The sequence below is a fragment of the Hippocampus zosterae genome, chromosome 15 (assembly GCF_025434085.1).
Source record: "Hippocampus zosterae strain Florida chromosome 15, ASM2543408v3, whole genome shotgun sequence".
Lineage (NCBI taxonomy): Eukaryota > Metazoa > Chordata > Actinopteri > Syngnathiformes > Syngnathidae > Hippocampus > Hippocampus zosterae.
Window position 1 is genome coordinate 18,011,067 of NC_067465.1, and position 288,358 is coordinate 18,299,424.

The 288,358-nt window shown below is 45.4% G+C and overlaps 5 protein-coding genes and 2 long non-coding RNA genes across 14 annotated transcripts; 4 read left to right on the plus strand and 3 right to left on the minus strand.

Annotated features, from left to right (window-relative positions):
* Positions 1-25,023: 25,023 nt before the first annotated feature.
* On the minus strand, positions 25,024-212,191 carry LOC127616755 (uncharacterized). The gene is made up of 2 exons (XM_052088560.1): positions 211,973-212,191; positions 25,024-26,939 (listed from the first exon to the last, which is right to left on the minus strand). Exon 2 carries the CDS (start codon positions 26,228-26,230, stop codon positions 25,328-25,330), a length of 903 nt encoding a protein of 300 aa, XP_051944520.1. The 5' UTR covers positions 26,231-26,939; positions 211,973-212,191; the 3' UTR covers positions 25,024-25,327.
* LOC127587603 (uncharacterized) lies at positions 35,119-134,025 on the minus strand. The gene is made up of 3 exons (XM_052046020.1): positions 133,664-134,025; positions 36,818-37,091; positions 35,119-35,147 (listed from the first exon to the last, which is right to left on the minus strand). The coding sequence occupies exons 1-3, from the start codon at positions 133,997-133,999 to the stop codon at positions 35,119-35,121; spliced, it is 639 nt and encodes a 212-aa protein (XP_051901980.1). The 5' UTR covers positions 134,000-134,025.
* Positions 49,140-112,628, plus strand: LOC127616676 (cadherin-12-like). Of its 3 annotated transcripts, XM_052088426.1 has the most exons (13): positions 49,140-49,472; positions 53,734-53,858; positions 57,011-57,180; positions 62,610-62,729; positions 67,601-67,768; positions 69,376-69,563; positions 78,431-78,684; positions 78,870-79,006; positions 79,695-79,816; positions 96,758-96,872; positions 101,124-101,375; positions 101,457-101,534; positions 111,574-111,740. In XM_052088426.1, the coding sequence occupies exons 1-12, from the start codon at positions 49,197-49,199 to the stop codon at positions 101,501-101,503; spliced, it is 1,974 nt and encodes a 657-aa protein (XP_051944386.1). In that variant the 5' UTR covers positions 49,140-49,196; the 3' UTR covers positions 101,504-101,534; positions 111,574-111,740. The 3 variants fall into 3 exon arrangements, with proteins under 3 accessions (XP_051944386.1, XP_051944384.1, XP_051944385.1); XM_052088424.1 differs by lacking the exon at positions 101,457-101,534 and having other exon boundaries at positions 49,145-49,472; positions 111,574-112,628; XM_052088425.1 differs by lacking the exon at positions 101,457-101,534 and having other exon boundaries at positions 49,250-49,467; positions 111,574-112,628.
* LOC127616709 (cytochrome P450 7A1) lies at positions 198,328-204,419 on the plus strand. 2 transcript variants are annotated; one of them, XM_052088498.1, is made up of 9 exons: positions 198,328-198,515; positions 200,143-200,383; positions 200,508-200,717; positions 200,804-200,998; positions 201,109-201,308; positions 202,736-202,866; positions 202,981-203,159; positions 203,249-203,832; positions 204,023-204,419. In XM_052088498.1, exons 1-8 carry the CDS (start codon positions 198,433-198,435, stop codon positions 203,549-203,551), a joined length of 1,542 nt encoding a protein of 513 aa, XP_051944458.1. In that variant the 5' UTR covers positions 198,328-198,432; the 3' UTR covers positions 203,552-203,832; positions 204,023-204,419. The 2 variants fall into 2 exon arrangements, with proteins under 2 accessions (XP_051944458.1, XP_051944459.1); XM_052088499.1 differs by lacking the exon at positions 198,328-198,515 and having other exon boundaries at positions 200,146-200,247; positions 200,325-200,383.
* Positions 212,192-252,528: 40,337 nt separating the features above from the next.
* LOC127616804 (uncharacterized) lies at positions 252,529-253,205 on the plus strand. The gene is made up of 2 exons (XR_007967190.1): positions 252,529-252,613; positions 252,695-253,205. It is a non-coding gene; the product is annotated as an uncharacterized LOC127616804 (long non-coding RNA).
* A 412-nt stretch (positions 253,206-253,617) lies between these two features.
* Positions 253,618-259,190, plus strand: LOC127616698 (gastrula zinc finger protein XlCGF57.1-like). Of its 5 annotated transcripts, none has more exons than XM_052088476.1 (4): positions 253,629-253,770; positions 253,957-254,045; positions 257,138-258,016; positions 258,101-259,190. In XM_052088476.1, exons 1-4 carry the CDS (start codon positions 253,730-253,732, stop codon positions 258,715-258,717), a joined length of 1,626 nt encoding a protein of 541 aa, XP_051944436.1. In that variant the 5' UTR covers positions 253,629-253,729; the 3' UTR covers positions 258,718-259,190. The 5 variants fall into 5 exon arrangements, with proteins under 5 accessions (XP_051944438.1, XP_051944436.1, XP_051944437.1 ...); XM_052088477.1 differs by having other exon boundaries at positions 257,138-257,932; XM_052088475.1 differs by having other exon boundaries at positions 257,138-259,190.
* On the minus strand, positions 255,304-256,940 carry LOC127616807 (uncharacterized). Its single transcript, XR_007967194.1, has 2 exons — positions 256,726-256,940; positions 255,304-255,676 (listed from the first exon to the last, which is right to left on the minus strand). It is a non-coding gene; the product is annotated as an uncharacterized LOC127616807 (long non-coding RNA).
* Positions 259,191-288,358: the final 29,168 nt, after the last annotated feature.

Consider the following 288,358-nt stretch of genomic DNA (forward strand, 5'->3'; position numbering starts at 1 on the left):
CAGTACCAACACTTGTAGACAGACATAGAGTGTGGCAATGTGCATTGTTGCAAAACAACTCCGGTTTTGGTTTCTAAGAACCCCTGAAAATAAATTCGACAAAAAGACACGCCTACGAAGCTCAGTTCAAACTTAAAGCCACCGGTTATGCTTTTGGCATGCGTGCCCATCTCACAGCAGCGGTGAAAAAACAAGTCAAGCAAATGAACTCTGAGCTTGCCGTTATTCCCGGAGGCTTGACTAAAGAACTCCAACCGCTGGACATTGGCATCAACCGGGCGTTCAAAGTAAAGTTGCGAACGGCATGGGAACAATGGATGATCGGCGGCAAACACAACTTTACAAAGAGTGAGAGGCAGCGCTTGGCGAGTTACGCCACAATACGCAACACAATACGCAGCGTTTTTGATGGATTACGGTACTTGCACAATTGTTCAATTCTTTCTACACACACACGCGCTGCCACCATGTTTCGCTCTGTTCTTTACTTTCAAATGTGGGAAAGCTTCACACGAGAGAAATGTTGACTTTGCTGTTGCTACTCCTTCTTTCCGCTCGGCAATGCGTAGCAACTCACACTAGCATGTGATGCATTCAATGACAACTGAGATGTGCAGTCCTCTGCTTCTGATACAGAGGATGAGGACTTTGATGGATTTCTGGGTGATGATTCATCGAAAAACGTGAGAACATTGTACGATGGCAAAATAAAATACACCCGAACTCAGTTCTGCTTTCGTTGCCTTTTTAAAAACGTGTTTTTAGCTTATCTGTATGTCTTGGCATGCTACCGTATGCTTCAAGCTAACGTGTTAGAGTGCGCGCATGCATGCCGTATGTTTAAGCTGGCGTATGTTTTACCACTGTAAAACTGCGGCCATTAGTACGGTGCGTCGAATAGTCGTGAAAATACGGTAATTACACAGGCTTTATTTGGGCGCTCTGGCAGTCGACTCACTGCCAGAGTATTCCATGCCGTGCCATTACTCTCGCCGAATCTTTCTCTAGGAAATCATTGCCTTGAAGTCTAGTTATTGTTACTGCGAACTTTCTTATCATCTCGTTCGAGATTCTATCGTTGCCTGAATTTATTCTCCTTACTATTTTGTTACGCAAGCGTTTTCTGTTGCCTCCTTATTTATTCCTGGTCCTTATTTTGACCAGCGTCTTCTGTTGTTTTTCGTCCAGACGGGTATTTTGTGTTTTATATTAAATCTAATTTTTTCTGACAACTATTTTTTCTGTGTCTGTTATTTCGGGGATCCACTTCCTTATTTTGTTTTTCACGAAGCAATTATTCTATCGCTTCGGGTACAACGTGACAGAATATTCCGGCCACCATGGATCCCGCAGACATAGAAAAAATTTTGTCCGCTCTGTCCGGTCAAGAACAACTGAGGAGTCAGCAGGGCCAAGCCATTACGGAACTCCGCGGCGCGGTTTCCATGCTGGCTCATAGGTTCGATGATGCCGAACCCCGTCTTGTACGGTTGGAGGAACGGAGAGCACCTCCCGACGTGGTTCACCATACCACCACTGAGGCACCTGTCTCTTCCCCCACAATGAGTAGAGAACCGTCGCTTGCACACCCCCCACGTTACAGGGGTGAGCACGGGCAGTGTGGGCACTTTCTCCACCAGTGCTCGCTCATCTTTGACCAGCAACCTTCTGTCTATGCTAATGACGCCGCGAAGGTTGCATATGTAATGAGCCTATTGACAGGTCAAGCGGCGTCATGGGCTATGGCGACGAGCGACGCAAGGCCGAGCCTCCGGTCATCTTTCCCTGACTTCGTAATGGCGTTTCGCCGGGTGTTCCACCATCCCGTACGGGGCGGAGAGGCTGAGGGGCGGCTACTTGAACTCCACCAGGGGAGGCGATTGGTAGCGGATTATTCGATCGAGTTCCGGATTTTGGCCGCCCAGAGCGGCTACGGTGACCGGGCGCTGTGTGGACTGTTTCGTCGCGGATTAAACACCCAGCTCAAGGTTGAACTGGCGACGCGCGACCACAGTTCCGACCTGGAGGAGTTGATCGAGCTCTCCCTACTATTGGACAACCGCCTGAGAGAGAGAAACCGGGAGTGTGGAGGTGATCGGTTCCCATGCCACGTACCGCGGGGAATACCGTGGGACGCTTCGAGCAGCAGGACCTGGAGATCACCCCCGATTCCGGAATGTTGCCACCGAGGAGGAGCCGATGCAGCTGGGTGGCGAAAGCTCTGGATCGGAGTGGAGAAGGCGCTGGTTCAACGATCGGGCTCGGTCTGACAGCGGTCAACAAGGACCTCATGCTGCTCCCAGCCGTCCGGAACCTCAGCCATCCTCGTTCACCGAGTTCTGTGAGTCACGACCCCGCGCAGAGCCTCCCGAGCCATGGCGAGTCGACACCCGGCCGGGGCACCCCAAGAGACTGGAACTCGAAGGGGAGATCTATGGGGGGTCCCGGTCGCGACGGGTTAGGGCCCTGATAGACTCGGGCGGCTGATAATTGTTTTATTGATACCGATCTCGCCTCTGACTTAGGTTGTTTTATCGAGGAGTTGGCCGAGAGGAAGCGGGTTCATGATCTCGATGGGCGCCTCCTGGCGGTTGTAACACAAAGAACAGAACCACTAAAACTCCAAGTATCCGGAAACCATGTCGAACATCGACGGTTTTATTTAATGCGGTCTCGAGCCGCTACGGTTATTCTCGGTTTGCCCTGGCTCAAGACTCACAACCCCGTTATTTCCTGGGAGCGTCCGGCAATAGAGCTGAAGCCAGCACTGTTACAAGCATTGTTTGCCATCAGCCGTAGGGGAGCGCGAACGTGCCGGTGAGGAAACAATCTGCCTTGACTGAGAGCCTAATTGCTATCATGACTTACGACAGGTATTTAGTAAGGATCACGCATGCTCGATGCCCCCGCACCGTCCATACGACTGCGCCATAGACCTGCAAGTGGGCGCTCCGTTGCCGAATTCACGGCTATATCAGGTGTCTCAACCAGAACGAGAGGCATTAACGGAATACATAAATTGCTCGCTCACTGCAGGTCTAATTAGACCGTCGCGCTCACCGTTAGGTGCGGAATTCTTCTTCGTGGGGAAGAAGGACAAGTCGCTGCGGCCGTGTGTGGATTATCGTGGGCTAAATGACATCACCATAAAAAATAAGTATCCGCTGCCATTGTTGGACTCCGCCTTCGCTCTTTTGCAAAGAGCCACTATATTCTCTAAGTTAGATTTACGCAGCGCTTACCATTTGGTCCGCATCCGGGAGGGAGACGAATGGAAGACTGCTTTTAAGACCCCGCTGGTCCATTTCGAATATTTAGTCATGCCATTCGGGCTGACTAATGCTCCCGCCGTATTCCAAAGCCTGATCAATGACGTATTAAGGGACATGCTGAACATCTTCTGTTTCGTCTATCTTGACGATATTTTAATTTTCTCCCGGTCGTTACAAGAGCATAAGCAACACGTCAGACTGGTTTTACACCGTTTGTTGGAAAATAGGCTCTTCAACAAGGCAGAGGAATGTGAGTTCCATGTATCCGTCATCTCTTTCCTGGGATTTATTATTGAGAAGGGCAAGCTGAGAGCCGACCCCAACAAGAAGAAGGCGGTGACAAATTGGCCAACACTGGCTAACCGGAAGGAGTTGCAGCGCTTCTTGGGGTTTGCAAACTTCTATAGGCGATTAATTCGCGGCTATAGCCAAAAGGCGCTCCCCTTGACCCGACTGACGTCCATCAAGATCCCTTTCAGATGGGACTCATAAGCGGACTCAGCATTCGCCAGTTTAAAAGCGGCGTTCACTAATCACCCCGTGCTGCAACATCCTAACCCTGACCTCCCTTTCACTGTAGAATTGGACGCCTCGGATTCGGGAGTGGGGGCGGTGTTGTCCCAAAGTTCCCCGGTCGACCAGAAGCTGCACCCCTGCGCCTTTTTCTCTCGTCGACTCAGTGCAGCCGAGTCGAACTACGATGTGGGCAATCGCGAACTGCTGGCTGTGGTCGCCGCCTTGCAGGAATGGCGCCACTGGCTCGAGGGGGCTAAGGAGCCATTCACTGTCTATACGGACCATAAAAACCTGGAATATCTCCGCTCCGCCAAGAGACTAAACTCCCGTCAGGCCCGGTGGGCCCTACTATTGACCGGATTTAATTTCATCCTCACATACTCTCCGGGGTCCAAGAACACCAAGCCCGACGCCCTTTCCCGTCTCCATGACCCCGCGGAAAGGGACCAGACACGGAAAGGGACCAGACGCCGGAAGCCATTCTCCCAGCCCAGTGCATCGTGGGGGCGTTGAGATGGGAGATTGAGCAGAGGATACAGGAAGCTCTGGATGGAGTCCAAGTCCCGGCTGGATGTCCCGCGGGGAAGCTGTTTGTGCCCCCACCTCTGCGTTCGGAGGTGTTGCAGTGGGGTCACGGGTCCAAGGTGGCTTGCCATCCTGGGGTGAACCGGACTGTGCATCTCATCACCCACCGGTTCAAGTGGCCGGAGCTTAGGAAGGATGTGGTGGACTACATCAATGACTGCTCCTCCTGCTCCTGCGGCAAGACCTCACATCGGCCTCCGGCGGGATTGCTCCAGCCATTGCCCATCCCTCGACCTTGGTCCCACATCGCCCTGGACTTCGTCACAGGCCTTCCTCCATCCCATGGGCAGTCCGTCGTCCTCACAATCGTGGACCGATTCTCTAAGGCTGCCCATTTTGTTCCTCTGTCCAAGTTGACGTCTGCATTGGAGACCGCCGACCTCCTCATCAAACATGTTTTCCGTCTCCATGGCATCCCGATGGACATAGTCTCGGACCGGGGACCCCAGTTCGTGTCCCGCGTATGGAAGCGGTTCTGCCGGTCCCTCGGGGCCACTGCCAGTCTGACCTCGGGATATCACCCCCAGTTCAATGGACAAGCCGAACGTGCCAACCAGGATCTGTGTGTGTCTCCACCGTCCCTCCTCCTGGGCCGACCACTTACCTTGGGTGGAGTATGCACACAACACCCTCGTCTCTTCAGCCACTGGTAGATCCCCCTTCATGTCGGCCTACGGGTACCAACCACCGCTGTTCCCGTCCCAGGAAGGACAAGTGGAGGTCCCTTCGGTGCAGCACCACCTCAAATTTTGTGAAGACAGAGCCCACAAGCATCCTCATTCACATGATTTTCACATTATTGAAACACATTGAATGATACAATATGAATGCATGGATGTGAATGATATTGTCAAGGGTCAAGGTCATCTATATTGTTAAATATGCTTTATGTATGACATGCAGCATAGATGAAATTTCTTCCTCCCAATCCTCAGTGCAAATATGCATGCAAACATCCTGTGCTGTGCATTAAACACACACAGCTAAGAAAGGATTGCAGCTACACTGTATAAAAAAAGACAATATGTAATCTGAACAGGATAAACAGTATAGACGATATAAACAATATAAACAGCATAAACAACATTAACAATGGCACTTGAGGCTATTGTGGGTAAAGTGAGGTAGTGCGTTGTATACTCTTTATCATCAAATCAGTCAGTTCAGTCTGTCAAGTGGGTTGGCTGCAGGGATTTTGAAGGTCCAGCAGGTGGACTGTGTCAGCGACACAGTATCAGCACAGTATCACCACAGTGTGTCAGTGTGCCTCATGAGGCCTCATGGACCCATCACGATATTAAAACACAGAAAAGTAAATCCTAAACAAACAAACCCAAAGTCAATTCAAGTCAAGTCAAGTCAACAGTATTTACAGAGCACTTTCAAACAGCCAAGTATCAAACAAAAACCCATGACTGAAGCTCAGGACTATCAATAACAGAAACATGACCAAATACATGACCAAAACATGACAGCAGCAAAGAGCAACAATGACCCGACAATGAGTGGTCGGGCGGGAGTCCTTTTATACAGCTAATTAACTAATGACCAACAGGTGTGAAGCTGCAGGGGGAAACCTTCAGTGCCACCTGTTGGTCACAAACCGAATCATCACACTCTTTCGCTCAGCCACACACACACACACACACACGCACACACACACACACACATACACACACACACACACACACACACACACACACACACACACACACACTAGCAGCATAGTAAAAACACTTTCCTAAAAAACACTGATTAAAGATCAAAGACTAACCCACCATGATAAGACAGAAAGAAGATGCACAGCCAATCAACATGGGTTTACATCTTCTCAGCCCCCCCTCCTCACCCCACATGCACTGTATATGTTGCTCTATGTGCCTCACTGTTTTTTTTGCTGACTTTCACTGCTTCTCACGGATCGTTTGCGGACTTTTTGCGGACTTCCAAAAAATATATACAGTATATATATTATTATTTTTTATGAATGTTTGAAAAAATCCACGATGCACCGAAGCCGCGATAAACGAACCGCGAAATAGCGAGGTATCACTGTAAAAACAATTATTATTATTATTATTATTATAATGGAATAATCGTCAAATATATTCCTTCAGAGAACACCAACATATGGTGGTCAATCAAAGCCAAAAATGCCAAGGCCTATTTTTAGTCTTAGTCCAACTCTGGTGCATCGGAATGCTGAAAGCATAATTGCACATTGAAATTGTGTATGACATTGCTCGAAATGGCTGCTGGAGGTCAAATTTAAATGTAAATAAACAAATGCGTTTTTCCAACAGTTTCCAAATCTGTCTCATTTATTCCTCTCGATTGCTTCACATTAACTGATGTCCCTCCCCATGTCTCCACCGGGACCTGACTCTAACATGATTGATCATAATCGCTACTTGACTCTATTTTAGTCTTTTTTTTCAGGTCGGGTTTGCGAAATAATTTAATAATTTAATTTAAAGTAGATTACATCGATGTACAGGGCTATTGCGAATACGTTTTACGAAGTATCTCATTGGAAATCAAGTGTACTTTGTAGTTTCAAAGATCATTACTTTCAAAATGTCAAGAGCATTAACAAGTTTGACAAATGTATGCATGGGTGGTTTTTCTAACATTTCAATACTTTATTGACCTAAAAATTGTACATTGCCCTTCCTGTTTTGGCTGTCATGGCATCTGCTTCAAGGACACTCTGAACAAAGGGACTCCACCAAAGCGGTCTGTTTCCTGACGTCATTCAAGAACAGCTTTTGAAATTAATTACGCAGTGATACCAGTAACAGGATAAACGACATACAATTATAAAAAATGAATAAAAAGATGGATATTTAATCATGATGTGTATTTTCAACAACTCCCTTGAACAGAAAACCTCACCTCACCTGTCTGACTGACAAACAGGATGTCACAGTTGTGCTTTTTATCACATCAGCTCACAATGATGAAGGATTTAGTGAGATAATTCCCGAGCTGACATAAAAGATGGCCTTGCCCAGATTTCACCACTTCCTGACAGGAATGCGAAATCCTACCTCTTTACTTCCTCTTTTGACTGGTATGGATCCATTTTGAAGGTCATTTGAACACAGAGCCTCCCAGCGGTGTCTGTTTCCTGACTTAAAACAAATGAAAGGACAAATGATGTCACTCTCTGAAAATGCATTGTGGCTGGGTGTCCTATCTTACAACATCAAAATGTCCTACTGTGGCATTCATAACATATACGATAGATATTCACACTTTATTAAAATGATTGACTCATGCATCCTTGTCCCGAGCTGTGTTCAGTGACGCAGAAAATTGGCAAAAGAAGGACAACCTTCAAGGTTACTGTGTTGTCCCTCGCCCCCCACCTCTGAGGTTTCTGCCAAAAGTCACTTTGAAATCGTCACCTAAAAATGGCCCACCCACCAAAGAACCAACAATGTAGATGTAAGATCAATAATCTGAACACCTTTCCATAATTTATTAGAGAATGGGCAGTTACGAACATGAAAAACATGATGGTACTTTACAAAAACAATACCGACCATATTTTCCGGACTATAAGTCACATTTTTTCCCCATAGTTTGGCTGGGGGTGCGACTTACACTCTGCAACGATTTATGGGTGAAATTATAACACATTATTATATCATTTCACATGTTATTTTCACATTAAACTGCAAGAGGCCGCTCTAGACCTGTATTGATAAAATCATGATGAGTCTGACGTAAGCGACGTAGAAGAGGAAGCACTGCATCTTCTACCTCCGGGGTTGGTGGAGTTGCTTTAAAGCAGTGGTTCTCAAATAGTGGGTGGGTGCGGGGGTAGGGGGGGGGGCGTTGAGCGTCAGGGAACATGCTTTTTCATTTCGATTTTTTTTTTTACTGTCCTAGAGTAAAGTGCAATTGCACCTCGACTACATTAGGGAGTAGTGGTGCTCACCTTGGCAGAGTGCGCAGGGAGCATTCGCTCAGTGTTTTGTTCGCACGGTGGCAGGAATGACATCGGACAGCATGAACCCAAATGAATTAAGGTGTCATTTAAAGACTCCAATTTCGTTGATAAAAGAGGGTTTTTTTTTTCAGAGAAAACGTGCCGAATATTGCCAACAATCATCCCGTTTTGTGACTGCCACTTGTAGCCATTAATCCAGACATTATCTTTGATTAAAAAAAAATGCACAAATTATTTTATAATGTATATTTTTATTTTGCAGGTTAATGTTTTTTTTGCCAGATGAGGTGGCTTGGGCATCTGATTCGGATGCCTCCTGAGCGCCTCCCCGGTGAGGGGTTCCGGCCATGTCCCACCGGGAGGAGACCCAGAGGAAGACCCAGGACACGCTGGAGAGACTATGTCACCCAGCTTGCCTGGGAACGACTCGGGATCCCCCGGGGAGAGCTGGAAGAAGTAGCTAGGGAGAGGGAAGTCTGGGCTTCCCTGCTAAAGCTGTTGCCCCCGCGACCCGGCCCCGGATAAGCGGTAGATGATGGATGTTTTTTTTTTTTAAGATTGTGCTCCTGAGTTAATGTTGGTGATTGGTATTTATTAATTTTATCTACCGGTAATTGTATTTTTCAGTATTGTATGGTTTGACCTGGTCCGTCAAAAAATATTTATAGTTAAATTAAGGATTCAATTTTACTTTAGAATTTCAGATGCACTTTAACTCTTTTCTGTTACAGTTAATAAAGCTATTCTTTGTTGTAAGTTGGTCCATATTTCATTTTTTTATTCTCTTATACGTTAATAAGGGTACAGTGTTATGCAGAGGTGTATTTTTTATAGACAAATTATACTACAGTTATTTATAGTCACAAGAGGTGAGGGGCGCGAGATGTTTTCTTCTTTTTAGGGGTGGGGGTATGACAGAAAATAATTGAGAACCACTGCTTTAAAGACACAGAGGATGAAGATTCCATTAGCCTTTCTGATTTGGAGTGACATTGATGGTTTGGTGAACTTGTTAGCATGTTCTTTATGCTATAGTTATCTGAATAACTCTTAATATGTTCCTTGAACATACCAGGCACGTTCTCAGTTCGTCAATTATGCATCATGTAACGTTAACAAGGGCTACGTCTGTTTTATAATTGTTGGAGATGATAAAACACTATGGTGCGGACAACGGGTTTCTATTTGGACCAGTAAGGGGACACTAGATTCAATTCACTGGAGCCAATGATGTCAACATTAAGGGGGAAACAAGACAACAGTTGTAAAAACAATTAACTTTTATATCAAACGTAAACACGTGACAACAAAATTATTGTCACAAAAACACAGTGAAAAAGTAAATAAATCCAACTTAGTCTCAACCTCTTAGTTGACTTTCCCTTCAAGCAAAATAAGTGGTGATCACCTTTCTCTACACGGGTGTGAGGTTTTTTTTCCCTTTCAATCTGAATGAAATAACTAAACACAAAATGTTCTCGTCAACTCTTGTTGTACAAAATAAATTCTTCGAAACATTACCAACACAAATAAAAGTTTATCAAATGTAATGTATGTTCTTTGGCTGGCTCGCAACCACCACTGTACCCCTTTTCCAGTACTTTCGGAAGACAGGGCACCGTAATGGAATCCACTCCACTGAAGTCACGCTAATCCCAGCGCTGTCCTCAATCAGAACTCCGCAAAAGACCCCGACCCCAGAAGAATGTTGAACGAGACTCTGACGATGTTATACTGTCGGCGAAATCCCGGCGGTACGGAAAGCTAACAGCTACGTTAGCCAGGAACAGTGCTCAAGGTTGCGTAGAATGACTCTCTTTCTCCCGAAACACCTCTTAACAACAGCCGAAGAATACGTCCGCTCGCGTTCATGTCCCGTCAGAAAAGAGATAGGTTGCTGTTAAGGAATTATTCCGCTAGAAGTAGAAGTAGAACATTGTTAATGAATTTCATCTTGCTATGAGAACTATTGACACTAGTCTCTGTCCTGAACATTTGCTTGTACTTAAAACAAAGAGTGTAGGGTGAAGTTGGGGCCCTAATACCCCTTGAGTGATTAACAGCACCTGGCTATCTTCTTTCCGCCTCCCACTTCGCAAAAGTCCCTGAAGGCTGCCAAGTGCCTTCGAGGAGTAAACCTAGTCTCAAGGTCTGTGTACCAGCAGATATTGTCTGCACTTTGTCAAAATGCCAACATTGAACTTTGCTTGACTTTCTTTGTTTCAGGTTTTTACATACGGGGAAGGACTGCCCGCCCCTACTTAACATAATTAACATACTATGCCTATATGTACGTGTGACTGTAGTTGCTCGGGGCTTCCTGATGAAATCTGAGACTCACAGGAGCCCCAATCGATTCGTGTTGCGTTGTGATAAACTGAAGAAAAGACTACATGGTGTTGGGTCTTCTTCCACCTTATAGAGAGATAAAAGAATCTGTAACCAAGGAAGGGCCAAGAGCAAATTGACAGCTCCCATTCCTCAACAAATGGCGTCACGAACAGGATCTCTCTGGAAAAAGACTGACACCGGTTTCAGGACCTTCAGACTCAGGCAGTAACCAAGGAGCGCTCCACTATAACCAGGTAAGACACACCTGTTCCTGTTATTACGGGCAAAGTGTCAAGATTCGGCTTATGTCCAATAAGGACCGATCAAATCAAACTGCTCTGAACCTGAATGTGTTGAACCAAGTATAGTGATTGGGTCTTGTAGGTGGCAAATAACAAATTGATAATGAGTTGTATGAAATATGTGACAATGGAAAAATGAAGTACTGTACAGGAAAAAGGAATTAAAGTATAGGTGTGAGGTATATTCAAAACAATATACCGTCCAAACTTTGCCACTGAGTAGTAGATAACTGAATTGGCACAGTTATTGAGTCACCAAGTAGGCGGTTTAAATTAGGTAGAACCGCTGAGTCATAGGTTTGGCTAGTAGCTGACGAGCAAAGACCATACTGAGTTCGCAGGCAATTAAAAAATTAGTGGTTAATTGTTGAGGCAGGTCCAGGTAATTTTTATTATTCTGGATGCTGTTAAATTGTAGGACTGACGACTGGAGATCGCGGTCTGAGTAAACAGCTGTATATTTAGGGCAAGTTAGGGACAGCTCCATTGTTACAATTGGAGAATTATGTGACGTCACACGGTCCATAAGGGAGTATATTGGACGGTGAGTATGATAAAAACATGGTGAACTGTAAGATGGACGGAACGCCTGAAGGCAAGAAAACAGTTGAAATACCGTCTGGTGGTAAGTAGGAAAGAAAGGAAGGCGAATGCATTGCGCAGAGAGAGAAAAGGGCGAATGCACTGCGCAGAGGGGTAAGTAAAGCGAGAAAACAAGGTCTTAAGAATAAATTGTAAGAATAAGACAATAGTTTGAAATATAAAAAGAAAAAACTAAGTGTATTCAATTTGAGCTATAATAATAATAATAATAATAATACATTTTATTTGTGGGGGTCTTTCTATGAACTCGAGGACACCTTACAACAAGCAGTTAAAATCACGAATACAATGTTAAGATCAACATCAAATAAAATAAGAAAAAAATACAACAACAGAAAGAATAATGGCTTTATGGTCCGAGTGAATAGGCTTGTCCAAACAGATGTGTTTTGAGGCGGAATTTAAAATGTGTTAATGAGTCTGTATTACGAAGGTCAGCGGGGAGTGTGTTCCAGAGCTGGGGAGCAGATCGACTGAAGGCTCTGTTTCCCATGGTGACGAGACGAGCAGGGGGGGCAGAGAGGAGAGAGGAGTAGGAACGAAAAGAGCGGACAAGTGTAGGAATGTGGATGAGGTCAGATAGGTATGGAGGGGCTAGGTTATGGATGGCTTTGAATGTGAGGAGTGAGAAAAGAGCGGAGCCGGTGGATGTTTCTAAGATGATGATATGATGTGGTTGATATGCGAGGGGAAAAGAGAGGGGCAAGTTGACAAGTAGAGGTTCTTCTATATATTGCATTTCATGGGCAGTTTGACCACTGCCTTCGACATTGGAAAAAATATATATATATAACCAAAGTAACTCCGACAAAGTTATGATAAACAAGGCAGCGAGGATGCCTCCTTCACCGCATGAGGTGACGAGCGCTAAAATTATGACCTCACTACAAGCGCCGAGTGGTCACTTGTACATAGACAAGGCAGAAGAAATTGGAGCGGATGGTCAATCTGCAGGCAGAGAGACCTGAGCTCACCACACACACGAAAATGTGTCTATATTCATCACAATCGCAGACACTGTTGTGAGGGTTAAAGATATTGAGTGAATTAAAAAAAAAAAATTTATAAACGTCTTAACAGAGGGGCACTTTAATCATTGTGTAGGCTCCACAGGCAGGTTTGTAAGCACAAACCTACAGGAAGGGGATAACACATACTAGCCATTTTACTGGCCCCCACCCGAATCCCTTGTGTGCCAAGCTTCCCCCTGATCTGCCCAGGGTGGTCCATAAACAATTGGTAAAAGTAGAAAAATGTATGCAAATTAAACAGGATAATGAAAGCATGAGTGTTTGGGATGCGACCACTTTTGTAACTAAGGAGACTGAATTGACGAGGCAAATGTTGCTGGATATGCCTAAAATTGACTATGACATACAGTTGTGGGCAATAGACTGGCTTAAGAGTACCGGTAAGTATTTACCCAAAGAGATTATGGACCTATTAGAGGGAATAGCCTCTTGCAAATTGACTAGGTTGAATGATAGAAAATCAGACGCGCTGAGTTCCATTTATCCAACAACATTGGGTCCTTCACAACAATTGGCGTTTGAATAGCTATCTGAGGTACACCCAATGACGTATTTGATTAATTGTATGGATGCTTGGGTGACTGTCACAGGACAGGACCCCAATAGTCATCCATTGAATCAAGCTTTGTTCAGGCAAGCAGTGCTGGGGGGTTGTCCATCTGATGTGCAAAAAATGATGACTAACTCTCCCACTCTCCCCACTTGAGATGACGTGAATTGGCGAACTCATTTCCTATATTATGTGCAACAATCTCGAATGAGAGCCGAGGAAGAGACTGAGAAAACATCCAAGCTACAAAACGACTTTTTGAATTCACAAATACATGAGGCTAAGAGAGCCTCCAGTAATGCATGCAAAAAAGAGAAACTTGGGAGATCTAATCAAATGTCAATCAGTGTCTCTCAACAGGCTCCACCACGGCTGATCACACCCACATCGCAGCTCCAAGCCACACCTCAACATTACGGCCTGCCCACAAGGCAGGGCCGAGACGCATGGCTGGGGGGCGTTCGAGACGGGAAGGTGGGCGTGGACGAGGAAGTCACGGGAGCCAAGCTGGCTGTTTCATTTGTGGTGATGTGAATCATTGGACAAGGAAATGCTCGCACCGCCGGCACCCACCTGTTCATCAATCAGGCTATGATCAACAAGCTCTGACTCCTCCTCCGCAAAACCAACAACAATGACAGGATACGGCACCTCCAAATGGACAATACCCATCTCCTCCATGGGTACCCGAATCCCCAACAATAGAGATCACTGCTGGCCTCACTGAAAGACTGTCATGAACTTGAACATGCTGGACCACACTTGCTCCCAATGCCTGCTGATACAAGGCTGACTGTTGCTAAAGTCAGCCGATGACCCACCACTGAACTCTGTCTTCCAACAGTATCGGCTTTGGTCTCCTTAGACTTCCTCCATATGACCTTACCATCCGCTGATCGGTCCTTCCCACTGCACAATGCTTTTGACAAACTAGAGATTGAAATTTATCGCATGGCCTGGTTGGGTGAAACACAAGGCAATTTATTTAATGTTCCCTCCTCCTTAATTATTGTAGGTCCTGAAGGGTGTGGCAGCCAGAGTGGACCTGTCAGAGGATCTCATCTCATTGCCTGGTATCTAGGCCTGACATGGGCGCGCCACTCATACTTTTTTGCCGTCTACTCAAATATCCAAAAATTCTCATTCGTACACCTTTTTTGTAATCGATTTAGCTAAGGTTTTTTCCATATACTACTTACAGAATCGTATAGGGAATTTTCTCAGTCTCTCACCTTGGAGTTAAATTTTACTACACTCGGTTGCCCCACGTATTCGATTTTGTCTTCTGGAATTTTTATCCAAGTGCTTAAACAGCTACTCTACTCTTTCCGACCTACGGATGGCGTTGTGCTTATTCGGTATAGTAATGCATCATCTAAGATTTGTTGTTTGGATGCCACGTGGTGGCACCTTTGACGTTTGGCTTTTTGCGGTTTCAAACTATCGCATGTGAAAATTACAATGCGCACTGCCTTTATATTTTTGGGGAGACTGAACACATCAGAAGGTACAGCGATGCCGGTTTCTTTTGTGCAGCCTGGTCTAGCTGATTTACTTAGATGTTTCTGAAAAAGAAGGTTCTGTTTCTGTAGTTCTTTTTCAGAAAAGAGAGGGGAACGTGAACAACAGGGAAGTAAAAGACTAATTTTGATGAATTTTGACATACGTCAGCATGCAATTGGACCCAATTGAACAAAAACATTCAGCATGCATCAGATATGCGGCAGCATGAGACAAAACTTTACAATGAAAAAAAAACTGCCACAGGAACATCGATTCAACATAGCGAGATAAAAAAAAAAAAAAAAAACTTAGAGAGGCTCTGCTAAAACCAAAAGAAGTAGTTATTAAATGCAGGGCACATATTAGAAGGACTTTCCCACGTAAAAGACAAAATGAAAAAAAAATGACAAAGCAGACTAGATGACTAAAGAGACAGCAGAAGACGACTTGATCTTTAGTGATGGAAGTGGATTCAAAAATGGGAAATTGTATTTTTTCCAAACTAACAACCTTATTTCAGACCAAGAGAGGGTATCCCGGTGGAGAAGAACTAACCGGGTGGCCACGGATGAGACTGGTTTGTATCGGCATGAAATTGATGGACGTACAGTCCTGTCGGCAACTAAATTGAAGACTCAATTCGGGAGGCATGGCCTTTTTTATCTGCAATTCAAGGTAAGCTCGAACCAACGAATCAGAGGCTTGTATCAAACACTCCGATGGTGATGACCTCAGAGAAATCAGATTGGGATGAGACGCTACCACTTGCGCTTTCACCATGAGGTCCACCGTGAAGTCCACCACGGGTCTCACACCTTTTAAGATGGGACGTGACCAGGAGTTCCCCGCTCCATGGCAATTCATGGACCCGGGGGCTCTTCAACAAACGATTCCCCATGAAGCAGACAAGGAGTCATTGAGTGTTCTCGTCTCCTATTTTCAGGAGCGGACGAGACTCCAGGGTGAACACTCCATGAAACCACAGACGTATCCCCAGCATGTGTATCTGGGGGTCCTACAGCGGAAGTGGCACCAGCCGATATGGATGGGACCACGCAGAGTGACAGAAAGGACCCATCATGCTGTCTACCGAGAAGGAATGCGTCAGCCCCAAGAAGCGTCTCCAACTTCAAAAGTGACCTTCGGAAGGACGACTGGACGTGAAACCAAGACAAAGTTCTCAGGGGGCCCAGAACTAATAACATATCTTCCTGATTATACTGGTTATTTTGGTCTCTATTTCTCTACTAATGTGGGCACTGGTGGCAGGCTTCACTGAAGCTGTTATTAACGGCTGTAGTTTGTTTGATGATGCTTTGCACAAGACAGAATTGGTTGTTCCGCTTTGAACAAAGCGAAGTTTTGTGATCACAATATTAATTGTGATCAAGAGAGGGATTTGTTAAGGAATTATTCCGCTAGAAGTAGAAGTAGAACATTGTTAATGAATTTCATCTTGCTATGAGAACTATTGACACTAGTCTCTGTCCTGAACATTTGCTTGTACTTAAAACAAAGAGTGTAGGGTGAAGTTGGGGCCCTAATACCCCTTGAGTGATTAACAGCACCTGGCTATCTTCTTTCCGCCTCCCACTTCGCAAAAGTCCCTGAAGGCTGCCAAGTGCCTTCGAGGAGTAAACCTAGTCTCAAGGTCTGTGAACCAGCAGATATGGTCTGCACTTTGTCAAAATGCCAACATTGAACTTTGCTTGACTTTCTTTGTTTCAGGTTTTTACATACGGGGAAGGACTGCCCGCCCCTACTTAACATAATTAACATACTATGCCTATATGTACGTGTGACTGTAGTTGCTCGGGGCTTCCTGATGAAATCTGAGACTCACAGGAGCCCGAATCGATTCGTGTTGCGTTGTGATAAACTGAAGAAAAGACTACGTGGTGTTGGGTCTTCTTCCACCTTATAGAGAGATAAAAGAATCTGTAACCAAGGAAGGGCCAAGAGCAAATTGACAGCTCCCATTCCTCAACAGTTGCACAGAAAGTTCTTGATGTCACGAAGGTGAAAAACGGCACCTCTCATTCGCTGACACCCCACTCGTATTCTGTGCCCTGATTCGCTCGGCAATATTCAGTTCTGTTTAATTAAGCCAATTTTAATGACGCTACTCTTTTAGTCAATATAGATTATGTTTATATATATATACTGTATGTATATATATTTCTTCAGCAGCAAGGAAACTACTATATTTAATGCAGCCGCAACATTCAAATCTTATGTTTGGAAATACTACGGCTTCGAAAAGAAAGACGGAAAACCTCCGTAATTTGCAAGGAATGTCGCACTAAAAAGCCATACAACGGCAGCACCACAAATATGCAGACCCACTTAAACCGATGGCACCAGATCACCGACAAGTTTCCCTCCCGCTTCCCCGCCCAGTTCCTCGTCGGACACCGGAGAAACTCTTGGTAAACCAGGTCAGGATCAGAAAAAAATTGCCTCTTATTTTGGGAGTCCCCTTGCAACTCACTGTGACCGCGCAATAGCTATAACTAAGGCCACTGCTTATTTCATATGCAAAGACCTCCAGCCTTAGCGTGGTGGACAACGAGGGTTTCAGACAGCTCGTGCACGTTTTGGAACCCAGGTATAAAATACCAGACAGGTCTGTGTTCACTTACAAACATATTCCCGATGTGTACAACAAAGTGAGAAGTGAGATTACTGTGTCGCTGAACAGTTCGCAAAGAGTTGCACTTACAGTGGATGGGTGGACATTCATATATATATATATATATATATATATATATATATATATATATTTCATATAAGACACTCAGTGAGAATAGTCTGTTTGTGTTTACACTATAGCAACAGCTGTGAGTCTCAGGTGCCAAATTGTTTACATTTTCTTTGCACAAAACCCAATTGTGAAAGGGCTTAAATAAGTTGTTTTACAAGTTCTACCGTTTATAAGGAATAAAGTGGTATCCTTTTTGTAATACCATACTGAATTCCATCTTTTTAAAAGCTTTTTTTCTTTGCTTATTTGCATCATGTTTAATTGCACAATATCGCAACAAATTGCATTGTATCGTATCGGATCGCATTGATTTGAACTTAATGTGTATCGAATCGTATCACATCGTGACGATGGTGAAACGTATCACATCGTATCGCCAGAAAATTCCATGTATCGTTTAAGTATCGCATCGCTGGCAGTGGATCGAGATGTGTATCGAATCGTCCTCAGTGCTGAGATTCACATCCCTAGTTCTTATATGTACACAGCGGTGAATGGGAAACCCCTGTGCCTAGTGCAACAGCGGCAAGGTTTGGTACTTAAAAATACAATACAGTACTGAAAGAATAATTCTGGGTAGAACATTTATTATTATGATTATTCTACATTTAATTATTGCTGTGTAGAGTTTGCTTGGTTTGAAGGTTGGTGTGAAGAAATGTTTGCAGATTTGGCTGAGAAGTTTCCAGCTGGTCACCGAAGATAAGAAGACCCAAGAAAGAAGTGCTGATTCTGCTAAACTGATTGTGCTGAAATGTCAATCTCTGACCTTGTTGGAACTTTCCACAAACATTGTGTGTGTACTTTCCTCTGATAAACCTGAAAACCAAAATGAATAAAAAGTGAGGGTTTCGGGGGGGCTGCTTTGTATAGCTGTGGGAATTGTATGTCCAGAGTCATCTCTCATGTTTTGTGTAAGTGTATAAAGGTTATTTGAGCAATGAACCTGACAAGTACTGGCGTCACGATGAAACTCAGTATGGTGAAAAACACAACAGAAAACAGAAGGTAAATGAAAATGAAATGATGGTTTGTCTGAAGAAAGAAAAATGTGTTTTCACCCAGAGACGAGACACCAGTGATGGAACGATAAAAGCCAGCTACATACATGCAAGTCAAATAGCATTAGCATCACAGCCGCACACTGATGGAGAGTTTGTCAAAAACTCTGCTGAAAGTGTGTGTCCTGAGAAGCAACAAGCTTTTGCCAATATTAGCTTGACGAGAAGTACCATTACAGACAAGATTTCCTAACTCTCGGCAGATTTGTACTGCCAACTGAAACGCAAAGTTTTGTCGTTTCTGGCATTTTCTGTTGCGACTGATACAATACAATACATGCTGATTTATATAGCGAGAACACTGAAATTGTGGATGTCGCTCAACTGGCCATATTCATTCATGGAGTTGACAAGACTTTGACTGTTAAAGAGGAGTTTCTTGAGACACCACTACTGCTGAGGACATTTTCCGCTCTGTAGTTGGAGCGCTGGATAGAATCAGGGATGGTTGCGTGCGCCAAAAGTATGGCTACTGATGGTGCACCGTCAATGATTGGTAAAAAGGAAGGTGTTGTGACAAAGTTGAGTGAGAAAATAAAGCCAATCGTGGATTTTTGGATATTTCATTGCATTTTGCATGAGGATTATGCTGCAAAATAATCAAATAGACAACCACCTCACGTAATGGAGTTGGTTGTCCGAACTTCTCATCTGAGCCAGTGGTCTCAATCATCGTGAATTTGACTGCCTTCTGAATGACTGCAACAATACCCATGGTGTGCCATTGCACTCGGATCTATGATGGTAAAACAGAGGTGCTGTGCAGAACCACTTCTTTGATCTACGTGGCAAAATCAGACAATTCATGGACAAAAAAGATAAGCCTGCTAAGGAATTACAGTGCCCACTATGGCTGCAGGAACTTGCTTTTATGGATGACATCATAGAGCACGTCCATCCATCCATCCATCTTCTACCGCTTATCCGGGGCCGGGTCGCGGGGGCAACAGCTTTAGCAGGGAAGCCCAGACGTCCCTCTCCCTAGCTACTTCTTCCAGCTCTCCCCGGGGGATCCCGAGGCGTTCCCAGGCCGGCTGGGTGACATAGTCTCTCCAGCGTGTCCTGGGTCTTCCTCGGGGTCTCCTCCCGGTGGGACATGCCCGGAACACCTCAGCAGGGAGGCGTTCAGGAGGCATCCGAATCAGATGCCCAAGCCACCTCATCTGGCTCCTCTCGATGTGGAGGAGAAGCGGCTCGACTCGGAGCCCCTCCCGGATGACTTCTCACCTTATCTCTAAGGGAGAGCCCGGACACCCTGCGGAGAAAACTCATTTCGGCCGCTTGTATCCAGGATCTCGTTCTTTCGGTCACGACCCATAACTCGTGACCATAGATGAGGGGTGGAACGTATATCGACCGGTAAATTGAGAGCTTCGCCCTTTGGCTCAGCTCCTTCTTCACCACGACAGACCGATACAACGTCCGCATCACAGCAGACGCTGCACCGATCCGCCTGTCGATCTCTCGCTCCCTCCTGCCCTCACTCGTGAACAAGACCCCAAGATACTTAAACTCCTCCACTTGGGGCAAGATCTCCCCCCCCCCCCCCCCGACCCGGAGGGGGCACTCCACCCTTTTCCGACTGAGGACCATGGTTTCAGATTTGGAGGTGCTGATCTTCATCCCAACCGCTTCACACTCGGCTGCGAAACCCTCCAGTGAGAGTTGGAGAGCCCTGTTTGAAGGAGCCAACAGCACCACATCATCTGCAAAAAGCAGGGATGCAATACTGAGGCCACCAAAATGGACCCCATCAACGCTTCGGCTGCGCCTAGAGATTCTGTCCATGAAGGTTATGAACAGAATCGGTGACAAAGGGCAGCCTTGGCGGAGTCCTACCCTCACTGGAAACGATTCCGACTTACTGCCGGCAATGCGAACCAAACTCTGACATCGGTGGTATAGTGACCGAACAGCCCGTATCAGGGGGTTTGGTACTCCATACCCACGAAGCACCCCCCACAGAACTCCCTGAGGGACACGGTCAAACGCCTGCTCCAAGTCCACAAAACACATGTAGACTGGTTGGGCGAATTCCCACATACCCTCGAGAACCCTGCTAAGGGTGTAGATCTGGCCCACTGTTCCACGGCCGGGACGAAAACCACACTGCTCCTTCTCAATCTGTGGCTCGACTTCCTGACGGACCCTCCTCTCCAGCACCCCTGAATAGACCTTACCAGGGAGGCTGAGGAGTGTGATCCCTCTGTAGTTGGAACACACCCTCCGGTCCCCCTTTTTAAAAAGAGGGACTACCACCCCGGTCTGCCAATCCAGAGGCACTCTCCCCGTTGACCACACGATGTTGCAGGGGCGTGTCAACCAGGACAGCCCCACAACATCCAGAACCTTGAGGAACTCCGGGCGGATCTCATCCACCCCTGGGGCCTTGCCACCGAGGAGCTTTTTAACCACATTGGTGACTTCAACCACAGAGATAGGAGAGCCCACCTCAGAGTCCCCAGGCTCTGCTTCCTCCAAGGAAGGCATGTTGGTGGAGTTGAGGAGGTCTTCGAAGTACTCTGCCCACCGGTTCACAACGTCCCAAGTCGAAGTCAGCAGCGCCCCATCCTCACTGTACACAGTGTTAGTGGTGCACTGCTTCCCCCTCCTGAGACGTCGGATGGTGGACCAGAATTTCCTCGAAGCCGTCCGGAAGTCGGCTTCCATGGCCTCACCGAACTCTTCCCACGCTCTGGTTTTTGCCTCGGCGACCACCAAAGCTGCGTTCCGCTTGGGCAGTCGGTACCCGTCAGCTGCCTCTGGGGTCCCACAGGCCATAAAGGCTCGATAGGACTCCTTCTTCAGCTTGACGGCATCCCTTACTGCTGGTCCACCAGCGAGTACGGGGGTTGCCGGCACGACAGGCACCAACCACCTTACGGCCACAACTCAGATTGGCCGCCTCAACAATCGAGGCACGGAACATGGTCCACTCGGGCTCAATGTCCCCCGCATCCCCCGGAACATGGGAAAAGCTCTGTCGGAGGCGGGAGTTGAAACTCCTTCTGACAGGGGATTCCGCCAGCCGCTCCCAACAAACCCTCACAATACGTTTGGGTCTGCCAGGACGGACCGGCATCTGCCCCCACCATCGGAGCCTACTCACCACCAGGTGGTGATCAGTTGACAGCTCCGCCCCTCTCTTCACCCGAGTGTCCAAAACATGCGGCCGCAAATCCGATGACACGACCACAAGGTCGATCATCGAACTACGGCCTAGGGTGTCCTGGTGCCAAGTGCACATGTGGACACCCTTAAGTTTGATCAAGGTGTTCGTTATGGACAGTCCGTGACGAGCACAGAAGTCCAATAACAAAACACCACTCGAGTTCTGATCGGAGGGGCCGTTCCTCCCAATCACGCCCCTCATAGATCACTTGAATAATCATAATAATGTTGCAAGGGGGCGGCCCGAAAGTGGTTAGCGTGTCAACCTCACAGTGCAGAGGTAGTGGGTTCGATTCCAGCAACTGCCTTCCTATGTTGAGTTTACATGTTCTCCCCGTGCCTGCGTGGGTTTTCTGCGGGTACTACAGTTTCCCCAATGGCTCCTCAGCTTTTTTGTTGCTTAAATTAATTTACTACCAAAAATAATCTAATATTATGTGTAAAATGAATTACTAATGCAAAAAATAGACATTATATCAAATATTTATTATTCATATGGCTTTATTTATATTCTTCTGAACATACTCAACATGGAGTACAACATGGAGTGCTACAAAAATAAAAACAAAGGCCAAAGACCCATCTCAAAACAAGGTCAACAAAAAGTACCAAACTCTCAATGTGTATATTTATAAGTTTTTTACTACTTACAGTAAAACAACATACAGTAAGTAAGCTTTGAACACCAGACAACTGTCAAGTTACGCCCGAGGCGATGAAAGATAGCCTCGTGCACAACAAAAATACAATACAATACAATACAATACAATACATGCTGATTTATATAGCGCTTTCACAACAGCGGCAGCTGTAACAAAGCGCTTTACAAAACAGTTAACATAAGGTAAAATAATAAACACAACACATAACATAAAACACAGACAGTCGTGCAGTCCTAACCACTTTTCCGTTACACGCTTTGTTGTTTGAAGCGGTTTGAGATGAAAGAGGAGAGAATCAAAGTGTCCTTTAACCAGTGGATCAGAGACGTCATGCTCAAAATGTGCACACGTCGGCTACAAGCTAAGTTTCAAAGTCAACAAGAAGCTGTAGCATCCATTGACGAAAAAAGAGATTGGTTAACTTACCCTGTCCCAATGAAATCCATTTCAATTCCAAGCGGCGACTCACGGTTCCAAATATGCATCTGCGCTCTTCGCCAACGCTCCTCTCTCCTCATCCTCAACTTCAGCGGCCATCCATCCAGCCGCACCAACGCCAACTGTCCAACAGCGCTGACATAGCCACTGAACAAATCGGGGTTGTGAAAAATGCTGCCCATTACTGGCGCAAAAAACACAAGCGCCCCAGGTCTGTCCAGCACCGACAGTCAATTCCTCCCAATCAAAATCTGTGCTGGTACAGGCGTGCTGCCGAGAAGGCGCAACCACCAAGCACAGATACTGCTCCTTTGACGAATGTCGTGGCCAAAAAGCGCTGAAAACAGTCCATATCAGGTCCACACAATGAAACAACAAACAACATGTGACAAAACAAAAGACAAAAACAGCAAAAAAGAACAAAAAAGCAAGGCTCTTGAAGAGCACTTGCCGAAGGCTGCCTACTCGGGCGCCATCTTGGAGAAAAAAAAAAAAAAACAAAAAAAAACTATCAATTAGTTCTTCGGGCTAAGTCATTCTTAGCACTTCTCTCCAAACCATCCCCAATAACATTGTGATTTTCATTTTCATTCAATAATATGATACTAGTTTTATTTTCTTATTAAGTTCTTTCCGAATTCTTCGTACATAAAAACAAGATCCTACATTACACAGTGTTAGCACGCAAATAGCAATTAGCACAATGATCAAGGGCGGCACAAAAATGGTACGCGCGGTTGAAGACATTCCCGAAAAAATATCCCACCAATGATGAGCCGAAGCCTGCTGTACCATTTTAGCAGCATGCACTACTTTCCCCTTTACCACCATGGTCGACACCATGAGACTGGAGATGTTAGACGTATGTGACTTAATGAGGTTTTGTATGTCCGTAGAACTTTCCAATGCGCATTTGAAACGTTCCAGAGACACTTTCCAGGGGGAGTGAAGCACTTCCCACTGCACCGTAGTTAATCTACGGGACTCTGTGTAATTGGTCAAACGATACGTCATGTTACCCCAGTGCCATATGTGTACGTTACCAAGGCATCCTACAAAAGGAACCGAAAGTACCTGCGAGTTATTTCGAGTTGTAGCCACACAGAGAGTGTGCGGTCCAACCTGCCACATCATCTCTCTGATTGGCTCCCTTGTCCAGTCGCAAAGTACGGCCTCTGAGTCGGTTAAACACGGGTTCGAATACGCATGTTGCAGTCTACAAGCCATCCCTTGATCTGTCATGTCGCACAAATTTGATTTAAAGGTCATGTTCGTTTTTGGTTCAAACAAGTCTCCATCCATATGGAGAAACCAGTAGCTATCCCGTGTTATGACGGGTAAAACTTGGTATTTACACACCGTTTTCATCGTGGCCACTTTATACTGGGTCCAATACCCTGTACACTTCGTTCGGTCACATTTGGTGTATTCTGGATGTAATTTAAGCCACAGGGAATCAGTTATATTCCAGATCTTACGCCACTCTTGAAAATTCCCTGAAGTTACCACTCTCAAAAAAGATTCTTTTTGTGCCGCAGCATGTAGGGTTTGAATGCTGCATACCGTCCAACTGCTTTGTTTAGTCAAATTCTGCAGCACGTTTTGTGCCTCTCCCCATAGGTTGATTTCCCAATTAAACACTGTTTTCCATAATTCCGCGTTTTCTTTTTGCCCCACCAAAGAAGTGGGAAGCCAAACCCCCACTTGATGTAATGCTCCAGCAGAGTGTTCCCCGGTGTTAGACAACATTGTTCTAATCACTTCGTTATCAGCCGCATTTGCAAATCCCAATACAGTCCCAGTTCCCCCTAACCAGGTGTCATACCACGCTCTTTTCTTTCGTCCACACTTCGGAATCGGGGGAAAGTGGATTGTCCAAAATACTCTCGTTTCGATTGTTGCCTGTGCAAGGTTTGTGCAGGTATCCAAAACGGGGGACAAGTGTGTCAAAGTTATGGTCGGCGGTAGCTTTCGAGGAATCACTCTCACCGGATACCCACGGGTATTGTGCCCAATAGGTTCGCTGTCTCCGATGATGAAGTCTTCATCCGCCACTATTGTCCAGTTTGATCCCTGATGATTAGGGTCGCATTCGGTTTTTTCATCGTAGTACCAGTCCCCATCATGAAAGAACACCGTGGCGTTCAGTTTACATGACATGTCCAGGGCGGTGACTGTCACCATGCTTCCCTTGATCACTTCAAGGATGTCGAGGTCGCACATCACTATCGGCTGATTACAAGTGATATTCAGTAGGATACCGTCAAGTTGTATAGATCTAGCTTCTTGACTTGTCCTGCAGGTTCAGCCCTCGGTCATCCCCCAGGAGGGCTGGACCATGGCACCAACGGCAAGGAGGCAGATGACCCAGCAGACGACACCTCCAGTGTCGCGGCGCCCAATGAGGTCCATGGTCTCGTCCGGTTTTAGCAGGTCTCCCGATCAGCAACTCCCACCAAGGCATTAATTCTCCAAGCTGTAACAAATTTGGTTAAACACTAAATAACAAAAAAAACATGATTAGTTCTCTCGCATATAGCATTTGTTTATGGGTACATTTACCCACTTTTCTGTGCTATTTTAGCTCCTTTTTTCCAAAACCAAGGGTTGGTCTGAGAGTAGTTTGCACACTACTCCCAGTTCTCCTTGATAGTCTGCATCTATCGCTCCTGCCTGGATGGTCAGGCCTTTCAGTGACAGGCCACTCCGAGGAAGGATGTGACCGTAAGTGCCTTTCGGGCACTGCAGACCCAACCCTGTTTTAACAATTTGAATTTCATGAGGGAGGAGTGTTTCAGGTGCCAAAGTTCGCAAATCAAGTCCGGCAGAGCCAGGCGTGGCTCTGACGGGAATTTCAGCCTCTGGGTCAATTTTCCACATTTTAATACTTTCTGTGACCATTACAGGTTCTTGATTTGAAATCATTCGAATCAAAGGAGTCACTCCTGACCCCACAGGTCGGTTGTTCAATTGTCGGTAATCAACGGTCATTCGCCATGTATCGTCTGATTTCCTTACCGGCCACAAGGGGTTGTTCCACTTTGTGGTCACCGGCTTCAGCACACCTGCTTCCAAATATTCTTTGATGGTAGCAGTGATCTCTTCTTGTCCCCCCGGAATTCGATATTGTTTAAGGGAGACTGTTTCTGTGGCTTCAGGTATGGGAAATGGTGTCATTTTTACCTTTCCTACCAAAATCGTTCCTATCTCAGTTTCTGTTACTGTTCCGAATTGGAATTTTCCCATTTTCAAATGCAAAGTCATTCCAGCCAGAATGTTCATTCCAACTATCCACTCTGGGATAGGTGTCACAACAACCTCAAATTTTTGTATCGGCATCTTTCCGATTTTTAATGGGAGGACAACTGCTTTTCCTTTCACCACTTGTCCTCCCAATCCCCTTAAAGGAATTATGTCACCCTTTATTTTGTCAGGGTTTCCATGAATCAATGAGGCCTCCGCTCCTGTGTCAACCAGTGCCATTACTTTTTGTACCGAATTGTTCCAATAAATTTCAAGTTGGACGTGGGGTCAGATATCCCCTACTGACCAACGGTGGATGATTTGACTCTGGCTGGTTGACTGAGTTTGGCCTTCATCCTAGTTGAGGAGATTAAAAGTTCGTGATTTCCTGTCCTTATTCTTTCTCGTGTTTTTAGGCTTTGCTCGCCCTTTCTTTACTGCTGCGACATAGCTGGGGCCTCTTACGTCAACCAGCATGTCTTCATCTGAGTCTGTACTTTCTTCCTCATCCTCTTCCTCTCTGTAAGTTTCAAGGGGAGGGGCTGTTGCCTGCACTCCCGGCGATACCATTTCTTTTAAGAGGGTCGCTAGGTGTGCTATGTCTGATTTTCTTTCTTTTTTATTTGTTCCCATACTCAAGCAGTTTACTTTCAATCCGCGTTGTTTACATTTCGCGGCTAGGGCACTAGTGGGTAGCCCGTCAATTTCGTCTGCCGGGACTCCCGCTGCTATCAGTGCCCTCCACATTTCCCGTCGGTTCCCTCCCCCTTCAGATGACTTTGAGTTTGTCTTTTTCTCCTCTTTTTCTGATCTATAATTCTTTGGTTCAGGTTGGGGAGGGCGTGTTGCGTCTCCCCAGTCTCCCAAAGTCGCCAATTCCATTAGGCGCGTTTTAACATCACTGAAACTGTTCTCAGCTGCTCCTAGCAAGATGGTGAGTACTGCTGATCTTTTGGTATGGGTGAGTCATCAATAAAAGCATGGCCTGCCCGTGAGATGGCTTCGCGAGTGCACAATCTTCCCATACGATGTATTGCATCACGCATAGTTGACCATTGGCCTTTGACCTCAGGCCAGTCATGCCATGTGGGATACACCGCCTGCGCAGCCATTGCATACAGGGTAAACAGTGTCATTCGGTCTGTGTCTCGCAATTCTCGGCCCAATGCTCGATATTCAGTGTTCAAGCGCGAGTCATTGTTAAGGCCACCGAAGCGCAAATAGTCCCCTGCATCAAGCCCTACAGAATCTGCTCCTTCTTCAAACATTCGCCTTAACCAGGCGTCAGTAGGTTCTCCCTGTTTTTGTCTATATTTTGTTGTCAAATGAGCAATTTCTTCTTGTGAAAAATCCTCCATTGTTATTGTTATTCGCGGTGGGGGCTGTGGCTGCGGAGTTGCTCGCACAACAGGGTTTCCTTCCCCATCCACTATCACCACACCATTTGCATCTCTTTCTTCCTGAAATATAGGAGGAACAACCCGTTTCTCTTCCCGCCTGCGGGTGATGGGTTGTATTTTTACATGGTTCAAATTTGGATACAACTGCTGAGGTTTCATCTCGCCGCCGTATGTCATTTCTCCATCGCCATCTCCCCACAAGTCTCCGCTCCACCCTTCTGGTTCCCAACTCTCGGGCAACTCCATGGTAAAAGAGCGGACCTGTTTCGGGTGAGCGTGCCGTGGTTTTTTGTTACCTTTTTCCCGTGCCAATTGAGAAATGTAAGAAACTGATTTTTCTAACATTCCTTGCGCTTTTTCTCTGTCTGATTCAAGCGTTTTAATTTTTTCCTCTAATTCAGTTATCTTTTTATCTTTTAATAACTCTGAAGCACATTCTTTATTCAAAGCCTCTGATCTTTCTTTCCAAGCTTCAGCACAAATCCACAACATCTCACGAATCCCCTTCAGCGGGGCTTTCTCTTTTATCTCCACCTGGCTGAGTATATCCTTAATCAGCGGTGGAGAAGCCACAGCAAATGCTCCCATCCACGGCTTGGGGCGTCCCCCGTACCGTCTAAGGAGTTTCCCTATTTCCCTAAACTCATTGCTTTCCCATCCGGAAACGCAATCCTCCTTAGGAGACACTTCCTCTCCTTTCACAGTTTTTCTAACAAAACAATCCTCCTTAGGAGACACTTCCTCTCCTTTCACAGTTGTTCTAACAAAACAACAAGCCATTTCTGAATGTATTCTCCAGTGATCCTGCCGACAACGCCAAAAATGTTTTGAAACACTTCTGATACTCAATTTGAATGAATATCAAGTTTTATAAAGGATCGTCGGAGATAGGCACTCAGAAATAACGACAAGACACTTCTGGCTACCAACAATAGGCACTTTATTGGTCCCACACAGAAATGTTAACACAGTTCAAACAAGTTGTATGAAGCTAAAGAACTCTTACCGTGTGCCAGTAGGGTGGAGAGCCAACACCCTCAGCAGAGTGAGCTTCAATACGAGCTAGGCGTTTGTTCAGCAACCCATAGCAGACTCTGCTGAGGAGCATCGCTCCCCTCCTTTTATCCTCTAAAGTGTGTGCATCGGGAGAGGTGAGTGGCCATTCTCATCCCTCCCTACGCCACACTGTTTGTTGTGTAACCAAGTGGCACGGACTTGTAATTATTTACTTGCAATTATTCCAAAGCATTCAAGCCAAAGGGTTTATCTCACTTGCAATCATTCCAAAGCAGGTTCAAGAGTTTACCTCTGAGAAGATATACATTGGTTAAAGGAAACATCACAAAATATCTTAATATACCAGCACGACAGTTCGACCCCGGGAAGGCGGGAGGCCCGTGATGAAGTCCAGGGCGATGTGGGACCACGGACGAGGAGGAATGGGCAACGGCTGGAGCAGTCCCGTCGGAGGTTGATGGGACGACTTGCCGCAGGCGCAAGTGGTGCAGGCCTTGATGAACTCCGTCACGTCACTACGGAGCTCCGGCCACCAGAAACGCTGGGCGACGAGTTGCACCGTCCGGTTCACCCCGGGGTGGCATGCCACCTTGGACCCATGTCGCCACTGCAGAACCTCAGATCGGAGGGGAGGAGGTACGAACAGCCTCCCCGCTGGGCACCCCGCCGGCACCTGAACCCCCTCCAGGGCTGCCTGGATCCGCTGCTCAATCTTCCATTGGACGGCCCCCACGATGCACTGGGTCGGGAGGATGGTCTCCGGGGATCGGTCCCTCCCCGCAGGTTCGTGGAGACGGGAAAGGGCGTCGGGCTTAGTGTTCTTGGACCCGGGAGAGTAGGTAAGGACGAAGTCGAACCTGGTGAGGAAGAGGGCCCACCCGGCCTGAGGGGCGTTTAGTCTTTTGGCGGAGCGGAGATAAGCGAGGTTCTTGTGATCCGTGTAAACGGTAAAAGGTTCCCTTGCCCCCTCGAGCCAGTGCCGCCACTCCTGCAAGGCGGTCACAACTGCCAACAGTTCACGGTTGCCCACGTCGTAGTTGAATTCGGCGGCACTGAGTCGACGGGAGAAGAAGGCGCAGGGGTGCAGCTTCTGGTCAACCGGAGAACGTTGGGACAGCACCGCACCCACCCCTGAATCCGAGGCGTCCACTTCCACGATAAACGGAAGATCAGGGTCAGGATGTTGTAGTACGGGGGGACTAGTAAACGCCGCCTTCAGGTTCGCGAACGCCGCATCCGCGGTCGGGTCCCACTTAAATGGGATTTTAATGGATGTAAGGCGGGTAAAGGGGAGCGCCTTCTGACTGTAACCGCGGATGAAGCGTCGGTAGAAGTTGGCGAAACCCAAAAAGCGCTGCAGTTCCTTGCGATTGGTAGGAACCGGCCAGTTAGTGACTGCACGCGTCTTAATGGGGTCCGCTCTTAACCTGCCCTGTTCGATAATGAACCCCAGGAAGGAGATGACGGGGACATGGAATTCACACTTTTCTGCCTTGACGAAGAGCCGGTTCTCCAGTAGACGTTGTAGCACCAGCCTAACGTGTTGCTGGTGCTCGTGTAATGACCGGGAAAAAATCAAAATGTCGTCAAGATAAACGAAACAAAAAATGTTAATCATGTCCCTTAAAACGTCGTTAATCAGGTTCTGGAACACGGCAGGAGCGTTTGTCAGCCCAAAAGGCATAACCAAGTATTCGAAATGACCCAGAGGGGTCTTAAAAGCTGTTTTCCACTCGTCACCCTCCCGGATGCGAACCAAGTGGTAAGCGCTGCGTAAGTCTAATTTAGAGAAAATGGTGGCTGAATGTAATGGGGCGAAGGCGGAGTCCAACAAGGGTAGCGGGTATCTATTTTTAATTGTAATCTCGTTTAATCCACGATAGTCTACGCAGGGTCGCAGGGTCTTGTCCTTCTTCCCTACGAAGAAAAAACCCGCCCCCAACGGTGAACGCGATGGTCTAATGAGACCTGCAGCGAGCGAGCTGTTGATATACTCCGTCAACGCCTCGCGCTCGGGTTGGGACACCTGATACAGCCGCGAGGACGGCAACGGAGCGCCCGCCTGCAGGTCTATAGCGCAATCGTAGGGGCGGTGTGGGGGCAAAGAGCGTGCACGATCCTCGCTGAACACCTCCTTCAGATCCCGATAGCAATCTGGCACTCCGTCAAGGCAGATCTCCTCGGGGGGTGTGACACGTTCGTGCTTCCCGACGGCCGATTGTAGACAGTGCTGATAACAATACTGGCCCCAGCTATCTATTGCCGGGCGTGCCCAGGAAATCATGGGGTTATGAGTCTTAAGCCAGGGTAATCCGAGGATGATCGGAGCGTTGCGGGACCGCATTACGTAAAACCGGCGATGCTCGATATGATTGCCGGAGAGTAGAAGTTTTAGTGGCTCCGTTCTATGCGTTACTACCGCCAGGAGACGCCCATCAAGATCACGAACCCGCTTCTTATCTATCAATTCCTCCAAAAAACAACCCAGCTCGGACGCGAGATTGGTGTCCATTAAACAGTCATCCGCTCCTGAGTCTACCAGGGCCCGAACCCGCCTTGACCGGGACCCACCAAATATCTCCCCCTCGAGCTCAAGTCTGTTGGGGTGTCCCGGTCGCGTGTCGACTCGCCTTGACTCGGGGGGTGACGCGCGGGATCGTGACTCACAGTTCTCGGGGTAGACATGGAATGACGACCCCGGATAGCTGGTTGCGGCGTGAGGAGATGGTTGAACGCTGTCAGTCGTCGCTTGATTGCTGAAACGACGCCTTCCTTCCTCCGCACCAACGTCCTTGCCTCCCAGCTGCATCTGTTCCTCTGTGGATGTACGCCGGAACTGGAACCGGTCAACTCCACGCTCCCGGCTTCGCTCCCTCAGGCGATTGTCCATGAGGAGGGAGAGGTCAATCAACTCCTCCAGGTCTGTGCTGTGGTCGCGGGTCGCCAGGTCGTCCTTGAGTTGAGGGTTTAGTCCGCGGCGAAACAGACCACACAACGCCCGATCGCCGTATCCACTCTGGGCGGCCAGGATCCGGAACTCGATGGAGTAATCTGCTACCGATCGCTCTCCCTGGTGGAGGGCGAGTAGCCGGCCCTCTGCCTCTCTGCCCCGCACGGGATGGTGGAACACCCGGCGGAACGCTGCCACAAAGTCGGGGAACGAAGTACGGAGAATCGGCTTCGCGTCACTGGTTGCTATCGCCCATGACGCCGCCGGACCTGTCAACAAGCTCATAACATAAGCCACTCTCGCGGCGTCATTAGCGAAGGCAGATGGTTGTTGGTCGAAAATGAGGGAACATTGGTGGAGAAAGTGTCCACACTGCCCGTGCTCACCCCCGTAGCGAGGGGCGTGTGGAAGCGATGGCTCCCTCGTCATAGTAGGATATGAGGAGGGCGCTTCCGGGGTGGAAGGACGAACCCCGGGGGGTGGTGGTCTCCGTTCCTCCACCCGAACTAAGCGAGGTTCGAATTCATCGAACCGATGAGCCAGCATGGAGACCGCGCCGCGGAGTTCTGAAAGGGCTTGGCCGTGCTGACTCATCTGTTGCTCTTGTCGGGAAAGAGCGGACAATATCTTTTTGATGTCTGCGGGATCCATGGTGGCCGGAGAATTCTGTCACTTTACGCCCGAGGCGATGAAAGATCGCCTCGTGCACAACAAAAATAACGAGGTGGATCCCAGGTAAAGCAGACACAAAAAGATCTTGTATGAAACACAAAAGGTTTTAATAACGAACAGAAAGAGCCCGACAGGGAAAACGGTAACAAAAAACGCTGGTCAAATAAGGACCAGGAAATAAGGAAAACAACCGAAAACGCTCGCGAAAAAACAAAGAGCGAGGAAGTACAGAAATCGGTAATCGAGAGCAATACAATTTAGATGCAACGCGAATAACAAGAGTAGTGGCCGTAAGGCAAAAAGGCAACGAGTAATATCAATCGAGGAAATAGCGCGAGAGAGCAATGGCACGGTAAGGAATTCTCCGGCAGTGAGAGGACTGCCGGAGCCTCTTAATAAAGGAGGATAATCAGCCCGAAATTACGGACAGGTGTGCAGATGGCGGAGGGAAAAAAGCCGCCACCTGCTGGCGGGCACGTGACGTGACAACAACAAATTATAAATTAAAATTTGTAAAACAAAAAGAAAAAAAACAGCATCCAGGTAAAGGTTTTAGCTTGTCTTTAGCGAAGATTGGGATGAAGAAAAAACAAGTGCCTCAACTTTGAGGGGTTGAACCTGTTTCTCCTCTCTGTTAATATTTGCCCTGTTTTGGAGAAGATTCTCTCTGAGGGGGCAGATGTTGCGACAACACACAGCCAACACAAAATGGCACTCCTGTCGCGGTTCGTTGTGGTTTTGGACCGTCGGTCGTCGCACGGTTGTACCCGGTCGGGCTCCCCGCCTGCGCTGCACCGCTCCCGGGCGTCGCTCCTCGTCCTTCCCGGGGGTGCATCTGCCACGGATCTCGTCAGGGCTTCCACCTCGATGGCTCCAGTGGCATCACCTCCTTTTGGTCATCCTCCCGCCGGCCACGCAGAGACAACGGCAGAAACGGCGGCCGATCTGCGGACCACGGCGTATTGGCCGGCCTGGCTGGGTCGACTATTACTCCTCGCGACGGCGATGTTGCCGGCGTCAACTATTTAAAATTGCATATTCAGTTTAAATTCATCTCTCCTTTTATTATTTATAATTTTATCTATGGGTTTATTGTTATAGTTTTGATTGTAAAGTGCCTTTGAGTGTTTTGAAAGGCGCTTATAAATGAAATGTAGTGTAAAATCGGTTGCTTGTATTTTGTGTGACGTCATTTGGAGGGGAGGAGCCAGGTAGGAAGAATATTGGCTCCTGTAGTAGTCTGAGGGCGTGAGTTGTGGCTAACAGCAACTCCTTTGAATGCGTGTTTATTACTTATTTTGTTTATTAAAAATGTGAATAGTATCAGCAACTGCGAGCATCCTTCTCTCCGCTACTGACGGGCATTACAGTATTATTAATTATTATTATTATTATTGTTATTATTATTTGTTTGTTTGTTTGTAACTTGAGCTTTCATTCATTTTCGGCCCGTTCCGACTGTTGCTCATCGTAGTGTGCGTGCATGTGCGCGAGTGCACTGGTGGGCACCCGCGCGCGTGTGTGTGTGTGTGTGTGTGTGTGTGTGTGTGTGTGTGTGTGTGTGTGTGTGGGAGAGGGGGTGTATGCAAACACGTGCGCGATCGCGTCGTTCGTGAAAAGTTGGTCGCTTCAAAAGTCGATCTTTGGCCAAAAAAGTGTGTGTGTGTGTGTGTGTCTGCGCGCGCGCGCGTGAGGAAGAGTATGGTGTGGCTGTTTGCAGTAACTCAGTAAAAAAAATTGGCTCTTCGTCTCTGACTGGTTGGCCACCCCTGTCCTACATTGACAGCACTGGCTGTAAAAATATTCTCCATGTTTGGGACTACCTTTACCTTTGTGAGCAAGTTTTCTCACTAATGCACATTAATAAAGCGAAGCTCAAACGTCACACATAAGCCCTTACATGAGATTTAGTAATTGGCTGCTACTCAGGACATGATGCCTAATATTGATGCAGTTGTGTCGTGTAAACGATGCCAAGTTTTAGGGGCAAATACTAAGCAAGACGAGTAATTGCTGTGAAAGTCATTCATTTGTTCAAATTGCTTCCGAGATGTTGAAAGAACAGTATTTCCACAAGTTCCACAAAGTGATGAGTTTTCATGCATTAAGCATTGTACATATGTAAAACTGAGTAAAATTGCACATTTTATGTAGTCCTTATGTTGTTCATAATGTATTTCATAAATGAAAATTCAAGATTTTCGGAAGTGACTTCTTTGTAGTCATACAAAGAAAAAAGTGGACTTATTGTTTTTTCTTTGCAATTTTGCAACAGGTTTCCTGGCCCGGTCCGCTTGGGATCAGATTAAGCTGTATCCGGCCCTCAGATCTAAATGAGTTTGACACCCCTGCATTAGATCTTTGAAACCAACCTGACAAATTCTGTGCAGCCTGCATGTTATTTAAAGATTTTTGCCATTTCGCAGTTCCGTCGTCATCACACGGGCCTCCTGGCCAATCGGATTTATTCACACAGTATTTATGTTTTTGTTCCAGTAGGGCAATGCAGCCAGAGTGACAAATTGCACATTTATTCAAACTTATTTCTGACTTTGCGTTTCACTCGGCTTGCATTATGGCTGATATTAAGTCCCGTGTATGTGTGAACTTGTAGGAGCTCTGTACCTTTCCCAAACCTGCTGAGTTGTTCTGAGAAGTGGAGAAACTGACTGGTGAGTAGCCAAACTGATTCCATGCAGTCCAATGAGCGTAATTTGTTAGCAGCTTGGCAAACAATATGCCTATTCTCCAAAATGTAACATGTAACTGAGATGATTATGAAAAGCCAAGGACATAAAGGAATTTGATTATATTCAAGTACATCTGTCACTGATGGTGTAGTGCAGGGGTCGGCAACCCAAAATGTTGAAGGAGCCATATTGGACGAAAAAAACAAACAAAAAACAAATACTGTATGTCTGGAGCCACAAAAAAGCCTTCTATAAGCCTTGTAATGAAGCCAACACATGCTGTATGTATCTATATTAGTCTACTATCAAAATGACTAAGTTGGCTACAAATACTATATTTTTCCCTGCACTGCATCTTGTAGAGCAGGGTAGCCGCATCTTTTTTGATCTACTTTTCGATCAACCAACCTCTCGCCATTGACCGGTTACTGCACATGCGCGCATGCGCACACACTTGCACACTCATGCATCTACCTTCGTCAAGACCAGATGTGGAGGGACTCGATGCACTTTTGCAGCATGTTAACTACGTAGCTCACGTGTACCATTTTAAAATGCTTCTGTTGGCCCAGCATATTCCCATTCTTTGCCAGTACCCCAGGTGAAACATACATGAAAGGCCGTTATTATTATAACGCCTGGCATCCCGCCCTGCTAATCAAAACGTGTCACAATCTACGACGCAAATCTTCATTGACAGAAATATTAAGATATCCTTTATTTGTCCCGCAATGCGGAAATCAGAATTCAAATCAGAATTCAGAAAGTAAAAACGCTGGGTAGTGAGAGGGGAAAAAAACCCACGCTCGAACTCCACGCTCACACTCACACCTAGGGACAATTTAGAGTGTTCAATCAGCCTGCCATGCATGTTTTTGGAATGTGGGAGGAAACCGGAGCACCCGGAGAAAACCCACGCAGGCCCGGGGAGAACATGCAAACTCCACACAGGGAGGCCAGAGCTGGAATCGAACCCGGTACCTCTGCACTGTGAAGCCAACGTGCTAACCACTGGACTACCGGGCCGCCTCGAACTATCCTCTTCCGAGGATAATTTAAATCCAGGATAAAAAAGACCCTAGCACATGAATAAGCATATGACAGTTACAACAAGTCACAAGACATAACATGTATAAGGGGGATGATGAATGGGAAGGGGGGGGGGGGGCAGGAAGCTGGGAAGCTGTTTGTGCCGGCAATGGGTCCTCCGCTCCTGGATCTTGGATCCGTGCCTTCTTCGTGACTTCCACGCTTCTCACCCATCCAAACTGGGAAGGCTGCCGGGAGGCGTCCGTTGAGGCGGGGGGGGGGGGGGGGGGGGGGGGGTACTGTCATGTTCCGTATTTGGCAGCAGGTGGCAGGCGTTCATTTCTGCCGCCTGCACACCTGCTGCCTATTTGTCGGTGATGGCACCTGCTAAATCTAGCCCTATACCTATATCTAGGTATTGCATGCCGTGCCACTGCTGTTGCCCATGTTCGTAAATATTACTCGAATCCGATTGCTAATTGTTACATTTTCGTTGTCCCATTGGGATCATTCTAAATGCGTATGTTACGAACTCGGGTAAACCGAGTTAGGGAGGGGGATCCAAAAAACGTAGACAAAAACAAGGTCTCCGATGTAAAGACAATTTAATGTCCAAATCGAAAATAAGCGAGAACATAAAGCGCTGGTCCACAATGAGGACCAGGAGGTAAATCAAAAACGATTAACAAAAGGTGCTTGCACAAAAGATCAAGAAAAGGAAAGTAAAGCCCACAAACTACAAACGAAAAACAATGTAACACTTTGTACACGCAAGAAAAGCCAGATCATCAAAACAAAATGGTACTTACACACAAACTTGGTACCGAGACTACACGCGAAAACACGACGAGGTCAAAAGCCACTAGTCAATGAGCAATGAGGTAAGCAATGCCATAAACAATACTCCCACAACAGGTGTAGAACGTAGGAGTCCTTAAATAGTGTCTCTACTGATTAATGATTGCCAGCAGGTGTGCTAGGGAGACCGCTCCTGCCACCTGCTGGCCAGACCGAAAAACCGAAATGTGACAGTACCCCCCCCCTCAACGGACGCCTCCTGGCGGACCACCAGGCTTCGACGGGTGTGCTGCAGGGAAAGCCCGAAGCAGGGACGGGTCTAAGATCCAGGAGCGGGGGACCCACTGCCGATCTTCTGGGCCGTAGCCTTCCCAGTCAACCAAATACTGAAAACCCCTACCCCGGCGCCGAGAGTCCAAGATTTCACGCACGGTGTACACTGGTTCGCCGTCGACGATTTGTGGAGGAGGAGGCGACGTGGGCGGAGGAGCCAGGGGACTGGTGGCCACCGGCTTCAACAGGGAAACATGGAACACGGGGTGGATCTTCATGGTGGGCGGCAGTCGGAGCTTGACGGAGCTGAGGACCAATTCCACCTCGAACGGTCCAGTGAAGCGAGGCCCCAACTTGCGAGATGTACCTGCGAGTCGCAGATCCTTAGTCGCCAGCCACACCTTCTGTCCCACCTGATAGCTGGGTGCTGGGCGTCGGCGACGGTCAGCGATCTGCCGGTTCCGCTGAGCCGTGCGTGACAGTGCTGCTCTGGTCTCCTTCCATACACGATGCAGGCCCGTCGTAGATGCAGCTGTCTGGAAGGGAGTTCCACCTGATCCTCCTGAGAAGGAAACAGAGGAGGTTGGTAACCATATGCTGCCATGAAAGGAGACCGACCGGTGGCCGATGAGACGAGGGTGTTGTGGGCGTATTCCACCCAAGGCAGGTGGGCCGACCACGAGGAGGGGCGATTGAGGCAAACGCAGCGCGAGCTGCCTCCAAATCCTGGTTCATGCGCTCCGTTTGACCATTGGACTGTTGATGGTATCCGGAAGACAGACTCGCCGTGGCCCCCATGGCCTGGCAGAAACGTTTCCATACCCTGGAGATGAATTGAGGGCCCCGGTCCGACACAATGTCCACCGGAATTGCCAATGTCGCCATTCTTGCAATGCCAAAACGACGGCTAGCAGTTCACGGTTCCCCACGTCGTAGTTGGCTTCTGCTGGGCTGAGGCGACGAGAGAAAAAGGCGCAGGGGTGAAGTCTTTGGTTGACTGGGGATCATTGCGATAAGACGGTCCCCACGCCGGACTCCGACGCGTCCACCTCTACGATGAACGGATAAGAGGGGTTAGGATGCTGTAATACTGGAGGGTTCGTGAAGGCTTTCTTTAATTCGGCGAACGCGTGGTCAGCATCAGTGTCCCACCTAAAGGGGATCTTGACAGAGGTTAACCGGGTCAGAGGCAGGGCTCTCTGGCTGTAGTTGCGAATGAAGCGACGGTAAAAATTTGCGAAACCTAGGAAACGTTGCAACTGCTTTCTATTGTTGGGCGTGGGCCAGTCTACTACGGCCTTAACTTTGGTTTCGTCAGCTCTTAGCTGACCCTTCTCGATAATAAAACCCAGAAAAGAGATGGACTCGACGTGAAACTCGCACTTTTCTGCTTTTACGAATAACCGGATTTCTAGTAGACGCTGCAAAACCAGCCTGACATGGTGTTGATGTTCTGCTAGAGTCCGAGAAAAAATTGAGATGTCATCTAAATAAACAAAACAAAACAGGTTCAGAAAATCTCTTAATACGTCGTTAATGAGACACTGAAATACCGCGGGCGCGTTCGTTAGCCCAAATGGCATGACCAGGTATTCGAAGTGCCCCAATGGGGTCTTGAATACTGTTTTCCATTCGTCCCCCTCACGAATACGGACCAGATGGTAAGCGCTTCGTAAATCGAGTTTGGAGAATATTGTGGCGGATTGGAGGGGGGCGAACGCTGAATCTAATAACGGAAGTGGGTATTTGTTCTTGATGGTGATTTCGTTCAGGCCCCGATAATCGACACACGGGCGTAACGTCTTGTCTTTCTTCTCGATAAAGAAGAATCCGGCCCCCAGTGGGGATTTAGACGGCCGAATGAGGCCAGCTGAGAGTGAGCTATCAATATATTCTCTCAGCGCCTCTTGTTCCGCCTGAGAGACCTGATATAAACGGGAATTCGGGAGTGGGGCGTTCTCGATCAGGTCGATGGCGCAGTCGTACGGCCGGTGAGGCGGCAATGACTGGGCACGGTCCATACTAAACACTTGGCGCATGTCATGGTAAATACGCGGAACTTTGTCCAAACAAATAATTTCTGGTGGCTCGTTACGGGTCGGCCCTCTCTTTTCTGCCGCCGAGCGCAAACAGTGAGTATAGCAAAATGCGCTCCAACTCTCGATTGCCGGACGTTCCCAGGAAATGACAGGGTTGTGTTCGCGCAGCCACGGCAACCCCAACACTAATGGTACCGATCGAGACCGCATGAGATAGAATCTACGGTATTCTATGTGATTGCCTGATAATTTTAGTTTCACCGGCGCGGTGATTTCTTTCACTTCCGCCAGGAGTCGCCCGTCAAGATCGTGAACCCGCTTTGTCTCTCTTAGGACCTCAACCTGGCAACCCAGTTCCTTAGCTAGGCTGGGGTCTACAAAACAATTGTCCGCCCCAGAGTCCACCAAGGCCCGAACAGAAATGACCCGTAACGGACCATAAAGAGTTCCGTCCAACTAGAGTCTTGGTGGATGTCCAGGATGGACCTCCTCCCGTCTCGACTCACGTGACGCAGTATCGGGCACAAATTCACAGTTTTCGGGGCGCCCGGACGGGCGGGCCGGTGTCGAGGAACAGTTGGAAACCCGGTGTCCAGGTTGGCCGCAGTAGAAGCAGGCTCGATCCCGAATCCGACGCTCTCTCTCCGCTGGTCCCAGGCGTCCGCCTCCCAGCTGCATGGGCTCCTCCTCTGCGTTGGCTGGATCGGAACACGAATGACGCTCGGGTCCGGGTGGTCGCCAGGACTCGTGCTCAGCCGGCCGACGACCCGTACGTCGGGGTGGAACACGGGTAGTTCCTCGCTCTTCCATACGTTCCCTCTCACGCTCTCGCATGCGGTTGTCCACAATGAGGGCCAAATCGATGAGCTCCTCCAAGTTGTTGCCATCGTCGCGGGTTGCCAGTTCGTCCTTTAACGCAGCACTTAACCCGCGGCGAAACAAACCACACAGGGCTCGGTCCCCGTAACCGCTACGGGCGGCCAAAATGCGAAATGAGATGGAGTATTCGGCAACGGATTGTCGTCCTTGCCGAATAGCTAATAGCCGACCTTCGGCCTCCCTTCCCATAACCGGATGTTGAAATACGCGACGGAACTCGGTGACAAACTCTGGGTAGGAAGACCGAAGCCCGGGTTGAGCATTGCTGATCTCTACTGCCCAAGACGCCGCCTGACCAGTCAACAGGATCATAATAAACGCCACCTTCGTGCTATCTCTTTCGTACGTAGCTGGTTGTTGGTCGAATATCAGAGAGCACTGGTGTAAAAATTGCTTGCAGAGAGCCTGCTCTCCCCCGTAGCGAGGGGGGTGGGGGAGATTGGGCTCTCGCCCCATGATCAGGGAAGAGGGTGTCCCGGATGAAGCCGCCGGGACCCTTGGGGGTGGCGTTTCTCGGGGGGTCGCGTGTTCCCCTTGGGAACACTATATTTCCAGCCGCTGGGCTAGGACGGCGACTGCCTCCCGGAGCTCCGTGAGCTCCTGTCGTTGCTGGCCCACTAATTGCCCCTGGCTGGTCAAGGCGGTCATGATCTTGTTAATGTCTACAGGATCCATTTTGGTGGGAGTATTCTGTTACGAACTCGGGTAAACCGAGTTAGGGAGGGGGATCCAAAAAACGTAGACAAAAACAAGGTCTCCGATGTAAAGACAATTTAATGTCCAAATCGAACCGAAAATAAGCGAGAACATAAAGCGCTGGTCCACAATGAGGACCAGGAGGTAAATCAAAAACGATTAACAAAAGGTGCTTGCACAAAAGAGCAAGAAAAGGAAAGTAAAGCCCACAAACTACGAACGAAAAACAATGTAACACTTTGTACACGCAAGAAAAGCCAGATCATCAAAACAAAATGGCACTTACACACAAACTTGGTACCAAGACTACACGCGAAAACACGACGAGGTCAAAAGCCACTAGTCAATGAGCAATGAGGTAAGCAATGCCATAAACAATACTCCCACAACAGGTGTAGAACGTAGGAGTCCTTAAATAGTGTCTCTACTGATTCATGATTGCCAGCAGGTGTGCACGGGAGACCGCTCCTGCCACCTGCTGCCCAGACCGAAAAACCGAAATGTGACAGCGTACTTGAACTAGTAATTCTCTAATTATTTTCCTTGCCGTTTTTTGCAAGCGCCTTTTGTTGTCACGTTACATTATTTCTTGGTTCTCGTTTTGACCAGCGTTTTATGTTTTTCTATTAGGCAGAGTTTTGTTTATAATAAATATTATTTTTTGAGACAAAGTCCTTGTCAGTGTCTGCTGTTTCGGGGATCCACTTATTCTCGTTTGCTCTGTTACTTACAAAGCAGTTCCTCTTCCCGCTTTGTGCCTAACGTGACAGTTTACATGGAGTCAACATTTCTGAAACAACTTTCTGTAACACAATGACCATAAATCCTTAAGGATAGAGTAAAAACACAAAATGCTGACTCCTTCATTTGTAGGTAGCTCAATTCTGTTTACTGGATATGGACAGGTGCCTCTCTTCAACATCTTGCTTGGCTCTCGACAAAGGACGCTTTTTGGGTTCTGCGCTGTCCCCCACCCCACCCCACCCCACCCTTCCCTGCTCGCGACTCAGTCCTTGTGCTGTCTTATGTCTGACTTTTTCTAGCCTCCTGTCGTATTTTCATCCTAAAAACAAACATGGAATTGGTTGGCTGGTCTCTCGATGCCATCGACAACATTTTCTCGATGAGAAGAGCAGGCAGTGGGGAGCCTACTTGCCCCTCGGGGACTTTTGCTGCTGGGTACACCCTAGATCCTTGGAGGAAGCGGAGAATGGTGTGCCTGTCAACACTGTCCGTTGAGGATTTGGACATTTTCGGCCTTCCGATAACAGGTATGCTGCTGTTTGGTGTGAGCAGTTTCCTGATCTATCGAAAATTCAACCTACGGGAGCGGCTCTATTGGACGAGGCTGCCGGTCTAAGGATGGCATAACGCGGATGTCCAACACTCAGACTCAGACTGTTCTCAACCACAAACTGTTGCGGGTTTCACAGCAGGATGCTCAACAACTTGGAGAAAACTGGAATCCGTGTTCAATTACCGACTGAAATAAAATCTAGCTGGTTCAAAACGCCTCTGCTCGTATCATCACAAAAACATCTTCCCACCAGCACATCACCCCCGTTCTCCAACAGCTCCACTGGCTCCCTGTTCAACATCGAATCAATTACAAACTGCTTCTATATACATATATGGCCATCCACAACCTGGCCCCTCCTTACCTATCCGACCTTCTCCAGGTGCATATCCCCTCTCGCTCCCTCAGATCCTCGTCCTCCCTCCGCCTGTCAGTGCCCCCTGCCCGGCTGAGCACCATGGGAGCCAGAGCCTTCAGTCACGCTGTTCCAAAGCTCTGGAACAACATACCTCCGGACCTTCAAAACTGCACACCTCTTTCCACTTTCAAGTCCCGTCTAAAAACACACATGTTCAGGATTGCCTCCAACACATAGCTTCTCCATTTCCTATGTTTTTATGATTTTATGTCCTGTTTTTATATAATATCTAGTTTACAAATTTTTACATTATATTTTCTTATTGTCTGCACAGTGTCCTTGGGTGGCATGAAAGGTGCTTTTAAATAAAATGCATTATTATTTATTATTATTGAAATCATGGATTTGGCTGATCGACGCCACTAAAGAGACATAAGCCACGGACTCAAGGCTGTCTTAAATTCTTGGGCAGCCTGCTACCAAAACAACATCTGCTATCTCGACCTTCCCCTGATGAAAATATGCACGGAAGCTAGTCCCCCACCATTACCCCCTCCCTCATACATTCCCTTGATTCACCGTCTTCATTGTTTATGTCTTGTGACCTGTTGTAACTATCATATGCTTATGCTGGAGTTTTTTTTTTTTGCCTCACTCAAATTCTCCTCGAAATGAGGGTAGTTCGGGCGGCCCGGTAGTCCAGTGGTTAGCACGTCGGCTTCACAGTGCAGAGGTACCGGGTTCGATTCCAGCTCCGGCCTCCCTGTGTGGAGTTTGCATGTTCTCCCCGGGCCTGCGTGGGTTTTCTCCGGGTACTCCGGTTTCCTCCCACATTCCAAAAACATGCTTGGCAGGCTGATTGAACACTCCAAATTGTCCCTAGGTGTGAGTGTGAGTGCGAATGGTTGTTTGTTTCTGTGTGCCCTGCGATTGGCTGGCAACCGATTCAGGGTGTCCCCCGCCTACTGCCCGGAGACGGCTGGGATGGGCTCCAGCACCCCCGCGACCCTAGTGAGGATCAAGCGGTACGGAAGATGAATGAATGAATGAGGGTAGTTCGAGTGTGGGTTTTTTCTCCCTCTCTCCCTCCCCTGTGGTTTCTTTCTGACCTTCGGGTTGAGTGAACGCTGGCACGTTTTGGCTGCCGCTGCTCAACTCGTATTGTTTTGTGTTTTTTGTTATTGTAAAGTGTCCTTGTGTGTCTTGAAAGGCGCTTACAAATGAAATGTACTATTATTATTATTTCGTTTTAAGAAACCCGAACAGCATATTTGGGGTTTTGCATGTGTTTACATGGCCTTTAAAAAAACAGAATACAGCCAATATTTGGGTTTTAAAAGGGTTATTGAGTGCATGTAAACATGGTCTACGTGTGACTCTACGGTCTTAAATGAGATCAACTAATTTGCGTGCCAACCGTGCTGTCAAGAAGGTAAACCAAATGAAAGCATGAGAAAGCCCACAGCCGGATAACGGCCTAGTTCAAGTCACCTTACCTAATCTTATACGGCAGTAGTTTGAATGCCCAGCTGCTTAATTCTGCAGTGTACAGTGTACATAAAATTTATTTCATCTAATGTACATTTTGAACTCTAATCTCTTTTTTTCAAGTTATTTGTCTGACAAGTGACTCCTCCTTCAGGTTGTTTTCAAGGCTCCTTTAAAAAAACAGAATACAGCTAATTTGCGTGCCAACCGTGCTGCTGTCAAGAAGGTAAACCAAATGAAAGCATGAGAAAGCCCACAGCCGGATAAGGGCCTATTTCAAGTCACTTTACCTAATCTTATGCGCCAGTAGTTTGAATGCCCTGCTGCTTAATTCAGCAATATACAGTGTACATAAAATTAACTTCATGTAATGTACATTTTGAACGCTAATCTCTTTTTTTCAAGTTATTTGTCTAACAAGGGACTCCTCTTTCAGGTTGTTTTCAAGGCTCTGTCAGAAACCAGGGACTAAAGATGATGCAGAGAGTATGAGGAAACTATCGCCTGTATTATCCCATAAGAAAGAAACTTGACAACATCTTAGTGACAGATATGATTCAGGATGACGGGTAAATTGCAGTTTAAACTGCACGTACATTTTACAGACATGGGTCAACTATCTGTAATCTTACTAAATATAAAAGTTCTCCGGGGTCTCCAGTTAATGTTTGATTCTTCTATGTCTGTGGAATTGTCACTCTCTTCCCCTATTTGGCAGAAAAGGCCTCACCAACTATTTATGTGTGTATTGAGATACACAAACCACTAGAGCTTATTCATTTGCTCATCTAGGTTGACAGGAAATGGGCTTAAGTATGTAATGTTAATCGCCTTGTGTCCATATTCTTCTGTCTGTTTTGCTGTAATTTTGAAAGTGGCCCAAAGTCTCAGCCAAACCACTCAACATCTAAACAGCCATCAGCTGAGATGAATGCAGATCCATGGTGAACCTTTTGGCGAATCAGCCATCTGTCTAAGTGTCAAAACGAAAGCAATGTTCTTTTGACCACAAAAGCCATTTCTTTTGCCCACACGTTATTGTTATGGGTTTGGATGATTACCCAAATTGATTTTTAACTGAGGGTAATTTGTTCACTGTTATTGGTGTGTCTGACCTGATTTTATTAATGGAATCATGATGGTCAGTTTTCACATAAAAAATTATGAAAGAGCATACATTGTGCCCTACTGCTGTTTGGTGTGATCGCTCTGAAATTTATTGAATGCAAGAAAACCCCCAAACAAGATCCCGGATACAAGCAGCCAAAATGAGTTTTCTTTGCAGGGTGTCTGAGCTTTGAGATAAGGCGAGAAGCTCAGTCATCCGGGAAGGGCTCCGAGTCGAGCCGCTTCACCCCCACGTCGAGCAGCCAGATGAGGTGGCTCGGGCATCTGATTAGGATGCCTCCTGATGCCTCCCTGGTGAGGTGTTCCAGGCATGTCTCACCGGCAGGAGGCCCCGGGGACGACCCAGGACATGCTGGAGAGACGATGTCACCCAGCTGGCCTGGGAACGACTCGGGATTCCCCGGGAAGAGCTGAAAGAAATGGCTGGGGAGAGGGAAGTCTGGGCTTCCCTGCTAAAGCTGCTGCCCCCGCGGCCGGATCAGCAGTAGAAAATGGATGGATGGATGAAAAAAAAACCGTTTTGAATGGAAATCTTGTAATGTGTTTTAGGTTGTGTGGCATAGGCCATGATGAAGTGTGTGATGTTGGTATAAACACTCATTAGGGTTTATCTAAACACTGAATAGTGCCGTTATTACTGCACTAGCAACACTACGTTTGCTGCGCGAACAAACTATTGGGTGGTCAAAAATTTCTTGAATGTTAAACAACCTTTCGTCTTTGCTTGTGTTATAATTAACACCAAAGATGTTGAATTATCCCCATTATATTTGTGTGGAGTTCATCTTAAAATGCTCTTGACATATATTGGAGTCTCAAGACTTCAGATATGCATATCAGAAATCTCACATGTCATGCATGGCAAATGAAATGTTTTTCCCTTGCAAAGTAATTTAGATTTTTGTATCTTACCCTAGGAACTGTTCATGCTGCTAATATAAACGAAATTCACAGTCATGCTATGTTATTGAAACTACACTTCAAACACACAAACAAAGTTGCTCTGATTAAGCCTGCCATATGTCTGAGAGATTAAGTTGTGCATCGCTCAAGGGGGGCACACCATCTGTGCAAGAACGGACCAGAAAACAAATGCATACCATGTGCCTGGACTGTTAAACCATTACAATCATTTGATTATCCACTTTAATCAACGCTGCAGGGAAGAACGTAGTACAACGGGTGCAAACACACACAAATAAGGTCTGACCTTAACTATGGTTCCAAGCGGCTCTACATCACTTGTGGTAATGGAGGAGTGAATTTTCTAACACCTTTCAGAAAGGTCTTAGAAAGGCTTTCAGCCTATGCTAAACTGCAATAGATCCATATTGTGTGTGTGCTTTCAATTTTTTTTTTTAAAGATCCTATTCTTTTGCTAGAATATCACAAGAACATGAAAAAAATGGGGCCGGTACTATAAAGATACTGGTGAGCTTCTAAAATACTATTGAAGTATTGTGGTTCATCTGAGAAAAATAATGCACAGAGAAGAATATAGACGTACCCGTTGGGCTTTGAAAATATAATAACAATACATGAATCAAACTTTAGAAAGAATTTGACGACGGGTACAAGAATGCAAGAAATTCAAGAGTGAATGAGGTGGCAGAGACTGGGGGAGGGAGAAGACAGGATCAAGGGATGTATGGGACCAAAAGAGGTTCCGAGAGACAAGATGAGAGATAGCGGTGGAAATACAGAGAAAGAGGAGATAAGGCGTGGAAGCGTAATGATTTAGTGATTTAGTTTAACAGTAATAAAAAGAAGGCAAATTGTCCTGGACAAACAACTTTGGACCCAACCTAAGCTGCCACAAGGGACACAGCAGGTTTGTTTGATGCAACACATTATCACTTATCAGTCCTACAACAGCGTGTTGATTAGTCTCCTTCCTGTTGTGTAATTACTGAGAAATAATTTATTGGGCACAGTGCTTGTTTTGTGTTTTCTTTATTCAAGGAGAAAAATAAGTTTGTTACTCGGCAGCACTTCGCCATTGTGGTCACCTCGTTTTAGTTTTCCCTGGACAAAATGGATACAAGCATTCATGTTGTCGATGGGTCTGAAGTGTATATTTAATGAATGACCAAATAATTTTCTCAGAACACTTGGGCATTTCTTGTGGCCCCGTGCGTCTTGAATGTTGAACACACGGCAGTGACTTATCTGTATAAATTGTGAATCTTTAGGTTGGAGCAACATACAATTAAATAATGCCATATAATGAATAGAATAATGAATCAAACAGTGTGCAAAACATACATTAAAACCATCAAGGTTTGTGTAGCGACATGTAGAATTCTTTTTTTTTTTTTTTTAGAACTTAGCTCATATTTGCTCGCAGGAGTGTTTTGGCTTACATAATGTTGCAAAACCAAGTTTGTGAATTTTCGCAAACCGCTGGTGCCTCACTCGCGCCCGCAAGACATTTTTAACAAAGCAAGCCCTGGTTTTAAGTTTCAGCTCGATGTATGAGAATATCATTGTATACATAACCGGCCAAAGACCTAAAATTTTTTTCTTAGAACTAAATGAAAAACCTAACATAAAGTTTGTCATTTTGAATCTACTTTAAAAGTCTGTGTCACCTTACAAAGAAGCTGCTGTAACTTGACCCACGTGACCAAACTGTATCTTGTCACAATTTGACACATTAGATGAGCCTACGAACTTATTTGAATCATAGTGTTATTAACACATACTGGCTGAAGGAAACATATTTTATTCTTTGAATTTTCACGAAAAGTCACAAACCGTGTTTTAACATCATGAAGGCAAAATGAAAGCAATGTTCCTTTGACCACAATAGCCATTTCTTTTGCCCACACGTTATTGTTTATGGTTTAGGATAAGGACCTACATGGATTTTTAACTGAGGGTAATTTGTTCACTGTTATTGGTATGTCTGACCTGATTTTATTATTGACATCATGATGGTCAGTTTTCACATGAAAATTATGAAAGAACATACATTATGTCCGACTGCAGTTTCGTAAGCTCTCTGAAATGTATTTAATGGGAAAAAAATAAGAAAAAAACGAATGAGATAAAAGCGGACGAAATTAGTTTTCGCTGCAGGGTGTCTGGGCTCGCCCTGAGAGATAAGGCGAGAAGCTCGTTCATCCAGGAGGGCTCAAATTAAAGCCGCTTCACCTCCACGTTGAGCAGCCAGATGAGGTTGCTCGGGCATCTGATTAGGATGCCTCCTGGATGCCTCCCTGGTGAGGTGCATGTCTCACTGGCAGGAGGCTGGGGATGACCCAGGACATGTCATATCAGCACATCATTGTAATATTGAAATCTGCATACAATTGCTTGGGTTTTTCACCAGGGCTTGGGCTTAGGTTGTACGCTACCTGTCCAGAAGCAGCTCTTTTTCCAAACTGAATGCCTCCTTTAACATAGCAGCGACGGCAGTAGTCAAGCACGAGTCAAGGCCCTTCAGAAAGCCCCAAATCCTGATGTTCTTAGTCTGTGATCTTGTCTCCAAATCTTCACACTTAGTTTCGAGCACGGCAACGGCAGTCGTCTATTGTAGTTTTCATTTGCACTGTATCATTATTACATCCAGAGTGCATGCTCCATCTCGTCTGCGGTACCTTTTAGCGTAGCAACAATAGGCTCGGTAGCAGCTCTTTCATTAGCCAGCTGTTTCTTCACAACTTGCAAACCGAGCTTAACAGTCTTTTCTAGATATTAACAAAAGAAAACAAACAAACAAAAAACACCCAGAAACTTTTTGAAAATATTCTCTGTGTCCTACCTCAGCAAATGTTATGTGCTGTGAGGCAAACAAAAGGAAACAGAGAGAGGCACGAAAAAGGAGCAAGTTTAAATATAAGGTGGATAAATTTACCCTTATTAAACACTAAATACCGGTAGCTAAATACTGCTAACTACATTTCATCTGAGCTGTCACACTCGACAGACTTTTTGAACATATTAAAATTAGAGCAACCATAATTAAATTATAGCTTATCCCACTGACTGTGGTCAGCCTGGGATGGTCAAGTAAATTTACTTCTAATTAATTGACTGATTTTTCTGGAATTGTTGGTGCTGTAGAATGCAACCATTTTCTTCTTCAAAGGTGGTGGTGGTGGTGTTGGGGCGGAGGTGATTGGTGTGGGAGTAAATTCTAAACTGGTGATTAAAAGACAATAACGAGACAAGTCTAGGAAGATTTCTAATCCTTCCATAGGCTTGGGCATTTGGTGCAGGTGGATGCTGCCACCCCTGCCATGCCAGGAAGCCTACCTATTCATTCAGTTGATAAAACATATTAAAAAACTTCTCATTTCTGAATCGATCTTGTAATCTGTATCCTTTCCTTTAGGAATCCACGCTGATTGGAAAAAACGATCTGAAAAGAAGATCAGGAAGAAGCAAACAAAGCAGACCTTCATTTGCATACATTGGCTTGATCCACACCGAAAACATCCAAAATTTGTTTTGCCGACCCGACAGCATTACCCTTGAAATAAGTGGAATGACCAGCTTCTTCCTGATGATCACATGGGAACATACCGCTGTATTTCTGGTGTGCTCCTGTTTCCTGTTGGTTGACACTTCCCCCATTCCCCGTTGCCCTCAGATCCAGTTTAGGAAAAAAGGTGGGGTGATGCACCCCATGACATCCTTAGAGGACAGGACAAGGCTGAGACATGGAAGGTCACACGTTCAGCGTATTAAAAGAGGTTGGATATGGAATCAGTTCTTTGTTCTGGAAGAATACATGGGATCAGGACCACAGTATGTTGGTAAGGTATGGTGAACTCTTTTATGGTCATAATGTATATAAAGAGGAACGTCTACGGTGGAACACAAATCTGATGCTGTGAAAACTGTTAATTTTCCCTAAAATAAAATTAATCATTTTAATGCGTAATTGATGCCATCGTAAAATCAATATTGACTGTACAACGTACAGACAACTTTAAGTCATAGTCCACATCGAAATCTGAGGTTTTGTGAAACTTCACCAGACTTCACAAACTTTCCCAGCCAATCGCAGGGCACACAGAGACGACCAACCAGCCCCGCTCACACTCACACCCAGGGACGATTTAGAGTGTTCCATTAACCGGCCACACGTGTTTTTGAAATGTGGTAGGAAACCGGAGAACCCGGACAAAACCCACACAGTCACGAGGAGACCATGCAAACTCCACACAGGAAGGCCGGAGCCGGATCGAACACATGATCTCTGCACTCTGAGGTTGATGCGCTAACCACTCGACCACCAGGCCGTCCTATTTCACACATGTAAATAAAATAATATTCATATTAAAATGGAAACATTTAAATATAGAAGAAAATTCAAAATATGGCAAAGCAGATTATCACATGCCCAAAAGGATGGAGGAGTAAAAATAAACGTATCTGATCTTCGCCCTTACATAAGATTCTACTTTTCCTCCATTATTCAGTACAGTAATCATTACAAAAAAAATAATAAAAAAACAAACAAACTGTGATCAAGGTTAAGGTTTATTTATGTCACATTCAAACACAGGATACAGTGCCCAAATTGCTGCACATATTAAAATCTAACGCTATGAAGAAGCATAATAGCGAGAGAGGAAAAACTGGTTGCCAGCCAATCACAGGGCACACATAGATGAGCAAAGGTCAGCGCTCAGACTCACACCTATGAACAATTTCCAGTGTTCCATTAACCTGCCATGCATGTTTTTGGAATATGGGAGGAAACCAGAGTACCCACAGATAGCCCAGGCAGGCAAGGGGAGAACTCGATACAGGAAGGCCAGAGCCGGAATCGAACCCTGCACCTCTGCATTCTTTGGCTGCACTCTTCAGCTAAACAGTCATCCACCGCGCTGCCTGTGTCTGGAGGGGGTGGGAGGGACTGTCCATCACAGCTTTTAGCTTTGCTAGCATCCTCCTGTTGCCCACCTCCTCTAGAGTGTCTAGTGAGTAGCCCAGGACAGAACTGGCCCTCCTGACCAGTCGCTCCAGTCTCTTTCTGTCCCGGGCCGAGATGCTGCCTAACCAGGAGACAATGCCATAATGGATGTCCGAGGCCAACACCGAGTTATAGAAAGTCTTAAGGAGCGACCCTGAACCCCAAAAGACCTCAGTTTCCTGAGTAGGAAGAGGCTCTGTCCTTTCCTAATCAGGGCGTCCGTGTTAGTAGACCAGTCCAGTTTATTGTTTAGAAGAACACCTAGGTACTTGTAGGAGGTCACCCTCTCTATGTCCATATCCTGGATGTTCATCAGTGCAGATGAGGACTGTTTCCTGCAGAAATCCACAACCAGCTCCTGAGTTTTCCTAGGGTTAATCTGGAGGTGATTCTGCTGGCACCAGTCCACAAAGTCCTTCGTCAGTCCCTTGTACTCCCAATCATCTCCTTCTGTAATGAGGCCTACAATCGCAGTCATCGGAGAACTTCTGAAGGTGGAAGTTTGAAGTGGTGTGTCTGAAGTCCGAGGTGTAGAGGATGAACAGGAATGGAGCCAGAACCTGTGGCGCTCTAGTGCTGCAGAGATGCCAGTATAACTTTCTTTCATTAATTTCCATATATATGGGATATGGATGTCTCAACTCCCCACATTTTTTTAATACCCATAACCTGCACATTGGCCAAGACCACTCTCTTTTTTCATTAGCATTATGGGCCACGGCAAATGTTATTTTTAGCTTATGTCATGGGCCGCAAACAAATGGATTGCGGGCCACAAATGGACTGCAGACCACAAATAGACCCCAGACCATAGTTTGGACACCACTGACAGAGACAGTTAGGCTATATATTATTTCAATATATTATATATTATTCAATATATAATAATATATTATTTCATTGTAAATGATTTCATTTTGATATGATTTGTTGTACAGTAATCCCTTGTTTATTGCCGAGGTTACATTCCAGAAAGAACCTGTGATAAGTGAAATCCTTAAAGTAGTCAATCAATCAACCAAACTTTATTTATATTGGACTTTTGAAATATAAAAGTGCAACTCAAAATGCTGTAGAGTTAAAACATTTCAAATGTACAACTTAAAAAGAGGCCCCTCCTCCTCTCAACAAACCCAAATACTGTATATATCCCCACATTAAGCCTATTCTCTCTCTCTCTCTCTCTCTCACACACACACACACACACATGCACGCACACACACACACACACACATCCAAAATTTGCACACATACCCTTATGATACTGGTATTAAAAAGACATGGCAAAGCACAGAGAAACCATCTGAAGAAAAAAACAAAATCAGCACCCAAATAGGGATGATCCACGCTGAGTGACAAGAACCATACCTCCCAGCATGGAGGCCCCCCAAGACGAAACACAGGCTCCTTATAATTCATTCATTCATTCATCTTCCAAGCCGCTTGATCCTAACTAGGGTCGCGGGGGGTGCTGGAGCCTATCCCAGCTGTCTTCGGGCAACTGAATCGGTTGCCAGCCAATCGCAGGGCACACAGAAACAACCAACCATTCGCACTCACACTCACACCTAGGGACAATTTAGAGTGTTCAATCAGCCTGCCACGCATGTTTTTGGAATGTGAGAGGAAACCTCCGGAGCACCCGGAGAAAACCCACGTAGGCCCGGGGAGAACATGCAAACTCCACACAGGGAGGCCGGAGCTGGAATCGAACCCGGTACCTCTGCACTGTGAAGCCGATGTGCTAACCACTGGCCTACCGGGCCGCCTGCTCCTTATAATAACTAACTAAATAAATTAAAAAATACATAAATATAAAAGGCTCACATTAAAATAAGTACCGGTATAAAATTAAGTTAAAAGCTAAAATAAGCTAAATAGATGTTCCCTATGCGTCCTCTTAAAAGTATCAGCAGTCTCTGCAGACCAGATGTTTTCTGGCAAGCTATTCCACAGTTGGGGTTCAACATGGCTGACTGTGTTTTGGTCCTCACCCTCTGAATAATTAAAAGGCCAGTGCTAGAGGACCACAGTCATGTTTATTTTTTTCAATTATTATGTGTACAATACACGACTGTTTTGAATGAAACAAAAATTGAACCTTTTTTCAGACCAAAGCATTTAAAAAAATATCTATAATTTTTTTTCTGACAAACAACTGACAGTTTTTAGAAATACTGTACAGAATGTTTTGTTGACGTTGTGGGTTTTGTCATGGAGAAAATATGGCAAGTTATACGGCTATGAGGTGCAGAGACTGTTAGCATTAGTCTACAGTCCCTTAGTCAATCAGATACAGAACACAATGCACTGTAAAAAAGAAAAAACGTCAGTGAAACGGCGAAGCCGTGAAAGATCAACCACGTTGTAATGAGGGATTACTGTATTTGCATTTTTATTATTCATTGAAAGTATGACTTTTTTTAACAGAACACATGACTTCAGTTCCATTGGTGGTTACATTATAGTTCTAGTTCGAGTGGAGTTTTTTTTACATAGTTTGTTTTGTTTCTGTCGAAAAACCATATAATCTGTAAATATCATGTGTGCATAAAAAGAAGAAGAAGAACAACAACAACAAAAAACGAATACATTTCTTGTGCAAGAAGCGTTTGACAACCTTGATAATGCTAACAATATTATGGAGCAGTTGAAGAAAAACACTGTGAAAATTACATTGGTTATGACAAATTACACCACAGGAGTCAAACTCAAGGGCCACATCCGGGCCGCTACATTATTTTGTCTGGCTTGTGAGAAAAAAATGAACTGTGTCTGCTTGCTAAAACCTGTACCGATATGTCAAATTGTCACATGTAATAAATACTGTTGCGATTTTGCAATCATTTTGTGACCCCGCTGACACTCACTTGAACAATAATTGAACAAAACGTCATCGTTGAGAGCGCTGATTTCAAAGCTAGTCAGCCATTAATTTGCTGTGTACAAGTAACAACACGATAAGACGATTCAATTCTGGTGGTTTCGCTGTTATAACGGCCCTCCAATGGAAGACGTAACTCTCAAGTGCCCCCCAGCCCCACAAACATGAGTTTGACACCCCTGAATTACACCATATCTTTGCATTTTAATTTTTCAGCTCCACACAGATATGGACCAAGGTGACCACAGGGTTAAGTACACTCTTTCAGGAGAAGGAGCTGGGTCCATCTTCACAATTGATGAAATTACAGGAGACATACATGTTCTGATGGCCCTAGACAGGTCAGTATTGCTATTTAAGTACTTATTTACATATTAAATATACTGTATACATACATAAATATACATATTTTAAATTAGTTTAGTATTCTAAGGTCCGGTTTTATTAAAGATTTGCACATGCAAAAACAGGCACAAGCTTAATTGATCGCGCAAATTAAACTGATCTGGTAACTGGGTGCACTCAAGATTGTAGTTGTTTAACAGGCAAACTTGCAATTTGTGTTTTCTAGGAAAAGAAAATGACAGCAGGTGAATTTAGCATGCACAATGGGATTTATTAAATGTGACAGGAGTTGTGGTGGCTGATGTTGCATCTTTCTTTACAGCATTAGAAAGTCAGATGCACCATTGCGTGAAAATGATTGTGGTTACTGTGGTGAGGAGTAGCCGACTGGGAGAACATCTCTCCTGCTCATGCAGAGATTTTAGAAATGGCAGAATCAAACGTTTTTGTGAAATGACTGCATTGAAGCCATTTGCCATATTTCTTGTGGCCCAAATATTTAAACTCTGCATTGCTTGCATCTAAGTAATTTCCATACACAACTGAAAACTATTAATTCTGTGACACCGCACAGCCATGCATATGCCTATTTTCGCAGTATTTATATTAAAAAAATCACGGAAGATCCACAAAAAGATGAGTTGTGATTGATGAGCTGCAAGATGGCACCTGAAAAACCATGTAACTGTTTACAGCCAATCAGCGTCCAGGGTGGTGAGAAAGTAGCCACAAGGGGGCACAAGCCAGTGTCTTATTGTGCCGGTCCCAAGCCTGGATAAATACAGAGGGTTGTGTCAGGAAGAGCATCCGACGTAAAATTTTTGCCAAAACAAAAATGCGAATTAAACCTTCGAAGTTCAAACTGGATTGTCCGACAATGACCGTCATCAGCGCTGTTGACCTACAGGGTGCCGGTGGAAAATGGACTACTGTTGGTCGAAGAAGGAGAGGAGGAAGGTGTGTCCGTAGGAAGAAGTGGAACGTCAAGAGTATAGTACTGAGAGTAGGGATTATGAATGTTGGAACTATGACAGGAAAGGATAGAGAGGTGGTTGACATGAGGCAGAGGAGGAAGGTAGACATGCTGTGTGTCCAGGAGACCAGGTGGAACGGTAGCAAGGCTAGAAGCTTAGGATCAGGGTTCAAGCTGTTCTATCATGGTGTAGATAGGAAAAGAAATGGAGTAGGAATTAAGATAAGATAAGATATCCTTTATTCGTCCCACACTGGGGAAATTTACAGCCTCCAGCAGCAAGAATGTATGTAGAAAGAAGAAAGAAGAAAGAGAAAAAAACAACAAGCATCTTTCAATTAAATGCAATATGAACACAAAATGGATAAATCGCAGTACTATTTACAATTTTCCTTCACATCATTTAATTATTATTATTATTATGATTGTTATTTTTTATTCATCAGCCTGACAGCAGTCGGTAGGAACGAGCGTCGGTATCTCTCAGCGCGGGTGTAACAGTCTCTGGCTGAAGGAGCTACCAAGTGCTGTCAGGGCGGGCTGGAGGGGCTGGGAGGGACTGGCCATCATAGCTTTTTATCTTGAATTATCTTGAAGGAGTTTGTTAGGAATGTCATAGTGGTAAAAAGAGTGTTGGATAGAGTGCTGAAAAAAGACTGATGTTCAATGTTCTTGGTGGGGATGCTCCACAGGTAGGATGTGAGTTGGAGGAGGAGAAATGTTGGACCTTGATGAAGTGATACAGAAACACCCCTCGAAGTGAGAGAGTTGGAAGAGAATTGTTACAGACTTCAATGGACATGTTGGCACAGGAAATAGAGATGATGATGAGGCGATGGGCAGGTTTGACTCCAGACAAGGTGGACTTTGCTGAGGGGATGGAAATGGCTATAGTGAATACTTTCTTCCAGAAGAGGCAGGAACATAGGGTGACCTATAAGAGTGGAGGCAGGAGTACATAGGTAGACTACATTTTGTGTAGACGGCGCAATCTGAAGGAAATCAGTGACTGCAAAGTAGTGGTAGGTGAGAGCGTAGCCAGACAACATAGGATGGTGGTGTGTAGGATGACTCTGGTGGTGAGGAAGACGAAGAGATTATTAACCCTATACGGATTATTAACCATTCAAATTAGATTGAACCAATTCATCGATCCATCCATCCATCATCTAATCCGTTTACCCTCACAAAGGTTAGGCGGACATGCTTGAGACTATGCCAGCTGACTTTGGGCAGCAGGTGGGGGTACACCGGATGCCAGCCAATCGCAGGACACACAGAGATGGACATCCATCCGTGCTCACACTCACACCTAGGGACAATTTAGATCAACCGAACATGCATGTTTTTGGAATGTGTGAGGAAACCCGAGTACTCTGAGAAAAGCCATGTAGGCATGAGGAGAACTCCACACAGGAAGGCTCGATGTCTGAAATGAAACAGAGATTTCTGCACTTGGACGTGGACGTGCAGACCGCCTCAATTTATTCTCAAATTAAAAACTCAAATTGGATAACTTACTCTGATTCAAAACAGCACAAATAATATACAAAGCATACAATATTCACAAATTCAACATAGGTCTTTAGTCTTTAAATGCTTTTGAATGTTGTATTCTTAACCAAGAAAGCACACTGAGTTACCTTGTTTAATAAATCCGCTTTATAAAGCTGCTTAGCCAAGTATTGAGGTCCTATAACAATAAAAAAAATAATAATTCGATAGCCCAAAATTGGCTGCCATCATGTATATGAAGGTAAATACTTGGTCAAATCAATCCAGCTACATCATGATGAATTTCTTGACCCAAATCGTTTCAGAAACCATGAATTCTGCACATCTGTGGACCAAACTGACAAATATAAATCTTCTGTAAATGCAACAGTGCATGCCACAAATATACAATGACATCAACCTTATGCGCCACCATTTTTTGCCCATTTGTTACCAACCTTGGTAGAGATCTGTACTCCACTGAGGAGCAATCGACTTCATTCTAGTTCATCAGCTCATTATAGAATGGCCAAAATTACATCTTATGCTGCCAAATACTTTTGCACAACACTGTATATGAAGTAAAATTAGGATGTAGTCATAATTAGCATAGCCTTTTTATTACATATTGTGAGAGTGGTCTTTTGTTCAATAAATAATTCTGTTTCTTATGTGTGGCAGAGAAGAAAAGTCGCACTACAAACTCAAAGCCCAAGCCAAAGATCTCCGAACAGATCTTCCTCTGGAGCCTGAGTCAGAATTAATTATCAAGGTGCAGGACATCAATGACAATGAACCTCGATTTCCAGATGGACCACACATTGCCATCGTCGCTGAGATGTCCCCGACAGGTACTGTTAATATTTTCCATCCAATTCCCAAGCAAAGTCAGTAATAAAGTATTCAATACTTTTTCCATGATCACTTGTAGGACTAAAATCACATTGACACAAACTGTACAAAAACACTTCGATAAAACAAGAATCCGTATCTAAAATTCACTTGTGGTTCAACAGGGATGAAATTGCATTTAACAGAAGCATATGCACACACGCACACATGCAAAGCCTGACTTACTGATCCATCTGTCTGCCAAATACTATCTATGAGGTAATTTAACAATTGAAGTCGTGAGGTCTTAAGATGTTAATACCTTTTAGTTGGTTATCAAATTCCATCCATCCATCCATCATCTACCGCTTATCCGGGGCCGGGTCGCGGGGGCAACAGCTTTAGCAGGGAAGCCCAGACTTCCCTCTCCCTAGCTACTTCTTCCAGCTCTCCCCGGGGGATCCCGAGTCGTTCCCAGGCAAGCCGGGTGACATAGTCTCTCCAGCGTGTCCTGGGTCTTCCTCTGGGTCTCCTCCCGGTGGGACATGACCGGAACACCTCACCGGGGAGGCGCTCAGGAGGCATCCGAATCAGATGCCCAAGCCACCTCATCTGGCTCCTCTCGATGTGGAGGAGAAGCGGTTCGACTCTGAGCCCCTCCCGGATGACTGAGCTTCTCACCTTATCTCTAAGGGAGAGCCCGGACACCCTGCGGAGAAAACTCATTACAGCCGCTTGTATCCGGGATCTCGTTCTTTCGGTCACGACCCATAGCTCGTGACCATAGGTGAGGGTTGGGAGGTAGATCGACCGGTAAATTGAGAGCTTCGCCTTTTGGCTCAGCTCCTTCTTCACCACGACAGACCGATACAACGTCGGCATCACAGCAGACGCTTCACCGATCTGCCTGTCGATCTCCCGCTCCCTCCTACCCCCACTCGTGAACTAGACCCCAAGATACTTGAACTCCTCCACTTGGGGTAAGATCTCCTCCCCGACCCGGAGGGGGCACTCCACCCTTTCCCGACTGAGGACCATGGTTTCAGATTTGGAGGTGCTGATTTTCATCCCAACCACTTCACACTCGGCTGCGAAACGCTCCAGTGAGAGTTGGAGAGCCCCGTTTGAAGGAGCGAACAGGACCACATCATCTGCAAGAAGCAGGGATGCAATACTGAGGACCCCAAAAGGGACCCCCTCAACGCTTCGGCTGCGCCTAGAAATTCTGTCCATAATGGTTATGAACAGAATCAGCGACGAAGGGCAGCCTTGGCGGAGTCCTACCCCCACTGGAAACGATTCCGACTTACTGCCGGCAATGCGAACCAAACTCTGACATCGGTGGTATAGTGACCGAACCGCCCGTATCAGGGGGTTCGGTACTCCATACCCACGAAGCACCCCCCACAGAACTCCCCGAGGGACACGGTCAAACGCCTTCTCCAAGTCCACAAAACACATGTAGACTGGTTGGGCGAATTCCCACATACCCTCAAGGACCCTGCTAAGGGTGTAGAGCTGGTCCAGTGTTCCACGGCCGGGACGAAAACCACACTGCTCCTCCTCAATCTGAGGCTCGACTTCCTGACGGACCCTCCTCTCCAGCACCCCTGAATAGACCTTACCAGGGAGGCTGAGGAGTGTGATCCCTCTGTAGTTGGAACACACCTTCCGGTCCCCCTTTTTAAAAAGAGGGACTACCACCCCGGTCTGCCAATCCAGAGGCACTCTCCCTGTTGACCACGCGATATTGCAGAGGCGTGTCAACCAGGACAGCCCCACAACATCCAGAGCCTTGAGGAACTCCGAGAAGATCTCATCCACCCCTGGGGCCAAGCCACTGAGGAGCTTTTTAACCACATCGGTGACTTCAACCACAGAGATAGGAGAGCCCACCTCAGAGTCCCCAGGCTCTGCTTCTTCCAAGGAAGGCGTGTTGGTGGAGTTGAGGAGGTCTTCGAAGTACTCTGCCCACCGGTTCACAACGTCCCGAGTCGAAGTCAGCAGTCTTCCCCATCCCCACTGTACACAGTGTTAGTGGTGCACTGCTTCCCCCTCCTGAGACGTCGGATGGTGGACCAGAATTTCCTCGAAGCCGTCCGGAAGTCGGCTTCCATGGCCTCACCGAACTCTTCCCACGCTCGGGTTTTTGCCTCGGCGACCACCGAAGCCACGGTCCGCTTGGCCAGCCGATACCCGTCAGCTGCCTCTGGGGTCCCACAGGCCATAAAGGCTCGATAGGACTCCTTCTTCAGCTTGACGGCATCCCTTACTGCTGGTGTCCACCAGCGAGTACGGGGGTTGCCGCCACGACAGGCACCAACCACCTTACGGCCACAACTCAGATTGGCCGCCTCAACAATAGAGGCACAGAGCATGGTCCACTCGGGCTCAATGTCCCCCGCCACCCCCGAAACATGGGAAAAGCTCTGTCGGAGGTGGGAGTTGAAACTCCTTCTGACAGGGGATTCCGCCAGACACTCCCAACAAACCCTCACTATACGTTTTGGTCTGCCAGGACGGACCGGCATCTTCTCCCACCATCGGAGCCTACTCACCACCAGGTGGTGATCAGTTGACAGCTCCGCCCCTCTCTTCACCCGAGTGTCCAGAACATGCGGCCGCAAATCCGATGATACAACAACAAAGTCGATCATCGAACTGCGACCTATGGTGTCCTGGTGCCAAGTGCACATATGGACACCCTTATGTTTGAACAAGGTGTTCGTTATGGACAATCCGTGACGAGCACAGAAGTCAAATAACAAAACACCACTCGGGTTCAGATCGGGAGGGCCGTTCCTCCCAATCACGCCCCTCCAGGTCTCACTGTCATTGCCCACGTGAGCATTGAAGTCCCCCAGCAGAACAAGGGAGTCCCCAGCAGGAGTACTCTCCAGCACGCCCTCCAAGGACTCCAAAAAGGGTGGGTATGCTGAGCTGCTGTTTGGTGCATATGCACAAATAACAGTCAGGACCCGTCCACCCACCCGAAGGCGGAGGGAGGCAACCCTCTCGTCTACCGGTGTGAACCCCAATGTACAGGCACTGAGCCGGGGGGCAATGAGTATGCCCACACCTGCTCTGCGCCTCTCAGCGTGAGCAACTCCAGAGTGGAAGAGAGTCCAACCCCTCTCGAGAGAACTGGTACCAGAACCCAGGCTGTGTGTGGAGGCAAGTCCGACTATATCCAGTCGGAAATTCTCTGCCTCACACACCAGCACGGGCTCCTTCCCTGCCAGAGAGGTGACATTCCATGTCCCAAGAGCTAGCTTCTGCAGCCGAGGATCGGACCGCCAGGGTCCCCGCCTTTGGCTGCCGCCCAGCTCACATAGCACCCGACCCCTTTGGCCCCTCTCATGGGTGGTGAGCCCATGGGAAGGGGGACCCACGTTGCCTCTTCGGGCTGTGCCCGACCGGGCCCCATGGGTGTAGGCCCGGCCACCAGGCGCTTGCCAACGAGCCCCACCTCCAGGCCTGGCTCCAGAGGGGGGCCCCGGTGACCCGCGTCCGGGCAAGGGAAACCTAGATCCATTTATTTCATTCATCATAGGGGTCTTTGAGCCGTGCTTTGTCTGGCCCCTCACCTAGAACCTGTTTGCCATGGGTGACCCTGCCAGGGGCATAAAGCCCCAGACAACTTAGCTTCTAGGATCATTGGGACACACAAACCCCTCCACCACGGTAAGGTGACGACTCACGGAGGGGGGTTATCAAATTGACTTACCGTATTTTCACGACTATCAGGCGCCATTAAAAGTCTTAAATTTTCTCCAAAATGGACAGGACGCCTTATATTGCGGAGCGTCTTGTGCATGCGCTGAGTTCCAAAACCTGACTGACAGCCGACACGCTGTTTATATAGAGAAAAGGCGTGAGTGACTGTGGACAGGCATGCGGCAAAGAAGTCAGCCAATCAGTGAAGGGTGGGCGTGTATATATACATATATGGAGAGAGAGAGAGAGAGAGAAGGCAGACGTGAGAGAGGACAGGCATGCGGGGGAGAAGTCCGACAATGAGTGAAGGGTGGGCGTGTAAGTGGACGCCCCAAGCAGGTACCAACACCTGTATAGAGTGTAGCTATGTGCATTGTTGCAAAACAACTTCGGTTTTGGTTTCTAAGAACCCCCGAAAAAAAATTCTACAAAGAGACACGCCTACTAAGCTCAGTTCAAACTTCAAACCATCGGTTATGCTTTGGCATGCGTGCCCATCTCACAGCAGCGGTGAAAAACCAAGTCAAGCAAATGAACTCTGAGCTTGCCGTTCTTCCCGGAGGCTTGACTAAACAACTCCAAACGCTGGACATCGGCATCAACCGGGCGTTCAAAGTAAAGTTGCGACCGGGCGTTCAAAGTAAAGTTGCGAACGGCATGGGAACAATGGATGATCGATGGCAAACACAACTTTACAAATAGTGAGAGGCAGCGCTGGACGAGTTACGCCACAATTTGCGAATGGATTGTGGTACATTGTACGATGGCTCAATAAAATACAACGGAACTCAGTTTTGCTTCCGTTGCCTTTTTAAATGTGCTTTTAGCTTGTATGTGTATGTCTTGGCATGCTACCGTATACTTCAAGCTAACATGTTTTTAGCGTGCGTGCATGCATGCCGTATGTTTAAGCTTTCATATGTTTTACCACTATAAAACTGAGCCCAATAATTAAGATATCCTTTATTTGTCCCGCAATGGGGAAATTACAATCAGAATTCAGAAAGGAAAAACGCTGGGTAGGGAGAGGGAAAAAAAAACACGCTCGAACTATCCTCTTCCGAGGATAATTTAAGTCCAGGATAAAAAAAAGACCCTAGCACATGAATAAGCATATGACAGTTACAAAAAGTCACAAGACATAACATGTATAAGGGGGAGGATGAATGGGAGGAAGGGTGGGGGATAACCGCAACGCGGCCGAAAATTACCAGCTGCACGGTCACCGTTGCGCTCCGCATTATCAAACCACGTCACGGGGGAAACAGAATCAGCGCGATGAAGATGGTGATAACAAGGATGTGTATGCGCGTGTGCTTGTCCAGTCGTGTATGTGTATACGTGTACAGGTCATAGCTGCTTCATCGAGGTCTGCTCATCATGAAGACAGTCCCGATTTATCAGTCCATGGCCGAGAAGGAGGGGAGTGGTGGTGGGGGCCCTAGACTCCATGCGTATTTCCATCCAGGGGAAAGGCCAGATAGTGTAATACAGTGCGTTTTGTCTATGTGTAAAATACAGAAATAGCACCCATTAATGAGACTGCGCCCGACTATACGGTGAGCCGAATGGTCGTGAAAATACGGTAGTTGTGTAGGTTTTTTTGGGATCATTTTCTTATCCTGGGTGCATTCAAGGATGTTTTAAGGGTGGGAGTTAAAGCATAACTGATTTGGAGGTTTCAGGAATGTGAAATTTGCTTCTAAGAAGGGTTGACACATGATTTGCCCAGGCACATTTGTGAGACAGATCACTGCTACAGATGCGGATGACCCTACATATGGAAACAGTGCAGAGATTGTCTACAGCATTCTTCATGGCCAACCATACTTTTCTGTGGACCCTAAATCAGGTGAGGAAATTATGCTTTTGCATCATCCTTGATGAATTTTTTTTCATTTTATGTTTGTTCGTTTTTCTACATATTTTTCAACAAGTTTTACCATTAGGTCCAAATCAATACCATAACTGTGACTCTAGTAATTTTTTCCGCTCAAGTCCTTCATTTCCTAAATAAATTCATACCATAGGGAATTACGTGTAGCCTCTGGGTTGAGAGAGCACTCTCACTCCCAAACCAGAAATTATAATTGTTTGTTATGGACTGAAATAAAAACAGATCTCTAAAATTATGTGCTGTTTCAACTAAAACATGATATGCAGATTTACATCAGGAGCTATAACGTACAGATTAATATCAATTTAATGTGCCTCATTTGCACATGGAATTTAACAGTGAGGAATACTGACTGGATAGTTTTGAAAGCCAACAAGGAAAATTAATTTGCTAAAATCTGCATCAGAAAGTGGACCCACACAGCATTAATCTGGATTATCAATGACACTTGTAAATTTAACACTTGTCTCTGAGTAAAGATTAATGGGTCACGATATGCTAAAGAGGAAGAACGCTTATAGACTTTACATAGATCAAAGGCCTTCAGCAGGAAATGCCCAGGTTGCTGGAAGCCATTAACGTGGACTTGGAAAAAATACATAGCAATTTATTGACCATAACCTGTGTGTGCTGTACATACATTGTACATTTTGCATGAGCATGGTCCATCTTCCAGACAGTCAAATCAGAATCATGGTTTCTAATTTTATATTTCCATCTATCTATCGAGATTTTTTTTTTAAAAGAGCGTGGTTTCGGTTTTTGAACAAATCGGTTTTCGAACCGCCTTCCGGAACGGATTATGGTCGAAAACCATGGTATGGCTCTATAAACTGTATATATATGCCAATACCTTGGTATATATATATATATATGTATATATATATATATATATATATATATATATATATATATATATACACCAAGGTGATACACTCTCCCCACTGCTGTTCTGCATTGGACTGAACCCCCTAAGCCAAGTAATCACCAAGACAGGCTATGGATACCGCCTCAGAAAAGGAGCTACAATCAGTCACCTCCTCTACATAAAGCTGTATGCTAAGAGCGAAAGGGACATAGACTCCCTGATCCACACAACCAGGATCTACAGCAGCGACATCGGGATGTCATTCGGGCTTGAGAAATGTAGTCGGATGATGACTAAGAGAGGAAATGTAGTCCGAACTGAAGGGGTCTCACTCCCTGAAGGAACAATTGCAGACATTGAGGACAGCTACAAGTACCTTGGTATACCACAAGCCAATGGCAACCTCGAACTGGCAACAAGGAAAGCGGCTACGGCCAAATACCTCCAGCGAGTGAGGCAAGTCCTAAGAAGCCAGCTCAATGGCAAGAATAAGACCCGGGCAATAAACAGCTATGCCCTGCCAGTGATCAGATACCGTGCAGGAATAATAAGGTGGCCAAAGGAAGAGATTCAGACCACGGACATTAAGACCCGAAAGCTCCTAACCATGCATGGATGGTTTGGCCATCCCAAATCCAGCACCCTGGGACTGTACGCAAGCCGAAAGGAAGGAGGCCGGGGACTAATGAGTGTAAGAGCCACTGTCCAGGGAGAAACATCCAAGCTCCATGAATACATCAAGGAGAAGGCTCCAACGGATGACGTACCCAGAGAATGTCTCAGACAATGGGGAACAAAGGATGAGGCACTGGAAGAGGGACCATCATGGGAGGACAAGCCCCTACACGGGATGTACCACCGGACCATAACAGAAGTGGCTGATCTCAAGAAGTCCTATCAGTGGCTAGAGAGGGTTGGCCTGAAGGACAGCACAGAGGCACTCATCCTGGCTGCCATTGAGGCCCAGATATACCACACCACACAAGACCCTAGGTGTAGGTTGTGCAAAGAGGCACCTGAGACGATCCAACACATAACTGCAGGGTGTAAGATGCTGGAAGGGAATGCCTAGATGGAACGCCATAACCAGGTGGCTGGCATATTCTACCGAAACATCTGTGCGGAGTATGGACTGGAAACCCCAAGGTCAAAATGGGAAACACCTCCGAAGGTGGTGCAGAATGACAGAGCGAAGATCCTGTGGGACTTCCAGATCCAGACTGACAAGATGGTAATGGTGAAACAACCAGATATCGTGATCATAGATAAAGGGCAGAGGAAAGCCGTTTTAGTGGATGTAGCGGTCCCAAGTGATGGAAACATCAGAAAGAAGTAACATGAGAAGCTCGAGAAATACCAAGGGCTCAGAGAGGAGCTGGAGGGAGCCTGGAAGGTAAAGGTGACAGTCGTGCCTGAGGTAGTCGGAGCACCCGGGCAGTGATCCCCAAACTAGATGAGTGGTTGCAACAGATCCCGGGAACAACTTCGGAAATCTCAGTCAAGAAATCGTCATGATTTGGTTTACAGGTAGCACTGTAGTGTTCCCCCCTGCAGCTGCACACCTGTTGGTCATTGGTAATCAGGGCTTTAAAAGGACTCCCAGCCCGAACACTCGGTGTTGGGTCATTGTTGCTTCTTGCTTCTGTCATGTGTGTTGCTGTTTGCTCTTGGTTTCTGTCATGTTTAGTTCATTGTAATGTTTTAGCTTTAGTCATGGTTTTTTGTTTGATACTTTGGACTTTATTTGTATTGGATTTAGTTTTCTTTGTTTTAAATACAATTCTTCAAATACACCCTGCTCCTCCCCCCTGCCTGCTTTTTGGGGTCCACCACCACCTCGCAACGTGAGGGAACAGCAAGGATACTGCGCAGAACCCTCAAGCTGTCAAACGATTAAAATACGTAATCTAATTAAAAATGCAACTGTCATAAATAACTCAAATGAATTAAAAAATTAATTGTGATTACTCACACATTTTTTATCGTTTCTGAATTTCCTTTTACATTTTTTGTCCTATTTTTCCCCATTTTAATGCTCTCATCAACTTGGAATCATGAATCAGTTTTCTATATGCCAAATGCAAATATTTACTGAAATAACAATTTCAATTTAAAATTTTACATGAACATTTTTCACATGGAGCAGTTGTTCACACACAATCTCTCACACAATATTACTGTCCATCAACAACAGTGAAAAAAAATATTTTGTCACACAACAGCTGCTTTAACAGCTTTTTTTATTAAATCAAAACAGAGCAATAGAACATTATAAAGTGCACATCTCAGGTAAACTAGTACTCAGCCTATAGTGGATTTAAACCATGGTTGCATACTTCGTTTTTCTCAAGTTTGCTTTGAACACAGCAGCTGTTTCTGTATGTTTGTTGGAGAATAACGAGGCACCGGACACCAGTGTTCGTTATGTGCCGCTGTATTCAAAACTGCCGGCCGTACAAACAAGCCCAAGCACTTCCTCCGTGCTGCTGGGGCAAACCATTCTGAAAGAGGGGGGTTTCACTCCCCGTAACACAGTCAGGCTATGTTGATTGTGTTGGTCCTTCTTGCGCGAAAGTCTCTCTATGGTTTTTGTGTCTACCTCATTTCGAATGACTACACTTGGTTCGATGACAACACTGGAGACATTTTACTTTCGCTAGGTCGCTACCACTGTAGCGCACTGTCACTGTCAGATGAACACAGAGAAGCTCCACCCGCTCTATTTACATGGACACAGAACACTGTAACCTTCCACACAAAATAGTTCCAAACAAGTAACAATCGCGTCAGTGGCATACATCTTATACCTGTATGATACAGAGAGAGAGAAGAACAGATAACTTTGGTCTTGTCAGTGGAGCAATCGGGCAACTTCTTTTTAAAAGTAAACTTTCCATTGATAAACTCTTTAAGTACCCGTTTTCGGTGTCTCGCGCTGCCGTGGCTGGCAAAACAGACATGCGCGTGGACTTATGGAGCGCGCTTGTTTTGTTTTTTTTGTATTTATAGAGCAACGTAACATCCGCTTGTGACGTGTACCGCGTTAATCTCGCGAGAAAAAAATTAACCCCGTTAAAATTCAATTAAATTAATACCAATAAAAATGCGCTAAACTGACATCTCTCTCTCTCTCTCTCTCTCTCTCTCTCTCTCTCTCTCTCTCTCTCTCTCTCTCTCTCTCTCTCTCTCTCTCTCTCTCTATATATATATATTCATTCATTCATTCATTCATTCATCTTCCGAACCGCTTGATCCTCACTAGGGTCGCGGGGGGTGCTGGAGCCTATCCCAGCTGTCTCCGGGCAGTAGGCGGGCCTGCGTGGGTTTTCTCCGGGTGCTCCGGTTTCCTCCCACATTCCAAAAACATGCATGGCAGGCTGATTGAACACTCTAAATTGTCCCTAGGTGTGAGTGTGAGCGTGGATGGTTGTTTGTCTCTGTGTGCCCTATGAAAAACCCCAAAAATAAAAATGAGTTTTCAAATGAGTTTTAAAAAATGGACAATGAGGGAGCTTGCCTAACGTTTAGCAGGAGGTCATGCCAAACAGAGTGACCAGCAATGGAAAAGGCCTGATCCCCTCTGAGCCTTCACTTAGTCCAATGTATCTCGAATCGTGTCTCATCCACAGACCTGAGGCACCAGGCAGGTGCGTAGGGGTGGAGGAGCTCAGAGAGGTAAAATGGGTCAAGACCTTGAAGACAAATACTGTCATAGAATCCTAAAAAGAACTCTCAAATGTGCAGTGAGCCCATGAAGGGATGTCATAGCAGGAGTAATATGCTCCCTCTCGTGAGTACCAGTCACCTGACATTTTCTCATTGAACATAATCATACTATATTTTGTAAGTGGTAATCATCATTCGTGGTGTCGTTGTCAATTGATATTGTAGTTTTAAATACACAAATGTTTGTCCATCATGTCTGTGATGAAATCTTAAATTGATTTCTTACCTCCAGGAGTGATCAGGACAGCTTTAGCCAACATGGATCGCGAAAAGAAGGACGAATATCAGGTTATAATCCAAGCCAAGGATATGGGTGGTCAACGTGGGGGATTGACCGCTACTACTACAATCAACATCACGTTGGGCGACATCAATGACAACCCACCACGTTTTTCCAAGAGTGAGTGAAACCTTTGAATGAATTAATCCTGTTTTGATGGATTCAGTGTCCGAATCTTCACCATTTTAACAGGGCCTTGTCATGCATGCTATTTTAATATTTCCACAGATAAATATACCGTATTTTCACGACTATAAGGCGCCATTAAGTCTTACATTTTCTCCAAAATGGACAGGGCGCCTTATAATGCGGACAGTCTAATGTATGCGCAGAGTTCCAAAGCCTGACTGAGAGCACCTCTGTCCGACACGCTGTTTATATAGAGAAAAGGCGGAGTGAGTGACGACGGGCATGCGGAAGTCCGCCAATGAGTGACGGGTGGGACGTGTAAGAGGACGCTAAAGGCACGTCCCTAGCAGGTACCAGTCGCCAATGAGTGAAGGGTAGGCGTGTAAGAGGACGTGAAAGGCACGCCCCTAGCAGGTAACTGTCGCAGACGAGTGAAGGGTGGGCATGTAAGAGGACGCTAAAGGCACCCCCTAGTAGGTACCAGTCACGTGAGTACAATGTAAAATGGCGAAATAAAGTACAACCAAACTCAGTTTTGCTTCCGTTGCCTTTTTAAAAATGTGTATTTAGCGTGCGTGCATGCAGGCCGTATGTTTAAGCTGGCGTATGTTTTACCATGCCTGGCTGCGCCCAATAATACAGGGCGTTTTGTGTCTGTGTCAAATACTGAAATAGCACCCCTTACTGAGACCGCGCCTCACAATACGGTGCGCCGAATGGTCGTGAAAATACTGTATATAAATCTTACCTCTGGCCTAGTTTTCCATCCATCGATTTTCTGATTCACTTAATACTCACAAGGGTCACGGAGGGTGTTGAAACCTATCCCACCTGTCTACAGGCAGTAGGAAGGGGACACATAGACAACAACCATTCATGCTCACACTTACACCTAGGGACAATTTAGAGTGTTCCAATAACCTGCATATTTTTGGAATGTGGGAGGAAAGCAGACTGCTCGGAGAAAACCCACGCAGGCACAGGGAGAAAATGCAAAGTCCACACAGGGAGGCCGGAGCCGGAATCGAACCCCGCACCTCTGCATTGTGTGAGGGGATTGGCGCGCTAACCACTCGACCACCGGGCTTATTTTATTTATTTTTGTCTGAAATATGAGTTATTTTGGTGGCTATTTTTCTCATCCGGAAGGCACCTGGCTCACGAAAACCCTGCCTGTCCTTATGTGGAACCCCTTTTATGAGATTGTCTGAAAGCTTGCTGCTGCGCACACCAATCATGAAACCGTAATAATCACTAGGGAGACTAGCCCAAGGCCACACATTACTTAGCTCGGCCTGGGACTGCACTGCCAGTGTCGCTTTTACAACAGGCAAGCGGCGGGATGGGGGCGCCACTTGTGGTATGGCAGTACTTATCCATTTCTTATGTTAAGGTATTGAGGGACAAGTCCTTTTCTTGAATTTGGCAGAGCTGTTGCTTACAGCGGTGGAATGAGCAAGAATTGGGGAAAACAGCACTTTGAGGGTGTTTTTGGAGAGTAATGTTCATTTCAACATGGCGAAAAGCTCAAAAAGTTGAATTTGCATGAAGTTGAATTTGCATGATAAATAATCTAATTGTCTGTGTATGATCCACAGGTATTTTTCATCTTGTGGTTCCTGAAACAGCTTTACCGGGTTCGGTTGTGGGCCAGATTCTGGCCGATGATATTGACCTCGACAAAAATGCAAAGGTGGACTATTCCATTGTACCAGGGGATGAGGGCACCATGTTTCACTTAATCTCAAATGGTGAAAGTCAAGAGGGAATTGTTGTCTTAAAAAAGGTACCTTTATTCAGTACTCTTTAATTTACTGTCTTCATTTTAGCTTCTGTAATTTGTTATCATTTTTTTGAAAAGCTCATATGTAATTTGCTTAAATATTTGAATTTGATTCTGTTCTTCTATGATGAATCAAACACTTTTAAATGCACCACACTAATATTTAAGGAATGATCATGATCATGTGCGTCGTACATACAGAATATTTTTTCAGTTGATGTCATTATCTTTTATGCAGGAATGTGAATTGTAGAGGAGGGGATCTGTCCATTTCCTTATGGCCCTCCTTGGACACAAGTTCGTTTATTTCTCTGTAAGGTGGAAGAAAAACTCGGTAGAAAGCACCTAACAGCAAAACCAAGAACAAATCTGAGTCATGCTGAGTCAAATACCAAAGAATACACAAGTGAGTTTTGAGGCGGGTTTTAAATATGCGCAGCGAGGAGGCTTGCCAAATGTTCAGTGGGAGCTCATTCTAGAGAGAAAGCTTGATCCTGTCTGAGCCTCTGTTTAGTTCTTGGTACTTCTAATAATGTCTGGTCTGCAGACCTGAGGCAGGTGTGTAGGAGCGGATGAGCTCAGAGAGGTAAGGTGGCGCGAGGTCATTTAGAGCAGGGGTGGCCAACCAGTCAGAGACGAAGAGCCAATTTTTTTGCTGAGTTACTGCCAAGAGCCACATCATAACCTTCCTCGCGCACGCGCGTGCACACACACTCACACACACACACACACACTTTTTTGGCCAAAGATCAACTTTTGAAGCGACCAACTTCTCACGAACAACCCGATCGCGCACGTGCAAGCATACACACACACGCACGCGCACACACACGTAGCGCAACGCACTCACGCGGGTGCCCACCAGTGTACTCGCGTACATATGCACGCACACTACGATGAGCAACAGTCGGAACGGTCCGAAAATGAATGAAAGCTCAAGATACAAACAAACAAACAAATCTTTATTTCCTCCACGCATTTCCTCCTCCCACCCCTTGCGGTCGACTTGGTACCAGTTTGCTGGCTCCCGGTCGATTCTGATCGACGTATTGCCTGAGGTAATTCGCTGACTAGCTTAGCACTGAGCGGTGATGCAGTCATCTGATTGGTTGCACTCTGTCAATCAAATAACGGGATTGATGATAGGCTGATGGAGTACGTTCTGTGAAGTTGGCGCCTTGTTTGAATGGCATCGCATCTGCCGAGGCGTTTTCGACGCTTGTCGTGTGAAAGCCTGAGAGCCGCATTGAGCCAGCCAAAAATCAGCGGTGGACAATCAGGGGTGGACAACCCACGTCCTTTGGTTCAGGCATGACACTCAATTTGAGATGCATGGGAAGCCCAGACTTCCCTCTCCCTAGCTACTTCTTCCAGCTCTCCCCGGGGGATCCCGAGGCGTTCCCAGACCAGGCGGGTGACATAGTCTCTCCAGCGTGTCCTGGGTCTTCCTCGGGGTCTCCTCACGATGGGACATGCCTGGAACACCTCACCAGGTAGGCGTTCAGGAGGCATTCGAATCAGATGCCCAAGCCACCTCATCTGGCTCCTCTCGATGTGGAGGAGAAGCCGCTCGACTCTGAGCCTCTCCCGGATGACAGAGCTTCTCACCTTATCTCTAAGGGAGAGCCCGGAGAAAACTGCGGAGAAAATTAATTTCGTCCGCTTGTAACCGGGATCTCGTTCTTTCGGTCACGACGCATAGCTCGTGACCATAGATGAGGGTTGGAACGTAGATCGACCGGTAAATTGAGAGCTTCGCCCTTTGGCTCAGCTCCTTCTTCACCACGACAGACCGATACAACGTCCGCATCACAGCAGACGCTGCACCGATCCTCCTGTCGATCTCTCGCTCCCTCCTGCCCTCACTCGTGAACAAGACCCCAAGATACTTAAACTCCTCCACTTGGGGCAAGATCTCCCCCCTGACCCGGAGGGGGCACTCCACCCTTTTCCGACTGAGGACCATGGTTTCAAATTTGGAGGCGCTGATTTTCATTCCAACCGCTTCACACTCGGCTGCGAAACGCTCCAGTGAGAGTTGGAGAGCCCTGTTTGAAGGAGCCAACAGGACCACATAATCTGCAAAAAGCAGGGATGCAATACTGAGGCCACCAAAACAGACCCCCTCAACACTTGGGCTGCACATAGAAATTCTGTCCATAAAGGTTATGAACAGAATCGGTGATAAAGGGCAGCCTTGGCGGAGTCCTACCCTCACTGGAAATGATTCCGACTTACTGCCGGCAATGCGAACCAAACTCTGACATCGGTGGTATAGTGACCGAACAGCCCGTATCAGGGGGTTAGGTACTCCATACCCACGAAGCACCCCCCACAGAACTCCCTGAGAGACACGGTCAAACGCCTTCTCCAAGTCCACAAAACACATGTAGACTGGTTGGGCGAATTCCCACATACTGTACCCTCGAGAACGCTGCTAAGGGTGTACAGCTGGCCCACTGTTCCACGGCCGGGACGAAAACCACACTGCTCCTCCTCAATCTGAGGGCCGACTTCCTTACGGACCCTCCTCTCCAGCACCCCTGAATAGACCTTACCAGGGAGGCTGAGGAGTGTGATCCCTCTGTACTTGGAACACACCCTACGGTCCCCCTTTTTAAGAAGAGGGACTACCACCCCGGTCTGCCATTCCAGAGGCACTCTCCCCGTTGACCATGTGATGTTGCAGAGTCGTGTCAACCAGGACAGCCCCACAACATCCAGAACCTTGAGGAACTCCGCGCGGATCTCATCCATCCCCGGGGCCTTGCCACAGAGGAGCTTTTTAACCACATCGGTGACTTCAACCACAGAGATAGAAGAGCCCACCTCAGGGTCCCCAGACTCTGATTCCTCCAAGGAAGACCTGTTGGTGGAGTTGAGGAGGTCTTCGAAGTACTCTGCCCACCGGATCACAACGTCCCGAATCGAAGTCAGTCGTGCCCTATCCACACTGTACACAGTGTTAGTGGTGCACTGCTTCCCCCTCCTGAGACGTCGGATGGTGGACCAGAATTTCCTCGAAGCCGTCCGGAAGTCGGCTTCCATGACCTCACCGAACTCTTCCCACGCTCTGGTTTTTGCCTCGGCGACCACCGAAGCTGCGTTCCACTTGGCCAGTCAATACCCGTCAGTTGCTTCTGGGGTCCCACAGGCCATAAAGGCTCGATAGGACTCCTTCTTCAGCTTGACGGCCGCCACGACAGGCACCAACCATCTTAGGGCCACAACTCAGATTGGCCGCCTCAACAATAGAGGCACGGAACATGGTCCACTCGGACTCAATGTCCCCCGTCTCCCCCGGAACACGGGAAAAGCTCTGTCGGAGGTGGGAGTTGAAACTCCTTCTGACAGGGGATTCTGCCAGACGCTCCCAACAAACCCTCACAATACGTTTGGGTCTGCCAGGACGGACCGGCATCTTCCCCCACCATCGGAGCCTACTCACCACCAGGTGGTGATCAGTTGACAGCTGCGCCCCTCTCTTCACCCGAGTGTCCAAAACATGCGGCCCCAAATCCGATGATGCAACCACAAGGTCGATCATCGAATTATGGCCAAGGGTGTCCTGGTGCCAAGTGCACATATGGACAACCCTTATGTTTGAACAAGGTTTTCAGTATGGACAGTCCGTGACGAGCACAGAAGGCCAATAACAAAACACCACTCGAGTTCTGATTGGGGGCGGGGGCGTTCCTCCCAATCACGCCCCTCCAGGTCTCACTGTCATAGCCCACGTGAGCATTGAAGTCCCCCAGTAGAACAAGGGAGTCCCCAGCAGGAGTACTCTCCAGCACACCCTCCAAGGACTGCAAAAAGAGTGGGTATGCTGAGCTGCTTTTTGGTGCATATGCACAAACAACAGTCGGGACCCGTCCCCCTACCTGAAGGCAGAGGTCAATGATCATTTTTAAGCGTCTGACAAGAGAAATAATTTCATATATCTTTTCCCATTTATATGATTTGGATTATTCTATTTAAAGCCTCGTGGGCTGCAGTATTTCTCCTCGTAATTACGCAAATGCATATCAAGATCTCTCTTTGTCTGGCCTTTTATTATGTGTTTCAGTGTAATTTCGATGTGCAAATATGCATTTATCATGCTCATAAAAATATGGAGATTATTTTAACCTTGGCTTTATGAAGATAAAACAACTGAAATGGAAATAGAAGGTTATGAAATGTTTGCAACTAATAGGGAAAACAAAAAAGGACGGGGGGTTGCAATATATGTAGACAAAGCACTTAAATGCAGTAAAATCGAGAGATTGACAAACACAATAGAAAACCTAATGGAATGTCTAACCATTGAAATACACAATAAAAAGGCATCAAATATCATCATAAGTTGCATCTATTGACACATTCAATAAAAAACTAACAGATATGCTCAGTTACAACAACGATAAGAAAACACAAATATGTGGTGACTTTAACATTGACTTATTAAACCCAAATGGACACAAAAAAAACAACTGACTTCATAAATACTATGTACAGCAACAGCTTTTTCCCAGTAATCCTGAAACCTAGCAGAATAACATTTGACACGGCCACATTAATAGATAACATAATTATAAATAAGATAAAATGGAAAGTGGACTTTAATTACATTAGTGACCACCTACCTGTTTTTGCAGTTTTTCATAATTATTTTGATAGAAAAGCTAAGTCAACAACTCACATCACAGAAATAAGACTAAGAACCCAACACTCCATCGATGCCTTTAAGCAAGACCTAGAAAAACAAAACTGGACCGAGGTCTACTCAAACGAAGACCCAAATACAGCGTTTGAAGTATTTCAGTCTACCATAATCTTATATGATAAACATTTTCCATTAACTAAAGTCTCCAAAAAGTATAAAGACCCAGGTAAGCCATGGATAACGAAAGGCATAGAAAACGCAAGAAAAACAATTTATATAAATTGTTTTTAAAATTTAGAACTGAAGAAGCAGAAAAAAATATAAGACCTATAAAAATAAACTAGTAAATATTATAAGAACCAGTAGAAGAGATCATTATCATGCACTATTAGAGCAGAATAAAAGTAACACACAAGAAATATGGAAAATACTTAACCAAGTAATCAGAAATAGTCCTAAAAAATGGATTATCCAGAGTATTTTATCAAAGGCAAAAATACTATTTTGCAAAAAACTGCAGAAATAGCAACTGAATTTAATGAGTATTTTGTCAACATCGGCAGTAACCTAGCAAACAAATTCCTGATCCAAAAAACCTGTTTGAAATAGACAGACACGTAGAAAAAAACTCCTCCAGGATGTTCCTTACTTCTTCTTGTTTTACAGCAGTATCAAATATTATAAAAACTTTTGAAAATAAAAAGTCAACCGATTGCTTTAATATTGATAGGACAATAATAAAGCAGATTATAGAATATGTAGTGCGACCTTTCTTGTACATATGCAACCTGTCATTCAAAGCTGGTATCTTTCCATCAAAAACGAAAATTGCTAAAGTTATTCCAATCTATAAAAGTGGAGAAAGACATCTGTTTACACATTACAGACCAATATCACTACTACCACAATTTTCAAAAATATTAGAAAAACTATTTTCTCGCAGACTTGATAGCTTTATACAAAAGCGTGCTGTTGAGTGAGAATCAATATGGCTTCGGGGAAAAACGGACCACCTCAATGGCATTTATGGAGTTTGTGGAAGCAATAGCCAATAATATAGACAACAAAGAATTTACTGTTGGGGTTTTCCTAGATCTAAGAAAAGCTTTTGACACAATAGATCACAGTATATGATTGAAAAAACTAGAAACATATGGCATTAGAGGTGTAGCTTATAAATGGATAAAAAGTTATTTAGAAAACAGATTTCAGTACGTGCAACTGTCAGAGATTTTCTCGGACAAAGTTAATGAAACGACTCGGCACACAGGAAAATTGTCTTCAATATCGTCGGAAGCGAACCTCTGAGAGCGAACGACGGTTGTTGCTCCGCGATCACACTCAAAGTCCCGTCTCCGCGAGTTCTACATTTTATTGTAACATATGCAAAATACAAGAAACACACTCCCCCCGATATTTGCATAGCACACCCCCGGTCAGGCCCCTCAGTAGTGATTGGTTACCTGTTTTTCAACCTCGAACCACCAGTACATTGGCGCCTTTTCTGGCTGATCTACATCGAATTAGCATGTTGTAGACTTTGCGGATGGTCAATGTCGTCTGGGTGCGACGGGTGTTATTAAACAAATTAAAAAACTGGTTCAACAGAAATAAATTGTCACTTAACCTAAAAAAATCGAAGTTAATTGTTTTTGGCACAAGACCAATCAAACACCAAGCTAAAATTATGGTAAACTCAATTTAGATAGAAAGAGCGTATGAAACCAAGTTTCTCGGATTACTAATAGACTCAAAACTATGTTGGAAGCCACATATCGATAACGTAAAAAGAAATCCTCTACAAAACCAAGCAAGTGCTAAATAAGAGATCTTTGTACACATTATACACGTCATTATTATTAACATATATGACCTACTGTGTGGAAATATGGGGAAATGCCTGCAAAACAAACACACTCCTTATTCTCAAACTACAAAAAAAGCAATTCGAATTATTAATAGATCCAAATATACGGGAACCCACAAATCCACTATTTATCAAATTAAAAACGCTGAAATTTTATGACTTGGTTGACTTTAAAATCGCCCAATTTATGTACAAAGCACACAATAACCTGCTCTGCCAAAACATTCTGAAGTTTTTCGAAATTCGAGAAAGCAGCTATGATTTAAGAGGTACCAACTTATTCAAAAAACTCAAAACAAGAACAAACATCAAGCAAAGAAGTCTATCTATTAAAGGTGTTAATCTGTGGAATAATCTCGAAACGGACCTGAAAATGAGTAAATCGCTTGAGTTCAAAAACAAATTCAAAAAAATAGTACAAACAACCTACATCAATCAGTTAAAATGATAAATTTAAAACATTAAATATTATGATAAATCAGAACTAAGTTGATAAATAGAGAAAGGTATTGAAATATCCACTATGAATACAAGAGAAAATTGATACAAGAGTGCCAGGGTGTGGATGTATATAATCCAGATACAAACCAAAAGTTGTAAAAATATCACGGTTAAGGGTAAAGTATGAGCCTTAATGGAGACTTCTTTCTTCTTACTTTTTTCTTTTCTGATTCATATAAAAATGATTTATTAGATATAAACACATAACGGGGTAGGACTAGATACGTTTTTACTTCCTCCTACTCCCTTGAACATAATAACTGTGTTGAATGAAGGCTTATTTATTTCTTTTTACTTTTTATCTACCTTATTTTCTGTCAAATTATTACTGTATATGTTTTATGTTCATTAAAACAAACAAACAATCCTTAAGAAATTGTTGCGTTTTTTTCCGGGGGTTCAGCGGGGGACCTCGTCCACGGCCTCACCCAGAGGCGCTCCAGGCAGCATGGACGCAGAAGCAAACCCCCGCCTACTCATTGGCCAGCGGTTTATAATATGGTGCGGCGCATATAATTACAAAATTGATTTTTCTTCATAAATCTGAACATGCGACTCTTAATCAGGTGCGGTCTGTAGCCCGGAATTTACGGTACCTGCCTGAAGAAGAGCACTTTGGACCCGATCATACGCAGATCCTTTCTTATTCAGTACTTTGGCCTTTCCACAACTCACTTTGTTTAAGGTTACTCTTGTCATCAGCCCATAAGACTTTGTTCCAAAACATTTGGTGCTCATCTCTGTACTTCTTCGCAAAATCAAATATGTCTGTTATTATTTTGGCTGATGAGTGGTTTACATTTTTTTCTATGTCATGCATATTTCATAACTCAGGATGGTCGCAACATAATGAATTCGGAAGTCTACAAAAGCATTTTGTCTGGCAGCTGGAATTAGCTCCAGTATCCCCCACGACTCTTGTGAAGATAAAGAGGATCGGAAAATGGATGGAAGGATGGGTGGATGGATGCATTGCACTTGTCTGGACTGTGTGCTAAATGCCTTCTTTAAATTGGGTTTGGCGCACTCTCGCGTTCAAATTGAAATTATAATTTAAATAGATGAGAAATTCTAATTGTTGGAACTGCCTATTCCTGGGAGTTAACCCATTAACTCATGAATTTATTTTGCAATAAATCCATCACATCACCGTCACTTCATCTTGACATGGCACTCCTCTTACATCGTTCATACATTTTATCATTCACGCCTCACTTATGGGCTCCTAGGCCTTGGCTTAATCCAACAATATTTCAATACATGGACTGCCATAAGATTCGAGGACAATTCCATTTTAAAGTGAAACGATTACATTCGGTTCGACTCAATAGTATTGAGATTTGATTTGATATGGTATAGCTCAGTCCGTGAGGGTAAAGCAAAGAGTTTCTTGTCATTTAACATGCACATGGATGAACTTGTCAATTCTGTAAATCTGGCATTTCCTTCAAAGATAAATCGCTGTCATAAAAGACGATTCAACACATATTGTGATATATATTTTAAAGAGGAACAATTCAATTCAGTTTGATTTGATGCACTCACATCTTTTAAATTAAACCGTGTTTTCCAATTCTTCGTTTTTTTTTTTTTTACAGCCATAATATTTGCTCTAAAACGTGAGTTATTTTGCATACTTATAATTCTGTGATCTTATTAATGTATTGTTGTTATGCATTGCTTCCCCGATAGACAATATTGAAATGATTTAGAAAAAATACATCATGAAAACATTTTATGAGATCATGACCTTGACGTTGTGGTCAAGCGAGAGGGGAGTGAGAGTGAGAGAGAGAATTACTTGTCGGTTTATATCCTGTAATGTAATATTTTCTGTTTCTCATTGTTTATCAGGTTCTGGACTATGAAACAAAGAATTCCTACACTTTCAAGGTTGAAGCGTCTAATGCAGAGTATGATCCTCGGTTTCTGCACTTGGGACCCTTCAGGGATTCAGCTACCGTCAAGGTGGATGTCTTGGACATGGAAGAGCCGCCTGTCTTTACCAAACCATACTACTCTGTGGACACATATGAAGACACTCCATCAGGATCCATCATTGGCTCTGTTACAGCCCATGACCTTGATGCCAGCAGCAGTGCTGTCAGGTAAAACTAACAATAAAGGTAACTACAGACATGTGGTTTATAACTACTACGTTATTTACAGCAGAATTGTTGGAATGCCACAAAAGAGAGGCCTGCTAATGACGAACCTGTTTACCGTGTGTGAGCCAAGAATAGATCTTTCCCTCACATAAGTTTCCCCTGACATTTTGGTCTGATTTATGCAGATATTCACTTGAATGGCAGAAAGAGTATGACAGCTATTTTGATATTGATAGCATTGATGGCACCATTTCCTTGAATGAATACCTGGACAGAGAGGAAGTATTTCAGCACAACATCACTGTGGTAGCAAACAAAGTCTGTAAGTAGTCATTATTATGCATCTGTGTCTGTATCTGTATTTTTGTATTTTTATATTTTGTATTGCATTCTGTACCGTGTACAGTTCTTTTTTTTCTCTTAAACATTTTATGCATGTTATAATTTTTCTTTACCCCCCAACCCCCCTCAAATTTTGCTGCTGGTGATTGCAAATTTCTCCCTTGTGAGACCAATAAAGGTTTTCTTATCTTATTAGGTAGAACCGCAACACATTACATACCGCAATCTTTGTTTGCGTAAACAAACAACCCCTTGGTGCTGTCCAGTTATGTTTTTATTTATGTATTCTCCTAGCTAGAACATGCTCCTGTAGATTTATGGAAACATGGGGGTTTAAAGAATAAATAAATTTACTTGGTGAATTTCAACACATTTTTTTAAATCTTGCCTTCAACTATGCGGCAGCTATTGCACATTTCTGCTACAAAGGGTTTACATTAAATTGATAGGGGCATTAAGTGGAACAATATGAACTTTCTCACTTCATTCGTATTCCAAACTGTAAGCTACTGTGTTACTAGCTCTGCATGTTTTTGAATGTTTATGTGTGACAGAACTACTTCTATTGCAGCATCCATGATCATTCTGAATGTATTTACTGTTATGATAGGGATTGTGAACAGCCATAATCATGTGTGTACTCATGGCTTTATGTTGACTATTTTCAGTAAACACCTTGCTGTCCACCAAAGTGATAGTGATGGTCAATGTCCTAGATGTGAACGAGTTCCCTCCTAAACTGGTGTTTCCATCAACTACATTTGTCTGCGAAACTTCCAAAGCTGGACAGGTAAAGTGACAAGAATACTGAGTTTTGGTGTGAGTCATAGTAAAAATGTGTTGGGTTCAAATCATTCATATTCAGCTCTGCCAAGAAATAGAGGCCTCCACAAACAGTTGATTTAGTATATCATGAAATGGTGGAAGAGTTAGTTGGCAAAGTAGTTTGTGTGTACAGCATTTTTGTGTGTGACAGCCAGCACTTTGCAACGCAGTGCTCACTGGAGAGACGAACACCTGCATTTTTTGGTTGTTCCCCTCACCTACATCCTGTGTTTTTTTTTTTTTTTACTTTTCACTTTTTGGAGAATATTTTTACTTTTTGTAAGCAGTGAATCGTCAGTTGTTACCATTTTCAGCCACATCACTGCTCGGACACCGACAGGGTCCTTGGCTGCTCTTCTGCTCACACTGTTTTCGTTCATCGGGCCAATAAACTTAAGTATGACTTTGTGTTCCCCTTGCAGCAGTTCCATCTTTCCCACTGCTAAAGGGATGTTTTTATCAGCTACAGCAGAATAATGTGGCAACCATAGACACGAAGGACACAACAGATAGCGTGGGTTGTAGCCGACGAATTTCCACAGTTACTATTAGCCCTAAACGGCTTGCTAATTGTGATGAGCCTGTTAAGACACACACTAGCCACATTCCACCTTGGTCTACTGCCTCTTGCATGTTATAAGATAAGATATCCTTTATTTGTCCCACACTGGGGAAATTTACAGCCTCCAGCAGCAAGAATGTGGGTAGAAAGAAGAAAGAAGAAAAAACAAACAAACACTGTTCAATTAAGTGCAATATAAATACAAAATGGATAAATCACTGTGCTATTTACAATTATTTTTCACATCACACACGTCACATCATTTAATTATTATTATTATTATTGTTGTTATTTTTACTCAGCAGCCTGACAGCAGTCGGTAGGAACGAGCGTTGGTATCTCTCCTTCTTAGAGCGCAGGTGTAAGTCTCTGGCTGAAGGAGCTACCAAGTGCTGTCAGGGTGAGCTGGAGCGGGTGGGAGGGACTGGCCATCATAACTTTTAGCTTAGTTAGCATCCTTCTGTTGTCCACCTCCTCCAGATTGTCAAGGGAGCAGCCCAGGACAGAACTGACCTTCCTGACCAGTCGCTCCAGTCTCTTTCTGTCCCAGGTCGAGATGCTGCCTGACCAGCAGACAATGCCATAATGGCTGGCCGAGGCCACCACCGAGTCATAGAAAGTCTTAAGGAGCGACCCCTGAACCCCAAAAGACCTCAGTTTCCTGAGTAGGAAGAGTCGACTCTGTTCTTTCCTAATCAGGATGTCCGTGTTTGTAGACCAGTCCAGTTTGTTGTTCAGAAGAACACCTCAGTATTTGTAGGAGGTCACCCTCTCTATATCCATACCCTGGATGTTCATCGGTGCTGGTGAGGACTGTTTCCTGCAGAAATCCACAACCAACTCCTTAGTTTTCTGAGGGTTGATCTGGAGGAGATTCTGCTGGCACCAGTCCACAAAGTCCTTCGTCAGTCCCCTGTACTCCCGATCGTCCCCCTCTGTAATGAGGCCAACAATCGCAGAGTCATCGGAGAACTTAAGTTTAAGTTTAAGAAAACCTTTATTAGTCTCGCAATGGAGAAATTCCAGATTCACAGCAGCAAAGTATGAGAGGAAGAAGTAGAACAACAAAAAAATAGGAGCTGCTGGAAAGGCAGCCACTCTCGCGGCGCCATTATGAAGTCAAAATAACAAAAATAACACAAGACAACACATAGGACAGAGACAGTCGTGCAATCTTCACCACTTTTCTGCATACACTTGTTGTCTGAAGCAGTGCACTTCTGAAGGTGGCTGGTTGGAGTGGCGTGTCTGAAGTCCGAGGTGTAGAGGATGAACAGGAATGGAGCCAGAACAGTCCCCTGCGGCGCTCCAGTGCCGCAGAGAAGCCGGTCCGACTCACAGCTCTGCAACCTCACGTACTGCGGCCGATTTGTGAGGTAGTCAATGATCCATGCTGTGAGATGGTAGTCTACACCAGCATTCTGCAGTTTGCCTCCCAGTAAGTTGGGCTGGATGGTGTTGAAGGCACTGGAGAAATCAAAGAACATGATTCAGCCTTCTCCAAGTGTGACAGCACTGAGTGGAGGAGGTAGATATTGGCGTCTTCCATGCCGATGCCAGGCTGATAGGCAAACTGCAGCGGGTCCAGTGCCGGGCTCACCAGCGGTCAAAGGTGGGCGAGGACAAGTCTCTCCAGCGTTTTCATCAGGTGAGACCTCAGCGCCACCGGTCTGTAGCTGTTCAGCTCCTTAGGGTGGGGGGGTTTTGGGTACTGGGACCAGGCACGAAGTTTTCCACAGCTGTGGAGCTCTACCCAGCTTCAGGCTCAGGTTGAACATGTGCTGGACAATGTCACACAGCTGGTCAGAGCAGGTCCTGAGGAGCCGGGAACTGATCTTGTCTGGACCCGCTGCCTTCCTCACATTCATCTTCCTCAGTTGGTTCCTCACCTGCTCTGTTGTGACGGACAGGCAGGAACCAGGTGACAGACTGGGTTGTTGGGAGCTGGTCGAAAGAGGAGGGGGAGGAGAAGTCCTCAGAGTGGTTGCAGTTGGTGGTTGGGGGAAGGGACAGACGACTGGTCAAAACGAAACAAAACGAACAAACTTCAGCTCCTCTCTGTTTCTCGACATAAAAGCTCCCTTCTTCTCCTTCAGGAGGGCCTTTATGTCGGGATTAATCCATGGTTTGTTGTTGGAAAAACACCGCACAGTTTTGGTGGGTACGGTGTTCTCCTCACAGAAGTTTATGTAGTCCGTGATGGAGAGTGGAGTGCATCAATGTCCTCCCCATGAACCTCGCTGAAGAGTCCCCACCTGGTTGTGTCGAAGCAGTCCCGCAGAGCATCTTCAGCTTCCGTGGACCATATCCTGACCATTCTGGTCACAGTTGGCTGTCTGTGCGCCAGGGGTTTGTACACAGGCTCGAGAAATACTAAGTTGTGGTCTGCTCTTCCACGAGGGGGGAAGGGGAAGGTTTTATATGCCTCCTTGGTATTGGCATATACAAGTCCAAAATTTTATTGTCTCTAGTGGCACAGGTTACATATTGCGTGAAGGTTGAAAGGGAGGACGACAGAGAGACATGGTTGAAGTCCCCAGAGATGATCAGCAGGGCATTGGGGGACTGTGTTTGCAGCCTGTTCACGACAGTCATCAGGGCACCCCATGCTGCATCACCATTAGCCGACGGGGGGATGTACACTGTCACAGCTATGACGTGTGAGAATTCCCTTGGGAGATAATGGGGCCTGGGGCTAAAGTGATATGCCCCGAATTGCACCATTTGTCGTTCATAAAAACAGCCAGTCCCCCAGCTTTTCTCTTTCCACTCCATTCATTCCTGTCCGCACGTATGAGTTGGAAGCCTTCCAACTTGGCATGTGTGTCCGGAGTGATCGCTGTTAGCCACGACTCCCTTTGATGTTGCGTTAGCGCCGCCAGCTCATCCATCTTGTTAGGTAGCGATCTTCGATTCCCCAAGATGACGGACGGGAGGACCTGTCTGCACCTTCTCCTCCTTGTGCAGCGGTCCTTCCCGGCTCGACACCCTCGTTTCCTCCTCTTCAACTCGCGTGGGATATCCGGTTTGTCACCGGCCAGTAGCCCGCTGTTAGCCCGTCATGCTAACAGCTGGTTCTTACTGTAAACAATGGAGTTGCGTGTGCTATCAGGATCTCCGTTCACAGGATATGTAAAAAGATAAAAGCAAATAAAGGAGATGAGCAGAAATGAAGCTGCCCCTATCTCTCCCCCCCGTAGGTTTGGGGTACAAAACCACACAAAACAAAACGGGAAGAAGAAATAAATAAAGTAAAAGGACGAAAAGAAACTCAAACAGGGATATGCACTGCTGGAGAGGCAGACACTCAGGGGGCGCCATCATTTTAAAAGAAAGTTAAATATAAATTCATTCATTCATCTTCCGAGCCGCTTGATCCTCACTAGGGTCTCGGGGGTGCTGGAGCCTATCCCAGCTGTCTCCGGGCAGTAGGCGGGGGACACCCTGAATCGGTTGCCAGCCAATCGCAGGGCACACAGAAACGAACAACCATTCGCACTCACACTCACACCTAGGGACAATTTAGAGTGTTCAATCAGCCTGCTACGCATGATTTTGGAAGGTGGGAGGAAACCGCAGCACCCGGAGAAAACTCACGCAGGCCTGGGGAGAACATGCAAACTCCACACAGGGAGGCCGGAGATGGAATCGAACCCGGTACCTCTGCACTGTGAAGCCGACGTGCTAACCACTGGACTACCGGGATGCCCCGTTAAATATAAATATAATTTTTTATTTTAAAATAAAAAATATATTTTATTTTTTAAATATTTATTTTGTGAAAATGAGACTGATAGGGACATGTTGGGAAAAATATATTCCCAACATGTACAAAGACACACAAATGGTTGTTTGTTTGTTTTTTCTCCTCGACACTCCTCGGATCTACTTGGGACCTGTCTTAGATCTACCGGTAGATCGGGATCGACGTAATGGGCACGCCTGATTTAGATCCTTGAGGGACTTTGGGCTAATCTCATCCATCCCCCGGGCTGCGCCACAGAGGACCTTTTTTAAGTGAGAGGCCACATGAGAGTCCCCAGACTCTGCTTCCTCTAAGTAGATGTGTTGGTGGAGTTGAGGAGGTCTTTGAAGTATTCTGCTCACCGACTCATAATGTCCTGAGTCGAGGACAGCAGCGCCCCCTCCTGAGACGTCGGATGGCGGACCAGAATTTCCTTGAAGCCGTCCGGAAGTTGGCTTCTATGGCCTCACCAAACTCTTTACACCAAGACATCAGTAAAAGGCTAACAGCACAAGCTACTAAAATATCGTCATGTGTCAGATCCACCAGCTCCGGCCTCCCTGTGTGGAGTTTGCATGTTCTCCCCGGGGCCTGCGTGGGTTTTCTCCGGGTGCTCCGGTTTCCTCCCACATTCCAAAAATATGCATGGCAGGCTGATTGAACACTCTAAATTGTCCCTAGGTGTGAGTGTGAGCGTGGATGGTTGTTCGTCTATGTGTGCCCTGCGATTGGCTGGCAACCGATTCAGGGTGTCCCCTGCCTACTGCCCGGAGACGGCTGGGATGGGCTCCAGCACCCCCCGCGACCCTAGTGAGGATCAAGCGGTACGGAAGATGAATGAATGAATGAAATTTCAGATCCAAGGACTCGAGGATGAGGAAATCTGAGATTACAAATGCTAGCTATATTCGTTTTTGTAATCTCGCCCCAAAAAAATGAGGAGGCATTGACTAATTTTCTCTGGCATCTTGCCTGCTCGAGGCAATGTTGAGAGGTTGAGCAGATTAATCTTGTTTAACACGTTTCTGACTAGATTTTGTGTCGAGCAGAGACTGCCCTTTAGTCTCCTCAGGCTTAGTAGATCAATGCCCTTTTTCTGGGCTGACCCGACCTGCTGAGGTTGAGCAGCCTTCACTCTAACTGGAAAGGCGCAAACACTCTTTCGAGAAATGTAGATTATTGTTTGAACCTTCCATGACAATCCACATCAGAGCAATCCGGGTTACAGGTAATAAGCAAGCCTGAATAAACGGGTGTGGAGTCTGTAATGTTAGAGCCAACTCACGCCAAGTTAGTCTTTTAAAAGTAAATTGGTGTATTGGATTGGATATACTGATTAACCCAGAAAGTCTCTGGTTTCAAATCTCCTGTTTATTGCAAAAGTCTCGAAAAAGTCATAGCGTAGCAGCTCGCTGATTACATAGCCGTTAACAACTGATTTGAATTTCTTCAGTCAGGATTTAGGACCGACCACTTGAATGAGACAGCCTTTGCCAAAGTGACTAATGATCTTTTCCCTAGCCATGGACCCCATCAAGGTTGTTACTTGATCTTTGCGCTGCATTTGTCATGTTCCATGGAGAGTCCCGCAGCGAATGGTCCATGGCCCTCTATTTGGTCCTCTACATTACCATCTCCATGCTTCCGTGATACGATACGGGAATATAACAGTTTTCATTCTTATGCTGATTATACTAAATTTTATATGCGGTTAGAAATAACAAATCCGTGCTGTCATCTAGAGTTGTGCCTTGCTGAGATTAAACCAGGTGTGTTCCACCAGTCGACCGCGAGATGGTTCTATAGGATTTTATTTTAAGGCTTCAGTGCTCCGGAATGCCCTACCCACAGAAATTAGAGCCACTACATCAGTAGAAATGTCTAAAACCCAATCTAAGACTTATTTGTATATCTTACATTTAGTTTGACTACATTTTTGTCACGTTTTGCATGATGGTAGTTGTTGGGAGGACCCCAAAAAGCAGGGAGGAGCAGGTTGGATTGAGCAAAATGTATTTAACAAAAAACAAAAATACACACAGGAGAACAATGAAAAACACTAAATTGAAGTATTCAAACAAATGCCTGGAGATTACAAGGAACCAAAGTAACAAACAAAACTATGACAGGAAACAAAACATGACAGGAGCACGTGTTTACTCACATACTGACACAACTCATAATGACTCAACAAAGAACTCAGGGAACTAAATACAAGCAAAGTGATGAGACAATGAGAAACACCTGGACAAGACACAAAGGGTTGCGGGAGCTGATTGGTTCAACACAAGGGACAGGTGGGGACAAAAAGAGCACATGTGGAAACAAAACGTAAATAGACAGAAACCTAACAATTTTGGTCTGCTTGATTGCTGTTTCTTCTGGTTGTCCTTTCCCCACCTCCTCCGGCTTGGAGAGGGGGGTTAGGTGACGATGACCCAATTGGATGTTGCTGTATGGATTTTTCTCCCACTGATCTGGACAAGATTTGCACAATTAATCATTCACATTATTCTAACATTGCTTATCACCATATTGTGTGAAATATTGCCCATTCTGCATCCATTATTTGATATTTAATTGATTTATTTATATATTAATTAGAGCTGTCAAACTATTAAAATATTTAATTAAAAATGCAACTGTCATAATTAACTCAAATGAACAAAAAAATTAATCGTGATTACTCACATATTTTTTATCATTTCTGAATTTCCTTTTACATTTTTTGTCCTATTTTTCCCCATTTTAATGCTCTCATCAACTTGGAATCATGAATCAGTTTTCTATGTGCCAAATGCAAATATTTACTGAAATAACAATTTCAATTTTCAATTTTACATGGAGGGCGGCCCGGTAGTCCAGTGGTTAGCACGTCGGCTTCACAGTGCAGAGGTACCGGGTTCGATTCCAGCTGCGGCCTCCCTGTGTGGAGTTTGCATGTTCTCCCCGGGCCTGCGTGGGTTTTCTCCGGGTGCTCCGGTTTCCTCCCACATTCCAAAAACATGCGTGGCAGGCTGATTGAACACTCTAAATTGTCCCTAGGTGTGAGTGTGAGCGTGGATGGTTGTTCGTCTCTGTGTGCCCTGTGATTGGCTGGCAACCGATTCAGGGTGTGCCCCGCCTACTGCCCGGAGACAGCTGGGATAGGCTCCAGCACACCCCCGCGACCCTAGTGAGGATCAAGCGGTTCGGAAGATGAATGAATGAATGAATTTTACATGAACATTTTTCACTTGGAGCAGTTGTTCACACATAATCTCTCACACAATATGACTGTCCATCAACAACAGTGAAAAAAAATATTGTGTCACACAACAGCTGCTTTAACAGCTTTTTTAATGAAATCAAAACAGAGCAATATAACATTATAAAGTGCACATGTAGCCACCCTAGGTGCAGCTACTAGTGGCACCCTTCTATTAAGTCAGTCAATTTATAAATCTATTTGAGTTAGGGTGCACTACTTAAGGTCACAGTGAGATTGGCCAGCAGCAGACTCTAGTTAGAGTCAAGGAGAAACCTCCAACAGGAAGAAGACACACTGACTGAGGTTTTTATAAAAATATATATTGAGTGAATATTTACAATAGGAGATGGGAAACTGCAACAGACTGCATAAAGAATAACAAGGAAAAAACATACAGTGAGCTAAATTGTAATCAGTTCTTATCAATTGTTGTTTTGGTATCAGATCTGACCCATAAAAAAATGACTGAGATCTCAGATTTAACAAAACAAAGGGGAAATCCTTTCAACTGTCCTACCACCCTCCAGGGGACGGTGGCTTTGAAGTCCAAGATGCCCTTCACCAGCGTCCCACGTAGCATCCGATCTCCAGACTAATAGTCCAACCTTTTGATGGGCTATGAGTCCAAAAAAACAGCCTGCACAAAGTGTGCAAGGCATTCACTAAACGTGGCAATAATCGGCTATGGAAAATAACGATTTTCAAAAATTGGCTCGAACGAAGGCCACAGCGCTATTTGCCGTGAGCACGTTAGCTTAGCTCAATGCTAATACACTTCCTATGGAGCACACGTGTCGGCACAATGATCTATCCCTTTTTCTTTCTTTTATAACGGCACAGTTGTATCTTATATCAACAGAACATCAATCTCCATTTTCACCAACTTCATTCCTGACAGTTTTTTTTTATGTTATAATCGAATGCTAGAAATGCTAATCGGACATATTCAACAGAAAACACTCACCAGGAACGTTATCTCTTCTAAACCCTTCTTTTCACTTGGAAAGAAAAAAAATTGCCACAGGATTTAACCTTACTATATTGTACAGGTAGAGGATCAAGGACAAGTTTTCTTTTATCGTTCTTCGTTTCGACCCGCCTGGGAAAGTGCGAGAATGTTCTGTCTCTCTCGCTAACGGGTCCTCGCTCCCCTTACTATATTGTACAGGTAGAGGATCAAGGACAAGTTTTCTTTTATCGTTCTTCGTTTCGACCCGCCTGGGAAAGTGCAAGAATGTTCTGTCTCTCTCGCTAACGGCTCCTCGCTTCAAGCGCTGCGGTGCGTTCATTGTCCCTCGGAAAGAGCAGTATCACAAACGAATATCATCCTACAGAAAGTAACAATAAAATAACAGTCTTATCAAGGCTGGATTACACACATCTAAGGTAAACTAGTACTCAGCCTATAGTGGATTTAAACCATGCTTGCATACTTCGTTTTTCTCAAGTTTGCTTTGAACACAGCAGTCTGTTTCTGTATCTTTGTTGGAGAATAACGAGACCCCGGACACCAGTGTTGTATTCAAAACTGCCGGCCGTACAAACAAGCGCAAACACTTCCCCCGTGCTGCTGGGGCAAACCACTCTGAAATAGGGGGGTTTAACTCTGCCTAACAAAGTCAGGCAATGTTGATTATGTTGGTCCTTCTTGGGCGGAAGTCTCTCTACGGTTTTTGTGTCTACCTCATTTCGATGACTACACTTGGTTCGATGACAACACTGGAGACGTTTTATTTTCGCTAGGTCGCTACCACTGCACCGCTGAACTTTCGTTGTCATGTCACCGCCTCTGCGCACCATCACTGTCAGACGAACACAGAGAAGCTCCACCCGCTCTATTTATATGGACACGGAACGCTGTAACCTTCCACACAAAATAGTTCCAAACAAGTAACAATCGCGTCAGTGGCATACATCGTATACCTGTATGATACACAGAGAGAGAAGAACAGGTAACTTTGGTCTTGTCAGTGGAGCAATCTGGCAACTTTTTAAAAGTAAACTTTCCATTCATAAACTCTTTAAGTATCCGTTTTCGGTGTCTCGCGCTGCCATGGCTGGCAAAACAGACATGGGCGTGGACTTCTGCAGTGCGCTTGTTTTGTTTCTGGTGTATTTATAGAGCACCGTAACATCCGCTTGTGACATGTGCCGCGTTAATCTCGCAAGAAAAAATTTAATCCCTTTAAAATTCATTTAAATTAATGCCAATATAAACGCGATAAACTGACAGCTCTAATATTAATACATAAACATTGGGTTGGACTAGATACGTTTTTTACTTTTACGTTTAAACCGCTAGCAAAAGACTTCTTAAGACTTATCGACTCTTTTAATTTTGTGCTGTATGTGACCAGCCCGACATGAACAAGGACATATTTTAGACCTTGTCCTTGCTCATGGTCTACCGGTGTCAAATCTGGAAGTCCTTGAAAATGGGATTTCTGATCACATGGCAGTTTTATTTGACGCTGTCTTATTGCATACTGCTGTGAAATCTGGCGCTCCTAGTTGTAAACGACGAATTTTTAACCCTCGCACTGCTAGTCGGTTCTCTGATGCCTTTAATAACCTTTGCGTACCCTCGTCTAACACAGAGGAACTCACCTCTTGGTTCGACTCGTCATGCCGTGCCATCCTGGATTTGGTGGCTCCTTCAAAAACTGTGCTCCCAAAACCTAAACCCGAGCCATGGTTTAACGACATTACCCGCGCAGCTAGGCAGGGGTGTCGCAAAGCTGAACGCAAGTGGAAATAAGACAAATTGCATGTCTCTTATCAAATTTGGAAAGACTGCTGCCGTAACTACCAGCTCACAGTAAAAGAGGCCAAAAGAGAATATCTGTCGGACCTTATTCTAGCTAACCGTCACAACCCACGCGCACTATTAGTAACGATAGATTCTGTACTCAAACCCCCTCTGTGTCACATTTCGGTTTTTCGGTCTGGCCAGCAGGTGGCAGGAGGGGTCTCTCTAGCACACCTGCTGGCAATCATTAATCAATAGAGACACTATTTGAGGACTCCTACGTTCTACACCTGTTGTGGGAGTATTGTTTATGGCATTGCTTACCTCGTTGCTCATTGACTAGTGGCTTTTGACCTCGTCGTGTTTTCGCGTGTAGTCTCGGTACCAAGTTTGTGTGTAAGTACCATTTTGTTTTGATGATCTGGCTTTTCTTGCGTGTACAAAGTGTTACATAGTTTTTCGTTTGTAGTTTGTGGCTTTACTTTCCTTTTCTTGCTCTTTTGTGCAAGCTCCTTTTGTTAGTCGTTTTTGATTTACCTCCTGGTCCTCATTGTGGACCAGCGCTTTATGTTCTCGCTTATTTTCGATTCGATTTGGACATTAAATTGTCTTTACATCGTAGACCTTGTTTTTGTCTACGTTTTTTGGATCCCCCTCCCTAACTCGGTTTACCCGAGTTCGTAACACTCTGCCTACTTGCTCGGATTCTTCACCCGATGTGCAACTGATTCCTTCAGTTTTTCATTGATAAGGTCTCTACAGCTAGGACTCCGCTCTCAAATACCGCATCTGACCCCTCTGTCCATGTTTCATGTTCATCCATCCATCCATCCATCATCTACCGCTTATCCGGGACCGGGTCGCAGGGGCAACAGCTTTAGCAGGGAAGCCCAGACGTCCCTCTCCCTAGCTACTACGTCCAGCTCTCCCCGGGGGACCCCGAGTCGTTCCCAGGCAAGCTGGGTGACATAGTCTCTCCAGCGTGTCCTGGGTCTTCCTCGGGGTCTCCTCCTGGTGGGGCATGACCGGAACACCTCACCGGGGAGGCGCTCAGGAGGCAACCGAATCAGATGCCCAAGCCATCTGGCTCCTCTCGATGTGGAGGAGAAGCGGCTCGACTCTGAGCCCCTCGCGGATGACCGAGCTTCTCACCTTATCTCTAAGGGACAGCCCAGAGAAAACTGCGGAGAAAACTCATTTCGGCCACTTGTAACCAGGATCTCGTTCTTTCGGTCACGACCCATAGCTCGTGACCATAGATGAGGGTTGGAGCGCAGATCGACCGGTAAATTGAGAGCTTCGCCCTTTGGCTCAGCTCCTTCTTCACCACGACAGACCGATACAATGTCCGCATCACAGCAGACGCTGCACCAATCCGCCTGTCGATCTCCCGCTCCCTGCTGCCCCCGCTCGTGAACAAGACCCCAAGATACTTAAACTCCTCCACTTGGGGCAAGATCTCCCCCCCCCCCCCCCGACCCGGAGGGGGCACTCCACCCTTTTCCGACTGAGGACCATGGTTTCAGATTTGGAGGTGCTGATCTTCATCCCAACCGCTTCACACTCGGCTGCGAAACGCTTCAGTGAGAGTTGGAGAGCCCTGTTTGAAGGAGCCAACAGCACCACATCATCTGCAAAAAGCAGGGATGCAATACTGAGGCCCCCAAAACGGACCCCCTCAACCCTTTGGCTGCGCCTAGAAATTCTGTCCATAAAGGTTATGAACAGAATCGGCGACAAAGGGCAGCCTTGGCGGAGTACTACCCCCACTGGAAACGATTCCGACTTACTGCCGGCAATGCGAACCAAACTCTGGCATCGGTGGTATAGTGACCGAACAGCCCATATCAGGGGGTTCGGTACCCCATACCCTCGAAGCAGCCACCAAAAAACTCCCCAAGGGACACGGTCAAACGCCTTCTCCAAGGCAACAAAACACATGTTGACTGGTTGGGCGAATTCCCACATACCCTCGAGGACCCTGCTAAGGGTGTAGAGCTGGTCCACGGTTCCACAGTCGGGACGAAAACCACACGGCTCCTCCTCAATCTGAGGCTCGACTTCCTGACGGACCCTCCTCTCCAGCACCCCTGAATAGACCTTACCAGGGAGGCTGAGGAGTGTGATCCCTCTGAAGTTGGAACACACCCTCCGGTCCCCCTTTTTAAAAAGAGGGACCGGCCACAGAGATAGGAGAGCTCACCTCAGAGTCCCCGGGCTGTGCTTCCTCCAAAGAAGACGTGTTGGTGGAGTTGAGGAAGTCTTTGAAGTACTCTGCCCACCGGTTCACAACGTCCCGAGTCGAAGTCAGCAGCGCCCCATCCCCACTGTACACAGTGTTAGTGGTGCACTGCTTCCCCCTCCTGAGACGTCGTATGGTGGACCAGAATTTCCTCAAAGCCGTCCGGAAGTCGGCTTCCATGGCCTCACCAAACTCTTCCCAGACTCGGGTTTTTGCCTCGGCGACCACCGAAGCCGCGTTCCGCTTGGCCAGTCGATACCCGTCAGCTGGTGTTCCATGTTCAACTGTACTAAATTCTTTTGAAACTGTGTCCTTGTCGCTTTTGGAGGATGTAGTTCGCCAGACGAAGCCATCTGGCTCCCCTTGAGTCTGTCTTCCCCCGCACTTCTTTCAGGAGGTTCTCCCGAGTGTTGGCGCATTGGTCTTGGATATCATCAACAGCAGCCTCTCTTCTGGTGTAGTTCCCCAACAGTTTAAACATGCTGTGGGCCAACGCTTAATCAAGAAACCTGGTCTTGATCCAGATGTGCTGTCAAGTTTCAGGCCCATTTCCAAACTGCCTTTCATTTCCAAAATTCTGGAAAAGGTGGTGCACATGCAGTTGAAACTTTTCTTGGATGAACACATCTTGGAGGTCTTCCAGTCAGGTTTCAAGACGATGCATAGCACGGATGCATAGCCCTGTTACGCCTTTCTAATGACATCCTCCTGGCAAATGACTCTGGAGACCACGTGTGTCTAGTTTTATTGGACTTAACTGCAGCATTTGATACAGTGGATCACAGTATTCTGCTGACTAGTTTGCAGCACTTGGTGGGCATTGGTGCCACTGCTCTTGAGTGGTTTAGGTCCTATCTAGCTGACAGAACCTTTTGTGTCTGCCTTGGCTGCTCTGAGTCACGCACTGCTCCCCTGTCATGTGGTGTTCCACAGGGCTCAATTCTGGGGCCTCTGCTGTTTTCGCTGTATCTACTCCCATTGGGTTCTATCTTAAGGAAACATGGTATTTCCTTCCACTGCTATGCAGATGACTGCCAGATCTATGTCCCACTGAACAAGAAAGACGCCTTCTCATTAAGGCCACTCCTATCCTGTCTGGAAGAAATCAAAACCTGGATGGCACAAAATTTCTTGAAATTCAACGAAAAGAAGACAGAGGTGATATTGTTTGGTCCCAGTGGCCCTTGTACATTCCATCCTGTAGACCTGGGCCATCTGTTCTCAAACTTGGGTCTTAAACTGGACAGTGATTACAAACTTGACCGGCAAATTGGTCCCGTTGTTAAATCCGTCTTCTTTCACCTTAGACAGCTGGCCAAAATAAAACCTCTCCTCTCACACGAACACCTTGAGACAGTAATTCATGCCTTTGTCACATCCCGGCTCGATTACTGCAATGCCCTTTACTTTGGAGTCAGCCAGTCCTCCATTAAGCGCCTTCAGCTGGTCCAGAATGCCACTGCTCGCCTCTTGACTGGTACTCGTAAGAGGGAGCACATAACTCCTACTCTGACATCCCTTCACTGGCTCCCCTTTCATTTTAGAGTTATTTTCATGATCCTCCTCTTTGTTTTCAAATCTCTGAATAATCTTGCGCCACCTTACCTCTCTGAGCTCATCCACACCTAAACACCTGCCCGCCTCAGCTCTGTGGACCAGACATTATTAGAAGTACCAAGAACTAAACGGAGGCTCAGAGGGGATCGCACCTTTTTTGTTGCTGGTTCCTCTATCTGGAATGACCTACCACTGAACATTCGGCAAGCCTCCTCGCTGCCCATCTTCAAAGCCCTCCTCAAAACTCACTTGTATTCTTTGGCATTCGACTCAGCATGACTTAGATTTGTTATTGATTTTACTGTTTGGTGCTTTCTACCACCTTTATTACCGATGTGTCTTACTGTTTATTGTGCATGTTAAATTGCTCCATGTATTGTATGCAGCGATGGCTGTTTGAAAGTGCTCTATAAATATTGTTGACTTGACTTGACTTGACTTCTTCCTCCCCCTTTGAATATATTGTGTGTATTTTCTCTTCCTTTTGACGATTTAACTTCCCTTTACTTTCTGTCATTGTATTACTGTATTTGTTTTTATGTTCACTAAACAATAAACAAACAAACAACAGACATTACAGCCTGGATATCCTGGAAGGGGGATTTTCCCATCTGTGGTTCGGAAACCACAGATTGGAACCTTTCCATTCTGGAGGTTTCTCTTTTTTTCGCCCAATATTCTTTTTGTTTTTCTTGTTTTTCCTTGTCCTCCTAGTATGGGCTTAAACTTAGGGGATTTAGTTAATATTTGTCAACTGCAGGTATGTGAAATCCTTTGAAACCTTTTTTGTGATTAAGGGTGATATAATTAAATTTGACTTGACTTGTATCAGGCGGCCCGGTAGTCCAGTGGTTAGCACGTCGGCTTCACAGTGCAGAGGTACCGGGTTCGATTCCAGCTCCGGCCTCCCTGTGTGGAGTTTGCATGTTCTCCCCGGGCCTGCGTGGGTTTTCTCCGGGTGCTCCGGTTTCCTCCCACATTCCAAAAATATGCATGGCAGGCTGATTGAACACTCTAAATTGTCCCTACTCCCTAGGTGTGAGTGTGAGCGTGTTCGTCTATGTGCGCCCTGCGATTGGCTGGCAACCGATTCAGGGTGTCCCCCGCCTACTGCCCGGAGACAGCTGGGATAGGCTCCAGCACCCCCCGCGACCTTAGTGAGGATCAAGCGGTACGGAAGATGAATGAATGAATGACTTGTATCAGTTCTAATATGTCTCGGGATCGTTGCTTTTTCCGGGTGTTCTGCTGTTAGTTGTGAGGGATCATATTCGTGTTACAAAATGTTGCGGTAAAGAAAAACACACAATGGACATGGAAATATACAAATAAAAATTAACACAAATTTTATTTACTTGGGTAAAAATGATATTGGCAGCCTTGAATTTAATATGAGGCTGAACAATGTTTTGAGGCAATCAATGCGATCAAATAATTTCTGTAACTCACAATGTCACATTTCTCCAGAATGCCTGAATATTTGGCGCATATCCCTCGATTTGTTTTTATTCCATAAAATACAGAGAAATAATGTAGACATTTCAAATACAAATATTATCGCATGGATAATTTATTTTAAGAAAGTAAAAAAATGTATACCAATATCATAAGAGATCCTTTATTTCTTTTCATATTCAACCATCTCAAATGGATGGATGGGTGGATATGCAGTGGATATAGTTTATATACCCATGCTAGGTGTCTCTTTGTTTATAAAAATGAGATCTCTCTAAATCATAGGTCTCAAACTCCAATTCTCAAGGACTGCTTTTCTGCATGTTTCCATCTCTTCCTGCTGCAAACCCTTGATTCAAATGATCAGCTCAGGAGCAAGCTCTCCAGGAACCTGATAACGGTCCTGATCCCTAGAATCAAGTGTGCTGGACCAGAGTGCGATGGAAAATATGCAGGAAAGCAGCGCTTGAGGCCTGGAGTTTGAGATCCCTGTTATAAATCATTCCAAAACCTTTTCCATTGTGACCATTAAATCTGCAGTCTGCCTTAACCCTCGTAGTGCACCGCCTGCGATAAATGTAAAATGATGTCTTTGAATCAAAGGCAAAGGCATTCAGAAAAACACGAGAGAGCTGAAACTTATGGAGGGGTTCTAAAATGGCCTAAATTTCATGACGTCACCGACTGATAATTCTCAGGCATTGCAGCAATAATAAAAAACGTTTTGATACCGTAATCTTCACAATTTACATATTTTGCACCATAGAGACCCATTATAATTCATATTTTTGAATGCATCGTAAACCTAATGTGTAAACATGCATTTCACGTGATTTTTACATCAATCGCTTTGTTTTTGCTTGGACAGACGTATGCATGCCACATTGTAGGGTTGAGGTCATTCCAATTGTGCAACTTTTAGGTGGCACCAGAGGATCGCAAATGAGTTTGCCTTTTTGCAGGAGGCTTCAAACCAATGCATTTTACATGAACACGTCCGGTCGGGATTGTTAGTAGGGCTTGGTTGGGACCTCTAGACACATTTTTTTTTTCCTTTTGCAAAAAAAGAAAGAATAAAAAATCCCAAAGAACTAATAAAAACTATATATGTATGGATAGCACAGATGCCTCTGAAAATTTTGAGTGTTTGAAAAAAAAAAGAATGTGTTTATAACACAAAATACATCATTACAAAAATTGTAAAATGCGTTTAAGGCCTTTTTAATTTGGAGCACACAAGGGTTAAGCCCACAGTCGGCGTGAATAGGCTCCATCTTGCCTCATGAACTGGTCTGAAAAGTTGCCTCAACCAATCGTCTGTTGTCTCTGTCATCTTCGATATACAGGTGATTCAGATGGTTAGTGCTGTCGACTTGGACCTTCCACCTATCACTCAAAGGTTTTTCTTCAAGACGCCTAAGAATATTCAGAACAGAAAGTTCACTGTTCGAGATTATGGAAGTAAGATGCAGAACAGCCTGTTCAACCTCATTGTGTGCAGTGATGACTTGCCTACTCAGTGATTCAAATATCCATCCATCCATTTTCAACATTGCTTATCCTGTTGGTTTAGACCGGACTGTCTAAACCAAGACAAGACATAGGAACGTCCCCGACCAACGAGTACGGATTGACCTACTCTTGAAGACGCGCACTGTGACATGGAACGTCCGAACGCTTCTTCGAATGGAGCTCCTTCACTGCTGTCAATGGAGCTCTCCCGCTACAAAATAACAATGTGTGAATCAAGATAGCAAGGCAGCGGCGAAATTACAGCAGGAGAACACTGCTTCTTATGGAATGGCCCTGAAATTCGGACGGGCCTCCATGGAGTTGCGCTGGCCATGTCCAAACATACATGCCAATCACTTATCAGCTGGATCCCAATTAACGATCGACTCCTGTCTGCACGGTTCCTCCACCGACATGGCAAGATGACAGTCATCGTTGCTTACGCCCCCACAGATGTCGCCGATGATACAGTGAAGGACACCTTCTTCGACCAACTCTATCAAGTCGTTAGCCAAACCCCACCACATGACATCCTCATCATCCTCACTGATGCCAATGCAACCTTCTCTTCCTCCTACAAAGAAGGACCATCTCAACCAACCCCCACACAACCCATTGGCACCACCTTTGTTGACAACACTACAAATGATAACGGCAAACATCTGCTTCTGCTCTGCCATTCAAATAACCTCTGCATCACCGACACATGGTTCCCCTGCAAGCAGATCCATCACTGGGCCTGGTATAGTCCTGATGGGAGAACCCGGAAGGCGATAGACCACATCATCATCTCCGCCGTTGGCGATCCTCAGTCACCAACTGCAGGGTCTTCAGAGGAGCACAGATGGGCAACACTGACCACCCAGCTACGACTTAAAATACGAGCTGACCCATCTATCAGGCCACAACCACACTTAATGTCTTCCAGACTCTGTGACCCCACCACTGCCTCTGCATATCGCCGCTCCATCACCAATGCCTTCACCGCCCTGGCAGATGATGACATCGCGGACTGGGAGACTTTCAAACTAAAGGTCAACCAGTCTGCCCAGGATGCATTAGGAAGATCAAGATCTCTTCCCAAACAACCATGGATCTCACAGCTGACCCTCGACATCATTGACTGCCGCCGTGCTGCTCGCCTGGGCGCTGATATCACAGAGTACTGAATGCGGCACGAAATGCAGCTATTGCAACTGACAGGGAGAGATACTGGGGAGAAGAGGCTGAACGCATGGAATCAGCAGCACAGCGCAATGACCTTAGACAGGTCTTTCAAATGCTGCGCCAAGCCCGTATTCTCATGAAGGATGCCAGTGGAAACCGCATCACCACTGAAATAGACTGCCTTGAACGTTGGAAAAAGCACTTCAGCAACCTCCTTCATCATCCTCCAGTTCCTACCGACCCCTGTATTGTTACTGCTGCCAACTCCACCCCAACCCCAACTGCAAAACTGACCCTACAATTGACGAGGTCAGAGCAGCAATAAAATCAGTAAAGTAATCACAAGGCCCCAGGAATCTGTGCCATCACTGCAGAGCTGCTCAAAGAAGGCGGTGACTCCATGGCCCAGTGGTTCACCCACATCGTTAACCATGTGTGGGTGGCAGAACAGCCACCCACAGACTGGACCCGAGGCATCAATCCTGCCATTCTGGAAGCGGAAAGGCGACAAGCAACTCTGCAACAACTACAGAGGCATCTCACTGCTCTCCATACCTGCAAAATTGTTCACCCGGATCCTCCTCACCTGTGCCCTTGCTGCCATTCGAAGCCATCACTGCCCCTAACAAGCTGGCTTTATGCCCAACCGGTCCACTATAGATCACATCTCCGCAGTTAGACTCATTTTGAGAAGGTCAGAGAGTTTCGGAAGGACCAACATCTCTTTTTAGCCTTCATAGAACTCAAAGCTGCCTTTGATACAGTTGACCACCTCTCCCTTTGGAACATTCTGAAATACCTTGGAGTGCTACCCAAAATAACCACATTGTTCGAGCGACTCTACAACAACTCAGAGAGCCGTGTTTGTGTGAATGGGAAGGACTCAGAGTGGTTCCCCATTAACAGCGGGGTCAGACAGGGCTGCGTGGCCGCTCCTGAACTATTTAACTGTGTCATTGACCAACTTATGATCCGAGTCCGGGAGCAAGTCTCGGGCGTGTCGTTCGGCAACTTCCACCTGACCGACCTTGAATACGCTGATGACACCACCCTGTTCAGCAACTCCCTCCAAGACCTCAGCAGTGCTCTCTCCATATACCAAACAGAAGCAGCAAAGCTGGGCCTCCAAGTAAGCTGGCAGAAAACCATCTTCCGAGCCGCTTGATCCTCACTAGGGTCGCAGGGGCTGCTGGAGCCTATCCCAGCTGTCTTCGGGCAGTAGGCGGGGACACCCCAAATCGGTTGCCAGCCCATTGCAGGGCACACAGAAACGAACAACCATTCGCACTCACACTCACACCTAGGGACAATTTAGAGTGTCCAATCAGCCTGCCACGCATTTCTTTGGAATGTGGGAGGAAACCGGAGCACCCGGAGAAAATTCACGCAGGCCCGGGGAGAACATGCAAACTCCACACAGGGAGGCCGGAGCTGGAATCGAACCCGGTACCTCTGCACTGTGAAGCCGACGAGCTAACCACTGGACTACCGGGCCGCCAGCAGAAAACCAAACTTATATATATCGGTGACGGACCCCACCCCTCCACCCTGGTCTTAGGCACAGACAAAGTGCAATTCGTCAATTCCACCATCTACCTGGGCTCCACTATTACTAGCAGCGGCGATCTCAAGTCAGAGATTGACCGCAGACGCGGCCGCGGCTATGCAATCACTGTGGTGGCCCCTCTGGCGCCACCACTCAGTGTCCCAAAAGACCAAGATGCGCATTTATAACTTCTGTTCTTCACATCCTCCTGTATGGTGCAGAATCCTGGCCTTTAAACAAGACCCTGGCCAAGAGGATCGACGGCTTTGACAGCAGGTCACTCAGAACCATCTTCAACACAGCTGGCACCTTCATGTTGCCAACTCAGACCTCCGAAAACATACTCTTCAGCCCCCTGCATCCCGACTGGCCGCTCAAAGGCACCATCGTGGGTTTGGAAATTTCCTCCGATTACCCCCAGAACACCCAACTCGTGCCATCTTCTCATTTGATCCAGCGACAGCCGGCTGGAAAAGGCCACGCGGCAGACCCCACACCAGATGGCTTGATGTCATCAGAGAGGATCTCAAAAACCAGGGCCTTACCCTGGAGAATGCAGTGGACATAGCTCATGACCGTGGTCATTGGCGGGCCCTGGTGAGGCTGATTGGCTCTCCGCACTGTGACGACCCAGCCGAATGAGACTGGGCCTCCGCATCGCAAGAGCATTTATTATTATTATTATGGCAAATACTGCATACAATTAATAGCAATGCCTCTTGGTGCGATCAGCTGATGGGAACTTGACAACGAAACCAGGACAAAAGTGGCCAGAGCACTACAGGCTCTGACATAATCAAGCAAGAGCAAGAAGAGCAGCAGCAAGCACAAAAGTCCACTTTCTTCTATAGATGTGAAAGCTGGACACTCTCTGTAGCCTCAGAAAGGAAGATTGAGGGTTTTGCAATGAAATGCTACCGTCATTTAATGATGGTTTCGTACACAACACATAGACCTACAAATCTATCAGAACTCACAACCACCTTTTCAAATTGTGAAAAGTGTGCAAAATTACCTGGAAAGGCCATGTAACAGAATTAGCACCAAGTTTTGCAGACACCATCCTTCAAGGATCTGTGGAAGGATAGCGAAGACAGGGATGCCCCAGAATAAATTGGAGGCAAAACAATAAAACATGCACAAAGAATGCCATTTTACCAACACTTGGACGCTGCCAAAGGCAAACAGAGGTGGAAGGACTTATTGTGCTGTATCTCATGTGCTAGACCCCTACGATCCTTTGTGTTATAGGAAAACTAGGCTAACTAAAAAAGACTAGATTGTGACATGGGCAGCACAGTCGACACGTGCTGAGCAATTATGCGTCACATTTGCACAGACTTGGCTGGCGAACCAAGGTGTACCTTGCCGCTCACCCAAAGTCAATTCTGATAAGAAAATGGATGGATTGGTTGTGACACAGGCACATTCCAATGTATATTTACAGTACTTGTATCGTGACTAACAACCACCAATTTGTTTTTCAGACAACACAGCTGGCATAGTGACGCGACGCTCTGGTCTCCAGCATGGGATACATGACATACATGTTTTCCCTGTTGTGGTTGAAGACAGTGATTACCCTGTTCGGAGCAGCACATCAACCCTCACTATCCGAGTATGCGTATGTGGGACAGAAGGCTTGCTGCGAACATGTTCTACGAAAGTGATCTTCCGGCCCATTGGTCTTAGCACTGGAACTGCAATGGCTAGTCTGCTGTGTGTATTTCTGTTAATTGGTAAGATGTTCTTTTATCAATATCAGTATGTATTTTACCTTTGTTGATGATGAATTGAATTTTATTGATGGTGAATCATAGGTGTTTGTGAACATCAAATTTACAGGAATTGTCAAGCACCCTGTTAGCTTGACAAATGAGCAAGCGCAACATATTCAGGTGCGTACATAAGAGTTTTATTGCGGCTGCTGATTGGGCTTTCTCTTACATAGCACCTAAGGCACTCAAAACGTTTTAAATCCGTTTCCTCATTCACCTATGAATAGTCTTGCATCAGGAGCAACTGTGGGTTCAGTATCTTCCTTAAGGAAGCTGATCCTAGAGATGCTTGGTTGTAAGAGCAACCATGGGAGCCATGAGATGCGTTACCCACCATGGAAAAGACAGCTGGAGGCTAAGATCAAGGTAGCTCGGAAAGATGTGAGTCAATTGACGGAGGCCCAGAGAGGTGTCATGAAAAGGCCCATACCTGAGAGTTAAATCCAGATGACGATACCTGAAGCACTCGAAACTGCTAAGCAAAGGCTGCAAGCCTTGTCCAGTCGCCTAAAGAGGTACACGAGAGAATGAGGCCAGACGAATAAACAGGCTTTCGCAACACACCCTGCGAAAGTGTACGCTACATGGCAGGGTTCTAACAGCAGAGCAGACCCACTAAGACTGGAAACTGAAAGGTACTGGAAAGGCATATTGGAGAAGGTGCTCACACACAACAGCAGAGCACAATGGCTGGCGACACTGAGAGAGGAGTAGAGCAACCTCCTTGAACAGAACCTGGTTATCACAACAGTGGCAGACGTACAGGAAAGAGTCTCAGACATGGAAAACTGGATAGCACCAGGCCTGGACATGGTACATACAGTACCTACTGGCTAAAGAAACTCACAGCACTCCATGAGTGCCTAGCAGCACAAATGAACCAGTTGCTGAGGGATGGGACTCACCTAGGATGGCTCACCAAATGGTGAACGATCCTGATCATGAAGGATTCCCAAAGGGTGCAGTCCCATCCTACTATTGGCCAATAACCTGTCTCTCCACAACATGGAAGCTCATGTCAGGCATCATTGCAGCTAAGATAAGTGGACGCATGAATCAATATATGAGCGAAGCACAGAAGGGCATTGGTAGGAGTCCAGGGGAGCCAAACAGCTCCTGGTTGACAGAACACTCGCACAAGACTGCAGTTCCCGACATACCAAGTTCTTGACAAGTCAAGAACAAGTAGGCAGCCGTCAGCAAGTGCTCTCATGAGCCTTGCTTTTTTTTGTGTTTGTTTTGTCACTTTGTGTTTGTTGTTTCTTCGTGTGGGCCTGATGTGGACTTTTTTCAGCATTTTTGGGCCACGACATTCATCAAGGAGGAGACTCTGTGCTTGGTGGTTCTACCTTCTCGGCAGCACTGTTTTTGACTGGGGGGGAATGTCTGCGCCATTTGACTGTCGTTTCTGGACAGTCCCGGGGCGCTTAAGTCTTGTGCCTGTAATGGGCAGCATTTTTCACAGCCCCGCTTTCTCCAGCGGAGAGATCGGTGCTGTTGAACGGTCTGCGGCTAGATGGATGTAAGTCTTGAGGAGCCGATGATGAGAAGAAAGGAGCGTTAGCGCGGATTTGGAACTGGGAGTCGCAGCTTGGAGTTTGAAGCGGATCTACAGCAGTGACTTGGGATGTCATTCAGGCTTGAGAAATGTAGTTGGATGGTCACTTAGAGCAAGGTAGTCCACACTGAAGGAGTCTTACTCCCTGAGACGAGACACTGTCCACATTGTAAAAGGAAGTTGATTAAGAACTGCCAACTCCATTTTTATGCTAGCTGCGCCTGAAGAGAAGGTAATAAACCAGATGAGAAATGGAAATGTCGAAACTGGCAAAGAAAGTTAAACAAGGAAGAAAGAACAAACAAAAATGAATGGCCAACTCCAAATTGAGAATGGATGACAACGAATTGTAAAAAATGTAAAGAGAAGATCAGACAAGGCGCGAACTGATTGATATGTGCAAGTTGCAATGGGCAGTCATATTAAATATGTCACCAACACAAGACTACAAGCTGAACGGTGTAAAGCCGATAGAGATTTTAAATGTCAAGAATGTGAATGGCTGGAGAGTAGCGATCCACTAATCCAACGTATTCGATAAAAGCGAATGCTGCATATCAACTCCAATCTCAAATAAACATCATGCATTGGAAACGGATTAATGCGAGGGTGAAGCTCTTAGGATATTTTAGAAGAAAGGAATATCGATATAGCCTGTATTCAAGAAACAAAGCTTTTGCCGACTGTTTCTATATCCAGCTTCTGGAACTACGTCGCAGTTCGCCAAGACAGGGAAATTCCAGGAGAAGCGAGAGGTGGAGGTCTTGTAATCTTTATCAAGAGACAAATACCCTTTACACTAGCCCCAAATACAATCAATCTACGAGGGTTAGAAGAGCAACGTATCAAAATTCCACAACCAGATCTGGGGAACTTCACTTTCACAAATTTATACCCCCCCCCAGCTACATCGCCTTCTCTCCAACGAATCCAATATAATGAAGATGCATTTCCAGTCACGATTGAATGGAATAGTATTATCTGTGCCGATCTTAATGCCCACATAACGTGATGACTGCGGATGTTCGAGGTCAATCACTAGCAGATCAAGTCCTTGACGATAATGGGACCTTTGCAAACAATGGTTACTCCAACACAGCAAGACCCAGCTACTGGTGTCCTCTCTTCACCCGATATCACCATTGTTCATGAGGCCCAGACAGAGTTCTTCTCATGGGAGGCTGTCAACCTACTCTCATCAGACCACAAGCTGATATTCATCACAATTAGGTTTCCGGTAGCGATAAATAAATGAAAAAAGAGATTAGTTTGGGACTAGAAGTCCGGAGATGTACCAGCTTTCACAGTGGAAACAGATGAGCTGTTCAGGGACTGGCATAAAGAGAGACCACAGAAAGTCAGCAAAGAAGTAGAAACGTTTAGTAACCTTGTGTTGAAGGCAGCACAACTCAATATTGGATTAAAGGCAATAGGTTTGACAAATGAATGTTGGAAGACCAGAGAAATTACCCAAGCTGAGAAAGAAAGAGATCGGCTATGAGAGCAAGGTGGTTTCCACAAAAAGTGAAAACTTGGCTAAGGAAAGAAAGCTGGAAATTTGGCAAAGAAAGATTATCTCACTGAAGGGCAAGACACAAATGTGGAGAGTGCTTTGAAGTTTAACAAACCCAGCAAGGAAAGATCAGGCAAGAATCATTATGGATGGTGAAAAACAATTAATCAGTAATGTAGACAAAGCCAATGTGTTCGTTAAATATTACCACATAGTAAACTCCCTAAAATTAACCAAAGAAGACTGAGGAATGAAAGGCTTTACCAACGGCAAATTGCGAAAACAAGTTGATGAAGTGTCTATAAAGGTGGAATTTACAACAGAAGAGGTGAAAGCAGCAATACAAAAACTCAACCCATCAAAAGTGGCTGGACCTGACCGCATCCATTCACGCCTTCTCCACCATATCTGCGAAAATGCGCTGAAGGCCTTAACTGGCATCTTCAAAAAATCATGGTCCACACTCCAAGTCCCGCAAGAATGGCGTATTGCTAACATCTGGACCATACTAAAGCTAGGGAAAATCCTAATCAGTTAGCTAGCCACAGGCCCATATCACTAACTTGTGTGATCGGTAAAGTGATGGAAAGGCTGGTGTGCAATGGATTGCGGTATATAACAGAAGAAAGACATCCTTTGACCGAAAACCAAGCAGGGTTCAGGCCTGGAAGAAGTACAGAAGACCAGCTTTTAAGATTATCCCAGTCTATCAATGATGGCTTTCAACACAAACCGATGAAGAGGACAGTAATGGCGCTTATTGACTTTTCAAGGGCATACAATGGTGTCTAGCAAGATGCTTTGGTGTATACGATGATGGAGAAAGCAGTGCCGACACACATCATAAGATGGATACAATCATGGTTGTCGAACAGATTGAACTGGGTTACCGATGAGGGAGAGAAAAGTCGACGGCGCGTCTTCAAACAAGGTGGCCCACAAGATTCGGTACTCTCCCTGCTCCTCTTAATGTTTTATACTGTCGACTTGGCCATTTGCTGATGATGTAGTACGATGGACACAGCAATCAGGCATATACAGTAAATAGCAGAAAAAGAACTACAAACAGGACTTACAAGACTGACGGAGAAGAGTGCTAAGTGGAAGATGCAAATTCCGGCAACCAAGTCCGAAGAACTCCTTTTTCTCGACTAACACAGAAGAGGCCAATTGAAGACCATCTCTAACACTAGCAAATAGTCCATTAAAGTACAACCCCAAGCCGAAATTCCTATGGGTTACACACCCTAGACCTTACGATCTACCTGTATCACAGCTGTAAGATCAATCATTGAGTATGCTGCGCCGGCATGGAGCCCATGGATTTCTGCATCAGGGATGGAGGGACTGGAAGCGAGCCAGAGATATGCTGGAAGAGCGATTGTTGGACACGTACGCACAACCCCCCAAAGTGGCAATCTTAGCCGAAGCAGACCTACCATTGCTACCAGAGCAAAAAAACTAAGTACGATTGTTTTAGAGAAGTCATACAGGCTGAGTGAATCCAATCCTCGCCAGATGCTAGCAGAAAGAGATACCATACAGCGAACGAAGAAACAAGGGTGGAGAATTAAAGCTGAAGCGAGATGGTCAACAATCTTTTGGGAGAATAAGCCACAACATCTGCCAGGTCTCCTACCACCATGGATGATGATAGGCAACCCGGTTTTTGAATTAGAGGGAGTGAAGACCGGAGATAACGAAAAAAGGAAAATTGCGGTCGACAGATTAACCAAGAACTGGACTACATATGACAGAGTGATGTGCACGGACAGATCCACATCAGTAGCAAACATCAACGGAGGAGCAGGGATTGTGATAACAGAGGGACACCCAGCTAACCCAAATGTCCTAGCAAAAACATAATGTACCAGCAGGTGTTCCTCATACCAGGCAGAACTGAAAGTGATCGTGCGGGCCCTGAATCTCCTCCAGGATGATTGTGGGGGAAAGAAGATTAGGGTTGTTGGAGACAGTAAGGCAGTGTGACAACAGATCCAGAGTTTGAATCCCTCCACAAAGATATTGTTGAACTACTTCTTTTTCATCAAAAAAGAGTTCCCTAACCTTTACTTGGTGTCCAAGCCACTGCGGGGTGATTGGTAATGAGATGGCTAATGAACAGGCTAAAGAAAGGTCGGAGAGAAACCAAGAAGGAACAACCTGGCAGTACATGGCAGCGAAAGTGGCAATCAAACGCCATATTAAAGACCCCCCAATTCACAGCGAAAGATTGAAAGAAATCTATGGCGAGCTTGGCGAATGGTTGAATTGACAACAAGAACGACTCATGTTACGGCACGAGCAGTTTACAATGAGCAGACTACGGAGTGGTCACAATCACGACCTGCGGAAATGGCAACAGAAAATTGGTCAAGACTCCATCTGCCAAATATGTCGATTGGGGGAAGAGACAGCAGAACATGTATTGCTGGACTGTCCCGCTATTCTTCCAACAACATGAGCAAATCTGACGATGCCGGAGCAAATGGCGAGAGAACCCAAACTTGCTTACAAGGTTTGGAAGAGCTGGCGCAATAAACTGGAGAGAGAGCTGCGACAAAGTAAGTAACCTCAACAAACCCAGACTGAAGATTGCTCAATAAACAAACAAAAAACAGCAACCACAGCAATAGTAGCAACAGCAGCCAAAGCAGCAGCCATAACGGTCGGTTCCGTCACCACTTTTGTGCCTGATTTATATCAACAATCTACCCGCAGCCATCGACTCCACACAGGTCAGTCTCTTCGCGGATGACCTTGCAGTTTGGGTGCACGACACCGACCTCCATCGAGCGGAATCCAGGTTGCAACAAATCTTGCAGAGAGTGGACGAATGGAGCATGCGATGGAAGATGGACATACAGGTATCCACTCAAAAGTCGGAGAGCTCTTTCTTCTCACACCTACGAAGCAACATGGCGCCCTCCCCTGCGACTGAAGGGACAACTGACTGGGGTTATGACAAACAAACACCGAGGGCAACTTACATTGCCATGGAAAGAGCAAGTGTAGAGTATGCGGCATCAGCGTGGCTGCCCTGGATCTCACCCTCTACAATGGAAGGTCAAGACGACGCCGGTCGAGGCAATCCTGGCGGAGCAGATCTACCTTCCATAGAAACCAGGGCAAAGCAGTTAGCAGCTATTGCCATGGAAAAGTCACTCAGACTGCAGCCGACCAACCCATGATACCAGACAGCCACACAGACAATAAGAGAACCATCCATCCATCCATCCATCCATCCATCCATCCATCCATCATCTACCGCTTATCCGGGGCCGGGTCGCGGGGGCAACAGCTTTAGCAGGGAAGCCCAGACTTCCCTCTCCCTAGCTACTTCTTCCAGCTCTCCCCGGGGGATCCCGAGTCGTTCCCAGGCAAGCTGGGTGACATAGTCTCTCCAGCGTGTCCTGGGTCTTCCTCGGGGTCTCCTCCCGGTGGGACATGACCGGAACACCTCACCGGGGAGGCGCTCAGGTGGCATCCGAATCAGATGCCCAAGCCACCTCATCTGGCTCCTCTCGATGTGGAGGAGAAGCGGCTCGACTCTGAGCCCCTCCCGGATGACTGAGCTTCTCACCTTATCTCTAAGGGAGAGCCCGGACACCCTGCGGAGAAAACTCATTTCAGCCACTTGTATCCGGGATCTCGTTCTTTCGGTCACGACCCATAGCTCGTGACCATAGGTGAGGGTTGGGACGTAGATCGACCGGTAAATTGAGAGCTTCGCCCTTTGGCTCAGTATATAAGAACAATAAGAGAACGAACGACAAAAAGCAGCTGGGGAACAAATGCTGGCAAGACTGAGTCCTCGCTGTTCGGGTCGAGTAAGAAAGAAAGCTGGGCGTCAGCCAAAGATATCACTGGAAGTAGAACAGAACATGTGTTCTGGGAGCGTGAAATGGAAAATAAGCTTACCCCCCAAAAAAGTTTGTTGTCACAGTTGGCACTTTTTGTACAATTTTATTCTGATAAATATGCATGTTAATGTATTATAAGTACTATACTCGACATAATCAAAGCATTTATGTTTGTTCATGTTTATGACACTAGAGGTAAGATCGGGCCGCCCAAGCACGACCTGAAATTCGATTCGGGTCGGGCCTTAAAATGTCAATCATTTGTTCGGGTTCGGGTCGGGCTTCTCTCTCGCTGACTTCTTTTTTTTTTTCCAAGGCCGTCAATAGTTTTGGCCATGATAGACTGTGGTTCGCAAAAAAAACGAAGTCGCCTCATCACAACACATACTGTACTAAACTCTTGCAATGACAATTCAAAGAACTCCTTCCCTTCTCTGTCTACGATCCACCCATCATTATTCTTTCTTGTCTCTGCTTCTCTCTCTTATAGTGCCGCGCTAGATTCTTAAGGATGTACTGCTGCGTTGGTTTATGGCCCAATTTTCAACCCGTCAAAATGATGGACGGCCTTAATCCGTTAATGGTAGAAAATTGTCAGTGAATGTAAACTCTTCAGAAACAGAAATATAAAAGATGTAAATGTTTATACAGTCTTGTTTAACTTAGATTTCGTTCCAAAAGACAGGCTTTTCAGAAATAACCCCACCTCCCCGAGTCCTCACAAATAAAATATGAAATGTCGGGTTTGCTTTGGGCTCAGGCCTGCAAATCAAGCTAAGTGATTGGGCCCGGGCCGGGTCGGGATTAAATACCCTCGGGCCGGTTCGGGTTGGGCTCGATTTTTTTAGGACCGATCTTAGCTCTATGTCACACAAGCATGAAAATATAATTTTTGTTTGAATATGGTTTCTGCCATAAAAATTCTTAACATTTTCCAATGCTGTAAAAATATGTCGAATAAATACTACATTTCAACATATATAGCCTGCGACACGTTCCGATTAGCAGAGTGGGATGCCAGCCTGCCAGGCAGGTGGGTGTTGTAAGAAGAAACGGAATTTCATGTCCAACTCACAGAAGGAACTGGCAAAGAATGGCAATCTGAAGGACTGAGAGAAGCATTTTAAAACGGTACACATCAGCTAAGAAAGTTAACATACTGCAAAAGTGCATCCTGTGCCTCGTCCATCTTTACGGTCGTTATGGCTGTTACTCATTACTGCATGCATGTGTAAGTGTGTGTATGTGCACGTGTGTGGTTACGGGTCGATCGCGGGAGGCTGGTCGCCCGAAAAATAGAGCTTTGGTCAAAAAAGGTTGGGCGGCCCTGCTCTACAGGATGCACTGCAGGTGAAAAAAAAAACATTTAATCGGGAAGGCTCATTGTGTATTTGTAGCCAACTTCGTCATTTTGATCGTAGGCTCATACAACTAATATATACATGTGCATACATACAAATATGTACATACAGCGTGTGTTGCCTTCTTTCTGAGGCTTTTTTTTGGTTGCGGCTCCAGACACATTTGTTTTTTCTGGTCCAATATGGCTCTTTCAACATTTTGGGTTGACGCCCCCTGCCCTAGGTCGAAAGAGCTACTGTCCCCCACCCCCTCAACTTCCCATTTCTTTGCCCAACATAAGCTGGGACCCTGCAGCACAAACACAAACCTGATGACTACAAGTGGCAGAGAAAAGTCTGATGTAATATGTACACCGAGCTAAATATTAGCTACTGCCGAGTGTTGGGTCTCTCTCTCCCTTTCTCACTCCCTCTCTTGCGCTGTTTTTCTTTTGCTCTTGACAACAATGCTTATGATGTAAGTAACAATCATTAACATTTGAAACGGTAATCCTAATCATTCTCTACTCCTCATTCCCATTTTTCCCACATGCATTGGTACCCCAGTCCAGTACATTGTTTGAGTGTACTCTGGCATGTACTGTATATATGAAAAAAATAGTGCCATTGTCCTCCCCAATGAGATCATGTGCTGTGTGGATGTGAACACAACCCTGCCAAATTTGATTGATTAATAAAAGGCCTAGTATAGAAAATTAGGCTTTACATTGGTAAAAATCATGTCCTTCGCTCTATTCTCAAGGGCGGTTGAATGCTGCAGCTTATTTCAATATCCAAGTATCCAACTGAAAATTCTTCAGAACAATTGTATTTAGCAGAATGCACGAAAACCACGGCCCCGCTCAATGCACATAGAGCACATTTGACAATAAAGTTGACTTGAACTCGAAGTTGAACTTGAAATGTCAACTGTGAGTCAAACACGAATTACCTTTCTTATTGCTTCACGTCCCAACACATCTGGCTATATTTTCATCAGTGCTCCTCCATCTCATTTTGCACATTCTCCATGATGATGGATGGACTGGAGTGCAGCCAATTACATGGAACAATACAATAAATCAAGAGCTGAATCAAAATTGTCATATTTACATGTTAAGTCACCCACTGTAATTATCTTTTCCAATTACTATTTACTTGTAGCTTATTTATCAGATATCAGATTTATCAGATTTATCAGAGTGTCAGAGATTTTCTCGGACAAAGTTAAAGAAACGACTCGGCACACAGGAAAATTGTCTTCAATATCGGCGGAAGCGGACCTCTGAGAGCGAACGATGGTTGTTGCTCCGTGATCACACTCAAAGTCCGTCTCCGCGAGTTCGACATTTTATTGTAACATGCAAAATACAAGAAAAACACTGCCCCCGATATTTGCATGCCGTACTCCCGGTCGGGCCCCTCAGCAGTGATTGGTTACCTGTTTTTCATACTTGAACCATCAGTACATTGGCACCTTTTCTGTCTGGTCTACATTGAATCAACATGTTGCAGACTTTGCGGATGGCCAATGTCGCCTGGGCACGACGGGTGTTCTCACCTCGTCTTTTGTTGCTCAACCGCTGTTCCCGAATTATTCATTCCCCTTTTGTGACCGAGTTTCGCCTTCTCCCCTGTGGTTTCCCACCTGTATCGACGTGCTAATGTGGACTTCAACAGCCCTCCGGCCAGATGGCCGGCGCCTTTGTGTGCAGGCTTTTGGGGGTGCTGGAATTGCACCCAAACGCTTCAATGTGCCCAAGTAAATGAAACTTTAAACATGATAAAATTTTGCTCATTTGCAACGCTGATCTGCCCGCAGACAACAGAGTAAAATATAAAAAGTTTGTATTGTGACCTTTTTCACGTTTTCTTTGTTTTGCAGTTATTCCTGTACTCTATATTGGCAGAAGACACCATAAAGACAAAGAGGCTGTCATGACATCACAAGAAGATATATGTGATAATGTCATTCATTACGATGATGAGGGTGGTGGCGAGGAAGATACTCATGCCTTTGAAATCGGCACCCTCTGTAAGACACGATCAGAACACGTACAAACGAACAGTATAACCGCCAAGAAGGACAAAAACAATTATGGTCACGGGGTTCTGTTGCATCTAAGGACTCGCAATGATGAAGTCAAGTCACCAGATATCCATCAGCAAACCGCCAGCATTATCTCCCCTGTTAACAGCCAGTCGGTTGTTCCCTGTTGCAGAGTGACTCAGGGTAAATGTGAAATAATCCGAGAGTTCATTGAAGAGCGCGTGGGGGAGAGTCAGAAGTCGGCTGTATCAGCCTATGACTCGTTTGTCACATCTGCCTCTGAAGATCATTGTTCTGTGGCAGGCTCCCTTTGTTCTATAGCAGAGTCCTGGGTAATTGATGATTTAGGAGATTTGAGCTCCCTTGGGGATTGGGGACTGTCCTACAAATCATTAGCTAGTATCTATGGGAGACAGGCCCCTACTGTGTCTGAAGAGAGCTAATATGGATAGTAGATAGTAGATATGGGGTCTTGGTGGGACTTTTTTACAGGCATTCTAATGAAAGGACATAGCTAGAGTGAGGTAGAATTGGTATTAGCATTACAAAGACTATCTTGAATCAAAGTTCTTTCAATGACACACAAGATTGACACACAAGATTAAGCTTATCATACATTTCCTTTGTAGACACTTGATATCACAAAACTACACTAATTTTCTTCGGCAGCAAACAACCATTTTTGCGCCACGGACCGGTTTCACTTCAAGAGATATTTTAACTCATTTGATGCCAGCAGCTTTTCTCAAATTGGGAGAGCCGTGCCAGTTGTTTTTGACCATTTTGACAAATTTTTGAAGGCCTACAGAAAATTTAGTTCTATAGCTATGTATGCATGGAACCTACCATAGAATGTTTTAGCCATCTTCTTTCATCAAGAAAAAAGATTTCATCAGGAAAACACATTTCTAACTTGTACTATTCTTTAACAGCAGTTGAACATTGGTAGGTTTCTTGAACATACTCGTTTCCAAGAACAATTCTAAGAAAAATAGCTTTTTATGAAAGGACGTATTTCAAGCAGAACTTACACTTGAATGCTACTTGTTTTTGGCATTTGTGATACCTCAAATATCTAAATAATGCTTTCCTACTAAATAACATAACACAAAAAGGGCACTTTGATTGCAAAATAACAGTTTATTGCAGTGAAAACCACTGCCCTGATGCATGAACTTTGCACGAACTTTTCATGAACGTTGAACTACATCCACTTGAGATCGTGTACTGTGGCAAACACACACACTCCAGGTGTACACAACAGGTGTAGGACAGTGGAGTCCTTAAATAGTGCATCTATAGATTACCGATTGCCAGCAGGTGCGCTAGGAAGACCGCTCATGCTACCTGCTGGCCAGACCGCAAAAACCGAAACGTGACAGTAACGCCCCCCCTCAACGGACGCCTCCTGGCGGACCACCCAGCTTCGACGGGTACGCTGCGTGGAAAGCCCGGAGCAGGGACGGGTCTAAGATCCAGGAGCGGGGGATCCACTGCCGATCCTCTGGGCCGTAGCCTTCCCAGTCAACCAAGTACTGAAAACCCCTACCCCTGCGCCGAGAGTCCAAGATTTCACGCACGGTGTACACCGGTTCACCTTCGACGATTCGTGGAGGAGGCGGCGACATGGGCGGAGGAGCCAGGGGACTGGTGGCCACCGGCTTCAACAGGGAAACATGGAAGACGGGGTGCACCTTCATGGTGGGCGGCAGTCAGAGCTTGACGGAGACGGGGCTGAGGACCGATTCCACCTCGAACAGTCCAGTAAAGCGAGGCCCCAACTTGCGAGATGTACCGGCGAGTCGCAGATCCTTAGTCGCCAGCCACACCTTCTGTCCCACCTGATAGCTGGGTGCTGGGCGTCGGCGGAGGTCAGCGATCTGCCGGTTCCGCAGAGCAGTGCGTGACAGTGCTGCTCTGGTTCTCCTTCCATACGCGATGAGCCCGTCGTAGATGCAGCTGTATGGATGGGAGTTCCACCTGACCCTCCTGGGAAGGAAACAGAGGAGGTTGGTAACCATAAGCCGCCATGAAAGGTGACCGACCGGGAGCTGATGAGACGAGGGTGTTGTAGGCGTACTCCACCCAAGGCAGGTGAGCCGACCACGAGGAGGGGCGATGGAGGCAAACACAGCGCAGAGCTGCCTCCAAGTCCTGGTTCATGCGCTCAGTTTGGCCATTGGATTGTGGGTGGTAACCGGAAGACAGACTCGCCGTGGCCCCCATGGCCTGACAGAAACGTTTCCATACCCTGGAGACGAATTGAGGACCCCAGTCAGACACAATGTCCACAGGAATCCCATGAAGACGTGTCTCACGAGATGATCGGCGGTTTCCTGGGCAGAGGGCAACTTGGACAATGCAACAAAATGGGCAGATTTAGAGAAGCGGTCAACTATGGTGAGTATGACTGATTTTCCCCGGGAAGGAGGCAGGCCGGTAACAAAATCCAGGGAAATGTGGGACCATGGTCGAGACGGAGCAGGCAGTGGTTGCAGCAACCCAGCCGGTAGTTGGTGGGACGCCTTACTGCATGCGCAGGTGGAACAGGCCTTGACATAGTCCTGCGCATCTTTGCGTAGCTCCGGCCACCAAAACAGCTGCGACATGAGGTCCAAGGTCCGGTTCACCCCTGGATGGCATGCCACCTTAGAAGTGTGCCCCCACTGTAACACCTCCGTGCGCAGAGGTGGGGGTACAAAAAGTTTCCCTGCCGGACAACCAGCCGGGACTTGAACTCTGTTCTGGGCCTCCTTGACCCCATGTTCAACAGCCCACCTCAGTGCCCCCACAATACAATGGTCCGGAACAATGCTTTGGGGTTCGTTGTTCCTCTCCCCAGGGTCACGGATACGGGAGACTGCATCTGGTTGAATGTTTTTTGAGCCCGGGCAGTAGGTGAGCGTGAAATTGAAGCGAGTGAGGAGAAGCGCCTACGGTGCTTGGCGGGAGTTTAGTCTCTTGGCTGAACGGATGTAGGCAAGGTTCTTGTGATCGGTGTACACCGTGAATGGCTCTTCAGTCCCTTCGAGCCAATGTCGCCATTCTTGCAGTGCCAAAACTACTGCTAGCAGTTCACGGTTTCCCACGTCGTTGTTGGCTTCGGCTGGGCTGAGGCGACGAGAGAAAAAGGTGCAAGGGTGGAGTCTTTGGTTGACTGGGGATCGCTGCGATAAGACGGCTCCCACGCCGGATTCCGAGGCGTCCACCTCTACGACAAACGGATAGGAGGGGTTAGGATGCTGCAATACTGGAGGGTTTGTGAAGGCTTGCTTTAATTCGGAGAACGCGTTGTCAGCATCAGTGTCCCACCTAAAGGGGATCTTGACAGAAGTTAACCGGGTCAAAGGCAGGGCTCTCTGGCTGTAGTTGCGAATGAAGCGGCGGTAAAAATTGGCGAAACCCAGGAAACGTTGCAACTGTTTTCTATTGGTGGGCGTGGGCCAGTCTACTACGGCCTTAACTTTGGCTACGTCAGCTCTCAGCTGACCCTTCTCGATAATAAACCCCAGAAAGGAGATCGACTCGACGTGAAACTCACACTTTTCTGCTTTTACGAATAACCGGTTTTCTAATAGACGCTGCAAAACCAGCCTGACATGGTGTTGATGTTCTGCAAGAGTCCGGGAAAAAATTAAGATGTCATCCAAATAAACAAAACAAAACAGGTTCAGAAAATCGCTTAATATGTCGTTAATGAGACACTGCAATACCGCGGGCGCGTTGGTTAGCCCAAATGGCATGACTAAGTATTCGAAGTGCCCTAATGGTGTCTTAAATGCTGTCTTCCATTCGTCCCCCTCACGAATACGGACCAGATGGTAAGCGCTTCGTAAATCGAGTTTGAAGAATATAGTGGCGGAGTGGAGGGGGGCGAACGCCGAATCTAACAGCGGAAGTGGGTATTTCTTGATAGTGATTTCGTTTAGGCCCCGATAATCGACACACGGGCGTAACGTCTTGTCTTTCTTTTCGATAAAGAAGAATCCGGCCCCCAATGGGGATTTAGACGGCCGATTGAGGCCAGCCGAGAGTGAGCTATCGATGTATTCTCTCAGCGCCTCTTGGTCCGGCTGAGAAACCTGATATAAACGGGAATTCGGGAGTGGGGCGTTCTCTATCAGGTCGATGGCGCAGTCGTAGGGCCGGTGAGGCGGTAAGGACTGGGCACGGTCTTTACTAAACACTAGGCGCATGTCATGGTAAATACGCGGAACATTATCCAGACAAATAACTAATGGTGGCTCGTTACGGGTCAGCCCTCTCTTTTCTGCCGCCGAGCGCAAACAGTGGGTATAGCAAAATGAGCTCCAATTCTCGATTGCCGGACGTTCCCAGGAAATGACAGGGTTATGTTCGCGCAGCCACGGCAACCCCAACACTAAGGGCACGGATCGAGACCACATGAGATAGAATCTTCGGTATTCAATGTGATTGCCCGATAATATTAGTTTCACCGGCGCTGTGATTTCTTTTACTTTCGCCAGGAGTCGCCCGTCAAGATCGTGAACCCGCTTTTTCTCTCTTAGGACCTCAACTGGGTTCCTTAGCTAAGTTGGGGTCTAAAAAACAATTGTCCGCCCCAGAGTCCACCAAAGCCCGAACAGAAATGACCCGTAACGGACCAGAAAGAGTACCGTCCAACTCGAGTCTTGGTGGATGTCCCGGACGGAGATCCTCTCGTCTCGACTCCCGTGACGCAATACCGGGCACAAACTCACAGTTTTCGGGGCGCCCGGACGGGTGGGCCAGTGTCAAGGAACAGTTGGCAACCCGGTGTCCGGGTTGACCGCAGTAGAAGCAGCCCCGATCCCGAATCCAACGCTTTCTCTCCGCTGGTCCCAGGCGTCCGCCTCCTAGCTGCATGGGCTCCTCCTCTGCGTCGGCTGGATCGGAACACGAATGACGCTCGGGTCCGGATGGTCGCCAGGACTCGTGCTCAGCCGGCCGACGACCCGCACGTCGGGGTGGAAAACGGGTAGTTCCTCGTTCTTCCATGCGTTCCCTCTCACTCTCCCGCATGCGGTTGTCCACAACGAGGGCCAAATCGATGAGCTCCTCCAAGTTGGTGACATCATCGCGGGTTGCCAGTTCGTCCTTTAACGCAGCACTTAACCCGCGGCGAAACAAACCACACAGGGCGCGGTCCCCGTAACCGCTACGGGCAGCCAAAGTGCGAAAAGAGATGGAGTATTCGGCAACGAATTGTCGTCCTTGCCGAATAGCTAATAGCCGACCTTCGGCCTCCCTTCCCATAACCGGATGTTGAAACACGCGACAAAACTCGGCGACAAACTCTGGGAAGGAAGACCGAAGCCCGGGTTGAGCATTGCTGATCTCTACTGCCCAAGACGCCACCTGACCAGTCAACAGGCTCATAATAAACGCCACCTTTGTGCTATCTTTCTCGTACGTAGCAGGTTGCTGGTCGAATATCAGAGAGCACTGGTGTAAGAATTGTTTGCAGAGTGCCTGCTCTCCCCCGTAACGAGGGGGGTGGGGGAGATTGGCCTCTCGCCCTACGATCGGGAAAGAGGGTGTCTCGGATGAAACCGCAGGGACCCTTTGTGAACACAATATTTCCAGTCGCTGGGCTAAGACAGTGACTGCCTCCCGGAGCTCCGTGAGCTCCTGTCTTTGCTGGCCCACTAGTTGCCCCTGGCTGGTCAAGGCGGTCATGATCTTGTTAATGTCTACAGGATCCATGTGGTGGGAGTATTCTGTTAAGGACTCGGATAAACCGAGTTTGGGGGGGGATCCAAAAAACGTAGACAGAAACAAGGTCTCCGAAGTAAAGACAACTTAATGTCTTAATCGCACCGAAAATAAGGCGAGAACATAAAGCGCTGGTCCACAATGAGGACCAGGAGGTAAATCCAAACGAATAACAAAAGGTGCTTCCACAAAAGAGCAAGAAAGGAAAGTAAAGTCCGCAAACTATGAACGAAAAACAATGTAACACCTTGTACATGCACAAAAAGCCATATCGTCAAAATAAAACAGTACTTACAGAAAACTTGGTACCGAGAACTATATGCGAAATCGCGACGAGGTCAAAAGCCACAAAGTCAATGAACAGTGAGGATGGCAATGCCATAAACAATACTCCCACAACAGGTGTAGGATGGTGGAGTCCTTAAATAGTGCATCTATAGATTACCGATTGCCAGCAGGTGCGCTAGGAAGACCGCTCATGCCACCTGCTGTCTAGACCGCAAAACCGAAACGTGACATTGAGTCCGTGACTTATGTCTCTTTAGTGACGTCGATCAGCCAAATCCATGGTTTCAGTTAGTAATTGAACACGGATTCCAGTTTTCTCCAAGTTGTTGACTATCCTGCTGTAACACTCCAAACCCGCAACAGTTTGTGGTTGAGCACAGTCTGAGTCTGAGTGTTGCACATCTGCGTTATGCCATCCTTAGACCGGCAGCCTCGTCCAATAGAGCCGCTCCCGTCGGTTGAATTTTAGATAGATCAGGAAACTGCTCACACCAAACAGCAGCATACCTGTTATCGGAAGGCCGAAAATGTAGATGTCGTCCAAATCCTCAATGGACAGTGTTGACAGGCACACCATTCTCCGCTTCCTCCAAGGATCTAGGGTGTACCAGCAAAAGTCCCCGAGGGGCAAGTAGGCTCCCCACTACCTGCTCTTCTCATCGAGAAAATGTTGTCGATGGCATCGAGAGACCAGCCAACCAATTCCATGTTTGTTTTTAGGATGAAAATATGACAGGAGGCTAGGAAAAGTCAGACATAAGACACCACAAGGACTGAGGGTTGGGGTGGGGGACAGCGCAGAAAGCAAAAAGTGTCCGCCTTCGTCGAGAGCCAACCAAGAGGTTGTTGGCATGAAATGAACTAAATAGGACTGACGCTATTGTCTCTGTGCTATTCTTGGAAGTCGTGGGCCACTCGTATCATAATTTGGCATGTTCCCCTTTTTGAAGAAGTTGTGCAAGCTTGGCCTACTTTTCCGATGAGCATTTTGACAGAGGTTTTGATTTTCAAAATAAAACTTCTTTCAGACTGCGAACACACAACAAAACTCTACCAGCACAGACTTTACACTTTATGTATGACTTTGTTGTTCAGATCTACTTTTTCTATTGTATCTTTGCTTTTTTTACCTGCTGTATTTATTTATTTATTTCAAATAAAAGATAGAATAGTGCTTTTCCGGCTTTGCATGCCTCTAAGCCACGTATATGTCTTCCACCATTTTCCGACAATAGACCAGCTAGTATTTAAGCCTGGAACATAATACAGTACGTTCGATTTGGTGTTCAGGCTGTGCGTTTATGAGTTTAGACAAGCTAACAAGGAAGAAAACAAATATTCAGTCCAAGTTTTGGAAGTATGGAAGACCCTAAAATGAAGACACTTCGAAAGGAAACTCTATTAAATGTTAATGAATGTTTTCATCAATTTCAGTTAGTGTTTAGATGATTCTAATGCTCAGGAAATCTGAGAATTTTCTCAAATTAACACCTTTTGTGGTGCTCACCTGTGGAACAAATTCCCCAGAATACTTGAGGTCTGTTAAAACTGTGAATTTATTTCAATCAGGGCTGAAAACATTATTCTTTATTCCTGTGAAGACTAAGATTTTTTATTATTATTTATTATTTATTATTTATTTATTTATTTTTATTAGTAGAGATGCCAAAATAAAGGAACCAAAAATTATGAAGGAAAAAAACTGAGGGAATGCATAAAAGTTAAAATCACTGGTTTTGACCAGGGATCAAACTATATTTGGCTGAAATTTGTATCAAATTCAGAAGGTATCTCTGAACTAGTAAACCCAAGTTATTCACTCTATATCACTCCCCTGAATATCAAAAACACAAATACGATAATATACCAATTCATTTGGTGCAACAAAAACTACTACTGTATATAAAAAAAATAGCAACTTGTAAACGAATACAATAGATGGGGTTTAAAAACAACAGACTTTGAATCTATGCTTGATGTTTTTCGAATTTATTAGACAAAAGCATTTCGAGACCAAGCAGATTCTTTATCCCCAAAATATATTTGTCAAGTCGTGGGCTTAGGGTTTTTTTTAATGTGATTTTGAAATATCCAAGTTACAAATTAGATTATCTGAATATCATAAACAGATATTAAATCTTTGAAGTTGGTATTTACCCACACTGTCATGTTCCGTATTGGGCAGCAGGTGGCAGACGTTCCATTTCGGCCGCCTGCACACCTGCTGCCTATTTGTCGGTGACTGCACCTGCTATATCTAGGCGCTCCAGCGGTAGACTCACTGCCGGAGTATCGCATGCTGTGCCACTGCTGTTGCCCATGTATTTTAGAAAGCGCTACTGATGTACCATTACTGACCTTTACATTCTTCCACGTAATTTGTGAATACAAATCGTAAATTGCCTAATCAATTCCCTTGCCGTTTTTTGCAAGCGCTATTTGTTGTCTCATTATATTGTTTCCTGGTTTTCATTAGTAACCGGCGCTTTCTGTTAGACGGTATTATTTTGGTTTGTAATAAATATTACTTTGTGAAAAGACCCTTTTTTCGGTGTCTGCTATATCGGGGATCCGCTTATTCTCGCTTTTGATGTTAAATACGATTCAATTTCCTTTTTTTTCGTTTCGAGCAAAACGAGACACACACTTTTGCACTGCATAGCTTCACCCTATGGAACAACAGAGTAATTAAATCTAAAAAGAAAACTCCATGTTTAGAAATGGTACGAAAAATACATTATCTTTATTATAGATATATCAGGGGGACTCCGTGGTCCGGTGGTTAGCACGTCAACCTCACAGTGCAGAGGTATCGGGTTCAATTCCAGCTCGTGGCCTCCCTGTGAGGAGTCTGCATGTTCTCCATGGGCCTGCGTAGGTTTTCCGAAAACATTCCAAAAAATGCATGGCAGGTTGATTGAACGCTCTAAATCATAGGTGTCAAACTCAGGTCCTGGAGGGCCGCTGTCCTGCATGTTTTCGATGTCTTCCTGTTGCAACACACCTGATTCAAATGAACAGGTTCAATGTCAGGCTTCCGCAGAGCTGGCTGATGATCTGATAATTTGAATCCAGTGTGTTTCAACAGGGAGACTTGGAAAACATGCAGGATAGCGCCAGGACCTGAGTTTGACACCTATGCTCTAAATTGTCCCGAGGTGTGAGAGTAAGGGTGGATGGTTGTTCGTCTCTGTGTGCCCTGCGATTCGCTGCCAACCTGTTCAGGGTGTCCCCCCCCCCCCCGCCCCGACCCGACCCGAAGATGGCTGGGATAGGCTCTGGTACCCCACGTGAGCCTTATGAGGATAAGCGGATCGGACAATGGATAGATGGATTGATATATGAGATAACTGCGATTGGCTGGCAACCGATTCAGGGTGTCCCCCGCCTACTGCCCGGAGACAGCTGGGATGGGCTCCAGCACCCCCCGCGACCCTAGTGAGGATCAAGCGGTACGGAAAATGAATGAATGAATATATGAGATATATGGCCCATTTCTGAGTCTGGCAGAATTTGAGAGAGAATTGAACATTACAACTTCTATGAGTGAATATATGAGTTTGTAAAGCTGTCCACAAATCCTTATTAAACATCCATCCATCTATTTTCCAAACCGCTTAATCCTCACTAGGGTCGCAGATGGTGCTGGAGCCTATCCCAGCCGTCTTCGGGCAGTAGGCGGGGGACACCCTGAACCAGTTGCCAGCCATCTAAATTACTCTAGATGTCACATTACGGCGTGGAGGTGGACCCCAAAAAGCAGGCAGGGTGTATTTGAAGAAGTGTACTGATAAAACGCAGAAAACTAAATCCTAAACAAACAAAGTCCAACGTAACAAACAAAAACCATGACTTAAACAAAAACTATCAATAACCAAAACACAACTAGAACAAACGTGACAGCAGCAAAGGAACAGTAAACAAACAAACATGACAGTAGCAAGAGCAAACAATGACCTGGGAGCCTTTTTAAAGCGTTAATTACCTGTGACCAACATTTGTGCAGCTGCCGGAGGAGCCCTACAGTGCCACCTGTTGGTCCCTAAACCGAATCAAGACACTAAAAGACAGATCTTGATGCCAAACATTCAATCAAATCTCATTTTCCTTAAACACAAGAAATGTAATGATAAAAATATTAATCAAATATTTAAATTGAAACTATTTCCTGATTGTGAAATAAGTGGTCAATACCATAACAATGAAAATAAAATCACGAAATAACATGTACACTTTTCAAAATGGCCAACACCTCCTAAAATAAAGAAATTCCATTTAAAATTGTACATGGACACAACCCAGCAGCAGCAATGTTGAAAACACGATTTGGGTTTGAGGTGCAGCAGTTTGGCTTTTGCTCTTAAGAGGAAGAAAACATTGAACATCTATTTTTCTCATGATGTTAGACACTCTTTTTTTAGAATTATGTATCAATCTGGATGCAAATTAAAATGGGTAAAGTAACACAATTAAATTTAGCCACAATTCTGCATGGCACAATTAAACTACCAATGAAAATACTTAATACTTACTTTGCAAAAGGGTAACAATTAATAGCTAAATACTCTATATAAATCAGCATGTATTGTATTGTATTGTATTGTATTGTATTGTGTTGTATTGTATTGTATTGTATTGTATTGTATATGGTAAAATAGAAATCCATCCCTTAATTTTTCTATCCATCCATCCATTTTCCGATCCACTTATCCTCAGAAGGGTCCCGGGCATGCTGGAGCCTATTCCATCTGTCATTGGGCAATAGGCGGGGACACTCTGAACTGGTTGATAGCCAATTGCATCCCTTCATTTGTTTAAAACTGAATTGCATGTTCTCTCGATGGGAGTGTGTGTGAATAAATTTTTTTTAAAAGTGCTACCCTTTCCTATGTTGCCCTGACCTTTTTATTGCTTTGACCCGATGACATGATCCAACAAAAGTGAAGGAACAGTGGCATAAACGTTGGGAGATTTTACTTCTCTGGGCAGTCAACTGGTTAGCACATCCACCTCACAGTGCAAACAAAGGTCGAGGGTGTCATGTGGTGCGTGATGATAGAGGACCAAAAAAAAAAAAAAAAAAAGCAGGGAGGTAGGAGAAGTAGGGTGTACTGAAGCAAACGTAGAGTATTAACAAAACTACTTACAGAGGTACTCTGGAAAAAACTAAATCAATAACAAAACATATCACTATGCCAAACAAAACAACGTGACAGCAACAGAAACAAAAAACCATGACAATAATGCCTGCGATGGGCAGCATTTCTCACAGCCCTGTTTTGTTCAGTGGGTATGTTGGCGCTGTTTAACAGTCTGCGTTGGTGCGGCTGGATTGATGGCTTGTGGAGCTGATGAGGAGAGGAGCATCGGCGCGCAGCGCGGACCCATGTTTGGAACTGAGAGTCACCGCTTGTAATTGAAACGGATTTACGTGGGACAGGAGAAGTGAACCAATCTCTTTTTTTGTCAATGGATGCCACAGCTTCTTGTTTACCTTCAAACGACGTGTGCGCATTTTGCGCATGACATCTCTGATCCACTGATGAAAGGACACTTTGGTTCTCTCCTCTTTCATCTAAAACTGCTTCAAACAACATAGGGTATTAGGGAAAAGTGGTTAAGGATTGCACGACTGTCCACGTATTTATGTTATGTGTTGTGTTTGTGACTTTATTTATGTTAACCGTTTTGTTAAGCGCTGTTCTGAAAGCGCTATATAAATCAGGATGTATTGTCTTCTATTGTTTTGTACCAAAAACAAGTCCTGAAAACCCCAATAAACCAAAGTAACAAACAAACAAAAACCCATGACAGTCAAGCAACCACGAGGGGTCGGCGTAGCAATCCTTGTAAACTGAAAAGAGCTGATGACAAAATAAGAAACAGGTGCACATCTGGTGAAGCCCTCCAATGGCACTTGCTGGAAACAAACAGAACAGAACCATGACACAGGGTCCGATACTGGGCCCTGGCTTCCGTGTGTGGAGTTTGCATGTTCTCCCGCGTGCCTACGTGGGTTTTCTGGGTATTCCAGTTTCCTCTCACATTCCAAAAACATGTCCGGTCGTATAATGGATCATTACATTACCCTGAGGCATCTTTGTGAGTATGAATGGTTGTCTAGAGGTGTGTCCTGGGATTGGCTGGCAACCAGTTAGGGGTGTACTCCGCCTACCGCCCGAAATCAACTGGGATGGGCTCCAACACACTCGTGACCCTCGTGAGGAAAGGCGGCAAGTGTTTGGGAGGGGAAAAAAACAAGACTCAACGAGGAAGAGACAGACAGGAGCGCAGACACACCTAAACAAGACAATGTCCTAATTGACCATTTCAATGACGTGTGTCCTAATCTTATCTCTAATGGCTCCTGTCAACCCGGTAGTTAAGGGAAAAGGCATCTCCACTGAAGGAAATCCATCAGCTGAGACAATAGGTTGAGCATCTTGAAAGCAAAGATTTGGCATTCACAGACTTGTGTCCATGGATGAAGACATAAGGCTCAGACAATACAATCAAAGCAACATGCATACGTTGAATGTATTGAATTTTATTTTCGAGTAGCTTTACTAAACATTGAAAATAGATAAAGCAGAGTTTTGACTTTCTGTCCCCAAATAAATAAATAATAATAATACATTTTATTGATAAGTGCCTTTCAAGACACCCAAGGACACTTTACAATAACAAAAAACACAAAACAATACAGGTTGAGCAGCAGCAGCCGAAACGCGCCAGCGTTCACTCAATCCGGAAGTCAGAAAGAAACCACAAGGGAGGGAGAGGGGGAGAAAAAAAACCACGCTCAAATTACCCTCATTTTGAGGATAATTTGAGTTAGGCAAAACACTCCTGCACAAGCATATGACAATTACAACAGGTCACAAGACATAAACAATGAAGACGGTGAAACAAGGGAATGTATGAAGCAGGGGGTGATGGTGGGGGACTAGCTTCCGTGAATACTTTCATCAGGGGAAGGTCGAGATAGCAGATGCTGTTTTGGTAACAGGCTGCCCAGGAATTTAAGACAGCCTTGAGTCCGTGGCTTATGTCTCTTTAGTGGCGTCGATTCGCCAAATCCGTGATTTCAGTCAATATTGAGCACGGATTCCAGTTTCACCAAGTTCTTGACCATCTTGCAGAGACGCTCCAAAACTGCAACGGTTTGTGGTTGAGCACAGTCTGAGTCTGAGTGCTGGACATCCGCACGATGCCATCTTTAGACCGGCAGCCTCTTCACTTCCAATAGAGCCGCTCCCGTCGGTTGAATTTTGCGATAGATCAGGAAACTGCTAACACCAAAGAGCAGCATACCTGTTATCGAAAGGCCGATAATGTAGATGTCATCCACATCCTCAACGGACAGTGTTGACAGGCACACCATTCTCCGCTTCCTCCATAGAGAAAATTTTGTATAAAGTAAATATAAAGTGTTGCATATTTATTTGTACCTTAAAGTGTGTATTCTATGTTATTCATCATAGTCATGATGTATAACTTTCCCATGACCACAGCGTAACTTGGCATCCGTGAAGCAATCATCACTTAAAATTGGAACGCTCACTCCTGGAGATGTAGAGATGCACAGACATAGGAATGCACCAGTTGATACAAGCTAAGAATCAGTTTAGGAGAAACAAAAGTCCTGATGCCTCACCATACGTTTTGGTACCACCCTTCTAATTATATAAATATGTTGTGAATCCCTTCCTTCTTTGCACTCGTGAACACCGCAGCCATTGTCTGTAAACCACGGGTGCCCGAAATAGTCTGTTATTAAAAGCTTTGAAGAAACTGTTCACTGACTCCAGCCGATCCGATCCGATCCGATCCGGATTTATTTGGATTTGTCTGTATTTGGATAACCAACATCCTCCTCATCTGAAATTCAACGAACACGCGGGGGAAAGAAGACCACTTCCCCCCAACAACCTGTATCCTCGTTTCTTAAAACATTGCAGATAATCATCAAATAAAATAACTCAACTACATCATTTCAGGAGTGTGAATGTCTAGTGTGTCACTGACAGCCTGTTTGTCTATCATCGCGAGCAAACTGTGGCAGCGTTTGGATGCTACAGTCCAGAGGACGAGGACACCAAACGTTGTGGCTGATGCAACCATGGAGGTCCAAAAGTACTTATCCGAACCAAACATTTAAAAAAATGAACAATTCGTGCGTGTTCAGTGTACTGGGAGACACATAGAAACACATATCCACATTTATATAAACTAACAGTTGCATTTTTCTGCACCCCAGCTTCATCTGTGCCCTGCGAAAGAATATTTTCTAAAACTGATGAAATACTTTTCAGAAAAAGAAAGTTTCAAGTCAAACACTGTGGGAAAGCTATTATTTCTAAATAAAAAAATCATAGCAAATGATCATTATGACACTAGTTGCATTATGTTCATATAGTAACACAACCACACTGTTGACATCTTGGGCTTCGAGACTACTTGATGTCATCAAGCAAATGAAGCAACATGACTCTTTGAACCTTGTGCAAACCAATTGGCTGCAAAGCTTCATTGCTTCATGAAGCTTCATTTGATAAGATAAGATAAGATAAGATAAGATAAGATAAGATATCCTTTATTTGTCCCACTCACTGACAAAGTTCGGAAACGAACCAGCAGTGATGTGCAGTGAGATTCGAGACTGGTGCGGCACTCTTTCCCCGGAGTGGGGTAGAAAAAAAACAAAGCCGAAAAAGATCAGCCTTACTACAATTTTGAGCTGCAATAAAACATGTTTCAAATCAGGTAATTTTATCTTATTATCTCATTTCCTTTTCCTCTCATGAAGAATGCGAACCAGATGGTGTGCGGATCCCACAAACGCAGACTCAGACAAACTACAAAATAAAAATATTTATAGAAAAACAAAGCACCGACAAAGTTTAAACAGAAACTGCTGGTGATAAAGCGCCAGGAAAACCAAATATACCAGACATGTCCAAAGTCCGGCCCGGGTGCCAAATGCGGCCCGTGGTCGAATTTCATCCGGCCCTCGGCCTCGGTCATAAAATCGGTGACGTCTGGCCCGCAGGTTGTGTGCAATGCGCACACGCACGTTTTCGAGCGAACACACTAAATACTATATAGTCACTAGAGGGCAGCAGGACTCTACGAGACATCACTCGCGTGACACTTTTGCCCTCAGTTTTCTAAAATGGCGACAATCAACAAAAAAGGGAAAGTTGACTGTGAGGGATAACTCTTCAAGGATGGATGGAAATTCGACTATTTATTCACTTCAATATGCAACAACGGTGTCTGCCTCATTTGCCAAGAGACAGTGGCTGTTTTTAAAGAGTATAATGTCAAGCGGCATTATCAAACAAGACAGGCTGACATGTCCGACATGATTACAGGGAAGGAACGCGCTGAGAAATTGAAGCAGCTTGAAGCTAGTTTAATCTCACAGCAGCCGTATTTTGCCAGAGCCCGAGAGTCAAATGAGAACGCCACAGTGGCAAGTTGCGAGGTAGCAGAGCTGATCGCAAAGTATTCCAAATCTTTCAACGTCGGTGAATTTATCAAAGACTGCATGATGACGATAGTGAAGAAAATTTGTCCTGAGAAGCAACAGGAGTTTGCCTAAGTCTACCTGGCACGTAACACTGTGGCACGCAGGATTGAAGAAGTGTCCTCAGACATCAAAAGACAATTGAGAGACAGAGGAAGAGTGACTTTTTTTCGCTGGCTTGCGACGAAAGCACAGACACCTTGGACGCTGCTCAGTTACTGGTACTTATTTTTTTGAGGGGAGTGGACAATGAAATGAATATGACCGAAGAACTACTTGACCTCCAGAACCTGACAACCCAAACAAGAAGAACAGACTTATTCTCTTCTGTTTGCGCTGCCGTGGAAGAAAATTTCTGGGATTATAACTGATGGTGCACCATCCATGACCGGCGATTGACGTGGATGAGCAACAGTAATAAGTAACAAAGTCAGTGAAGAAGGGGGTAAAGCTGTAAAACTCCATTGCATCATTCATCAGCAAGTTCTGAGTGCCAAACATCTGATAAAAACATGTTAAGAAATCGGTGATAAAAATTATTAACTATATCCACTCCAGAGCACGACGCCACCATCAGTTTCAACTAGTGGCGAATGCTGGTCTGTCAAAGAGGGGAAGCTCGATTTCGGCCTACATCATAAAATGTGTCTGTTTATTTATACGGGAATTCTACTCTCCGTTCCTTTTCAAGAAAATGATCTGTGACCCTGTGGTGATATTAGCCAGTCTGCGAACACAAGCTAAATAAAATCCACCAGAAATAAAAGATTAAATTGTCACTAGTCGCTTTCTTAACTCAACTCAACTGTATTTATAGAGCACTTTCAAACACTTTCGCTGCATACAAAGTTCTATACACAGAGCATTTAACATATTCAACAAACAGTAAAGCAAATCGGTAACAAAGACGGTAGAAAGCACCGAACAGCAAAAACAAGAACAAATCTAAGTCAAGCTGAGTCAAATGCCAAAGAATACAAGTGAGTTTTTAAGGCGGGTTTTAAATATGGGCAGTGATGAGGCTTGCCGAATGTTCAGTGGGAGGTCATTCCGGACCAGCAACAGAAAAGGCTCGTATTTTCATCCGAAGGCTACCGTATTTTCATCCGAAGAACTAACCATGGAATTAGTTGGCTGGTCTCTCGATGCAATCGACAAAAATTTTTCAACGAAAAGAGCAGGCAGTGGGTAGCCTGCTTGCCCCCCGGGGACATTTGCTGCCGGATACGCCCTTGATCCATGGAGAAAGTGGAGACTGGTGTGCCTGTCAATACTGTCCGTTGGGGATGTGGAAGACATCTTCATAATCGGCCTTTTGATAACAGGTATGCTGCTGTTTGGTGTTGGCAGCTTTCTGTTCTATTGCAAAATTCAACCGACGGGAGCAGCTTTATTGGAAGTGAAGAAGTTGCCGGTTATTCTGGATGGTTTGGCGCGAATGTCCAACACTCAGACTCAAGCGGTGACTGAGCTCAACCAACTGAGACGCTGTTAGGAAGGTAACAAGCATTGTGGATAGTAAAAAAAACCCGAAAAGGCAGGAGCGTCACCGAACACACTGGCGCACTGTCCGCCATCTTGGAAAAACAAAACAAAACCAAAAAAAACAAAAAACAAAGAGCTTTCAACAAAGAGTGTCGCTAAAATGATTAGAAGAAGTCTCCAGTTCAACTCAGAACAGAATGAGAATTGAAAAATGCTCCCATGGATGCCTACACCAAAAGATCAGTGATTGGCCCATTTCGCTGTCAATCAAAAAGTGATTCAGCCTCACGCCGATACAAAACCACTGTCCATAGACTCTGAGCATCCGACGGGCGGGACAAAACCAGCATTTATCCAATGATTTGTCTCATTTCAATGCACAACCTACTGTGAACTCTCTAGACACCCAGTGTCCGTGCTGTAGACGCTCAGCGTCCACACAGTTTAAAGCACAGTGAAGCTGCGGGAATAAATGAGAAGAGAGTCGCGTCGTAACCAGAAATAAGAAGCTGATTCGGAACAAAACTTGAGTGAGTTGTAGCGCATATTTAGTCAATGACATGTACACACATATACAGTATTTGAGCACTTATTTTTTGACATTTTAGGGGAAGCTGAGCTTCTCTTGCAGTCTTAGAGCAATCGCAACAGTTTCTAAGTGAGATTCAAGCGGAATGTGGAGATGTCTCTTACACTGATGTGCGATGGCTCAGTCAGGGTTCTGTACTGTCACACTTTTACTCTCTTAGGCAGCAAATCAGTGAGTCAGAAGCCAGTTATATTCACACATCAAAGCCTTTGGAACCAAGCTGAAATTGTTTGAAAGGCACCTGTCGCAGACCCAACCCAATAGTGCACACTTTCCAGTGCTGCAAGAAATCATGACCACATTCCCACAGAGCAATGTCAGTGCGCAAACAAAGAGCATCAGCTATTTCATCTCTGGCTGAATTGTTCAGACTAGGCTTTCGAGATTTTGCAGCTATCGAGAAGGACATTGTTTTTTTTCCTCACCTTTTTGTGAAATGTGAAACACAAAATTTGTTTCACCATATTGTTGTTCAATGTAAAGAATGTCGCCCAAGGTCTCCCTTCACCCACATTTTACCACATAAAATCTGGCCCCCTTGGCAAAAAGTTTGGACACCCCTGAAATATACCAAAGCAATCAGCAAGGTAAATTGCTACAAGGAAAATACACAAAATGAAATGGCAAAGCACACTATATTTAAATCAGAGAATAATAATTGGAAAACCAAAATACTTTTTAAAAAAGTACTTTCAGAAAAGTAGCGACTATGAGTGTTAACGTGAGGTCAAGAAAAAAGCAAGGTCTGACATTGACATCTGACAGTGACAAGGCATCTCGGCAGTCCTTAAATACATGGCACACTTGATTGGTAAACACACAGCAGGCCCGCCTGCTGGAAGGAAATGCCCTCACTCCAACTGGAACTGAAAAGACAGAACATGAGACTGACTGTATTAATATTTTGTGAACCAGTCCGATCCCATCCAAAAGTCAAACTATATAATTTACTCACAACTTTCCTTTGCGTGACATTCTAGTGGTACAGGCTTCTACAATTTTGTCATTCCGGAAGTACACTTATCCGGGGCCGGGTCGCGGGGGCAACAGCTTTAGCAGGGAAGCCCAGACTTCCCTCTCCCTAGCTACTTCTTCCAGCTCTCCCAGGGGGATCCCGAGACGTTCCCAGGCCAGCTGGGTGACAGTCTCTCCAGCGTGTCCTGGGTCTTCCTCGGGGTCTCCTCCCGGTGGGACATGACCGGAACACCTCACCGGGGAGGCGCTCAGGAGGCATCCGAATCAGATGCCCAAGCCACCTCATCTGGCTCCTCTCGATGTGGAGGAGAAGCGGCTCGACTCTGAGCCCCTCCCGGATGACTGAGCCCTCACCTTATCTCTAAGGGAGGGCCCGGACACCCTGCGGAGAAAACTCATTTCGGCCGCTTGTAACCGGGATCTCGTTTTTTCGGTCACGACCCATAGCTCGTGACCATAGATGAGGGTTGGAATGTAGATCGACCGGTAAATTGAGAGCTTCGCCCTTTGGCTCAGCTCCTTCTTCACCACGACAGACCGATACAGCGTCCGCATCACAGCAGACGCTGCACCGATCCGCCTGTCGATCTCCCGCTCCCCCCTTCCCCCACTCGTGAACAAGACCCCAAGATACTTGAACTCCTCCACTTGGGGCAAGATCTCCTCCCCGACCCAGAGGGGGCACTCCACCCTTTTCCGACTGAGGACCATGGTTTCACATTTGGAGGTGCTGATCTTCATCCCAACCGCTTCACACTCGGCTGCGAAACGCTCCAGTGAGAGTTGGAGAGCCCTGTTTGAAGGAGCCAACAGTACCACATCATCTGCAAAAAGCAGGGATGTAATACTGAGGCCCCCAAAACGGACCCCCTCAACGCTTCGGCTGTGCCTAGAAATTCTGTCCATAAAGGTTATGAACAGAATCGGCGACAAAGGGCAGCCTTGGCGGAGTCCTACCTCCACTGGAAACGATTCCGACTTACTGCCGGCAATGCGAACCAAACTCTGATATCGGTGGTATAGTGACCGAACAGCCCGTATCAGGGGGTTCGGTACCACATAACCTCGAAGCACCCCCCACAGAACTCCCCGAGGGACACGGTCAAACGCCTTCTCCAAGTCCACAAAACACATGTAGACTGGTTGGGCGAATTCCCACATACCCTCGAGGACCCTGCTAAGGGTGTAGAGCTGGTCCACTGTTCCATGGCCGGGACGAAAACCACACTGCTCCTCCTCAATCTGAGGCTCAACTTCTTGACGGACCCTCTCTCCAGCACCCCTGAATAGACCTTACCAGGGAGGCTGAGGAGTGTGATCCCTCTGGAGTTGGAACACACCCTCTTTGTCCCCCTTTTTAAAAAGAGGGACTACCACCCCGGTCTGCCAATCCAGAGGCACTCTCCCTGTTGACCACGCGATGTTGCATAGGCGTGTCAACCAGGAAAGCCCCACAACATCCAGAGCCTTGAGGAACTCCGGGCGGATCTCATCCACCCCTGGGGCCTTGCCACCGAGGAGCTTTTTAACCACATCGGTGACTTCAGCCACACAGATAGGAGAGTCCACCTCAGAGTCCCCAGGCTCTGCTTCCTCCAAGGAAGACGTGTTGGTGGAGTTGAGGAGGTCTTCGAAGTACTCTGCCACCGGTTCACAACGTCCCGAGTCGAAGTCAGCAGCGCCCCATCCCCACTGTACACAGTGTTAATGGTGCACTGCTTCCCCATCCTGAGACGTCGGATGGTGGACCAGAATTTCCTCGAAGCCGTCCGGAAGTCGGCTTCCATGTCCTCACCAAACTCTTCCCACGCTCGGGTTTTTGCCTCGGCGACCACCGAAGCTGAGTTCCGCTTGGCCAGTCGATACCCGTCAGCTGCCTCTGGGGCCCCACAGGCCATAAAGGCTCGATAGGACTCCTTCAGCTTGACGGCATCCCTTACTGCTGGTGTCCACCAGCGAGTACGGGGTTTGCCGCCACGACAGGCACCAACCACCTTACGGCCACAACTCAGATTGGCCGCCTCAACCATAGAGGCACGGAACATGGTCCACTCGGGCTCAATGTCCCCCGCCTTCCCCGGAACATGGGAAAAGCTCTGTCGGAGGTGGCAGTTGAAACTCCTTCTGACAGGGGATTCCGCCAGACGCTCCCAACAAACCCTCACGATACGTTTGGGTCTGCCAGGGCGGACTGGCATCTTCCCCCACCATCGGAGCCTACTCACCACCAGGTGGTGATCAGTTGACAGCTCCGCCCCTCTCTTCACCCGAGTGTCCAGAACATGCGGCCGCAAATCCGATGATACAACTACAAAGTCGATCATCGAACTGCGGCCTAGGGTGTCCTGGTGCCAAGTGCAGATATGGACACCCTTATGTTTGAACAAGGTGTTCGTTATGGACAATCCGTGACGAGCACAGAAGTCCAATAACAAAACACCACTCGGGTTCTGATCGGGGGGGCCGTTCCTCCCAATCACGCCCCTCCAGGTCTCACTGTCATTGCCCACATGAGCATTTGTTACGTACTCGGGTATACCGAGTTAGGGAGGGGGATCCAAAAAACGTAGACAAAAACAAGGTCTCCGAAGTAGGACAATTTAATGTCCAAACCGAACCGAAAATAAGCGAGAACATAAAGCGCTGGTCCACAATGAGGACCAGGAGGTAAATCAAAAACGACTAACAAAAGGTGCTAGCACAAAAGAGCAAGAAAAGGAAAGTAAAGCCCACAAACTACGAACGAAAAACAATGTAACATTTTGTACACGCAAGAAAAGCCAGATCATCAAAACAAAATGGTACTTACACACAAACTTGGTACCGAGACTACACGCGAAAACACGACGAGGTCAAAAGCCACTAGTCAATGAGCAATGAGGTAAGCAATGCCAAAAACAATACTCCCACAACAGGTGTCGAACGTAGGAGTCCTTAAATAGTGTCTCTACTGATTAATGATTGCCAGCAGGTGTGCTAGAGATACCGCTCCTGCCACCTGCTGGCCAGACCGAAAAACCGAAATGTGACAGTACCCCCCCCTCAACGGACGCCTCCTGGCGGACCACCCGGCTTCGACGGGTGCGCTGCATGGAAAGCCCGAAGCAGGGACGGGTCTAAGATCCAGGAGCCGGGGACCCACTGCCGATCCTCTGGGCCGTAGCCTTCCCAGTCAACCAAATACTGAAAACCCCTACCCCTGCGCCGAGAGTCCAAGATTTCACGCACGGTGTACACTGGTTCACCGTCGACGATTTGTGGAGGAGGCGGCGACGTGGGCGGAGGAGCCAGGGGACTGGTGGCCACCGGCTTCAACAGGGAAACATGGAACAGGGGTGGACCTTCATGGTGGGCGGCAGCCGGAGCTTGACGGAGACGGGGCTGAGGACCGATTCCACCTCGAACGGTCCAGTGAAGCGTGGCCCCAACTTGCGAGATGTACCTGCGAGTCGTAGATCCTTAGTTGTCAGCCACACCTTCTGTCCCACCTGATAGCTGGGTGCTGGGCGTCGGCGACGGTCAGCGATCTGCCGGTTCCGCTGAGCCGTGCGTGACAGTGCTGCTCTGGTCTCCTTCCATACGCGATGGGCCCGTCGTAGATGCAGCTGTATGGAAGGGAGTTCCACCCGACCCTCCTGAGAAGGAAACAGAGGAGGTTGGTAACCATATGCTGCCATGAAAGGAGACCGACCGGTTGCTGATGAGACGAGGTTGTTGTGGGCGTATTCCACCCAAGGCAGGTGAGCCGACCACGAGGAGGGGCGATGGAGGCAAACGCAGCGCAGAGCTGCCTCCAAATCTTGGTTCATTCGCTCCGTTTGACCATTGGACTGTGGGTGGTGTCCGGAAGACAGACTCGCCGTGGCCCCCATGGCCTGGCAGAAACGTTTGCATACCCTGGAGATGAATTGAGGACCCCGGTCTGACACAATGTCCACCGGAATTCCATGAAGACGGAAGACGTGTCTCACTAGGAGGTCGGCGGTTTCCTGAGCAGAGGGCAGTTTGGACAACGCAACAAAATGGGCAGATTTTGAGAAGCGGTCAACTATGGTGAGTATGACGGATTTTCCCCGGGAAGGAGGCGGGCCGGTGACAAAATCCAGGGAAATGTGGGACCATGGTCGAGAAGGGGTAGGCAGCGGTTGCAGCAAACCAGCCGGCAGTTGGTGGGACGCCTTACTGCATGCGCAGGTGGAACAGGCCTTGATATAGTCCTGGGTATCCTTGCGTAGCTCCGGCCACCAAAACCGCTGCGACACGAGGTCCAAGGTCCGGTTCACCCCTGGATGGCATGCCACCTTAGAAGTGTGCCCCCACTGTAACACCTCTGCGTGCAGAGGTGGGGGCACAAACAGTCTCCCGGTCGGACAACCAGCCGGGACTTGTACTCCGTTCTGGGCCTCCTTGACCTTACGTTCGACGGCCCACCTCAGTGCCCCCACAATACAATGGTCCGGAACAATGCTTTGGGGTTCGTTGTCCCTCTCCGCAGGGTCATGGATGCGGGAGAGGGCATCCGGTTTAATGTTCTTTGAGCCCGGGCAGTAGGTGAGCGTGAAGTTGAAGCGAGTGAGGAGAAGCGCCCACCGTGCTTGGCGGGAGTTTAGTCTCTTGGCTGACCGGATGTAGGCAAGGTTCTTGTGATCAGTGTACACCGTGAATGGCTCTTCAGTACCTTCGAGCCAATGTCGCCATTCTTGTAATGCCAAAACGACGGCTAGCAGTTCGCGGTTCCCCACGTCGTAGTTGGCTTCTGCTGGGCTGAGGCGACGAGAGAAGAAGGCGCAGGGGAGAAGTCTTTGGTTGACTGGGGATCGCTGCGATAAGACGGCCCCCACACCGGATTCCGACGCGTCCACCTCTACGACAAACGGATTAGAGGGGTTAGGATGCTGTAATACTGGAGGGTTCGTGAAGGCTTTCTTTAATTCGGCGAACGCGTGGTCAGCATCAGTGTCCCACCTAAAGGGGATCTTGACCGAGGTTAGCCGGGTCAACGGCAGGGCTCTCTGGCTGTAGTTGCAAATGAAGCGGCGGTAAAAATTAGCGAAACCCAGGAAACGTTGCAACTGCTTTCTGTTGGTGGGCGTGGGCCACTCTACTACGGCCTTAACTTTGGCATCGTCAGCTCTCAGCTGACCCTTCTCGATAATAAACCCCAGAAAGGAGATCGACTCGACGTGAAACTCGCACTTTTCTGCTTTTACGAATAACCAGTTCTCTAGTAGACGCTGCAAAACCAGCCTGACATGGTGTTGATGTTCTGCAAGAGTCTGAGAGAAAATTAAGATGTCATCTAAATAAACAAAACAAAACAGGTTCAGAAAATCTCTTAATACGTCGTTAATGAGACACTGAAATACTGCGGGCGCGTTGGTCAGCCCAAATGGCATGACTAGGTATTCGAAGTGCCCTAATGGGGTCTTAAATGCCGTCTTCCATTCGTCCCCCTCACGAATACGGACCAGATGGTAAGCGCTTTGTAAATCGAGTTTGGAGAATATAGTGGCGGATTGGAGGGGGGCGAACGCCGAATCTAATAACGGAAGTGGGTATTTGTTCTTGATGGTGATCTCGTTCAGGCCCCGATAATCGACACACGGGCGTAACGTCTTGTCTTTCTTTTCGATGAAGAAGAATCCGGCCCCCAACGGGGATTTAGACGGCCGAATGAGGCCAGCCGAGAGTGAGCTATCGATATATTCTCTCAGCGCCTCTTGTTCCGGCTGAGAGAACTGATATAGACGGGAATTCGGGAGTGAGGCGTTCTCCAATAGATCGATGGCGCAGTCGTACGGCCGGTGAGGCGGCAAGGACTGGGCACGGTCTTTACTAAACACTTGCCGCAGGTCATGGTAAATACGCGGAACCTTATCTAAACAAATAACTTCTGGTGGCTCGTTCCGGGTCGGCCCTCTCTTTTCTGCCGCTGAGCGCAAACAGTGAGTATAACAAAATGCGCTCCAACTCTCGATTGCCGGATGTTCCCAGGAAATGACAGGGTTATGTTCGCGCAGCCACGGCAACCCCAACACTAACGGTACGGATCAAGACCGCATGAGATAGAATCTACGGTATTCGATGTGATTGCCTGATAATGTTAGTTTCACCGGCGCGGTGATTTCTTTCACTTCCGCCAGGAGTCGCCCATCAAGATCGTGAACCCGCTTTGTCTCCCTTAGGACCTCAACCTGGCAACCCAGTTCCTTAGCTAGGCTGGGGTCTACAAAACAATTGTCCGCCCCAGAGTCCACCAAGGCCCGAACAGAAATGACCCGTAACGGACCATAAAGAGTTCCGTCCAACTCGAGTCTTGGTGGATGTCCCGGATGGACCTCCTCCCGTCTCGACTCACATGGCGCAGTAACGGGCACAAACTCACAGTTTTCGGGGCGCCCGGACGGGCGGGACGGTGTCAAGGAACAGTTGGAAGCCCAGTGTCCAGATTGGCCGCAGTAGAAGCAGGCTCGATCCAGAATCCGACGCTCTCTCTCCGCTGGTCCCAGGCGTCCGCCTCCCAGCTGCATGGGCTCCTCCTCTGCGTCGGCTGGATCGGAACACGAATGACGCTCGGGTCCGGGTGGTCGCCAGGACTCGTTCTCAGCCGGCCGACGACCCGTACGTCGGGGTGGGACACGGGTAGTTCCTCGCTCTTCCGTACGTTCCCTCTCACGCTCCTGCATGCGGTTGTCCACAATGAGGGCCAAATCGATGAGCTCCTCCAAGTTGCGGCTATCGTCGCGAGTTGCCAGTTCGTCCTTTAACGCCGCACTTAACCCGCGGCGAAACAAACCACACAGGGCGTGGTCCCCGTAACCGCTACGGGCGGCCAAAATGCGAAAAGAGATGGAGTATTCGGCAACGGATTGTCGTCCTTGCCGAATAGCTAATAGCCGACCTTCGGCCTCCCTTCCCATAACCGGATGTTGAAATACGCGCCGGAACTCGGCGACAAACTCTGGGTAGGAAGACCGAAGCCCGGGTTGAGCCTTGCTGATCTCTACTGCCCAAGACACGGCCTGACCAGTCAACAGGCTCATAATGAACGCCACCTTCGTGCTATCTTTCTCGTACGTAGCTGGTTGTTGGTCGAATATCCGAGAGCACTGGTGTAAAAATTGCTTGCAGAGAGCCTGTTCTCCCCCGTAGCGAGGGGGGTGGGGGAGATTGGACTCTCGCCCTATGATCGGGGAAGAGGGTGTCCCGGATGAAGCCGCCGGGACCCTTGGGGGTGGCGTTTCTCGGGGGTCGCGTGTTCCCCTTGGGAACACAATATCTCCAGCCGCTGGGCTAGGACGGCGACTGCCTCCCGGAGCTCCGAGAGCTCCTGTCGTTGCTGGCCCACTAATTGCCCCTGGCTGGTCATGATCTTGTTAATGTCTACAGGATCCATTATGGTGGGAGTATTCTGTTACGTACTCGGGTAAACCGAGTTAGGGAGGGGGATCCAAAAAACGTAGACAAAAACAAGGTCTCCGAAGTAAGACAATTTAATGTCCAAACCGAACCGAAAATAAGCGAGAACATAAAGCGCTGGTCCACAATGAGGACCAGGAGGTAAATCAAAAACGACTAACAAAAGGTGCTTGCACAAAAGACCAAGAAAAGGAAAGTAAAGCCCACAAACTACGAACGAAAAACAATGTAACACTTTGTACACGCAAGAAAAGCCAGATGATCAAAACAAAATGGTACTTACACACAAACTTGGTACCGAGACTACACGCGAAAACACGACGAGGTCAAAAGCCACTAGTCAATGAGCAATGAGGTAAGCAATTCCAAAAACAATACTCCCACAACAGGTGTCGAACGTATGAGTCCTTAAATAGTGTCTCTACTGATTAATGATTGCCAGCAGGTGTGCTAGAGAGACCGCTCCTGCCACCTGCTGGCCAGACCGAAAAACCGAAATGTGACAGCATTGAAGTCCCCCAGCAGAACAAGGGAGTCCCCAGCAGGAGTACTCTCCAGCACACCCTCCAAGGACTCCAAAAAGGGTGGGTATGCTGAGCTGCTGTTTGGTGCATATGCACAAACAACAGTCAGGACCCGTCCACCCACCCGAAGGCGCAGGGAGGCAACCCTCTCGTCTACCGGTGTGAACCCCAATGTACAGGCACTGAGCCGGGGGGCAATGAGTATGCCACACCTGCTCTGCGCCTCTCACCGTGAGCAACTCCAGAGTGGAAGAGAGTCCAACCCCTCTCGAGAGAACTGGTACCAGAACCCAGGCTGTGTGTGGAGGCAAGTCCAACTATATCCAGTCGGAAAATCTCTGCCTCACACACGAGCTCGGGCTCCTTCCCTGCCAGAGAGGTGACATTCCATGTCCCAAGAGCTAGCTTCTGCAGCCGAGGATCGGACCGCCAGGGTCCCCGCCTTTGGCTGCTGCCCAGCTCACATTGCACCCGACCCCTTTGGCCCCTCTCATGGGTGGTGAGCCCATGGGAAGGGGGACCCACGTTGCCTCTTCGGGCTGTGCCCGGCCGGGCCCCATGGGTGTAGGCCCGGACACCAGGCGCTTGCCAACGAGCCCCACCTCCAGGCCTGGCTCCAGAGGGGGGCCCCGGTGACCCACGTCCGAGCAAGGGAAACCTTGGTCCATATATTTTGCTCATCATAAGGGGTCTTTGAGCCGTGCTTTGTCTGGCCCCTCACCTAGAACCTGTTTGCCATGGGTGACCCTGCCAGGGGCATAAAGCCCCAGACAACTTAGCTCCTAGGATCATTGGGACACACAAACCCCTCCACCACGGTAAGGTGACGACTCACGGAGGGGAAAATGTCAACATATCAGATGAAATTGATGTGGAATTACCATTGACTTTATTTTCTATCTCCACTTAAGAACGCTTTTTTGTGCTGACAGCCAAGAAATTGCTTATTTAATCGTTTATTAATTTCTTTTACTGCGATTGGCTGGCAACCGATTCAGGGTGTCCCCCGCCTACTGCCCGGAGACAGCTGGGATAGGCTCCAGCACCCCCCGCGACCCGAGTGAGGATCAAGCGGTTAGGAAGATGAATGAATGAATAATTTCTTTTAACCCGAACAAATGACGTTCATGCATGAGTGATGGCTCTTTTATTTTGAAGGTGGCCAACGCCGCTCGCTGGCGGCACAACACCGTAATGCAGAGCACTGCAATCGTACTGGCGGCTTACTTGACTTCAATTTTGCGAATGGAGGCTGGCTTTGACCGCAGTCGGCGGCGGCGGCAGCAGATGTTGTAGTTGCCCTAGTGAGTGATCTCGTGCGTGGGAAATCGAAACGATAAACAACGCGTCTTGATCCCCACCTGTTGACTATTGTAAACTTCGACAAGTTTATGAAGACGATGGCGTTTGTTTAGTATTTTAAGTTCTTTCACGGGACATCGGCGTGTGCTGTGAGCTCGCAACATGAACAAACATTTGTGCTCGTTTGGAGTCGCGTCGCTTCTGCCGGTAAGATCACCGAACAAACCAAGAGTGGTTGGATTTGATCTTCTGCCAAAAGGTCATGTTAGCAAGATAACTTTTAACTCCCACAATGGGCACATATGGACTACGCAAGGTTTTTCTCGCGTAAAGGAAACACGCTGTGCGTGATATTAGTTCACAAACTCACTCACGCAATGATATACGATTGCCAGTAGTGCTTTTTTCATTAGTGATGTGTCCTTCGCGAACGAGCCGGGGCCGAGAGCACACACACACACACACGCGCTGCTGTTTAGAGAAGGGGGAGGGGTTAGAGAGGAGACACACAGCAGCACGCGAACAAGACAGACGAGGAGACGAGAGAGCTAGTTAGTGAAAATAAAACAACACGGTGGAAAGTGGAAAGGTGAGAAAATGGATAGGAAACGCAGTGAAATATGGACTCATTTCAATTTAATTGATAGTTCAAAGGCAGCGTGTAGACTGTGCAAGGTTAAAATATCCCATAGATCAGGCTCCACAAATAACCTGCACAGGCACATCAGAATAGTCCACCCATCAGTACAATTTGAAGAGAAAAGACAAGCAAAGGAATCAGCTATTGATGAAGGTGCTAGTGTGTCTGCAACTGTTGCTGCTGCTGCAATGTCACAACTGCCTAGATGTACAACCCAGAGCTCTATGAGCCACTTTATGCAAAAAGCTATGAAACCAGCAAAACAGAACACAATTGATGAGGAACTGGGTAAAATGATTGCAAGGGATTTTCATCCATTTTGTGTTGGCTGTGTGTTGTCGCAACATCTGTCCCCTCAGAGAGAATCTTCTCCAAAACAGGGCAAATATTAACAGAGAGGAGAAAGAGGATCAAACCCTCAAAGCTGAGGCACTTGGTTTTTCTTCATGCCAATCTTCGCTAAAGACAAGCTAAAACCTTTACCTGGATGCTGCTTTTTTTTCTTTTTGCTTTACAAATTTTAATTTATAATTTGTTGTGTGGTATTCAAAGCTTACTTATGTTGTTTTACTGTAAATAGTTAAAAGCTTATGAATATACACATTCAGAGATTGGAACTTTTTGACGACCTTGTTTTGAGATGGTCTTTGTACTTTGTTTTTATTTTTGTAGCACTCCATGTTGAGTATGTTCAGAAGAATATAAATAAAGCCATATACATAATAAATATTTGATATAATGTCTATTTTTTTGCATTAGTACTTCATTTTACACACAATATTACGTTATATTTTGGTATTAAATTAATTTAAGCAACAAAAAAAAACTGAGGAGCCATTTGGGAGCCGAAAGAGGCGGCTCTTTTTAGGGAGCCGATCCAAAAGAGCCGGCTCTCTAAAAGGAGCCGGAATTCCCATCACTATTCCACATTAACCAATGCCCCTGTAGCACTGATTCTGCCTCTCGTGTGCACCCCGCCCCCGAACGTAGATAACGCAGTCGCGCCGAGTCGCCGACGCGAAAGGTGGAAAGAAAGTGCGTGGCTTAACATTCTTGTCGGACCCTTTAATGCGCTCCACCACTTAAAAATGAGCGGGAAAATGAGAAGCAGTCCGCAGAGAAGGAAATTACCACGACACGAGAGCTATTTTCGACACACCATTTATATTATCTATGTAAAATCACAAAACAAAACAAGCCCCCAACAGTAGCATTATTAATTCTAATTCCTCTTCACTTAAACATTTAACGTTAAAAATGGACATTACACCATATTTCTATATGAAAAAGAAAAATTCATCCAGACACAGAGAGAGAGTCAGAAGATGATGGTGGTGAGAGTTCTGAAGAGGAGCAAGTTGAAAGCACCAGAGAGGGAGAGTCAGAGGACATGGGTTTCATTTATTTTCAGAGCGAGGACATGGAGCAGGAAAGGGATACAAATGAAGATCCTGAGAATGAGAAGACGAGACTGCAATAGAAGTTGGAAAATTATATGGAAAAATGTACTTCGAGTTCGATTCCAGCTCCGGTCTTCCTTTGTGAAGTTTGCATGTTCTCCCCGTGCCTGCATGGGTTTTCTCCGGGTACTCAGATTTCCTCACACATTCGAAAAACATGCATGGCAGATTAATATAACACTCTAAATCAGGGGTGGCCAACCTGCGGCTCTTTGGCTGGTTCAATGCGGCTCCCGGCTTTCACACGAGAAGCGTTGAAAATGCCTCGCCGGTGGCAAAACCATAGAGATGTGTTCCTCGAGCCGGTCCTTGGTCTTGAAGACCGGCTCGAGGACCGAGGGGCGGTCCTTGGTCTTCGGCCTTGGCCTCGGAGTCAAGTCCTTGGCCTTGGCTTTGGCCTCAGATTGCCGGTCCTCAAACACAATGAAGGATTAGAGCCTCAAATCCCTTGTATAAGGACCGCAAAAATCACGAAGGAATCTAATAAATTCCATCCAAGGAAACCCATATTGATGGATTAACTCTGGCGCTTTAAGAGGGGCGGGTCTGCCACTGACAGGTAACAGTTAGCGCAACATATAAAGAGCGGCATCACAGTTAGTGTCAATCACGGTTTGTTGCGATCGGCAGTTTAAATAGCGTGTAAAGCCTTTCTGTAACAGTGGTGTCTGTGATTTAGTTATTTTTGCACAGTCATCATTTGTGCGATTGCACTAGAACCAAGTTTGTTTGAACCAAGTAATTTGCGTTACAGCTGGAGTCAAAAATTTTCGTCAGTTCACTTCCGGGTTTGGCCGTTGGGATTTGGAGTCCTTTTGTTCGATTCCAGTTATGTTTGCTGAATGCTTTCTCATGTTCGGAATAATGAATATTGATAATACATAGTGGTCTCTGTGGTTGAAGTCACCGATGTGGTTAAAAAGCTCCTCGGTGGCAAGGCCCCAGGGGTGGATGAGATCCGCCCGCAGTTCCTCAAGGCTCTGGATGTTGTGGGCCTGTCCTGGTTGACACGCCTCTGCAACATCGCGTGGTCAACAGGGAGAGTGCCTCTGGATTGGCACACATGGGTGGTAGTCCCTCTTTTTAAAAAGGGGGACCGGAAGGTGTGTTCCAACTCCAGAGGGATCACACTCCTCAGCCTCCCTGGAAAGGTCTATTCGGGGGTGCTGGAGAGGAGGGTCCGTCAGGAAGTCGAGCCTCAGATTGAGGAGGAGCAGTGTGGTTTTCGTCCCGGCCGTGGAACAGTGGACCAGCTCTACACCCTTAGCAGGGTCCTCGAGGGTATGTGGGAATTCGCCCAACCAGTCTACATGTGTTTTGTGGACTTGGAGAAGGCGTTTGACCGTGTCGCTCGGGGAGTTCTGTGGGGGTGTGCTTCGTGGGTATGGGGTACCGAACCCCCTGATACGGGCTGTTCGGTAACTATACCACCGATGTCAGAGTTTGGTTTGCATTGCCGGCAGTAAGTCGGAATCGTTTCCAGTGGGGGTAGGACTCCGCCAAGGCTGCCCTTTGTCGCCGATTCTGTTCATAACATTTATGGACAGAATTTCTAGGCGCAGCCGAAGCGTTGAGGGGGTCCGTTTTGGGGGCCTCAGTGTTGCATCCCTGCTTCTTGCAGATGATGTGGTGCTGTTGGCTCCTTCAAACGGGGCTCTCCAACTCTCACCTCCAAATCTGAAACTATGGTCCTCAGTCGGAAAAGGATGGAGTGCCCCCTCCGGGTCGGGGAGGAGATCTTGCCCCAAGTGGAGGAGTTCAAGTATCTTGGGGTCTTGTTCATGAGTGGGGGCAGGAGGGAGCGGGAGATCGACAGGCGGATCGATGCAGCGTCTGCTGTGATGCGGACGTTGTATCGGTCTGTCGTGGTGAAGAAGGAGCTGAGCCAAAGGGTGAAGCTCTCAATTTACCGGTCGATCTACGTCCCAACCCTCATCTATGGTCACAAGCTATGGGTCGTGACCGAAAGAACGAGATCCCGGTTACAAGCGGCCGAAATAAGTTTTCCCCGCAGGGTGTCCGGGCTCACCCTTAGAGATAAGGTGAGAAGCTCGGTCATCCGGGAGGGGCTCAGAGTGGAGCCGCTTCTTCTCCACATCGAGAGGAGCCAGGTGAGGTGGCTTGGGCATCTGATTCGGATGCCTCCTGAGCGCCTCCCCGGTGAGGTGTTCCCGTCATGTCCCACCGGGAGGAGACCCCGAGGAAGACCCAGGACACGCTGGAGAGACTGTCACCCAGCTGGCCTGGGAACGTCTCGGGATCCCCCGGGGAGAGCTGGAAGAAGTAGCTAGGGAGAGGGAAGTCTGGGCTTCCCTGCTAAAGCTGTTGCCCCCGCGACCCGGCCCCGGATAAGTGGTAGATGATGTATGGATGGATGGATAGAGGATGATTAGGGGTGCAGCGTACATTAACCAAAAATATATTACAAACATGTACAAAGACACACAAATGGTGGTTTTGTTTTTTGTTTTTTCTCCTCGAACTCCTCGGATCTATTTGGGACCTGTCTTAGATCTACCGGTAGATCAGGATCAACGTAATGGGCACCCCTGCTGTAAATAGACATCCACTTTATATAATAAAATACATTCATAACCCGTATAAAGTAAACAGTGTGGGATTTCACTCTCACTGCATGAGGTAAGAATCAACAGCTTGTTTTTTATCACATTTACACAACACGTTATGAATACAAGTAATAACAAGTATGGCAGGAATGTGTTTCCTCTTTTAGTTTTGAATTTGAGCAGCAAATTTGAAGTGACATGTTGGTGCTCACCAGGAATGCATAAGCAAAATTGCACGAATTTTCACTTGAAAGAATAGTGAACAATCTTGGGATTTTTTTCTGTTAGTTTCAAATAGTGTGTAAATTCAATACACTTCATCTGCAGCATGTTTAGTCCACTTTTGTAAGTTGCCCCGCCCGTGTCCCGGCCACGCCACCTTCCACTTTTTTCATCACTAGCCACTCTCATGCCTGTTCAAGCTAACAGTCACAACCCACGAGCACTATTTAAAACCAAAGATTCTGTACTCAAACACCCTCTGCCTACTTGCTTGGATTCTTTCCCCGAGATGTGCAACAGATTTTTTTATTGATAAGGTTTCTACAGCTAGGACTCTGGTCTCAAATACCGCATCGGACCCCTCTGTCCACATTCCGTGTTCAGCTGTGCTAAAGTCTTTTGAGACTTGTGTCCTTGACGCTTTTGGACGATGTAATTCACCAGACAAAGCCATATGGCTCCCCCTGTGACTCTCTTCCCCCGCATTTCTTTAAGGAGGTTCTCCCGAATATTGGTACATCGGTCTTGGACATTATCAACAGCAGCCTCTCTTCTGGTATAGTTCCCCAACAGTTTAAACATGCTGTGGTGCAACCCTTGATCATGAAACCTGGTCTTGATCCAGATGTGCTGTCAAATTTCAGGCCCATTTTCAGACTGCCTTTCATTTCAAAGATTTCTGGAAAAAGTACTGCACGTGCAGTTGAAATCGTTCTTGGATGAACATAACATCTTGGAGGTCTTCGGGTCAGGTTTCAAGACGATGCACAGCACTGAGCTAGCCGTTACGCGTTTCTAATGACATCCTCCTGGCAAATGACTCTGGAGACCACCTGTGTCTAGTTTTATTGGACTTAACTGCAGCATTTGATACATTGGATCACAGCATTCTGCTGACTCGTTTGCAGCACTTGGTGGGCATTGGCGCCAGTGCTCTTGAGTGGTTTAGGTCCTATCTAGCTGACAGAAAGTTTTGTGTCGGCCTTGGCTGCTCTGAGTCATGCACTGCTCCCCTGTCATGTGGTGTTCCACAGGGCTCAATTCTGGGGCCTCTGCTGTTCTCGCTGTATCTACTCCCATTGGGTTCCATCTTAAGGAAACATGGTATTCCCTTCCACTGCTATGCAGATGACTGCCAGATCTTTGTCCCACTGAACAAAAAAGATGCTTTCTCATTAAGGCCACTTCTATCCTGCCTGGAAGAAATCAAAACCTGAATGGCACAAAAAAAATTTTGAATTTCAATGAAAAGAAGACAGAGGTGAGACTGTTTGGTCCCAGTGGCCCTTGTACATCCCATCCAGTAGACTTGGGCCATCTGTTCCCTTATCTTAAGTCAACAGTCTCAAACTTGGGTCTTAAACTGGACAGTGATTTCAAACATGACCGGCAAATTGGTTCCGTTGTTAAATCCAGCTTCTTTCACCTTAGACAGCTGGCAAAAGTAAAACCTCTCCTCTCTCATGAACACTTTGATACAGTAATTCATGCCTTCATCACATCCCGGCTTGATTACTGCAATGCCCTTTACTTTGGAGTGAGCCAATCCTCCATTAAGCGCCTCCAGCTGGTCCAAAATGCCATTGCTCGCCTCTTGACTGGTACTCGTAAGAGGGAGCTCATAACTCCTACTCTGGCATCCCTTCACTGGCTTCCTATACAAGTTATTTTCAAGAACCTATTATTTGTTTTCAAATCTCCAAATGACCTCGCGCCACCTTACCTCTCTGAACTCATCCGCACCTACCCACACGGCGCCTTACGTCTGCGGACCAGACATTATTGGAGGTACCGAGAACTAGGCTGAGGCTCAGAGGGGATCGAGCCTTTTCTGTTGCTGGTGCCTCTCTCTGGAATGACCTCCCACTGAACATTCGGCAAGCCTAATCGCTGCCCATATTTAAAACCCGCCTCAAAACTCACTTCTATTCTTTGGCATTTGACTCGGCATGATTCAGATTTGTTCTTGGTTTTGCTGTTCGGTGCTTTCTACCGTCTTTGTTACCGATTTCTTTCTTTACTGTTGTATATGTTAGTTGTTCCATGTACAGCACTTTGTATGCAGCGATGGCTGTTTGAAAGTTATCTTGCAACATATTTCTGCTGTTTTTTCACCACATTCTTCAACAACCTATTGGAATTTGTTGCCGCATATTAAACAGAAGTGAACTTAACCCAAAACGTTATCACGTCAAGTTCCCCCTCTCAAAAAAAAAAAAAAACACCGCCGTGTGTGCCGTGCACGTAAATATCACAACTTGATACAATAACGAACAGTATTCGTCACACTGAATTATCAATACCATTAATACTTCATGTGCTATACAACATATCCTAATTCACAAGGCGCATTCACAACAACCGCGACGTCATCGCACGTCAAATCTCGAGTCGCTTGACAGAATGAACCCGACGACTTGGACATCAAGATGCCCGTTGGCCGTTGACCGTTGACCAGAAAATGTGTGACCCACCTGCTGTGTCCAAAAAGAGGTTCAAAGGCAAACCGCAAAATAACTATACAAATCAGTTTTAAGCCAATAAACTGATGAGATGTCGTAATGTAAGGGGGCACCAATTTTGAAAAGCGACGCATAAATACGCTCACGTATATGCTCAAACAGTACGTGCACAAACCTACCTAAATATAGCCCGCAAAACGCGTTTGTTTATATTTAGATTCCTCCCTTCGCCCGTTAAACCGAGATATACCGGTACACAAAAAACGACTCAGTACTATATTAAGTAATTCACTCAATCATCCATTCTCCGATCCGCCTTACCCTCACGAGGTTCGCGGGGGTGGGTGGATCTTATTCCACCGGTACACAAAAAACGACTCAGTACTATATTAAGCAATTCACTCAATCATCCATTCTCCGATCCGCCTTACCCTCACGAGGTTCGCGGGGGTGGGTGGAGCTTATTCCAGCCATCTCCGGGCAGTAACAGGGGGACACTCTGAACTGGTCGCCAACCAATTACAGGGTACACAGACACAAGCACAACCACCCATTCTCATGCTCACACCTAGGGACAATTTAGAGTTTCCAATCAGCCCGCCATGCATGTTATTGCAATATTAATATTAAACAAATCAACACACACACAAAACGGGAGATAAGACGAGACGAGTTTGTTGTACTTCCCCCTACAACCTCTCAAATCACTATTACCTGTTTACATTCCAACAAACAAACAAACAAACAAACAAACAAACACCCATCAGGAAGCAATAACAAAGTAGCACGGTTAAGCACTGTGCAATTTTCCAGCGTTAAATGGGATCGACATAACAACATAGACACGCAAAATAAATGCCAACCGGGCGACAAACAACGTCATGCTAGTGTGCAACAGCTCATCCCTTTTTTTGTTTTTTTCTCCTAGCACTCTTCCAGCATGCAGAGTTCGCACCATACACTGCTCAAAGCTGCCAAAAGGCTTATCTATGCCACAACTGCCTTTGGTAAACACCACCTAGGGTGTGTGATTCTCAAAAATGCCACTGTTGACCTTAAAATGTGCAGTCATTCTAAGTTTACGAAGCCAATTGTAAATTATTCACACGTGACCCTGAAACATGCTGATTAAAGCTGGAAGATTTTGCTCTTGTGACGAACGAAATTAGAAATCCAGCCCGTGTATGCACAAATGAGACGCGTCTTAAAATCTGACAGGTTTTTTTATGACTCAAACCAACAAGAATTTGTATGTTCGACGATAGCTTCAACTCCAGTCATTAAATTTCATAATGACGGAAGGCACAACACAATCCAAGGATAGCAAAGTTGTAACTGAATGTACAAAATTTAATGACACAAGACCATCGTTTCTCCCACATCAGGAGCCGTGATGGCTCTTCTCATGTTACAAGAGAAATGTGCATCTTATGAACGTAATCTAAAAAACATTGGAACATAATCGGAACATTATGGCAATTAGCAGGATAACAGAAGCATTTATAAAACAAATAAGATAATTGAAACCCACAGACAGGTAACATTTACAAATCATCCAAATCAAAGCCTTCACTGTATACTTACACATTCTAGCTCCTCACAGAAAGTTAACAACGTCTCACATGCGTCCACTGACGACCACTCAACACAAACAAAAAATTGTGTTTACGACTTACAAACAACCATCTAAGCATCTCGTGACCTTCCGGCCCTTTTCAACCTAAACACACGGTGACCTCTTCATTCGTAGCATCACTGTGTCAAACCTCACCTGTCTGTCAACATACTCAACTTCCATCATCACCTTACGTCTCACCATCAACATTTTCACTTGCCTTTCACCCACTATAAGTATCCAAAACTCTCTGTGTCTCCACACCCATACTCAACCATTTTCTTTCCTTACCTGATTTACACATACTTCATGTAGCGCCGGTTGAAATAATGAAGCTCAAGGAAGGAAGCTCAAGGAAGTTAGGAATTATAATAAAAACAGTTACAATTACAAGTAACATAATAGATGCCATACAAACCTTCTACACTGCAAAAGCCAGAAAATAAAACAAACAAGACTCCATGAGTCGCTTATCTGCACACACACACGCAAAGACTAATCCAACACATATTCGCAGACACAACTCTACAGACAAACCAAAATATTCACCTTGCTACTACTCTCAACCAAGTTAAGCAACTACAAACTTCTGTCACCTGCTAGAACATTTCACTACATCCAAATATCGATATACAACATCAATTTGCCGTCAAACAAGCCGCTATCACTTTCCGTGTTCCTTCAAAATGAAACTTCCTTCAATCAAGAAGCCAACAAGGAAAGTTGCTATCTCCTGCTGAGAAGCAGGAATGTCTCGTCATGCACTTACAAATTTACTCTTGGGACGGTCACGGGAAATGTGGCCTTCTGCCCCACAACACCAACAAATTACTTATTAAAAAATAATGGTGGAAAAGGAGATGTCGAAGTTGGAAGGGATGAATACAATGATGGTGTAACAGGATTTGTGGATGTCATCCCAAGCTCACTTTCTCTTTCCACTTTCTGTTTTACTCCTGTTCGTAAACCTACCGGTCCCAACTCATCATCCTCTCTCCTGTGAAACATAACGTTTCCATTGCTCTTGTCATGGTTAAATTCCATCTCACTGACGCGCTCCCTTCTTTCAACTTTCTCTATTCCCTCTTCCTCATTCACTTTCTCTGTCATTTTCGCACATAGTTCTAATATTATCCTGCAGGTGCAGTAATGTTTGTGTGTTCAGCCGGTCAGCAAAATTTTCCTTTTTATATCCACAAATTTAGATGTTTTATCTTAGAAGGACATTGGCTCTCTACAAATGTCCAGTCCGTACATGTTAACTTCATTTTAGGATCCATTTTATCCATTTGGTATCCCCCATTTCGCAAATTTGAGAGTCAGCTAGGCCTAGGGTAACAAGGCTGACTTTTCCCTTGAAAAGGTGGCAATTTCTCCGACTGAGGTCATTTCCAACCTTCTACCACCAAGGTTGCGGGTAATTCTTGCATCTGCTTCCTCAGACAAGCAGTCACTCCACTCACACAGTTACACAGTCATTCATTAAGCGCATTTAATTCGCTTTTATCCGACTACCTTCACCCGAGGTAACGCACTATATACACATTATTTACACACGAAGTTTAAGCACGTGCAGAACACCGTCGCCCTCACCAGTTTATGAGACTTGCCGGTCTATATGCCTGATAGGGACTAGTATGGCTCAGGGCTTTGCGGCTTATTGGCATCCCTTCATTGGCTCCCCATTCATTTTAGAGTTATTTTCAAGATCCTCCTCTTTGTTTTCAAATCTCTAAATAATCTCGCGCCACCTTACCTCTCTGAGCTCATCCGCCCCTACACACCTGCCCGGCGCCTCAGGTCTGTGGACCAGGCTTTGTTAGAAGTACCAAGAACTAAACTGAGGCTCAGAGGGGATCGAGCCTTTTCTGTTGCTGGTACCTCTCTCTGGAATGACCTCCCACTGAACATTCGGCAAGCCTCCTCGCTGCTCATCTTTAAAGCCCTCCTCAAAACCCACTTGTATTCTTTGGCGTTCGACTCAGCATGATTTTACTGCTTGGTGCTTTCTACCGCCTTTATTACGGATTCGTCTTACTGTTTATTGTGTATGTTAAATCGCTCCATGTACAGCACTTTGTATGCAGCGATGGCTGTTTGAAAGTGCTCTACAAATACTCTTGACTTGACTTGACTTGCACAATTGTTCAATTCTTTCTACACAGACACGCGCTGCCACCGTGTTTCGCTCTGCTCTTTACTTTCAAATGTGGGAAAGCTTCACACGAGAGAAATTTTGATTTTGCTGTTGCTGCTCCTTCTTTCCGCTTGGCAATGCGTAGCAACTCACACTTTAGCATGTGATGCGTTCAATGACAACTGGGATGTGCAGTCCTCTGCTTCTGATACAGAGGATGAGGACTTTGATGGATTTCTGGGTGATGATTGATCGAAAAACGTGAGAACATTGTACGATGGCTAAATAAAATACACCCGAACTCAGTTCTGCTTTCGTTGCCTTTTTAAAAACGTGTTTTTAGCTTGTATCTGTATGTCTTGGCATGCTACCGTATGCTTCAAGCTAACGTTTTAGCGTGCGCGCATGCATGCCGTATGTTTAAGCTGGCGTATGTTTTACCACTGTAAAACTGCGCCCATTAATACAGTGCGGTTTGTCTATGTGTAAAATACAGAAATGGTACCCATTAATGAGACTGCGCCCAACCATACGGTGCGTCGAATAGTCGTGAAAATACGGTACTTTTTTTGCAAATCCTTGATCGTAAGCAGACCGGTTGAGAAAGCAGTCATCTTTGAAGTGGAGATGGCAGAGAACACTTGTCGATGATGGCGTGAAGTTCATTTCGCTTCATGCGAATAAAAGATGTCCATTTAAGTGCCCTGCTATCCTTCGGCCACTGGTACAACTTTTCTGTCGATTACGAACAATACATCGCCACTCACCGCCGTGGCATCTTACCAACAAGCAATGCAACAATGCTGTTCAATGGAAGGACTTCCCTCGCATTTCTCCATGTGATGTCATTTCCGAAGATTGCAGAAGAAAAGCATTTTCGTTGTGAATTAAAAAAAAAAACAGAAATATGTTTATAATTGTACAGCTATTGATATTCAAAACTCAAAAACATGGTTGGCCAACTTCACACTTGGTCTTTAAACAGCAACAACAAGAGCGCTGCAGAAGTCCACGCCCATGTCTGTTTCGCCAGCCACGGCAGCGCGAGACACCGAAAACGGATACTTAAAGAGTTTATGAATGGAAAGTTTACTTTTAAAAGGTTGCCATATTGCTCCACTGACAAGACCAAAGTTATCTGTTCTTCTCTCTCTCTCTGTATCATACAGGTATACGATGTATGCCACTGACGCGATTGTTACTTGTTTGGAACTATTTTGTGTGGAAGGTTACAGCGTTCCGTGTCCATATAAATACAGCGGGTGGAGCTTCTCTGTGTTTGTCTGACAGTGACAGTGAGCTACAGTGGTAGCGACCTAGCGAAAGTAAAATGTCTCCAGTGTTGTCATCGAACCAAGTGTAGTAATTCGAAATGAGGTCTACACAAAACCGTAGAGAGAGACTTCCGCGCAAGAAGGACCAAAACAATCAATATAGCCTGACTATGTTAGGGGGAGTGAAACCCCTCCCCCCCTTTCAGAAGGGCCCCTGCAGCACGGGGGAAGTGCGTGTGCTTGTTTGTAAGACCGGCAGTTTCGAATACAGCGGCATATAATGAACAGTGGTGTCCGGTGTCTCGTTATTCTTCAACAAACATACAGAAACGGACTGCTGTTGAAAGCAAACTTGAGAAAAATTAAGTATCAGAATCAGAATCAGAATCAGAATCATCTTTATTGGCCAAGTATGTAGAACACACAAGGAATTTGTCTCCGGTATAACACGCTGCACTAGTATCATCGTAAACAACAAAATCATTGAACCATTTTAGAGTATACCAGTAGTTTTGTAATACCATTTTGTCGTGCAAGAAGAGTGACTATGTCAGTGACTGTTTAAGGAGTTAATGGCTAGAGGGAAGAAGCTGTTTAAGTGTCTACTGGATTTGGTACGCATAGATCTGTAGCGTCTGCCTGAGGGGAGTGGCTGAAAAAGGTGGTGGGCAGGGTGCGGGGGATCCAGGAGGATTTTCCGTGCCCTTGTCTTGATTCTTGCAGTGTGCAAGTCCTCAAGAGTGGGTAGGGCGATGCCAACGATTTTTTCTGCCGTCCTAACTGTCCGTTGAAGTCGGATTTTGTCCTTTTTTGTGGCGGCCCCAAACCAAACCGTGATGGAAGAACACAGGATTGATTCGATGACTGCCGTGTAGAACTGTCGTAGCACCTCCTGTGGCAAGCCATGCTTCCTCAGCAGCCTCAGGAAGTACATTCGCTGCCGGGCCCTTTTCAGGATGGAGATGGTGTTGACTTCCCACTTCATGTCCTGGGAGACTGTGATTCCCAGGAACTTGAAGGTCTCGACGGTTGACACAGGGCAGTTGGATAGTGTGAGGGGCAACTGAGGAGAAGAATGTTTCCTGAAGTCCACGATCATCTCTACAGTCTTGAGCGTGTTCAGCCCGAGGTTGTGTCGGCCGCACCAGAGCTCCAGCTGCTCCACTTGTTGGCGGTACGCAGACTCGTCGCCGTCTTTGATGAGACCGATGACCGTGGTGTCGTCTGCGAACTTTATGAGTTTGACAGCTGGATCTGTTGAGGTGCAATCGTTTGTGTAGAGAGAGAAGAGCAGTGGCGAGAGGACACATCCCTGTGGGGCTCCAGTGCTGGTGGTGCGTATTGATGATGTTGTTGCTCCCAGTCTCACCTGTTGTGTCCGTCCCGTCAGGAAGCTGAGGATCCACTGGCAGATCGCAGGAGACACACCGAGGTGGAGTAGTTTGGGGGTGAGGAGTTCCGGGATGATGGTGTTGAACGCAGAGCTGAAATCCACAAACAGAATCCTTGCGTAGGTCCCTGTGCTGTCGAGGTGCTTGAGGATGTAGTGCAGACCTATGTTGACTGCGTCTTCCACAGACCTGTTTGCCCGGTAGGCAAACTGGAGAGGGTCCAGCATGGGTCCAGTGACGTTCTTTAGGTGGTTCAGCACAAGGCGTTCAAAGGACTTCATGACCACAGACGTCAGGGCGACAGGCCTATAGTCGTTCAGTTCCGATGTTGCCGATTTCTTGGGAACTGGGATGATGGTAGACTGTTTGAAGCAGGATGGGACCTCACACAGCTCCAGGGATCTGTTGAAGATCTGTGTGAAGACCGGAGCCAGCTGGTCAGCGCAGACTTTCAGGCAGGAGGGGGACACTTTGTCGGGCCCCGGAGCTTTTTTGATCTTTTGCTGCTTGAAGAGCCGTCTCACGTCCTGTTCGTGGATCTGTAGTGGAGCAAAAGAGGGTGGGGGGGTAGGTAGAGTGGTTTCTGGTAGAGGTGGGTGTGTGTGGGAAATGCGGGTGTCCTTTTCAAATCGGCAGAAAAACATGTTTAGTTCATCAGCAAGACCCTTATTGTTCACTGTTTGGGGGGATGGCATTCTATAGTTAGTGATTGCTTTCAGGCCATTCCATACAGATGCAGAGTCGTTAGCAGAGAACTGGTTTTTCAGCCTCTCTGCATATGCAACCATGGTTTAAATCCACTATAGGCGGAATACTAGTGTACCTTAGATGTGCACTTTATAATTTTATATTGCTCTGTTTTGATTTCATAAAAAAAGCTGTTAAAGCAGCTATTGTGTGACAAAATATTTTTTTCACCGTTATTGATGGACAGTAATATTGTGTGAGAGATTACGTGTGAATAACTGCACCAAGTGAAAAATGTTCATGTAAAATTGAAAATCGAAATTGTTATTTCAGTAAATATTTGCATTTGGCACATAGAAAACTGATTCATGATTCCATGTTGATGAGAGCATTAAAATGGGGGAAAAATAGGACAAAAATGTAAAAGGAAATTCAGAAACGATAAAAAATGTGTGAGTAATCACGATTAATTTTTTAGTTTATTTGAGTTAATTATGACAGTTGCATTTTTAATTAGATTAAATATTTTAATCGTTTGACAGCTCTAATTATATATATATATATATATATATATATATATATATATATATATATATATATATATATATATATATATATATATATAAAATTAGAGCTGTCAAAAGATATATATATTTAAAAAAAAATCCTCATCTCACCCCTCGGGTGGTGTCCGTGCCTCATTCAGCTCGGGTCCTCTACCAGAGGCCAGGAAGCTTGAGGGTTCTGCGCAGTATCCTTGCTGTTCCCAGCACTGCACATTTCTGGACTGAGATGTCCGATGTTGTTCCAGAGATCTGTTGCAACCACTCATCTAGTTTGGGGGTCACTGCCCCGAGTGCTCCGACCACCACAGGCACGACTGTCACCTTTACCTTCCAGGCTCTCTCCAGCTCCTCTCTGAGCCCTTGGTATTTCTCGAGTTTCTCATGTTCCTTCTTTCTGATGTTTCCATCACTTGGGACCACTACATCCACTACAACGGCTTTCCTCTGCCCTTTATCTATGATCACGATATCTGGTTGGTTCGCCATTACCATCTTGTCAGTCTGGATCTGGAAGTCCCACAGGATCTTCGCTCTGTCATTCTCCACCACCTTCGGAGGTGTTTCCCATTTTGACCTTGGGGTTTCCAGTCCATACTCCGCACAGATGTTTCGGTAGACTATGCCAGCCACCTGGTTATGGCGTTCCATGTAGGCTTTCCCTGCCAGCATCTTACACCCTGCAGTTATGTGTTGGATCGTCTCAGGTGCCTCTTTGCACAACCTACACCTTGGGTCTTGTGTGGTGTGGTATATCTGGGCCTCAATGGCTCTGGTGCTCAGGGCCTGCTCCTGAGCAGCCAGGATGAGTGCCTCTGTGCTGTCCTTCAGGCCAGCCCTCTCTAGCCACTGATAGGACGACTTGAGATCAGCCACTTCAGTTATGGTCCGGTGGTACAACCCGTGTAGGGGCTTGTCCTCCCATGATGGTCCCTCTTCCAGCGCCGCATCTTCTTTTCTCCATTGTCTGAGACATTCTCTGAGTACGTCATCCGTTGGAGCCTGGAGTCTCAGGGTGCATGCATGGAACCCCCCATGCATGGTTAGGAGCTTTCGGGTCTTAACGTCCGTGGTCTGAATCTCTTCCTTTGGCCACCTTATTATTCCTGCAGGGTATCTGATCACTGGCAGGGCATAGCTGTTTATTGCCCGGGTCTTATTCTTGCCATTGAGCTGGCTTCTTAGGACTTGCCTCACTCGCTGGAGGTATTTGGACGTAGCCGCTTTCCTTGTTGCCAGTTCGAGGTTGCCATTGGCTTGTGGTATACCAAGGTACTTGTAGCTGTCCTCAATGTCTGCTATTGTTCCTTCTGGGAGTGAGACCCCTTCAGTGCGGACTACCTTTCCTACGTCGGGACCTGCAGTCTTGTGCGACTGTTCTGTCAACCAGGAGCTGATGTTTGGCTCCTCTGGTATCTCTACCAATGCCCTTCTGTGCTTCGCTCATGTATTGATCCATGTATCCACTTTATCCATCTTAGCCGCAATGATGCCTGACATGAGCTTCCATGTTGTGGAGAGACAGGTTCTTGGCCGATAGTCGGATGGGACTGCACCCTTGAGGGATCCTTCATGATCAGGATCGTTCGCCCTTCGGTTAGCCATCCTGGGTGTGTCCAATCCCTCAGCAGCTGGTTCATTTGTGCTGCTAGGCGCTCATGGAGTGCTGTGAGTTTCTCTAGCCAGTTTTATATATATCCATCCATCCATTTTCCAAACCGCTTGATCCTCACTAGGGTCGCGGGGGTGCTGGAGCCTATCCCAGCTGTCTTCGTGCAGTAGGCGGGGGACACCATGAATCGGTTGCCAGCCAATTGCAGGGCACGCAGAGACAAACAACCATCCACGCCCACATTCACACCTAGGGACAATTTTAGAGAGTTCAATCAGCCTGCCACGCCTGTTTTTGGAATGTGGGAGGAAAGCGGAGTACCCGGAGAAAACCCACGCAGGCCCGGGGAGAACATGCAAACTCCACACAGGGAGGCCGGAGCTGGAATTGAAGTCGACGTCCTAACCACTGGACTACCTGGGCCGCCCCGTTTTATATACATATATATATATATATATATATATATATATATATATATATATATATATATATATATATATATATATATATATATATATATTAAACCTTATACAGTCATGAACATTCAACAACAACATCGAACAACATTGTCTTCTGAGAGAGGCGAAGAAGAGGCTTGTCTTGGTGTGTGTGGGCTTTCGGTTCACTGGGACAATCTTCTGCCGGAGGTGCTGACGGTTTAACTGAGGTTTTTAAATTTGAGAAAAACATGGTGATAAGTAGCACTATGATGTTCATCTTGTCTTCTTATTAGGTGAAATATGTTTAAAGTTTCTTTTTGTATCAGACAATGGTCTTTTTTTTTTTTTTTTTTTGAGCAAAGAAAAAACCTCTGACTGGGCGGCCCGGTAGTCCAGTGGTTAGCACGTCGGCTTCACAGTGCAGAGGTACCGGGTTCGATTCCAGCTCCGGCCTCCCTGTGTGGAGTTTGCATGTTCTCCCCGGGCCTGCGTGGGTTTTCTCCGGGTGCTCCGGTTTCCTCCCACATTCCAAAAATATGCATGGCAGGCTGATTGAACACTCTAAATTGTCCCTAGGTTTGAGTGTGAGCGTGGATGGTTGTTCGTCTATGTGTGCCCTGCGATTGGCTGGCAACCGATTCAGGGTGTCCCCCGCCTACTGCCCGGAGACGGCTGGGATGGGCTCCAGCACCCCCCGCGACCCTAGTGAGGATCAAGCGGTACGGAAGATGAATGAATGAATGAATGAATGAGCTGACAGTTTCGGCTGTCACTTCAGCCTTCGTCTGAGCTGTCACTGCTTCCTTGTGATGTATCTAAAATAACAGCTGACCAGATTGAAAAACCTTTAAACACAACAACAGCGTGGACCACACTAACGAGACCAAATGCTGGGTGAGGCTATGATGATGGCCAGCCAATCAGCTCACGGGATAAAGCCACTCGTGCTCTTGTTGGTCAATCTTGCACTGGGAACCAATCACATGCCTGGTATGATGGCCCGTGGCATGTGCAGTATGAAACAGCCATGTACAAAGCCTCTGAGTTGTTCGACATGCAGAGAAACCTTCTCGCACATTTTGATAGCGGCGCGGACACCCGCGGCGGCTCCTCTTCTTTTATGTTGAGAGGGAAGACATTTTATCTGTGCTGTATGTTTTGACAAAGTTGTATTCAATTCAATTCAATCAACATGAATGGTGTCTTTCCGCAATATGGCTGCCAACATGGCATAGTGTGGAAAATCAAGTGGCAGGAATCTTAAGGATAAAAATACAGAGTAATTGAACACAAAATACATCATGTTCAAATGTAAGAATCATATTTGACTACCAACCTGTCTTCAAGTGTAGCAATAAGCAGTTTCCAGTGTAACAAACTAGCAAACAACATTCACTTCAAACTTTGAACGGACAATGTCAACATATATTACAACAAGAATAAAAGCAATCCTTTTTGTTGAATGCCTTTCTAATTGTAACGACTACATTTGACAAAGTTTGGGGGAGGGGGCGCGTTTAAAGGGGTGTTTTGCGGTCCCAAACCAAAAGGACACTCTGTCAGGTCGGTCCAAATTGACACTCAGGAATAACCAAAAGGAGGAGACAGGAGACTCGATTCTGGTACCAGGCGGGAACGAGGAGAAGCATTCGGTTTCAGTTCTCCACACGTAACCCTAACGATCTCCCCCTTCGCCTCCTCATTTATTGGGAAAAGCTACTACATAGGTGTGTCCAACCTAAAGGGTGGGGGCTGTTGAACACACACTGAACTTGTTTGACTATGTGTGTGTATGTGAGTGCAATTTACGTACATGTGTGCAAATAGACATAAACATCCTGTTGCAGCTGGTTTTGATGTCTCCATTCACGGTTCAGCCTTGCTTGCTGTTTAGTCTTAACAGTTATCTCTTCCCAGCCACGTCCTCGGAAAGGTGGTTGCGACCCTAACTTCTCACACAGTACAGCAAGCAAAAGTGAGCACATAATGAAGAATATATAATGATTATAGATGTGAGTAAATAATAAAGGATATATCTTTATTGAAAGCATAAGCGTTCTTCATTGCAGGCAAAGCCAACTATACTGACAGGCAGAAGCCTTCTTCATTGCGAGCATAAAATGACGACACGAGAATCAACCGAATAATACGTGAATGTATGATTACTAAAAAATAATAAATCCAACATTCCCCCCTGTTCATCCTACATTTGCTCGTATCATCACACAGAACCTTCCCGAAGGACTTTATTCAGTGGAGTCATGCCGCACACGCAAACATAGTTACACCTAGGGGCAGGGAGCAAAACGACTAAAAACCATCTATGACCCCCTGATGCCGAAGCGAAATCACGTCATCATCCGAAGAAGCATAATCAACCTCAGAATCACTGCCATCAAACAACAACAGAGGATACATCTCATTCACTTTAGACGTCGTGGGCGAGACAGCCGTAGTAATAAGCCGGACAAGCAGCACTCTGATACAGGGAATGCAACAGCATCCACACAACGTCAAGACAGCTGCAAAAAGAGCAAAAGAGATTAGTACATAACACACCAAATCCTTGTACTCTCCGAAGGCTTTATGCCACCACTCCGCCCAGAAGGATGTATTCACACCGGAATGGGCCCTTATCTTGCGATTCAGGGTGCGGAGGCCTTCAATGGCCTTGGTGAGGGCGCCATCAGGCGCGGTGTTGTTAGGTATGAATGTACAACACTGATCACCAAACATCGCACACACTCCATTGGTCTCTGCCAAGAGCATATCAACCGCGATGCGGTTCTGAAACGCCATCAGGGAGGTGGCCGCCAATTGCTCTTTTATAGCCAAGACGGCTTCTTCAGTAAAATTTCCGAGCCTCTGGACGTTGTAGTGGAGGTAGTTGATCCTGTCAACATTCTTATTAGGGGTAACCCAAATGAAAATGGATTCCCAACCGGCAGCAATCTGGTTAACCAACTTATACTCATCTGGCACGCCACGAGGAACCCCAATTGCGTCTATATAGGTGGGATCGCCATCCCTCCAGTAGGCGGCACGCCGGAACGGGAGAAGGTCACTTCCCGTCATCGACGATAACGCAGCCCCCTGTATATCCTCCGCTGTTGATGGAAACACAGTTACTGGCAAAAGCAGTGATACCAACGCACAGACACCGCTAGCACCCTTCAAAGTATCATAAAGCTTAATCCCCCCACACCACCACCACACATCGCCTCTAGGAACAAGGGGCACCGCAACATCAAAGACGGCCCGACATCACCCGGAGCTCAGAAACCCCACCGACCGCCTACCCCCAGCCACCCTGACGCAAGTAAAATTCGCCCGCGCCACCTTCGCTGAAAAAATTGGTGTAACCGATACAGCCTTAGTCAGAGGGTACGTAATGTGCCATTGACGACAAGAATAGATTGGAGTTCTCTTTGTCATTATTTCTAGAAAACAATGATCGGGCAGTAATGTAGGAATTATCCGTAACAGCGGCCTCGGCCCCATACAGGTAACACAGCTATAATTTACCAGGGAGGAAGCATGCTCCATTAACAATAACCAGTTATTCCCGGTTTGAGAAACTCCGGTTATCGACAAAATTTTATCATCTGTAGTCACGTCGCTTTCCAATTTTACCGTAACGCCATGCGACCGAGAGAAACCGTCCAACGTCTGAATGGGTTTCGCCAGGCTACGGGAAACACACAACTTTATCACGAAGTAGGGGCATCTCCCCCCATAGGGGCTCAGATAAAACACCAGACACGGTTCCGAGTCGCAAGAAAAACCTTGGAAAGTTCGTATGGTCACTTGCATGCCCACTTTAACGAGGACCATTCGTATTAAAGGCCTCAATTTCCTAGCACAGCTGTCTGTGGTCCACTTATGCCAATTTGTCCCCGTTTCAGCAACTAAATTCGTCCAACCCCTAGATTTGTACGTCAAATACCATGTATAACCTCGAGCATAACTACGGGCACTATACGAATGTGCTTTGGGCCCGGAACTAAATATCGTCCCATCTTGTGTCAACAAGATGGAACGATATTTAGTACAGTGCACTCCGTTTAATAGAACACGGGTTAATAGAGTAATCCGCTTAATAGAGCAAAAGGCTCTGGAACAGATTTGCCGAATGCAATTTCCTATAAAGATACTCCGCTTAGTAGAACAGATCTCCGCTTAATAGAACAGGCCGTAGGCAATGAACATTGTAAACTAGTGTTTTTCGAAGTGTAGCTATCGCGATACTGTACCACTATCGCGAGAAAACGCGGTAGTTCTAGCCGTATACAGTAACAGGTAGCACGCGTCACTCCACACATAGACACACGCACGTCACAATGGCTTCAACTTCATTCAAGAGACGAGGGCTATCACCTGCGGATAAGAAGGACATACTCAGACGATACGATGCATTGCCGGATTCTCAGAAGTTACGCCCGCGGTTTCCAGGACTTCCCTCTTATCCAGCGCATTGAGAGGGAAGTCAACCGCAAAATTACGGACTCCTGTTTCCAGACAAAAGTAACGAAATTTTTCTCGTGATTTGAGATGTTTGACTGAAGTTGATTAAAGTTGTTGTTTTGTTGTTTGATTAAAGATATGGACGTCCACAGTCGAAATATCTCTTCTAACTCGTCAGCAGGGGTTTTTCTGCGTGCATAACTTGGTCGTCGACGTGTCTGAAGGTGTACCTAATAAAGTGTCTCCGGTTAATAGAAAGCCCGCTTAGTAGAACAGAAGTGCTTCGGCCCAATGGTGTTCTATTAAGCGGAGTGCACTGTATTGTGCGTACCATTGTCACTGTAGATGGTCTCAGGGATACCATATCGAGGTATAATATCCTTACACAAAGCTTTAGCCACCGTCAAAGCATCTGGGTGTTTTGTAGGGAAAATTTCAACCCATTTTGAAAAAGCATCGATAATGACCAAACAATATCGCTTCCCTTCGCTTTTGTTCAATTCAATGAAATCCATGTGTAATCTTTGAAATGGGTATGTAGCCTTAGGAAATTGACCCCGTCTCGGACGTAAATTTCCCTGAGAATTATGCTGTGCGCAAATTAGACAGGCCCTACAAAAGGCAGTCGAATATAGATTAAACACATAAGCCGTGAAATGTTTCTCAACCAGAGACACCATTGCTCTTGCTGAAACATGTGATGTCCCATGACTTAATACAGCAGCCCAAATAAAAAGGTTTTTTGGCAAAATAGGTTTCTTTTCAGTGCCGACATAAATCCTGTCCTGTAACGTAGCCCCCTTCTTCTCCCACATTTTCTGCTCACTGATTGGACTTTGTTGCTGCATATCAAATAAGATATCATTTTGCAAGATATTATCATTTTGTTTACAATCTACAATTGCCAAAAAAGGTTTAGAGGCGGCATCTCTCGCTGCTTTGTCTGCAAAAGCATTTCCAAGACTGATGTAATCAATGCCTGATGAATGCGCTGTGCACTTACATATGGCGATCTGCTGTGGTAACTGAACCGCATTCAGCAAATTTGACAGAAGTTCCGCATGTGTGACAGGTCTCCCCGTGGAATTTACCATCCCCCTATTTTTCCAGTATTGTGCAAATACATGACATGTAGAAAACGCTTCAGTCTGCATGCTTCAGTTAACACCACAAATTCCGCAGCTTGAGCCGAGTAATGTGGTGGTAAAGGCTCGGCCTTTAATATTTTGTCTGCAGTTACCACAGCATATCCCGTTTGCGTTTTTCCATAAGTGTTCTTTTTAGATGAACCATCAACCAAAATGACTTCCCCCGTTTGTAATGGCTGATCACTCAAATCAATCCTACATTTCGTAGTTTTTTTCCGCCAGTTCCTGACAATCATGTTGTTCACCATCATCAGGAAGTGGCAACAGTGTGGCTGGATTCAAAGTAGTGCACCTCTCCAAGGTGAGATGCGGCTGAGACAGCAATATCGCTAGACAAGAGAAATGTCTCGCAGGGGACAAAAAGGTCATGTTTGTCTGCAGAAGCAGAGCGGCAACTGCATGGGGTACTCTCAGTATTAAGGTGTGAAATAGCACAATTTGGGAACTGCATTTTACTGCCATAGACGCCGCAACTACAGCCCTGACACAGTGTGGAAGTGCACAAGCCACACTGTCTAGCCTACTTGAGAAGTAAGCGATTGGTCTTAGCTTATCTCCATGTTGTTGAGACAAAACAGACGTCATGTATTCATAGTCAAAGTCAACCATTTGAATGAAAGGCTTTGAGTAGTCGGGCAATGCTAAAGCAAGATTCGACGTCAGCATTTGTTTAATTTCACAGAAAGCTTCTTCTGCCTCTGTTGTCCAATGTAGTAATGATGTCATCTTCAGGTCCTTTTCATACGTCAATTTAGACAGAGGGGCGACTATCTCCGCATAGTTTGGAATCCATCCCCTGCAATAATTAGTCAATCCCAAAAAGGACATCATTTGTCTTTTTGTCCGTGGTTTCGGTGCTTGCAAAACAGTTTTCTTCCTACTCTCCAAAATAGTTAGACCCGATTTACTGAGACTATGTCCCAAGTATTTTACTTGTTCCTTACACAACTGCAGCTTGTTTTTACTGACCTTGTGACCCTCTTGAGCTAAATGATTGAATAACGCTAGAGTGTCTGTTTTACAAGCATCTAGATTAGGTGAGGCTATTAGGACATCATCCACATAGACTAAAATTTGGCTCCCTCCTGGAGGAACGAATTTCGACATGCTGGCGGTCATCATCTGGGAATAAATTGTTGGGCTTTCACAATACCCCTGAGGTAATCAAGTAAAGGTATATTTTTTACCTTCAAATGTGAATGCAAACCAAAATTGACTATCTGTATCAACTGGTACGGAAAAGAATGCATTACTAATATCTACCACAGTAAACACCATCGCATCAGGATCTAAACTATTCAAAAGTGTGTGTGGGTCTGGCACACATGGTGCTCTTTGAACTACAGCTGAATTCACCGCCTGCAAATCAAGAATCAATCGCCACCCCACGGAGGGAGGAGCTTTCTTAACAGGAAAAATGGGTGTATTACACGGTGAATCATTACACTCCGTTATAACTCCTGCCTTAATCAAATCACTAATCACTGGTCTGATTCCGTCACGTGCATCCGATTTTAAAGGGTATTGCCTCACACAAGGCCTATATTCGCTTTTTGGTCTTATCTGAACAGGGAGCGCTCCTTCTATCAAACCAACATCCGAAGGGCTTGTAGACCATAAACTATCTGGTACATTTTGCAAAAAGTCTCCTTCATCTGTGGTTAAGAGCAAATGAGGATGATCATTCTTAAATCAATAAAGGTGTGTACCTTCTCGGACCTGGACAGTCCAAAATAGTGGTTTCCTGTACACCTCAGCTCTTGCACTATACTCCAAACCTCTCCCGTCTGGCATCCAATCAGACATCAGTTGTCCTTCCTGGACAAAGGGTCCCAAGCTGGACCACTCCACCCCATGCGCTTTGTACAAAGAAATATGGGGGACAAACTTTTCTTCATAGAGTGATTGTAACTTTTCTGAGAGCCGTACTCCTGCAGCCACAGTAGAAACACCATCAAAATACAAATAGTCAATTGTTATCTTAGCAGGTGTAGCTCGATTTAGCGCTCTTTCGTAGTCTGAGTTGTGACCCTCTGTGCGCTTACGCCACAACACAACATGCAAGCAGTCACTCTCCATTTTCTCCTCCAGCTTGTTAACGTGTAGGAGCCCCTCAGACAGGAGCGTATCGCAGGTTAGCGAAGGTAACTTATCCGGTAAGTCCAATGTGTAATACAAAAGGACGGACGGTCTGCCTTTTATCACATTGATGTTAGCCATTTTTATTTCATGTCGCCTCTTTATTTCTATGACACCTGCCGGTGACGGGACTAACGACAATCCTAGCAAAAGTAAACCATATCTCCCCAGTAAATTGATGGGACACTGGGGCATCAATAACACCGACATTCTACAAGTCTCCCCCTGTGGATCTCTGATCCACACTGGGTCAGTCTCTAAAGCCACGGTGAGCATGCCGCTAGCTGCTCTAACAAACCTCTGCTTAAAGATGGTGGCACCAGGAAAAGGGTCCCTGCAAGCTGTCTGGCAGGCTCCGGAATCACACAAAAATGTTAGCGCTTTACCATTTACCATCAATGTTACTTCAGGGTTAACAGAAGTCAGAGCCAAAATCTCCTGCAGATTGAGCGCCACCTCTAACTCCTCATCTGCGTCATGAGTTATCTTTTGCTGAGACCCAGTCATGTCTAGTCATGCACTCGCAAATTTATTATTGGGACAGTCACGGAAAAGGTGTCCTGTCTCTCCACAACACCAACAAACTTTCTCCCTCTTCATCTTTGACATGCCTCTGCTACGATGGCGGCTCTTGTTGTCATATTCAGCCCCACAGCCACGCCCTTTGTACATCGGTTCTTTTCTCACAAGGAAGCTGTCGGGTCTCTTAGATTTTTCTTGCAAAATTCTTTCAGCGTGCAATGCCTGGTTTATATACTGCTCAAGACTACCAGTTGGTTTGTCAACCCAGTGTTTGTCAATCCATTGTCGAATGGAACTATTAGAGTGGGCATGGAGAACGTTTTTCAACTGTTCTTGAAAAACACTGCCCAGAGTGTGGTCTTCAAGAATACCACTGTTGGCTTTAAAGCACTCAGTCATTCTGGTGCGGTACTCTTCAAAAGATTCACCTTCTTTTTGTTTCGCCCTACTGATGGTAGTATAATTTGCTCTCTGTTTATATCTATCCTGCGTACGTTCTGCCAGATCTCGCACCCTATTTGTCAATTCACTGCTATCATGAGGAAGTATCATGCCCCCCTGCTTGGGGTCCCAACCTCCCCGTACACTATGCCAATCGCCCCGCATCGCCGCCATCCAAACTTGTTGCACCTCAGCTCCATTTAGATGATATGATTTTCGCAGATCCTCCATTTCCTGGACAAATTGTACCACGTCAATCTTATGCGATGTAATGCCGTCTACGGCTTTTTTTACATCTTCTTGTGTCCATGTTCTATAAACAAGAATGACAGGCGACTCATCTTTTATGTCTGGATTTGCAACTTCAATCATGGGAAAAGCGTCTCGTACATCGCTCCCGGATGAGTCAACCTCCGTCGCAGCAGGGGAAAAAACACTACCCCAATTTTTTGAAAATTCCACTCCCAAATCTCCTTTTCTCCTGGTGGCCATCGGATGGCCCCCTCTGTAAGAGGGTGGAGGGGATGGTGCAATAGGAGGAGATGTCGGAAGAGTCGGATATAACGGTGGTGTAACAACAGTATTTGTGGATGCCATCTCCAACGCATTTTCTCTTTCTACTTTCTGCTCCAATGCATTCTCTCTTTCTACTTTCCATTTTCCCCCTGTCAGTATACCTACCGGACCCGATTCGTCATCTTCTTTCCTGTGAAACATAACGTCTCCCTCAATCTTTTCACTTGCACAATCCCCTCTTTCCACTTTCTTTAAACCCCTCTTTACTTTCACTTTCCGCCTCCTTTCAGCCAAGGACACCCAGAAATCAATGTCTCCAAACCCATCCTTATCCATTTTCGTTTTGTCATTCTTGCACATCGATCTAATATCATCCTGCAGGCGCATCAACGTTTGTATATTCAGCTGTCCAGCGAATTTGTATTTTTCTATCCACGTATCTAAATGTTTTATCTTCGAAGGACATTGGCTCTCTACGAATCTCCAGTCCTTACATGTTAAATGCGTTTTGGGATCACCTCTCTCCACTGACTTACTATTATGAACCCCCATTGCGAATTAGGGGGTGGAACTTTGAGAATTTGGAACTTATTTTTTAGAGTCAGCGATTTACCTAGGGTAACTAGGCTGACTATTCCCTTGAACAGGGTGGCAATTTCTCCGACTGAGGTAATTTCCAACCTTCTACCACCAAGGTGGCGGGAAATTCTTGCATCTGCTTCCTCAGACAGTTGCCACAACAAATGTCCTGTTCAGATGAGGTAGCGAACCTCCACTCACACAGTCATTCATTTATGCGCATTTAATTTGGTTTTATCCTATTACCTTGACCAGAGGTAACGCACTATATAGACATTATTATTGTAAATTTCCCCATTGTGGGACGAATAAAGGATATCTTATCTTATCTTATTTATACCCGGGGTTTAACACATTATTTACTCACGGAGTTTAAGCACGTGCAGGACACCGTCGCCCTCGCCAGTTTATGAGACTTGCCCGGTCTGTATGCCTGATAGGGACTAGTATGGCTCAGGGCTTTGCGGCTTAAAAAGACCTCGTCTTTTTGCCGGCGCGCAAACACTCAATCACCGTTGAAAGAATTCCTTCTCAACAAACCCCTCTCAGGCTCACACAGGGTCTCGAACCAGGCGTTCGAACCAAACTACAACACCTGTCCTGAGAGTGTTTCAATTAAAAACAGGTTTAAAGACCCCGACCTCCGTCTTTACAAACCCGGCGCGCAAACACTCACCTCGAGTGTCGATGCGGAGTTTAAGTACGTACAGGACACCGCCGCCCTACTTACCACCAAGAGTAGTCCTCTCTCCTCTGGGATTCGCTTCAACCCTCAGCCCCCAGACGAGGAGCCGAAACCCAGTCCCAGAAAGGGTGTCTTTGCCGTGGCCACGGTCTTCCTGGTCCTCGACTCAGCCTCTGGAGGCGTCAGGTATGTTGCGATCCCGGACGAGCCCCCAAAAATGTCAGGTCGGTCCAAATTGACACTCAGGAATAACCAAAAGGAGGAGACAGGAGACTCGATTCTGGTACCAGGAGGGAACGAGGAGAAGCGTTCGGTTTCAGTTCTTTTCCCAAAAGTAGAGTGGGAAAAGGCTACCCAGCAGTTTCTTACAGAAGTTGATTATTTTTTAAATCCTGAGGAAGTGGATTTGTTGTTCGGCCTTCTTCACAATGGCTGTGGTATTTCCTTTCCAGGAGAGGGTGTCTGGAATGTGTACTCCAAGAAATTTAAAATTTGGACTACTTCCACACAGTCATTATTGACGAAATTGGGGGATGGGTCAGATTTGTGTTTCCTAAAGTCCAATATGAGTTCTTTGGTTTTATTTGTAGTTAAAATCAGGTTGCTTGCAGAGCACCAAAAGGACCTCAGAACGGTAGGCGGACTCATTCTCCCCATGAGATGAGTCCGACCACAGTCGTGTCGTCTGCAAACTTAATGATGAGATAGGAGGGGTGGATAGATGTACAGTCAGAGGTGTACGGACAGTAAAAAAGAGGGCTCTGCACACAGCCCTGAGGGGAGCCAGTACTGAGATTGATGGAGGTGGAGAGGTGGGGGGCAGAGTCTGACAGTTTGGAAAGAAAGTCCGTAATGAGCAGTTTCCTAATCAAACTGTATGGCCCTCTTCCTCAACTGGCGGACCGCGATCCACGACCGGACCGCCGAGCTCCTCTGTCCGGACGCTCGGCAAATTGTATAAAATAGTTTATAAATTGATTTTTACGCTATACATTTTATATTTGTGGACTATAATCTGCGCATTACCGCGATCGCTCGCTAAAATTATAGTTGTATTCTTTGCGTGCACTAACCGATGTAATGCAGAGGACCGTGGCAGCGCGACTTTGTGTGTATAATGTTTGACTCACTCGAGACCCAGGGCATGTCGGCAATAACGATGCGCTGATTGGCTCCTCTGAACTTAAGGTGTGTCCATACATAAGCGACAGCACGCATTGAAAATGTATGATTGTGTCAGGAAACAGACGCATGCGCTACGCCACAGTGTGCTCACAGCTTCAGCCCAGGAGAGCGGCACACAGACAATTAGACAAAACGAATCGCGGGAGGTTTCGATTGTGTGCAGTTCTGCTGCCGTCTACTTTGCACCTGTTTAATAGCAGAACACCGCAACATGGTAAATGAACATCCCAATGGCGTCCTCAAATAATATTTGCATGCCTCATTTGCATTCACCTATATTGGAAGAAAAGCAGTGCACATTGCTGTGTCCCTTGTGTCAGTATTTAAAATGGTTCTTAACTCCTCTTCTGATATATTTTTTAAGTGATTTCAGAAGGGATGTGAAAAGGGGAATTGTACAAATGAAAAGGATATTTTTGTTTTTATGTTTAGTATTTATTTTGGTAAAATTAGTATTTTGTTTTGTTTTTGTTAAATTAATGGGAAAATTACAACTACTGTTTAACAAAGTTAAAATAAATGTCTTATTTCTCTAAAAGGGCTATTTCTATTATTAAGCAGGCACAACTTAACAAAATAAAAGAGTTCGTGTCCATCAACACAATACCCCTCATTATTTGCTGTGTACTGGCAAAGTGAATACTTGTTATTTTCATGCACCCCATTATTGGTTGGTTGTGAGGACTGTTGATTTGTATAAGCTTAGTTTGACCATAGTAAATGGGCATATTGCACTGCTCCCCATGACCGCTGTGCATGGGACCGGACCTTGGTCTTATTAAAAAAAAAAAAAAAGTGGACCGACAGCATTTCTAGTTGAGGACCACTGCTGTATGGTGTTGAATTGGATCAACTTTATTGTCAAATGTACTGTATGTGAAACATAAAGCACAGATGACATTTCTTCCCTCTTAACATAAAACGAGGAGCCGCTGTGGGTGTCCGCGCCACTATCAAAAGAAAAGTTAACAAAAAAATGACTAAATAATACAAAACAACACATGAGACACAGACAACCGTGCACTCTTAACCACTTTCCTGCATACACTTTGTTGTCTGAAGAAGTTATAGATGAAAGAGGAGCGAATCAAAGTATCCTTTTCACCAGTGGATCAAAGACGTCATGCTGCAATGTGCACACGTCTGCTACAAACTAAGCTTGGTATGGTATTAAATGCAGAGCTGCAATCAACAAAGAGCAACCAGGCGTATGAGTTCTTGTGTTCTAGATGTTCCAAGATTGAGTGGAGCGCGATGGTGATTGCATCCTCCGTTGACCTCTTTTCCCTGTAGGCCAACTGAAAAGAGTCACAGATCCTGGATACAGTATTCTAGTTTTTATGTGCCTTTGTACGAATCTCTCCAGGCATTTAAACAGTTCACAGCATGACTTTTGAGGATAGGGAGGGAGAAAAATATGACATATTTGAGGCAGGGTGGGACAGTGGCTTGTGACAAAGACCAATTTAAATTTTTTGTGAACACCGGGGCAAGCTCAAAAGCACAGGCTTTGAGTACCTTCCCAAGAACTTCATCTGGACCAGATGCCTTCCTTGGATTCACGGATCTGAATACTTGTCTCACCTCATACTCCCGTACAGTACCTTTTGTGTCATTGTCAGGAAGAAATTAATATGGTGATGATCTGGTCTTTTCCTCAAAGCGTGCACAAAAGCAGTTGAGCTCCTCTGCTCGTACTGCCTTGGTGTCGGGAATGATGGGTGAGCTGTTCTTAAAATAGGTGATTTGATCCACGCCCTGCCACATCCTCCTTGTCTTACTGTTTGTGAAATGTGCCTCAATTGTCTTTTTGTAGGTTCGTTTGGCCTCTTTGTTGCTCCTTTTCAGGTTACCTCTTGCTACTGCATTTAGGGCCCTGTCACCTGATATATCGCAAGCTCTGAGAAGGTTGCAGGTATGTCCGGTCATCCAGGGTTTCTGATCAGGATAAACCCCAATGGTTTTCTTGACTGTAACATTTTCTTTGCAACTTGAGATTGAGAATAGCACCATCTGTCAACAAGTCAAGTCAACAGTATTTATAGAGCACTTTCAAACAGCCATCGCTGCATACAAAGTGCTGTACATGGAGCAATTTAACATGCACAATAAACAGTATGACAAATTCGGTAATAAAGGCGGTAGAAAGCACCAAACAGTAAAACCAAGAACAAATCTAAGTCAGGCTGAGTCGAATGCCAAAGAATACTAGTGAGTTTTGAGGAGGGTTTTAAAGATGGGCAGTGAGGAGGCTTGCCGAATGTTCAGTGGGAGTGGGAGTTCCTCAAGGTAAGAGTGTTCAAATAAATCCCAACTTGTCTCAGCCAAACAGTTTGCAATTCAGAGAGAGCATCTGCAGGCCAGATGTTCACAGGACGTAGATTGAGTGGTAAATTTGGATTTACCACTCAATCAAAAATTAGTAATTTTTGGCTCAGCTCCTTCTCCACCACAACAGACCAATACAACGTCTGCATCACGGCAGAAGCTGCACCCATCTGCCTGTCAATCTGCCTTTCCGTGCTGCCCTCACTCTTGCTTTGGGGCAAGATCTCATCCCAACTTGAAAAGGGCGCTCCACCCTTTACTGACTGAGGACCATTGTTTCAGATTTGAAGCTGCTGATTTTCATCCGAGCCACTCCGCACTTGGCTGCGAACTGCTCTAGTCAGAGTTGGAGATCCTGGCTAAAAAAGCCAACAGCACCACATCATCTGCAAAAAACAGATATGCCACACTGAGGCTGCCAAAGCGGAGCCCCTCAATGCCATACAGGTTATGAACAGAATTGGTGACAAAGGGCAGCCTTAGTGGAGTCCAACCATCACTAAAAATGATTCTCACTTATGATTGGCAAGGTGAAAAGAACTCTAACATCGGTGGTAAAGGGACTGAAAAGCCCATATCAGGAGGTTTGGTACTCCATCCACCCTCCACAGAACTCCCCAAAAGAGAGATTCAAATGCCTTCTCCAAGTCTACAAAGCACAAGTAGACTGGTTGGATGAGCTCCCATTTATCATTGAGGACCTTGGTACGGGTTGAGAGCTGGTCCACTGTTCCTCAGCTGGAAGGAAAACAACACTGCTCTTCTTGCATACGTCAATAGCTATAGGTTGAGAAGGAGGGGGACTTGGAAGCACATGGCAAGTGGAAAATGGTATGAGTTGGATGGATTTCTGATGAAAGGGAATGAGAGGCACCGCATGGTGAAGAGGATGTGGACGATGAGTGAGTAGGAACTGTGAGACCATAGGCCAGTGTGCATGAAGGTGAATGGGAAGTGGAAGAGATGGTGAACAGAAGAGAGGAACCAGATAGAGTAGTGCAAGCGAAGTGGGAGATGTTGAAAGAGGAGGAGAAGAAAAGAGAAGAAAAGAGGCATCCCACCTCACATGGTGGGATGCCTCCACGTGGCACGAGGGGGAACGCCGGGGGTCTCGAGCCCCTGCTGCGGCTGAGTGCCCACCAGCCGACGGGGAAGGAGGAGGGACCTCACCAGAATGAGAGGCACCCGATGCTCGCTCCGCCTTAACGGAAGGAAGTGGGAGCAGCCGCCCCACAACTCTCCTTAAACAAAAGTCAGGCGAGGGCCCTTTCAGGACCCGCACGTGGCGCGACGAGGTGGGACCGAAAAGGTTCACCAGGGGGTGCGATGGGGATGGTGAGGTAGAAGCGCAAGCAAGGCGGGATGGACAAAAGATATGTGGGAGGATGGGTGAAAGACAGACTGGTGGGGATTCACCCTCATCCAGGCCCTGGTAGTAAGAGGGGAGCAAGGAGCAGAAACGACAAAAGGAGAGAGAGGAATGAAAGAAGCGGAGACAGGAGGAAAGGAAGGGCGGGACGGCAAGGGGGAAACAGAACTGAAGCTCGGGGTAAGAATGAAGAACGAGTGATAGTCGCATGGAATGTAAGGAGATTGAGTATAAGAGAAACATTTAGAAAGAGGTTGAGGAGAGTAGCAGAAAGAATCAACAAAGAAAAATGGGAAGTGGTGCTGATGATGGAACGAAAGGCAGAAGAAGCTGTGGCTAGGTGAGGAGGAGGAACAGGTAGTGCTTGTTCATGGGAGGAAAGCCGGAGTGATGTTGAGGGGAACTGCATTGAGGACGTGGATAGAGGAAAGACAACAGAAGTGGCTGGGAGAGAGGGTGGTGGCGGTGGTGCTGCGAGGGCTCAGGCTGGTATCAGTCTACCAACCGAGCTGGGGAACGGATGAACGAGAAATGGAGCAATGCCGACGAGATATGGGGAGTCAGGTGGCGATGGGAAGGGAGTGAAAGCCTGGTGATTGGAGGAGACTTCAATGCAAGTGTGGGAACGAATGTGAAGATAGGAGGAGTGTGTGGGGGGCATGGATTGGGGAGGATGAATGAAGCCGGAAGGGACTTAATAGAATGGTGTCAGGAGCACAATCTGGAATATCTTAACAGCTATAGGAGGTTTAGAAGGGGGGGGGGGGGGACGTGGCGACCCATGGCGAGTGGAAAATGGTATGAATTGGATGGATTTCTGGTGAAAGGGAATGAGAGACACTACATGGTGAAGAGGATGTGGACTATGAGTGAGTACGAATTATCAGACCATAGGCCGGTGTGCATGAAGGTGAATGGGAAGTGGAAGAGATGGAGGACAGAAGAGAGGATCCAGAGGAGAGTGGTGCGAGCGAAGTGGGAGGTGTTGAAAGTGGAGGAGAAGAAAAGAGAATATGAGGAGAGGACAACAGAGAAACTGGAGGAGTTGAACAAGGAACGACTGGTAAAGAAGAGCAGGTGGACGGACTTGGCGAACATAATGGTGGAAACAGCAGTGGAGGTATGTGGAAGGGAGAGAAAAGAAATATCCAACCCTTGGACGGTGGGGAGAGAGGATCAGATAGAAGAGATGAAGAAGAGGATATGGGAGAGGGTAGACAGAAGGGACAAGAAAACTAAGACACTGAATGCCAGGATAAGGTGGAGAGTGAGGGGAGGAGTGAGAGGAGAGGGGGAGATGGAAGAAGAGCTCACCAGACTAAAAACGGAAGTGAAGGAAACGCGGAAGGAATTGAAGAAGTTGCTGAGGAGGCTGGAAAGAGACTGGTGGGAAGGGGTGACTGAGGACTGTCAGGAAGCATGTTCGAAAGGGAGGCTTGGCAAAATGTACAAATGTTTGAGGTAGTTAGGAAAGGGGGATAGACCGGCTGCTCGGAAGGGGTGAAGGATATGAATGATGACGACTGGCCATGTGCAAGACTGTTAGATCTGAAAATGGCGTATCCGAGAGTGAGCAAACCAGCATTGTGGATGTTGCTTGAACGGTATGGGTTGAAAGGCAGATGTCTGGATACCATTATGGACCTACATGAGACGAGATCTCACAAGATCAATCTGGCAGTTCCTCGCGGCCGTGCGCGACAGCGCAGCCCTGGTTTCACTCCACACCCGATGAGCCAGTTTCAGGTGGAGCTGTATGGACGGGAGTTCCACCTGACCCTCATGGGAAGGGAACAAAGGAGGCTGGTAACAATAGGCCGACATAAACGGAGACCGACCGGTGGCAGACGAGACGAGGGTGTTGTGGGCGTATTCCACCCACGGCAGGTGAGTCGACCAAGATGAAGGGCGATGTAGACACACACAGCGCAGCGTTGCTTCCAAGTCCTGATTGGCACGTTCAGTTTGTCCGTTGGTCTGCGGGTGGTAACCCGAAGACAAGCTCGCAGTGGCTCCAAAAGACCGACAGAACCGCTTCCATACTCGGGAGACGAATTGAGGGCTCCGGTCGGACACAATGTCAACCGGAACCCCATGAAGACGGAAAACATGCTTGATGAGGATGTCGGCGGTCTCCAGAGCAGCTTGGATAAGGCTACAAAATGGGCCAATTTGGAGAATCTATCCACAACGGTGAGTATGACGGACTTGCCTCGAGAAAGAGGCAGGCCCGTGACAAAGTCCATGGATATGTGGGACCATGGCCGAGGTGGGACGGGCAGAGGCCGCAGCAACCCGGCCGGTGGCTGACGGGATGATTTACTGCCCACGCAGTCGGGGCAGGCCATGACGAAATTCCGTAAGTCCTTCCGCAGCTCCGGCCACCAAAACCGCTGGGAGACGAGGTGGAAGGTCCGGTTCACCCCAGGATGGCACGCAACCTTAGACGAGTGCCCCCACTGCAAGACGTCCGAGCGTAGGGCTGGGGGCACAAGTTGCCAGGCGGGACAACCAGCCGGGTTGTCTGGGGTTCCGCTCTGGGTTTCCCAGACCCTCCGTTCGATCTCCCATTGTAGAGCCCCCAAAATACGATGGGCAGGAAGAATGTGCTGCGGCTCGTTGCTTCTTTCCGCAGGGTCATGAATCCGTGAGAGAGCATCAGGACGTACGTTTTTGGAACCAGGACGATAAGTGAGAGTAAAGTTGAACCGTGTTAGAAGAAGCCCCCACCGGGCTTGACGTGAGTTGAGTCTTTTGGCTGATCGAATGTATGCGAGGTTCTTGTGGTCGGTGTACACAGTAAACGGCTCCTTAGTCCCCTCGAGCCAGTGTCGCCACTCCTGCAGAGCCATAACGACAGCTAGCAGTTCCCGATTCCCCACGTCAGAGTTGACTTCGGCTGGACTGAGACGCGTGAGAAGAAGGCGCAAGGGTGGAGTCTCTGGTCAACTGGGGATCTTTGCGACAGTACCGCCCCCACACCTGAATCTGAAGCGTCCACCTCTACAATAAAAGGAAAAGCTGGGTTAGGATGTTGCAAAACCGGGGGGTTAGTGAAAGCCTTCTTCAGTCCCAAAAATGCATTTTCGGCGTCTGTGTCCCATCTGAATGGAACTTTGATAGAGGTCAACCGGGTCAGAGGTAGGACTCTCTGGCTATAATTCCGGATAAACCGGCAGTAAAAATTGGCAAAACCCAAGAACCGTTGCAACTGTTTCCTAGTGGCCGGCATAGCCACCGCTTTAATCTTGGCAGTGTCCGCTCTCAGTTGCCCCTTCTCAATCACAAAACCCAAAAATGAGATGGACTCGACATGAAACCCGCATTTCTCAGCTTTGACATATAGACGGTTCTCCAACAGACGTTGTAGCACCAGTCGGACATGGTGACGGTGCTCATGAAGGGTACGCGAAAAAATCAAAATGTCATCCAAATACACAAAACAAAAAAAAAGTCTCTCAACACATCATTGATAAGGCTCTGGAATACGGCCGGTGCGTTGGTTAACCCGAATGGCCTGAGCATGTATTCAAAATGCCCTAGAGGGGTCTTGAATGCACTATTCCATTCATCACCCTCCCGAACCCGCAACAGATGGTAAGCGCTGCGCATATCTAATTTGGAAAAAACAGCGGCGAATTGGAGAGGGGCGAACGGTAGGGGATATTTATTCTTGATCGTTATCTCATTTGAACCCAGATAGTCGACACAAGGGCGCAACGACTTGTCTTTCTTTTCAATAAAAAAAAAAACCCCGACCCCAAAGGGGAGCGAGAGGGCCTGATAAGGCCAGCCGCGAGTGAGTCATCAATATATTCCCTTAACGCCTCTCGGTCCGCGTGAGAAACCTGATAGAGACGCGAGCTCGGAAGAGGGGTGTTGTTCATTAATTCGATGGCACAATCATACGGTCAATTAGGCGGCAAGGACTGAGCGCGGTCCTTGCTAAATACTTGACGCATATCATGGTATTCCTTAGGTACTTTATCCAAGCAAATTGATTCCTGTGGTTTGTTCCGTGCCGGCCTTCGGTGGTCGGCGGCCGACTGCAAACAGTGAGCATAACAAAATGGACTTCAATTTTCAATAGCGGGACGTTCCCAGGAGATGACGGGATTATGGGTCCTTAACCATGGCAACCCCAGCACTAACGGAACGGAACGGGATCTCATCAGGTAAAACCTCCGGTATTCCACATGGTTACCCGAAACCCTAAACTTAAGAGGGCAGGTGATTCTTTTCACCTCCGCCAAAAGTCGTCCATCCAAATCGTAAACCCTCTTAACATCCGTTAACTCCTCCACCTGACAACCCAGTTCGTTTGCCAACATAGGGTCTAAAAAGCAATCATCCGCCCCCGAGTCCACCAGTGCCCGAATAGGAAGAGCCCGCGAAGGAAGCCCGCGAAGGACCGTAAATAGTACCCTCTAATTCCAGTCTCTTCTGAAGTCCCCTACCGGACTCCTCCCGGCTCAGCTCCAGCGGGAGGGTGCGGGATGCAAAATTACATTGGTCGGTGCGCATCGCCAGAAACGTGAGAGGGTGTGAAAGAATGGACAGAGAGAATGAGGTTGAGAGGGGAGGAGTGAGAAGGGACGAAGCGGGCGTGACACGTGTAGGGGTGTCGGGGGAGGACGAAGAGTAATAGGGGAGGGGGGCTTGCGGAAGGTGTGGGAAGGAATTGTTGGCGGGGAACCTCGCGAGGCACCAGCGGGACTCGTGCCGGTTGTGGGACCCGGGAGGGGGGGGGCAAGTCTCTGACGAGGGCGCACTGCCCAGGATCGGATCGGACACACCCTCTGGTCCCCCTTCTTAAAAAGAGGGACCATGACTCTTGTCTGCCAATCCAGAGTCACTCTCCCCGATGACCGCGCAATGTTGCAGAGGCGTTTAAACCCCGACAGTCCAACAACATCCAGAGCCTTGAGGAACTGTGGGTGCATACCATCCACCCCTGAAGTTTATCACCGAGGAGCTTTTTAACCACATCGGTGATAGCCGCCCGTAGTGCGGCGTCATTCCACCGAGCCTCTGCTGCCAGAGTCAGAAAATCAACAGAGATGTCTGCCACAGAGCGTTTACCAGCTGCAGGAGTCGATTAGAACCGTCCACAGCAGAGTTGGGGTAATCAAATGCAGTCCTGAGTCTGGCAACAAAGTCGGAATAGTTCATCAAAAAGAGCTCATTGTCCGTGCTCATGGCTTCCACCCATGCTCGCGCTCTGCCCCGAAAATGCCCAATGACATCGTTGATCTTTGCGGAGTCGGTTGAGTAGGATCGAGGCAGCTGTTGTAAAATGAGTCCACACTGGAGTAGGGAGCCTCGACATATTTCCAAGTCCCCAAAGAAAAGGTCTGAGTTACTCATATGAATGTCCCGGCAAGTTGTCGATGCACGTGTCACTTCAGCCAGCGAGGAGAGCCTGGAGTCTTGTACTGAGGAAGCAAGCATGGAGACCTGACGAGACAACTCAGAGATATGGGCTGATGCACACTGGTTGCTCTCCACTAGAGCACGGATGAGTCGGCCGGTACATTGGATCCGCTGGGTCCATTCCTGGCCAATTCGTATTGTGACGCTTTGCTAGAGATGAGCACAAGACCCACAGGCAGACACAATGAACTCAAATCAGTTTTATTGCCAGGAAGTAGGACAGGTTGAGGTGGCAGGAACGGAAAAAGAGTCAGAATGACCAAGTTGAGGAGTACAGGAATTCTGGAGCATAACGGCTTGGCAGAAGCGAGTATGCCAGGAAGGGTCACTGACAAACTGGCAACCGGTGGCTGTTCAGGTTGGATTTTATCCTGCAAGTGGCTGATGAGATGAAGACTCGTTAAGGTGAGGCAGGTGCACTCATTTGGGAGGCTCCCAGCCCACACTGAAAAAGGTAACAAAACAAAAGGGAGGGGCGACAATGTGGATGAGCAATGGATTCTAACAACCATGAGCAACTACAGAGTGGAAGAGAGTCCAACTCCTCCCGAGAGAATTGTTACCAGAGCCCAGGCTGTGTGTGGAGGCACGTCTGACTATATCGAGTCGGAACCAGCTTGGGCTCCTGGAGAGGTGACATTCCACATCCCTAGATCTAGCTTCTGTAGCCAAGGATCGGACTGCCAAGCTCCCTACCTGTGCCCGTCACCCAGCTCAATTTGCACCTGACTCCTTTGGCCCCTCCAATAGGCGGTGAGCCCATGGGAAGGGGGACCCACGTTGCCTCTTCGGGCTGAGCCCCATGTGTGCAGGCGCGGCTACCAGGCGTTCACCAGAGAGCCCCACCTCCAAGCCTGGTTGCAAAGGGGGGCCCAATGACCCGCATCTGAGCAAGGGAAACAAGGGTCGAATAATTTAATTCATCACAAGGGGTCTTTTAAGCCGTTCTTTGTCTGGTCCTGCACCTAGGACCTGTTTGCCAAGGGTTGACCGTGCCAGGGGAATAAAGCCCCAGATAACTTTGTTCCAAGGATCATTGGGACACACAAAACCCCTCCACCACAGTTGGGTGATGGCTCACGGAGGGGACACTCCATTTAAATATGGATTTACTTGTATGAAACGTGGTGGAGGTAACTGTATGTGGTGTATGTATGACGTCAGAGGGAGAAGGTTTAACAGTAATGCAAGCAACAACATTATTTCAGATCTTGGAGTTTTGCACACGCATAAAGAGCATGATTCAGTGCATGGCCAATTGTTGAGAAAATTTAAGGCTTTTGGGCGCGCCTTATGGTGTGGAAAATACGGTATTTCATATTTTGTGGTTATTTTAATGGGGAAAATCTTTTTGGTAAGTGGATATTTTGGCATCGGTGAGAATAAGATGAGCAGTTTAAAGTTAGAATGGTTTGAATCAGTCAAAAATCTAGAAATTAGAGAAGAAATACAATCATATTTTAAAACATTTTGCAATTGTAATTTGTAATTTTTTTTCTTATTTTATTGAATTTTCACCATTGGTAGAAATAAGGTGGAAAGTTTAAAGTTGGAACAGTTTGGGTCAAAGAAAAGTATAAAGGAGAAAAAAAATGTCATTTGCTTTTTTTTGGGTGGGTATTTTAATGGTGAAAATTTTGGGGAAGAGGCAATTTCTGACATGTTTAGTATCCTTCCCCCACGGTAAACTGAATGCAGTGAATGTTTGAAATTTCAAAGTGGAAAAATGTCAATGTGTAATATTGAATCGGCCATTGGGAATCAATGGTGATTTCTTGGGTGAAAAACGTGACATCTTGGGAGGTTGAATTTTTGGAAGGACACAAGTTGTGAATTTTTGGAATATTTTGAAGTTGGAATGGTGACATTTTGTTAAAAAGGGAATAGCTGGTCAAAAAGTACAATGAATAAAATAGGAAAAGAGAAACTGTAATTTAGCGATAATGTAATCTAAAATAACAATGATGGAGTCATGAACTAATGACTGACGGACTGAGTCGGCCTGAAATAATGACAGACTGATCATGACGAAATTTCAATGGCGAAATTTACTGACAGGCCCACGACGAGCAGATTTACTCCGAGTCAGTGGTGTTGCTATGACTGGTTTTGGCTCGTACACCACAGGGTGGAGTTTCCTCTGCAATTTACGGCCAAATCCAGTCACCGTGTTGCCACACCACTGATCATTTTATCTAATATCTAGGAAAGATGACATGTTGGTCCACTGATGGTGCCCCAAATATGATTGATTGTTTCAGAAAGGTGAAGCTTCATCATCATATTTACATTGCTCAGCCTCTCAAGTTGATTGTTAATAAGTCACTTGATCAGCAGCAGTCAACACTATGTGCTATCCGGGCCAAAGTACGAAAACTGGTTGGCTTCTTTCGAAGCAGCGCCACTGCAAATGTATGCTGTGTCCTTGGCTCCTGTGGTTTCCTTTTTTGGAGTAAATATTGGTATTGTTTTGATGCCAGCATAAAGGAGGCACGCGTAAACAAAAACAGGATGGCAGCTGCTACCTTCGAGGACAAGCATGACCTCTTGGAGCCAAAAATCAGCATGCTGGACAACACATTAGAATAGTGGGAAAAACACAAATTAATCTAAATTTATATTAGCCATCTTTAAGATTTTTGTGCAATCTTCGGTACCATGCGAAAAGGTATTTTTCAATGCCCGTGAGGTTCTGTTGAAGAAAAAGAACTAACTTGAAACACACATTTTTATTCAAAGAATTTATCTTAGTACTTTTATTTTGCATAGAGACCTCAAACATCACACTTGGCATATATTTCTGGTTTTATAATTCTACTAGATCTATGAAAATTGGGAGGCATATGTTAGAGCCCAGGGGCGGCAAACCCGCGGCTCGCGAGCCACATGCGGCTCTTTGGCTGGTTCAATGCGGCTCCCAGGCTTTCACACGACAATTGTCGAAAACGACTCGGCGATGGCGCTGTCATTAAAACGATGGTGCTTAATACATAGAACATAGTACGTCAGCCTATCACCAATCCCGTTAATGGATTGACGTAGAGGGCAAACAATAAGATGACTGAATCACCACTCATGCGCAGACAACGGCGCTAAGTGCTAAGCTAGTCAGCGAATTACCCCTGTTTTTAAGTCAGGAGTGCGCAATACGTCTCAATCGAACAAGAGCCAGCAGACGAGTCCCAAGTCGACTACGAGTGGTGAGAGGAGGAAATGGAGAAAAAAAGGATTTGTGTGTTTGTGTCTTTATGTTATCATTTATGTTTTCATGCATACAAATGTGCGCGAGTGCATGTTCGTGTGTGTGTGTGCGTGCTTGTGTCAGAGGCCATTGCTTTAAGACTGCAAAAGAAGCTCAGCTTCCCCTAAAATGTCAAAAAATAAGTGATCATATCTTCTTCTATATATATATTGCGCGTCGTCCCGCACGCGGTCTGTCCTTCCGTCTGTCCCTTTTCAAAACGTACCTACTTCACCGCGCCGCTGCGCGCCGCCACTGCGCGCCGCCACTGCGCCGGTCAGGCAGTGGCTCACTACAATCGCACGGGCATCTTAGCGAAAAAATGTTGTCTACCCACAAGCATTGCAATAAAATTGTTAGTTATTTAGTAGAGCTAAACATCTCTTTATTTTCGCGATAAGCAATGAAGATGAACAAAAAGTTGAACCAAGCAACAACACTTTTGTGGGCCGAAGGCCCACCTTACCAACCTTCCGCAGGAACTAGCTGATGAGCCACCCGGAGGGCGTCGAACCACCACCTTACCAGCCTTCCGCAGGAACTAGCCGATGAGCCGCCCGGAGGGCGGCGAACCAGCTAGTACAGTATATGTGTGTACATACAATTGTGTGTACATGTCAGTGTTGTGTCCAAAGACCGGCAACCCGAGGCAAGGACTTGACTCCGAGGCCAAGGCCAAGGACTTGGAAAATTTTCTGAGGCAAGGCCAAGGCCAAGGACTTGAAAAAATTTCCGAGGCCAAGGCCAAGCACCAAGGACTGATTTTGAAGCTGAGGCCTAGCTGAGGACATGTATAAAACAATGCTATCATACCACTTGGCAGATCTTCATGATTTGCAACACCCCTCCATCATAACCCCTTGCACTCCCTAACGCTTGAATGAAATGTTTTTCTTCAAAGATTAGAACAGTCAGGGTACTAGTGATGTGTCGTTCGCGAACCGGCTCTTTGAAGTGAACGATGGGAGCCGGCTCCCACCTCATTGGTAGCCGGAAGGGGAGGGTTACACACACATACACACACACACACACAAACACGCACACACACGCGCACTGCAGTTTAGAGAAGGGGGAGGGGTTAGAGAAGAGACACACACAGCAGCACGCGAACAAGACAGACGAGGAGACGAGAGAGCTAGTTAGTGAAAATAAAACAACACGGTGGAAAGTGGAAAGGTGAGAAAATGGATAGGAAACGCAGTGAAATATGGACTCATTTCAATTTAATTGATAGTTCAAAGGCAGCGTGTAGACTGTGCAAGGTTAAAATATCCCATAGATCAGGCCCCACAAATAACCTGCACTGTTGCTGCTTCTGCAATGTCACAACTGCCTAGATGTACAACCCAGAGCTCTATGAGCCACTTTATGCAAAAAGCTATGAAACCAGCAAAACAGAACACAATTGATGAGGAACTGGGTAAAATGATTGCAAGGGATTTTTATCCATTTTGTGTTGGCTGTGTGTTGTCGCAACATCTGTCCCCTCAGAGAGAATCTTCTCCAAAACAGGGCAAATATTAACAGAGAGGAGAAACAGGATCAACCCCTCAAAGCTGAGGCACTTGGTTTTTCTTCATGCCAATCTTCGCTAAAGACAAGCTAAACCCTTTACCTGGATGCTGCTTTTTTTCTTTTTGTTTTATAATTTGTTGTGTGGTATTCAAAGCTTACTTATATTTTACTGTAAATAGTTAAAAGCTTATAAATATACACATTCAGAGATTGGAACTTTTTGACGACCTTGTTTTGAGATGGGTCTTTGTACTTTGTTTTTATTTTTGTAGCACTCCATGTTGCGTATGTTCAGAAGAATATAAATAAAGCCAAATAAATAATAAATATTTGATATAATGTCTTTTTTTGCATTTGCAACAAAAAAACTGAGGAGCCATTTGGGAGCCGAAAGAGCCGGCTCTTTTTAGGGAGCCGATCCAAAAGAGTCGGCTCTCTAAAAGGAGCCGGAATTCCCATCACTACAGGGTACGTGATATTTATACTGAGAAAAGCAAAAATAAAAGCATATGATATACATTTATGAATTAATGTTTTAGTGCAGCAGTTTCTTAATATGAAGTAAATCAACACTCAACAGGCATGACATGGCACGGAAGAAGTGGCGGTTCTGGATCAATTTCACTGAGGGTGCCAGGGGTTTTGATGGAGGGGCTCATTCAACCCAGGGCTAAAAAGACAGATTTGAAATCTTATTTGAATTTTTATTTCAACAAACTTTGAAAGCATTGTCGTCATAACATTACAGTGATAAGAAAAAAAAACAGTATTAGGAGGGCTAAAATGTCTGCAAGCGTAGCAATATGCACTGTCCATCTGTTGAGAATATTAAAGCCAGGGGATGATATGGTACCAGTCTGCCTTGAAGCTCCTTCTCCTGGTCCCCATCGGGGTCCTGGGAAACTATTTTAGGTCTGACTACATTGGCGGGTGTTCTTTACATCAACTAATGTCTGTGGACAAAGACAAACCAAAAATATGTAAACACAAGTTCTGCATGGACACAGCATATTCACTAACCCGCTACACTTACATTGCTGAGGCACTCAGACATATACAATTGTCCAAAATGAATTGATTGATGCAATTTATTAATTTGTATTCATTATTTTTTTTATTGTATTAAATAAACATAAATTAATACATTCTCAAGACTGACCGGGGACAAAAATTGCAAATACACTGAAGCTAGAGATTTTACATCTGTATTATTATCCAAATTTTAAAAGGATATTGATCCTGTTAAATAACAATTTAAATAAAAAGGGAGACTTAAAAGTTACACACACACACACACACACACACACACACACACACACACTCACACACACACACACACACACACACACACACACACACACACAGTGAACAGTATCATGTTCTTTTCAGCATCACGTACCTGATGGTCCAGTGCTTGTTGAAGCACAAATATCCTCTGTCTGTGTCTGTGTCTCACACTCCACTTCTATTGCAGTCTCGTCTTCTCATTCTCAGGATCTTCATTTGTATCCCTTTCCTGCACCGTGTCCTCGCTCTAAAAATAAATGAATCCCGTGTCCTCTGACTCTCCCTCTCTGGTGCTTTCAACTTGCTCCTCTTCAGAACTCTCACCACCATCATCATCTGTGTCTGGATCAATTTGTTTCTTTTTCATAAAGACATCATATATAAATAATATGATGTAATGTCCATTTTTCTTTTCATTTTTAACGTTAAATGTTTAAGTGAAGAAGAATTCGAATTAATGATACTGTTGGGGGCGTGTTTCGTTTTGTGATTTTACATAGAGAATATAAATGGTGTGTCGAAAATAGCACTCGTGTCATGGTAATTTCATTCTTGCGGACTGCTTCTCATTTTTCCGCTCATTTTTAAGTGGTGCAGCGCACTAAAGGGTCTGACTAGAATGTTAAGCCACGCACTTTGGTTCCATCTTTCGTGTCGGCGACTCGGCGCGACTGCGTCATCTACGATCGGGGGGGGGGGGGGCTACAGGGGGGCCAGAATCAGTGCTACAGGGGCGAAAGACAAGTTAAGAAATGACTTTGCATAGAAGTCAATCATTGAGTGCAGAAGAAGCTCTCTCTGTGATAATTTTACAGTTTAACGGCAACGAGTCCCAGGTACTCGCTGATCAGAAAAGTATGAGTCCCATTATGCATTGAGAGAGTCCCAAATTTCGAATTCTGAAATGGTCTACTTATTCAATTGCATATGAATAACACAAACAACAACATATAGATACAATTATAAACAAATGCTGCAAAAATTTAAATAATTCAGGAGCAGGCCTGAGGATTTCGGAAATTCATGGTAACCGTTTTTCGGTTCCGTCGGATTACCCCATGGGAAACCACGGTAACTAAAGTTGGGTTCTGTAAACGTTCATCATGGGAACCCATTTTTCTATTTTGACTGATATTCATAATCAAGAATTCTGAAACTCAAAAGTATAATGTTTCAATGGTAAATGTTTGAAAACTATTAACAATGAACATTACATCAGCAGCTGTAAATAAAAATAAATGGATCAAAAACTGGTGTACTCATGTGGCATCATCAATGTATTTTTTCCAATCTCACACTGCAAAGATTAATTTACTGGTAATCATTAATACAGGTAAGTATTGATGTGGCTTTACATCCTCTTTCCAAGACGCATGTGTAATCTACTATCAATTTGACGAAATAATTTAACACACGTCATCATGAGTTCTACCAAGAGTTCACATTAGCATTACTACACCTTGTGACGAATGTTTTATTCATAAAGTTACCATGCTACAACCAGTAAATTATAGAATAACCAATACTGGTTCATAATATTTTTCATAACGATTAGCCAACAAATCTAATGACCAACTTGCCTCGTAATCGTGCCTCTCGTCGTATCTTGCTCTCGTGTTCTGTGCATACATCCCAGGTGAGTTTAGTGATACGCCCTTTGGACGATTCAAACGAAAAATCAGACTGGCATTCCCATTTCTTAAATGTCGTAATCAGTAGACCATTGTGAGTTTTTTTCGCCGCCATCTCAAACTTTCATGCGCGAGTCCTCAGTTTGCGGACTAAAATAGCAACCCCCATGCACACATAACGTTATCTGTTGCGCACCCCCCCCCCCCCCCCACTGAAAACAAAACAAAACGAAAATTAGAAGACACTCACACACCACACCACACCACAAACAGACATACAGGCACAGTGAAATCGTGTTGATCACAGTCAACTCGTGTGCGGTGACTTATGGTTAAACTATTTTTCGGTACTGTTAAAATGACGCCATGGAAACGATTGTTATCGTGAAATCCTCAGGCTTGCCGTAGTTTTTTTTGTTTGTTTGTTTTGACTGAGAATTTTCCTTGCATCCCAAAAAATGCACATTATTTGAAACTCAGAGAATGTTTAGAGATTCAGCCATATCGTTACCGCTGCGTCCCGTGTCCAAGATACATAATTTTCCCACGGGACGCAGAGGTAACGAGATGAAACTCTAAACATTCTCTGAGTACTACTATTATTACCACTACCACCGATACTAGATTAATTAATTTAATACCTTCAACTTCACAATAATAACACAGAATTTAAAATCATGGTTGATTTAATTATGTATTATCAATATTCATTATTCCAAACACGAGAAAGCATTCAGAAAACATAACTGGAATCGAGCAAAAGGACTCCATTCCCAACGGCCAAACCCAAAAGTGAAGTGCCGGCATTATTAACTGCAGCTGTAAGGCAAATTACTTGGTTCAAACAAACATTCTAGTGCGACCACACAAACGTGACGACTGTGCAAAAATATCTAAATAAAAGACACCACTGTTACAGAAAGTCTTTACACGCTATTTAAACTGCCGATCGCGAACGGAACGAACCGTGATTGAAACTAACTGTGATGCCGCTCTTTACACGTTGTACTAACTGTCACCTGTCAGTGGCAGCCCCGCCCCTCTTGAAGCGCCAGATAAATTCAACAACATGGTTTTCCCTTTGAGTTTTGTTTGAATTTTTCATGATTTTTGCAGTCTTCGGGCCCACTTTATACCTGTGGACAAAGGATTAGAGGCTCTAATCCCTCGTTGTGTCCGATGACTGGCAACTCAAGGCCAAGGACCAAGGATTTGACATCGAGGCCAAGGCAGAGGACCAAGGACCGACCTTCGACCTTCGGTCCTCGAGCTTGTGTCCGATGACCGGCAACTCAAGGCCAAGGTCCAAGGATTTGACATTGAGGCCAAGGCAGAGGACCAAGGACCGACCTTCGACCGTCGGTCCTCGAGCCGGTTCTCGAGGCCAAGGACCGGCTCGAGTAACACATCACTGGTACATTTCATTGACTAAATACAGTATGCGCGACAGCGCTCAACTTTTTATTACTTGTTACGACGTGACTCTCTTCTCATTCATTCCCGCAGGTTCATTGTGATTTAAACCGTGTGCACACTGAGCATCTACAGGACGGACGCTGGGCATCTAGAGCAGGGGTCATTCATTCATTCATTCATCTTCCGTACCGCTTGATCCTCACTAGGGTCGCGGGGGGTAATGGAGCCCATCCCAGCCGTCTCCGGGCAGTAGGCGGGGGACACCCTGAATCGGTTGCCAGCCAATCGCAGGGCACACAGAGACGAACAACCATCCATGCTCATACTCACACCTAGGGACAATTTAGAGTGTTCAATCAGCCTGGCATGCATATTTTTGGAATGTGGGAGGAAACCGGAGCACCCGGAGAAAACCCACGCAGGCCCGGGGAGAACATGCAAACTCCACAAAGGGAGGCCGTAGCTGGAATCGAACCCGGTACCTCCTAGAGCAGGGGTGTCAAACTCATTTCACATTGTGGGCCACATACAGCCTCGGTAGATGTAAAGCGGGCCGGACCATTAAAATTACTTTGCTATAAATAACCAAAATAACACTTCTTTCCTTTGTTTTGGTCTAAAGAAGCACAAGAACACGAGGAAAATGTTGACATTTAATGAACATATCTTTTTCAAAACATTTCATGAAGCACCTAAGATTTCCTTAGACAAATGTGCAATTTACTTTTATCATTCACATATATGCATTGCACATAATCCCACTGACTGTTCAAAGGCACAAAACCTTAACAAGTAATTGGTATTGAAAAATATAGTAATTCACTTTTAAGATTAAACGAGATTTACAAAGAAAGGAATTTTTAAACCATTTACACGAGCATATAAAATCTAAATGTAATCCCTGCCTACACCTCACAAACTAAGGAGAGTGCTATAATATGTGTAAAGAAGAATGTAACTGGCGCCAAGACTGAGTTCTTGGTTCCCATGACAACGAAAAGACAATTTATTTTAGGCTTGTTGTTTTGCAAAAGTATTTTATATTTCCATGTGAATTTTCATATTTGTTTTTTCTTTAAATCCTCTTAATATGTTATTTGGAATATTTGTTAAGAATCACTTCCGGGTCATGTGCCGTGGATAGCGAGGAATTAGAGGGAAAGTTCGAGAAGTCAACTGGACAGAAAGAGAAAGAGACAAAGACAGAGCTACGACACCGTGTGGTCTATGTAATTTAATTTGATCTACTTTCGGTTTACCAAGGTGCACATGGTATGTCATTTTGTGTTTATTTATTTAATGTCCTGTTCAAGATATTGTAATTTTGATTGTTGTTTGAAATGTGTTTTAGTTTTCACAGTGTTCCACGAGTCAACGTTTTTTGGACATCAGTACGAGGCGTCATCCTTGACCGGGGTAGAAACAAATAAAGTATTCACATGTCCTTGATAGCGTCTGCTGTGTTGGGTCTGTCTCAGTGACGGACTGAGGCTGCTGTTGTCTTCTTCTCTGATCAAAACAATGTTGTCTTTTCCTCTGATCAAAACAGTGTGTCCCCCTAGCGGATATTCCATGAATTGCCCCTTATTAAAAATATTAATTTTTAATAATTATTTTTTCACTTATAAATTATCCTGCGGGCTTGATCAAACCTCCTTGCGGGAGGTTTGATCCCGTGGGCCGTACGTTTGACACCCCTGGTCTAGAGAGTTCACAGCACATTGTTCCAATGCATTGAAACGACACTGAGTCATTGGATAAATACTGGTTTTGTCCCGCCCATCGGACACTCAGCGTCTCTGGGAGTCTCTGGACAGTGGCCGTTTATCAGCTGGCCCGGACGTTTAGCTTTTCTGCATGATGTTGTGATGATCTGTCTGAGGCTAAATCTCTTTTTGATCGACAGCAAAATGAGCCACTCACCGATTTTTTGGTGTCAGCATCCGTGGGAGCATTTTTCAATTCTCATTCTGTTCTGAGTTGAACTGGAAACATCTTCTAATAATCTTAGCGACATTCTCTTTGTTGAAAACAACTAGCGACAGATTAATATTTTATTTCTGGTTTGTTTTGCTGTAGTTGCTTGTGTTCGCAGACGGATTTATATCACAGTTAAGACCCTGGAAAAGACGCCATGTGGGATAGGGTCACAGATAATTTTCTTGAAAAGGAACGGAAAGTAGAATCCACGTATAAATAAACTGACACATTTTATGATGTAGGCTGAAAGTGAGCTCCTTCACAGACCAGCTTCCGCCACGGTGTGTGTGTGTTAGTGATGGGTCCAGCAACACCGATGCATTGACACATGCGCCGGGCTCACCGGGCAAACCACGTGTCGATGCATGTGCTGGCTCATTACGTCACGTGATTGACACGTGAACTGCGTTGACACAGTCCAGGCTTCTAATTGACACACCGGCTGCGTTGACACAGTCCAGGCTGCTAATTGACACATCGGCTGCGTTGACACAGTCCAGGCTGCTAATTGACACGTGAACTGCACCGGTGCAGTTTAGACTGCATCGGCTACTTGGCACAGTACAGGCTGCGCCACTTAGTCCAGGGGGCGTCGACTCAGTGCAGAGGGCGTTGACGCAGCAAAAGCCCGCCACACAGTGTTTATAAGGAACACCTGCCGAAACAAGCCAGACCTCACTCACGCTCGCTTGTCGAAGCTCGTGTCAGTGCAGACTTCGTGTTCGTGCCTTGCCTTCCTTGCCGATTATGGAGCAGAGACGCAAATCATCCGCCGTGTGGGACCATTTTGATGTCCCCGAGAATAAGGTATTATTTATTTATTTATTCAAATCGCCTTCTGTCGCCGAGAGCCTCTCGGCGAGAGGCACTCGCCGAGTGCCTCTCAGATTATTGACATGTGTTGTACCATTCTAATCCGAATACATTTCAAGGTAACTCTTAGTTACTTCTTATTCACATTTCATTACAGGTGAAATGTCGAATTTGCCGGGTCGAATTGTCATACACCAACAGAAGCACCTCCACCATGCTGAGGCATTATCGGGCCAAGCATGAGAATGAAGTTCGCGATACACCCGGTATTACGCCAGGTATACAAACGTTCACTCATCTTTTCACGGTTGCTATGTTGATGATTAATTGACAATCAGTAATTATTATTGGTTGACTCTCCACTCCATGTTTGACAATCAAGGTTCCAGGAAGCGGCTGTACTCGAAGGACCAACACACTTCTTCCCCAAACCTCTCCCACCTCGCAAAGGAGTTCCTTTGTACGCCAGCCACATCCGTCCCTTGTGAGCGTGTGTTCTCCACAGCAGGAGAAATCGCTTGTAAAAGACGCAACAGGCTGAAGTTTAAAACATTGGAGCATCTTATTTTTCTCAATAAAAATGTGAAATCAAAGCCCACAAGCATCCTCATTCAAATGATCTTCACATTATTTGAACACATTGAATGTTGCAAAATGAATGCATGGATGTGAATGATATTGTATACACTTCATCAAATCGATGAATGACCTTATGAAAATGTTTTGGAACAGTTGTAGATGCAAAACCGTGCTGGCAGCTACATGATAAAGAAAAATATCCCAAACCATAGGGATCCTCCCAAAACTAAGGATGTGCTGAATAAGAAATCATTGTACACACTTTTATTACTTCCATATTTGACCTATTGTGTGGAAATATGGGGAAATGCCAGTAAAACACTGTTTTAAAACTACAATACAAAGCAATCAGAGCAATCACTGGCTCCAAATAGACGGAACCCACAAATCCTCTGTTTATCAAATTAATGAAATCTCATGACCTGGTTGACTTCAAAATCGCCCAATTAATGTACAAAGCACACAATAACCTCCTTTGCCAAAACATCCAGAAGCTTTTTAAAATTCGAGAAAGTTGTCATAATTTAAGGGGTACTAACCTATACAGAAAAATCCAAAACACGAACAAACATCACGCAAAGGAGTGCATCTGTAATAGGTGTAAATCTGTGGAATGATTCTGAAACGGACCAGTAAAATGAGTAACTCTCTTGCTGAGATTAAAAATGAATTTGAGAGTAGTACAAGACAACTACACAAATCAGAATTAAGCTAATAAATTCGATACACCCATGAAATATAGCAATACATCAGGAATACATTGATGAGATTATTTAATATATTAATGAAATGTAGCATCCATTATGAATATGAGAAAATCGACATATACAGTACTTGTGCTCCAATGAGTATGTACTGTATATACAAACCTAAAGTTGTAAAAATGTATAAGTACAGCATACATAAGGGTAAAAGCATTTGTTGATATGTAGACTTTCTTTTCTATTTTGAAAAATGATCAATTCATATATAAGAAGGGGTAGGACTCTAGGGTTTTTTAACTTCTTTCTACTCCTTTGAACACATATTTGTGATGATGACTATTTTCTTTTCCTTTTTTTATCTTACCTTCACTTTTTGCCAATTTATTACCGATTTGTATATTTTATATGTTCGATATACAAAAAAAATATCAGTCAGTAAAGTCTGTTGAGTGGGTTGGATGCAGGGATCTTGAAGGTCCAGCAGGTGGCAGTGGTCAGTGACAGAATCATTCCACAGATTTACACCTATTACAGGTACACTCCTTTGCGTGATGTTTGTTCGTGTTTTGGATTTTTTTGTATAGGTTAGTACCCCTTAAATTATGACAACTTTCTCGAATTTTAAAAAGCTTCTGGATGTTTTGGCAAAGGAGGTTTTTGTGTGCTTTGTACATTAATTGAAGTCAACCAGGTCATGAGATTTCATTGTTTAATTTGATAAACAGTGGATTTGTGGGTTCCGTCTATTTGGAGGCAGTCATTGTTCTGCTTTGTATTGTAGTTTTAAAACAGTGCGGTTTACTGGCATTTCCCCATATTGCCACACAATAGGTCAAATATGGAAGTAATAAAAGTGTGTACAAGGATCTCTTATTCAGCACATCCTTAGTTTTTGGGAGGATCCCTATGGTTTGGGATATTTTTCTTTTATTATCTATTATGTAGCTGCCAGCATGGAACAGTTATAGATGCAAAACCAAGACATTTTCATAAGGTCATTCATCGATTTGATGATGAAGTGTATACAATATCATTCACATCCATGCATTCATTTTGCAACATTCAATGTGTTCAAATAATGTGAAGATCATTTGAATGAGGATGCTTGTGGGCTTTGACTTCACAAATTTTTATAGAGAAAAATAAGATGCTCCAATGTTTTAAACTTCAGCCTGTTGCATCTTTTACAAGCAATTTCTCCTGCTGTGGAGAACACACGCTCACAAGGGACGGATGAGGCTGGCGTACAAAGGAACTCCTTTGCGAGGTGGGAGAGGTTTGGGAAAGAAGTGTGTTGGTCCTTCCAGTAAAGCTGCTTCCTGGAACCTTGATTGTCAAAAATGGAGTGGAGAGTCAACCAATAATAATTACTGATTGTCAATTAATCATCAACATAGCAACCGTGAAAAGATGAGTGAACGTTTGTATACCTGGCGTAATACTGGGTGCATCGCGAACTTCATTCTCATGCTTGGCCCGATAATGCCTCAGCATGGTGGAGGTGCTTCTGTTGGTATATGACAATTCGACTTGGCAAATTCGACATTTCACCTGTAATGAAATGTGAATAAGAAGTAACTAAGAGTTACCTTGAAATGTATTCGGATTAGAATGGTACAACACATGTCAATAATCTGAGAGGCACTCGGCGAGTGCCTCTCGCCGAGAGGCTCTTGGCGACAGAAGGCGATTTGAATAAATAAATAAATAATACCTTATTCTCCAGGACATCAAAATGGTCCCACACGGCGGATGATTTGCGTCTCTGCTCCATAATCGGCAAGGAAGGCAAGGCACGAACACGAAGTCTGCACTGACACGAACTTCGACAAGCGAGCGTGAGTGAGGTCTGGCTTGTTTCGGCAAGTGGCATTGTGTCGCCAAACGCACTTCCTTATAAACACTGTGCGGCGGGCTTTTGCTGCGTCAACGCCCTCTGCACTGAGTCGACGCCCCTGGACTAAGTGGCGCAGCCTGGACTGTGCCAAGCAGCCGATGCAGTCTAAACTGCACCGGTGCAGTTCACGTGTCAATTAGCAGCCTGGACTGTGTCAACGCAGCCGATGGGTCAATTAGCAGCCTGGACTGTGTCAACGCAGCCGGTGTGTCAATTAGCAGCCTGGACTGTGTCAACTCAGCCGATGTGTCAATTAGCAGCCTGGACTGTGTCAACGCAGCCGATGTGTCAATTAGCAGCCTGGACTGTGTCAACGCAGCCGGTGTGTCAATTAGAAGCCTAGACTGTGTCAATGCAGTTCACGTGTCAATCACGTGACGTAATGAAGCAGCACATGCATCGACACGTGGTTTACTCTGTGAGCCCGGCGCATGTGTTGGACCCATCACTAGTATATATATATATAACTGCCCATGACCTACAAAACAAGTAATTTCGAGTCATACCCTTAACCGAACAGGAGGTCTGCCAATTTGATTTGACTTTGGCAGCATTTGCACCTTCTGTAGAGGTCATCCTCTAAAAAAGTCCTCATAGAGAATTAATTCGATTGTCGTCAAACCTTTGGTGTTTCATCTGTAGATGTTTGAAATGAAAAGTTACTGAAGATGTGGTCGAAAACTCATGTAACTTTGTACACACATCAGGCCTGGCAAAACCTTTTATATTTTAGTGCACAGGTATCAAATCGGTGTCCTCAAGAGCCACCATTCTGCAAGATTTCCACCACTCCCTGTTGCAGCACACCTAATTCAAATGATGAGGAATGTTATCAGGCTTCTGCAGGGCTTGCTGATGAGCTGATCATTTCGATCAGGTGTGTTGCAATAGGGCGAGATGGAAAACATGCAGGAAAAAGGCTCTCGACGACCGGAGTTTGACATGAATGTTTTAGAGCAGGCATGTCCAGCTCTGGGCCTGGAGGACAATTGTCTTGCCTGTTTTCCAGCTCTCCAAGCTGCAACACACCTGAGTCAGACGATCAGCTCATCAGCCATCTCTGAAGCAGCATTTGAACGATCCTGATTCATTGAATCAGGCTGTTGCTCATGGGAGAGCTCAAAAACAGGCAGGACAGTGGTCCTTGAGGACCAAGTTTTGACACCACTGTTTTAGAGGGTTATTGTCCTGTGTGCCAGTATCCCAACATGTCCAAGGGTGTGAGGGCTATCATGGTGTTTGGGGAAGAGACATTCATATTCACTGCTGAATGTGTTGATTACTGTTTCATTCACTTTGAAATAATGACGGTCTGATGATGGCGGACAGAAGCTCAGGCCGCTAGCGAATGACGGACTGGCCAAATGTCATAAATTCCCCACCTTTGCATATTACAACATTATTTATCCCTTTAACATTATTATTTTATCCTACTAAGTATTTTTTTCTTTTTACTATCCATTTTGTCTTTATGTTATTGATGTATGGAGCAGTTATCCAATTTAGTTGTGTTGTGAAATGACAGTCAAGCAATTCTGATTCTTATTCGTGGGTATCAACCTTTCGGTTTGGTGGGTGACTCCTCCACCACCAGAGCCGAGGAAAGAGGAAGAGGGCCAGCTGATTTGTCATCCTGAAAAACACTGACAAATCATCTACCTTTTTCAAAGAATGTTTCAGTCTTGTCTTGTTCAAGACGACAATGATTTGTACTTCGTTGAAATATCCACTTATGCGCGTGCAGGTATTATGTGTCAACAATCCAGAGATACATAAAAGCCAGATTTCATTTAGACCGTAGTGACCTAAGAGGGGAGGGGATCTCCAGGTTACTAGAGTGTGAACTCACGTAAACTACAACAGATGACTGGAGTGAGGTCAGTATGGCTGAATTAGATGAGAACATTACTTGTGTATCATCATTATTTTGTGACATGTGCTACAGGCTGACCAATGTGGAAGTCATTTTTCATTGACAGTCAAACCGCATTAAATGTATAACTTGTGTTACAATGCCAGACATTTAACAGCTTTCAATTTTTATTTTATTTTTTTTGCAACAGTGTGGGTTGCTGACTTTTGCATTTACTTTTTGGGTTTTCATTTTTTTAACCAGTACATATCTTGCTCAAGCAATGCAGTCCTCAATGCTGCAATGGCTTCGGTACAAAGGTGGCACGACTGCAAAAGTCAAGAGAGTAATACAACTCTCCGTCATTCACAGCAACCTTGACCTTGACAACTCAACCAGCTGAATTCATAAGGATAATGCATATCACTCTTTATCAGCATTTACAACACTGCAATTCAATTTCTAATCAGGTCTTTCGAGTTCTAAAATGAAGATCTGTACATTTCAAATGACCTTTCATAAGAATGGCAGGTATTTGCTGCTACATTTTAAATGATTCTAAGATTAAGATTAAGATATCCTTTATTTGTCATGCAATGGGGAAATTACAGAACAAATCAGAATTCAGAAGATTCCTGTCCCAAAACAGTTCATTTCAATTTTTGGATGGGCAGTTGTTTAAATCTGTACTCATAGTGACATTATGCCCCCTGCATGCTGCATTGTATCTTAGTTTGAATAAGCTTCTGTTATTTATTTATTTTGTGGCAAGAAAATGGCTTGAGCAAAAAACGCCATACAAAAAAATAACGGTGGATGGTAACTGTTCCAACTTTGACACCTTTTCTAAAACGTATTCATACATCAATATATATATTGCGCGTCGTCCCGCACGCGGTCTGTCCTTCCGTCTGTCCCTTTTCAAAACGTACCTACTTCACTGCGCCGCTGCGCGCCGCCACTGCACCGCCACTGCGCCGCTCAGGCAGTGGCTCACTACGATCGCGCGGGCATCTTAGCGAAAAAATGTTGTCTACCCACAAGCATTGCAATAAAATTGTTAGTTATTTAGTAGAGCTAAACATCTCTTTATTTTCGCGATAAGCAATGAAGATGAACAAAAAGTTGAACTAAGCAACAACACTTTTGTGGGCCGAAGGCCCACCTTACCAGCCTTCCGCAGGAACTAGCTGATGAGCCGCCCGGAGGGCGGCGAACCACCACCTTACCAGCCTTCCGCAGGAACTAGCCGATGAGCCGCCCGGAGGGCGGCGAACCAGCTAGTTAACCATAGTTCAGAAGGCGTTCATGTTATGAGCTCAATCCTGAACAGATGTGGAGCAGAGTGTAAAGATGATTGAGTGTTATAAAATTCTAATCCTAAAATTCAGATTAGTTTTTTTATGTTGGAAATTATTTTCTTATTCAATAAATTGTAAAAAGCGAGTGTTTCAAAAAGTTAATGAATTTGTCCTAATTTATTTGAACACTTTGAACCAAACACCATTTTGCCTGACCAAATCTTTGTTGTCAAAATTAGGATTGCTTTCTGTTAGTCTTAAAACAAGCATACCTTGTTTTATGTATCCCCTCACCGTGTCACAATGACAGGTTTGAGTGGTGGAGTGTGGATTCAATTCCAGGTCCGGCCTTCCTCTGTGGCATTTGCATGTTCTCCCCGTGCCTGCGTGGGTTTTCTCCAGGTACTGCGGTTTCCTCCTACGTTCCAAAAACATGCATGGCCGGCTGATTGACACTCAAAATTGTCCCGAGGTGTGAGTGTGAGGGTGGATGGTTGTTCATCTCTGTGTGCCCTGCGATTGGCTGGCAACCGGTTCAGGGTGTCCCCGACGTTGAATCGGTGTCTTCAGCTGGACAGATAGGTTGCCGTGCCAGGCTATGATTTCTTACCTTTCTTCGGTTTCGTTTACATTTATTCAGATCGTCATACCACTGAGCAAAATTACAGATCTCCGAATGAGAAAATGCTGAACTATCATCTTTGTGCAGCAAACCCAGCATGTCTTTGTCATCTGAAAATTTGATGATGTAATTGGAAGGGTGGACTTGTATACAATCGTTGATATAAAATGTAAAGAGCATAAGGGGAGCTTACATATCCCTGGGGGATACCAGTGCTCGAGAGTCTGAATACAATACAATAAATCCTGATTTTTTTATAGCGCTTTCACAACAGCTGCACCTGTAGCAAAGCGCTTTACAAAACAGTTAACATAAAGTGAATAATAAACACAACACATAACATAAATACACGGACAATCGTGCAATCTAAACCACTTTTCCCTCATATGCTTTGGTGTTTGAAACAGTTCTAGATGAAAGAGGAGAGAATCAATGTGTCTCAGAGAGGACATTGTTAACTCTGACATGCTGCACACGGTTAGCTCGAAGGGACAGAAACGTTTTTGAAATAAAGGGATGAACAGTTTCTCAATCAGTAAATGTGGCTGCAGCATATTAAATATTGAGCTTAATTCGACAAACAGGAGCTGAACATAAGGTTTGTTCCGGATGGTTAGTGACAGGATGAGTAATAGTATTAATCTGTGTATCTGTGTATCATCTGTGCCAAGCCCCTGCTTATAAACATACTGAAAATGATTATTCTATTTTGTGCGAGTTCCACCTCAACACAGGTTAGAGAAACTTGGTGAAAAAGGTCACCAAGAAAAACTGATTTTGTTGCATATACTTTTCAGTCCGAGAGACCGCACTGATATTGTCCCATATGTCCCATATTGTCCCATATATTTTTTTATTTCACTCATCATCATGCTGTGTGTGTGTGTGTGTGTGTGTGTGTGTGTGTGTGTGTGTGTGTGTGTGTGCGTGTGTGTGTGTGTGTGTGCGTGTGTGTGTGTGTGTGTGTGTGTGATTTTTAACAAGGGACTGCAGAAGTCTCGTGACATTTGCCCCCAGTACTATGTGAATTTCAGCTTTGGCCTTCCTGTGTGGAGTTTGCATGTTCTCGCTGTGCTTACAATATGAGGGTTTTCGTCAGGAATGGCCATTTGTCTGTATTTGCGCTTTGATTAGCTGAAAACCTGAGTTGTCTAAAGCAGCCTGTTGTCTAAAGTGTCCTGGGATATGGTCCAACTCAACCGAAACCTAAATGAAACTAGCAATATAGAAAATGGATGGATGGGTTATTGTGGACATGGACATCTCTCTGTCCATGTAGTTAAAGCAAATTGAGTTACAATAAGAATATACAGGTTTACCTAAACAGTATTAAATTCCTTTCCTTCGGGATTGGGTAGAGCAGTATATTATTCTACATATATATACATATATGGTATATTCTTGTTAAATATTTTTCTCTCTCTTAGATATAGCGGGATAGAGGGAAATACAGGAATGTGTGTCTATTACTTATTGATTCTTTTAGAGTTACAGTGTATACACACAAACACTTTACCTGGATATACAGAATAAAGTACTTATCAAATGCTGTTTGCTCATCTACCTCGTAACACATGTAGTTACACTGAAAACAAAACAAGCACATAGCAGGGACCTTGAATCTATTTACCAACCCTTATGTCTTTCAGGTAACACTGTCCATGGACTCTGGTCAAGGCCATCATACACACAGGCACACTCGGTCATTGCATGCATGGAACCGTTTTTCCTGGAGAAGTCATTTTGACATCATGGTGGATGTGATTGAATTACTTCAAATCAATCTCATGATCTGATAAAGTTACACACAGGGTAATCTCATTTAAAAAGAAAAAAACAACACTTTATCTGTTTCAGTAGTAGTGGCAAAGCAATAGTGACAAGTCATCACCCAGTTCATATTCAGTGATGACATAATATTTTTTTTTGGTCCGCCTATGGTCCCACCCCAAGACACAAATTCATTATAAAAACCTCCCAGATGGCAATGTGTCACCACACTCACTTGAGATCACACTGCTCATTGACACACATACACATGAACACACATACACGTGTTGATTACATAATTTTGTTCTCTGTCAAACAGCTGCGAAAAAGCCTTTTTTTCTTTCTATTGCACCTTCCCTGATTTATCAGTGCTGCCATATGATGATAAGCATCGCTCTAATATGGGCAGTGATGGTGGGGTTCTGCTGTGTCCTTTGGCTGGCTGTGGGCACACGACACAGGTAAGACTATATTAAATCTGTAAGCAATTTTGGAGAGAAAATACATTATATGCTACCTAAACTCTTAAAAATAAATATATTTTTAAATGATTATTTCATGAGCATAAATTTCAGTACTCATGTATGTACCGGTACTTGCTTTTTCTGTCTGTTTGATTTGCGGCTGTTTTAAAAACAAATTAATTACAATTGATATTCTGCGCAAAGAATAGCAAAAACAGCGAGTAATTGGTGTCCCCCCCCACGTCCTCCAAATGAATTTCTTAGATAATTCGCCTGAAAGTTAACATTCCACAAACAATAATCCCCCAAAAAGCTTTAAGATGAGCTATTTTTGCACTCAATCTGCTCTTTTGTTTTCTCTTGCACATCATGTAGTCATAATAATAATAATAATAATATGTAATATAGTCATTTATTTAGTAATATTTTATGAATTAAAGGTTAGGTTCAGCAACAGGTGGAATTTTTTTCTGGAACGCCATAACTATAAATTGAGTAATAAACGCTTGGTAAAATCTGTGTTGTGCAACCTTTTATTGGTCAAACTTAACAACAAATAATTATCTACAAAACATTTGAAGCTTATTTTTCATAAATGAGCATCAAAGATTTGTTTAGGGACACATCAAGCCATCTCTTCATTCAAATATGTTCTTGATCAGTGTTATGATTTTTAAAAAATGTCGTCAGGCAGTAGGCAGGGTCCACCGTGAACTGGTCACCAGCCAATCGCGGGGCACACATAGATTAACAACCATTGGCGCTCACCATCACACATTGGGACAATTTAGAGTGCCAAATCAACTTGCCATGCATGTTTTTGGAATGTGGGAGGAGACCGGAGTACCCGGAGAAAACCCACACAGGTGCAGCAGAACATGCAAACTCCATGCAGGAAGGCCAGAACCAGAATTGAACCTGCACCACTGCACCTCTACACTGTGAGGCCGACGTAATAACCAGGCGGCCATTGTGCTGCAAAAAAAAACAGCAATTAGCTAACTTTGTGAATAGCCACGAATAGATTCTGGTGCTAGGGGTGGGGGGCTGGTATGAAGTAACCTAAAAAATGCAATTGAATAACATTATAACATGTGGTGCACAGTATATACCAAGAGAATACTCGTATTGGGATGGCGGGCCGGTGTACGGTGGCTCGCGCATTGATCCTCATTGTGCAGAGGTACTGGGTTCGATTCCAGCTTCGAACTGTGAAGTTTGCATGCTCTCCCCATGCCTGCGTAGGTTTTTTCCAGGTACTCCGTATCCTCCCACATTTCAAAAACTTGCGTGGCAGGCTGTTCAAACACTCAAAATTGTCCCGAGGTGTGAGTGTGCGTGTGGATGGTTGTTGGTCTCTGGGTGCCCTGCGGTTGGCTGGCAACCAGTTCAGGGTGTGCTATGCTTACTGCCTGAAGACAGCTGGGATAGGCTCCAGCACACCCCGTGACCCTTGTGAGGATAAAGCGGATCAGAAAATGGATGGATAGTATTGGGATAGATGACACTGAACGAAGCAACAAACCAAAGTGTGTGTTTGGTGCAAGTCTCATTAAATAAAGAACATGACTTTCAACTGATGAGGTACAGTCGATTATGTTTTGTTTGCTTTCTATGTCCACAGGCAGCCTGGGGAGCCTGCACTTGAAAATGGCTTAATACCTTATCTTGGTTGTGCTCTGCAATTTGGAGCCAACCCTCTCCAGTTCCTCCATGGCCGGCAGAAGAAGTATGGCCACATTTTCACCTGCAAGATTGCGGGCCAGTACATTCATTTCCTGTGTGACCCCTTCTCTTACCACTCAGTCATCAGACAAGGTAGACACCTGGACTGGAGGAAATTCCACTTTGCGACATCAGTCAAGGTACATTTGTGGAATTTAATAATTTTGGGTTGTGTAATATTGTTTTACTGAGTTATTTAGTTTTTTGTGTGTGTTTTTATGCATTGTATAGTATTGATTGTTGACTTTTTCTTGAACTGACTAGGCATTTGGCCATGACAGCTTCGACCCTCGGCATGGCCACACCACAGAAAATCTCCATCAGACTTTTCTGAAGACTTTACAAGGTGAGGCATTGCCTTCCCTGATTGACAGCATGATCGAGCATCTCCAAGATGTAATGTTGAAGTCCACCACACTCAGTCCGAGCAAGGATCGCTGGGAAATAGATGGCATTTTTGCTTTCTGCTACAAGGTAAAGCAAACAGTATTGCAGTTGGTAGTGCAGACTGCATAGACTTGATGAAACTGATTCGGTCATCTTTACATTTTGTTCTGCAGGTGATGTTTGAGTCCGGCTACCTTACATTGTTTGGCAAAGATCTCGGTGAGGATAAGTGCCAGGCCCGGCAGGCAGCTCAGAAAGCCTTGGTGCTGAATGCGTTGGAGAATTTCAAGGAGTTTGACAAAATCTTCCCAGCTTTGGTGGCGGGCCTGCCGATCCATGTCTTTAAGAGTGCCTACAGTGCCAGAGAGGTCAGTGGGCATCTTGTTAAGAAATTTCATGAAATAATTGATCAACTATTTATTCACCATGTCACTTGGCTATTTGATTTTTCTGTGCCTTTTTCTTTCTCAATGTGTAGAACCTAGCAAAAACAATGCACGCTGAAAACTTGTCAAAGAGGGAGAATGTTTCGGACCTGATCTCTATGAGGATGATCCTGAACGATTCATTATCCACCTTCAATGATATAAGCAAGGCCAGAACTCACGTCGCGCTGCTCTGGGCTTCACAGGCTAATACCTTACCTGCAACCTTTTGGAGTCTTTTTTACATGATAAGGTATGATAATTTCATTTGTTGATTTTGTTGACTCACTATTCAATATTTTATTTTAATTGAGCCTTTATATCTGGCGGTGTGCATGAGTCATAACCATGTCCTAACTATTGATTTTATCACTGGCATTTTGGTCAATTTCACATTTATTCACAAATTTTTATTTTTGGTCAATTCCTTGCCTGTTGCCACACGTGGATGTTTTTACAGAATCTTGAAAAATCCAAAGGATTAAAAATGGTTTACGCTCTTTGACGATGCTGTGTTCATGGATGAATCTACATGCCATTGTTTGGGTCTCCTGAAAAGTGACGATTTTGGTGGTACAAGGATTTCTCCTGTCACTAGCAACATAGAACATGGTGGGAAATATAACCAAATACTAGCAATTGGTTGTTACAAATGTAACCAAGAAAACCAAGTACTGCAGCACATTTTTTACTCCTCCACGCCTCGTTTCTGTGCAAGAGTTGCATCATTTTATTGGGCTTTTATCAATGTCATATAATTCATTTTGAATAGGGCAATACGGCGACCTAGTGACATTTGCCCAGAGTTCTGAGTTTGGGTTATGAATTTCAGCTCTGGCCTCCCTGTGTGAAGTCTGCATTTCTCGCTGTGCTTGTGTGGGTTCTCAGCATGAATGACTGTTTGTCTAGCCGTGTTCATTGATTCACTGATGACCACCCTGGGTTATTCCTTGCCTGTTGCCTATTTTCATCTGGAATATGTTCCAGCTCACCCGCAACCCGAATGAAACTAGCAAGACAGAAAATGGATGGGTGAATGGATGGATGAATGAAACTGAAAGTGGACATTTCTCTGTCCATATAGTTAAAGCACTTTTAGTTGGTTACAATAATAATCTTGTGGTTTATCTAAACGGTATTAAGTTCATTTTCCACAGTGAGTGGGTAGAACATAAAACACCAATTAATGCTTGGCAACATATAATTAACAGTGACATAGTGACAACAGTCACAAGATAACAAAACTGACAAGAACAATACAGTATGCTGTATAAGTTTTTGGGTCGAAAGAAATGGCAATACCACACATGTAATTATGACCAGATTGCTGCTATATTTTGGATATTATTTTCCCCCCGTGACGTGGTACGATCTGCAGAGCGCTAGTGTCCGTGCAGCTGGCCAGAGCTGCCGCGTTGCGGTCACCCCGCCCCCCCTACCCCTCCTCCCCATTCCATTCATCCTCCCCCTTATTACATGTTATGTCTTGTGACTTGTTGTAACTGTCATATGCTTATTTATGTGCTAGGGTGTTTTTTTATCCTGGACTTAAATTATCCTCAGAAGAGGATAGTTCGAGCGTCGTTTTTTTCCCTCTCCCTACCCAGTGCTTTCCTTTCTGAATTCAGACTGTAATTTTCCCATTGCGGGAAAATAAAGGATATCTTAATATGTTTGTAGAAGTCCAGATGCAATGAAAGCAGCTCGCAAGGAGGTGCAAAAACTACTGGACGCTGCAGGTCAGACCGTGAACCCAAATGACCCCACAATAAACTTGAAAAGGGAACAATTGGATAATATGCCTGTTTTGGGTGAGTTGGTTGCGGCACAAAAAGAAATGGCCGTACTGCATTTTTAACACTTTAATTGAAAGAAACTGTTCCAAGTCCATTTTATGTGTTGATGTTTACATCTTTCAATCACAGACAGTATCATCAAGGAAGCCATGCGTTTATCCAGTGCTTCCATGAATGTGCGTGTTGCTAAAGAGGACTTTTTACTTCACCTTGACAACCAGGAGGCATATCATATACGGAAAGATGATGTCATAGCCCTGTATCCCCCCATGCTGCACTATGATCCCGAAATCTACGAAGACCCCTATGTAAGAAGCATTCAAACTTAATATGGGAACATGATCAGCGTCAAGTTCAAGTTTGATCATTTTCTATTTCCATCCTCTTGAACCTGCAGGAATATAAATTTGACCGATTTCTGGATGAAACCGGTCAGGAGAAAACCACTTTCTTTCGCCATGGCAGAAGATTACGCTACTTCTACATGCCCTTTGGGTCTGGGGTTACCAAATGCCCTGGCAGATTTTTTGCCATCTATGAAATTAAGCAATTCTTGACTTTAGTTCTGTCTTACTTCGAAATGGAACTTTTGGACCCTGCCATCAAAGTCCCACCACTTGACCAGTCACGTGCTGGTTTAGGAATCCTTCAACCGACATATGACATTGATTTTAGATACAAATTGAAATCTAACTTTTAATTGTTTTGTTGTTGAGAAAAATAACGACATTTACATGTTATGTCCAAATGTACATAGTGTATATTTAAATGTAAATGTAGAGATTGTGCTACTTATGTAAATAGATGTTGCACTGCTGTATAGCAAAGCACTGATTTGTTGCTCTGGAATATCGATTCTGCGCTTGCAATCAATGCATACATTTTTTAATCATTATTATTATTATTATTATTATTATTATTGGAGTGGTGTCATGGTTTTTGTGAAGCTGCAGAGTATGCATGTAAAACGTAATGTGAAAAGTGGAATTCCATCAGTGTACTAAAGTGTGACAGCACAAGCAAAATTATGGCACACTACAGCCACTATAATAATAATAATAATAGTATTCAGGTATACAGTATTTATGTTGATTCCATTTTTATCATGTATTGTACACTGACGTTAAATTGTTTTTTAAGGTGAGAAAAGCTGTTGACAACATTAGGATAGGAATATACAGTGCCTTGAAATACAAGTGACCCAACTTAAGAGTTTATTTGGAGACTTACGAGTGCGAACTTAGGATATGAGCATGGAGTTGAAACCTCAACTCACAACGGCAGCAGTTTGGCCGATATGATTTGTGGATATTTTGGGAGGGGAAAAGTAATCTATGTGGCAAGGTTCTTACCATTGAAGCAATGATATCTGAACACCATGGATGTCATACTCAAGTCTGGACTTGAACATCAGTCCAAACACGACATGTTTTGTTTTTGTCTCGGACTTGGCCATTGGACTCGCAAAATATTTTTAGCGATTCGACCATGTCCAAATGTTTTTATTCCTGAAAATTAATGTCCTCTTTCAAAAGAAACTTGAAATAAAACATTTCAGGTGATCAAAATAGACATTTGATTGGTTACTCTGATCGCAAGTGCCAAAGCATCCAGTCTTTTTCTTTCAGTCATCAACGGGTTTATAAAATCTGGTTTGACCAAGTATCGAGAACTGGTGATAGCAACAACGTCCTCAATAAATAAATCAAGAAAGAAACATGAAGCAACCTGCAGATTCTGTAAGACGACAATTTGGGACACCCACGACACCACGACGAACTTGTGTTGTGTATATATATATATATATATATATATATATATATATATATATATATATATATATATATATATATATATACTGTATGTAATATTTTTTCTCCTCTGGACTTACCCTTGATGTCATGTGGACTTTGTTTTGAGGTGAACTCGAACCTTGAGGCCTCAGATTTGACTTGGACCTTTGTGAGTTGTACTTGACTTTGATCCTGACCTTTGTGATTAGAAGTTGACTTGGACTCGATAAAGGTGGACTTGACCACAGCCCTGCTGACAAGACTTACATGCATATAGTTTATATCCTCCACAAAGAATGACTAATTCATCACAACGGAAGTTCCGGAAGCCATATGGAAGCCCGCAGTCGCACCAGCTCAAGCAACTCCTGCTCGATACGATGGTATCCGCACCACTATTTTAATCATTAGATCCAAAACGGCGACAGGCAAGTGCCTCTTGTTTACAGTGAGTTTTACTGGAATTGCGAACGTTTGTAATTTCATTCAGGTTGTGTACATCATGGTTGCGGTAAGATTGGGCCGCCCAAGCCTTAAAATGTCAGTCATTGCTCCGGGTTCGGGTTCGGGCTTCTCTCTCGCTGACTTTTTTTTGTGTTTGTTTCGAGGCTGTGAATAGTTTTGGCCACGAGAAACCGTGGTTCGCAAAAAAACAGAAGTCACCTCATCACAACACGTACTGTACTATTCATTCATTCATTCATTCATCTTCCGAGCCGCTTGATCCTCATTAGGGTCGCGGAGGGTGCTGGAGCCTATCCCAGCTGTCTTCGGGCAGTAGGCAGGGGGGACACCCTGAATCGGTTGCCAGCCAATCACAGGGCACACAGAAACGAACAACCATTCGCACCCACACTCACACCTAGGGACAATTTAGAGTGTTCAATCAGCCTGCCACGCATGTTTTTGGAATGTGGGAGGAAACCGGAGCACCCGGAGAAAACCCACGTAGGCCCGTTGAGAACATGCAAACTCCACACAGGGAGGCCGGAGCTGGAATCGAACCCGGTACCTCTACACTGTGAAGCCGAAGTGCTAACCACTGGACTACCGGGCCGCCGTACTGTACTAACCTCTTGCAATGACAATTCAAAGACCTCCTTCCAGTCTCTGTCGAGTATCCACCCATCATTGTTCGTCTTTGTCTCTCTGCTTCTCTCTCTTAAAGTGCCGCGCTAGATTCTTAAGGACGTACTCCTGCGGTGGTTTACGGTCCAATTTTCAACCGTCAAAATGAGGGAGGGCCTTAAATTTTCCCCTTCCACCACAATTGTAAATAGCACTGCGATTTATCCATTTTGTATATATATTGGACTTAATTGAACGGTGTTTGTTTGTTTTTTCTTCTTTCTTCCCACATTCTTGCTGCTGGAGGCTGTAAATTTCCCCAGTGTGGGACAAATAAAGGATATCTTAATCTTAAAAAAATCAGTCAATGATGGAAAATTGTCGGTTAATGTAACCTCTTCAGAAACAGATATATAAAAGATGTAAATGTTTATACAGTCTTGTTTAACTTAGATTTCGTTACAAAAGACAGGCTTTGTTATCAGAAACCACCCCTCCTCCTGAATTCCTCACAAATAAAATATGAAATGTCGGGTTTATTTCGGGCTCGAGCCTGCAAATCAAGTTAAGTGATAGGGCTCGGGCCGGGTCGGGCTTAAATACCCTCGGGTCGGTTCGGGTCGGGCTCGATTTTTTAGGACCGATCTTAGCTCTACATCATGGCATCCAACCGAAGAGGAATATTAATTACCGTGTGTTTTGAAACACTTCTGATACTCAATTTGAATGAATATCAAGTTTTATAAAGGATCGTCGGAGATAGGCGCTCAGAAATAACGACAAGACACTTCTGGCTACCAATAGGCACTTTATAGGTCCCACACAGAAATGGTAACACAGTTCAAACAAGTTGTATGAAGCTAAAGATGTCACGTTGTGCCCGAAGCGATAGACAGATCGCTTTGTGCACAACAAAAATAAGGAAGTGGATCCCCGAGATAGCAGACACGAAACGAGATTTTGTCAAAGAACAAAAAAAGAGTCTTTAATACGAAACACAAAATACCCGACAGGAAGAATAACAAAAAGCGCTGGTCAAATAAGGACCAGGGGAAAAATAAGGGAACAACAGAAAACGCTCGCGGAAAACAAAAGCGAGGAAGATCTGAATAGACTATGGGAATAATTTACATACGATCAATAACTTGTACGACAAGACAATTGCCAAAAGGCTAGGAAGCAACGAGTAATATTAATATAGGGTTTTTTCGCGAAAGAACAATGGCGCGGCGTGGAATTCTCCGGCAGTGAGTAAACTGCCAGAGTCTCCTAATAAAGGAAGAATAATCATCCCGAATGAATAACAGGTGTGCAGTCGGCGGGGAGAAGGCCCGCCCCCTGCAGGTAGACACGGGACGTGACAGTACCCCCCCCCTCAACGGACGCCTCCCGGCGGACCACCCGGTTTGGAAGGATGAGCAGCGTGGAAGTCGCGCAGAAGGGACGGATCAAGGATCCAGGAGCGGGGGCCCCATTGCCGCTCCTCCGGCCCGTAGCCCTCCCAGTCGACCAGATACTGGAACCCCCTGCCCCTGCGCCGAGAGTCCAGGATGGAACGCACTGTGTACACCGGGCCACCATCGACGACCCGTGGAGGCGGGGGCGGAGTGGGAGAAGGAGCCAAGGGACTGGAAGTCACCGGTTTGAGCAGGGAGACGTGGAACACGGGGTGAACCTTCATGGAGGCCGGTAGCCGGAGCTTGACCGCAACGGGACTGATGATGGCCCCGACCTCAAAAGGACCAGTGAATCGGGGACCCAGCTTCGCAGATGTGCCGGCCAGACAAAGGTCCCTCGTCGCCAGCCACACCTTCTGTCCCACCACGTATGAAGGAGCCGGGCGCCGGCGACGATCCGCGATCTGCTGGTTCCTGGTCGCCGTGCGGGACAACGCAGCCCGGGCCTCCTTCCACACGCGATGGGCCCGCTTAAGGTGGTGCTGCACAGAGGGGACCTCCACTTGTCCCTCCTGGGACGGGAACAGCGGCGGCTGGTACCCGTAGGCGGCCATGAAGGGGGACCTACCAGTGGCAGAAGAGACGAGGGCGTTGTGCGCGTACTCCACCCAGGGTAAGTGGTCGACCCAGGATGAGGGACGGTGGAGGCACACACAGCGGAGGGCCGTCCCCAGATCCTGGTTGGCACGCTCGGCTTGTCCATTGGACTGGGGGTGGTATCCCGAGGTCAGACTGGCCGTGGCCCCGAGGTTACCGGCAGAACCGCTTCCAGACGCGGGATACGAACTGGGGCCCCCGGTCCGAGACAATGTCCAGTGGAATACCGTGGAGACGAAAGACGTGCTTGATAAGGAGGTCGGCGGTCTCCAGCGCCGAGGGCAACCTGGACAGAGGCACAAAATGGGCAGCCTTGGAGAACCGGTCCACAATCGTGAGGACGACGGTCCTCCCATGGGATGGAGGTAGACCCGTCACGAAGTCCAGGGCGATGTGGTACCAAGGTCGAGGCGGAACGGGCAACGGCTGGAGCAACCCCGCCGGGGGCCGGCGTGAGGACTTGCCGCAGGCGCAGGAGGTGCAGGCACTGACGAAGTCCGTCACGTCCCTCCGGAGCTCCGGCCACCAGAACCGCTGGGCAACGAGTCGTATATTCCGGTTCACCCCAGGATGACATGCGACCTTAGACCCGTGTCCCCACTGCAAGACTTCCGACCGCAGCGACGGAGGCACAAACAGCCTCCCCGTGGGACATTCTGCCGGAGCCTGAACCCCCTCCAGAGCAGCTTGGATCCGCTGCTCAATCTCCCACTGCAAAGCCCCCACGATGCACCGGGTCGGGAGAATGGCCTCCGGAGACCGGTCCTTCTCAGCTGGGTCGTGGAGACGGGAAAGGGCGTCAGGTTTGGTATTTTTGGACCCTGGGGAGTAGGTAAGGATAAAATTGAACCGGGTGAAGAACAGGGACCACCGGGCCTGACGGGCCTTCAGTCGTTTTGCGGAGCGGAGGTACTCGAGATTCTTGTGGTCCGTATAAACTGTGAAGGGCTCCTTCGCCCCCTCGAGCCAGTGCCGCCATTCCTGTAAGGCGGCTACCACGGCCAGCAGTTCTCGATTACCCACGTCGTAATTCGATTCGGCAGCACTGAGTCGACGGGAGAACGCTGGGACAGCACCGCCCCCACCCCCGAATCCGAGGCGTCCACCTCCACGACAAACGGGAGATCAGGGACAGGATGTTGTAATACCGGGGGACTGGTAAACGCTGCCTTCAGGTCTTTGAATGCCGCGTCCGCGGCCGGGTCCCATCTAAAGGGGACCTTAATGGATGTAAGTCGGGTCAAGGGGAGTGCCTTCTGGCTGTAACCGCGGATAAAACGTCGGCAGAAGTTTGCAAACCCCAAAAAGCGTTGTAATTCCTTACGGCTTGTCGGAACTGGCCAGTTAGTGACTGCCTGCGTCTTGCTGGGGTCTGCCCGTAACTTGCCCTGTTCGATAATGAAACCCAGGAAAGAGATGACGGGTACATGGAATTCGCATTTCTCTGCCTTGACGAAGAGCCGATTTTCTAGTAACCGTTGTAACACCAGCCTGACATGTTGCTGGTGTTCCTGCAACGACCGGGAGAAAATTAAAATGTCATCGAGATATACAAAACAAAAAATGTTCAACATGTCCCTTAACACATCGTTGATAAGATTTTGGAAAACGGCGGGGGCGTTTGTCAGCCCGAAAGGCATGACTAAATATTCGAAATGACCTAACGGGGTCTTAAAAGCCGTCTTCCATTCATCACCCTCCCGGATGCGGACCAAATGATATGCACTGCGTAAATCAAGTTTGGAGAAAATAGTGGCCGTTTGTAAAGGGGCGAAGGCGGAGTCCAATAATGGTAGTGGGTACTTGTTCTTAATCGTGATCTCATTAAGACCACGATAATCCACGCACGGTCGCAGGGTCTTGTCCTTTTTCCCCACAAAGAAAAACCCCGCACCTAATGGTGATCGCGAGGGTCTAATGAGACCTGCAGCGAGCGAGCTGTTTATATACTCCGTCAGCGCCTCGCGCTCGGGTTGGGACACCTGATACAGCCGTGAGGTCGGCAACGGAGCGCCCGGCTGCAGGTCTATGGCGCAATCGTAGGGACAGTGCGGGGGCAAAGCGCGTGCGCGATCCTCGCTAAAAACCTCACGAAGGTCCCGATAGCAATCTGGCACTCCGTCAAGGCAGATAGCTTCGGACGGTTCGACACTGGCCCGTTCATGTTCCCCGATGGCCGATTGTAGACAGTGTTTATAACAATATTTACTCCAACTGTCTATTGCTGGGCGCTCCCAGGAAATTACGGGGTTGTGGGTCTTGAGCCAGGGCAACCCAAGAATGACCGGAGCGCTACGGGACCGCATTAAATAAAAACGGCGATGCTCGACATAGTTACCGGAGAGGCGGAGTTTCAGTGGTTCCGTTCTACACGTAACTACCGCCAGGGGGCGTCCATCGAGATCACAAACCCGCTTCTTATTAACCAACTCCTCAATACAACAACCCAATTCGGACGCGAGATCTGTGTCCATTAAACACTCATCCGCCCCCGAGTCTACCAGGGCTCTAACCCGCAGCGACCGGGATTCCCCAAATATCTCCCCCTCGAGTTCTAGTCTGTTGGGATTTCCCGGCCGAGGGTCGATACGCCTAGACTCGGGAGGTACTACGCGGTGTCGTGACTCACAGTACTTGGTGTAAGGGGAGAACGGCGACTCCGGACGGCCGGGAGCAGCGTGCGGACCTTGTTGGGCGCTGTCAGACATGGCCCGATCGCTGAGACGACGCCTTCTCTCCTCCAAACCAACGTCTTTGCCACCCAGCTGCATCGGTTCCTCCGCGGTAACCACCACCTGGGGTCGAGGGTGATCCTCGGGTCCTGCTGCTTGAAGCGCCACATGGTAATCACCGCGGTGTGCGGCATGCCGGGACGGGAACCGATCACCTCCACGTTCCCGGTCTCTCTCCCTCAGGCGGTTGTCCAATCGTAGGGAGAGATCGATCAACTCCGCCAGGTCGGAACTGTGGTCGCGGGTCGCCAGTTCATCCTTGAGCTGGGGGTTTAATCCATGACGAAACAGCCCACACAGCGCTCGGTCTCCGTAGCCACTCTGGGCGGCCAATATCTGGAACTCGATCGAGTAATCCGCCACCGATCGCCTTCCCTGGTGGAGTTCGAGTAGCCGGCCCTCTGCCTCTCTGCCCCGCACGGGATGGTGGAACACCCGGCGAAATGCCGTAACGAATTCGTGGAGCGAAGACCGGAGGCTCGGCTTCGCGTCGCTCGTCACCATCGCCCATGACGCCGCCGGACCTGTCAATAAGCTCATGATATATGCCACTTTAGCGGCGTCATTAGCATAGACGGAAGGCTGTTGATCGAACACGAGCGAGCATTGGTGGAGAAAGTGTCCACACTGCCCGTGCTCACCCCCGTAACGTGGGGGGTGTGGAAGCGAGGGCTCCATCATCATTGTGGGGAATGATGCGGGAGCCTCAGTGGTGGTAGGACGAACCACGGGGGGAGGTGTTCCCCTTGCCTTCACCTGTACCAAACGGGGTTCGAGATCATCGAACCGATGAGCCAGCATGGAAACCGCGCTGCGGAGTTCCGTAAGGGCTTGGCCCTGCGGACTCATCTGTTGCTCTTGTCGGTACAGAGCGGACAAGATCGTTTCCATGTCTGCGGGATCCATGGTGGCCGGAGAATTCTGTCACACAGTTCAAACAAGTTGTATGAAGCTAAAGATGTCACGTTGTGCCCGAAGCGATAGACAGATCGCTTCGTGCACAACAAAAATAAGGAAGTGGATCCCCGAGATAGCAGACACGAAACGAGATTTTGTCAAAGAACAAAAAAAGAGTCTTTAATACGAAACACAAAATACCCGACAGGAAGAATAACAAAAAGCGCTGGTCAAATAAGGACCAGGGGAAAAATAAGGGAACAACAGAAAACGCTCGCGGAAAACAAAAGAGAGGAAGATCTGAATAGACTATGGGAATAATTTACATACGATCAATAACTTGTACGACAAGACAATTGCCAAAAGGCTAGGAAGCAACGAGTAATATTAATATAGGGTTTTTTCGCGAAAGAACAATGGCGCGGCGTGGAATTCTCCGGCAGTGAGTAAACTGCCAGAGTCTCCTAATAAAGGAAGAATAATCATCCCGAATGAATAACAGGTGTGCAGTCGGCCGGGAGAAAGCCCGCCCCCTGCAGGTAGACACGGGACGTGACAAAAGATGATATACTCTTACCGTATGCCAGTTGGATGGAGAGCCAACATCCTCAGCAGAGTGAGCTTCGATACTCGCTGGGCGTCCGTACGCTACCCACAGCAGACTCTACTGAGGAGCATCGCTCCCCTCCTTTTATCCTCTAAAGTGTGTGCATCGCCACACTGTTTGTTGTGTAACCAAGTGGCATTGATCACAATCAAGTTTCGACAATTCAAGCAAAGCAGACTATTAAGTCGTCAAGGCAGGCTCAAGAGTTTATCTATGAAGTCGTCAGAGTTATCTCTGAAGTCGTCAAAGCAGGCTCCAGAGTCCATCTCTGAAGTTGCTTAGGCAAGAAAGTTACCAAGTCATGCAATCATCTCAAAGCAGGTTCAAGAGTTTTTCACTGAGAAGATATACATTGATTAAAGAAAACACTACAAAATATCTTACTATACCACAGTGGAAGCGAAAGTGATGTGTATCAGTTTAAACGAATCCGTGACAAAGTGCAAAACATTCCGAAGACACTTGGAGTCAGAAAGACTCAACTATGCGACTTGGAAAAATAAGGAAGCGATTCTTGCTCAGTCTGAATCTGGCAATTTCCATGCTCGGAGTGAATTGCTTGTGGCTCGACGGAGAGTCGGGTAAATGAATGTTTCCTTTGACTGTTATCGTGTTAAAAACTTTCCGTAAACTGGACCGCTAATAAGAGAGTAGGTGAGTTCAATTGCGCTAACTATGAGCATCGAAGACTTCGAAGCGTCACATGGCTGGCTTCAAAAGTTCGTTGTTCGACATCAGCTGAGCAATGCTGTCATGTGTGGTGATCTAGGAGAGGTAAAGTTAGAGACAGTGAGTGGTAAGAAAAGCCACCAGGTCTCTTAGTCGTCGCATTTTGTAGTCCTAACTTTGTCATATCTTGCATATTTTTTATGAGGTTTTTTTTTTTTTTTGTACTGTATGCTGCAGTTTTTGTGTTATCAGTTTTTGGGCAATATATTGTTGCACTTTGTTCCTTGTGTTTGTTGTTAACATACTTGGACGTTCATACAGGACATATACTGTATACCATAGTTGATTCACTGTTCTCATGAAAAAAAGTATGTTAATACAGTGCACTCCGCTTAATAGAACACCGGTTAATAGAGTAATCCGCTTAATAGAGCAAAAGGCTCTGGAACGGATTTGCCTAATGCAATTTCCTATAAAGATACTCCGCTTAGTAGAACAGATCTCCGCTTAATAGAACAGGCTGTAAGCAATGAACATTGTAAACTAGTGGTTTTCGAAGTGTAGCTATCGCGATACTGTACCACTATCGCGAGAAAACGCGGTAGTTCTAGCCGTATACAGTAACAGGTAGCACGCGTCACTCCACACATAGACACACGCACGTCACAATGGCTTCAACTTCATTCAAGAGACGAGGGCTATCACCTGCGGATAAGAAGGACATACTCAGACGATACGATGCATTGCCGGATTCTCAGAAGGTACGCCCGCGGTTTCCAGGACTTCCCTCTTATCCAGCGCATTGAGAGGGAAGTCAACCGCAAAATTACGGACTCCTGTTTCCAGACAAAAGTAACGAAATTTTTCTCGTGATTTGAGATGTTTGACTGAAGTTGATTAAAGTTGTTGTTTTGTTGTTTGATTAAAGATATGGACGTCCACAGTCGAAATATCTCTTCTAACTCGTCAGCAGGGGTTTTTCTGCGTGCATAACTTGGTCGTCGACGTGTCTGAAGGTGTACCTAATAAAGTGTCTCCGGTTAATAGAAACTCCGCTTAGTAGAACAGAAGCGCTTCGGCGCAATGGTGTTCTATTAAGCGGAGTGCACTGTACTTCAATGCTTTTATTCTGTTTATGTTTGGTATGGACTGTCACCATATGCAGTTTTTTATATGTACCGTATCTTGTGACGTCATCTAATTCAGTGTTTTTCCAACTTTTGAGCCAAGGCACACTTCTTTCATTGAAAAAAAATCTCACGGCACACCACTAGCTGAAAATGTGACCACCCCCCCCCCCCCCCGCCCTCCCCGCTTATTTTAACAATTAATCGTTTTATATTGTTACTATAACCGTTTTTAACATTGAAGAATGACGTTATAACAGCTTGAATTGAAATCAAATGAATACAAAGAAAACTGTATTTTATCATCTTTCATATTTATTGTTTCACCGTCGTCCTGCATTCATGCGTCACAAATTCCCTCGTCTCTCGTCTAAACACAAGGCAATTGCCCATGGCTAGCTGTTGCTGCTCCCTAGCGGTATGGGACGGCACTACGATTACTTAATGGGCGAAAGACCGCACAGGCATACAAATTGGATATTTTTTGTATATTTTTAATATTTGCATATTAACAAAACAGCACCACGAAGCCAAAGACACACCTGACGCGTTTTACGAGTAAGTTGTAGAGAACTTTAAAGTTGGATATATATATTTTTTGAAACTTTGAACATCTCACAGGGTACTGTTTAATTCATCATTCAAAAAAGGTAAATAAAATAGCACTAATACAAAGTGCACCAAGAGACGGCTCTCTACCCAAACTAATCAACGCATAATTACCACAACTATGCACAATATGCTGGTAGGGCATGTTCTGTTTTGGGTTGCTGAAATACAGGGGCGGCTCTAGATCAGTTCCACTGAGGGGGCCAGGCCGGGGCCAGGGGTTTTGATAGGGGGGCACATTCAACCCAGGGAAAAAAAGACTTATTTGACTTTTTCTTCAATCAAACTTTGAAAACATTGCAGTCATAACATTACAGTGATGAGAAATGGAAAAACAGTATAATAATCACATTCTTAAGCTGCCCTACCCTTACAGTAACCGTATTCTGCGATTTTTATGATTTTTGGCAAAACGATCAACAAATGAGTCAAGATTTAGTGCTTTTGCCCTTCTAGACTCAATGCTCAGTATCCCAAGATTAGTTAGTCTATCCTCATTCATGGTGGACCTGAGGTATGTTTTCACCAGCTTTAATGTTGAAAAACTCCGTTCGCAAGCAGCAGTGCTCACTGGGATTGCAACAGCGATTTTACAGAGTCTGTAGAGCTAAAAAAACGTCTTTGTATGGTTCAATGAACTGTACGAGCTGCACTGTACTCAAGGGTCTCTGCATCCCAGCCTGGATTTTTCTTTCCAAGATTCTTTTGAACTGATGTAGTTCATGCCCCAGGTACTCAATATTTGAATCATACAGTTCTGCAAATGAAAACAGATCCTTCTCTTTGAGGAATGTATCTTTTTGGGGATTTAGAGTTGGAATGCTGTTCATGATTTCGCAGTTTTTACTTGAAAATCGTCTTTCAAGCTCACTAAGCATAAGATCAATGACTGGGTAGAAAAGGTTTGTACGAAACTAGTCCTTATCTCTTTCTGGCTCTCACTGCCCAAGAGTGGTAAGTACACAGTGCTGGCTGAGTTTTGAGCTGATTTTTTTTGGGGGTCGTTTTTCAGTTGGTGGTGTGGATCACACTGCCCAAAAACATTCAACACTTCATCCCACACATCATCAAAAAACGACTCTTGCCTGAAATCACTCAATTTCTTAACTAATGATTCAACTAAATCTACAGCTTTTGAAATGTCAAGTGTTGAAGACTGCAGCATATCAGAGAGAAGTTTTGTTTCTCCAAACACTTTACGAAGCACAACAAGATGCACTGTGAATTCAAAATTTATCTGTGCTAGCAGACCTCGAGCCTCAACATACAGTATCTTTCACCATGACGTTCTGCGGCCATCTCTTGCAGGAGTCGCTTCAGGGCAGGCAGTCAATCCATGATGTTACGTAGAGCTATAAATCGACATGCCCAGCGAGTGTCACTTAAACGCTGGAGCTCTCTTGGTGCACCTTCATACATATCTCTTTGTATGGCAAGCCATTTAGGATGGACAGTTGATCCAGATGTGAACACATACAGTTTTTCTAGTAAATAGAAGAACTGCTCTACCTCTGGGATAGCTTTAACTGTATCTACAAGAACCAAATTTAGACAGTGGCTGGTGCAATGGATGTAGAAGGCATATTTTGCTCTCTCTCTGATTCTCGCCTGTACCCCGGAATGCTTCCCACTCATGACAGAAGCCCCGTCATAAGCTTGGCCTACAAGGTTCTTTTTGTACTCTAGACCATAACTTTCCAATATGTGGATTATTTTCTCACTAAGGCCTGCTGCATCGAGCTTCTTTGTGGATTCAAAATGGAGGAAACTTTCCTGGATAGCTCCATTGTAGTAGTACCTAAGTACAATTGAGATCTGTTCTTTTTTCTTTACATCTTTTGTTTCGTCTGGTATGATGCCGAAACCGTTTTTCACTTCTTCTGCAATTTCAGTTTGAATCATGTCTGCTAAACAATCCAGAACCTCATTCTGAATCATTTTGCTTGTGTATTTTGCATTATGAATGGATGTCAACCTTTTCTAAACAGCTTTGTCATGGTTTGCAATTGTGTCAAGAATTGCTTTAAAATTCCCTTTGTTATCAGAGTCTGCAGACTCATCATGACCTCTTTGAGCTATGTTTTGAGTGACAGTCAGTAATAGCACTTCCCCTATTGTTTTTACTGTATGTATTCCCGATTTTCTTTGATGTGTCTGTTGTGCTCCTTATTTAAGGCAACGGCTAGTGTTGCATCAGCTGCTACAGCTCTCTGATAGTCCCTCCATGCAACCATGGCTTGCTTGTGGCGCTCAGATCTTGCATGCAATGCAAACCCCCCTGTTTTGTAAGATGCTTTCTTCCAGTTTTTGAAACCAACTGGTGAGTCAAAGACTGTGTCTTGGCTATTAGGAGGGCTAAAATGTCTGCAAGCGTAACAATACGCAGAGTCCATCGTTTGAGAATTTTCAAGCCAGGGGTGGATATGGTACCAGCCTGCCTTGAAGCTCCTTCTCCTGTCCCCCATCAGGGTCCTGGGAAACCGTTTTAAGTCTGGCTGCTTTGGCGGGTCCTCTTTACATCTACTGATGTCTGTGGACAAAGACAAACCAAATAGATGTAAACAGATAGATGTAAAAAGTTCTGCATGGACACAACATATATACTAACCCGCTACACCAGGGGTGCCCATTAGGTCGATCCTGATCTACCGGTAGATCTAAGACAGGTCCCAAGTAGATCCGAGGATTGTCGAGAAGAAAAAAAAAACAACCATTTGTGTGGCTTTGTACATGTTAGTAAATATATTTTTTGTGTTAATATACACTGCACACTAATAATCTTATCAGTCTCATTTTCACAAAAAAAATATCTACACGAAATCTTTTTTTTAATTACGTGATTACGTCGGAAGTTGTTAGCGCTCAGAAGTTTGCAATTTGCAGCTTGTGATCAGAGCTGTTGCGCTCCATCTTTTATCGTCACGATTCTCGTTCAGAGTTTGCTTTGTGTACAATTCACCGAGTGCACGAGCAAAGAATAGGAATCCAGGAGGGCACAGGGAAGCACTTTAAAACGGTACGTGTGAGCTACAATAGTTAACAGGCTGCAAAAGTGCGTCGCATGCCTCCGTTTCAGGCTGTTTCTCATCATGGCGCACATGTGTGTGTGTGCGTGCACATGCGCGCGCCGGTAAGGGTAGATCCCGGGAGGTTCGTTGATCGAAAAGTAGATCTTCGATCCAAAAAGTTTGGGCACCCCTGCGCTACACTTACATTGCTGAGGCACTCAGACATACACAATTGTGTAAAATGAATTGAAAATGAATGATGCTATTTATTAATTATATTAATTATTTTTTTAAATTGTATTCAATAAATATAAATTAATACATTCTCAAGCCTGACCGGGGACAAAAATTGCAAATACACTGAAGCTAGATGTTTTACATGCATATAATTAACCAAATTTTAAATGGCAATGTCTTATATATTGTTCCTGTTAAATAGAAATAAAAACGTAGACTAAAAAAAGTTACACACACACACACACACACACACACACACACACACACACACACACACACACATAGAACAGGATCGTGTTCTTTTTAGCATCACATACCTGTGCTTGTTGAAGCGCAAATATCTTCTGTCTGTGTCTCACACTCCACTTCTATTGTAGTGTCGTCTTCCTCATTCACAGGATCTTCATTTGGATATCTTTCCTGCTCTGTGTCCTCGCTCTGAAAATAAATGAATCTAGTGTCCTCTGACTCTCCCTCTCTGGTGCTTTCAACTTGCTCCTCTTCAGACCTTTCACCACCATCATCATCTGACTCTCTGTGTCGGGATCACTTTGTTTCTTTTTCATATAGTAATATGATGTAATGTCCGTTTTTCTTTTCATTTTGAAAGTTAAATGTTTAAATGAAGAGGAATTAAAATAACTAATGCTACTGTTGGGAGCTTTCGTTTTGTGAGTTTATGTCGAAAATATAAATGGTGTGTCGAAAACAGCACTCGTGTCGTGGTAATTTGCGATGGATCCAGCGACACCGATGCATTGACACATGCGCCGGGCTCACAGAGCAAACCACGTGTCGATGCATGTGCTGCTTCATTACGTCACGTGATTGACACGTGAACTGCATCGGCTGCGTTGACACAATCCAGGCTTCTAATTGACACACCGGCTGCGTTGACACAGTCCAGCCTGCTAATGACACATCGGCTGCGTTGACGCAGTCCAGGCTGCTAATTGACACATCGGCTGCGTTGACACAGTCCAGGCTGCGCCACTTAGTCCAGGGGGCGTCGACTCAGTGCAGAGGGCGTTGACGCAGCAAAAGCCCGCCGCACAGTGTTTATAAGGAAGTGCGTCTGGCGACAAAATGCCACCTGCCGAAACAAGCCAGACCTCACTCACGCTCGCTTGTCGAAGTTCGTGTCAGTGCAGACTTCATGTTCGTGCCTTGCCTTCCTTGCCGATTATGGAGCAGAGACGCAAATCATCCGCCGTGTGGGACCATTTTGATATCCTGGAGAATAAGGTATTGTTTATTTATTTATTCAAATTGCCTTCTGTCGGCCTCTCAGTGCCTCTCAGATTATTGACATGTGTTGTACCATTCTAATCCGAATACATTTCAAGGTAACTCTTAGTTACTTCTTATTCACATTTCATTACAGGTGAAATGTCGAATTTGCAAAGTCGAATTGTCATATACCAACAGTAGCACCTCCACCATGCTGAGGCATTATCGGGCCAAGCATGAGAACGAAGTTCGCGATACACCCAGTATTACGCCAGATATACAAACGTTCACTCATCTTTTCACGGTTGCTATGTTGATGATTAATTGACAATCAGTAATTATTATTGGTTGACTCTCCACTCCATGTTTGGCAATCAAGGTTCCAGGAAGCAGCTTTACTGGAAGGACCAACACACTTCTTTCCCAAACCTCTCCCACCTCGCAAAGGAGTTCCTTTGTACGCCAGCCTCATCCATCCCTGTGTTCTCCACAGCAGGAGAAATTGCTTGTAAAAGATGCAACAGGCTGAAGTTTAAAACATTTGAGCATCTTATTTTTCTCTATAAAAATTTGTGAAGTAAAAGCCCACAAGCATCCTCATTCAAATGATCTTCACATTATTTGAACACATTGAATGTTGCAAAATGAATGCATGGATGTGAATGATATTGTATACACTTCATCATCAAATCGATGAATGACCTTATGAAAATGTCTTGGAACAGTTGTAGATGCAAAACCATGCTGGCAGCTACATAATAGATAATAAAAGAAAAATATCCCAAACCATAGGGATCCTCCCAAAAACTAAGGATGTGCTAAATAAGAGATCCTTGTACACATTATACTTTTATTACTTCCATATTTGACATATTGTGTGGAAATATGGGGAAATGCCAGTAAAACGCACTCTGTTTTAAAACTACAATACAAAGCAATCAGAACAATCACTGGCTCCAAATAGACGGAACCCACAAATCCACTGTTTATCAAATTAAACAATGAAATCTCATGACCTGGTTGACTTCAATTAATGTACAAAGCACACAAAAACCTCCTTTGCCAAAACATCCAGAAGCTTTTTAAAATTCGAGAAAGTTGTCATAATTTAAGGGGTACTAACCTATACAAAAAAATCCAAAACACGAACAAACATCACGCAAAGGAGTGTACCTGTAATAGGTGTAAATCTGTGGAATGATTCTGAAACGGACCAGTAAAATGAGTAACTCTCTTGCTGAGATTAAAAATGAATTCGAGAGTAGTACAAGACAACTACACAAATCAGAATTAAGCTGATAAATTCGATACACTCATGAAATATAGCAATACATCAGAAATACATTGATGAGATTTAATATATTAATGAAATGTAGCATCCATTATGAATATGAGAAAATCGACATATACATGTGCTCCAATGAGTATGTACTGTATATACAAACCTTAAGTTGTAAAAATGTATAAGTACAGCCCACATAAGGGTAAAAGCATTTGTTGATATGTAGACTTTCTTTCCTATTGTGAAAAATGATCAATTCATATATAAGAAGGGGTAGGACTCGGCGTAGGTTTTTTTACTTCTTTCTACTCCTTTGAACACATATTTGTGATGATGACTATTTTCTTTTCCTTTTTTTATATCTTACCTTCACTTTTTGCCAATTTATTACCGAATTGTATGTTTATATGTTGAATATACAAATAAATTTATCAGTCAGTTCAGTCTGTTAAGTGGGTTGGCTGCAGGGATCTTGAAGGTCCAGCAGGTGGCAGTGGTCAGTGACACAGTATCAACACAGTGCGTCAGTGCGTCGACACGCCTCATGAGGCCTCATGGACCCATCACTAGAAGAATTGTATTTAAAACAAAGAAAACTAAATCCAAAACACACAAAGTCCAAAGTATCAAACAAAAACCATGCCAAATTCTAAAACATAACAATGAACTAAACATGACAGAAAACAGGAGCAAAAAGCAACACACATGACAGTAGCGAGAAACAACAATGACCCCACACTGAGTGTTCGGGCTGGGAGTCCTTTTAAAGGCCTGATTACCTATGACCAACAGGTGTGCAGCTGCCAGGGGAGCCCTACAGTGCTACCTGTTGGTCCCTAAACCGAATCATGACAGTTCCTATCCATTGCTCATTGTCTACAGTTAAAATTGAAAACTAAAAGGCACATTATACCCGATTTCTGAATCATAATGATTAAGAAAAAAGGTGACCTTGAGACATAGTAAGATGATAGCTTTAAGAGAGAAAAGAAGCAAATTGAGTGTTGTGAGAGTGAGAGGACTTGGAAGACGCCATTCCCCCCCCCCCCCCACGAGCCAGATACACTGATGAGGAACCTGAGAGTGAAATACCAAAACATGTATATATACACACACACACACACACACACACACACACACACAGGTATTTCATATGCATTCACATTGGACCATAAGCAAAGGGTAGTTCTATAAAAGGTGTCAGGCTGACAACACATTTTTCTGATTTTTATTTTGAAAATGATTTGAAAACATTGTGCTGTTTTTCTTTGATAATGTTTTTGATCTACGACTATCACAGGAAATCTTCATAAAATAAACATGACAGGGTCTTGAAACAAAGAGTAAGTGGATCGGAAAAAACAGACTCAGATAAATAGCGATAGGAAATTATTTAAAGAACAGTGAGAGTGCATTCTATCTCATAAAGTTTCCACCGCCGATCTGTTGCTTGTATCGGTTGGTGAGGTGGTCTGCCTGCAAGGTGAGTTTGGACAGAACGCCAAAGAGTCCGCGCAGATGAAAGTGAAACTGGCGCTCCTGGTCGGCGTTGTCGTCGAGGGAACCAAAAGTCCACAAAACAAATGGACATGAGTCCAAACACATGAACATGAAAGTAGTCAAGACTGAAAAAAAATACAAAACAACACAAACAACAAATGGCAATTTGGCAAGAACAGCGATCAAAGTCAATCATCCAACAAACAGAAACAGAAGTCACAGTCCTTAAATACAAAGAAGCTTGATTGCATGACAAGACACAGGTGCACCGCTGAAGGGTCACGGCCAACACTTGAGCTGGTGCTGAAACAAAAGAGAGCAGAACATGACAAAATGTGCGTAGATGTTTCACAATGACAAAATGTGAGGAAGTTCAAGTGTGTGAAGACTTTTGCCTGCGACGGTAGCTCCATCATTTTATACGCATGTGCAAGTGTGTTAACTGTATTAACCCCATTTACCATTTACCACTTCAGACAGGGCAGAACAGGATGAACTGAAATGCCCCCAATGAAACTACTGATTCAAACAAGGATGATGTGCCTTGTAGCTAATAAGTACACAGATCAAAGCTGACATCACTTCAAGTGATATTTACTGATCACTTCACCTGTCATGTTATTTATTCCACAAAAGGTTTTTGACACAGTCTTACTGTTCACTACACCACAAGTGCACATCTAAGGTAAACTCGTACTCAGCCTATAGTGGATTTAAACCATGGTTGCATACTTCGTTTTTTTTTTCAAGTTTACTTTGAACACAGCAGTCAGGCTATGTTGATTGGGTCGGTCCTTCTTGCTCGGAAGTCTCTCTACGGTTTTGTGTAGACATCATTACGGATGACTACACTTGGTTCGATGACAACACTGGAGACGTTTTATCTTCAGTGTGGTTCCTGCCACTGCAACGCTAAACTTTCGACGTACATCAGCGCACAGTCGCTGTCAGACGAACACAGAGGAGCTCCACCCGCTGTATTTATATGGACACAGAACATGGTAACCTTTCACAGAAAATAGTTCCAAACAAGTAACAATCGCGTCAGTAACAAACAAGCAACAATCGCGTATTCGACAGGCTACCGGCTCTTTATTCACCAGAGGCTCATCAACCTAGTCTCTTATTTCTCTCCCGAAACAGTGTCTTCTCCCGCTTGGTGTACCTTTGCCTTCTCCGCTACGTACAATCTCTGTACACAGCTTGTAATGGAGGCTCTCGCTGGCAATCCGCAGTGGAGTCGTTCGATGCAATGCGAATGATTTGTTTGTTTGTTTATTGAACATAAAACATATACAATAATAATTTGACAGAAAATACGGTAGATAAAAAAGTAAAAAGAAAGAAATCAGTCTTCATTCAACACAGTTATTATGTTCAAGGGAGTAGGATGAAGTAAAAAACGTATCTAGTCCTACTCCGTTATGTGTTTATATCTACTAAATCATTTTTATATCAATCAGAAAAGAAAAAGTAAGAAGTCTCCATTAAGGCTCATACTTTACCCTTAACCGTGATATTTTTACAACTTTTGGTTTGTATCGGGATTATATACATCCTCACCCTGGCACTCTTGTGTCAATTTTCTCTTGTATTCATAATGGATATTTCAATACCTTTCTCTATTTATCAACTTAGTTCTGATTTATCATTATATTTAATGTTTAGAATTTATCATTTTAACTCTGATTGATGTAGGTTGTACTATTTTTTTTGAATTTGTTTTTGAACTCAGCAAGCGATTTACTCATTTTTAGGTCCGTTTCGAGATTAAAAGTCAACCAGGTCATAAAATTTCATCGTATTTAATTTGATAAATAGTGGATTTGTGGGTTCCGTATATTTTGATCTATTAATAATTCGAATTGCTTTTTTTGTAGTTTGAGAATAGGGAGTGTATTTGTTTTGCAGGCATTTCCCCATATTTCCACACAGTCGGTCATACATGGTAATAATAATGAAGTGTATAATGTGTCTCTCGAGAGGGGTTGGACTCTCTTCCACTCTGGAGTTGCTCACGGTGAGAGGCGCAGAGCAGGTGTGGGCATACTCATTGCCCCCCGGCTCAGTGCCTGTACATTGGGGTTCACACCGGTAGACGAGAGGGTTGCCCCCCTCCGCCTTCGGGTGGGTGGACGGGTCCTGACTGTTGTTTGTGCATATGCACCAAACAGCAGCTCAGCATACCCACCCTTTTTGGAGTCCTTGGAGGGTGTGCTGGAGAGTACTCCTGCTGGGGACTCCATTGTTCTGCTGGGGGACTTCAATGCTCACGTGGGCAATGACAGTGATACCTGGAGGTGCGTGATTGGGAGGAACGGCCCCCCCGATCAAAACCCGAGTGGTGTTTTGTTATTGGACTTCTGTGCTCGTCACGGATTGTCCATAACGAACACCTTGTTCAAACATAAGGGTGTCCATATGTGCACTTGGCACCAGGACACCCTAGGCCGCAGTTCGATGATCGACTTTGTCGTTGTATCATCGGATTTGCGGCCGCATGTTCTGGACACTCGTGTGAAGAGAGGGGCGGAGCTGTCAACTGATCACCACCTGGTGGTGAGTAGGCTCCGATGGTGGGGGAAGATGCCGGTCCGTCCTGGCAGACCCAAACGTATAGTGAGGGTTTGTTGGGAGCGTCTGGCGGAATCCCCTGTCAGAAGGAGTTTCAACTCCCACCTCCGACAGAGCTTTTCCCATGTTCCGGGGGAGGCGGGGGACATTGAGCCCGAGTGGACCATGTTCCGTGCCTCTATTGTTGAGGCGGCCAATCTGAGTTGTGGCCGTAAGGTGGTTGCTGCCTGTCGTGGCGGCAATCCCCGTACTCGCTGGTGGACACCAGCAGTAAGGGATGCCGTCAAGCTGAAGAAGGAGTCCTATCGAGCCTTTATGGCCTGTGGGACCCCAGAGGCAGCTGACGGGTATCGACTGGCCAAGCGGACCGCGGCTTCGGTGGCTCGCCGAGGCAAAAACCCGAGCGTGGGAAGAGTTCGGTGAGGCCATGGAAGCCGACTTCGGGACGGCTTCGAGGAAATTCTGGTCCACCATCCGACGTCTCAGGAGGGGGAAGCAGTGCACCACTAACACTGTGTACAGTGGGGATGGGGCGCTGCTGACTTCGACTCGGGACGTTGTGAACCGGTGGGCAGGGTACTTCGAAGACCTCATCAACTCCACCAACACGCCTTCCTTGGAGGAAGCAGAGCCTGGGGACTCTGACGTGGGCTCTCCTATCTCTGTGGTTGAAGTCACCGATGTGGTTAAAAAGCTCCTCGGTGGCAAGGCCCCAGGGGTGGATGAGATCCGCCCGGAGTTCCTCAAGGCTTTGGATGTTGTGGGGCTGTCCTGGTTGACACGCCTCTGCAACATCGCGTGGTCAACAGGGAGAGTGCCTCTGGATTGGCAGACCGGGGTGGTAGTCCCTCTTTTTAAAAAGGGGGACCGGAGGGTGTGTTCCAACTACAGAGGGATCACACTCCTCAGCCTCCCTGGTAAGGTCTATTCAGGGGTGCTGGAGAGGAGGGTCCGTCAGGAAGTCGAGCCTCAGATTGAGGAGGAGCAGTGTGGTTTTCGTCCCGGCCGTGGAACAGTGGACCAGCTCTACACCCTTAGCAGGGTCCTTGAGGGTATGTGGGAATTCGCCCAACCAGTCTACATGTGTTTTGTGGACTTGGAGAAGGCGTTTGACCGTGTCCCTCGGGGAGTTCTGTGGGGGGTGCTTCATGGGTATGGGGTACCGAACCCCCTGATACGGGCTGTTCGGTCACTATACCACCGATGTCAGAGTTTGGTTCGCATTGCCTTCAGTAAGTCGGAATCGTTTCCAGTGGGGGTAGGACTCCGCCAAGGCTGCCCTTTGTCGCCGATTCTGTTCATAACCTTTATGGACAGAATTTCTAGGCGCAGCCGAAGCGTTGAGGGGGTCCGTTTTGGGGTCCTCAGTATTACATCCCTGCTTTTTGCAGATGATGTGGTGCTGTTGGCTCCTTCAAACGGGGCTCTCCAACTCTCACTGGAGCGTTTCGCAGCCGAGTGTGAAGCGGTTGGGGTGAAAATCAGCACCTCCAAATCTGAAACCATGGTCCTCAGTCGGAAAAGGGTGGGGGTCGGGGAGGAGATCTTACCCCAAGTGGAGGAGTTCAAGTATCTTGGGGTCTTGTTCACGAGTGGGGGTAGGAGGGAGCATGAGATCGACAGGCGGATCGGTGCAGCGTCTGCTGTGATGCGGACGTTGTATTGGTCTGTCGTGGTGAAGAAGGAGCTGAGCCAAAGGGCGAAGCTCTCAATTTACCGGTCGATCTACGTCCCAACCCTCACCTATGGTCACGAGCTATGGGTCGTGACCGAAAGAACGAGATCCCGGATACAAGCGGCTGAAATGAGTTTTCTCCGCAGGGTGTCCGGGCTCTCCCTTAGAGATAAGGTGAGAAGCTCAGTCATCCGGGAGGGGCTCAGAGTCGAGCCGCTTCTCCTCCACATCGAGAGGAGCCAGATGAGGTGGCTTGGGCATCTGATTCGGATGCCTCCTGAGCGCCTCCCCGGTGAGGTGTTCCGGTCATGTCCCACCGGGAGGAGACCCCGAGGAAGACCCAGGACACGCTGGAGAGACTATGTCACCCAGCTTGCCTGGGAACGACTCGGGATCCCCCGGGGAGAGCTGGAAGAAGTAGCTAGGGAGAGGGAAGTCTGGGCTTCCCTGCTAAAGCTGTTGCCCCCGCGACCCGGCCCCGGATAAGCGGTAGATGATGGATGGATGGATGGATGGATGTATAATGTGTACAAAGATCTCTTATTTAGCACTTCCTCGGTTTTGTAGAGGATCCCTACCGTCTTGGCTATTTTTCTTTTTACGTTATCGATATGTGGTTTCCAAGATAGTTTTGAGTCTATTACTAATCCGAGAAACTTGGTTTCATACGCTCTTTCTATTTCAATTGAGTTTACCATAATTTTAGCTTGGTGTTTGATTGGTCTTGTGCCAAAAACAATTAACTTCGATTTTTTCAGTTTAAGTGACAATTAATTTTTGTCGAACCAGTTTTTTAATTTGTTTAATTCGTTTTCTACGGTTGTCAGGAGCTGTTTCAGATTTATTCCAGAACAGTAGAAAGTTGTATCATCAGCAAATAGGACACATTTAAATTGTTTTGAGACCTTGCAGATATCATTTATATATAAGATGAATAGTTTTGGACCAAGCACTGACCCCTGAGGCACTCCGTGAGTGATTTTCAGTTGATTCGTTTTTTTATTGTTGAGTTACACGTACTGATATCTGTTTTCTAAATAACGTTTTATCCACTTATAAGCTACACCTCTAATGCCATATCTTTCTAGTTTTTTCAATAATATACTGTGATCTATTGTGTCAAAAGCTTTTGTTAGATCTAGGAAAACCCCAACAGTAAATTCTTTGTTGTCTATATTAGTGGCTATTGCTTCCACAAACTCCATAACTGCCATTGAGGTGGTCCATTTTTCCCTGAAGCCATATTGATTCTCACTTAACTTTTGTATAAAGCTATCAAGTCTGCGAGAAAATAGTTTTTCTAATATTTTTGAAAATTGTGGTAGTAGTGATATTGGTCTATAATTTGTAAACAGATGTCTTTCCCCACTTTTATAGATTGGAATAACTTTAGCAATTTTCATTTTTGATGGAAAGATACCAGCTTTGAATGACAGGTTGCATATGTGCGTGAAAGGTCGCACTACATATTCTATAATCTGCTTGATTATTGTCATATCAATATTAAAGCAATCAGTTGACTTTTTATTTTTAAAAGTTTTTATAATATTTGATACTTCTTGTTTTACAGCAGTAAGGAACATCATGGAGGAGTTTTTTTCTATGTATCTACTGTATCTATTTCAAACAAGTTTGTTGGATCAGGAATTTGTTTTGCTATGTTACTGCCCATGTTGACAAAATACTCATTAAATTCAGTTGCTATTTCTGCAGTTTTTTCAAAATAGTATTTTTGCCTTTGATAAAATACTCTGGATAATGCATTATATTAGGACTATTTCTGATTACTTTGTTAAGTATTTTCCAAATTTCTTGTGTGTTACCTTTATTCTGCTCTAATAGTGCATGATAATGATCTCTTTTACTGGTTCTTGTAACATTTACTAGTTTATTTTTATAGGTGTTATATTTTTTTCTGCTTCTTCAGTTCTGAATTTTAAAAACAATTTATATAAATTGTTTTTCTTTTTACATGCGTTTTCTATGCCTTTCGTTATCCATGGCTTACTTGGGTCTTTATACTTTTTGGAGACTTTAGTTAATGGAAAATCTTTATCATATAAGGAGATTATGGTAGACTGAAATACTTCAAACCCTGGGTCTTCGTTTGAGTAGACCTCGGTCCAGTTTTGTTTTTCTAGGTCTTGCTTAAAGGCATCGATGGAGCGTTGGGTTCTTAGTCTTATTTCTGTTATATGAGTTGTTGATTTAGCTTTTCTATCAAAATAATTATGAAAAACTGCAAAAACAGGTAGGTGGTCACTTATGTCATTAATGAGAAGTCCACTTTCCATTTTATGATCAATCTTATTTATAAATATGTTATCAATTAATGTGGCCGTGTCAACTATTATTCTGCTAGGTTTCAGGGTTACTGGGAAAAAGCTGTTGCTGTACATAGTATTTATGAAGTCAGTTGTTTTTTTGTGTCTATTTGGGTTTAATAAGTCAATGTTAAAGTCACCACATATTATTCGTGTTTTCTTATCGTTGTAGTAACTGAGCATATCTGTTACTTTTTTATTGAATGTCTCAATACATGTTCCTGGTGTCCTATAGATGCAACTTATGATGATATTTGATGCCTTTTTATTGTGTATTTCAATGGTTAGACATTCCAATAGGTTTTCTATTGTGTTTGTCAATCTCTCGATTTTACTGCATTTAAGTGCTTTGTCTACATATATTGCTACCCCCCCCCCCCCCCTCCTTTTTTATTTTATCTATTAGTTGCAAACATTTCATACCCTTCTATTTCCATTTCAGTTGTTTTATCTTCATCAAGCCAAGTTTCTGATATGGCAATTATTTTAAATGTATTTAACTTAGTCAGGTATTCTTTAATTTTTGTGAAGTTTTTATAGAGACTTCTACTGTTTAAGTGTATTACCGAAAGTGCATTTTCCAATTTTATATTACTGTTGAATTGTTCATCCAGGTAATAGTAACAGCTGTAACAAAGCGCTTTACAGAGCATTTAAAATGCTATGTCCAATATATCAAAATATTGATCCATATATAAGGCACTTCGGATTATAAGGCGCACTGTCGGCTTTTGAGAAAATTGAATGCTTATACATGCGCCTTATAATATGGTAGTATTTTTTATATCCTTTATTTGTCCCACACTGGTGATATTTACAGTCTATGTTTTTGTTTGTTATGTTATGTTACAGTTTATGAAAGATATGTGCATTTAAATCTGTGCTGACAGAAAAATCTAATACAGTAAATAATAATTTGAAATTATACGGGGGGAAAGCATGAATTTTAAAATGTTTGTTTCTGCAATTCAAGATTGGTGCTGAGGAACAGCAGCAGATTCACAGCTGGAATGGAGACCCAATGTCACATTCTAACGGTTGTGGAAGTGACACATGCATGACACCCACTTTGAGAATGTGAGTGTTCTGAGAGGCATTCTTAAAATTACGAATATGGTGTTGTTAGATCCATTCAAATACCTCAACAGCCCACGACCCTCACATCTTGCGGGTATGGCTTCCATCTTGTCCTGCCCTGCTTGATGCTCGGATGGCCCCCAACCCCAATCAGAGCAGCCAGACATAACGCTTCAACCGGGCCACCCAGTTCTACAATTGTCTGCTACAGAACTTAGTCGGTTAAATTTGATCTTCATATGTTAATTTTCTTTTCCTTGTGGGATAAATGACATGAATGCTGATCATTCTATGAATGTAAAACAAGTCCTAACAATGGTTAGGACGAGATAAGTTTTTTTGCTTCTTCCTACATCCATTATAACCTCCAAGATGGCGCCTTAGGTGGCAGTCATCTGCAAGAGCTTTTCATGTCACGCTTGGAACTGTTGGGGGAAGAGTGGCCTCCTCTTTCCCGTATTTTGGTTGAATTTCAGACGAGGAGAATGTCGGTAATCCAAATAAAGGCTGGAGGCAATGAACAGGTCCTTCGAAGGGTTTACTTTATTTTTCTGCAGTTTACGAATCGATTCGGGCTCCTGAGGGGTCCAGATTTGAATCAGGAAGCGTAAATGAAACACATTCATGAGATTATATAGAGACAATATGATAATGAGAGGCGGGGAGGTACCCCTCTCATGCAAATCCCAGAAACAAAGAAAATAACGTCATCTGACCCGGTGCGGCTGGAAGAAATTGGGTGCGGTGAGGTGAGACCAGACCACCATTACCCACCATTTGGTGTGATGGCAGGAACACAGATACTTGAGATAACAGTTCCTCTTTTGATGTTAAACATGTCCTATGGAGGGGGGCCCTAAAATTGGTGGGGGTCGAGGGGCACTAAAGGTGATTGTAAAAACAGTGAGCAGGAAATACCTTCTACAGCATTCTACATTGTTTCTTTCAAGTGTCTGCACAAACACAACTAACAGAGAGGAATAACACCTTAACCATCAAACCTAACTAAGAAGAGAGGAATAATACAAGAGTGTTACAATTCTAGGAGATGATTGTTACCAGGACGCCAAGCTATGCTGTGGGCATGGGAAGGTTATACAGCATGACTAAATATGAGCAGAATACAGACTTCAGAACAAAGCGAATAATGTTTTTGGATCCCAAAATAGTAGACACCAGACAAAACTCCGTAACAAAAATGTTCAATACTAAAACGCACCGACAAGGTAGAAACATAAACCATTGGTCAAGTAAGGACCAGGAAAAGACAAAACTAAATGATAACCAAAGCGCTTGCAAAATAGGCAAGGAAGAAAATAACCCGAGACTACAAAACGAAATGCAAAGTACCCAATACGAGTGATGGGACGAGCGACACTGGTGCGTTAGCACAGTGCCGAGACCTCAAGAGTGAAACCCTGTATCGGTGCGTTTATTGCTTTAGAAAGAATCACATGACCAATCCAGGAACTGAATCGTTTGGATGTGCTGCGCCGAAGTGTTTGTCCTTTGAGCATTGTTTACTGTTATGTACAATTTTTTTTACTGTGGCGCAATGTACCCACTTTATCAGTTTATCAAGTGAATGGGTTACACATATGATAGTCAGTTAAAGAGCTTTACAATTGCTTTATTCATTTTATCTTATAATTGTGAGATCCTCCATCATTGAAGTCCAACGCTGCCTGTCAGAAGCAAGCACACCCAGAAACCAAGACCCTTTACAATATTGGAAATGGAACCAGAAAACATATCCACATCTGCATCAACTTTCATTTAAAACTCTCTGCTCACTATCGTCATCTGAACCATGTGAAAGAATATTTTCTGGGGCTGGGGAGCTGGTGAGGAGAAATCGCCTTGGAGCAGAGACACTCCAAAAACTTTTGTTCCTCAATAAAAATTCATAAACTATTATTAAATATTTCTACATAAGTTAAAAGCTGAATTGTAACTCAAATTTGCTGTATTTTACATACCAACTATCCTTGCCCGGACGCGGGTCACCGGGGCCCCCCGCTGGAGCCAGGCCTGGAGGTGGGGCTCGTTGGCAGGCGCCTGGTGGCCGGGCTTACACCCATGGGGCCCAGCCGGGCACAGCCCGAAGAGGCAACGTGGGTCCCCCTTCCCATGGGCTCACCCCCCATGAGAGGGGCCAAAGGGGTCGGGTGCAATGTGAGCTGGGCGGCAGCCAAAGGCGGGGACCCTGGCGGTCCGATCCTCAGCTGCAGATGCTAGCTCTTGGGACATGGAATGTCACCTCTCTGGCAGCGAAGGAGCCCGAGATGGTGTGTGAGGCAGAGAATTTCCGACTGGATATAGTCGGACTTGCCTCCACACACAGCCTGGGTTCTGGTACCAGTTCTCTCGAGAGGGGTTGGACTCTCTTCCACTCTGGAGTTGCTCACGGTGAGAGGCGCAGAGCAGGTGTGGGCATACTCATTGCCCCCCGGCTCAGTGCCTGTACATTGGGGTTCACACCGGTAGACGAGAGGGTTGCCTCCCTCCGCCTTCGAGTGGGTGGACGGGTCCTGACTGTTGTTTGTGCATATGGACCAAACAGCAGCTCAGCATACCCACCCTTTTCGGAGTCCTTGGAGGGTGTGCTGGAGAGTACTCCTGCTGGGGACTCCCTTGTTCTGCTGGGGGACTTCAATGCTCACGTGGGCAATAACAGTGATACCTGGAGGGGCATGATTGGGAGGAACGGCCCCCTCGATCAGACCCCGAGTGGTGTTTTGTTATTGGACTTCTGTGCTCGTCAGGGAGTGTCCATAACGAACACCTTGTTCAAACATAAGGGTGTCCATATGTGCACTTGGCACCAGGACACCCTAGGCCGCAGTTCGATGATCGACTTTGTAGTTGTATCATCGGATTTGCGGCCGCATGTTCTGGACACTCGGGTGAAGAGAAGGGCGGAGCTGTCAACTGATCACCACCTGGTGGTGAGTAGGCTCCGATGGTGGGGGAAGATGCCGGTCCATCCTGGCAGACCCAAACGTATAGTGAGGGTTTGTTGGGAGCGTCTGGCGGAATCCCCTGTCAGAAGGAGTTTCAACTCCCACCTCCGACAGAGCTTTTCCCATGTTCCGGGGGAGGCGGGGGACATTGAGCCCGAGTGGACCATGTTCCTTGCCTCAAATTGTTGAGGCGGCCAATCTGAGTTGTGGCCGTAAGGTGGTTGGTGCCTGTCGTGGCGGCAATCCCCGTACTCGCTGGTGGACACCAGCAGTAAGGGATGCCATCAAGCTGAAGAAGGAGTCCTATCGAGTCTTTATGGCCTGTGGGACCCCAGAGGCAGCTGACGGGTATCGACTGGCCAAGCGGACCGCGGCTTCGGTGGTCGCCGAGGCAAAAACCAGAGCGTGGGGTGAGTTGGGTGAGGCCATGGAAGCCGACTTCCGGACGGCTTCGAAGAAACTCTGGTCCACCATCCGACGTCTCAGGAGGGGGAAGCAGTGCACCACTAACACTGTGTACTGTGGGGATGGGGCGCTGCTGACTTCGACTCGGGACGTTGTGAACCGGTGGGCAGAGTACTTCGAAGACCTCCTCAACTCCACCAACACGCCTTCCTTGGAGGAAGCAGAGCCTGGGGACTCTGACGTGGGCTCTCCTATCTCTGTGGTTGAAGTCACCGATGTGGTTAAAAAGCTCCTCGGTGGCAAGGCCCCAGGGGTGGATGAGATCCGCCCGGAGTTCCTCAAGGCTCTGGATGTTGTGGGGCTGTCCTGGTTGACACGCCTCTGCAACATCGCGTGGTCAACGGGGAGAGTGCCTCTAGATTGGCAGACCGGGGTGGTAGTCCCTCTTTTTAAAAAGGGGGGCCGGAGGGTGGGTTCCAACTACAGAGGGATCACACTCCTCAGCCTCCCTGGTAAGGTCTATTCAGGGGTGCTGGAGAGGAGGGTCCGTCAGGAAGTCGAGCCTCAGATTGAGGAGGAGCAGTGTGGTTTTCGTCCCGGCCGTGGAACAGTGGACCAGCGGACCAGCTCTACACCCTTAGCAGGGTCCTTGAGGGTATGTGGGAATTCGCCCAACCAGTCTACATGTGTTTTGTGGACTTAGAGAAGGCGTTTGACCGCGTCCCTCGGGGAGTTCTGTGGGGGGTGCTTTGTGGGTATGGGGTACCGAACCCCCTGATACGGGCTGTTCGGTCACTATACCACTGATGTCAGAGTTTGGTTCGCATTGCCGGCAGTAAGTCGGAATCGTTTCCAGTGGGGGTAAGACTCCGCCAAGGCTGCCCTTTGTCGCCGATTCTGTTCATAACCTTTATGGACAGAATTTCTAGACACAGTCGAAGCGTTGAGGGGGTCCGTTTTGGGGGCCTCAGTATTACATCCCTGCTTTTTGCAGATGATGTGGTGCTGTTGGCTCCTTCAAACGGGGCTCTCCAACTCTCACTGGAGCGTTTCGCAGCCGAGTGTGAAGCGGTTGGGATGAAAATCAGCACCTCCAAATCTGAAACCATGGTCCTCAGTCGGAAAAGGGTGTGGGTCGGGGAGGAGATCTTACCCCAAATGGAGGAGTTCAAGTATCTTGGGGTCTTGTTCACGAGTGGGGGTAGGAGGGAGCGGGAGATCGACACGCGGATCGGTGCAGCATCTGCTGTGATGCGGACGTTGTATCGGTCTGTTGTGGTGAAGAAGGAGCTGAGCCAAAGGGCGAAGCTCTCAATTTACTGGTCGATCTACGTCCCAACCCTCACCTATGGTCACGAGCTATGGGTCGTGACCGAAAGAACGAGATCCCAGATATAAGCGGCTGAAATGAGTTTTCTCCGCAGGGTGTCCGGGCTCTCCCTTAGAGATAAGGTGGGAAGCTCAGTCATCCAGGAGGGGCTCAGAGTCGAGCCGCTTCTCCTCCACATTGAGAGGAGCCAGATGAGGTGGCTTGGGCATCTGATTCGGATGCCTCCTGAGCGCCTCCCCGGTGAGGTGTTCCCGTCATGTCCCACCAGGAGGAGACCCAGAGGAAGACCCAGGACACGCTGGAGAGACTATGTCACCCAGCTTGCCTGACAACGACTCGGGATCCCCCGGGGAGAGCTGGAAGAAGTAGCAAGGGAGAGGGAAGTCTGGGCTTCCCTGCTAAAGCTGTTGCCCCCGCGACCAGGCCCCGGATAAGCGGTAGATGATGGATGGATGGATGGATGGATGGATACATACCAACTCACGTTAGCATTTACACAAACAAGGAATTTCTTTACCTGCAATGATTTTATAACTACTGCAGGGGTCACTATTGGGTGACCAACACACTGTCAATATAGTGCTGACACAGTTTGTGAAGTGGGTCAATACACTCCTTGAGGTATCATCGTCCCTTCACTACCCAATACACGTAAACAATGAACAATTAACAAAAACAAAACTTACTTACATAACCATAGTACCAAGCGAACAAGAACAAACACGATGAGAGCGAGAGGTCTCAGAAAAAGGTCACATGAGCAAGAGCAGCAGCAAGGCAAACAATTCTCCGACAACCAGCAGACAGTTTGTGGGTGCTTAAATAATGAGTTCCCCAATTGCAAGATTGGCAGCAGGGGTGCAACCAGCAATTCCACTCAGTCTGCCAACCGCAAAGCCAAGAGCAGGAACATGACACTTCAAGAGCTCTGCTTTTTTGTTGTTGTTGCTTTTGTCTTTTTGTTCTGCCATCTGGTGTTTGTTGTATTTCATGTGGATCCGATCTGGACTGTTTTCAGTGTTTTGGCCTCGAAATTCGTCGAAGGAGAAGAATCTGTGTTGGTGGTTGCGCCTTTTTGGATGAACGCGTGAACAAGCACTGATTTTGAATGGGAGGAATATCGGCGCTATTTGACTGTCACCACTGGACCGCCCCAGGGCACTTGTGGTTTTTGCTCCTTGAATGGGCAGCATTATTCACAGCCCCGTTTTGTTGAGCGTAAATATCGGCGCTGTTGGACAGTCTGCGGGTGGATGGATGGATGGATGAATGGCTTGTGGAGCCGACAATGAGGAAAAAGGAGCGTTAGCGTGAAGCGCAGATGTGTATGCCCGCATATGCTGCTAGTCAGTTATGCACCTCTTTTTCTTTGTGACCCTGGCACGGGTCCCAGAACTTCGAGGCTGTCGCTGGCCAAGTGATTAGAGCCTCCACTCACCTTTCTGAGCTCTTCTTAAAATTTCAAAACAAGCAACAAGTGACAACAACCAGAAATGAAATTCCTCCGGATTTCCCGGAATTCCAGATTTTTCAAATTGTCCTCAATTTTCCTCCAGGAAATTAATTATCTTCTGGTAAATTGCCTAAAATTAATGCAGGTATGTGTTGCCAGCATTGAATGAACACATGTTTGAGTTTGTTGTTTTGCTTGTAGCGACACCATTCGAGTGAAGCGCGCCACAGCACTCGGTTGGTCTCTGCCGTACATGCGTCAGCGCCGACACAACCGACGTCAGAAGAAGCTATGACAACAGCAAACGCAAGCAACAGCAACATCGCTCCCCTACCTTGGACTTTCAAAATTTTGGCAACAGTGTAAGCCTCAAAGTCTAGATAAATCATTGAATATTGAGTATTTGAGCGCTATATGTAAAGTAATTTGTGCAGAATTTTCCAGCAGGTAGACAGACAAGCAGACTTACGCGCGATAGACATGAGTGTGAGGAATACGTTCAAGTGGTCATGGCTTGAAGAAAGGGACTTGAACGGAGATTTTTTTGGTCTGACGACATTCGGAAAGTCGACAAACCCGGAATGTTACTTTGATTCCCTCCTCTTTCACCTCAAAAGGCTTTAAACAACAAAGCGTACGAGGGAGAAGTGGTTACGATTGCATGACTGTCCATGTTTTGTAATGTGCTGTTCATTATTTTACTTCAACTGTTTTGTGAAGCGCTTTGTGTTATAGTTGCAGGTGTTGTGAAAGCGCGATATAAATCAGATTGTATTGTAAAAAAAAAACAAAAGAAATCCTCGTCTCACCCCTTGGGTGGTGTCCGTTCCGACCCGAGTGCTCCGACCACCACAGGCACGACTGTCACCTTTACCTTCCAGGCTCTCTCCAGCTCGTATCTGAGCCCTTGGTATTTCTCGAGTTTCTCGTGTTCCTTCTTTCTGATGTTTCCATCACTTGGGACCGCTACATCCACTACAATGGCTTTCCTCTGCCCTTTATCAATGATCATGATATCTGGTTGGTTCGCCATTACCGTCTTGTCAGTCTGGATCTGGAAGTCCCACAGGATCTTCGCTCTGTCATTCTCCACCACCTTTGGAGGTGTTTCCCATTTTGACCTTGGGGTTTCCAGTCCATACTCCGCACAGATGTTTCGGTACACTGTGCCAGCCACCTGGTTATGGCGTTCCATGTAGGCTTTCCCTGCCAGCATCTTACACCCTGCAGTTATGTGTTGGATCGTCTCAGGTGCCTCTTTGCACAACCTACACCTTGGGTCTTGTCTGGTGTGGTATATCTGGGCCTCAATGGCTCTGGTGCTCAGGGCCTGCTCCTGAGCAGCCAGGATGAGTGCCTCTGTGCTGTCCTTCAGGCTGTTAAGACTTCTTGAGATCAGCCACTTCAGTTATGGTCCGGTGGTACATCCCGTGTAGGGGCTTGTCCTCCCATGATGGTCCCTCTTCCATCTGTATTATTCTTGCCATTGAGCTGGCTTCTTAGGACTTGCCTCACTCGCTGGAGGTATTTGGCTGTAGCCGCTTTCCTTGTTGCCACATCGAGGTTGCCATTGGCTTGTGGTATACCAAGGTACCGTATTTTCACGACTATAAGGCGCCATTAAAAGTCTTAAATTTTCTCCAAAATGGACAGGACGCCTTATGGTGCGGAGCGTCCTTTGTATGCGCTGAGTTCCAAAATCTGACTGACAGCCGACACGCTGTTTATATAGAGAAAAGGCGGAAGTGACTGTGGCCAGGCATGCGGGAAAGAAGTCGGCCAATCAGGGAAGGGTGGGTGTGTATATATACATATATGGAGAGGGAGAGAGAGAGAGAGAGGACAGGCAAGCTGGGGAGCAGTCCGCCAATGGTGAAGGGTGGGAGTGTAAGTGGACGCTAAAGGGACGCCGCAAGCAGGTATCAATACCTGTATAGAGTGTGGCAATGTGCATTGTTGCAAAACAACTGCGGTTTTGGTTTCTAAGAACCCCTGAAAATAAATTCGAGACACGCCTACGAAGCTCAGTTCAAACTTAAAGCCACCGGTTATGCTTTTGGCATGCGTGCCCATCTCACAGCAGCGGTGAAAAACCAAGTCAAACAAATTAACTCTGAGCATGCCGTTATTCCCGGAGGCTTGACTAAAGAACTCCAACCGCTGAACATTGGCATCAGCCAGGCGTTCAAAGTAAAGTTGCGAACGGCATGGGAACAATGGATGATCGATGGCAAACACAACTTTACAAAGAGTGAGAGGCAGCGCTGGGCGAGTTACGCCACAATACGCACCAACGAGAGGGAATGCGGCGTTTTTGATAGATTACGGTACTTGCACAATTGTTCAATTCTTTCTACACACACACGCGCTGCCACCATGTTTCGCTCTGTTCTTTACTTTCAAATGTGGTAAAGCTTCAAATGAGAGAAATGTTGACTTTGCTGTTGCTGCTCCTTCTTTCCGCTCTGCAATGCGTAGCAACTCACACTAGGATGTGATACGTTCAATGACAACTGGGATGTGCAGTCCTCTGCTTCTGATACAGAGGATGAGGACTTTGATGGATTTCTGGGTGATGATTGATTGAAAAACGTGAGAACATTGTACGATGGCTAAATAAAATACACACGAACTCAGTTCTGCTTTCGTTGCCTTTTGAAAAACGTGTTTTTAGCTTGTATCTGTATGTCTTGGCATGCTACCGTATGCTTCAAGCTAACGTGTTAGCGTGCGCACATGCATGCCGTATGTTTCAGCTGGCATATGTTTTACCACTGTAAAACTGTGCCCATTGGTACAGTGCGGTCTGTCTATGTGTAAAATACAGAAATATCACCCATGAGACTGCGCCCAACCGTACGGTGCGTCGAATAGTCGTGAAAATACGGTACTTGGAGCTGTCCTCAATGTCTGCTATTGTTCCTTCAGGGAATGAGACCCCTTCAGTGCGGACTATCTTTCCTCTCTTAGTCACCATCCGACTACATTTCTCAAGCCCGAATGACATCCCAAGTCACTGCTGTAGATCCTGGTTGTGTGGATCAGGGAGTCTATGTCCCTTTCGCTCTGAGCATACAGCTTTATGTCATCCATGTAGAGGAGGTGACTGATCGTAGCTGCATTTCTGAGGCGTTATCCATAGCCTGTCTTGGTGATTACTTGCCTTAGGGGGTTCAGTCCTATGCAGAACAGCAGTGGGGAGAGTGCATCACCTTGGCATATGCCTCATTTGATGGACACTTGGGTAAGTTGCTTGCCATTGCCTTCAAGTGTGGTTTTCCACATCCTCATCAAGTTCGCAACGAAGGCTCTTAAGAGTCCTGTTCACCTGATACAACTCCAAGCATTCAGTGATCCATGTATGTGGCATTGGGTCATACACTTTCTTGTAATCAATCCAGGCTGTGCACAGGTTGGTATGTCGGGACCTGCAGTATTGTGCGACTGTTCTGTCAACCAGGAGCTGATGTTTGGCTCCTCTGGTATCTCTACCAATGCCGTTCTGTGCTTCGCTCATGTATTGATCCATGTGTCCACTTATCTTCGCTCATGTATTGATCCATGTGTCCACTTATCTTAGCCGCAATGATGCCTGACATGAGCTTCCATGTTGTGGAGAGACAGGTTCTTGGCTGATAGTTGAATGGGACTGCACCCTTTGACCAATCCTTCATGATCAGGATCGTTCGCCCTTCGTTTAGACATCCTGGGTGAGTCCTATCCCTCAGCAGCTGGTTCATTTGTGCTGCTCGTCGCTCATGGAGTGCTGTGAGTTTCTTTAGCCAGGAGGTGTGGACCATGTCCGGGGCCTGGTGCTGTCCAGTTCTTCATATCTGAGACTCTTTCCTGTATGTCTGACACTGTTATGGTAACTGGGTTCTGTTCAGGGATTCGCTGTGCTCCTCTCTCAGGGTCACCAGCCATTGTGCACTGCTGTTATGTGCAACCTCCTTCACCCATATGACTTTCCAGTACCTTTTAGTTATCAGTCTTGGTGGGTCAGCTGTGTTGTTAGGACCCTGCCATTGAGCGTACACTTTCGCAGGTTGCGTTGCGAACAGCCTGTTTTGTCGTCCGGCCTCATTCTCTTTCATGTACCGCTTTAGGCGGCTGGACAAGGCTTGGAGCCTTTGTTTGACAGTTTCGAGTGCTTCAGGTACGGTCATCTGGATGTACCTTTCGGGTATCAGCCTTTTCATCACACCTCTCTGGGCCTCCGTCAATTGACTCACATCTTTCCGAGCCGCCTTGTTCTTCGCCTCCAACCGTCTTTTCCATTGTGGATAACGTATCTCATGGCTCCCATTGTTGCTCTTATAGCCAAGCATCTCTAGGATCACTGATGCTAAAGCGTATATCAGCTCATTGGTTTCCGTGATCGTTCCGGTAGGGATCGCCCTCAGTGCTGCATTCACACTTTCCATGAGACTTTCAGGCGGTACTTAGGTTGACCAGCTTTCATTCTCGCCATGATCTTAGCTTTCAGGTCAGTTGCTGCCACGCTCAGCATTTCATTCATTTGGGCTGGCCTCCCAATCTCATCATCTGCATTCATTGGGGCTTGCTTCCCAATCTCTGGCATGACCTCCTCCTCTGATCTGGCAGCCTGGGGCCCTTCACCATGGAACCTGCGTTGTACCTCATCAATCTCAAGTTGTGACAGCAGTTGCCGTTGGTGGATGTACACACACATACACACACACATGGCCGGGGGGTGTGTGGGTTTTATTCCCTACTGAACATGAAAAAAAATGTACATCATTGATAAGAGAGTCGAGACTAGATATATCGCTTTGACCGGTTCAACAATTGTCTGCTACAAAACTGAAAAGAATTAGGAAAATAATATGTTTATTTTGGATTTCCAAAGAGTTTCTGGGTCCCATGGACTCTTGTATTATTGTATTGTAACGGTTCAAAGGCCTCTTTAGTTGTCGACACTCATATAATAAGCCAGGACCAACAGGACAACCTGACAGAAGATTGCATGCTTCTGATATCGAGGTTGCTATATAAACATAAACGTTGATGATCCACAGTCCTGTATGAAAATTGTTGAGATGTGCGCTTTGTTCGAGATGTATTTGGGAGAATGACGACGAGAGATTAATTTTCTTGCTTAACTCAAACTCTTGGCATGTTTTATTTGCCGACTGCATAGAGAGCAGTCGCTTCTCATTACCACTGAACAGGAAGAACTATTTCGCGCAGAGTACAGACCGGCTATGGCGTAGTATCTTGGGTTGCCAGATCCGTTCAAAATAAAGAACACATCACATCATTACAGAAATGAGGATACAAGATGTCGTTTCTTAACACCCCCACTTATACTCAGTTTGCTGTAATGTAAACAAAATTAAATACAACAAGATAGAAAACAATGTGGACCCTGTCTCACACATTTCAAATCCCAAGAACAATGGGTGCAAACTCAATTAACTTTGTCAGAAGTGCCTTTTAAGTATCTTAACAGATGTTTCACAGTAACCCACTGCTCCTCTGTCGGCTCTGCAAAATACTGTGATAACCGTCTTACAACAAAGCTTAAATCTGGTCTGGTACAAGTGGTCAGATAGATTAGGCTACCTCATTTGCACTGCATAATTTGAATATTCCAGCTTTTGTTCACAGGATGTTTTTCGTCCTAAGTCTTGCATATTGAAACGCTCCAATATCTTGTTAACGTATTTCTCCTGTGACATCTTTACACATCCATCAGACTGATTGAAATCGATACCTAGAAAATGCTTGAGTGTGCCAAGATCTTTCCTTTTGAACTTTACAGAAAGCATGTCTTTCAAAATCATTTCATTGCTGGCCGCGATAATAAATTCGTCGACCCATATGATTATGATCACCTTGTCACTTTTTGACTCTTTGGTATAGATACAATGGTCGGCTGGGTTTTGCTTGTACTCATTATCTGTTAAATAGTCATGTAGAACTCCATTCCAGTTGTGTCCGGATTGTTTGAGACCATAAAGTGATTTTTGTAGTTTGTACACTCGTTCATCATCTTTCTCCTCAAAACCTTCTGGAGGGTTCATGTAGATGTCATAGTCCAAGGGCGCGTGTAAGTACGCTGTGCTCAAGTCCATTTGGTGAAGGAGTAAATTCTCCTGAGCTGCTTTTTGTAGCAAAACTCTTACACTTGTTAAATTTGCAGTTGGTGAAAACGTCTCTCCATAGTCTATGTCCTTCACCTGGCTGTAGCCCTTTTCCACAAACCGAGCTTTGTACTTGTCTTTTCCATCCAAATCACTTTTGATCGAGTATACCCATTTACCCCCCACTGTTTTCTTGCCCGCTGGTAGGGTTGCTAGGGTAAGTGTGTTATTGTCATTTAACGACCGGATTTCTTCATCCATAGCTTTTACCCATTCTTTAGAGTTAGTCGACCTCATAGCCTCTGTATATGTTTGTGGAACACCACACACTGCTCTGTAGCAATAGTCCACTGTGGTGTGTGTCCCATCGTTATCAAGATAAGATAAGATATCCTTTATTCGTCCCACACTGGGGAAATTTACAACTCACTAGATTCATCTGCAAAATCATCTATTTCTTTTCTTTCTTTCTTTCTTTTTTTCTTTCTTTCTTTCTTTCTTTCTTTCTTTCTTTCTTTCTTTCTTTCTTTCTTTCTTTCTTTCTATATCTTCTTTATATCTTCTATATCTTCTACTTTCAGGTTCATCTCTTGTGTCACTCTGTTGTGTGAGGCTATACTCATTTGATGCCATTTCTGTACCTAGACTATAACTTTGTACATCCCTGTTGTGTACACTTGGCTTTCGAGTACTCTCTAGTTTCTTATCGTTCTCTTGAATGAGCTCACGAGTCCGAGGCTGCCTCATGTCATAACCTGTATTTGGATCTGTCTCATTTGTCTGTGTCTGTTTCTCAACAGCTGCCGTGTTCACAAATTTCACAAGCCTGTGTTTTGATACTCTGTTTGTGTCTGGATTATATACCAAGTAAGCTGGGCTATATTTATCAAACCTCACAAAAAGTCCTTGGTCACATTTAGAATCCAGCTTTCCTTTGTCCTGTTTGTATGTGTAACATGTAGACCCAAATCTTTGCAGTTTGGATACATTAGGTCTCTTTCCGGTTAACATCTGATAGGGGGTCTGTCCTGTACGTCTGTTAAAGCATCTGTTGCGTACATGCGCTGCCATTTGTACTGCATAGTGCCAAAGCGCTCTTGGTAGCTTACTTTCAAATAGCATACATTTTCCCATCTCAAAAAGAGTACGCCAGCCCCTCTCCGCCGTCCCATTCTGGTGGGGAGCTGATGTCTCATGTCTGATTTTGTTTTCCCTCATCAATGTTTGGAAATCATTACTTTTGTACTCTGTTCCCCCATCTGACCTCATACGCTTCACATTTCCATAGGGGGTTACATCTGCAAGAAACTTCTCCGTCGCGCGTACCGTGTCACTTTTCTTCTTTAGAAAATAAACAGACATTGCACCTGAGTAATCATCGGTGAATGATACTGCATATTTGTGACCATCAATAGATTCAGTGTTCATAGGACCTGCAAGGTCGGTGTGCACCAGCTCTAGGGGAGCCTTAGCTCTGGTATCAGGGTTCCTGTTCCTACTCTGAGTGAACTTTCCCTGAATACACACCTCACACTCTTGTTCAGGTTTATATGCTTTACCTTAATCTGCATGCCATCAACCACATTCTGCTATTTAAGGATATCATCAAAATTGCAGTGGCCTAATATCTCGTGCCATTTCTGAATGTTGTGACATGTATTACATTTGTCATTAGTCTCACTCTCAGTATGCAAATAATACAACTTGCCATACACATGAATATCATATTTTGTACCTCCTTTAGTAATCAGTTCGTCTTTGCCTTCTTTAAATACAACTGTAGCTCCGCTGGTGGTCACCTTCTTCAGGGAGATAATATCTTGGGGATATGAAGGAATGTATAGAGCATCCCTCAGCGTCACTTTGTGTCTCAGTCCTTTGCTGTCTATCAAAGGAACCTCAGCATTCCACCTCCTCTGTGCGACCCCGCTGCATCGTGTGCTGTCCGCCAGCACCACACTGTTTTTCCGTCCTGAACGTGCTGTCGAAATCCTTAAACATGGTCACGTCTGTGATGATGTGAGAAGTGGCCCCTGTGTCCACCATCAGCTCTCTCTCCCGGATGCCGGCGTCCAACCGCTCCCTGCACCCGGTGTCGCTGTTTCTCATCTTGACCACGTTTTCGGTGTCACCATCTTCTGAAACTTGACTGGCGTCATCTTGTTGTCACGTTTCGGTTTTGTGGTCTGGCCAGCAGGTGGCATGAGCGGTCTTTCTAGCGCACCTGCTGGCAATCTGTAATCTATAGATGCACTATTTAAGGACTCTACCGTCCTACACCTGTTGTGGGAGTATATTTATGACATTGCTATCTTCACTGTTCGTTGACTTGTGGCTTTTGACCTCGTCGTGATTTTGCGTATAGTTCTCGGTACCCAGTTTTGTATAAGTACTGTTTTGTTTTGATGATCTGGCTTTTTGTGCGTGTACAAGGTGTTACATTGTTTTTCGTTCATAGTTTGCGGGCTTTACTTTTCTTTCTTCTTTCTTTCTTTCATTTTTTTCGGCTTGGAAATTGACAGTCCCATGAGATATGGCACGATGCATTCTGGGACTTCCGGGTAGAGTAAACGCGAGTGATGGGTCCATGAGGCCTTATGATCGTGTCAACACAATGACACACTGTGTTGATACTGTACTGATACTGTGTCGCTGACCACTGCCACCTGCTGGACCTTCAAAATCCCTGCAGCCAACCCACTTGACAGACTGAACAAACTGATTTGATGATGACGTGTATACAATGCCCATTTCGACCCTGGGCCTGTGTTTTCATCACACCGTCACCTGACTCTGTGTTTAATTTCTCAGTTGCTTCATAACTTCATAGTTTAGTCTTGAAATATGCAATCTTGATTTGGTCATCTGAATGTGCCACATGTATCGCGAATGGTTTAAAACTCTCTGGTAGTCCTTTTAAAACCATGGCAACAAGTAGTCCATCGCCCATAGTCTCGCCTGCATTGCGCAGTGCTGTGATGGCAGTCTCAGCTCTGATAATGTAATCTGTAACGCTGTCATCGTTCCCCTTTTGAAGCGATGTGTTCCTTTCCCGGCATAATACTCTCTTAATATCGTCACTAATTATGAGTGACAAAAGCCTCTCATAATTAGTGAGAGGCTTTTGTCACCTAACATTTTCTGTGTGTCAGTCACTCTTTCGGGGCTTATTAGCGCCTCTCCTAGCACAGTCTTCTTCAGTCCCAATAAATGAAAATGTCCGAGCATTTTTGTTTCCCATATTTCGTGCTTAGCTTCATATCTGTCGAATGCCAGTCGGACTGGCCTGCTTGGTGCTCCTCGTTCTCGATCCATTTTGCTGTAGCGTTACTCCACTCTTTTAGCCGGTTAGCGATAGCCACGTTAGCTCACTGCTCCTCTACAGTTGGAGCCACTCGCTTCTCTTTTATCTCCCAAACATCAGCTGCGTCTCCTGGGCCCAAAACCTGTTGAAATGTGCGCTTCGTTCGGGATGTATTTGGGAGAATAACGACGAGAGATGAATTTTCTTAATTAACTCAAACACGTGGCATGTTTTATTTGCCGACTGCACAGAGAGCAGCCGCTTCTCATCACCACTGAACAGGAAGAAGAATTATTTCGCGCCGAGTACAGACCGGATATGGCGTAGATCTTGGGTTGCCAGATCCGTTCAAAATAAAGAACATATCACAACATTACAGAAATGAGGATACAAGATGTCGTTTCTTAACAAAAATACTCAAATGTTGTCTCTGATGTAATCCTACATTGTGCTCTGATGTAACCCTGCATGAAAAGCTAATAAAGGGCTCCTCATCCTCAAAACAAGATCCACCTCCCAGCTTCAGCCACTGGCCAATAGCTCCTGTCTCACTTGCCGTTAGTGATGGGTCCATGAGGCCTCATGAGGCGTGTCGACACAATGACACACTGTGTTGATACTGTACCGATACTGTGTCGCTGACCACTGCCACCTGCTGGACCTTCAAAATCCCTGCAGCCAACCCACTTGACAGACTGAACAAACTGATTTGATGATGACGTGTATACAATGCACTACCACACTCTACCCAATGACTTGTACTGAATGAGTTAAAAGCTCAGTGTAGCCACAAGCGCCATTGTTTATGTTGTTGTTTATGCTGTTTATATTGTCTATACTGTTCAGATTACATGTCTTTTTTATATGGTGTAGCTGCTATCCTTTCTTAGCTGCATGTGTTTAATGCACAGCATGTTTACATGCATGTATGCACTGAGGATTGAGAGGAAGAAATTTCATCTATGCTGCATGTCATACATAAAACATATTTGACAATAAAGATGACATTGACCCTTGACAATATCATTCACATCCATGCATTCATATTGTATCATTCAATGTGTTTCAATAATGTGAAATTCATGTGAATGAGGATGCTTGTGGGCTTTGTCTTCCCAATTTCTGATTTAGAAAAATAAGATGCTCCAGTGTTTTAAAATCCAGTCTGTTGCATTTAATGCATGCTATTTCCTCTGTTGTGGAGAAGACACACACACAATGGAATAAGACATGTCAAAAATCCGAGAGGCACTTGGTGAGACAAGGAGGTTTTAATGAATACCTTATTCTCCAAAAGGAGATCAAAATGGCTCTACGCGGTGGACAATTTGTATTTGTCCGGAAGCTGCTCCATAATATGCACGTACTGTAGCAACGTCACTCGAGTGAAGCGCGTCTCAGCACTCAGCAGTCGATAGTCTGCTGCTCTCAGCTGTGCGCGCGAGCACGTACTTGAGGCGCCGACCCAACCCACGCCACATATTAAGCTTTGAACTACGACAACAGCTAAGCTAGCCTAGCCGATGTAATGATGGTCAGCAGACAAGGTTTACGTTTTATGTGACTTTTAATAGCAACGTGGCAGAGTCATCAAACATGCGGTGTGCTCACTCGCAGTCACTTTCTGGAACTCCCCCTTAGAGGTGGGACCTCTCAATCAACTGGAGTATGACGTACAGTACAAACGTCCATAAAACACTTCTCATATAATAATAGCCTATTATATGAAAGCCGGCATGACGCTAGAGGTCAGACGGACACATTTTTTTCTGATAATCAGTGTTTTCCGTATTGCCCAAACATATATTTTTATTCGAGCGAGGGTGGGGTCTAGCTTGTTTCGGCAATCAGAATCGTGTCGCCAGACGCACTTCCTTAGGATACACTGTGCGGGCTTTTGCTGCGTCAACACCACCTGCACTAATTCGACGCCCCCTGGACTAAGTGCCGCAGCTTGGACTGTGCCAAGCAGCAGATGCAGTCTAAACTGCACCGGTGCAGTTCACGTGTCAATTAGCAGCCTGGACTGTGTCAACGCAGCCGATGTGTCAATTAGCAGCCTGGACTGTGTCAACGCAGCCGATGTGTCAATTAGCAGCCTGGACTGTGTCAACGCAGCCGATGTGTCAATTAGCAGCCTGGACTGTGTCAACGCAGCCGATGCAGTCTAAACTGCGCCGGTGCAGTTCATGTGTCAATCACGTGAGGTAATGAAGCGGCACATGCACCGACACGTGGTTTGCTCTGTGAGCCCGGCGAATGCATCAACGCATCGGTGTCGCTGAACCCATCACTACTTGCCATACAGTGATGCAACATGACAGTCTAAACCCGTAATGTAGGATTCTAAACATCCCCTAATGTGCCAAAACTGCGGTTGTTCTGCCCACAGTATCATTTTCGGGGGCATTTCATCAAGGTTAAAAAAAAGAAATTAAAAAGGGGGCTTGTAACATTTCTTGAATTAAGATTAAGATATCCTTTATTTGTCCCACACTGGTGAAATTTACAGCCTCCAGCAGCAAGAATGTGGGTAGAAAGAAGAAAGAAGAAAAAACAAACAAACAAACACCATTCAATTAAGTGCAATATAAATACAAAATGGATAAATCGCAGTGCTATTTACAATTGTTTTTCACATCATTTAATTATTATTCTTCTTATTGTTGTTATTTTTACTCAGCAGCCTGACAGCAGTCGGTAGGAACGAGCGTCTGTATCTCTCCTTCTTGCAGCGCGGGTGTAACAGTCTCTGGCTGAAGGAGCTACCTAGTGCTGTCAGGGCGGGCTGGAGAGGGTGGGAGGGACTGTCCATCATAGCTTTTAGCTTAGTTAGCATCCTTCTGTTGCCCACCTCCTCCAGAGTGTCAAGGGAGCAGCCCAGGACAGAACTGGCCTTCCTGACCAGTCACTCCAGTGACCCTCTTTCTGTCCCAGGCTGAGATGCTGCCTGACCAGCAGACAATGCCATAATGGATGGCCGAGGCCACCACCGAGTTATAGAAAGTCTTAAGGACCGACTCCTGAACCCCAAAAGACCTCAGCTTCCTGAGTAGGAAGAATCGTCTCTGTCCTTTCCTAATCAGGGTGTCCGTGTTTGTAGACCAGTCCAGTTTGTTGTTCAGATGAACACCTAGGTACTTGTAGGAGGTCACCCTCTCTATGTCCATACCCTGGATGTTCATCGGTGCTGGTGAGGACTGTTTCCTGTAGAAATCCACAACCAACTCCTTAGTTTTCCTAGGGTTGATCTGGAGGAGATTTTGCTGGCACCAGTCCACAAAGTTCTTCGTCAGTCCCCTGTACTCCCGATCGTCCCCCTCTGTAATGAGGCCAACAATCGCAGAGTCATCGGAGAACTTCTGAAGGTGGCAGTTTGGAGTGGCGTGTCTGAAGTCCGAGGTGTAGAGGATGAACAGTAATGGAGCCAGAACAGTCCCCTGCGGCGCTCCAGTGCTGCAGAGAAGCCTGTCCGACTCACAGCTCTGCAACCTCACGTACTGCGGCCGATTTGTGAGGTTGTCAATGATCCATGATGTGAGATGGTGGTCCACTCCGGCGTTCTGCAGTTTGCCTCCCAGTAAGTTGGGCTGGATGGTGTTGAAGGCACTGGAGAAATCAAAGAACATGATTCTCACAGTGCTCCCAAGTGTGACAGCACTGAGTGGAGGAGGTAGATAATGGCGTCTTCCACGCCGATTCCAGGCTGATAGGCAAACTGCAGCGGTCGAAGGTGGGCGAGGACGAGTCTCTCCAGAGTCTTCATCAGGTGAGATGTCATAATTTATGTTTTTTTATGTAAAGTGTAATTGTGCTTAAAATCTCCATCTAATAATCGCGGTGCATTGTGGGTAGCAGACGTGTTTCGTGTAGAGGTAAGATCGGGCCGCCCGAGCCAGAGCCCGACCCGACCGAATTTCGGGCTTAAAATGTCAATCAATGGTTCGGGTTCGGGTCGGGTCGGGCTTTTTTAGTTATTGTAAAGTGTCCTTGGGTGTCTTCAAAGACGCTTATAAATAAAATTATTATTCTCTCTCACTGACTTTTTTTTTCAAGGCCGTGAATAGTTTTGGCCACGAGAGACTTGGTTCGCAAAAAAACAAAAGTCGTCTCATCACAACACGTACTGTACTAAACTCTTGCAATGACAATTCAAAGAACTCCTTTCTGCCTCTGTCTATGATCCACCCATCATTATTCTTTTTTGTCTCTCTGCTTCTCTCTCTCGTAGTGCCGCGCTAGATTCTTAAGGACGTACTGCTGCGGTGGTTTATGGCCCAATTTTTAACCCGCCAAAATGACGGACGGCCTTAAATTTTCCCCGTCCACTCTTAAAAAAAAATCCGTCAATGATATTAGAAAATTGTCGGATAATGTAACCTCTTCAGAAACAGAAATATAAAAGATGTAAATGTTTATACAGTCTTGTTTTACTTTGATTTCGTTACAAAAGACATTTTGTAACAAGGCTTTGTTATCAGAAATCACCCCTCCTCCTCCCGAGTCCTCACAAATAAAATGTGAAATGTCTGCTTTGCTTCGGGATCGGGCCTACAAATCAAGCTTAGTGATCGGGCTCGGGCCGGGTCGTGCTTAAATACCCTTGGGCCGGTTCGGGTCGGGCTAGATTTTTTAGGACCGATCTTAGCTCTCGTTTCGTCAGACGAGCCGTCGCAGAAAGCCTGACTGTGATCGATCTAACTGGTCCTCCTGTGTTATATTCCTTTTTCTGTCCACGTTCGAAAGCAATGGCTTTTCATTCCACATTTTCATCAAGCTGATATCACAATTGTTCTGTATGTTGCCAAGACGACCGAAATAAAGGAGCAAGTCGCTTGTTTCCTGGCTCATGAAGAATTTGGTTTGCTGTTTTCTCTTCATAGAGGCACTCACGACAAAGCTGATGTCACTTCATGAGAGAAACACGCCGTCCATAAAATACATCACACGACATATTTTGCAACGCAGGCAAACACTGACGCATTTATCGTCTAAACGCCTGTGCACCTAAGTTTCAGTAACTCCATGATTGACTGCTGAAGATAAGACTGGCCTATCAAACAAAAATGGCATCAATGTTTCTTTATATTTTTAATGTCTTAGTGATAAGCAACTGCATCCATCCATCCGGTTTCTGATCCGCTTTATCCCCACAAGGGTCGCGGGGCGTGCTGGAGCCTATCCAAGCTGTCTTCAGGCAGTAGGCAGGGGCGTGCTGGAGCCTATCCAACCTGCCTTCAGGCAGTAGGCAGGGGACACCCTGAACTGGTTGCCAGCCAATCACAGGGCACAAAGAGATGAACAACTATCCGGGCTCACATTATCCTAGGGACAATTTAGAGTGTTCAATCAGCCTGCCAAGCATGTTTTTGGAATGTGGGAGGAAGAGTAGGAGTACCCGGAGAAAACCCACACATGAACATGCAAACTCCACACAGGAAGGCCGGAGCTGGAATCGAACTGTGAGGTTGACACGCTAACCCAAACCTGGGCAAATTACGGCCCGCGGGCCGGATCCGGCCCACCGATGGTTGGCACAATACACAATTAAGGTTTGATGTAAATGATTGTATTCATTTCATTTGGACTTGTAATGACATGCATTTCAACGCCAGGTGACACAGTTACTTGAAGTTGCAGAGCACAGGGAGGGAGGGGGAGACGATACGGAAGCCCGCAGTAGTAGCGCTAAATTAAGTAACTCTGCTCGATACGACGGAATAAGTGTGTCCGCGCCGCTATTTTCAATCATTGATTCCAAAACGACGACATGCAAGTGAGTCTTAATTGCTGTGAGTTTTACTGGAATTGCGAACATTTTTACAGTACGTCCTGTAGATCATGGCATCCAAACGAAGAGGAACAGTAAGTGAAGTGCATCTGATTAAACGAAGCGGGTAACAAAGGACGAAACATTCAAGAGATGCTTGGAGTATGAAAGACTCAAATCTGAGACTTTGAAAAACAAGGAAGTGATTCTTGCTCAGTCCGATTCTGGGTGTTTCCATGCTCAGGGTGAATTGTATGCAGCTCAACGGACAAGCGAGTAAATAATCGTTTCCTGAAATGGTTCAACTGTTATCGTGCTAAAAACTTTCCGCAAACTGGACCGCTAATCTTACTGAAAAAGAGTTACAGGGGTTGCACAATTAGAATTGTTTTGCATAATTTCACTGAATAAATCATTTTTCTGTAAAATAACTGCACTTTCATTATCTAGAAATCATACATACTCTTATCAGCTTCTGTAAACAATGTCATTAACTTATTTCAACGTAGAAATCTATATATATATTGCGCGTCGTGCCGCATGCGGTCTGTCCTTCCGTCTGTCCCTTATCAAAACGTACCTACTTCACCGCACCGCTGCGCGCCGCCACTGCGCCGCCATGCGCCGCTCAGTCAGTGGCTCACTACGATCGCGCGGGCATCTTAGCGAAAAAATGTTGTCTACCCACAAGCATTGCAATGAAATTGTTAGTTATTTAGTAGAGCTAAACATCTCTTTATTTTCGCGATAAGCAATGAAGATGAACAAAAAGTTGAACCAAGCAACAACACTTTTGTGGGCCGAAGGCCCACCTTACCAGCCTTCCGCAGGAACTAGCTGATGAGCCGCCCGGAGGGCGGCGAACCAGCTAGTAAAATCTAAATCAGGAGTAGATTTCTAACTTTTGGCCCAGCTCTCCACAATATTTACTGCTTGTCATTTGGCCCCCCGGAGAAAATAATTGCCCACTAACCACTGGATCACCGGGTTGCCAGCTGAAAAGGTTAACGTGATATTTCAGAGGGGTTTTATTTTGAAATGTACGCTGTTCTAGTATGTCCTAGCCCTGGTCTGGTTTTTGAATGATTTTTTAAAAAATCAGGTGGAAAAGTCACCATGTCAAATATCAGAGGCCTTTTATTTTAAAATGGAACATCAGATCTGAATATAGTGACTCTGGTTGGATATCTGGGGATCCCTAGCATGTCCTTCACCTGGTCTGGTTGAGGGACAGCAAAAATTAATTTTTTAATGATTTTTTTAATTAGCCGAAAAGGTCAAATATGTCTGATTTCAGAGGCCTTTTATTGTGGAATGGAACATCAGATCTGAATGACAGTACTGTGGTTGGATACCTGGGGTCCCCTAGTGTGTCGAAAACCTGATGTGGTTGCGGGATAACTAAGATTAATGTTGAAAAGATTTTTTTTAAATATCAGGAGAAATTGATGTAGGTAGAATTTCCATATATATATAAGCGGTGAGATGATGTTAACGATGCTTTCCTTTTTGTGTCTCATGTTTGGACTGCATTGCGTAATGATCGATGATCGAAGAATGCGTGGTGAAACTTGCGTCGAATGCTTGTGAATGATTGCTTGGGTGCCGACATCGGGGGCCGATATGAGAACCATGGTCGCAGGTCTGTAAAGCATTGGCGAACGAGAAAGAACTTTGGCGACACACTTTCGAATAATACATTTTTAAAAAGTGTCATCACTATTTTTACATGTAACCAGGTGAACCTTACTTAGATGCTTGTAGTGAAGGCTTCCTTGTTTAACAAATGTAGCACTGTCACTGTAAGAGCCACACTAGATCAAAACACACGGGAACATATGCAGCATATGAGAATCAGACCAGTAAGGGTGACATCCACGTAAAGGAGGGTAGTCGCTGAACTGTGCCCACTGCTTGTCCCATCTTGATACACCCATGATCGTCATCGTAACCCTGGCGATATTCAGGTAATTGGTAACTAGTTTACCATGACGCATGTTAGGTGTTAGCTTTGGACAGATGATTAATTATTTGAATGGTATTTGTAGAGCACAATATCTGGAGTGGTTTGGTTTGGAGTTTGAAATTTACCACTAGTGAGTCGTGTGAACAGCTGTACAGCGTAAGTGTTCGCAATGTTATAAGATGTAAATATGTTTTGTTTTGTTTTTACTGTGAAATTATATGAACTGTGTTATCTGTTCTTTAGAGGGGAGATCATTTGTGTTTGTCCACGTGCTTTGTACACACCCAACTCACCGGAACATATCGAGTAAGTGTGGCTGCATCTCAAAACATTGGGTTGTAATGATTATTTGTTATGCACTAAGAATTATTGTGGCTTGGAAATAATGTATTTTTTATTTCTGTTTCCCTATTAAGCAAACCACTGCTGTTGTCTATTGTGGCGTAATTGTCTGTAATCTGTTAAATTATTTTCTTTGATCTCTTAGATCCCTTTTCGACCACTTTTAAAATTCAGTTTACATCACAGACTTTCATCTTAAAGCTGTACAATTTCTCATTGTTCAGTCGGGAATAAAGCCCACATAAACATTATTTTGTGTCCAGCCTAGTCCTTCCAGAGACTCGCTACATAAACATTGACATGATTTAAAATTGAGAGTCTCGTAGCTCTTTAATTAATTATGAGTTATATTCTGGAACAATAATATTTCGTACAAATATTTTGTATTTGGACGTGGGCATGCATCTGCTCTATGTGTCAGTTTTACAGTAAACAACAAACAATTTTAAAACGTTTTGCCTCATTGGCTGAACTCTAACAGTCTGTCGTGTACATGCACCACTAAGTAACTCAATGCAGATGAGAAAACGTTAAATTATTCTTTTTGTCCAAAATCGAAACTTCGGAATGTATCAGTTGTGGCTGAGTCTAATTTATATACCAATTAACCACAATATTGGAAGGCGTTTAAATATTTGTTCGGTTCTTTTAATAATCTCTTTACAAATCGATGTTGGTGTTGCCAGAAAGTTTGTCTGAAGGGAGTTGCCGTACATTGTTGTTCGATAGCTGCAGTTGTACCTCGGCACCCCAAACTACAATATCGTTTTACTTGATGATGAAGAAAATTAAGCAGCCTTTCTTCACGAGTTACAGGTAAACTCAATTTAGTTCTCAACGCAGGACGCCCATCAATGTATTGGATTATAGTCACATCATTATCTCAAGCTTCTGGGCCTAGTTTAGTTTACTTAGCCTTGCTTGCTAGCCGCTTCGCCGCAAAGCAGAGATCAAATGTGAACGTATAGCGTTGTGATTTTCTCAAAAAATGTGCGCAATAAGAACGGCAGAGAACGAGGAGCAACTTTGTAAAGCAAAAGAGGACAGCGACGCTCTTTTCAAGAAGTTTCGATTTGGCTCATGCAAAGCGGGTTTGGTCACGACTGGTTTCTCGATAGTCAAGTCAAGTCAGCTTTTAATGTCAAATATGCTCTATGTGGAACATACAGCACAGATGAAATTACTTTCCATTCTCAACCACAGTGCAAACATGTCGTGCATTGAACACACAGCTAAAATGTACGTAATATTTCCATAAGACGTAAATACATTCATTCATTCATTCATTCATCTTCCGTACCGCTTGATCCTCACTAGGGTCGCGGGGGGTGCTGGAGCCCATCCCAGCCGTCTCCGGGCAGTAGGCGGGATACACCCTGAATCGGTTGCCAGCCAGTCGCAGGGCACACATAGACGAACAACCATCCACGCTCACACTCACACCTAGGGACAATTTAGAGTGTTCAATCAGCCTGCCACGCATATTTTTGGAATGTGGGAGGAAACCGGAGCACCCGGAGAAAACCCACGCAGGCCCGGGGAGAACATGCAAACTCCACACAGGGAGGCCGGAGCTGGTATCGAACCCGGTACCTCTGCACTGTGAAGCCGACGTGCTAACCACTGGGCTACCGGGCCGCCCGAAATAAATACATAAATGTGTTAAATAAAAATAAACAAATCGCAACAACAGACAACCAAGGGCACTTGTGATTATTGTATATTCGTAGTTACTTGTTTTAAGTGCAGAACATGGAGGGAGTTTAGTCTCCTGACCGCCTGGTGGAATAAACTGTTCTTGCCTGGTAGATTTAGCAGAGCGACATCGCAGCCTCCTCCCCGACGGCAGCACGTCAAAGAGGCTGTGAGATGGGTGGTGGCTTGGCGAGTCAGACGACAGTTGTGAGTGTCTGCAAGTGGAGGAAGAGAGACTAATGATCTTCTCAGCCGCTCTCACAATGCGCTGCAGACTCTTTCTGCAGGAGACGGTGCAAGCGGTGTACCACACGGTGATGCAGCTGGTCAAGATGCTCTCAGGTGCCTCTATTGGAAGTCTGCATCAGAGGTGGCGGGGCTCTTGCTCTCCTCAGTTTGCAGAGGAGTCCACGAATTACTTTCTTGCTGTCATTATGAACCATTTTACACATTAGAAAGTTATCTTTTCTGTCAAGAGTGGTCAAGCCAGCTGCCGCGATTTTTCATACTTTCATAATTGCAAATGCTGCAAGGACCAGTTTCAAAATAAAAGCATGAGAAGATATTGATGACCATAGAGAACATAAAAAATTTCTGCGCCTTACGTAGATCCACACACCAGCTGTCTGGCACGCGGTTTTTAGCCAGTACTGCTCGAACAAACAAAATTTCGTTGACCGATGAATACCCACCTCATTGGACGCGCTGACTTGCTTCTGCAGCAGGAAGCAAGGCTTGATTTTTCATGACTTTAGAGCCTTATTGTATACCATTTTCAGATAGATTCAAATTTGGCAGCCTTGTTAACAATCGACTCTGTGTTGCAATGAATGTACTAACTTTTTTCTCACAGACTTGAAAATTGTGTAATAGAACTACAATAATCCCTCGCTATAACGCGGTTCACCTTCTGTGGCTTTGCTGTTTCATGGATTTTTTTTAGTGCAGTTTTTTAAATGTTTTTTTTTTAAACAGTGAATTGTGTTCTGCATCCTGATAGGCTAAGGGACTGACCAACATGTACAGTCTCCGCACCCCGTACAGCTTGCCAAATTGACCTTTGCACGTTTTTGGTCTTTGGTTTCATTGTATCAGTGGCGGATGCTGGTCTGTCAAGGACGGGAAGCTCAATTTCGGCTTACATCATAAAATGTGTCAGTGATGTGTCAAAAAATGTGTCAAAATGAAAAGGATGCCTTCACCATAAGATCGGTGATTGGTTCATTTCACTGTCAATCAAAAAGAGATTTAGCCTCACACAGATCATCCAATCAGACAGCTCATCCAATGCAGAAAAGCTGAGAGTCGGGGCCAGCTGATACACTAAGCGGCCAATGAACGTGACCAAACCAGCATTTATCCAATGACTCGTCTCGTTTCAATGCATTGGGACAACCGACACTGAACTCTCTAGATGCCCAGCGTCCGCGCGGTCGACGCTCGGCGTACATACAGTAAGAAACACAGTGAATCTGCAGGAATGAATGAGAAGAGGAACAAAACTTGAGTGCATTGTAGCGCATATTTAGTGAATGACATGTCCACATAATTGTACGTACACACATATATTTGATCACTTACTTTTTGACATTTTAGGGGAAGTTGAGGTTCCCTTGCAGTCTTGGAGCAATCACCTCTGCATTGTTGACATAGTTCATTTTTGTATAATAACTGCAAAAAATACAGTACAGTGAAACTCCTCTACAACAAAATCATGTTTGCAGCATGAAATTTTTCACAACGGGGGTTTTTCACTGGAGCAAATTTGATCTCAGATGTAAGCGCGCACCTACACACACACACACGCAAACAAACATGTTCACCGACACACAAACGTACGTATGTGCACTCTATTTTTATTCCAGTAGTGCATAAGTATGAGCACACACTTATTTGACACTTCATATCGTCATTGTAGAAAAAAAAGGGAAAGAAATTGCTAAATTTACGATCAGCATTCACTTTCTCTTACATAAATTTCTTGGATGTCTTTTATTTTGCTTGCTCCGTCTTTCATTTTGATCACTTTTACCCTCTCTTCCAGCATCAGAGCTCTTCTTGTCTTAGCTGCTTGACATCCAAAGATCCGTTTTGCAGCCATTTTAGCAATGCAACGTCCATGCTCGTCTGAATCTAACAATAACAAATACTTCCTGGACGCGGTGTCTTTTCTTTTCACCATCTCACTGTCTCTAACTCGACCTCCCCTCGATCGCCACCCAAGACAGTGCTGCTCAGCTGATGTCATGCAATGAAGTTTTAAGCCAGCCACGGGACGCTTCGTAGCTCTCGAAGGCTAAAAACCTTACGCTAACTGGAGCGCTTCTCTCTCATTAGCGCTCCAGTTAGCGTAAGGTTTCCTCCAATAAATGATTCTGCTAATTTATTCACATATTGAGTCGTAATCTGAATATATGTGGCTCTCCCAATGACCGTCATTGTAAATATAAACCATAATTCCATGTGTGTTTGTCTTTCTGTCTTTCAGTCATCAGCGAAGATTTGCGTCCTGAGCGGCAGGATGCAGAGCCCTCTGATATTAAAATGGAAGAAGAGAAGAAAGAGGTCTCCCACTTTAAAGAGGAAGAGGAGCAGGAGGCTCATTACATTAAAACAGAGGAGGAGCCACTTCACCCTTCCATGAAAGTGGAGGTGGATGATCCCCCCTACATCAAAGAAGAGGAGGAGGAGATTTTCTGGAAGTTGCCATTGACTGGTGTCACCCTGAAGAGGAGAAATGAGGCAGATACAGAGGTGCAGTATCCAAGCAGCAGCTCATGTCAACAGATGACAACACAAGGTGTTGCAAACCAAGGGGGAGGATCAAAAATAGATGGCCTATTAGCTCCACTATCAGATCGTGAGATATTGTCAAACGCTGATGATGATGATGAGAATGAAGATCAAGTGTCTGATGGTGATCTGACATGTCACACTGACAAGAAACCCTGGAAATGTTCTTGGTGTGGCAAAACGTTTACTTATAAGAGTCATTTGAAATTACACACAATAACTCACACAGGAGATAAACCTTTTTCGTGCTTAGTTTGTGCTCGAAGATTCTCTCGGAAGGAAAGTTTAAAAAAACACACAAGAACACACACTGGTGAGAAATCTTTTGCCTGTTCAGATTGTGGCGAAAGATTCTCTCAAAAGGGAGCGTTCAAAAAGCACGCAAGAACTCACACTGATGGGAAACCGTTTGCCTGCTCAGATTGTGGCCGAAGATTCGCTTACAAGGGACACTTTGTAAATCACACAAGAACCCACACTGGTGAGAAACCTTTTGCCTGCTTAGTTTGTGGACAAAGATTCTCTCAGAAGGGAACCTTAAAAGTACACTCAAGAACCCACACTGGTGAGAAACCTTTTACGTGCTCAGTTTGTGGCCAAAGATTCTCTCGGAAGCAAAGCTTAAAAATACACACAAGAACCCACACTGGCGAGAAACCTTTTGCTTGCTCAGATTGTGGCAAAAGATTCTTTCGGAAGGGAGACTTTAAAAAGCACGTAAGAACCCACACTGGTGAGAAGCCTTTCACCTGCTCAGATTGTGGCCAAAGATTCTCTCAGAAAGGAGTCTTAAAAAGGCATTTAAGAACTCACACTGGTGAGAAACCTTTTGTCTGCTTACTTTGTGGCCAAAGATTCTCTCGCAAGGGAGACTTAAAAAAGCACATAAGTACCCACACTGGTGAAAAACCTTTTGTCTGTTCAGACTGTGGCCAGAAATTCTCTCGTAAGGGAACCTTAACAAGACACAAAAGAACGCACACTGGTGAGAAACCTTTTTCCTGCTCAGTTTGTGGCCAAAGATTCTCTCAGAAAGGAGTCTTAAAAACGCATGTAAGAACCCACACTGGTGAGAAACCTTTTTCGTGCTCAGTGTGTGGACAAAAATTCTCTCAGAGGGGAACCTTAAAAATGCACACATGGACACACACTGGTGAGAAACATTTTTCCTGCTCAGTTTGTGGCCGAAGATTCTCGTGGAAGTATCAGATTAAGAATCACATGTGTGTTGATGAGATGAACAGTTTACACATCTCATCTGAGCAGGCTTCATGATTTCATGCCCCAACGCTGATTGTATTTTATGTAACTTCTTAATGGGATGCTGAAGTTTTCTTTTTCTTAACTGCAGTGAAAAGTTTTGTAGTCATGAATTTTAAAAAATCTAGCATTGTTATCACCATTATCATAGTTTTGGATTCTTCTTTACAGTTAGTTTTTATTTGGTTTTGAGTTGTGGTTTTTAAATGTAGTTTGTTTTAATTAGTTCTCAGAGGAGGTTTCGTCGTTTGTATTCGTTTTTTGCTTTGTATTGTTTTGTTTTGGGTTTTTCTTCCCAAAATTGAACTGTCCAAAACTGTAGAGAACCCCACATATCGAGAAATGTGTTTAACTGTTTCTTATTGGAAGCGATCCTGAATTAAATTGACATTTTCCACTTTTTCATGAAATGTATGATGTACCCATATGTATTCGTGTTTAATATTGTGTGGTGCTTGCTGGCCAATAAAGTTCCCTTTGCTCAAAAAGCTTGTATCAACCGACTCTTCTTCAATATCACTTGTCACAATTGGGAGTCAGATTTACAGTGGTGTGAAAAAGTGTTTGCCCCCTTCCCGATTTTTTTTTTTTTGCATGTTTGTCACAATTAAATATTTCAGATCACCAAACAAATTTAAATATTGGTCAAAGATACCAAAAGTAAACACAAAATGTAGTTTTTAAAGGTCTTCCTTATTAAAGGAGAAAAAAATCCAAACCTACATGGCCCTGTGTGGATAAGTGTTCCCCCCACCCCTCTGTTAAAACATCATCATCATACCTGAGTTCGATTTCTTGAGCCACACCCAGGCTTTATTACTGCTACAAGAAATCATTTAATGTCCGCATACTGTCCTCAGTTATGTCTGACTGCAACACTTATCGGCACAACATTAATCCGTCAAGCGGAGAACTCATCGAAGTCACACAACAATAGTCACAGATTTTGGAACTCGGTGTATATCCAAGGCGACCTGCGTTATTAGGCACCTCACCGCTTGTATCCAAGATCTCATTCTTTCGGTCAAGACCCAGAACACATGACTATGCGTGAGGGTGGGAAAATAGACTGACCGGTAAATGGAGAGCTTTGCCTTTTGGCTCAGCGACTTCTTCACCATGACAGACTGATTCCAGGTCTGCATCACAGAAGAGCTGCAATGATCCGCCTGTTGCTCTCCTGCTCCAATCTTCCTTGTGAACAAAACTCCAAGACACTTAAACTCCTCCACTTGGGGTTAAAATCTCATCCCCAACCAAGGGAGGGCACTCCACCCATTTCAGACTGAGGACCATTGTTTCAGATTTGGAGGTGCTGATTTTTATCAATTGCTTCACATTCAGGTGTGAACCGCTCCAGCGAGAGTTGGAGAACCCTGCTTGAAGAAGCCAACATTACCACATCATCTGCAAAAAGCAGAGATGCAATACTGAGGCCACCAAACTGACCCTTTCAACGCCTTGGCTGTGTCTAGAAATTCTGTCCCTAAACTTTATGAACGAAACCTGTCACAAACAGCACCCATGTTGCAGTCCAACCCTCACTGGAAAGGAATCCGATTTACTGCCGGCAATGCGAATCAAACTCTATCGGTGGTATAGGGACCAAACAACTTATGTCAGGGGGTTCGGGACCCCATACCCCGGAAGCACACACCTCTGCCCCCACAGAACTCCCAGAGGGACACGATCAAACGCCTTCTCCAAGTCCATAAACCACATGTCGACTGGTTGAGAGAAATCCCATGCACCCCCATGGACTCTGTCAAGGGTGTAGAGCTGATCCACTGCTGGGACGAAAACCACAAATCTGAGACTCGACTTCCCGGCAGACTCCACTACAGTACCCTTGAATCGAACTTAGCAGGGAGGCTGAGGGTGTGTTCAGACAACACAGGGATCACCCTCCTTCATGTGAACACAACCTTCCCTCTTAAAAAGAGGGACGACCACCCTGGTTTGCCAATCCGGAGACACTGTCTCCGATGACCATGCAATGTTTCAAAGGCGTGTCAACCAGGACAGCCGTACAGCATCCAAAGCCTTGAAGCACTCCGGGCAGATCTCATCCACCTTTGCCACCAAATATCTTTTTAACCATCTCAGCAACTTCAACTACAGAGACAAGAGAAGCCACCTCAGAGTCCCAAGTCTGTGCTTCGTTATAGGAAGGTGTGATGGTGGAGGTGGGGTCTTTTGAAGGATTCTGCCCCGAGTCGTGTGCCTCATCCCCACTGTACACAGTGTTAATAGTATGCTGCTACCCCCTCTGAGATGTTGTATAGTGGACCAGAATTTCCTCGAAGCTGCTCGGAAGTCGGCTTTGATGGCCTTGCCGAACTCCTCTCGTGCTCGAGTTTTTGCCTCAGTGACCACCGAGACTGCACTCCGCTTGGTGAGTCAGTACCCACAAGCTACCCCAGGGGTTCCACAGGTCAAAAAGGTCTGATTGGATTCCTTCTTCAGATTGAACGGCATCCCGCCACCTTATCGCCATAACAGCCGCTTCAACAATAGGGACATGTGGAACTGCCTCCCCAGGACGTGGGAAACGCTTTGCCGGAGGTGGGTGTTGAAACTCCTGACAGCTGTAATATAACTGTTAAATTTGATTCACACATGCAAATCGCAACATGACAATTAACATTACCAAACTCTGTTTATTTTTGTTTTGCACATGTCATCGAGGGCCAGTAGTCGCGTGGTTAGCATGTTGATGTCACAGTGCAGAGGTTCAATTCCAGCTCCGGCCTTTCTGTGTGGAGTTTGCATGTTCTCCCTGTGCTTGTGTGGGTTTTCTCCGCGTCCTCCGGTTACCTCCCACATTCCAAAAACATGAATGGCAGGCTGATTGAACACTACAAATTGCCCCTAGGTGTGAGTGTGAGCGCAAATGGTTGTTCATTTCTGTGTGCCCTGCGATTGGCCCCGAACCGGTTCAGGGTGTCCCCCGCCTACTGCCGGAAGACAGCTGGGATAGGCTCCAGAACCCCTTGTGACCCTAGTGAGGATGAAGCAGTTCGGAAAATGAATGAATGAAAGATTACATTGAGGATATTGGTTCTAAGCAGCTGGAGGCAAAGTGCCTTCGCATTAACCCTCATATTATGTTGAAAAAAACCCCACATTGATTATGTTGTGGGTCATTTTGACCCGCACTGTAAAAATCCACACAAAATAGTCAAAAAACAGGTTACACCAGTAACAACTTTGTTTAAGATGATGTAAACATTCAGATAAGAGACAGACAACAGCCTGTCTCAAAATGCCCTCTGAGCCTCAGTTTAATTCTTGGTACTTCTAATCATGTCTGGTCCACAGACCTGAGGCGCCGGGCAGGTGTATAGGGGCGGATGAGCTCAGAGAGGTAAGGTGGCGCGAGATTATTCTGAGATTTGAAAACAAAGAGGAGGATCTTGAAAATAACTCGAAAATGAATGGGGAGCCAGTGAAGGGATGCCAGAGTAGGAGTTATGTGCTCCCTCTTACGAGTACCAGTCAAGAGGCGAGTAGCGGCATTCTGGACCAGCTGAAGGCGCTTAATGGAGGACTGGCTGACTCCAAAGTAAAGGGCATTGCAGTAATCGAGCCGGGATGTGACAAAGGCATGAATTACTGTCTGAAAGTGTTCATGTGAGAGGAAAGAAAACCGGTCTCACCATCCATAAGAACATGTACACTACCCATATCACTAAATACAAGGACCAAATTGCACAAACCAAATCCAGCTACTACTCCAGCCTCATCCTCTCCAACGAAGGAAATTCAAGAACTCTGTTGGATTTATTATTGTTTAGTAATCATACATTCACGTATTATTCGGTTGATTCTCGTGTCGTCATTTTATGCTCGCAATGAAGAATGCTTCTGCCTGTCAGTATAGTTTGATTTTGCTTGCAAAGAAGAACGCTTATGCTTGCAATCATTAGTTGGCTTTGCCTGCAATGAAGAACGCTTATGCTCTCAATAAAGATATATCCTTTATTGTTTACTCACATCTATAATCATTATGTGTTCTTCATTGTGTGCTCACTTTTGCTTGCTGTGCTGTGTGGGAGGTTGGGGTCGCGGCCACCTTTTCGAGGACGTGGCTGGGAAGAGATAACTGTTAGGACTAAACAGCGAGCAAGGCTGAACCGTGAATGGAGACATCAACACCAGCTGCAACGGGATGTTTATGTCTATTTGCACACATGTACGTAAATTGCACTCACATACACACACATAGTCAAACAAGTTCAGTGTGTGTTCAACAGCCCCCACCCTTTAGGTTGGACACACCTATGTAGTAGCTTTTCCCAATAAATGAGGAGGTGAAGGGGGAGATCGTTAGGGTTACGTGTGGAGAACTGAAACCGAACGCTTCTCCTCGTTCCCTCCTGGTACCAGAATCGAGTCTCCTGTCTCCTCCTTTAGGTTATTCTTGAGTGTCAATTTGGACCAACCTGACATTTTTGGGGGCTCGTCCGGGATCGCAACATACCTGACGCCTCCAGACGCTGAGTCGACGGCCAGGAAGACCGTGGCCACGGCAAAGACACCATTTCTGGGACTGGGTTTCGGCTCCTCGTCTGTGGGCTGAGGGTTGAAGCGAATCCCAGAGGAGAGAGGACTACTCTTGGTGGTAAGTAGGGCGGCGGTGTCCTGTACGTACTTAAACTCCGCATCGACACTCGAGGAGTGTTTGCGCGCTGGGTTTGTAAAGACGGAGGTCGGGGTCTTTAAACCTGTTTTTAATTGAAACACTCTCAGGACAGGTGTTGTAGTTTGGTTCGAACGCCTGGTTCGAGACACTGTGTGAGCCTGAGAGGGGTTTGTTGAGAAGGAACTCTTTCAACGGTGATTGAGTGTTTGCGCGACGGCAAAAAGACGAGGTCTTTTTAAGCCGCAAAGCCCTGAGCCATACTAGTCCCTATCAGGCATACAGACCGTGCAAGTCTCATAAACTGGTGAGGGCGACGGTGTCCTGCACGTGCTTAAACTCCGTGTGTAAATAATGTGTGTTAAACCCCGGGTATAAATAAGATAAGATATCCTTTATTCGTCCCACAATGGGGACATTTACAATAATAATGTCTATATAGTGCGTTACCTCTGGTCAAGGTAATAGGATAAAACCAAATTAAATGCGCATAAATGAATGACTGTGTAACTGTGTGAGTGGAGGTTCGCTACCTCATCTGAAAAGGACATTTGTTGTGGCAACTGTCTGAGGAAGCAGATGCAAGAATTTCCCGCCACCTTGGTGGTAGAAGGTTGGAAATTACCTCAGTCGGAGAAATTGCCACCCTGTTCAAGGGAATAGTCAGCCTAGTTACCCTAGGTAAATTGCTGACTCTAAAAAATAAATTCCAAATTCTCAAAGTTCCACCCCCTAATTCGCAATGGGGGTTCATAATAGTAAGACAGTGGAGAGAGGTGATCCCAAAACGCAGTTAACATGTAAGGACTGGAGATTCGTAGAGAGCCAATGTCCTTCGAAGATAAAACATTTAGATACGTGGATAGAAAAATACAAATTCGCTGGACAGCTCCTCCTTTTCCTCCATCCCCTCCACCCTCTTACAGAGGGGGCCATCCGATGGCCACCAGGGGAAAAGGAGATTTGGGAGTGGAATTTTCAAAAAAATTGGAGTAGAGTTTTTTCCCCTGCTGCGACGAAGGTTGACTCATCCGGGAGTGAGGTACGAGACACTTTTCCCATGATTGAAGTTGCAAATCCAGACATAAAAGATGAGTCGCCTGTCATTCTTGTTTATAGAACATGGACACAAGAAGATGTAAAAAAAGCCGTAGACGGCATTACATCACATAAAATTGACATGGTACAATTTGTCCAGGAAATGGAGGATCTGCGAAAATCATATCATCTAAATGGAGCTGAGGAGCAACAAGTTTGGATGGCGGCTTGTTTGACAGTAAATTGATGGTGTATACTGTATCGATATTTGGATGGAGTGAAGTCTTCTCGCGGATGACAAAATTAAAAGTTTGGATGTGCTTAACTTGGTTGTGAGCGGTAGTAAGGTGAATATTTAGGTTTGTCTGTAGGGTTGTGTCTGCGAATATGTGTTGGATTAGTCTTTGCGTGTGGGTGTGTAGATAAGCGTGACTCTTGGCGCGACTCATGTGAAAATATTGATGGTGAGACGTAAGGTGATGATGGAAGTTGAGTATGTTGAGAATAAAGAAAGGCACAGGCAGGTGAGGTTTGACACAGTGATGCTACGAATGAGGAGGTCACCGTGTGTTTAGGTTGAAAAGGGCCGGAAGGTCACGAGATGCTTAGATGGTTGTTTGTAAGTCGTAAACAGTGGACGTGTGTGGGACGTTGTTAACTTTCTGGGAGGAGTTAGAATGTGTAAGTATACAGTGAAGGCCTTGATCTGGATGATTTGTGAATGTTAATGTCTGTGGGTTTCAGTTATCTTATTTGTTTTATAAATGCTTCTGCTATGCTGCTAATTGCCACAATGTTCCGATTATGTTCCAATGTTTTTTTTAGATTACGTTCATAAGATGCACATTTCTCTTGAAACCTGAGAAGAGCCATCACGGCTCCTGATGTGGGAGGAATGATGGTCTTGTCTCATGAATTTGGAAAATTCTGTTACAACTTTGCTATCCGTGGATTGTGTTGTGCCTTCCGTCATTATGAAATTTAATGACCAGAGTTGAGGCTATCGTCGAACATACAAATTCTTGTTGGTTTGAGTCATAAAAAAACCCGTCAGATTTTACGACACATCTCATTTGTGCATACACAGGCTGGATTTCTAATTTCGTTTGTCACAAGAGCAAAATCTTCCAGCTTTAATCAGCACGTTTCAGGGTCGCGTGTGAATAATTTACAATTGGCTTCGTTAACTTAGTATGACTGCACGTTTTAAGGTCAACAGTGGCATTTTTGAGAATCACGCACCCTAGGTGGTGTTTACCAAAGACAGTTGTGGCATAGATAAGCCTTTTGGCAGCAGTGTATGGTGTGAACTCTGCATGCTGGAAGAGTGCTAGGAAAAAAAAAAAAGAAAAAGGGATGAGCTGTTGCACACTAGCATGACGTTTTTTTGTCGCCTGGTTGGCATTTATTTTGTGTGTCTATGTTGTTATGTCGATCCCCTTTAACGCTGGAAAAATGCCCCTGAGGATAAAAGCGGATCGGACCTTCCCTCTCCCCCTCATACTCTCTGCAGACTCTTTCACACCCCCTCACGTGTCTGGCATAGTTTGCTTTCGTCACCCACCTATCACACCCTCCACACTGTCTCCTTTCTCCCTTCTCCTCATACGCTCCTCCCGTGCAACTCCTTTGGTGACTCATTTTATTACCTTTCGACGCAAACCTCCTCCCACACTTCTCGCACTCAAACTCCACCTGCTCCTCGTTCCTGCGGTGTATGCGTTTTTCATGCATGGTTAGACCAGCTCTACTCCTGCACACTTTTCCGCACCCGTCATACCGACATACCAACCCATCATTCACCCTCCTCACATTCCTTTCCAGTCTTTCCTCGTTCCTTCCCGCCTCATATCTGTGACCTTTCTGATTTTCCCATTCATACAGGTGATCCATTCGCTCTCTCACTCTCCGCTTCCATCCTTCCCTGTCACTCGTCAATCTTTCCACCTCCGTCCAGTCCATCCCTGCATTCCTCATCACTCTCTTCCAGTACAACACCGTTTTCCTTTTGCGCCCCATCCTCTTCCCTCTTCCTTCCAGTTCTTCCCACCATCTCAATACCATAGCTTTTGTTAGTCTTTCATTTCCCATACGCATCACATGTCCAATTCTCTGTAACACTCGCCTCTCGATTTTCCACTCGATGGATTTTACTCCCAACATTTTCCTTACATCATACATATTCACTCCTCTTTCTTGCATTTGCCTCAGTGGTTCTCCGTTCCTGTCACTCCAAACATACCTGTAGCACCTATCCACCCACTTCTGAAGTTTCAGTTGGTTTTCGTCAAGGAGCCCCAGGTGTTCGGCCCACCAACTCAGTCGCTTCGCTAATATTCTCCCTAACACCCTGCTGCCCATACTCAGCAGGCACACTCCTCTGTAGTTGTTTCTGTCGTTCCTATCCCCCTTCTTATGTATCGGTACCATAAGTCCCACTTTTACACTACCCTCCCATCGGTCCGCCCTCTGCTCAAACATCTGCCTCACTGTCTTAATCACTCTTTCTCTCACTTCCTCACACGCGCTCCGTATAAATCCTATTCTCACCCCATCTTCTCCCGGTGCTGACTCTCGTATCTCCCCCATAGCCTCCATGATTTCTTCCCTCTCTGGCACCTCATTCATGGTCTCGTTTGCTTCGCTCGCTCTGTTATTGTCTCTGAGACCTACTGCTCCGTGAACTGCCTCTTCTATCACTCTTGGTTCTTCCTCGTACCTCTCCCTCGACGCACTTTCAAAATGCTCCCTGAACTCCTCTGTCGTCACCGTCGTGCTCCGAGCGGCCGGTCTATCCCTTTTTCCCAACTTCCTCAAACATTTGTACATGTCACCAATCCTTCCTCTAGAACATGCTTCCTGACAGTCCTCAATCACTCCTTCCCACCAGTCTCTTTCCAGTCTCCTCAGCAGCTTCTTCAATTCCTTTCGCGTTTCCTTCACTTCCGCTTTTAGCCTGGTGAGTTCTTCTTCCATCTCCCCTACTCCTTTCCCTCCTCCCCTCATTCTCAACCTTCTCCTCGCATTCAGTGTCTCCAATTTCTTATTCCTTCTGTCTACCCTCTCCCCTATCCTCTTCTTCATCTCTTCTATCTCCTCCTCTCTCCCTACCGTCCAAGGATTGGATATTTCTCTTCTCTCCCTTCCACATACCTCCACTGCTGTTTCCACCATTATGTTCGCCAGCTCTGTCCACCCACTCTCCTTTCCTCGTCCTTCCTTGTTCAACTCCTCCAATTTCTCTCTTGTCCTCTCCTCATATTCTCTTTTCTTCTCCTCCACTTTCAACACCTCCCACTTCGCTTGCACCGTTCTCCTTTGGGTCCTCTCTTCTGTCCTCCATCTCTTCCACTCCCCATTCACCTTCATACACACCGGTCTATGCTCTGACAATTCATACTCACTAATGGTCCACATCCTTTTCACCATGCGATGTCTCTCATTCCCTTTCACAAGAAATCCATCCAACTCATACCATTTCCCGCTTGCCATGTGTCGCCACGTCCCCCTCCTTCTAAACCTCCTATAGCTGTTAACGTATGCCAGATCGTGCTCCCGACACCATTCTATTAAATCCCTTCCGGCTTCATTCATCCTCCCCAACCCATGCCCCCCACAGACTCCTCCTATCTTCACATTCGCTCCCACACTCGCATTGAAGTCTCCTCCAATTATCAGTCTTTCCCTCCCTCCCATTCCCACCTGGCTCCCCATATCTCGTCGGCATCTCTCCATCTCTCGTTCGTCCGTTCCCCAGCTCGGTTGGTAGACCGATACCAACCTGAGCCCTCCCAGCACCACCGCCACCACTCTCTCTCCCAGCCACTTCTGCTGTCCTTCCTCTATCCAGTTCCTTAATGCCGTTCCCCTCAGCATCACTCCGGCTTTCCTCCCATGAACAAGCACTACCTGTTCATCCTCCTCACCCAACCACACCACCCCGGCTTCATCTGCCTTTAGTTCCGTCATCAGCACTACTTCCCAGTTTTCCTTGTTGACTCTTTCTGCTACTCTCCTCAAACGCTTTCTAAATGTTTCTCTCACACTCAATCTCCTCACATTCCATGTGACTATCACTCGTTCACCGTTCTTGTCCCGAGTCTCAGTTCTGTTTCCCCCTTCCCGCCCCGCCCTTCCTCTCCTCCTCTCTCCCCTTCTTTCATTCCTCTCTCTTCTTTTATTGTTTCTGCTTCTTGCTCCCCTCTTGCTTTCAGGGCCTGGATGGGGGTGAATCCCCACCAGTCTGTCTTTCACCCACCCTCCCAAATGTCTTTGGTCCATCCCACCTTGCTTGCGCTTCCTTCTTACCATCCCCAACTCGCCCCCTGGGGAACCTTTTTCCCACCTCGTCGCGCCACGTGCGGGTCCTAAAAGGGCCCTCGCCTGACTTTTATTTAAGGAGGGTTGTGGGGCGGCTACTCCCACTTCCCTCCGTTCTGACGGGGCGAGCATCAGGTGTCTCTCCTTCCGGTGAGGTCCTTCCTCCTTCCCCGTCAGCTGGTAGGTATTTAGCCGCAGCAGGGGCTCGAGTCCCCCGGCCCTCCCCCTCGCCCCACGTGGAGGCATCCCACCATGCGAGGCTCAAAGCATAGCATTCATAGCATCTGATTCCGGTTTAGTCTCCATCCTCATCCTCTTAGACCTGAGCGCCGCCTTTGACACAATCTCTCACCCTATCCTCCTCAATAGACTTTCCTAGATTGGTCTCTCCCACACTCCCCTCAGTTGGTTGCACTCCTACCTCACCGGCCGCACTCTGTTTGTCCAGCTCAAATCCTTCACATCAAAGCCGTACCCAGTCACCACAGGTGTACCACAGGGATCTGTCCTAGGTTATCTTCATCATCGACCTCCTGCCTCTTGGCCATATCCTCTGCAAATTTAATATCCACTTTCACTGCTTTGCTGATGACACCCAGCTCTACCTCTCCTGCAAGCAAAACTCCATACTCACACCCCCCTCCCTCACCTCTTTTTCCTTCAACATTGACAGCTCCCTAGTGCCCACCCCCCCAGGTCAAGAGTCTGGGTGTCATCCTGGATAGCATGCTCACCATCCACTCAGATATCAACACCATCACCCGCACTGCTTATTTCCACCTCCGCAATATTACCCTACTTCGCCCTTCCCTGACCCCTACTGCCTTTCTTGTCCACAGTCTTGTCACATCCCGCCTTGATTACTGCAACACTCTCCTCTTTGGCCTACCTCAAAAGTCTCTCCATAAAATCCAGCTGGTTCGAAACGCCTCTGCTCGCATCATCACATAAACATCTTCCCAGCAGCACATCACCCCCGTTCTCCAACAGCTCCACTGGTTCCCTGTTCAACATCGCATCAATTACAAACTGCTTCTATATACATATCTGGCCATCCACAACCTGGCCCCTCCTTACCTGTCCGACTTTCTCCAGATGCATATCCCCTCTCGCTCCCTCAGATCCTCGTCTTCCCTCCACCTGTCAGTGCCCCCTGACCGTCTGAGCACCATGGGAGCCAGAACCTTCAGTCACGCTGCTCCAAAGCTTTGGAACAACCTAACTCCGGACCTCCAAAACTGCACACCTCTTTCCACTTTCAAGTCCCGTCTAAAAACACACTTGTTCAGGATTGCCTACAACAAATAGCTCTTCCATCTCCTACGTTTTTATGATTTTATGTCCTGTTTTTATATAATATCACGCTCACTAATTTTTACATTGTATTTTCTTATTGTCTGTTCAGTGTCCTTGGGTGGCATGAAAGGCGCTTTTAAATAAAATGCATTATTATTATTATTATTATTATTATTATTATTATTATTATTATTACATTCAAACGATTCAGTTCCTCGATTGGTCACGTGATTCTTTCTTAAAGCAATACACGCACCAATACGGGGTTTCACTCTTGAGCTCTCGGCACTGTGCTAAAGTACCGGTGTCGCTCGGTCCATCACCATCACTAGGACACGGTGCAAGCAGCGTACCGCACGGTGATGCAGCTTGTCAGGATGCTCTCAATGGTGCCTCTATAGAAAGTCTGCATCATGGGTGGCGGGGCTCTTGCTCTCCTCAGTTTGCGGAGGAAGTACAGGCGCTGGTGTGCTTTTTTGGCCAGTGAGGTGGTATTTAGGCTCCAGGTCAGGTCTTCAGAGGTGTCCACACCAAGGAATTTGGTGCTACTCACCCTCTCTACTGCTGCACCGTCGATGGTCAGTTGAGCATGCTGGGTGTGCTTTCTTCTGAAGTCAACAACAACCTCCTTCGTTTTTTCAACATTCAGGTGGAGATTGTTGTCTTTGCACCACATGGCAAGCCTGTTCACCTCACTCCTGTAGTTCGTCTCATTGTTGTTGTTGATGAGACCCACCACAGCCGTGTCGTCTGCAACCTTAATAAAGAGGTTGGAGAAGGATGAGGGAGTGCAGTCGTTGGTCAGCAGAGTAAAGAGGAGGAGGCTCAGCACACATTCTTGGGGGGCCCCTGTGTTCATTATGATGGTGCTGGCGGTATTTCTGCCTACCCGATGTACCTATGACCCGATTGTCAGTGTAAACAAAAATTTCATTCGAAGAGCTCTTTCAGAAGGCACGTGATTGACCACAATGGTGAAAAACCTTTTGCCTGCACAGACTGTCCTTCCTCCTTCCCCGTCAGCTGGTAGGTATTTAGCCGCAGCAGGGGCTCGAGTCCCCCGGCGTTCCCCCTCGCGCCATGTGGAGGCATCCCACCATGCGAGGCTCATAGCATAGCATTCATAGCATCTGATTCCGGTTTAGTCTCCATCCTCATCCTCTTAGACCTGAGCGCCGCCTTTGACACAATCTCTCACCCTATCCTCCTCAATAGACTTTCCTAGATTGGTCTCTCCCACACTCCCCACAGTTGGTTGCACTCCTACCTCACCGGCCGCACTCTGTTTGTCCAGCTCAAATCCTTCACATCAAAGCCGTCCCCAGTCACCACAGGTGTACCACAGGGATCTGTCCTAGGTTCTCTTCATCATCGACCTCCTGCCTCTTGGCCATATCCTCTGCAAATTTAATATCCACTTTCACTGCTTTGCTGATGACACCCAGCTCTACCTCTCCTGCAAGCAAAACTCCATACTCACACCCCCCTCCCTCACCTCTTTTTCCTTCAACATTGACAGCTCCCTAGTGCCCACCCCCCCAGGTCAAGAGTCTGGGTGTCATCCTGGATAGCATGCTCACCTTCCACTCACATATCAACACCATCACCCGCACTGCTTATTTCCACCTCCGCAATATTACCCTACTTCGCCCTTCCCTGACCCCTACTGCCTTTCTTGTCCACAGTCTTGTCACATCCCGCCTTGATTACTGCAACACTCTCCTCTTTGGCCTACCTCAAAAGTCTCTCCATAAAATCCAGCTGGTTTGAAACGCCTCTGCTCGCATCATCACATAAACATCTTCCCAGCAGCACATCACCCCCGTTCTCCAACAGCTCCACTGGTTCCCTGTTCAACATCGCATCAATTACAAACTGCTTCTATATACATATCTGGCCATCCACAACCTGGCCCCTCCTTACCTGTCCGACTTTCTCCAGGTGCATATCCCCTCTCGCTCCCTCAGATCCTCGTCTTCCCTCCACCTGTCAGTGCCCCCTGACCGTCTGAGCACCATGGGAGCCAGAACCTTCAGTCACGCTGCTCCAAAGCTTTGGAACAACCTACCTCCGGACCTCCAAAACTGCACACCTCTTTCCACATTCAAGTCCCGTCTAAAAACACACTTGTTCAGGATTGCCTACAACAAATAGCTCTTCCATCTCCTACGTTTTTATGATTTTATGTTTTTATATAATATCACGCTTACTAATTTTTACATTGTATTTTCTTATTGTCTGTACAGTGTCCTTGGGTGGCATGAAAGGCGCTTTTAAATAAAATGCATTATTATTATTATTATTATTATTATTATTATTATTATTATTATTATTATTATTATTATTATTATTATTATTATTATTACATTCAAACGATTCAGTTCCTCGATTGGTCACGTGATTCTTTCTTAAAGCAATACACGCACCAATACGGGGTTTCACTCTTGAGCTCTCGGCACTGTGCTAAAGTACCGGTGTCGCTCGGTCCATCACCATCACTAGGACACGGTGCAAGCAGCGTACCGCACGGTGATGCAGCTTGTCAGGATGCTCTCAATGGTGCCTCTATAGAAAGTCTGCATCATGGGTGGCGGGGCTCTTGCTCTCCTCAGTTTGCGGAGGAAGTACAGGCGCTGGTGTGCTTTTTTGGCCAGTGAGGTGGTATTTAGGCTCCAGGTCAGGTCTTCAGAGGTGTCCACACCAAGGAATTTGGTGCTACTCACCCTCTCTACTGCTGCACCGTCGATGGTCAGTTGAGCATGCTGGGTGTGCTTTCTTCTGAAGTCAACAACAACCTCCTTCGTTTTTTCAACATTCAGGTGGAGATTGTTGTCTTTGCACCACATGGCAAGCCTGTTCACCTCACTCCTGTAGTTCGTCTCATTGTTGTTGTTGATGAGACCCACCACAGCCGTGTCGTCTGCAACCATAATAAAGAGGTTGGAGAAGGATGAGGGAGTGCAGTCGTTGGTCAGCAGAGTAAAGAGGAGGAGGCTCAGCACACATTCTTGGGGGGCCCCAGTGTTCATTATGATGGTGCTGGCGGTATTTCTGCCTACCCGATGTACCTATGACCCGATTGTCAGTGTAAACAAAAATTTCATTCGAAGAGCTCTTTCAGAAGGCACGTGATTGACCACAATGGTGAAAAACCTTTTGCCTGCACAGACTGTGATAAAAATTCTCTCATAGGACAGGGTTAAAAGTACACACAAGAACACACACTGGTGAAAAAAACATTTGCCTGTTCAGATTGTGGCCAAAGATTCTCTCTGAAGCATCACTTAAAAATACACTCAATGACCCACACTAGTGAGAAAACTTTTGCCTGCATTGACTTTGGTCAAAGCTTTTCTCAGATAGGAGTCTTAACAACACACACAAAAACACACACTGGCAAGAAACCTTTTGCCTGCACAGACTGGCAAAAGATTTTCTCATAAGACACGCTTGAAAAAACACACAAGAACACACACTGGTGAGAAAACTTTTGCCTGCACTGAATGTGGCCGAAGATTTTCTCAACAATCTTACAGATACATGCAAGAACATCCTCTGGAGGGAAACACTTTTTCTGTTCTGTCTGTGAGCAAAGATTTTCTCAGGAGGGTGTCTTAACAATACACACAAGAACACACACTGGCGAAAAGCCTTTCACCTGCATAGTTTATAGTCGAAGATTCTCTCAAAAGGCATCGTTAAAAATACACAGAAGAACCCACATGGGCGAGAAAATATTTTCCTGCAATACTGTGGCAAAAGATTTTCTCATCAGACAAGCTTAAAAAAAACACATAAGAACACACACTGGCGAGCAATCTTTTGCCTGCTCAATTTGCGTTGGAAAATTCTCCAAAAGAAGTCAATTGTCACACACACAAAAACACATTCTGGTGAAAACCTTTTGCCTGCACAATTTGTGGTGAAAAATAGTCTTGGATGGAAACCTTGGTACAACACACAAGAACTCATTCTGTCGAGAAACCTATTGCCTGCGCTGACTGTGCCAACATTTCTCTCATAAGTATAGTCTTTCAATCCACACTAAAAAACACGCTTGTGAGCAACCTTTTGCCTGCTCAGTTTGTGGAGAAAGATTCTTTCTGAAGAGAAATTTACTCCAACACACAGGAACTCAAACAGGTGAAAACCAATTTTCCGATTCAGACTTGCCTGTCTCCAGCCACTCTGTCCAGCTCTTGTGACGGAATCCCGACATCGCCAGTCCAGTCGAGTGACATCGGGCCCCTCCGGCAAAACAAATCTCCTCACTTTTTACTTTTTTAATAATAATAATAATAATAATTATTATTATTATTATTATTACATTGCCGACTTGCGGTGCTTAGTGGGCCTTTGCAAATTCGGCCGCTTGGACCAGGAGATGATTCGGGATCAATGAGCGGAGCACACGATTGATCCCAAGGGAGAAATTGGTACTTTCGCCGGATGACCTCCTGCTGTCGAAGGCTGTAGAAATGGCGTTCCAACTTGAGAATGCAGCACAATTAGCAGCGAGGCTAGCTAATCCAGACCCACCCACCGCTTCACGCTCTCCCGCGCTGGCACAGATTGTCGCTCCAACCGCCCAACCCTCAGACTCCACCTCCACCTATGACGGTGCCGAGGTAAATGTGGCCGGACATCAAAGGGCCTTCACACCCAGACCTTGTGCCAACTGTGGCTTGACTTCGCACCCCACTCTAGACCTATCCCTGCTTTCATCTTCCAAGTCTCCCGTCATGGCGCCAACCTCTTGGGCTTTGACTTGTTTTGCGCACCCGGTGTTTCCATCACTGACAACGTGGGCGCCATAATTCTGACGGTGACAACATCCTGGCAGCACCGTTGGCCATCGCTTTTTACAGGTTTGGGCTGTCTCACTACCTTCAATCATCAGCCACTCGTTGATTCTTCCCTGCAACCTGTGATCCAACCTCTTTGCTGACTGCCCCTCGCCCTTCGTGATGATATCTCGGCCGAGCAACAGAAACTTCTTGACGCATCCCCTTGGATCTCCAACCTGGTGGCAGCGAAGAAAAAGATGGGTGGTCTGCCGCCCTGCGTTGACCTCAAAATAGCTAACAAGGCAGCGATTCCTAACAAATACCCACTGCCCACAGCGGAGATGTTGGCTGCCAAGTTTTATGGATCCACTGTATTCACAAAACTGGACCTGCGCCAAGGTTCCCCTGCACCCTGACAGCCGTAACCTTACAGTCTTTGTGACTCACATGGAGATTTTCCGCTACACCCGCATTCCCTTTGGCCTCAGCTCCAACCCCAGCTGTTTTCAAAAGATCATGGCCACCATCTTCGCAAGCATCCCAGGTGTGGTTGCGTACCGAGACGACATCATAGTGCATGTTGTGACATGTGACCTGCATGATGACCGCCTCTCCAAGGTGCGCGACGTGTTAGTTAGCCACAACCTCACCCTAAATGGGTGCATCTTTTCGGCATCGGATCTTGAGTTTGTGGGATTTCGCCTGACCGCTGATGGCCTGAGTCCACTACACTCAATCGTTGATGCAGTATTGTGCCTACCAGAGCCCTCGTGCCCCACAGAACTGTCCTCCTTTCTGGGTATGACAGCTTTCTACTTGCGCTTCCTCCCTTCTCTGATACGACCGCGCCGCTGCGTGCCAGTAAAGCAGGACACCCTTTGGTCATGGATGTCAGCATGCTCAGCATCCATTTGCTGACTCAAGACACAGCTCACCTCTCCACCAGTATTCGCCCATTTTGACTTGGAAAGCCCAACATTCGTGACCTGTGACGCATCCAACACTGCAGTTGGGGCTGTGCTGTCCCAGCTCCAACTCTGGACGGAGCGCCCAGTAGCCTTTGCGTCCAGGTCGCTCACTTATGCTGAGCAAAAGTACTCAGTCTTGTGTAGTACAAAAGTACACTTTACACTCTGCACTGACCACAAGGCTCTCACAGCCTTGTTAGCTACAACCGGGTCAGGGCACAAGCCGCTGCGGTTGTTTGGTGGACTGAGAGATTGCAAGCCTACAATTTCAGCACCCAGTTCACACCGGGTAGGGACAACGAGGTGGCGGATTTGCTTTTCCGTGCCACCCCCAGTCCCGCACCGGACTCAAACCATGACGCCCTGAAACAAGGTTTGATCCTCATGCTCCACATACCCCTCCAAGCTGCCGTCTCACTGCAAGAACTTCAGGCAGCGTCCGCAGTAGACCCAACACTGATCAAGCTCCGGACCTTCATTCAAGAGAGCTGGCCCATGAATGTAACACAGGAACTTGCACCCTTCCAACGGTTTAAGGGTGAGCTTTCTTTTTTGAACAATGTCTTTGTGGCTAGGGGGCTGTGTACCAAGCGGGTAAACCGGCAGTCTACGCGGTTTTCTCAGCTCAGGAAGGGCTTCGTTCTAGCCCTTGTTTAGGTTGTTTGTCATTTGAGAAATTTTCCAGATTCAGTGTGGCAAAGACAACCACAGATGGTTGAGTGACGACTTACACCTATTACGCCAGTTGAATAAAGACCGTTGAAAAGGAAAGTTGTGTCCTCACATTTTTCGGACACAACAATACCAACAACCTGACATGTAGCGCTTTATTGTGATATTTGGGCTAAAATGTCTCTTCCGTGAACATGCATGAGTGACGCATGTAGAAAGATTGCGGTGAAACAGGAGCCACCACCATTACGTAAACACGCACGTCGTGGCTAACAACATCAAAAGTGTGGCGACAAGATTTTTCTTACTGTTTAGCGCAGGGGTGCCCAATACGTCAATCGCGATCGACCAGTAGATCAAGGACTGGTCCCAAGTCGATCACAAGGGTGTAGAGGGGAAGAAAAAAACCATTTGTGTCTCTGTGTATGTGAGTAATATGTTTTTGTGTGAATGCACACTGGACACTAATCATTCAATCAGTCTCAGTTTCAAAAAAAGTATTTAAAATAGAAAAGAAAATAAAGCACTTCATCTTTCACCGAGGGTGATGTGTGACTGCATCACCGGAAGTTGTTTGCGTTCAGCACTCTGCAGTTGCAGCTTGTGGTCAGAGTTGTTGCGTTATATCTTTTATCATTATCATTATCATTATCATTATCATTATTCTAATTCAGAGTTTGTTTTGTACAATCCTGCTCAGCTCGGCCTGGAAATGCATTTAAAGCAATAAACATTCAAATTGAGTGTCACGCCTAAACCAAAGGACTTATGCACACATTTTTGTGCATGTATTTTGTTCAGGATGACCTCCTGAAGCCTAAATGAGCATTAATTTGACAACACAACTCATTCCTATGAAGATACATTCAAACTCAAAAAACTTGCTCAGCTCGGACTGAAAATGCATTTAAAGCAATAAAAACTCAAATTTAGTATAGTCATGTTACCCGCGTTGAGTTATAATTAGTTCAAGAACAAAGACTCATGGAATAATTGGCTGAAGAGTACGGTTAGTTATACAGTCATATAAATGAAACTGGTTTCAGGCCTGGGAGACAATATCGGATTTTGGTCAGTAGAGGGCGATACAGACCATAACATGATTCAAGACATCTCAACTCGGCCTGAAAATGCGTTTAACGCAATAAAAACTCAGAATGAGTGTCACGCCTAAACCAAAGGACCTATGCACACATTTCAACATTTATTTAGTTCAGGATGACCTCCTGAAGCCTAAATGACCATCAATTTGACTATACAACTTATTCCTATGAAGATACAATCAAAGTCAGAAAACGTACTCAGCTCGGCCTGAAAATGCATTTAAAGCAATAAAAATTCAAATTGAATGTCACACCTAAACCAAAGGATTTATGCACAAATTTGAACATGTATTTAGTTCAGGTTGACCTCCTGACGCCTAAATGACTATTAATTTGACTACACGACTCATTCCTATGAAGATACATTCAAAGTCAAAAAACGTGCTCAACTCGGCCTGAAAATGCATTTAAAGCAATGAAAACTGAAATTGAGTGTCACGCCTAAACCAAAGGACTTATGCACACATTTACACATGTATTTTGTTCAGGATGACGCCCTGAAGCCTAAATCACCATTAATTTGATCACACAACTCATTCCTATGAAGATACATTCAAACTCAAAAAACGTGCTCAGCTCGGACTGAAAATGCATTTAAAGCAATAAAAATTCAAATTGAGTGTCACGCCTAAACCAAAGTAGACATTTCAACATGAAGTAGTTCAGGTTGACCTCCTGAAGCCTAAATGAGCATTAATTTGACCACACAACTCATTCCCAAGAAGATACATTCAAAGTCAAAAAACATGCTCAACTCGGCCTTAAAATGCATTTAAAGCAATAAAAACTCAAATTTAGTATAGTCATGTTACCCGCATTGAGTTATAATTAGTTCAAGAACAAAGAGACATGGAATAATTGGCTGAAGAGTACAGTTAGTTATACAGTCATATAAATGAAAATGGTTTCAGGCCTTATCAGATAGATAAGGCCTGACTTATAGTCAATAGTCAATAGTCAACACATTTCAACATGTATTTAGTTCAGGTTGACCTCCTGAAGCCTAAATCACCATAATGTGATCACACAACTCATTCCTATGAAGATACATTCAAACTCAGAAAACGTGCTCAACTCGGCCTGAAAATGCATTTAAAGCAATAAAAACTCAAATTGAGTGTCACACCTAAACCAAAGGACTTATGCACAAACTAAACGTGTATTTTGTTCTGGATGATCCCCTGAAGCCTAAATGAGCATTAATTTGACCACACAACTCATTCCTAATAAGATACATTCCAAGTCAAAAAACGTGCTCAACTCGGCCTGAAAATGCATTTAAAGCAATAAAAACTCAAATTGAGTGTCACGCCTAAACCAAAAGACTTATGCACACATTTCAACATGTATTTAGCACAGGTTGACCTCCTGAAGCCTAAATGAGCATTAATTTGACCACATAACTCATTCCTATGAAGATACATTTAAACTCAGAAAACGTGCTCAACTCGGCCTGAAAATGCATTTAAAGCAATAAAAACTCAAATTGAGTATCACACCTAAACCAAAGGACTTATGCACACATTTCAACATGTATTTAGTTCAGGTTGACCTTCTGCAGCCTAAATGACCATTAATTTGACTACACAACTCATTCCTATGAAGATACATTCAAAGTCAAAAAACGTGCTCAACTCAGCCTGAAAGTGCATTTAAAGCAATAAAAACTCAAATTGAGTGTCACACCTAAACCAAAGGACTTATGCACACATTTCAACATGTATTTAGTTCAGGTTGACCTCCTGAAGCCTAAATGAGCATTAATTTGACTACACATCTGGTATATTAAGATATTTTGTGATGTTTTCTTTAATCAATGTATTTCTTCTCAGTGAAAAACTGCTTTGAGATGATTGCATGACTTGGTGACTTGCTTGCCTAAGCAATTTCAGAGATGGACTCTGGAGCCTGCTTTGACGACTTCAGAGATAAACTATTCAGCCTGCCTTGACGACTTCATAGTCTGCTTTGTTTGAATTGTCAAAACTTGATTGTGATCAATGCCACGTGAGTACACAACAAACAGTGTGGCGTAGGGAGGGATGAGAATGGCCACTCACCCCTCCCGATGCACACACTTTAGACGACAAAAGGAGGGGAGCGATGCTCCTCAGCAGAGTCCGCTGTGGGTTAACGTACGAACGCCCAGCTCGTATTGAAGCTCACTCTGCTGAGGGTGTTGGCTCTCAACCCTAATGGCATACGGTAAGAGTTCTTTAGCTTCATACAACTTGTTTGAACTGTGTTATCATTTCTGTGTGGGACCAATAAAGTGCCTATTGTTGGTAGCCAGAAGTGTCTTGTCGTTATTTCTGAGTGCCTATCTCCGACAATCCTTTATAAAACTTGATATTCATTCAAATTGAGTATCAGAAGTGTTTCAAAACAACATCTCATTCCTATGAAGATACATTCAAACTCAGAAAACGTGCTCAACTTGGCCTGAAAATGCATTTAAAGCAATAAAAACTCAAATTAAGTGTCACGCCTAAACCAAAGGACTTATGCACACACTTCAACATGTATTTTGTTCAGGATGACCCCCTGAAGCCTAAATCACCATTAAATTGACTACAAAACTCATTCCTATGAAGATACATTCCAAGTCAAAAAATTTGCTCAACTCGGACTGAAAATGCATTTAAAGCAATAAAAACTCAAATTGAGTGTCACGTCTAAACCAAAGGACTTATGCACACATTTCAACATGTATTTAGTTCAGGATGACCACCTGACGCCTAAATCACCATTAATTTGATCACACAACTCATTCCTATGAAGATACATTTAAACTCAGAAAACGTGCTTAACTCGGCCTGAAAATGCATTTAAAGCAATAAAAACTCAAATTGAGTGTCACGCCTAAACCAAAGGACTTATGCAAACATTCATTCATTCATTAATCTTCCGAGCCGCTTGATCCTCACTAGAGCCCATCCCAGCTGTCTTCAGGCAGTAGGCGGGGGACACCCTGAATCGGTTGCAAGCCAATCGCAGGGCACACAGAAACGAACAACCATTCACACTCACACCTAGGGTCAATTTAGAGTGTTCAATTAGCCTGACACGCATGTTTTTGGAATGTGGGAGGAAACCGGAGCACCCGGAGAAAACCCACGCAGGCCCGGGTAGAACATGCAAACTCCACACAGGGAGGCCAGAGCTGGAATCGAACCCGGTACCTCTGCACTGTGAAGCCGACGTGCTAACCACTGGACTACCGGGCCGCCCCTTATGCAAACATTTCAACATGTATTTTGTTCAGGATGATCACCTGAAGCCGAAATGAGCATTAATTTGACCACACAACTCATTCCTATGAAGTTACATTCCAAGTCAAAAAACGTGCTCAACTCGGCCTGAAAATGCATTTAACGCAATAAAAACTCAAATTGAGTGTCACGCCTCAACCAAAGGACTTATGAGCACACTTAAACATGAATTTAGTTCAGGATGACCTCCTGAAGCCTAAATGAGCATTAATTTGACCATACAACTCATTCCTATGAAGATACATTCAAACTCAGAAAACGTGCTAAAATTGGGCCTGAAAATGCATTCAAAAAATAAAAACTGAAATTGAGTATAGTCATGTTACCCGCGTTGAGTTATAATTAGTTCAAGAACAAAGAGTCGAGAAATAATTGGCTGAAGAGTACAGATATACAGTCATATAAATGAAAATGGTTTCAGGCCTGGGAGACAATATCGGACATTGGTCAGTAGAGGGGGACACAGACCATAACATGATTCAAGAAATCTTTTGAAAACGTTCTCAACTCGGCCTGAAAATGCATTAACGCAATAAAAATTCAAAATGAGTGTCACGCCTAAACCAAAGGACCTATGCACACATTTCAACATTTATTTAGTTCAGGATGGCCTCCTGAAGCCTAAATGACCATTAATTTGACTATACAACTCATTCCTATGAAGATACATTCAAAGTCAGAAAAATACTCAGCTCGGCCTGAAAATACATTTAAAGCAATAAAAACTCAAATTGAGTGTAACGCCTAAACCAAAGGACTTATGCACACATTTCAACATGTATTTAGTTCAAGTTGACCTCTTGAAGCCTAAATGGGCATTAATTTGACTACACAACTCATTCCTATGAAGATACATTCCAAGTCAAAAAACGTGCTCAGCTCGGCCTGAAAATGCATTTAAAGCAATAAAAACTCAAATTGAGTGTCACGCCTCAACCAAAGGACTTATGAGCACACTTAAACATGAATTTAGTTCAGGATGACCTCCTGAAGCCTAAATGAGCATTAATTTGACCACACAACTCATTCCCAAGAAGATACATTCAAAGTCAAAAAAACATGCTCAACTCGGCCTTAAAATGCATTTAAAGCAATAAAAACTGAAATTGATTATAGTCATGTTACCCGCGTTGAGTTATAATTAGTTCAAGAACAAAGAGATTTGAAATAATTGGCTTAAGAGTACAGTTATACAGTCATATAAATGATAATGGTTTCAGGCCTGGGAGACAATATCGGACATTGGTAAGTAGAGGGCGACACAGACCATAACATGATTCAAGACATCTTTTGAAAACCTCAACTCGGCCTGAAAATGCATTTAACGCAAGAAAAATTCAAAATGAGTCTCACGCCTAAACCAAAGGACCTATGCACACATTTCAACATTTATTTAGTTCAGGATGGCCTCCTGAAGCCTAAATGATCATTAATTTGACTATACAACTCATTCCTATGAAGATACATTCAAAGTCAGAAAACGTACTCAGCTCGGCCTGAAAATACATTTAAAGCAATAAAAACTCAAATTGAGTGTCACGCCTAAACCAAAGGACTTATGCACACATTTCAACATGTATTTAGTTCAAGTTGACCTCTTGAAGCCTAAATGGGCATTAATTTGAATACACAACTCATCCCTATGAAGATACATTCCAAGTCAAAAAACGTGCTCAGCTCGGCCTGAAAATGCATTTAAAGCAATAAAAATTCAAATTGAGTGTCACGCCTAAACCAAAGGACTTATGCAAACATTTCAACATGTATTTAGTTCAGGTTGACCTCCTGAAGCCTGAATGAGCATTAATTTGACCACACAACTCATTCCCAAGAAGATACATTCAAAGTAAAAAAAAATGCTCAACTCGGCCTTAAAATGCATTTAAAGCAATAAAAATTCAAATTGAGTGTCACGCCTAAACCAAAGGACTTATGAGCACACTTAAACATGAATTTAGTTCAGGATGACCTCCTGAAGCCGAAATGAGCATGAATTTGACCATACAACTCATTCCTATGAAGATACATTCAAACTCAGAAAACGTGCTAAAATTGGGCCTGAAAATGCATTCAAAGCAATAAAAACTGAACTTGAGTATAGTCATGTTACCCGCGTTGAGTTATAATTAGTTCAAGAACAAATAGTCATGAAATAATTGGCTGAAGAGTACAGATATACAGTCATATAAATGAAAATGGTTTCAGGCCTGGGAGACAATATCGGACATTGGTCAGTAGAGAGCGACACAGACCATAACATGATTCAAGACATCTTTTGAAAACCTCAACTCGGCCTGAAAATGCATTTTACTCAAGAAAAATTCAAAATGAGTGTCACGCCTAAACCAAAGGACTTATGCACACACTTCAACATGTATTTTGTTCAGGATGATCCCCTGAAGCCTAAATGAGCATTAATTTGACTCCAAAACTCATTCCTATGAAGATACATTCAAACTCAGAAAACGTGCTCAACTCGGCCTGAAAATGCATTTAAAGCAATAAAACCTCAAATTTAGTGTCACGCCTAAACCAAAGTACTTATGCACACATTTCAACATGTATTTAGTTCAGGTTGACCTCCTGAAGCCTAAATGAGCATTCATTTGACTACACAACTCATTCCTATGAAGATACATTACAAGTCAAAAAACGTGCTCAGCTCGGCCTGAAAATACATTTAAAGCAATAAAAACTCAAATTGAGTGTCACGCCTAAACCAAAGGATTTATGCACACATTTCAACTTGTATTTAGTTCAGGTTGACCTCCTGAAGCCTAAATGAGCATTCATTTGACTACACAACTCATTCCTATGAAGATACATTCCAAGTCAAAAAACGTGCTCAGCTCGGTCTGAAAATGCATTTAAAGCAATAAAAATTCAAATTGAGTGTCACGCCTAAACCAAAGGACTTATGCAAACATTTCAAAATGTATTTAGTTCAGGTTGACCTCCTGAAGCCTAAATGAGCATTAACTTGACCACACAACTCACTTTGAATGTATCTTCATAGGAATGAGTCGTGTAGTCAAATTAATAGTCATTTAGGCGTCAGGAGCTCAACCTGAACTAAATACATGTTCAAAGGTGTGCATAAATCCTTTGGTTTAGGCGTGAAACTCATTTTGAGGTTTTATTGCTTTAAATGCACTTTCAGGCCGAGTTGAGCACGTTTTTTGACTTTGAATGTATCTTCATAGGAATGAGTTGTGTAGTCAAATTAATGCTCATTTAGGCTTCGGGAGGTCAACCTGAACTAAATACATGTTGAAATGTGTGCATAAGCCCCTTGGTTTAGGCGTGACACTCATTTTGAGTTTTTATTGCTTTAAATGCACTTTCAGGCTGAGCCGAGCACGTTTTTTGACTTTTAATGTATCTTCATAGGAATGAGGTGTGTAGTCAAATTAATGCTCATTTAGGCTTCAGGAGGTCAACCTGAACAAAATACATGTTGAAATGTGTGCATAAATCCTTTGGTTTAGGCGTGACACTCAATTGGAGTTTTTATTGCTTTAAATGCATTTTCAGGCCGAGCCGAGCACGTTTTTTGCCTTTGAATGTATCTTCATAGGAATGAGTTGTGTAGTCAAATTAATGCTCATTTAGGCTTCAGGAGGTCAACCTGAACTAAATACATGTTGAAATGTGTGCATAAGCCCTTTGGTTTAGGCGTGACACTCATTTTGAGTTTTGATTGCTTTAAATGCATTTTCAGGCCGAGCCGAGCACGTTTTTTGACTTTGAATGTATCTTCATAGGAATTGTGTAGTCAAATTAATGCTCATTTACGCTTCAGGAGGTCAACCTGAACAAAATACATGTTGAAATGTGTGCATAAATCCTTTGGTTTAGGCGTGACACTCAATTGGAGTTTTTATTGCTTTAAATGCATTTTCAGGCCGAGCCGAGCACGTTTTTTGACTTTGAATGTATCTTCATAGGAATGAGTTGTGTAGTCAAATTAATGCTCATTTAGGCTTCAGAATGTCAACCTGAACTAAATACATGTTGAAATGTGTGCATAAATCCTTTGGTTTAGGCGTGACACTCAATTTGAGTTTTTATTGCTTTAAATGCATTTTCAGGCCGAGTTGAGCACGTTTTTTGACTTTGAATGTATCTTCATAGGAATGAGTTGTGTAGTCAAATTAATGCTCATTTAGGCTTCAGAATGTCAACCTGAACTAAATACATGTTGAAATGTGTGCATAAGTCCTTTGGTTTAGGTGTGACACTCAATTTGATTTATTATTGCTTTAAATGCATTTTCAGGCTGAGTAGAGTACGTTTTTTGACTTTGAATGTATCTTCATAGGAATTAGTTGTGTAGTCAAATTAATGCTCATTTAGGCTTCAGGAGGTCAACCTGAACTAAATACATGTTGAAATGTGTGCATAAATCCTTTGGTTTAGGTGTGACACTCAATTTGAATTTTTATTGCTTTAAATGCATTTTCAGGCCGAGTAGAGCACGTTTTTTGACTTTGAATGTATCTTCATAGGAATGATTTGTCTAGTCAAATTAATGCTCATTTAGGCTTCAGGAGGTCAACCTGAAATAAATACATGTTGAAATGTGCGCATAGGTCCTTTGGTTTAGGCTGACACTCAATTTGTGTTTTTATTGCTTTAAATGCATTTTCAGGCCGAGGTGAGCACGTTTTATTACTTTGAGTTTATCTCCATAGGAATGAGTTGTGTAGTCAAATTAATGCTCATTTAGGCTTCAGGAGGTCAACCTGAACTAAATACATGTTGAAATGTGTGCATAAGTCCTTTGGTTTAGGCGTGACACTCAATTTGAATTTTTATCACTTTAAATGCATTTTCAGACCGAGTTGAGCACGTTTTTTGAGTTTGAATGTACCTTCATAGGAATGAGTTGTGTAGTCAAATTAATGCTCATTTAGGCTTCAGGAGGTCAACCTGAACTAAACACATGTTGAAATGTGTGCATAAGTCCTTTGGTTTAGACGTGACACTCAATTTGAGTTTTATTGCTTCAAATGCATTTTCAGGCCGATCTGAGCACGTTTTTTGACTTTGAATGTATCTTCATAGGAATGAAGTGTGTAGTCAAATTAATGCTCATTTAGGCTTCAGGAGGTCAACCTGAACTGAATTCATGTTGAAATGTGTGCATAAGTCCTTTGGTTTAGGTGTGGCACTCAATTTGAGTTTTTATTGCTTTAAATGCATTTTCAAACCGAGCCGAACACGTTTTTTGACTTTGAATGTATCTTCATAGGAATGAGTTGTGTAGTCAAATTAATGCTTATTTACGCTTCAGGAGGTCAACCTGAACTAAATACATGTTGAAATGTGTGCATAAGTCCTTTGGTTTAGGCCTGACACTCAATTTGAGTTTTTATTGCTTTAAATGCATTTTCAGGCCGAGCCGAGCACGTTTTTTGACTTTGAATGTATCTTCATAGGAATGAGTTGTGTAGTCAAATTAATGCTCATTTAGGCTTCAGAATGTCAACCTGAACTAAATACATGTTGAAATGTGTGCATAAGTCCTTTGGTGTAGGTGTGACACTCAATTTGAGTTTTTATTGCTTTAAATGCATTTTCAGGCCGAGTAGAGCACGTTTTTTGACTTTGAATGTATCTTCATAGGAATGATTTGTCTAGTCAAAATAATGCTCATTTAGGCTTCAGGAGGCCAACCTGAAATAAATACATGTTGAAATGTGTGCATAAGTCCTTTGGTTTAGGCTGACACTCAATTTGTGTTTTTATTGCTTTAAATGCATTTTGAGGCCGAGGTGAGCACGTTTTATTACTTTGAGTTTATCTTCTTAGGAATGAGTTGTGTGGTGAAATTAATGCTCATTTAGGCTTCAGGAGGTCAACCTGAAATAAATACATGTTGAAATGTGTGCATAAGTCCTTTGGTTTAGGCGTGACACTCAATTTGAGTTTTTATTGCTTTAAATGCATTTTTAGGCTGAGTAAAGCACGTTTTTTGACTTTGAATATATCTTCATAGGAATGAGTTGTGTACTCAAATTAATGCTCATTTAGGCTTCAGGAGGTCAACCTGAACTAAATAAATGTTGAAATGTGTGCATAAGTCATTTGGTCTAGGCGTGACACTCATTATGAACCATTGATGAAAATAAGTTTTATTTTTAAAAAAGCCAAAAAATGTGAAAGGGACGAAATTACAAATGTCCCGTGTGTTTCACATAGAGTACACACAGGCCAGCGATCCCGCTCCCTCTCTATCTCTGTGACACACACGCTTCCGAGCGCGCCAGCACGCAGCAAGCACACACACACACACACACACAAACACACGAACACACACTCACACACTCACACAAACGTACGCACAGACTCGCACGTATCGTAAGCAACACGCCGACAATGATTTAGATCAAAGAAACACTCACACATGTACGGGCACACGCACACGCGCGCGCACACACACACACAAACTCATGAGAGGCACACACATCCGCTCACGCTACGCATGTAAACAACATTTAGACAATGATTTAAGATCAAAGACTAACCCACGTGGAAGACTGAAAGATGCACAGCCAATCAGCATGGCTTTGCATCTTTTCACCTCCCCCTGCCCTCACACCACGTGGGCTAGATCCACTCGGACTGTCATTGGTGGATGTCGTCGGTGTCAGAACAAATCAAGTGCAAGCCAAAGTTAAAACCTCTGAGTAATTCGTCATTTTTTTCGAATACAGTACTTTTGGGGGGGGGGGGGTGCGCACAACACACACACGCACACACACACACGCACGCACACACACAAACACACACAAACACACACACACATACAAACTCTCACACACGCACGCACAAGCACGCACACACACACTAGCACGCATCGGAAACAACACTTTAGACGTTGAAATGTGTGCACACGTCCTTTGGTTTAGGCATGACACTCAATTTTAGTTTTTATTGATTCAAACGCATTTTCAGACAGAGCTGAGCACGTTTTGTGACTTTGAATGTACCTTCATAGGAATGAGTTGTATAGACAAAATAATGCTCATTTATGCTTCAGGAGGTCATCCTAAACTAAATACATGTTGAAATGTGTGCATAAGTCCTTTGATTTAGGCGTGAAACTCATTTTGAGATTTTATTGCTTTAAATGCACTTTCAGGCCTAGTTGAGCACGTTTTGTGACTTTGAATGTACCTTCATAGGAATGAGTTGTGTAGTCAAATAAATGCTCATTTAGGCTTCTGGAGGTCAACCTGAACTAAATACATGTTGAAATGTGTGCATAAGTCCTTTGGTTTAGGTGTGACACTCAATTTGAGTTTTTATTGCTTTAAATGCATTTTCAGGCCGAGTAGAGCACGTTTTTTTACTTTAAATGTAGGTTGAGGTGTGACACTCATTTTGATTTTTTCTTGCTTTAAATGCATTTTCAGGCCGAGTAGAGCACGTTTTTGTACTTTGAATGTATCTTCATAGGAATGAGTTGTGTAGTCAAATTAATGCTCATTTAGGCTTCAGGAGGTCGACCTGAACTAAATACACGTTGAAATGTGTGCATTAGTCTTTTGGT

What these genes read in the sequence shown, in the direction of transcription:
- LOC127616698 (XM_052088475.1), top strand. Translation starts at nt 253,730, where the DNA reads ATGATGAAGAAAATTAAGCAGCCTTTCTTCACGAGTTACAG. An exon ending in CCTTTCTTCACGAGTTACAG is followed by an intron (nt 253,771 to 253,956) that starts GTAAACTCAATT and finishes GTGCGCAATAAG; the next exon opens with AACGGCAGAGAACGAGGAGC. An exon ending in ATTTGGCTCATGCAAAGCGG is followed by an intron (nt 254,046 to 257,137) that starts GTTTGGTCACGA and finishes TCTGTCTTTCAG; the next exon opens with TCATCAGCGAAGATTTGCGT.
- LOC127616709 (XM_052088498.1), top strand. Translation starts at nt 198,433, where the DNA reads ATGATGATAAGCATCGCTCTAATATGGGCAGTGATGGTGGGGTTCTGC. An exon ending in GCTGTGGGCACACGACACAG is followed by an intron (nt 198,516 to 200,142) that starts GTAAGACTATAT and finishes CTATGTCCACAG; the next exon opens with GCAGCCTGGGGAGCCTGCAC. An exon ending in GGATAATATGCCTGTTTTGG is followed by an intron (nt 202,867 to 202,980) that starts GTGAGTTGGTTG and finishes TTTCAATCACAG; the next exon opens with ACAGTATCATCAAGGAAGCC.
- LOC127616755 (XM_052088560.1), bottom strand. Translation starts at nt 26,230, where the DNA reads ATGGCACTGGTTGACACAGGAGCGGAGGCCTCATTGATTCATGGAAAC.
- LOC127616676 (XM_052088424.1), top strand. Translation starts at nt 49,197, where the DNA reads ATGACCAGCTTCTTCCTGATGATCACATGGGAACATACCGCTGTATTT. An exon ending in TTCTGTGGACCCTAAATCAG is followed by an intron (nt 62,730 to 67,600) that starts GTGAGGAAATTA and finishes TCTTACCTCCAG; the next exon opens with GAGTGATCAGGACAGCTTTA. An exon ending in GAATTGTTGTCTTAAAAAAG is followed by an intron (nt 69,564 to 78,430) that starts GTACCTTTATTC and finishes ATTGTTTATCAG; the next exon opens with GTTCTGGACTATGAAACAAA.
- LOC127587603 (XM_052046020.1), bottom strand. Translation starts at nt 133,999, where the DNA reads ATGGCAGCATATGGTTACCAACCTCCTCTGTTTCCTTCTCAGGAGGGT. An exon ending in GGCTGCCGCCCACCATGAAG is followed by an intron (nt 37,092 to 133,663) that starts GTCCACCCCTGT and finishes CCCACCATGAAG; the next exon opens with ATCCACCCCGTGTTCCATGT. An exon ending in AGCACACCCGTCGAAGCCTG is followed by an intron (nt 35,148 to 36,817) that starts GTGGTCCGCCAG and finishes GCGCATGTGCAG; the next exon opens with TAACCGGTCAATGGCGAGAG.